The 286217-nt window shown below is 46.7% G+C and overlaps 8 protein-coding genes and 1 pseudogene across 13 annotated transcripts; 4 read left to right on the top strand and 5 right to left on the bottom strand.

The window, feature by feature from the left end:
* Nucleotides 1-11655: 11655 nt before the first annotated feature.
* Nucleotides 11656-17345, top strand: TCF15 (transcription factor 15; the record flags this gene model as incomplete). The annotated part of the gene is made up of 2 exons (XM_080684777.1): nucleotides 11656-12174; nucleotides 16899-17345. The coding sequence occupies 2 exons, from the start codon at nucleotides 11656-11658 to the stop codon at nucleotides 16971-16973; spliced, it is 594 nt and encodes a 197-aa protein (XP_080540903.1). The 3' UTR covers nucleotides 16974-17345.
* Nucleotides 17346-67689: 50344 nt separating this feature from the next.
* On the top strand, nucleotides 67690-129086 carry CSNK2A1 (casein kinase 2 alpha 1). Of its 2 annotated transcripts, XM_080686312.1 has the most exons (14): nucleotides 67706-67842; nucleotides 98825-99040; nucleotides 102108-102219; nucleotides 104385-104486; nucleotides 104997-105047; nucleotides 106302-106361; nucleotides 107837-107920; nucleotides 115251-115361; nucleotides 116880-116981; nucleotides 118234-118334; nucleotides 119390-119538; nucleotides 121274-121360; nucleotides 123158-123306; nucleotides 125401-126051. In XM_080686312.1, the coding sequence occupies exons 2-13, from the start codon at nucleotides 98940-98942 to the stop codon at nucleotides 123271-123273; spliced, it is 1176 nt and encodes a 391-aa protein (XP_080542438.1). In that variant the 5' UTR covers nucleotides 67706-67842; nucleotides 98825-98939; the 3' UTR covers nucleotides 123274-123306; nucleotides 125401-126051. The 2 variants fall into 2 exon arrangements, with proteins under 2 accessions (XP_080542437.1, XP_080542438.1); XM_080686311.1 differs by having other exon boundaries at nucleotides 67690-67842; nucleotides 123158-129086.
* Nucleotides 129087-136053: 6967 nt separating this feature from the next.
* TBC1D20 (TBC1 domain family member 20) lies at nucleotides 136054-175134 on the top strand. The gene is made up of 8 exons (XM_080686310.1): nucleotides 136054-136222; nucleotides 146876-147061; nucleotides 149598-149678; nucleotides 168355-168541; nucleotides 168711-168812; nucleotides 170827-170968; nucleotides 171924-172111; nucleotides 172386-175134. The coding sequence occupies exons 1-8, from the start codon at nucleotides 136153-136155 to the stop codon at nucleotides 172639-172641; spliced, it is 1212 nt and encodes a 403-aa protein (XP_080542436.1). The 5' UTR covers nucleotides 136054-136152; the 3' UTR covers nucleotides 172642-175134.
* LOC308255827 (rho-related GTP-binding protein RhoN-like) lies at nucleotides 150547-151387 on the top strand (annotated as a pseudogene). Its single transcript has 2 exons — nucleotides 150547-150559; nucleotides 150721-151387. The product of its transcript is annotated as a rho-related GTP-binding protein RhoN-like (transcript).
* A 3298-nt stretch (nucleotides 175135-178432) lies between the features above and the next one.
* RBCK1 (RANBP2-type and C3HC4-type zinc finger containing 1) lies at nucleotides 178433-203059 on the bottom strand. 2 transcript variants are annotated; one of them, XM_080686308.1, is made up of 12 exons: nucleotides 202431-203059; nucleotides 200993-201137; nucleotides 191097-191190; nucleotides 190795-190993; nucleotides 189059-189177; nucleotides 188810-188983; nucleotides 187537-187697; nucleotides 186464-186575; nucleotides 182557-182736; nucleotides 181820-181918; nucleotides 181352-181495; nucleotides 178433-180408 (listed from the first exon to the last, which is right to left on the bottom strand). In XM_080686308.1, the coding sequence occupies exons 1-12, from the start codon at nucleotides 202450-202452 to the stop codon at nucleotides 180328-180330; spliced, it is 1530 nt and encodes a 509-aa protein (XP_080542434.1). In that variant the 5' UTR covers nucleotides 202453-203059; the 3' UTR covers nucleotides 178433-180327. The 2 variants fall into 2 exon arrangements, with proteins under 2 accessions (XP_080542434.1, XP_080542435.1); XM_080686309.1 differs by lacking the exon at nucleotides 187537-187697 and having other exon boundaries at nucleotides 202431-202898.
* Nucleotides 203060-210405: 7346 nt separating this feature from the next.
* Nucleotides 210406-223413, bottom strand: TRIB3 (tribbles pseudokinase 3). The gene is made up of 4 exons (XM_080685671.1): nucleotides 223187-223413; nucleotides 219389-219679; nucleotides 215378-215670; nucleotides 210406-211762 (listed from the first exon to the last, which is right to left on the bottom strand). The coding sequence occupies exons 2-4, from the start codon at nucleotides 219677-219679 to the stop codon at nucleotides 211270-211272; spliced, it is 1077 nt and encodes a 358-aa protein (XP_080541797.1). The 5' UTR covers nucleotides 223187-223413; the 3' UTR covers nucleotides 210406-211269.
* A 17854-nt stretch (nucleotides 223414-241267) lies between these two features.
* Nucleotides 241268-265040, bottom strand: NRSN2 (neurensin 2). Of its 3 annotated transcripts, none has more exons than XM_080685669.1 (3): nucleotides 264902-265040; nucleotides 244829-245023; nucleotides 241268-243156 (listed from the first exon to the last, which is right to left on the bottom strand). In XM_080685669.1, exons 2-3 carry the CDS (start codon nucleotides 245012-245014, stop codon nucleotides 242731-242733), a joined length of 612 nt encoding a protein of 203 aa, XP_080541795.1. In that variant the 5' UTR covers nucleotides 245015-245023; nucleotides 264902-265040; the 3' UTR covers nucleotides 241268-242730. The 3 variants fall into 3 exon arrangements, with proteins under 3 accessions (XP_080541795.1, XP_080541796.1, XP_080541794.1); XM_080685670.1 differs by lacking the exon at nucleotides 264902-265040 and adding an exon at nucleotides 262781-262803; XM_080685668.1 differs by lacking the exon at nucleotides 264902-265040 and adding an exon at nucleotides 247470-247924.
* On the bottom strand, nucleotides 244897-264644 carry SOX12 (SRY-box transcription factor 12). The gene is made up of 2 exons (XM_080685667.1): nucleotides 262781-264644; nucleotides 244897-245023 (listed from the first exon to the last, which is right to left on the bottom strand). Exon 1 carries the CDS (start codon nucleotides 263787-263789, stop codon nucleotides 262839-262841), a length of 951 nt encoding a protein of 316 aa, XP_080541793.1. The 5' UTR covers nucleotides 263790-264644; the 3' UTR covers nucleotides 244897-245023; nucleotides 262781-262838.
* An 18283-nt stretch (nucleotides 265041-283323) lies between the features above and the next one.
* Nucleotides 283324-284544, bottom strand: ZCCHC3 (zinc finger CCHC-type containing 3; the record flags this gene model as incomplete). Its single annotated transcript, XM_080684906.1, has 1 exon — nucleotides 283324-284544. The coding sequence occupies one exon, from the start codon at nucleotides 284542-284544 to the stop codon at nucleotides 283324-283326; it is 1221 nt and encodes a 406-aa protein (XP_080541032.1).
* Nucleotides 284545-286217: the final 1673 nt, after the last annotated feature.

Below are 286217 nucleotides of genomic sequence, written 5' to 3'. Positions count from 1 at the left end.
TGGGATGCCCTGGCCAGTGCGGCTCAGTTGATTGGGCATCGACGATTCCTGCACACCTAAAGGTTGCAGATTAGATTCCCGGTCAGGACACATGCTGGGTTTCAGGCTCAATCCCCAGTAGGGGGCGTGCAGGAGGCAGCCAATTGATATTTTGCTCACACATCAGTGTGTTTCTCTTTCCCTCCCTCTCCCTTCCTCTCTCTCTAAAAAATCAATAAAAACATTTTTCAAAAAAGAAGACTGTGATGCACCTGATGGGGAAAACATGAGTGTCGATAAGCTTTGTTCAGGTGTGTGTTACCATATTGTTGGCCATGAGCTCAATGTTAACGAATTAACAGTTTATATCCAAAAGGTGTCTTTAAACAGAAACACACATAAAACAAGGTTATGTATTGATCGCTTCACAAAATGTTGTGACAAGAGGCTCACAGGAAACTAATTCTGTATTTTCCCCTGGAGCAATGGGTCAGTATTTGCTAATTCAATGTTTGCAGTGGCTTTACAGAACATAATTACAGTGAATAATTTAAAAAGCTACATTTTCAGGGTTTTGGTACTTTCAGGTGTGAAGATAATGTTGGGAGGCATTGCAGTTAGCTACAATTACAATTAGTATAGCTGTGGGACAAATTACCCCACAAGTTGGTGCCTTAAATGACTTTTCTTAGGGTCCCAAATTCTATACTTCAGAAATCACAATGCCAGGCCTAGCAGGGAAGGCTGTTCGCTGTTCCCTGGTGTCTGAGCTTTCAACTGAGAACACTCAAAGGTGGGGGTGACTTAACAGCTGGGGTAGGAATCAGATGAAGCACCTTCACTCACTTATCTGTCTCCTGGGCTCGGAGGAGAGGAAGAATAGTACAACCAGTCCCAAGCACCTTCGTGTGGCCTGGGCTTCCTCACAGCATGGTGGTCTCAGGGCATTTGAACTTGTTACAGGGTAACTCTGAGCTCCAAGCAAGAGGATTCCAGTGAACAAGACAGAAGCTCCATCACCTATTATTATTACTAGTGGCCCGATGCACAAAATTCGTGCACGGCGGGGGGCGAGTGGGGGGAGATGTTCCTCAGCCCGGCCTGCACCCTCTCCAATCTGGGACCCCTCGAAGGATGTCCTATTGCTGGTTTACAGGGATCAGGCCTAAACCGGCAGTCGGACATCCCTCTCACAATCTGGGACTGCTGGCTCCAGCCGCTCACCTGCCTGCCTGCCTACCTGATTGCCCCTAACCACTCTACCTGCTCACCCCCAAATGCCCCCCCGCCTGCCAGATCACCCCCAACTGCCCCCCGTGCCAGCCTGCTCACCCCCAACTGCCCCCCCTGCTGGCCTGCTTGCCCCTACCTTCCCTCCCCACTGGCCTGCTCACCCCCAACTGCCCCCCTGCTGGCCTGCTCACTCCAAACTGCCCCCCTGCTGTCCTGATCACCTCCAACTGACCCCCACTGACGGCCTGCTCACCCCCAACTGGCCCCTGCCATCCCATCCTGGCCTGATCACCCCCTGGCAACCCAAGGTCCCAGCCCTGCCTTTTTTTCTTTTTGTTTTTTGTTTTTTGTTTTTTTTCAGCACCTCCTTGAGCAGAGGCCAGGGCCGGCTGGAAGCAAGTATCTAGGATTTATTTATCTTCTATAATTGAAACTTTGTAGCCTTGAGTGGATGCCAGGGCCCACCAGGGCAGGCGGGAAGCTTGGCTTCCTCCATTGCCAGGGCAACCCAAGCCTCCTGCTTGCTCCAGCTCTGTGGCCGGCTGCCATCTTGGTTGGGTTAATTTGCATACTCGCTCCTGATTGGCTGGTGGGCATGGCTTGTGGGTGTAGCAGAGTGATGGTTAATTTGCATGTTCCTCTTTTATTAGTGTAGATTATTTTGGTTAATCTTCATCTGAGGATATTTTCTCCATTGATTTTTAGAGAGAGTGACAGGGAGAGAGTGAGAGGGAAAGAGGGAGGGGGAGAGAGAAAGAGAAAGAAAGAAACATCAATGTGAGAAAGACACATCGACTGGCTGCCTCCCGCACATGCCCTGACCGGGGTCGGAAATTGAACCCATGACCCTTCAGTGCATGGGCTGATGCTCTAACCACTGAGACACACTGTCCAGGGCTGCATCACTTTCTATCTTCCGGTTTCAGAAGTCACAGAGGGTCACTTCTGCCGAATTCAACAAGCCAAACCAGCCACAAACCTGCCTGGCCTCAGCTCTTAAAAGGAAGAATGGGGGCCATGTTTTTAAATCACCATAGCTATTAACACAGACTTAGAAAAATCAGAGATTTCTTTTTATTGATTGAAAGAGAGAAAGAGAGAGAGAAACATTGCTTTGTTGTTCCACTTATTTATGCATTCATTGGTTGTTTCTTGTATGTGCCCTGACTGGGGATCGAACCCACAACCTTGACTCTGCCCCTCTCCCAAACTTTTTGTTTTTATCCTGGGACTCTGGCCAGAACAAGAGTTCCCAGCAATTCAAAGGCACCAGCCCCATATGGTGGGAACCATGTGAGTGAAGTCAAGTCAATAGAGCTTTCTCACTAACCTGAACAGAACAACAGAACACAACAAAACCTTTCTCTATGTGCGAAAGCTGTAAACGTTTACTTAACACACTCATTTAACAGATATTTCTGGATGCTTATTATGTGTCAGGTACTGACCTGGGTCGTGATCTTGTTCTCTAAGAATTTCTATGGGATGAGGCAAGTGGGGAAAGTTGCTGTCAGGCCAAAGTCTGCTTCCATCACTTACTGGTTGTGTGACCTTGAGAAAAGCCCTTGTACGGATTAGATAAAGATAACAGCCAATGCTTAGACAGCACATACCATGTGCCAGAAGTCTTACAAACAGTGTGTGTTTTGACTCAATTTAATCCTCCCAATAGCCCTATGTAGGTAGGCTCTATTATGATCCCTGTTTTACAGACAAGGAAACTGAGGCACAGAGAAATTCAATAAATTTCCCAACATCACTTGGCTGGTAAGTGGCAGAGCTGAACCTAAGCCATCTGGCTCCCAAATCTCTAACTTAACCATGTGACACTGTATTATGTCCAGAGATAGCACTTGTGGTGGTTAACAACATCACCAGTTGTTTCCCGATATCCATTCTTTCTTCTTTGCTAATGGAAACCTAGTATTCAGCTGGTTGCAAGGCCATGTGCAATGGAGACTACATTTGTCAGCCTCCTTTTCAGTAGAGTCAGATGACAAGGTCTGGCCAATGGGCATGGGCAGACGTGAGATTCTAACTCCCAGACAAGTGTCCTCAAAGGGTGAAGTGTGCCGGGCCTTTGTTCTGGTGCCACCTCTACAGGTGCCCTTCCTTTTTCTGCCTCTTTCTCCTTTTTGCCAGTTGGAATGCAGACCAGATGGCTCCAGCAGCCACATTGGTCCATGAGACAACCTAGGGAGTGGAAGCCACGTATGGTGGAGCAAAAGGCTAGACAGAGCCTGGGTCCCTGACACCATCTGCTTTAGATATCTAATGTTGTATGACAAAATACCCTAAACCTAGGGGCTTACAACACCAATGATCATTATCTTTATCTTTCTTAGTTATTTTTCACAGTTCCCGTGGGTCAGAAATTCAGGATCCGTATCCAAGGAGGCTTACTCACATGGTTGGGAAGTTGGTGCTGGCTGTAGGCTGGGGATGTCGGTTCCCCTTTCCATAGACCTCTCCACAGGACAACTTGAGTGTCCTCATGTCATGGTGGCTGCTGTCCCTAGAGTGAATGATTCAAGAGAACAGGCAGAAGCTCAATGCCTTTATCAGCTAGATTCGGAAGTCACACGCTGTGACTTTTGCCATATTCTTCTGGTCACACAGTCAGATCTGATTCAGAGGGGCCTATGCAGGGAGGTGAATACCAGGAGACAAGGATCATTGAGGGCTACCTTGGAGGCTGGCTACCACACCACAAAATGCCATGCTTGCAAACACCGTGCACACGAGAGAGAAATACTTACCTTGCTGAACTGAACTTAAGGTTATGATTCCATATCTATGAGTCCTGGACAAAAAAAGTAGGCCCTCAATAAATTCTAACTATTGTTGGTCTTTTTCTCCAAGTAGATTGATGTGTAGGACTGATGCGTCCCCTCATCTGCACACACACATGTACCACCACCATCTCGGTCAAGGTTTGGTACAAAGTAGGTGTAGGAGGCTGTATATTCACCTTTTAATTCATTCATTCAGTCCATCAGTCACTCAGTCAACAAGTATTCATTATTGCCCACAGTGTGCCAGGCTCTGGTCTAGGATTCTGATACATTCCCTACCTTTAGAGAATGCACAGTCTAGTGGAGGAGGCAACACAATGAGATGGAAAATAACCCATTTCTCTGTCACTAGAAAAATGCAGATTAAAACAGGAGATCAGATTATTCCAAGCGCCAGGGACGATGTGGGGGAAAGTGGTCTCTCATGCCCAGTTGGTGGGCATATGGGCTGCAGCAGTCCTCCCAGCGTGCAGTCAGACAGTGCTTAGCCTAAGTATAAACCTTCTTCCTGCCCAGGAACCCTGCCCTTGGGTGCACATCCCAGGAACACACACAGGAGTCCATGAAAGTCACGCAGCAGAAGTTCACAGCTTTGCTTGGGGACGCAGGAGATGGAAGTAGCCACAGTGTCCATCACGAAAGGAATGGAAAGAGGAGACATGGGGAATTTATGTGCGCCATGCACCCTAAGCCACCGTTAGAAGCAATGGACTCGAGTTAGACTCAGCTCACTGAGCACAGTGTTGAGTAACCAAAATAACCCAAAAAACGATCTATAGAAACAACCATTTGCATAAATGTATAACCCACTCACACAAACCAGCACTATATATTTTATAAGGATACATGCTAATTTAAAGACAGGTATCAAACATATTAGAGTGAACCCAGAATAGTCAACACAATACTGAAGAAGATTAAAGTTAGAGGACTAATGCTACCCAACTTCAAGAGGTACTGTAAAGTTACCAAGTATAATATTGGTGAGAGAATAAGCAAATAGAACAATGGCCTGGAATAGAAAGCCCAGAAATAGACCCCCATAAATATAGTCAACTGTTCTTTGACAAGGGAGTAAATGCAACACAATGGAGCAAAAATAGTCTCTTCAACAAATAGTGCTGGAGCAACTGGGCACCCACAAGCAGGGACATGAATCTAGACCCAGGCTTTACACCCTTCACGAAAATTAACTCAAAATGGTTCATAGACCTAAATGTAAAACACAAAACTATAAAATTCCTGAAAGATAACATAGGAGAGGAACTATGGTTTTGACTTTTAAGGTACACCAAAGACATGTCCCAAGAAAGAAATAATTGATAAGCTCGACTTCACTAAAATTTAAAAACTCTGTTCTGCAAAAGACAATATAAAGAGAACTAGGCCCAGCCAGCATGGCTCAGTGGTTGAGTATCAACCTATGAACCAGGAGGTCATGGTTCAATTCCCAGTCAGGGCACATGCCTGGGTTGCAGGATCGGTCCCCAGTGTGGAGCATGCAGGAGGCAGTCGATCAATGATTCTCTCATCATTGATGTTTCTATCTCTCTCTCCCTCTCCCTTCCTCTCTGAAATCAATTAAAATATATATAGCCGAAACCGGTTTGGCTCAGTGGATAGAGCGTCAGCCTGCGGACTGAAAGGTCCCGGGTTCGATTCCGGTCAAGGGCATGTACCTTGCTTGCGGGCACATCCCCAGTGGGAGGTGTGCAGGAGAAAGCTGATCGATGTTTCTAGCTCTCTATCCCTCTCCCTTCCTCTCTGTGAAATATCAATAAAATATATTTTTAAAAAAATAAAATATATATAAATTGATAAAAATATGTTTAAATAAAAATAAAGAGAATTAGAAGGCAAGCCACAGATTAGGAGAATATATTTGCAAAAGACACATCTGGTAAAGGATTGTTATCCAAAATCATCAAAGAACACTTAAAATTCAACAATAAGAAAATAAACAACCCAATTAAAAAATAAGCCAGAGACCTTAAGAGACCCTCACCAAAGAAGATATACAGATGGCAAATAAGCATATGAAAAGATGCTCCACATCATACATCATCAGGGAAATGCAAATTAAGAAGATATACCACTACACACCTATTAGAATGGCCAAAATCTGGAACACTGACGACACCAAACCCCTGTGAGGATGCGGAGCAACAGGAGTTCTTATCTATTGCTGGTGGGAATGTAAAATGATACAGCCACTTTAGAAGACAATTTGTGATTTCTTAAAAACGAAACATATTCTGCCTTAGCCGGTGTGGCTCAGTGGATAGAGTGTTGGCCCGCGGACTGAAGGGTCCTGGGTTCAATTCTGTTCAAGGGCACATACCTCGGCTGCCGGCTCAAAACCCAGCCCCAGTCAGGGCACATGCAGGAGGCAACCAATCAATGTGTCTCTCTCACATCGATGTTTCTCTCTGTCTCCCCCTGCCTTCCACTCTCTCTAAAGAAATCAATGGAAAAATATCCTCAGGGGAGGATTAACAAACAAAACAAATAAAATAAAATAAATAAAACTAAACATATTCTTATCATATGATCTAGCAATCACACGCCAAAGGAGTTGAAAAGTTATGTCCACACAAAAACCTGCATACAGACGTTTTCTGCAGCCTTATTCATAATTGTCAAAACTTGGAAGCAACTAAGCTACTATTCAGGAGGTGAATGGACTAATAAATTGTGGTATATCCAGTCAATGGAATATTATTTAGCACGAAAACTAAATGAGCTATCAAGCTCTGAAAAGACATAGAGGAAGCTTAGATACATATTACTAAGTGAAAGAAGTCAATCTGAAAAGGCTACACACTATGATTTTAACTCTAGGATATTCTGGAAAAGGCAAGACTATGAAGACCAAAAGATCTGTGGTTGCAGGGATGGGGGATATGTAAACAGGCAGAGCACAGAGGACTTTTAGGGTAGTAAAAATACTCTGTATGATACTGTGTGATGGGTATATGTCAGAATACATTTGTCCAAACCCATAGGATGTACAATATCTAGAGTGAACCATAATGCAAACTATGGACTCTGGGTAATAATGATGTGTCAAGGTAGGTTCATCAATCCTATATAATAAAAGCCTAATTTGCAAATTGACCAAACAGTGGAACAACCAATTGCTATGATGCACACTGACCACCAGGGGGCAGACGCTCAATGCAGGAGCTGCCCCCTGGTGGTCAGTGTGCTCCCACAGTGGGAGCGCTGCTCAGCTAGAAGCCAGGCTCACAGTTGGCGAGCATACTCCCACCTCCACGTCAGTGCTAAGGATGTCCTGGAGCAGGCCTAAGCCAGCAGTCGGACATCCCCCGAGGGCTCCCGGACTGTGAGAGGGCCAGGCTGAGGGACCCCCCTCCACCTCCAGTACACAAATCTCATGCACTGGGCCTCTAGTTGTAATATATATATATATATATATATATATATATCACTCTACTGAGTGAATGATGTTGATACTGGAGAGACTATTCATGTGTGGGGGCAAGAGGCATGTAGGACATCTCTGTACCTTCTCAATTTTGTTGTAAACCAAGCAGCTCTAAAAAAACAAAGTAGTAAAAATATTAGAGTTGGGCCGAAACCGGTTTGGCTCAGTGGATAGAGCGTCGGCCTGCGGACTGAAAGGTCCCGGGTTCGATTCCGGTCAAGGGCATGTACCTTGGTTGCGGGCACATCCTCAGTGGGAGGTGTGCAGGAGGCAGCTGATCGATGTTTCTCTCTCATCGATGTTTCTGGCTCTCTGTCCCTCTCCCTTCCTCTCTGTGAAATATCAATAAAATATATTTAAAAAAAAAATATTAGAGTTGGTACCCTGTAGGGGCTAGAAAATAGAAGTGGGGAATCAGGGATGAAGAGAGAAAAGTCAAAATACAATATGATCAACACTATGAGACTGCACCACAGTTGGAGAAGAGAAGCAAAACTGAGAGGCTACGTTGAACTTGGGCTGAGTAAGGTTGTCTGGTCAGACCTGAAGGGACAGGCACTGCAGGCAGGGAGGACAGCTGAGCAAAGGCTCAGTGATGTGCAAAGGCGATGCCTCAGAGCCGTGGTCGGCAAACTGCGGCTCGCGAGCCACATGCGGCTCTTTGGCCCCTTGAGTGTGGCTCTTCCACAAAATACCATGGCCTGGGCGAGTCTATTTTGAAGAAGTGGCGTTAGAAGAAGTTTAAGTTTAAAAAATTTGGCTCTCAAAAGAAATTTTAGTCGTTGTACTGTTGATATTTGGCTCTGTTGACTAATGAGTTTGCCGACCACTGCCTCAGAGGAACTCCAAATGTTTCAGCAGAACTGAAGCCCAGGGTGCCCTGGTTAGAAAGGCAGGTCCTCCTCTTACCCGACGGACTCCTACTCAGCCCTCACACACGTCTGGGCTGCCTGAGAGGTCATGGGGTTGGGGAAGGAGACCAACTGACCTGAGCTCCTCCACTGGCCCATTGTGTGACCTCAGGCAAGTCACTTTCCCTCTCAGAACCTCAGTTTCTTCATCTGTAAAATGGGTATAAAAAACAATATCTACCTCAGAAGATTGTAATGGGGAGGGAGTGAGATGAGCAAAATACAAAGCCTCTGCCCCATGAATCTTGCATTCTAGTGGACAAATAAATATGTAGTATGTTCACTTCCATAGTCCCAGAACTGAGAACTGTGCTGGGAAAATAGTAGGTGCTCAGTTAATAGTTGTGAATGAATGAGTGAAAGCAGTGAAAAAATGCTATAGAAAGAAGTAAAGCCGGGTAAAGGGGAGAAGGAGAGCTGTAGGCAGGGTGCTGGGAGATGGAAGGGACAGTTGCTGTTTTAGTCCCAGTGGTCAGGGAAGGCCTCCTGAGGAGATGAGATTAGAGGGGAGGCTGGAAAAAAGGGAATAAGATATGGAGTTATCTGGAAAAAGGGCATCCCAGGGTCAGTGAGGAGGCCAGTGTGACGAGCAGAGGACAGAAGGAGCTGAAGCCTCTTGTGTGGGTGAGCTGAGAATGTGACAGGACCCCCTCCCCACTCCCACGAACAAAGCCTAGAACAGAGTCAAAGCTGCCCCTCAGTGGCCCCTCACACACTACCACAAGCTCCTCTCAGACACTGAGCGCTTGTGGGGGTCAGGCCCTGGCTTTTTTGGCATAAACTCAGGGAGCCATCACCAGCCCTACTAATGGGTACCATTTTTCAGTTTTCAGAGCAGGAACCTGAGACTTCAAGAAGCAGCTAGCCTTGGGCCGGAACTGTCTCTCTGATGCCAGACCCTGGCTTGCTCCAACCACATTGTCCTGAAATTCTTTGTTTACAACTTGCCTTCCCCTCTGGGCTGCAGCAGGCCAGGTTCAGTCTCATTCATGATTTTATTTTTCTCCCGGGGTCCCATGTGTCAAAACCTGCCTGTGGAGCAAATGAATGAATGAACCTACCAAGTCTGCCCCCTCCCACCTTCCTTCGGGGCCAAGGTCACGCCCTGTTTGGCTTCTTCCATCAAGCTGGAAAGGAGAGGGGGCTGGACAGAGGAATTTCAAGCCACCTGAAGGTGAAGAAAGAGAGGGGCGAAGGGGGAGAAAGCGAAAGTGAAGGGAGCCGGGAGCCCCTGTAAGGAGGCGCAGACAGGGAAGGAAATCTCCCGGTAATAATTCATGGCTCAGGAAGCAGCAGCCTGGCCTGGGGCTGCATGTGGGACTGGCCCTGAGGAGAGGGGGCTGTGCAACCTCCTTCTCCGCCTCAGTAAAGCCCAGCCTGGCCAAGGTCATGGTCAAATGAAGGGGTAGAGGAAGCCAGGTGTGGGAATAGACTTTTCTTCAGACACTGGAGCCTGAAGACTTCAGGGGCTGCTCTCCCAGCAGCCAGGGGACACCCTCCAGCCCCACCCCCCATTCTGGCCTGGGTCAAGGAAGTCGGTAAAGCACATGGCAGGGCTGGGAAGCATCTTCAAGAAAGGAAGGAAAATGGAGCCAGAAAGTACCTTGAAGCCTTTCAGCGCCACTCCCTGCACTCTCTCTGGCACGTGAGCTGCCATTTGCGCTGAAGAGAAAGTTATTGTCCAGGACAAGTGGATGCAGTCTTGGCCAGTCCCCAGGATAGAGCTGGGAAGGGGGCATGAGTGACACATGGACCCCAGACATCATCAGCTCAGTAACTCTTCCCAGAGCCGCTGAGGAGGAAGACATGTCAGACTGGACAATCTAAGGTTTCCTGAAAGAAGGAAGGCAATAGGGAAGATAGGTTGTGTGTGCATGTGTGTGCTTGTGGCGGGGGGGGGGGGGGGGGAAGAGGGTTGACATTCCAAGCAGAAGAAACCACCTGGGTTAAAGGTGGGAAGTATGTAGAGAAGTCAGGGGGTCTGCAGCTGTCCAAGGTGTCACTGTGAGGAGAAAGGGAGAGAAACTTGCATTTGATTCTAGGGGTGGGGGGAAAGGTGGGGGATATAGTGCTCCCACTCACCACTTGTAAGACTAAAGGCCAGAGCTCTTATCTGGAAATTGGGGGTTCTCCCCCACGACCTCAGCGAGGAGCACTAAAGATCAGTAAAGTGTCTGTCTGGTATCTGGCACACAGTAGGACCTCAACCAAAATGTCAACTCTGTAAAAGGCAAAGGGTTTGTTTTGTGAAAATCTGCATCATCAGACTTTAAACCATGCCTGAAACATAGGAGGGATCTAAGACATATTTATTGAATGAATAAATGAATGAATGGAGCTACTGGTGTTTTTGTTCTTTTTTTTTTTTTAAACAACACTTTTATTGATTTCAGAGAAGAAGGGAAAGGGAGAGAGAGATAGAAACATTAATGATAAGAATCATTGTTTGGTTGCCTCCTGCACGCCCCCTACTGGGGATGGAGCCCGCAACCCGGGCATGTGCCCTTGACCGGATTCGAAACTGGGACCCTTCAGTCCGCCGACACTCTATCTACTGAGCCAAACCAGCTAGGGCTGGTGTTTTTGTTCTTGCTTTGCTTTGGTTTTGTTGTTTTTTGTCCTCGGGGATGTGACACCTTATTTGGAAAGATTATAGTGTTTCTCCAAGTGTTCTCCACGGACATCACCATCGTGGACGTACTGCAAATTCCTGGGCCCCGGTCCAGACCTGCTGGATCAGAATGGGAAGAATCAGGCATCTGTACTGTCAAAGTCTCTTCCCCACTTTCCCAATTCTTACACAAGGAAGTTTCAGAACCACAGAATTAAAATTTGAGAGCACAAAAACCCGAGCTTCTTTCTCCCAATCCTCCTACCGAACGAGGAAACTGAAGCCCAGCGGGAAGGGACCTGTTCGCAATCTCTGCAGGTTTAGAATGCGGATAACAAGTCCGTTTTTGCGCACATGCCACCCGACCCATCCAGACTCCAGGCATTTGCCCGGCTTGCCGGCGGGGACTGGGAGCTTTCAGGGCGGGCCACCAGCTCCCGGGACGCTTTCAACCTGGGGAACGGGGGCGGCGGGCGAGTCGCCATTGGCCAGGGCACAGCGGGCGCGTCCTCATTGGCCAGGAAGGAGCCCACCCGCTCGGGCCGGGGCGGCCGCGTGGTTGGCCCCTCCCTCGGCTATAAGGCGGCGGCCGGCGGGGCCGTGGGAGCGCGCGGGAGCGCACGACGGGGCGCGGCCGAGGCTGGGACGCAGTGCTCAGAGGAACGCGGCCCAGTGCCCATGGCGTTCGCGCTGCTGCGCCCCGTCGGCGCGCACGTGCTGTACCCGGACGTGCGGCTGCTGAGCGAGGACGAGGAGAACCGCAGCGAGAGCGACGCCTCCGACCAGTCATTTGGCTGTTGCGAGGGCCTGGAGGCGGCGCGGCGCGGCCCGGGCCCCGGGGGCGGCCGGCGAGCGGGCGGCGGCGCGGGCCCGGTGGTGGTGGTGCGACAGCGGCAGGCAGCCAACGCGCGGGAGCGAGACCGCACGCAGAGCGTGAACACGGCCTTCACAGCACTCCGCACGCTCATCCCCACAGAGCCGGTGGACCGCAAGTTGTCCAAGATCGAGACCTTGCGCCTGGCGTCCAGCTACATCGCGCACCTGGCCAACGTGCTGCTGCTGGGCGACGCGGCGGACGACGGGCAGCCGTGCTTCCGAGCGGCCGGCAGTGCCAAGAGCGCGGTGCCCGCCGGCTCCGACGGCGGCCGCCAGCCACGCTCCATCTGCACCTTCTGCCTCAGCAACCAGCGCAAGGGGGTGAGTGCGTGGCGCCCCAGTATTGCGGGCAGGAGGTCATGGGGGTCAGGGCTTCTTACGGAGCAAAAGAGGGCCGGAGACCCCAGTGAAGAGAGTGGAACGCGACGTGGAGTTCGTGGGGCGTGTGTTGCACCAAGCCCAGGCTTTGGTTTGGAACAGAACCACTTGCTTAATGTCTCCCAGTCAGAGGGGTGCAGGAAAGTCCAGAGCACACGCAGGATTGAGACCAGCGATCTTCAACGTTTTTCATCTCATGGCACACATAAACTAATTACTAAAATTCTGCGACACACCAAAACATAAATTTTTTTGTTGATCTGACCAAAAAAAAAAAAAATAGGTATAATTTTGATTCATTCACACCAGACAGCTATTGTTGTGTTGGCTGTTGTCATTTTTAAAAATATATTTTTTATTGACTTCAGAGAGGAAGGGAAAGGAAGAGAGAGATAGGAATATCAATAATGAGAGGGAATCATTAATCGGCTGTCTCCTGCACACATTACACCTGGGGATCGAGCAACCTGGGTCTATGCCCTGACCAGGAATCGAACCGTGACCTCCTGGTTCAACTACTGAGCCATGCCAGCCAGGCCTGTTATCATTTTTTATTTGACAATCTAAAAGGAAAGAGATCAGTGCCCCTGATTAATTAGTCAGGTATTGCATTAAAAATTCATCCAGGGAAATCACCCCCCCCCCCAACCATAGGTGTGCTAGGAAGAGGACATGAGGAAATAATAACAAAGGCCATCATTTATTGAGCTCTTCCTATGTGCCAGATGCTTTCCTGATCATCTTTTTTTTTTTTTTTACCTTCCCAATAACTTCATCGGGCTGGTAGTGATCCTGCCTGTGAGGCTGTGAGGCAGGGATGCCAGCACTTACTCGGCTGGGAAGCCAGAAGGCAGGTTCTGAGCTTGCCTGAGCTACCCTGACCTTGAAACAGTTGTCTCCTATCCAGAGACCTGATCCAAGGCAGGTGACTGAGAAGGGGATGCATACCTGCAACCAAGAGCCTGAGGTACCCAGCTGATGAGCAGTAGGAGTGAAGACGGGGTTTCCTGGGGGCACCCAACCCCAAAAGGGATGCAGTGTTGGGCGAGGGCACTGTGGACTCGGCTTGGCCGAGCTGGAATTAAGCTCCTCTGCTCTGTCCTGGGTAATGAGAAGCAGGTTGGTGGTGAATGGGGCTGGGTAGCAACAGAGGTTGCCAGGGGGCTCTCTTGGCTAAAAGCTAGTTCTCCTGCCCAAGCCCCAAGGAGCCTGCTTTATCCCCAGCCTTTCCCCTTTCTGACCTGGGCTATTCTTGCAGGAAGGACTCTGGTCTGTGTGACAACTTTGGAGTCCAGCTGCTACCATGTATACAGGGGAAGTGGAGGCTGAGAATGGCCCATAGTCCTCTCAGAAGTGAAAGGGCATGGACTCAGGCCTCTGAGTTCCCGTCTTTGGTTCTCATGGCTGCCCTACAGTGTCCTGGCCTCAGACCACCTCTTTGGCTCATTAGACTCCCACTCTGGCCTCTCACCCCCATGGCTGCCTCGGTTTCGCTGAGGGTTCCTGCTGCTCTCAGCTGTGGGCCCCAGTCAGTGCTACAGACTGAGTTGGGAAGTTTGAGTGGGCCTTCAAAAGCCAGCCTGGGGTGTGGAGGGCCCTCCGTGATACTCCCTGACTGCCTTTCATGCTGCTGTGTCCCGTCATTCAACAAACCTTAACTACCCAACAGCCGCCTTTTGTCAGCTCTGAGAACATTCCCAAAGAAGCAGGTTGTGGACCCTCACTCACCACAGTCAGGAACTCCCTGTGTGGTGTCAGGGCCAAGGGCAAGGAGATGAGGACAGGGATGCTACGGCCTGATGGTGGGGAGGGGGAGAGACTAAAGGACTGTCAGAGCCCAGAGGTAGCCCATAACCAGTGGGCTGGGTTCCTGGTGGATGCCTGGGAATGAAGTCAAGCAGATGAGGGAGTACAGACAGGTGTTCTGGAAGCAGGGCACAGCAAGAGTTGGAGCCAGACCTGGCGAAAGAACAGGGAAGATATTGAAGGTGATGGAACAGAGAGGAGAGGCAGAGACTGGCCAGTGACAGTGGTCTTGATGAGCATTGATCTACTGTGCTAAGCACTCATCACGGGTTATCACTCCTCGGCAGCCTGAAAAGGAGGTGCTCTGGTTATCCACACCTGCTTAGAGATGCTGTCACTGGTTCAGATACACAGCCCATGATGGAGCCAGGATTCGAACTCAGGCCTGGGTGATTGGGACGTGGAAAAAGTTAGTGTGCGAGGGCCTGTAACTGCAGGCCTGGGGGAGAAGGTGTGTCTATCATGTGCCCATGGTAGGTAAGTTGGTCTCAGGTCTGTCCCACAGGTCATGAACCCTTGCCTGGGTCTGGCTGCTTCCTTGGGATCTGTTACAGGACCAAGAACCCAGCCAAATTTGGCTACAGAAGGCATGCTCTCAACTCCACAGGCTCCTCTGGGAATAGGTGAAAGGGGCCATCCTGGCCAGCTTTGGCCCCTCGAAGACCTGATTGGAAGGAAACCGCCTGTCTTAGGGAACTCCTGGGGGCTCCTTTCTGAGCTTTGGGGGGCCAGAAAGCTCTAAGACTCCGGACCCTATCCCTTCACTGGCAGGTCTGGTGTTGAGGTCACCATGGAAACAGCTCCCTGGAGGCAGGCCTTCTGTGGTAGAAGTAACAATTGTGAGATAGAAAGGGAGTTCTTGACTCTGCCGTTTCCCCTTTTATCACCTGGGGGGTGAGGGTGGGATAGGACTGTCTTATAAGGCCCTCTCCAGTTGATGCTCTCAGCTATGGAGCAGAAGTGGCACCAAGGGCTTTAGGGTGAGGAGGTGCCATTACCAGATGATGCTGATAATACTTGTGAACACTGAACACTTACTGTGTTCCTGACACTGTGCTTAGGGCTTTCTCAGGGTTAATATCAGCACAGTAACTCCACTTTACACATGGGGAACAGAGGCTCAGTGAGGTGAAGTCACTTGTCAGAAGTCTAACAGGTAGTCCAAGGCATAGCAGAGATCGAAGCTCATATCTGTCTCCCTGGAACCCACTTTTAACCACGGTGCTTCCCAGAGCCCTTGGCGCTGAGTTCCTAAGAGACACAGAAGCTGGGCCTCGTCAGGGCCTCTTCAAGTGCCTCTTCAAGTGCTTTTGGCAGTTAACAAGCTTCTTCCACAGCTGCATTTGCAAGTAGAATAATTTTGTCCCCATTTTATAGATGAAGAAACTGAGGTTCAGTCCCAGCATTCTCATGGGACTGAGGACTCTCAATGACCACCAGACTCGGGGTGGAGGTGGCTCTTCCTGAGGACATAGATGAAAGGGTGGGAGGCCGGTTTTCTATCCCCCATCCTCAACACTAAACCCTCCTCCCCCTACCCCATCCCCCCTTCTCAGATACTCCTGCCAGAGTTTGTCTGAGAAGCCCAAGCCCCAGGCTCTGCTGGGACTGTGGCCTCAGCCCTCAAAATAGCCCTGCCTGTGAATGAACACACTGTCCCTGGGCCCAGAGAGCCTCAAGGGAGGCTTGGCTCACATCTGGATGGATCTGCCCCAACCTGGGCCCAAGGGTGGAGGGGAGCAGGGGGCAGAGCTCCCAGATGGTCAGCTCTTTCTCTAGATGGATGAGAAAGATGCCTGTCCCATCACCTCCTAGTGAAGCACAGAGGGTGAGAATGTACAGTGGGATTTCAGACACCATCATGTCCTGGAAACAAGACAGATTGTTGGACAACATGCATTTCCAGCCCAGCTCTTTTACCAACTGGCTGGATGCCTCTGGGCCAGTCACTCAACAGCTGGAGACCTTTAATGTCTGTGATCTCGCTGGCTTACAGTGAGGATGAAGCCCATGTGTCCGACCTCAGAATATTGGGTAGAAAATGCCCCTGTGGGGTGAAGGACTGGTGGCCTCAGGTGCTGCTACTATTAGCTCGACTTCCAGTGGTCATCACTGATTCAAGCAACATCAATTGGCAGCTACTACATGCCAGGTCCTGGGCTAGAACGGGGGTCACAGAGTGAAGAACATTCCCCAAGCTCCCAGCCTGATGGAGACAAAGAGAAACCCAGTCATTCCCCTTCTGAGATATCCTGGTGAAATGTCCCCGGAAAGGCAGGAAGTGCTAGCCAATTGCAGGAATAGAGAAACCTTCCCAGGGAGACAGGAGCAGAGAGCATATTTCCTGGCAGAGGGAACACGCTGAATGAAGGCTGGGAGGAAGAATCCATAGTCTCCTTCTGAGGTCAATGAGTAATCACTGGGCATATAGCCAGGCACCGGGATAACTACTGTGGGTTTTCTTTTGCCCTTTAATGTAAAATATTTATGTATTGGGTTCTTTTTAAAAAGCAACTGACCACATAGGGAAGAAGTGAGGAAGGTAAAAATGCCTCTCTCTCATTCTGTGTCTCCACCATCAAATTCCTCTTCTCTGAGGAAATCTATTAGCAATTTCTTATGTGCCCTTCTCTCTCTTGACATCTCAGCACACAGGTTCCTGTGTGCTTTTGTCCTTAAATAATGTTATCTCAACATCATTCCATAGCAGTTCATAAAAAGTTTCTCCTGCCCTATGCTGCAGAGAACTTTATCGCGTGGCTGTGATGTATTTATTAAGTCCCGTATTACTGGACACAGAGATTCCCGCATTCATTGCGATCTGATCCAGCTTCCTAATACTTCTTTCTCCCCTCCTGTAGAGTGGCCGTCGTGACCTGGGAGGCAGCTGCTTGAAGGTGAGGGGGGTGGCCCCCCTTCGAGTGCCACGGAGATGAGCCTGGACCCCTGTTGCATTTGCTCCAAGAAGAATCCTGGAGAAGGAAGCCAGAGGCCAGCCACTGGTTGAACAGGGGAGAAGACCCCAGGAGCCGATCCTACCCCTCGATTGTATAGGGACCAGAGGACAATGGCTTGGGCCCATGACCCTCCGGCAGGCCCCCTGGGACATCTCTACCCCACCGTGGAGAGCTGTGAAGACCCGTCCAGCTGGCCCTAGCCCTGGCTGGTCAGAGACAAGGCAGAACTTTTGGAAAAACAAAGACTGTTGGTGACAGAGGGTGTGTGCATGTCTGTACATGAGTGAATGAGTGTGTAAATGTGTGTGTGTGAGAGAGAGAATTGGTGGGTTTAAAATAAAAGGTATTTTTAAATAAAAGATGTTCCCAACTGAGGAAGGGAAGGGTCTGGGGACATCGGCGGTCAGAGGTGACCCTTCTACTGGACCTCGGCAGAGGCACAGATGTCACCAGTGCTGCCCTGTGCCCTGGAGGGATGGGCTGGGAGAACGCAGGAAGACCCCAGAAGTCAAGATAACTAAACGTTCCTCATCGTCTTCTTGAATACCTGTTAGGTGTCTGGTATGGTTGGTAAAGAAATCTTAATTTTATTCATTTTTGAATAAGGAATATATTCATTCACATGGTTCAAAATTCAAAAGGTACAAGAAAGTATATAGTGAATACAAAGATTGTTGGTGCCAAAGGGTATCACCAGCAGACACCTATCCACCTACCACTTCTCTTTGCAGGCAGCCTCAGCCACCAGTTATGATACCCATTTCCCGTGAACAACCAAGCAAATACAGGAAAAAAAATACCTTTTTTCTTCCACTCTTTACACAAACGGTGCATGTTACACATACTTTCTGCTCCTTGCTTTTTTGTTTTGTTTTCATCTAACTTGGCTGTCATCTCAAATCAGATCACAGAGGTAAAGGGCCCCCTTATTCCGTTAGTGACTGCTCATTCCACTTTATGAATGTACGATGCAGGCATACCTCGGAGATATTGCACATTCAGTTCCAGACCACCACAGTAAAGCAAGTATCGCGATAAAGTGAGTCATAATCTTTTTGCTGGTGGAAGGTTTTTGCCTTAAAAAAAATCTGTGAAGCGCTATAAAATGAGGTGTGATACAGCGAGGTGTGCCTGTACTTGAACCCATCTCCTATTCCTGTCTTAACAAACGGCTGTGTAGGCACACAGTTTTCCACGTGTACTAAAAGGGGGTATTCTTACCCTGTTTTAATTGAGATTGTTTGGAGGAATGATGGCGCCTAAAGGTGCATGGCTGGCACGTGGCAGGGTGACTGTGTGAGATCTGCCCACCTTTAAAGCCTCAAGTGATCTCCCTCCCCTGCTGGAGACGCCCCAGATGCAGTGCCAGCTCCTGTGACCCCAGTTCTCCCAGCAGCCCCGGGAGGTGGAGGCTGGTGTTTCCCCATTTCACAGGTCCAGCTGAGACCGTGATGGGAACAGCTGGCCAGTGGAGCCGGGAGTTCTTGGCTCTCCAGCTGAGGCTCTGTCCCTGTGCGGCCAGGATCAGAGACGCTCAGGGGGCAGGAGAGGGGAAGAGAGGCAGAGGAGCTGGGAGAGGCTGCAGAGCCAGGCAGCGCCCTCCTAAAGATATGCTCATGTGCCTATTGTTTAAATTTATTTAGCAAACACTTTTATTGTTTACGACTGAAGTCTGGCTCCAAAGTCCATGCTCAGATCCTCTCTGCCACCCCCTACTTGCCCTCTCTGCCTGAGCCTGAAGTGAGCTGCCCTTTTTGCAGATCAACAAACACTACCCAGCACCCTCACTGTGCCAGACACCACAGGATATCTGCCTCACAGACAAACCAAGACCCCAGGAAATCAAAGGGGTCGCTGGAGTTGCCAGTCCAGGTTGGAGTAGGCCATGAAACCACTACATGTAGTCCATTTGGTATAAGAAGTAGAGGAAGGAGGGGCCTAAGTCCTGCCCAGGACAGCTTTCCAAGTGCCCTCTACCTTGCTTCCCCTGTGTTCCAGGGACACTAATGTTCCTATCCAGTTGCGCTTCCCCCTTCTGGAGCTAATTAGGAAAGCACATTGCACTCCCTGCACATACCCGGGTCCAGGTCCAGGCAGCCCCTGGCAAAGCCACAGGAAAAGGACTGTGACCTCGTCAATGGCAGGAAACCTGGGAGTGGGGGGCAGAGCAGGCACTTGGGTGCTCTGGGCTAGAGGCCCACTATTGCCACCAGATTTGCTGGGTGACCTCAGAAAAGTTGCTTGACCCCTCTGGGACTCCTTGGCCTGATCTCTAACCAGCAAAAAAAAAAAAAACCAGATGGGACAAAATGATAAGTATTTGTTCTGCCTTGTCAAATAGTTTTCATAGACCATTTATATCCTGGGCAAATAATTCAATTTGTATCTAATAATATGCAGTGAAAAGTACTTACCTCCCTCAGGCTCCTTCCCAAAGGCAACTGCTGCTGGCAGTTTCCTGTGTGTCCTTCCGGAAAGGCTCTATACTGATGACTGTTTCTGAAAGAAGATTGGTGGGTTTTCATTGTAAAAAAAAAAAAAAATCAAATGCTACAAGACCCTAGAGCTCTCACCCATCCCAAAGGTAAGCAGTTAACATGAATCCTGCAGAGTTCTTGTGAAACATACACTTACACAATCATTCACAGCATACTTGGTTAAAACTTTATCAAAGTGTATCATGCAGGCAGGAAAGTGCACATGCACTAAATGTACAGCACAACGAGTTTTCACAAGCTGAGACACCTGTATACCCAGCATGCACACCAAGGAATGCTGTCCACAGCATCCCAGGAGCTCCTCTTGCACTCCTTTGCTCAGACTGGGTTCTTTCAATTGTATTTCCTTTGAAGTAGATAACACATTTGCGGAGTTCACAGTTCAGAAGACCCTCTCATTTCCAATTCTCAGAGGCCATTACTTAACCAGGGTCTTGGGGATTCCCGGCTAGATAGTCTTTACAGATACAGGCAAGTCACAGAGTTTTTTCACACAAGTCATAACAGTTTACACACTGTTTTACCTTTTTTTTCTTTTTCTTAACAATACATCTTGGAGACTCTTCAGTGTTAAAAGAGCTGCTTCACACTTTTTCCCAGCTGCGTAGTGTTCCATTCTGCGCATTTTTCAGCTTGCTATCTTCCTTGAGTTCCTGGGTAATAGACAGTTAATGTCTATGAGCCTCTGTGAGCAGCAAGGCCAGCCCAACACATGTGACTTGAGAGAGGACAGCTGCGGACCAGGACCTCTGGGGCCATTTGGCTAACACCCCTGCCCCCAACGCACACTTTTTGCCATCAGGATGGGCCAGCCCAGCCAGGCTCCTCCAGGATCCCTAAGTGAGGGTATCTTAGAGCCAGAGGAGTAAAGGCGCTCAGGGAAAAGAAACTCAGGGTGGAGGGAGTGGATGACCAGCTTCAGCCAAGTCACCTGGGACCCTGAAGAGGAGGCTGAAAACTCCAGGTCACATCTTCCACCCCCATGAGGGGCATTAGCATGAGCAAGAATGATCTGGAGTTCATCATTTTACAATGAGGAGACTTAGCCAATACAGAGGCAGCAACCTGCTGGGCCTCCGCGAACTCAGGTCTCCCTCCTCTAAGGGAGTACACAGGGCTCCCTTCCCTAAGCCCACAATTGCAAGTAGGAAGGCCTCACAGTTCGCCCATGGCAATGGGGAAACCAAAGCCCAGAGAAGGACAGCAATGGGCCATGGTCACACAGCATTTGGAGCTGAGCAGAGCTAAGAAGGCCCCTTCCTCCAGACCAGGGCTTCTCCACCTCATTTAATTCCCCTCATTGGCCCAAGCCACATCCATTTTATTAGGCTCCTATTAGATTAAACACACACACACACACACACAAAAACAAAACAAAAAAAAAAACAAAACAGAATTCTGAAAACTGGCATATTTGGCAAGTTAATTCTTAAACACCCATACACAGTCACAAGTAGAATGCATTACCTTGAGAACATTAAGTAGAGGATTTACAAACACATTAGGACATCCATGTAAAGTTGAACGTCTTTATTCAATCCAGTCTGCGGGTTTTCCTTCATGTGGACATGACATCAAAAATCTAGACCTCAACAGAACAATGCAACACATGACCTGGACTAGATCCTGTACGGCAGCGGGAAAATGCTATAAAGAACATTATTGGGTAGTTGACAAAATTGAGATAAGGACAATAGATAAAAGTTTGTGTCAATGTTACATTTTCTGAATTTGCTAATAGTATGACTATGTAAGAGGGTCTCTTTGTGCTTAAAAAATACACCCTGAAGTATTATGAAGGGGTAGAGGAACGTGATGGAGGTGACATACTCCCAAATGGTTCAGAAAAAAATGTGTGAGTAAGAGAAGGATAAAGCAAATATGACCCACTGTTAAAACTTGTTGAATCCAGGTAAAGAGTACATGGGAGTTCTCTGTATTACTTCTGTCACTTCTCTGTATGTTTGTAAATGGTTGCAGAATGAAAAGTTGAGGTCGAGATTTTGGCCCGCTCGCATGTAAGGCCTGCCAGACGGTGTCCTGGCCCCCTCTGACTCTTCCTCACCTCAGCTGCTCCAACAGAGGGTAGAAAATACCCCCAGTGGACCCAGGCACCCCTGCCCATGACTCTGAGGCCCCCGTGCCCTTTGGGAGACTAAGGTGCTCCCAGCCCCCAAGCCTCCTGCCACCATGATTTATGTCCCTGTGAGCCTCAGCAGCTGTGAGCCCCGGTCCCACCAGGCGGCCTGCTGGGGGGTGGGGGGGCAACTTTTGCTTCTCAGCGTGTCTAATTCAGACCAGACTTACAGGCCCCATGGGCCTGGGATCAGGCTCCCAGGAGGCCAGGGTCAGAGGGCAGGCCAGCAGGGCTTGGAAACCCAGGAGGCGCTGAGGGTGAACTGGCTGCAAGGCAGGAGACCTGGCCTGGTCTAGCTTGGCCTCTGGTCCTGTGTGACCCAGGGTGGGTATCTGCCCATCTCTGGGCCTTGGGTTTCCTCATCTCGGTACAGCCTGCACATGGTGGACCAGAAGGACTTTGTAAACTGGGGCAGACTGGCCTTGTAGGAGGGAAGGCTGGTAAAATTTAGTTGATTTTTTTTTTCTGAATGGCCGGATCCTCAAAGGTTGGAAAAATTGCCTAACTTTTTTGGGGACCTACTATGTGTCAGTCCTTGGTCTTCCCACTTTACTAAGTTAATTAATACAGGCTATTCAACAAGTTGGTACTATTATTGTCCTATTTTATAGATGAGGAAACTGAGGCCCAGGGAGGTTAAAGAACATGCCGAGGGTCACTTGGTGTCTAATAAGCAAATGGATGTGAACCAGGTATTCTGGCTGCAGAGCCCCACTGGGGTCTCAACCACAGCCCCACACATCTTCATCTAGTCCTATAAGGGCCCGACCAAACTTGGGCTTCCAGAACAAGACAGAAAAGGGCATCCCCAGCCTGGCTCTTTACCCCAACCCCTTGCCCAGAGGAGCCCAGGACCCAGCTGCACCAAGGGCATCAGAGTCTGGGATGGTCCAGGAAGCTGCACCTCCCACGGGCTCCCCAGTATTGCGGACACTCCCAGGACTGGAGAGGCTCAAACACAGGTTCTTGGAGAGTCTAAATGGAAGGGCCTCTGAACCTTATCTCCTCAGAGCCCTTTAGTCACCAGTGGGGACACTAAGGCCCAGAGCAGGTGAGGCGGTATCCCCAACATCACACAGAGAGTCAGAGATGAGCCAGAACCAGATGCCATGTGTCCCAGTCATTGCCTGGTGTCACGTCACAGAGCAGTGATGAGTATGAGAGTGACACTGATGTGACTCACTAGTCAGATACATCGCTCTAAGTGCATACACAATGGCCTCACTCTTGCAACAGGATGCTCACTTCACAGCCTCAAAAAACAAGCCCAAGCTAGGCAATGGCGTAGCTGTGATTCGAACCCAGGGGGTCCGGTTCCGGATGCCATCACCTTAGCCACAGCAGGAAGGCATAGGATAGAGTATGACTTCACAGAGCCACTTCAGGTGGTGGGTCAGCCTGTCAGTCAGTTGGTCAGTCAACAAACAGACATTGACCTGCTCATGAACCACGCAAGGCTCTAAGGATGATCAGAGAATAAGACAGATGTGGTGCTTGCCCTGCGCAGGCCACACTCTATCAGAAAATCAAGTTTTGAGCAGATAATAAAAATGTGATGGGTGCCTCGATACACCAAGGTTGCAGATTCCCCGTTCAGGGCACATACAAGAAACAGCCAATGAATGCATAGTAAGTGGAAGAACAAATTTTCTCTCTCTCTCTCTCTCTCTCTCTCTCTCTCTCTCAACAATTAAAAAAAATTTAAAGACAAAAATAAATGTGATGGGTGCTTCCAATGCTCATGGACATGTGTGACCAGGAACGAGGAAACGGAGAAATTATGCTTCGGAGGCAAGAGAAGGGAGGCTTTGCCGAGTGTGAAAGGTTCTGCAAAGTTGTCCAGCCCACCTCTGCATCAGATGGCTGATGGGACACCTGCGGGTCCCTGGGTGTCCCCTGAATATAACCTGATAATCCCTGACATCTATCTATCCTCTGAGCAGCTCCGTGAAGCAGTCAAAGCAAGGCAAGCTTTGGAGAGTAGCAACAACCTAGCCTGACTGAGCACCACCCCTGTGCCAGGCACTGTTCGAGCCCTGTCACTCAGCTACCCCGCCCCAACCCAGTGAAACATGGCTCCCCAAGGTCCCACCGCCACTGCATGACAGGCCTGGATGTGGACCAGGTAGGCAGGTTCCAGAGTCCCCAGCCTCACCTACCTCCTCTACTGTCCCCCTGCTACAGGACGAGGTTCCAAGGCAGGCTGCAACTCTCCCAGATCACAGAGCCAGGCCAGAGCCCCTGCCCACCACACCCTCTGGCTGCCATCATGCTGCAGCATCCCCAGTGCCTCCCACAGTGCCAGCACATAGTGGGTGCTTCGCAGATACCTGCCAAAGGACCCAGAGGCATCGTGCTGTCATCTTGCACACCACCCTGCAGAGTCGATTTTACCCATTTCACAGATGGGGATCAGAAAGCAGTGGCCGGCTTGAGGTCACACAGCGAGGAGTGCAGTTAAACCTCGAACCCAGCTCTGCGGTTCCTCTGTCTGCAGAAAAACCCACGCTGCCTGCAGGCTCAGAAGACACTGGCAATGGGCCTTTAACCATAGAGGAGAGAGGGATGGGCCCAGAGCTCTGGGAGGAAAATAGGCGCTGACCAGCTGGGAACTCCGTGGGAATGTCTCTCACCCCCCAACCCCATCCCACCCCAATCTGTCCCCCAGGCAGCAGCCAGGGCAGGGCGAGGAAGGGGTCAGGGAGGCAGGCCATGGATTCCCAAGGAGGACATCCCCTCCTGCCCCTGTGGGATGGCTAAGGAGCCACCCAGGAGCTGGGCCTGTCTTGCTCCCGCTACTCTCACTCTTCTGGAGGCAGCCTCCCCTCCACCCCTCGCCCACCCTCCCCAGCCTCTCCTCCCCTCTCAGCCCAGACCCACCACCTCCTCTGCCCCGGCTCTCAGAAAGCCCTGGAAAGGCTGCTTTCTTTGAGACAGGAAGGTGTCCTCAAGTCTCAGGAAGGAAAAACAGTCAAGCTGAACCCACCAAGACCGTCTCCAAGGGGCCAGGGCTGGCGCCTGGCCAGGACTGACATCACCTGGGAACTGCCGAAGCCGCAGCTGCAACACGCCTCCTGGGGGGACGCGCTTTTGCTATTTAAAATAATAATAATAAAAAAAAAACATTTCCAGTCTGGTGTTTTTAAATGTGCTTTTTATAGTGGGCCCTGGAGTGTGGGTGTGTTGGTGTCCCCCCTCTTCTTTCTCCTCACGTCCTGACTTTCACATCACACAATGTAGCCTTTCACCAATTCCAGCGAATTCTTGGGAGTTCGGGGTGGAACCTCCTGCCAGTCTCTGACCCACCCCCTCAGATGATCTCTTATCTATGTAGATATATTTAATTTTAATTTATAGAAAAATATCAAAAATATTTGCTCACGGTAACAAATTCAAAAGGTACCTAAGAGCATCAGGCGAAAGTAAGTCTCTCACTACCTCTCAGACACCTCGTCTCCATCCCCCGAGGCAACCCATCTTTTACCCAGTGCTTACTATGTGCCAGGCACTCTTCTAACAATTATCTAATATTACCTCGTTTAATCTTCATAAAAACCATATGAGGTAGGGTTTCCATTGGCGATTGTCTTGTGAAGATTGCTGAAGATATTCTATGTATATAGAAGCAAATCTAGATCTATGATCTTACCTTCCCTCTCTTTAAAAACACAAATAGATGCTTTTTATATACCCTGGTCTGCACTTTGCTTCTTTTTATTTTTTTCTTTGTTAATCCTCATCCGAGGATATTTTTTTTCATTGATTTTTGGAGAGCGTGCAAGGGAGGAAAAGAGGGGAGAGAGAAACATTGATGTAAGAGAGATACAATTGGTTGCCTCCCACACACACCCTGACCAGCACCAAGGATCGAATCTGCAACCCAGATATGTGCCCTTAACCAGGAATCAAACCAAAGACCCTTTGGTGCGAGGACTGATGTTCTAACCACTTAGCTTACCGGCCAGGACTGCTTCATTTAAAATAATATAATGGAATGATTCCATGTTGGTGCATACAGAGGTTCCCCATTCACTTTCATAGCTGCATATTATTCCCTTATAAGGGAGGATGTACCATAACATAATTAAGGTGTCCACTATTGGTGGACATGAAGGATGTTTCCAATAATTTTTTAAAATTTTTATTGAATTTATTAGGGTGACATTGGTTAATAAAATAATATTAAATTGTTTCAGGTTTACAATTCTGTAATACATTATATATATATATATTGGATTGTATGTTTACCACCCTAAGTCAAGTCTCCCTTTTCCCCCTTTTACTCTTTTCTTCCTCCTCCAACCCCATTTCCCTCTGGTAATCACCATACTGTTGTTGTCTATGGCCAATATTTTCTCTTAGGAATAATGCAGCAATGAATAGCCAGAGTGATTTTCTAAAAGCATGGACCTCATCCGTCCAATATTTAAAAAACTCTCCATCCTTCTCCTTTGTATGCAGAAGGGCATCTGAAATAGAGGGGTATCAAGAACCCCTCCAAGACTGATGAAAGCTCCCCAAGTGAACCTACTCCCCAAAAGAAGTTCATGGACAATTGGCCTTCATGTGAGGTTCAGGGACTCATGGAGGCAATAATGCCTATACACCTCTCCCAGCTGTAAGGTGTGGCCATGGCTTTGAACTGGGCAGTTTGGACTGACAGCTCTCCTGCTTCAGAGTTACAGGGCCTTGGGAAAATGGCTTAATTGCACCAGAGCTCAGTTTTCTCATCTCTAAAATGGGGTTAATTATGGCAGCTTCCTCCTAGGATTGTGAAAAACAGACTGGATTCAGACTCTGAAGTGATTAGCCTGGCACACAAATTGGCTGGCGGTGATTCTGACTGTGGTGGTGACCATAGTGGTAGTGGCAGTGGTGGTGGGATTGTTCTTAAAAGATAAATTCCAAACTCATTCATTTATTCAACAAATATTTATTGAGAACACACTGTAGACAGGGACTTGCGAAGGACTACTTCACTAAGGGAAGGACTACTCAGAGGTGCAGGTGGAAAGCCCCTGGTGACCAAGGTGAGGGCTGGCTGGGGGAAGGCACAGAGGCTGGTTGGAGGCCACTTGGGTCATCCATGTAAAAATGATGACCTCAACTAGGTAACAGTCACGAAGGCAGGCAAAAGAGGGCAGCAGCCAGCAGAGATACACAGGAAGCAGAGGTGAAATCAATACCTCAGTTAAGAGACTGATGGAGTGTGGGAGAGAGGGAAGAGTTGAGTAAAAAGGGTCAGTTCATGCCCCTCCCCTGCCCAATCCTGCAAGGACTTCCCATCACTCTTACAATGAAATCCAAGGTTCTCTCCTGGGGTGCCAATCTCTGCCGCCCTTGTCGCCTCATCTCCCTCCCACTCCCCTTGCTCTCTGAGCTCCAGGCACACCAGCCTCCTTGCAGTTCCTGGAACACACCAGGCCCATTGACATCTGCCTAGAATGCTCTCCCCTCACCTATCCTCAAGGCTTGTTAATTCCCTTCACTCAAATCTCTGCTCAAATACCACCTTCTCGAGGAGGCCTGCCCTGACCACCCAAGCTAAAACAACACTCCTCCACCAATCTTTTGTTTTGTGTGTGGTAACATATACTAACATAAAATTCTCAATTTTAACCATTTTTAAGTGTACAATTCCATGGCATTAAGTACATCCACAATGTCGTGCAACCATTTTCATCATCCCAAACAGCTTTCCACCAATCTTTATCCCCTTGTCATAGTTTTTCTTCATAAGTCATTACCACCTGACTCTATGATACTTATTTATCTAGTTATCTTGTTTACTGCCTGTCTCCTTCGGCTAGATTGGAAAGTACAAGAGGACTAGGACTTTGCCTGTGTTGTCCACTGCTATCTCACCGGCCCTTCAAGAGTGCCAGGCACATAGTAGGTGCTTCATAAATGACTGTGGATAACTTAATCGATGAAAGAAGAAGGATGCAGGCAAAGGAATAGACTGATTTTCTGGACAATTCAGGCACATCCCTCCCTGCCAGTCCCTTTCCCACCACTTCTCTATCCTTCCCCTTCTCCCCAGCCCCACTGACTGTGCCAGCCCTTGCAGGTCCCACTGCCAAGCCTTTGCCCGAGCTGCTCTCCTCACTGGAATTATTATTTCTTCTTCATGCACCAAAATCCTCTTCATTTTTCAATACCCTACTCAAGTCCTACCCCTATCAGAAAGGATTTCCAGCCAAGTCTTCATCAACCCAACTGCTCTCCTTGTCCAATTTTCCATGTGTTTCTGCCTGGAATTGGCCAGTTCTCTTTTGGTTGTAAGTGACAGAAATCCAGCTCAAAGTGGCTAATGGAAAAAAAAAAAAAAAAAAAAGATAAGTTATTGGTTTCCAGAACTGACTTCAGGACACTCGTTTTATGGCTGAATGCAGATGATCTTAGGATATCAATAGAACTGTATCAATGTCAGCTTCATTCTCACACAGCCTCCCCTCTGTTAGAGACAAAGATGGCTGCCAGCAACTTTGGATCACAACTATCCTTTTAGAAACTCCTTTGGAGTGGGCCATCTTCCTAGCAGTTCCAGCAAAAGTCCAGGGGAAGGTCCCCATTGGCCTGACTTGGGCCATATGTCCAACTTTATGCCAATCCCTATGGCCAGAGGAATGAAGCATTCTGATTGGCCAGGCCTGGTCATGTGCCCACCTTTGCCGTAGATGTGGGGTTTGCCTGGCCTGAGCTACAAAAAGCAAGAGTGGCAGAGGGATGGTTTCCCAAAAGAAAATGGGGAAATGGACGCTCTGCAGGCAAAAGCCCTAGATGTCATTAGCAATGTCTTTGTTGGAGCACTTGCCACACTGCCTCCAGGAACTTGAATTATTTGTGTAGGATGTGTCTTTCCCCTGAATCCCTGAGTCCCCTTGGGGCAAGGTCCAGCACCCAGTGCAGGATCTAGCACATGCTCAGTGCTTGATGAACCCCAACGTGCTTCTCTTCTCTCCGTCAGGGCCCAGGCCCTTTCTGCCCTCTGGCTGTGACTTGGCCAGCTTTGGAGGACCCAGTGCAGTGGCAAGGCCGATGAGAGTGCACACGATCTCTGGCCCTTGCCCAACCCCTCTGGCACACATTGTCCTCACCACAGAGGGACCAGGCAGTCCAGTTCTCAGTCCATGTCGTTAGTGTGCCCTTGAGAAAGTCCCTTCCCCTCAGTAAGCCTCAGCGGTCCCTTCTGTTAAGCAGGGGCGGGGAGAAGCATTTGACCTGAGAGGCATTTCATCCTATCCAGCCCATCACACTCCTCTTTATTATTCTTTTCATGTCTGGGTACCACCTGTGCTGCCGGTTACATAACATGTTCTTCTTTAAACGGACCCTCTTTTAAAAACATAAAAATATTCATTTCAAAAGGGAACTTTAGATCCCTCCATAAATGGAAAACCAGTATCCCGTGCCATAAATAGAAGGTAACCATAAAAATAAGTACAATGAAAACAAAACAATGTCATTAAATTCTTGCCAAATCCGGCTGCCTGCAGAAGGCTCCGAGGTGGAGGCTGGCTCCCTGCTAAAAAGGGAAGTAAGTGTTAAGAGAGGTGCTAAAAACACACCAGCATTCAAGGGAGACTTTCTCCTTCAGAACAAGTTGAAGGAGAAATGGAAAGGGAGGAAGGTTCTCTTTCTGGGCTTTGCTGCTCTTTAGTTAGGTGGGGCTCCATCCAGCAGCAGCTCAGGCAGAGCCTATGGCACCAGCCCTCTCTTAGGAAACAGTGAACCTTGCTATCTCTTCCTCCGGAGGGGCTGTGCCTCCCCTGCCTGCAGGCCAGGTGGGAGGTCAGAGCCCCAGCCAGGATGAAGCCCAAGTCTGGGGCTCTGATTCAAGTTTCAGGATAAATGGGAGACGGATAGACAAAGCCCTACCAGCTCAGCCCTCACTACCCTCTCCAAGCATAGCCTTGGGCAATAACAATACAGTATATTTTTTTCATTTGCATAAATTTGCTTGAAGAAACTCTAGAAAGATCAGAAACTAATAAAAGTGGTGGGAACCAAGAGTGAGAATGAGACTTCCACAATATCTTTATTTATATATTTTAAACCATATGAATATATATGGTTTAAATATACTCCATTTTTAAATAATAAAGATAAATATTTATTAGTCTGTTGTGTAAGCAGACTTGATGTTAGGCACTGTGAGTTCATTCATTCATTCATTCATTCCTTTCATTTATTTACTCTCCTATAAACTAATCGATTCAATGAGCATCAGCACAAACATCTGAGGCTTTATTTGTTCATTGTTGATTTATTCAGTCAACTAATGCTTTTCAAGACTGTGACTTCGTTCACTTTGTGGGGATACATTGGTGGTAACTCCTGTTCTCAAGGAACTCACAGTCTAAAGGGGGAAGCACGTGGCCTGACAGACAAGAGAGCCCCACAACTTGTGCTGTAGAATCTTGTACATTCTTCTGGGTTGCGGGGAGGCGGTGTGGTGAGGGAAAGTCAGGAGTAGCAAGGGTGAGGCTGGAAAGTTCATGGGGCCACATCAGGAAGCCTGGTCACCTGGGAGAGGAGTTCAGGCATTATGCAGCGGGAAATGGGAGGAGGGGGCTCTTTGATGCTGAGGTGAATCCCACCTCATACCTGCCCACCCCCACAAAATGCCTCTCTAGTCCAACATTCTCTTCATTTCCAGGGCCATCTTTCTTTTCATATATTATTATTATTATTATTATTATTATTATTATTATTATTTTAGAGAGAGAGAGAGAGAAAAGGAGTGGGGGAGAGAGAGAGAGAGAAACATCATCAATGGGCGGCCTCTTGCATGCCCCCCACCAGGGATAGAGCCTACAACCCAGGCATGTGCCCCAACCAGGAAGCGAACCATGATCTCTCGGTGCATGGGACAACTCTCAACCAACTCAACTACACCGGCCAGGGCATCTGGGCCATTTTTCATGTCTGCTGTCAGCTTTTGCCCAAATAACTACTATAGCCTACTTGCTAGTCTCACTCCTCTATCTTGTCCCCCTCCCGTTTACAGCTGTCAGAGTTCTCTTTGGAAACTTAAAATCTGACATCGTCACTCCACAGTTTAAACACTGTAATGTCTTGCTCCTAGAATAAAATCCAAACTCCTTACTGTGGCCCACAGTATGTTGTAGGAGCCAGCCCCTGCCAACATCGCTGACCTCATCTCCCATGCTCTCCCTCAGTCACTGTGCTTTGGTCAGCGGCGCCTTTACAGGTCCTCAGATACACCAAACTCTTTCCCACCTCAGGGCCTTTGTGCTTTCTTCCCTCTCTGCTTGGAATGCCAGCTTCTTCTCATTCTCCAGGTTTCATCTTAAATAGCACCTTCTCAGGAAAGTCTTGCGTGATTTCAAACAGGGATCAGCAAACAATGTCCATATCCCAAATCTGGCCTACCACCTGTTTTTATAAAGTTTTTTTGGAACACAGCCATGTCCATTCATTTCCATATTGTCTATGGTTGCTTTCCCACAATGGTAGAGCTGAGAGTTGTGACAGAGACTGGATGTCCCTCAAAGCCTAAAATACTTACTGTCTGGTCCCTTCCAAAGTTTGCTGACCCCTAATCTAAAGCAATTCTCTCTTCCCAAGTTTATCTCTATTGTATCACTACACTTACTGATTTCATGGCACTTACAACAATCTGTAATTATTTTGGTTGCTGCTGTTGCTGTGTGTTGTCTCAAATAAAATTCAGAGACAAAAGCATTTAGAAATCAAATAAAAATTTACCTGAAAAGAAGTTTCACAAGAGGATCCAGGTTTTAGAACAATAAATCACCAAATGAAAACTATTAACAGATACTTTGAGGGGAAAAATTACCAAGGGTTAGCCTGTCCAAGGTAGAAGACACAGCAATTTTCTCACCTGATTTTTATATCTGCAAAGGTAATCACATGTTTTCAGATGGGGTTTTGCAGACATGAAATAAAGTCGTTTTTGTTAGGGAGTCAGTAACTCACAGGAAAGGCCCAAGACTTCATTTATTTGGGGATTTAGAGCTAGACAGAAGAGCCCTGGTTTTTCTCAGGGTACAAAGTACTTTTATAATCTGATTTTAGACAAAAATGGCAAAGACTCAGTTTGGCTTCCAGAAATTGTGTGTTCCCCAGCCCTCCACCCCACTATTACAACATAAGGCAACATTATAACCTTCCCCCTGAGGGAGATACTGTGTCTGTATGGCTTACCTCTGTGTTACGGATACCAAGCACAGGTCTGACTCATATCAGGGAAAATTGTAAAAGACTTGAAATAGAAAAAAAGACCACAAAGATCACTGAATAGCCTATGGCCGTGGTCGGCAAACTGCAGCTTGCGAGTCACATGCGGCTCTTTGGCCCCTTGAGTGTGGCTCTTCCACAAAATACCATGGCCTGGGCGAGTCAATTTTGAAGAAGTGGCGTTAGAAGAAGTTTAAAAAATTTGGCTCTCAAAAGAAATTTCAGTCGTTGTACTGCTGATATTTGGCTCTGTTGACTAATGAGTTTGCCGACCACTGGCCTATGGAATGCTATGCCTTGTCATCTCCGCATCTCGGGTTATCTGATTCTGTGGCAATCATGCCTTTCTAATATATATTACTTATTGATTTCAGAGAGGAAGGGAGAGGGAGAGATAGAAATGGTGAGAGAAAAATCATTAATCGGCTACCTCCTGCACACCCCACACTGGGGATCCAGCCTGAAACCCTGGCCAGGAATCAAACTGTGACCTCCTGGTTCATAGGTTGATGCTCAAACGCTGAGCCACACAAGCCAGGCAATTACGCCTTTCTTTATCTTCCAGCCATCATACATCTCTGTAAATTGTAACAAGGCTGATAGCAATACAAATAATTATTGTCCATAGAGATGCAAATATATTTTATCTGCTTGAGGTGCAACTGATCCCCGCCCACCCCTGGTCCACTTGAAAGAAAATCATTTTGCATCTTTAGCAAATTAATTTGAGCATTCTTCATTTTGTGTGTGTGTGTGTGTGTGTGTGTGATTCCCTCATAAGTTAATGATTTTAATAAAAATGCTGACACTTGTTCATTTTATATTTGAACAAGAGGCATGATTTTACTCTTTTGAAAAATGATCTTCTATCATCTCTCTTGTTAAATACTGGTATAATGAATGCTGGAATGAACACTGAATATGCTCTCAGAGCATCCTTTGCTTCTTTGTAGGGCTGATTTAATAATTTAATAATTATAGTTATTCATCCATTTATTTTTGTATCATCTGTCTCTATTGACCATAAACTTCATGAGGGCAAGGACCTTGTCTGATTTGCTTGCCACTGTACCTCCTGAGACTAGCATGGTAACTCCTGACACATATGATTATATATCCATATGTATGTATGTAGATTGTTCACATGTATACACACACACACACTCACACACACACACACACACACATACACATATATATACTAGAGGCCCTGTGCATGGATTCGTGAACTAGTGGGGGGCATGGCCTGTGGAAATTGGCCAGCTGTGGGAGCACTGCTCATCCTGGTCAGCCCAGCAGCTGTGGACCCATCCTCTGAGCAGCTGCTCGTGCTGTGGGAGCACACTGACCACCACAGGGCAGCTCCAGCATTGAGCGTCTGCCCCCTGGTGATCAGTGCACGTCATAGTGATTAGTCGACCAGTTGATCTGCCATTCGGTCGTTGGGCTTTTATTATATAGGATATATATATATATATGTATGTATATATAATAGAGGCCTGGTGCACAAATTCGTGCACTGGTGGGGTCCAGCTGGCCCGCCCTGATGGGGGCCACCGGGGGCAGGCTGGCTAAGGCGAGGGGCCATGGACAGGGCCAGCCAGGGCAAGGGGCCGCAAGCAGTTTGCTGGCCGGCCCCACCCCCGATCAGGGTCCAGGTGCCTGCTTAGGGGTGGGGCTGGCCAGGGGGAGGGGCTGCAGGAGTTCCAGTCGTTCCACCATTTGGTCGATTTGCATATTAACCTTTTATTATATAGAAGAGAGAGAGAGAGAGAGAGAAAGAGAGAGAGAGAGAGAGAGAGAGAGAGAGAAAGGGCTATTTGTTGCCCAGTTTAGAACAGACCTGGATACCTCTTTGAAGCCCCCCCCCCCCCCCGTACAGGATGAAATCCTTTCTGGAAAAAGGATTCAAATTATTTCTGGGACAAATTGAATAATTAGAGGAGGAAGGAAGGAAAGAGAGAGAGAGGATGAGAGGTGGAAGGAAGAGAGAGAAGGAAGGAAAGAAGAAAAAGAGGGAGGGAGGGAGGAAGAGAGAGAGGGAGGGGAGCAGGGAGGAAGGAAGGAAGGAAGGAAGGAAGGAAGGAAGGAAGGAAGGAAGGAAGGAAGGAAGGAAACCACTGATGGTTTTTTTCTGACAGGAATGGGCCCGTGGTATTTAAGACAAACACCTCCCCATCTACGCGCCCCCCCCCCAACCCCTCCAACTTTAGGCACCATTATCCTCACCAATGAGATAAGAGTGGGCTGTTGAGCATCCACTGAGGGAAGAGCTGTGGTTACTAAGCCATCCTCCCCCACCTCCATGCTGCTTCCGCCTTTCCAGACTCCTCTATGCCCCTTTACCCAGTCCAGCCCTCTTGCCAGTCACCTTCCTGTGTCTCTCCACTGATGCTGGCTGCCTCCCAGAGGCCCGGCCTGACCTTTAACCCTCTCCACTTTGTTCATCACCAGCAAGAGCCCTCTCACCCACTTGTTCTGATTCCATCAAATCATCAATCTCTACCCAGGGTCTGCGAGGTCCTCTCTGTAAGTCTGAGCTAGAAGCTGCCAGGGACATCAGGGTAATTAAATAGCCCCCTGCCCTCAGGGAACTTGCAGGCTAGTGGGAGAGAGGCTATTTTTCTCTATGGAGTCTTCTCACTGTGGACTCTACTGGTGCCCATACATCTTCTTATCTGTGCCAGAGACCACTAGCTGCCTCTCATATCCATTTCCCTTTCTCCTTTAGAAATAAAACTTCTGACTTTTATCCGAACACTTAGCCACATAGAATAAGACTGCATTTCCCAGCCTCCCCCTTGCATCTAGTTATAGCTATGTGACTAAATTCTGACCAGTGGTATGTGGACAGAAGTGATGTGAGCATCTTTTAATTCATGGCTGCCCCTTGCCTTTCCCCCTGCTCACAGGCTGTGGTGTAGACATGGGGGAGTCATCTGACCAGGGCAACACCCTAGAGATGGCAGAACTATAAGAAAGAAGAAGCCTGGGACCCCAACTCTATCATGCCAGTTCTGAATCATTTATACCCAGACTTGAGAAAAATAAAATTCTATCTTCTTTGTGCTATTATTACTTTGGATTTGTGTTAGAATATATGAACCTATATATTTTTTAATTGGTCACCCATTTTCTTTGCAATAGAATTCAAACAAGAGCAAACATTTTTTTGAGTGCCTACTATGTGCCAGGAACTGTTTAAGAGTCTGGGATACAGAAAAAAAGCTCCAATGTGATGGAGAATACAATTTACTAAATGAATAAATGTATCTAAGTCATGTACAATTCTCTTTTTTCTGCTGCCTCTCCTTCTTCCCTACTCATGCCCCATGCTGGGTGACTAGCATAACCATATACCATGCCCAAAGAATAATGAGAGAAAGGCAGGAAAAATACACTGAGTGGCCATATTATTATTATGATCTCTGAACGCATAATAATCTGGCCACTCAGTGTGTGTGTGTGTGTGTGTGTGTATTAGAGGCCCAGTGCATGAATTCGTGCATGGGTGGGGTCCGGCCAGCCTGGCCAGGGGGAGGGGACATGGGCAGTTCGCCGGCCTGCCTGCTGGTTGAACTCCTGGTCAAGGGGACAATTTGCATATTAGCCTTTTATTATATAGGATATACATTGAGTGACCAGATTATTATGCGTTCAGAGATCATAATAATCTGGCCACTCAGTGTATGTAGAATTTGTTGCCACGTGGACTATATTTAAGTCCTAGCTTAACCTCACAGAAGCTCAGTTTCCTTGTCTGGAAAATGGGAATAAAAGTAATAACTACTTGGGTTTCTAGTGGTGGGGGGCAATATGAAGTAATGCATGGAAGGCTTACAGACAGTGTTTAACACGTAATCAATGCTCAATAAAACATGGCTGCTAGAGTAGTAACACTATTAATATTAATTACCTCAGTAAAGGTAACAAGGACATACTAGGGGTCTCTTTTTTGATCCAACTTTACCTAAGAAGCTAAACCTAAGTGTTCCTCACCTCACCCCTTCCCTATCTTTCTTCCTCCCTCCCAAGGCCAGTCTCTCCTTCCCTTTGTCAAATCCATGCCAGTCCTAGGGTTTCTGCTGTTACCTCTTCCTGAATGGAGAGCCAAAGTCTAGAAGAATCCCCTTCTCTACTCCTGCAGCAGCAGCAGCAGCAGCAGCATTCATCCACAGCTTCGAGGTGGGTTCTTTCGCTTACATGTCCTCCCAGATTTGGGCAATGGAAACAGGGCTAATCCAAGAGACTGGAGGCCTGGTTGCAAGTCTCTGCCCCATTGCTAACTCTCAGTATGGTTGTGCACAGTCACTTCTCCATTTTAGGACTCAGTTTCCCCCCACAAAAACACCAGTGAACTTCTCCTCATCCCTCTAGACCAGTGGTTCTCAACCTTTCTAATGCTGCGACCCTTTAATACAGTTCCTCATGTTGTGGTGACCCCAACCATAAAATTATTTTCGTTGCTACTTCATAACTGTAATTTTGCTACTGTTATGAATCGTAATGTAAATATCTGTGTTTTCCGATGATCTTAGGCGACCCTGCTAGAGGTTCTCAACCTGTGGGTCACGACGATTCATTAACAGTAGCAAAATTACAGTTATGAAGTAGCAACGAAAGTAATTTTATGGTTGGGGGTCACCACAACATGAGGAACTGTATTAAAGGGTCGCGGCATTAGAAAGGTTGAGAACCACTGCTCTAGACCCAGTTCAACTGCCACCCTTTTGTGAACCTTCCCCTGATTCCCTCAGGTAGTGTGTGGCTCTCTTCTCTGTGTTCTCCCCCACAGTACATGGTGCAATCATTCCTCTATTATAGCAGCCATCACCTCGTGTATAACTCCTGGCTTTTCTGTCTTTCCCTACTAGACTCTGAACCATTTGAGGACAGATTGTAATTTATTTAGTCTGTATCCCTAGTACAGATTATATAGCAGGTGATATGAAGCACATGAATGGATAACTGGATTGATACATATAGACAGATGATAAAATGGTTAGATGAATTGTATGTGGTTATTTAGATAGATGTAAGATGCATAGACAATGATAGATGTGGCTAATAAATTATAGATATTTATGGAAAAGGTGAATGAGGGATGGATAGTGAATGGAAGAGGAATGAATGAATAAATCGGTGAATTGATGATTGGCTTGTGAATGATAGATATGAAAAAAATGAATGAGGAATATATGTTGGATGGATAGATGATCCATGAGAATGGTGTATAGATAAATGACCAATGGAATAATGGATGGATGGATGGATGAATGAGTGATAAATAGATGGATAGATGCATGAAGAATGAAAGGATAAGGATTAATGAATGCAGACAAGATGGTAAATGGCTATTAATGACTGGTGAATAGTAGACAGATGAATGATGGATAGATGATAGACAGATGGAATAATGATGGCTGGGTGAGTGGCCTGCTGAATGGATGTATGGATTATAAATTGATGAGGGATGGATATAGAATAGACGATAGGTAGATGGATAGTGGTTTGGTGGTGAATGCATGATGATGGATAAGGAGGAAATGATGGGTGAAGAATGAATGGACATTTGGCTAGATGGATGGTGAATAAATGATGAATGAATTGTTGCTATTTAAATTAATGTAAGAAAAATGGATAGGTAATAGCTGGATTGATGGATGATATGTGAACAGTCATGAATAGATGTGTGTTACTATAGACGTTCTTTGAGGATCCTTCTAACCCTGATATTTTGTGAATCCACTCTCTAGGGAAAAAACTGAAACTGATATTTGATGAGGTTCCAGAGCCAGGCATCTTCACATGTGCTTGACTTATGTCGTCTCAAGTACTCACTGCAACATCACTGCAAGGCTGGTTTTGTTATGCACACCTTACAGATGAGGAAAACAAGGCTCCCGGAGGAAGCAATCTTCCCAGCCTGACTCCACCTGCTTCTTTGTCCGTGTTCTCCTTCTTCCTCTAGTGGTACCTCCTCCTCTCTGCTAACAATTTTACACGTCCCTGCACCATTCATGGCTTGCCTCATCCAGGAGCCTCTCCACACTCTGGCCCTCCAGGATCTCTCTATTCCACACTTGAGACCTGCTAGCCCTGCCCTTCTCTGCCTTTCACTTGGTTCCTACCATGATTCACAATCTTCAGCAAAACAAACATAATCATGGTTTGGTGGTGAATGCAATAGCCCTAAAGGTAGTTATTGTTATCCTCATTTTAAAAGTGAGGAAGTCAAGACTCAGAGATGAACAGTGACTTGCCCAAGATCACCAGCTAGCTAGTGATGAAGATGGGGATATAATGCTGGTCTCTTCAATCCCAAAGTCTGCATCTTAAATCTTAATGTTATATTTCCTCTTGGCTACTGTGATGTTTGGTTATCTATATTTGTTTAAGTGTGTATGCCCGTGTATTTGTGTCTCGTCTCTCCAGATTGGAACAGAGATGCTTTATCATGCTTTTCCTGAACTCGCTTCAGTGTCAGAGACCAGGAAGAACCACAGAATATCAGTGCAAAAAGAGGCATCATCGACATCCTGAAGTTCAACCCCTTTAGGGTCCCAGTGAGATCACCAGGGCTCAGAAAAGGGATACAAAATGCTCAAGGCCGTTTGGGGGCTGGGCTGGGATCTGAACCTGAGCCTTGAGCCTTGGTGCTCAGCAAAAATTTATTGATGAAATTCTGGAACTGCTGGGCTGGTGCTAGGAATAATAACAACAACAACAACAACAATACTAATAATAATAAAATGTGAAGCAGATATAACTGTTAGCCCACACCCAAAATAAATAGCCTCCATTCAACTGGGTAATAGAAACTTAACCTTGGTCACTTCCAAGTGCCTTCTTTCTCTTTATTCCCCTCAGGTCACCTTCCCCTGCCCCCCTCTACACACACACACACACTTCCTTATGTGTGCAGAAAGGGTCCTGGTCCAGGGGCCTGCACACCCACTCAGGCATCTAGGTTTATAGGTTCCTTAGGTTTGACCTGGAGTAAGGCCCTGGGTCTTGCTCTCCAATCCCTCAAGATTGCCCAAGGTTTCTGTATTCTTTCTTCAGGGTCACACACCAGTATCTACATGCTCCATAGCTTCCTATATCTGACCCTCTGTATTACTTGGGATGCTAATTCAGTTCTTGTAACACAGGCCAAACTAACTGTGTTCTAAGTAAGATAGAAGTTGATGTCTCTCATTAACTAGTAGAGGGTAAGTAGTCCAGGCTGATATAGAGTCCCATGGTGTCAGAAACGGAGGCTTTTTTCATTTTGTTGCTCTGACATCCTTCACAGGTAGCTTCCATCTTGTGGACTTAGATGGCTTCCCAAGCCTCTACCACCATGTCAAATTCTAGCTGGCAGGAATGGGAGAATTTCTGCCACTTAAAGAATGTTCCGCCCTAGCCAGTTTGGCTCAGTGGATAGAGCATCGGCCTGCGGACCGAAGGGTCCCGGGTTCGATTCTGGTCAAGGGCATGTACCTTGGTTGCAGGCTTCTCCCAGGCCTGGGCCCTGGTAGAGGTTCTTGCAGGAGGCAACCAATCGATGTATTTCTCTCACATCAATATTTCTCTTCGTCGTTCCCTCTCTCTTCTACTCTCCCTAAAAATCAATGGAAAAATAGCCTCGGGTAAGGATTAAGCTCTCCCCCACCTCCCCCCAAAGAATGTCCCTTTTTTCTTTAAATACATGACCCAGAAATTGCACACACCATTGGGTTTACATACACATCCTTTGTCAGAACTTGGTCATGTGGCCATACCTAACTGCAAGGGAGATTGGGAAATGTAGTCATTAGGTGTGTGGCCATCTGCAGCTACAAAAGGGGAAGTCAGATAGTAGCATGACTACTAAATATCTCTGCTACACTTCTCTTCTCCCCAGATAATCTTTATCTCATTTCCTAAACAGGAAAACTAATTTGACTCATCTATTCTTCTTACTCTTCTAGCTATGGCAGAAATTGTATACCCTCAAATTACTCAGGGCTTTGACTAAATTTCCATAACTTTGCAAGCCAAAAGCTTTGGCCTTTGGGACTCAGAAAATAATTTCTCCCATTTCTGTCCATTTCTGTCCTCTATAAGGTAAGGGAGGCCACTAACAAACAGGGGAAAGGTTAGGTGCACTGACAAACACAGGAGATGCCTTCAATGTTACAAATATTTTACAGCTACAACTACAACTCAGACATCTCCCTTTCCTGCTAAGTCTTTTGGTGGCTTCCTTAGACTCTTAGTTTTGGCTTAAATTAAGACTTCTCAAAGAGGCATTCTCTGCTACCCTACTTTTTCCTTCATAACAGATATCACAATATGAAAGTGAATTCACATCCTAGAGCCTGGTGAGATTCAAAAAATCTTTGAAACTTGTCCCAAGTGACTGAAAACAGAGTGGATGTGACCCTACTTACAGTTAACGGCTCGAGACCCTAGAGGTCAAAGAATAGACCTGGGTGGGGCTTTTCCCAGTGGATGCCAATGGGGGAGGCATGCTGGAGGACCGGATGAGTGCTACAGCTTGAGAAATACCAGTCACAGACTCCTCTCCCTTCCCCCAACCAATACTAAGATGCCCCCACCATCCAGGACTAAAAACCCAGGAAAAAAGGGAGGAAGGGGAATGCTTGAATCACTCAATCATGTTCAAATCTGAAATGACTGGGTGTTTTGTGTTGTGTTTTTTTTTCTGGGTGGGGGGGAAGGGTTTCTAGATTTGATTGAAGTTTGCCTTTTCTGGCATTGGGAAAAATAGGAGCTCAGGAGAAGCAAAATGCAGTTATAAAAAATGGAATGTTACATTTCTTGCATACTTGAATCATGGCTATAGGTGTGTTTTGGCCATATTAGAATGATGGCATTCTGGAACCACAGATGGGTTAACTTACGAAAACTTATAATCACAGAGTTAATATATCCAGTCTAAGAATCGCATACGGTTAGAATAATAAACTCTATTCAGAAAGAACATTAGAGATTGTCTTAGTTTGGGTTCCCCTGAAAGTAGAGCCTGAGACCAGGATTTGGGTACCAGTAGCCCAGGAAGCCAGAGGAATCTGAGCGAGTAGGACAAGGAAGGGGAGGAAAGGCAATAAAGGTAAGTTACCGAGCCAGTCTCCAATATGGTCAGCCAGTGCCCTATTTTTTTTAAAAAATTGATTGACTGCCTGACTGGTTTGGCTCAGTGGATAGAGCGTCAGGCCGTGGACTGAAAGGTCCCAGGTTCGATTCCGGTCGAGGGCATATATCTTGGTTGCAGGCTTGATCCCCAGTAGGGGGCGTGCAGGAGGCAGCTGATGGATGTTTCTAACTCTCTATCCCTCTCCCTTCCTCTCTGTAAAAAGTCAATAAAAATGTATTTAAAAAAATAAATTAATTAAATAAAAATAAAAAATTGATTGATTGATTTGAGAGAGAGAGACATCAGTTTGTTGTTCCACTCATTTATGCATTCATTGGTTGATCCTTATCTGTGCCCTGACCAGGGATAGAACCCACAACCTTGGCATATAAGGAGGATGTGCTAACCAACTGAACTATCTGGCCAGGGCTTGGTGCCCTATCTCAGTGGTCAGCAAACTCATTAGTCAATAGAGCCAAATATCAACAGTACAACGATTGAAATTTCTTTTGAGAGCCGAAAACCGTCTTCTGCACATGGACCACGAAGTTTCAATCGCACTGTACGTGCGCGCCCGCACGTGGTATTTTGTGGAAGAGCCACACTCAAGGGGCCAAAGAGCCGCATGTGGCTCAAGAGCCGCAGTTTGCCAACCACTGCCCTATCTCATTCAGACTCCTGAGCTACCAGCCAATGGATAAAAGGCTGAGAAACTTATCCACCAACTCCCATCCTCCAGGGATTAAGGTTTCCCAGGGTGGATCCTGATTGAGAGTGTTCCCAAGGTTTCAGAGAAGCCAAGAGACTGACAGGCACTTGGAATGAGATGCTGTCTGTGTGCTGGAAGTACCCACAGTAGCTCCAGCTAAAGTTAGCAGTGGGTCGAGGGAATGAGGAGTGGGATACCAATAAAAGCAATGATCCAATTTCACCCCAAATAAGAATTCCCGCTGAAGGTCTAGACTAGAAGTCTACAGGCTGCATCAGTCTGCGTGGGTTTGTTTGGTTCCATTAGCACCTTGTTAAAATGAAATTGAAATCTAAAGGCCTTTAGAAGGCTCATGCAGTTTTCATTCTGTCCTAACCCCACTTCTCCCTATCGCTCACATGCCTTCAGATTTCCGTTACCTGCCTGGCCCCAGAGGCATTGACTTTGAGGCCCCTGCACAGCACATCTCATCAGCTACAGGGTCCTTCAGATCTTTGTTTCACATATGTATCTTCAGCTCCCTGACACACAGCCTGGCCCATGATAGGGCCTGATAAATGTTTGCCAGAGAAGGTAGCCTCTGCTTGCATTTTTCCCTGCCTGGGAGCTCACTCCTTTCAAAACTGCCTGTTGTATGTATTGTCTGCTACCTGCCCCCACCCCTACTGCTTGGCCCCCAGGCATTCCCAGTAGGGACTGAGGGTGAAACTCCCTGCTTGGGGTGAGCAGCAGGTTAATTTCCTCCTGGAGCTTCCCTCAGCAAACAATGAGACAATGGCCAGCCGGAGGTGGCCTGCGTAAGACAGCGGAGAAGGGGAAGTTGTAATCTGTGCTTGAAGCCAGCAGGCGGCAAAGGGGCGAGAAAAGCAGCCTGAGCCAGACCGGGCCCTCCACCCAGCCAGCCCCTGGGACCTCGGCAGGGCCCCAACCTGAAGGTCACCTGAGTCGCCCTTAAGGAAAACAGCCACAAACCACCATCTTTGAGGAGAAAACACGGATGGGTGGGGCTCACCCTACTACCCGCTCCCTGTCCAAATGGTCCTATTTCCTCTTCACATAACCCCATCTGCCTACCTTCTGGGCCCTGCTGGCAGGGAGACACCCCAGACAAGACAGACACCATCTGATGCTGGCTGTCTGGCCGTGGGGCATGTTACTAACTTCCCTGCACTTTATCTGTAAACAGGGAATAATACCACCTCCTTCCCCTGCGTGTCAAGAGGATTGTCGAGAGGATTCCTCCCTCCGTTTATGCGCATTTATTGAGCATCTGCTATGTGCAGGCGCTGTGATGGATGTTGTGGATACAATGTCCCTGCCCTCGTGGAACACAGTTGTAACATGGAGAGAGTCAATAACCAGGCAATTGCCCCAGGGCATGAAATCACACCCGTGGCAGGTGTTACAGGAGAGCAGGCAGCACCATTATGGCCAGGCAACACTGGACCCTAGGCTGCAGATTGATGTGGGCTTCCTCCAGGAAGAGGCAGCTAAACGGAGTTAAACTAGGCCAAGGGGAAAGGGCCCAGGGAGCAATGCAAAGGCCTGGATGTTGGAGCAAAGTTGGTGCTAATGGAGAAGAGCCGGGCCTGTGCACCCGGGACAGGAGTTTGTTCTTTATCTGGAGAGCAAAGGGAAGCCACTGAAGGTTCCAATAGAGTGACACCATCCCATTGGCTTTCCGATAATGCGTCGGGGTGCTCAGCACAATGCCCAAGCCGGTGGGCTCCCACCTCAACAGAGGGGTCCTGTCTAAGCACCTCATACACGACAAACCACTGCTTCCCCAAACCTCCTCATACTGCAAGGGCTGAGACTTGCTATGCCCACCTCCCAGATGAGGAAACTGAGGCTCAAGGCAGGGGAGAGAGAGAGGTGAGTGAGCACACCAGATGGGTCCCAGCTTCCTCTGGGAAAGGGTCAGCGACTGGCAGGACATCCTGAGACCACAGAGAAACTCAGGAGGACCCCCCCATCTCCCCCACACACACACACATCCCAGGGTAGTTTCTTGCCCCGCTTCCCATGCCCCAGGGGCTCCCCTAGATCCAGCTCTGTACCCAGAAAGGGAAGAGGACTACAGATAACTGAGAGATATACCCATCCCAGGACATAACCCCACATGTCCAAAAGAGCTGAGCAGCCTCGCCCAAAGCCATACCCACACCCGGGTTCAAAACCAGCCTTTGGCTCTGCCATCAGCGCCTCTCCCCCAAGAGACTGGCTACACCCCCAGAGTTTCCCAGAAAGAGCAGCTCCCACCATGGAGAGCTGTAGCTGTGCCCTTCAGGGTCCTTCCTCTTAGCTACCCGGTGCTATGAGCCCCACTTTACTGAGGAGGAAACTGAGGGATGAAGAGGGAAGGCTCCTGCCCATAGTCCAAGAGCCAGCAAGGAGCTGTGCCAGGTTCCAAGCTGATCAGCCTCAAAGCTGGTGTTCCACATCCCCACCTCCTGCAGGACCCCCTGGTGGCTCACTTTACAGACCATGTCACTGCACGCTCAGAGCCCTCCGTGGCTTCCATGAGTCAAGGGAAGTCCTTGCCTTGGCTCAGCCTCTGTCCACTCATCTCCCACTCCGCATAGCCTTTCCTTCTCTCACTCACTCCCACCTCGGAGCCTTCAGCACACGCTGCTCCCTCTGCTTCATTCATGCCTCTGCTCACATAACCCCAGAGGAAGCCCTCCGAGACCTTGCACCCCGCTTTATATTTCCCCACAGGACTCATCTCTGCCTGACCACATAAGGGGCATTTATTTGTCCTCTGTTTGTCTGAGCCCAAGAAGGCAGCGTGGACTTGGTTTCTTGTTCACAGCTGAGCCCCAGTGCTTGCACAATGGTAAGTGCTCAACCGGTATTTGTCACATGAATGAATGAAGGAAGGACGAAAGGTCTCCAGTCTCACTCCAGCCCCAACTACATCCCAAACCTGCATCCTCAACTCCCCCCAAACACCCCACTTGCTGATGCCAGCCTTTTGGGTTCAGGAAAGGCCCAAGCACAGCTAGCTCCTCACTGACTGACCGGCCACCAGCCTTGGCAGGTCCTGATCACACGCCCCTGTAAGGATGGAGGAAACCAGAGCTCAGCGAGAACATGTGGCTTATCCAAGGTCACAGAGCCCCAAAGGTCAAAGAGCCCTGATTCCCTGGAGGGAACATCTCACTCCCCCATCACTACAGCAGGAGGTGCCTCTGCTCGGAGGCCCAATGGAATGGGAATATGGAGGCTCCAGCTCACCCACTAGCTCCAGAGAACCCAGTTATGTTGGTGGGCAGGGTGTCACTCTGCTGCCAGCAGCTCCCTCCTTGCAGCACTGGGACTCCAGCTCCATGTGTTCCAGGAAATCCAGGCCACATTTCCCTCCAGGAGCCACCGCCCAAAGGGACCCTCTGGGGAGAGACAGAGCATTTTTAAGGAAAAGGGGGGTAAAGGTGGGAGGTGTGGGAGAAAGAGTCACCAAAAAAAAATAAAAATAAAATACTGTGGCTGGGCCAGGAATGTGCCTGGGTGAACCGGAGCCAAGCCTCCTGTCACATCCACAGCTGTGCCGGCCAGGGTGGGGTGCAGGGCGCAGGCGGGGCCGGGTCACTCTCAGGACAGGACACCAGCTGCCAACCTGCTCGTGGCAGGCAGGTTGGCTCCCTGCCTCCAGCCTGGGGGTGGGGTGGTGGGGAGGAGAGCTGGGCAAGCACCTGGGACAGAAGTCAGGGCTCCGGGCTCTGCTACCCCAGCCCATTCACCAGCCTGGACCTCAGTTTCCCCATCTGTGCAATGACAAGATTTGGAGGGTGACTTTTCAACAAGAGACCAGTTGAATAAAAGGAGGGACAGGGACAGCTACACGTTTTAGCAGGGTTTGACCTGGGGTTCCAAACTCAGGGACTCTGTGAACTTGGATAGAACAAATAACAACTTCATATTCACCAGCCTCTAACTGAAATTCAGCACTTCCTTCAAGTATGCATGTGGATCATGAGCCACAGCAGGGTTAGCAGTGGCCTTATCGCAATAGAAGTTGAAGGCACTTTTGTATGATAACACAGTGGTTGCAGACACCTTCACAAATCGTTGATGCTCCTCAAGACCCGGGCCCTGCATCCACACGGTTTATTTAATGTGCTATTAAAGGAACTCTTATTTTACTGCATCACAAACCCTTGTTACTATTGCAGTAATAGCGTTTCAATATAGTGGGTTTCCTAAAATACAATCATGCACTTTACTTTATGTGCTTAAAAAAAAGGAATATGAGAAGGGGGTCCAACCTGTCACCAGATGTCAAAGGGGTATATGATACAAAAAAGCTACAAATCCCCTTTTTATATGCAGTCATTTTTATTTTTAAATGGGGAAGTTCTCTGTATACTGACTTGGAACAATCTCAAAACACAGTGCTAAGAGCAGTCAGAAGAGCAGGATACACCAGTGTCTGTGTAAGAACCAGGCGGGTGCCTAAGTTCGCCTGATGCAGGGAGCCCTAAACCGTCATAGTGGTCATCCCCAGGGCCTGAGCTCCCTCAGACCTGCAGCTCTGCCTTTCTTCCACATACATATATATTCAGGAAGAGTTGAGATTCTGGAAGGTGGCTGTGCCTGAGGGGAAACAGGTTTTGAATCTTCCCAAATCCCCACATCCAAACAGACAAAGCAACTAGGTTGCAAACCAAAACCAATGGACAAGATTTACGACAAAACTAGGTGACAAGGTGTCCCCACAAATCCCAAAATCCATGTGGGTGGAGACAAATCTGCACATTATTAACGTTTGTGTGGGAGAACACTCCCACCATGAGTATTTATTTGTTTGGGGGACACACGAAATAATAATAAAGTCTCGGTCTCTGCCCCGGGATCGAGGAGTAGTGGGGAACACAGACAGTCACAGAAACTGTGAGAGGAGTAATTCTAAGAGTTTGAGACTCTGACCATGTATAAAGGAACCCATGTTTGAAATATTTCATTGCTAAAAAAAAAAGCACAAAGAACAAAGAAAGAAAGGTGAGAAAGAGGCCGGTAGACAAACAGACATGCTGGTAAGTCTTCCTTTGCAGGCCCAGACCAGTGGCCACCAGTGGCATCTGAGGGCAGCTGTCCACACACACAGGCTCCAGGAGAGCTACCCAGCCCCCAGTTCAGAACTCAATGCCCACTACCCAGCATCTTCCTTTTTGATGAATCATGTGTTTGTGGACTAAAAGGCAGGGTTATCCCAGCCAGGAAGTCCTTAGAGTCATCAGCGGGGAGGCAGCCCCTTAAAGCGGAAAAAACAGCCCTCAGAGGCTCGAAACACAGGTTCGAGTCCCAGGCCGGCCACATAATTCACAGCGTGATCTCACACTGGTCTCAGAGGCACAGAGAGAAGGCAGCTGCCAGGGATCACCCATAAACCTGCAGACGCTTCTGGACGCCCAGGTGGAGGATATCGGAAGCCCCTGGCAGCCACTAAAGGTAGGGGTGAGGGTGAAGCCATGTCTGTGCCTTCTCTCCTCGGGTTCTCCAGATACTCAGGCAGCACCACCCTCCGGGCAGGACAAGAATAGTGCACTAGGGACCCAGCCACACTCCTGTTCACTCTAGAGCAACCCCAACAGGGGGTATCCTTATCCCCGTTTTACAGATGAGGAAACTGAAGCTTAGAGAGGGGAGGAAGGCCCCAATGTGCTCTGACCTGGGTCTCTTGTGAGGGCCCTCACCCCTGGGACAGCTCTGTGCTGGCAATCCTGACCTCCACCAAGCCTGGAGGCCCACTCAGGGGTGTGGCTGTCTCCCTGTGAGCAGGGCTATTTTTAGTGGCAGCAGCAGGGGCTAAGGGCCAAAGCCAGGAGTGACAATGGGGGGAAGGGGGTGGGGCTGCTGGCGGCCGCCCCCGCACCCAAACAGCCGCCCCATTTCCTCGAGGAACCAGGCCATGCACAATACAAGGAAAGCCGAATGGGGAGCGGCTGGGGGCTCCTAGGGGGGAGGGGGCTGACCTGGCCCATCAGGGCAGCTGGGGGCCAGGAGGGGGACTCCAGACCAGGGGGAAATGGACCATTAGTCCAGCTGCCTGGTCCCGACAGAAGTGATCATTCATGCTCCACTCACTCCCATACACACACACTCACATTCATTCTCTTTCACACATACACACACTTTCTTAATCTCTCACACAATAATTCTCTCATACAATAATCATACTCATTCTCACACACTCATTCACCGACACTGACATATTCACACTCATTCTCTCTCACACTCACTCATTCTCACACACTCATCTCTCACATATATTCTCTCTTTCTCTCTCTCTCTCTCTCTCACACACACACACACACACACACACACACACACACACACACACGAGTCTTTTATTAATTCCTAGGCCAGGGCATGGTCTAATCCAGCCTAGAGGCTGAGAACTGGGCCCTGGGGACTCAATGAAGTGAGATTCCCAAGCAGGAATTGATTTGGGGACCAGATGGGAAATGTTGTCACGAGCACCCCAGACATTTTACCAGGGTCCTGGCCTCTTTGGGGAGGGACGTCCCTGCTGGGGAAGTTTCAAGCCTGGAGCTGGAGCTCTCAGACAAGCGAGGGCTATATGACAGGAACAGGAAGGTGGTCCTCCATAGCCTGGTAGCAAGGGCTCCTTCCTTGCTCCTCTACAAGGGGAATTCCAGTTTTGCCTGGGCAAGAGCCCTGAACTGAACTTGACATCTGAGGTTCCCCTATGTTCTCCCATGGCTTAGGGTAGGAAATGGCTTCTCCCCTTCCCCATCCCCGCTCTGCTAGCCACTGCAAACTGAACTCTGGCTAATGCCTCCTCTCCATCCCACCTCTGCACTCTTTTGTGTGCCATGCCCCATGCCCTATGCCAGGGATGCCCTCCTCTGTCTCCTGTTCTCCTACCACCATTAAAGCTCTGAGAACAAGAACAGTGATATTCTTGTTTGCCATCACATCCCCAAAACCAAACAAGTGCCTGACACATAGTAGATGCTCAATAAATACCTGTGGCATGAAATCCTTGCCTCTTCCTGGAGGCCTCTTCTCCTCCCCAAACCATGGACAAAATTATCTCATTGGGCCTTCTCAACTGCCCGGTGAGGCAGACATATTCATTCCCATTTTAGGGAGGAGGAAACTGAGACTGGAGAGGGAATGTGGCTGGCTGACGATCACACAATGGGTAGCAGCCTAGGCATGACTTATATCCTCAAAAGCCCATACCCACCCCTGGCCATCGTCAGCTCTGGGAGTGAGTCCACGGAGGAGAGAAGACGACAGAGCTTTACTAAGAGAGTAATCAATGATGGCAAGAGTGAGGTTTGCTTGTTTTGGGGTGGTCCACCCCAAGAGTGAGGGCTTCTTCCGCCCTCCCAAGACCCTCTCAGAGCTGGGCTCTCCTTTGCTTGGATGGAGCTGCGCCCAAGGATCAGGAAGGAAAGGCAGAGGATTTTTGGACACGTACTGAAGGCAGACTCTGCACCACATAAAAAATTACCCACTGGAGGTGTTTAAGCAATATTTGGGGAATACTACTAGGCAATAAAAAGAAGCAAACTACTGATACTTACAACAACATGGATGAATCTTGGAGACATTAAGACTAATGAAAAGCCAGGCACAAAACAGTACATGCTGTCTGATTCCACTTATATGTAATTCTAGGAGAGGCAAATCAAGCGATAATGACAGACATCAAATTAATGGTGGCCTGGGCCCAGGAGATGGGTTGATGGGTGAGGGGCACAGGTGTTTGGGAGTGATGGAAATGATCTGTATCCTGATTGGGTGGTGGTTACACAGGGTGTACATTTGTCAAAACCCATGGTAAGAGACACACTTAAGATGGATAACCTTAAGTACCTTTGATTTTATGTTAATAACATCCTGATACAATTGTTTTTAAAAATTAGCACCATGCTCTCAACTCTGAGAATCTATCATCACTTACCAGTCAGACTGTGTTCTCTCTGGTAATGGAGGGTGCCTCCTTCCAGATGGTTCATAAGCCCCGACACTTGAGGTTGCATTTAGGCACCTGCCAAACTTATTTCCAGGAGCAGAATGCTGCAAAGCAAACGCAGGCTGCTGTTTACTGAGCACATACTGTTCATAGGTAACTCACTTCCCCCAGCACCCAATGAAGTGGGTGCTCATATTATCTCCACTTCACAGAAAAGGAGAAAGGTGGAGGGAGAGGGGTCTTGCTCAAGATCACACAGCTGGCAGGTGGGAGAAAGGGGATTTGAACTCAGCCTGCCTCCAGGGGGTTACCGTTCCACCTTCCAGAAGGTTCCCTCTTTTCTGGCCTCAAATGCTCCCCACCCCTTCCATAAAACAAAATCCAGCAGGGGCGCAGGCGTGCCCTCCTTATCTGGGAATGCTGGAACTGCAGCCAGCTTGTTCTACTTCCTGGCTGTGTGACCTGGGACAAGTGCCTCTACCTGGCCGTGTTCATCTGTAAAATGAGGGGGAAAACACCACTTACCTTTAATGGGTATGAGGTTTTCTTTTGGTGACAAAGTGCTTTAAAACCAGACAGAGTGGTGGTTGTACAACATCGTGATTGCACTAAATGCCACTGAAATGTCAACTTTAAATGGTTAATTTATGTTATTAAATTTTGAGTCAATAAAAAAGAAAAAAGGGGAAAAGAGATCATCTGTGTAGATATCAATGGACAAGTACATTAAGAAAAAAACTGCCTACCTTAAAAGTTATAGTGAGGATTCAAAGAACAGCAAATATCAAGCACTTAGGATAATGCCAGGCTAGCAGTAAGCATGCAAGACATTTGTATTTCCGTTCATATTTAGTGGCCCCAATTGTTGGCCAAGCTGCCATCCTGGAGGACCAGCAGCTGCACAAGCCTCCCTGAGGCTGGGGCTCCCTGCCTCAGCCCATGTTCTCCTGTCTGCCCTTCATCTCCGATCACTCACTTCACTCATCTGTGCCCACCCACACTTGCCTCTTGGCCTTCCGCCCTCCCCCCTGCCAGGCAGGCTCCAGCTACAGGGCCTTTGCACTGGCTATTTCCTCGGCCTGGAACACTCTTCTCCAGACTCACACAGCTGCGTCCTCACTTCCTTCAGATCTTTGCTCAAATGTCACCTCTTCAGAAAGGTCCTCCTTGACTGCCCTCAGAAAACAGCTCTGCTCCAACCACTCACCATCCCCTCACTGGCTTTACAGTCTCATGTGAGATCTTACACTGATTTGTTTGCTGTGTTTTGTTCATCTTATAAGGTTTAATCAGAGATGTAAGACTTAACCCGACCGAAGCCAATAAGTTGACCAAGACAAGCAGGGTAAAAGCGAAAAATCGCGTTTATTAAAAGCTCTCGGGTGAGGTCCCGCGGTCCGAGAGCACAGGCCGAGGGAGTCACACTTATTCACCGGTGGGCTTCACCGGTGGGCTTAGAGAAAATGAATTCAAATTCTAAGCAAGACTACAAGCAGAACTTCCCTTTTTATTAAAGAGTCAGCCCTATGTGCACTTAGTGGTTATCTCGCTTCTGGCCTTGAAAACAACACAGTTCTATCCAATTAAAAAATGCACCTGGCATGGCATTGAAATTATGGGCACATCTAGTCTCTGGCCTACAAGGTCAGACAGCTTAAGTTTATTTTCCTCATTATTCAAGCAGGCTAAAGCAGGCTAGAAAGCAAAGTTTGTAAAGTTCCTGCTTTCCCAGCCCCAGACCTTACACATCTCCCCATGAGATTGGCAGCTCCTTGAAGAGGGGCGTTGTTTCCTGCTGGGAGCTCAGCCTGGCACATGGTGAGCCCTCCATAGATATTTGTTGAATGAATGAATGAATGAATGAATGCCCCGGACAGTGTCCATCTGGTCATTCAGCTGGGCTCAAATGTGTGAGTCACCAAGGACAGGGACCCTGGGCTTGCCTCAGTGGCCTCAGGATCGCTTAGTACAGGAGGTCTCTGTTGAGAAAAAAGACCTCTACTCCATTCAGGGTCCTGCCACCTGTAAGAGACTGGCCTGCCCCCACACCACCCCTAGCCCTGGCCCCTGGGACTCCCAGTTCTGCTTCCTCCCCTTACAGCTGTTCCTTCCACCTCCCAGCCTCTTCCATTCCTCCTCATCTGATCCCTAGAACATCTCCTTGGGCTTTTATCTTTCCCCTCATCTGCTCTAGGGGGAAGTTAGATACCTTCCTCCATCCTCTCCTTCCCCACCCTCCTGCTCTGGGTCCTAAAGCCCCCCCCCCCCTCAGGCTCAGCATTCCCCCCAGTCTCTCCCCTCACCTCCAGCAATTTCCAGGGAACAGATGTGGAGAACAGTGGACAGGAAGGTGTGGTCAGAGGAGCCTCAGGTCCCTCCTCAGGTCAGCTTGCTGTGTGACCCACCTGGGGAACTAGGCTCTTTGTGCTCCAAATCCAGCTCTACCACTTGCTAGCTATGTAGCCTTAGGCAAGTCACTTAACCTCTCTGTGCCTCAGAATTTGTCTCAGCACAAGGGTGCAACACAATAAAGCAGAAGGGCTTTGTAAATTGCAAAGCCCTAAACCACCCTTGGCTGTGTATTTGTGCTATTTCTGACCCAAGGAGCCCAGAACTGAAGGACAACCTCCAGTGGCCCTAAGCTATCGCAGATGTTATTTACCATCATCCTTATTACATGATCAGTAACATCCTCAGGTTTCACAAAGGCCACAGTTCAAGGGTCCATTAACTTTAAGACAACGGTAAAGTCCCAGAGAACACTCTAGAACAGCACACTTCCAGATAAACCCACTGTCCCGTAGGGGCCTCACAATAATCCCAAACAGGGAAGAGTCATTGTTATTCCATTTTACAGATTTGAAAGCTTCAGGCTGCCTCCCCTAAGCCCAAGCTTTATTGTTGTTCCTGGCTGACAGACTGGAGTCCTTGTCCAGCCCTCCATACCTGCACCCACCCTAGCACCTTTGGGACTCCTTTGAGTTCCCCCACTCCTGTTTAGTAACACCTCTCCCCGGTTTTCCTAGGCATTTGCCTATTCTCCCAGAATCCTTCTGATCCCAATCACCCTGGCAGTGGCCAATGCCAGATCAACCCCACTTTTCCTCCAGATTCCAAAACAAGATCAACTGCATTTCCCCTCCTGATTCCAAAACGAGGCAGGCTGGCAGCACTGAGCACTACTGGGGAAGGGGGCCGGGCAGGCCTAGATTTGTTTGTAAACATTACCAACAGCTACTACATGGGATGGGTTCTTATTTCTATCCTAAAATGCAGCTCAGAGGAATTAGGTGAGCAACTTGCCTGAGGTCACATAGCTGGAGAGAGTGAGAGCCAGAGTTGAAACTTAGGTCTATTTGACTCCAAGATGCTTGACATCAGCCTTCAAAGAGTTCACTGACATTGGGTGACTTCATTTCCAGCTCTTCCCCTAAGATTCTTCATCTCTAAAATTGAAAGAGTAATACTTTATTGGATTTGTTGAGTTGTGATAATTAAATTGGATGAGTTTATAAAGTGCCCAGAATAGCACAGGGCACCTGGATGTGGCTGGGGGCTCTGTGGTCAGGCCAACCAAGGGTTAAGTCTCAGCTTTTGCCTGTGGAGACCATTACTCTACCTCTCTGAGCTTCACTAGACCCATGTGGACAACAGACACCATCAGCCCCTCTCACAAAGATGGTGCTGGTCCCAAAAACTAATTTTCTAAAAGTTAGAAACATGGCTCTCATACCAATAAGAAGTGAGCACATGCCAAAATCATATGTGATTCATTGCTATTACCTCGTCAGCAGTGAAGCTGCTTCAAAAAGTGTTAGAGAGTCTGAAAGGTTTATAGCTAACGGAAGACAAAATGCTAAAACAGGATTGCAAAGTGAAACTGGGTAATGTCCTACAGGACCAAACAAATGTAGCCTTTGGGGTGATCTTTTCTACTGGAGAACAATGATTTGCAACTTAAATCTACAAGTGAGCCCATAACTTTCCTGAGTTTGGGCCTTAATAGGTAAGGAAATGACAAGTCAAACAAATATCTGTCCCCCTAGAGAGTTAGTTAACTAACCCTGGAGTGGGCCTGTCGGACAATGCTACTCAAAGAACATACAGTTCTCCTTTTGTTTTATTTCCAAGTTTTGGATTTTTTTAAAACCTGACAATACAATGTAATAATGGAGGTGGAAGAACTTTAAAGTGCTGAATGCCTCTTGGCTTGTTATCTGGGTATCATCTCTGCCCAACAACCCAGAACTCTGAGCAGCAATCCCTATGCTCACCAAATGAGGTGGACAGGGAGCTAGGAACACTCAAAAGAATGTAAAACTATTTGCAAGCATGGTCTTATTCATCTTTATTTCCTTCCAGAGCACGCTGAGCTCAGGCCTGGGACTAGGATGAGGTGATGTCTCACATCACACAATCCATAAGTCTCTTTTCCACGGAGTCCCTGCTCACCTACTGACATCCTATATAATAAGAGAGGAATGTGCTAATTATCCGTTATGCCCTGAGGCATAACGACCAACCGCATAATGACCAAGGGGAACGGATCACAGATCTTCAGGAGGGTGGGGCAGCGAACTACAAGGGGGCCAGTGGAGAGCTACAAGAGGGGGCAGGGCAGCAAGCTTTGAGGGGGGAGTGGGGGGGGGGAGCTACAGGAGGAAGGGGCAGCGGGTGGAGAGCTACAGGAGGGCAGCAGCGACCTACTGGCACATGGATTCGTGCACAGGGCTACTAGTTAGTTAATAAAATTATATAGGTTTCAGGTGTACAATTCCATAATCCATCATCTGTGTATTGTATTGTGTTCACCATCTCAAGTCAAGTCTCCTTCCATCTCTATTTATTCCCCCTTTACCCTCCTTTTAAAAAAATATTTTTATTGATTTCAGAGAGGAAGGGAGAGGGAGAGAGAAAAACATCAATGATGAGAGAGAATCATTGATTGGCTGCTTCCTGCATGCCCCCTACTGGGGATGGAGCCCGAAATCCAGGAATGTGCACTGACCGGGAATTGAACCATGACCTCCTGGTTCATAGGTTGATGCTCAACCGCAGAGTCGGTAGGCCCCCCTATACCCTCTTCTACTTCCCCCACCCCCTTTTCCCTCTGGTAATTACCATATTGTTGTCTGTGTCAATGAGGTTTTTTGTTTGTTTCCTTAACCCCTTCATCTTTTTTTTTTTTTTGTCATTTATTCAACCATTATTTTCTGGGGGCCTACCTGTTGCCAAGCACTGTCCTGGGCATTTGGGGTAAAGCACAAAACAAGACAGACATAGTCACTGCCTTCAAGAGCCTAAAGTCTAAACAGGAGGCAGATGATTGGTTAACTAAGATAGAGGCTAAATAATCAAAAATCACCACAAGCTCTAAGAAGGAAAAGAACAGGATGAACATGAGCAGGGCTGCCAGCCTTAGAGAGGGGCCGAAGAAGACTCCCTAAAAAGGTGACATTCAAGCTGAGACGTGAGGAATGAGGGAATGCCAGCCAATGGAAAACCTGGGGGAAAGGCACCCCAGGTGGGAGGTCCAGCATGTGCAAAGGTCCTGATGCAAGATGAGGCTTCAAGGAACATTGTGGCCATAGTTTGGCAACTGGCAGGAGATGAGCTGAGGGAAGAAAGCAGGACCTGAATCATGGTGGGAATGGGGGGAAGGGGTCTGCAAGAGACCTAGATGTAATTCTAAATATGATGGGAAGCTATGGAGTGTTTTGGTCAGACACCTTTGTAACCCCACCTGTGTTTCTACCATGGGGTCTTTTACACAGTAAAAAAGTTCACACAATGAGTAAGTGGCTGGGGTCTAGATTTGAAGTAGGAATTCTGGAAACTGAATTCCCTGCACCAGCAGCATCAACATCACCTGGAACTTGTTGGTAATGCAGATTCTTGGGCCCCACCCCAGAACTACAGATCAGACATCCTGAAGGTGGCGTCCATCCACTGGTGTTTTAACAAGCCCTCCCGATGATCTGATGATGCTTAGAAACCACCGCTCTGGAATCAATAATCCACGAGTTAGTAACACAACCTAGAGTCGTCACCTGGTGGCACTTTATGGGAACTACAGCCTGACTGCTGCTTCCTCCACCACCCCTTTTTGACACCACAACGAGGAAGGACACTTTCCACTGAAAGGACCCAGACCAGGGTCATGGACAGAAGGATGGCTTTAGAGTGTGCCTGTCTACTTCCTCACATGCAAGAACACACAACATGGGAGGGCTTCAATAACTTCAAGTTTCCTCTTGCTATGCTTTGAATAAAACCCTGATTCCTTACACAGTTGCTGTCCTAACTTCCTCTCTCCTCTCACACACTCCCTGCCAGCCACACTAGCTTTCTTGCTGTTTCTCGGATATACCAAGCATGTTCTTACCTCAAGGTTTTGTTATTTGCTGTTCTTTCTGCCTGGAATGCTCTTACTCCACACTTGCATGGCTTGCTCCTTCACTAATTCAGATTTCCTTTCAAATGGCATTTCCTCTGGGAAGCCTTCCATGACTACACTCACTATGGAGCTCTTGCCCTACTGTCTTTCTGTCTGTGACCCTATCTTCTTTGTTTAAGCAAAATTTTTATTACAGAAAAGCTCTCTGCAGCAGGGAGGGGACCCGAACTGGTTGCCCCTTTTTCTTCATTTTTGACATTATCTTATACTAGAGGCCCGGTGCACGAAATTCATGCATGGGGGAGAAGGGTGTCCCTCAGCCCAGCCTGCACCCTCTCCAATCTGGGACCCCTCGAGGGATGTCCGACTGCCCTCTCACAATCCAGGACTGCTAGCTCCCACTGCTCACCTGCCTGCCTTCCTGATTGCCCCTAACTGCTTCTGCCTGCCAGCCTGATCACCCCCTAACCACTCCCCTGCCAGCCTGTTTGCCCCTAACTGCCCTTCCCTCAGGCCTGGTCACCCCTAACTGCCCTCCCCTGTAGGCCTGGTCCCCCCCAACTGCTCTCCCCTGCAGGCCTGGGTCCCCCCCAACTGCCCTCCCCTGCAGGTCTGGTCACCTCTAACTGCCCTCCCCTGCAGGCCTGGGTCCCTCCCAACTGCCTTTCCCTACAGGCCTGGTCACCCCCAACTTCCCTCCTCTGCTGGCTTGGTCACCCCTAACTGCCCTCCCCTGCAGGCTTGATTGCCCCCAACTGCCCTCCCTTGCAGGCCTGGTCCTTCCCAAATGCCCTCCCCTGCTGGCCATCTTGTGGTGGCCATCTTGTGTCCACATGGGGGCAGGATGTTTGACCACATGGGGGCAGCCATCTTGTGTGTTGGAGTGATGGTCAATCTGCATATTACTCTTTTATTAGACAGGATAGAGGCCTGGTGCATGGGTGGGGGCCAGCTGGTTTGCCCTGAAGGGTGTCCCGGATCAGGGTGGGGGTTCCCTTGGGGTGTGGGGCGGCCTGGGCGAGGGGCCTGTGGTGGTTTGCAGGCCGGCCACGCCTCCTGGCGACCCAAGCGGAGGCCCTGGTATCTGGGGTTTATTTATCTTCTACAATTGAAACTTTGTAGCCTGGAGCAGAGCCGAGCCTTCTGCTTTCTCCGTGGTGGCAGCCATTTTTGGGGGGATTTATATATCTTCTGTCATTGACACTTTGTAGCCTTAAGCGGAGGCCTGGGCCGGCCAGGGTGTGCAGAAAGTTTGCCTTCCTCCATCACTGGGGGCAACCCTAGCCTCCTGCTCTTTCCAGCTCCGTGGCTGCTGCCATTTCTGTTTGGGTTTATGTATCTTCTATCATTGAAACTTTGTAGCCTTGAGTGGAGGCCTAGGCCGGCAAGGGCAGGCGGAAAGCTTGGCTTCCTCCATTGCTGGGGAAACCCAAGCCTGCCTCCTGCTCTCTATGGCCGTAACCATCTTGGTTGGGTTTATTTGCATATTCGCTCCTGATTGGCTGGTGGGTGTGGCTTGTGGATGTAGCAGAGTGATGGTTTATTTGCATATTACTCTTTTATTATATAGGATATTTATTTGACTTTTGTCTCTCCTCCTTATGAGACCATGAGTTTCAGTAAGGCAGGGCTGTTTCTTTTGTTCACTGTTGTAACCCCAGTACAAACAGTAGGTGCTTAATAGATATTTCCTGAATGAATGAATATACTCAGTGAGGCAAGTATTATCACCCTCTTTCCCACCAGTGGGGAAACTGAAGCCCAGTGAAGTGATCTGACTACTCAAGTTCACACAATGAGTAAGTGGCTGGGGTCTAGATTTGAAGTAGGAATTCTGGAAACTGAAGGGTGAGCTGTGTCCACACAGTCACCTTGAGGTTCCTGAGGCTGGGGAGAGTTTTCAATCAAGCAACCACGTCACTGTCACCCAAGATCAGCAATCAGGTGGCTGTGAGTTCTGAAGGATGTTCTTCATGGTAAAGGGACAGAGGGCAAGGTAGATCCTAGGTGGGGCAGTAACACCAGGAGCTGGGCAGTCCCCAGTGATTGCCCCAGCCATACAGCAGGAGGGGAGTAGGGGTGCAGACATCCCACAATGAGTACCAAGTCCTATGTGGTATTCATAGTTCCTTTTAGTAATTGGCATAGATGAAAACCCTGTTTTTAATTATCTGAGCCTGGGACCAAATTCTACTTCACATGCAATCATTATGTGTGTGGGGTTTTGTTTTGTTTTGTTCATTTTTACTAGACTTTATTTTTTATAGCAGTTTTTGGTTTCTAGAAAAATTATGCAGAAATGACAGAGTACCTCATACTCCCTCTTCCCAATACACACGGGTTTTTCCTATTATTAATACCTTATGATGCCTTTGTTAGAAATGAAGGACAAATGGTGATGCATTATTAACTAAAATCCATAGTTTATATTAAGGTTCACTCTTGGTGTTGCACAGCTCTATGGATTTTGAAAAATGCATAATACGCCCAGCCAGTGTGGCTCAGTGGTTGAGTGTTGACCTATGAAGCAGGAGGTCACAGTTTGATTCCTGGCCAGGACACAGTCCCGGGGTTGCGGGCTCAATCCCCAGTGGGGGGCGTGAAGGAGGCAGTTGGTCAATGATTCTCTCTCATCATTGATGTTTCTCACTCTCTCTCCCTCTCCCTTCCTCTCTGAAATCAATTAAAAATATTTTTTAAAAATTGCATATTGTCCTGTATTTATCATTACAGTATCACACAGAAGCCCACTGCCCAAAAAATGCCTTGTGCTCCATCTATTCATCCTTCCTCCCTCTCCAAATCCTTAGCAACCACTGCCTTTTTTATTGTCTCTATAATTTTGCCTTTTCCAGTGTAGAGTGTATTTGCTTGGTTTTAATGTATAGTGACCTTGCCAGGAAAGTGACCTCCACATAAGTTGGAACCAGACTCGGTCACATTTGGTTCAGAACTTTACCTAGAACTGCTCGCATTTTGGAGGATCACGGCCATGACAAGGTCGTGGTATTTGAGTTACCAGAGCTCCTAATTCAGCCCGCAGATTCACGGTGATTCCACCAAAGTCATGACCTCCCAACTACTTAGTTATGTTTCCTATGTATTGTGCTCAAATATTTATATAGTAATTTATTCTAAACTAATTTCACTTTGTTTCCTTTTGTATTACAACTAGAGGCCCGGTGCACAAAAATTTGTGCACTCAGAGGGGTCCCTCAGCCCGGCCTGTGCCCTCTCGCACTCTGGGAGCCCTTGGGGGATGTCCACCTGCCAACTTAGGCCCATTCCCTGGGAGATCAGGCCTAAGCTGGCAGTCAGACATCCTTCTGGTAGCCCAGGAGCCCTCGGGGGATGTCCGACTGAGGCATGTCCGACTGAGGCTTAGCACTGCCGAGAAGGTGGGAGAGGCTCCCGCCACCACCTCTGCACTCACAGCCATCAGCCCGGCTTGTGGCTGAGTGGAGCTCCCCCTGTGGGAGTGCACTGACCACCAGGGGGCAGCTCCTGCATTAAGCATCTGACCCCTGCTGGTCAGTCCACATCATAGCGACTGGTCATTTTGCAGTTAGGGTCAATTTGCATATTACCCTTTTATTATATAGGACTAGAGGCCCAGTGCACGAATTTGTGCACCAGTGGGGTCCCTCAGCCTGGCCTGCAGGATCGGGCCGAAACCAGCTCTCCGACATCCCCCGAGGGGTCCCGGATTGTGAGAGGGTGCAGGCCAGGCCGAGAAATCAGGACCGGGGAGGGATCGCTGGAAGGCTCCAGGGCATGTCCGGCCCATTTCACTCAGTCCCAATCAGCTGGAGCCCAGCAGCAAGCTAACCTACCGGTCAGAGCATCTGCCCCTGGTGGTCAGTGCACATCATAGCAACTGGTCGACCAGTCAACTGTCTGCCCCCTAGTGGTCAGTGCAGGTCATAGTGAGCAGTTGAGCAGCCTTAGCATATCATTAGCATATTACGCTTTGATTGGTTGAACAGTTGACTGGTCCACCAGATACTTAGCATATTAGGTTTTTATTATATAAGATTAGGACATTATTTATGTTGAAAATTATATGTCAGTAGGTTATATTATCCAGGAATTTCATTTTGGAAAAGAAAAGAAGCATTGTGCCCTAACTGGTTTGGCTCAGTGGATAGAGCGTCAGCCTGCGGACTGAAAGGTCCCAGGTTCGATTCTGGTCAAGGGCATGTACCTTGGTTGCAGGCACATCCCCCGTAGGAGGTATGCAGGAGGCAGCTGATTGATGTTTCTCTTTCATCGGTGTTTCTAACTCTCTCTCCCTCTCCCTTCCTCTCTGTAAAAAATCAATAAAATATATATTAAAAAAAAGAAAAAAGAAAAGAAGCATTGCAACTATTGTTAAAAGGAACAACTGGGAACCCTGGGTCCCCTAGGGTTTCAAGCCATAATTATACTGCATGACAATCACAATGGCAGCAAGCATTCAAAAGGCACTGTGCTGGGCCAGTGACTTCTGTATACAAATTATGTCCCTACAGTTCCCCTGCCAGGTGCTACATGGTGTGTAGTATTATCCCATTTTACAGAGGGGGAAACTGAGGTTCAGACAGAATAATGTCCCTTAGTGGGACTGGATATGGAATTCCAGCCCATGCTCCTAACAACCCAGCATCCATCCCTGGATTTCCTGGGCCTCCTGGAAAGACCATATTGAGCGAGCTGAATATCCCCAAGCTTACAAAGGCCCCCAGAAGAGGGTGGATGGGCACATGGGGGAACTGAGAGATCAAGAGCACAGGTTCTGGCCTGGGTTCCAATCTTGGCTGTGACACTTACTCTGAGTGACTCTGGGACAGTAACTCTCCCTCTCTGAGGCTCAGTTTGCTCATCTGTAAAATAGGGGTGATGTCACCAAAGTGTGGTAGGTACTATCTTTTTCCATGTTACCTAGGCAGAAACTATGGCTCATAGAGGGGAAGTGGCCTGCCCAGTGTTAAATGGAGAGTGATTCAATGGTCCTCTAAGGACATGCCCCATTTGCCTGATAAGGTCCCCATGGCTCCTTCAACTCTCAATTCAATATCACAGGTTACCAGGAAAAGGTCAGGGGTCACCTTCCCTGGCCACCTATCCCCCAATCCAACTACCTACTTGTTACCCCACAGGGAAGAAGTATCTGAAAGCCCCAAGACTGGGAGAGCTGGAAGAGGGGTGCTGTCCTTGGAAGCACTGGGGCTCAGTTTCCCTGTGGTGAACTCCAGGTCCTAAATTGATGCATTCCTCTCTATCTCCACCACTTCCTTCTCATGTAGACCACTCCTTCTTTCCTCCTCCCTTCCTACCCAGCAGCCAGAGATCTTATAAATGTAAAATCATATGAAGTCACTCCCTGGCTTAACCCTTCCATGGCTCCCTATTGTTCTTAAGCTACACTTCTCTGCATGGTGCACGGGACCTTGCCCACTCCTCCTCTGTCATTTCCCACAATGCTGCCTCCACTCCCCACTCCCCATGTATGTTCAGGGTACATTGGGCTCTTCCATGGTCCCTTAGTGCACCAGCATGTTCCTGACTTAGAACCTGTGCCTGTGTGCTTCTCCTCCTTGGTCAGCTCATAAACAACTCACTCCTTGCCTTCACCAGGCAAACTCCTCCACCTTCCCTCCACTAGGCCAGCTTTTCCTGTTATGCTCTCTCATACTCCACCCACTGGTCTCTCCTAGCAATAATCCCAGTTTTCAATGATAGACTCATCTAATTATCTTCTCCCCACTTGACTGAGCTGCACCGGGACCCGGATCTGTTTCCTTCTGCATACTGAGAACCGTGAGAAGTGTCTGCCCCTAAGTAGGCACTCCAGAGAACCTACTGACTGGCAGACTAAATGGCCACACAGAGGAAAGAGATGGCCCATCTCCTCCACCATGTGGACTAAAACATACAAGACAACTTGAAAGGAAGGAGAAAATGGGAAAATGGAAGGCAGAGGTAATCCCAGGCGCAATTCAATTCCCTGCTCAGCATGCCTGGACGTGCCAGACGCCATGCCGTGCACTCGGGATAGTGTATGTGTGCCACACTGCCTGGACTCAGAGCCCAACTCACTCCTCACTAAGCTGTGGAAGTTTAGGTAAGTCACTAAACCTCTGGGAACCTTGGTGTCTCTATCAAATGGAAGAAGCGGAGAAGTTACTTCATTACAGAAAACCCATGCCTTAGGGCAGTGGTCGGCAAACTGCGGCTCACGAGCCACATGCAGCTCTTTGGCCCCTTGAGTGTGGCTCTTCCACAAAATACCACGTGTGGGCGCACACGTACAGTGCGATTAAAACTTCGTGGCCCATGCGCAAAAGTCGGTTTTCGGCTCTCAAAAGAAATTTCAATCGTACTGTTGATATTTGGCTCTGTTTACTAATGAGTTTGCCGACCACTGCCTTAGGGCATTAGGACTTAATACACCCTTGAAACCCCAGAGGAACCAGCAATTCTGTTTGGTTACTATTGCTGAATCACACACCACTCCAATATTTAGTGGCTTAAAACAACCACTTTTTCTTTCACTGTTGTGTGAATCAGAAACATTGGAAAGAACCAGCTGGGTAGGTCTTTGTTAGAGTCAGATGTTGGCCAGGCCTGTGATTATTTGAAGGCTCAATGGCTGGCTATTGACTGGTGGCACCAACTTGTCACATTCGTTACCTGCACCCATCCACCCACTCTGACCATTATTTCAATTTCTATCCTATCACCTTCTATCGTTCCAGCTCACTCTCTCCAGTACCCCAATTCCCACAATCCTTCAGCCCCACTGAGACCTCTGATTCATTGAGCCTACCACCTTTCCCCTCATATCCTCACCTCCCTCCTCCCTGCTTAAAGCCCCTGGGGTGTCATTATTCTCATGCACTGCACACTCCCGAGAGGCCCCTGTTCCCCCCTGGTGGAACACCCAATGGTTGACACCAACTCTCTGTCCTTCTGCGCTTATTCCCCTGCAGTGCAATGTGGCTGAAGAACAACACACTACCATGTGGACTGGTCTCACTTTATTTACCTGACTGCTAGCCCAATGGGCCTTCAGTACACTGCAGTTCCCTTGGCCCATTCCTTCTCCCCAGGCAATTCCTTCCTATCTTCTCCTCAAACCTCCATCACCTTCTCTCCCATCACAGTCTTAGCTGAGGATCTTGCTTCCTATTTCACAGGGAAAATTCTAGCAATCAGAAAATACTTCCACAAGCTTCCATTTATAAATACTCTGCCCCAAGCCATGGTCCCATCTTGTGTATAGTTCTCTTGTCTTCTCCCTCTGGCATCATCATTATTTCCAATCTACTGAATCATTCTCATCAACATAAAAATATGCTAATATGTCTGCAGTTAAGTAACTTCTCTTAACCCCACTCTGCTCTCCACCTACCACCCCATCATCAGTCCTAAAGCAAAATTCCTCAAAAAGTTGTCTGTACCCACTGCCTCAGTGACTCTACTTACTCTTCCTCCATTACAAAAATAGTACAAAAAATACCCAAATATCAATCACCCAGATTTTACCATCTTTGCTTTATCATTCTTTCTTCCCCCTCCTCCTGAACTCTTATAGAGTAAGTTGTAGACCTGAGTCCCTTTATCCCTAAAAACCAGTATGTATTTCCTAAAAGCAAGGATATTCTCTTGCAATAACCAAGATCAGGAATTTTTACACTGATACAATATTATTATCTAATATAAAGACCTTACTCAAATTTCACCGATTGTTCTACTACTATCCTTTAAAGGCAGTGAAAACCAATTTTTCCTGGTCCAGGATCTCACACTGTATTCAGTTCTTGTCTCTCTTTGGTCTTCTTTTATTTTTTTTTAAAATATATTTTATTGATTTTTTACAGAGAGGGAGAAGGATAGAGAGTTAGAAACATCGATCAGCTGCCTCCTGCACACCCCTCACTGGGGATGTACCCGCAACCAAGGTACATGCCCTTGACCGGAATCGAACCTGGGACCCTTCAGTCCGAAGGCCGACGCTCTACCCTCTGAGCCAAACCAGTTAGGGCCTCTTTGGGTCTCCTTAATCTAGACTGCTCCTCATTCTTTGTCTTCCATGATCTTGACATTTTTGAATAGTACAAGCCAGTTATTTTATATAAATACCCTTCAATTTGGGTTCATGAATCAGTTAAGCATATCTGGAAGAAATACCACTGAAGGGATGCTGTGTCCTTCTCAGGAGGAACATGATGTCAATTTGCCCCATTAACGGTGACGCTCCCTTTGACCAGTTGGTTGATGTGTCTGCTGGGTTTCTTCATTATAAAGTTACCATTTTACCTTTTGTAATTAATAACTATCTTGTGAGGAGAACTCTTAAAACTATGCAAATATCCTGTTTCTCCTCAAAGTTTAATCTACTATTGATTGAAGCATCTATGAATGAGTCTCTCCTGAAACAATTATTACTATGGTGGCTGCCAAATGGTGATTTTCTAATTCTTACTCTTCTAGATTTATTAGGTGACTTTCTGCTCTTAAAAAGAGATTTCCTTTTCCTTTCTGTCTTTCTGTATTTAAATCTCTCTCTCTCCTTTCCCCCTTCCTCCACTTTCTCTGAAAAAAATATCCTCATTCCTTGAGTGAAGACTAAAAATAGTAATAATAATAAAACAAAACAAAGAATAATAAGTACATTTTTAAAATGCAGTAAAATTGATCCTATGGCACTTCTGAGCCTAGGTCTCAAGAGAGGCCTTGAAGGTTTTCTTGTCTTCCTTTTGGAGGTCATCCTGTAAGGAAGCCTGAGCTAGCTTGCTAAAGAAGCCACATGAAGAACCAAGGCACTCCAAACACAGAGCAGTCAGTGGCCAGATCTCTGAATGAGGCCATATAGGACCAGCCAGCCTGTCAACTTGCTGACCGCAAGGGCAGGAGTAAGCCCAGACAAGACCATGTGCACCAGAAAAGAGCTATCCTAGTTAAGACATGTCCAAACTGCCAATCCATACAAATAAGCAAATAATGATTGTTGGCTTAAGCCACTCTGTTTTGGGATGACTTGTTAAGCAGCAATAGAAAGCTGATACATCTAGGTTCTCAGTGCAGTGACCCAGGTTGAAATGCAAGTTCCATCTCTGTCATATGATCTTGGGCACGTCCTGTAATCTCACTGAATCTGTTTCCTCATCTGTACAATGGGATACTTTTAGTTTCTACCTCCTCCGGATGATGTGAGGATTAAATTAGATGATATACATTCAGTGTATGGCATAGGACAAGCACTGTCAACGTCTTAACTGTGGTTGTTGTTGTTTGAAGGAAGACTAGCTTGAGACTTGCTATGTAGGGGGTCAGAAAGAGTAAATGTGAAAGATAACTGAGCTTGTCTTTGAAGGCTCCATAACTAGTGGATGTTGGAGACTGGGAGCTTCTTGGGACCAGAGACCTATATCAGCTAGCCTGGCAGATGGCAGGGGTTGGGTCTCAACTGTGTCCTACAGAGTACAAAGGGGCTGTATGTGTGTGCCTGGTGAGCCCTATGCATGAGGTCACAGATGGAGGCTGGAAATGGGTGGAAGAATGAACAATAATGCTGTAGGAGAGGTGTGAGGGCTAAGTCTTGGGAAATACCCGTACTCTGTAAAATTACTTTTTAAAAAAATATATATTTTTATTGATTTCAGAGAGGGAGAAAGATAGAAATATCAATTATGAGAGAGAATCATTGATTAGCTGCCTCCTGTATACTTCCCACTGGGGATCGAGCCTACAAAGCCGGCATGTGCCCTGACCTGGAATTGAACCGTGACACTCAACCACTGGCCGGGCTGAAATTACTTTTTTTATTCTTTTGTTTACCTGTGCATAATCTGTTTCTCACTTTAGAAGGTGCGCTCCATAAGGAACTGGTATCGGTCTTGCTCATGCACCTCACACAATGTCTGGTTCATAGCAAGTGATTAATAACTATAAACTGAATAAATGTGAACAAAGGTGGTAAAAAGGGAACCATGAGAGCCAAAAAGACATGGTGAGAGAGCTAAGTGGAAGGCTAGTCATTTCCTGAAAGAGGGCTTCACAGAAACATTGGGATCATCTTCTCTAACTTCCTCAGTCCACAGGTGGGGAAGCAGAGGCCCAGAGAGGAGGAATGACCAGCCTGAGGACACCCAGGACTGCAGATTCCCCGCCTCTGAGATCAAATGCCACAGACTTGCCTGACAATGAGGCACAGAAAAATCACGGCCATCTCCCTGAGGCCATCACTCTAAGTCAGCAGCCGCCACCACCCCCACCCCATCCCATCCCATCCCACGGGGGAGAAAATTGTCTCTTTGGGAGCAGAGGTGCCAGTAAGCTAAACTGCCAAAGGAGGGCTGGAGCGGGCAGGCAGCTCTGGGATAACAGCTGGTAATACCAAAATAACGCAGCATCCTCACCTTGTTCCAGCCCTCACACCTCTGCCCCCTCAGAGGTGAGACCAACACGAATTGCTCAGTAACACTTCCACACACCAGCTTTTAGCAGGGCCTGCAGGAGGCGGAGTGGTCATTAGACGCAGCCCTGTCCACTGGGGGCTCACAGTCTGATGATGGAGGAGGCAGGCTGGGCACCAGTCAGGCTGCTAAATGATGGTGCCTAGGTCTCGGGGAACTCAAGAGAGGGAAGATCCTCCGAGAAAAGGACCCCTGAATTATTTTAATGTATGTTAGCCAGTCCAGGAGGTAACAGTAACCGAAGGAACTGCCAGTGCGAAGGGAGGGGGGTAAAACAGATAAATTTCAGGAAAATTTGCAGTGGGAGCATCAGGAATTGGGGGGGGGGGGGGGGGGAGGAGGGCAGAAATGGAGGTAAAAAGGGGGCTGGATGGGTTATCCAAATGATGTAGGAACATGGATGTCAAGAGGAGAGATTTGCTATTTTTGGTGTACAAAGGAGAGCCTTGGGAGATTTTTAACCCAGAAGACGCCACGATCAGGTTTGCACTGCAGAAAGTGCCCTGTGGCTGCTTTGGGGAGGTTGCCCCGGGCAAGAACAGGGGTGGGGCTGGGGTGGGGGCGGGGGGTGCAGACCGACCAGAGAAAACACTATTCTGGATGTGCAGCTCCAGATAAGACTCCTATAGGAAGCAGGAATTAGGTCTCAGTCTCTAGAAGGCTAGTATCGCCCCCTCCTCGACTCCTGTGCCACACCACTCCCGGGGTCCAACTTTCGTTCGCTAGTTCCGGACTCGAAGTTTGAGCAGACAAAAATGTACTACTGGAACCTTAATCCTAGACGAGGGGTCCGAGCAGGAGACTTCAACTTCCAAAATGCTCCGCTCCTCAGCTCTGCAGGTCGCGCATGCTTCTTTTCAAGAAAGGCGGGTCGGCTTGCAGATTGACGGGACTCGTCAGCGGGTGAAGTGCGGGAAACCTAGGGACCGCCATCTTAGCTTGGGTCAAACCAATTGGATACTTAGGGGGGGCAGGTTCGTGTTGTCTCTCTCGTCAGTTCTTAGAGGTACTGAAATAAAACGCGCTTAATTATTGCAAGTCTCTTCATTATGCTTTACCTTGAGAACTTCTTACATTTTGCACCCTAGTCCGGAAATGAACCCCAGGGTACAATAGCACATCCCAGCATGGCGGCACTCGGCGCGATTCCGCTGGGGGCGGGGTCTGAGGCAGTCCCGCCCCATCTCCTGGTAGAGAGGGTTTCCGCTTCCGGCAGTGGCGGGAGCTGCCTCGCTCTGGTCCCTGCGGCTGGCGGCCGAGCCGTGTGTCTCCTCCTCCGCCGCCGCCATATTGTCTGTGTGAGGAGAGGGGAGCGCGGCCGCTAGCGCTGCCGCTTCCACCACAGGTACAGTGGGAGCCGCCAGGCGAGGCTGTTGAGGGGTGGAGGTTGGCCCAGAATAGGGCAGCCGGGCGCGGCCGCCCCTTGTGCTTCCAGCGGACTCCGGAGTGCCCTTCGCCTTCCCCTGCCCCCCCCCCCCCCCCACACACACACCAGCCGAAGCGCCTGCAACCCACCGGAGAGGCCCGGGGCCACCTCCCAACCCGGGGTCGTGGGGGGGGGGCGAGAAGTGGGGGCAGAGGCTGATGTGAAGGTGGGAGCTAGCTTTCGGGAGTCCAGCTTATTCCGGGAATGGACTTCACTGAGGCGGGGACTAGGGGGTAACTTGGGAGGAGGGGGTTACCAAGGGGGAAGGGAGCATGAGGGGTGGGGCCGCAGGGGGATGCTGGGGCCGGTGCCTAGGGGAGTGGTGCCTACTGGGAAGGGCGGGGTGAACCCTCGGGCGGAGCAGAGCAGCTGGAGTGAGGGGGCCTTCACAGGGTCCCTGTGGGCGAGGCTGGGCTTCGCACCTGCAGACTGGGCTGCAAGGTGGGGGAACCCCGGGCGCGGTCGCCGAGGAGAAAGACGGAGAGGACCACGAAGTGGGGCAGACCGGGGTGGAGCTGGAGTTAAGGGATAGTTGGGAGCCTGGGTGGAAGAGGAGACATAAGTAGAGTTAAAGGCTGGCTAAGACTATACATATTAGTTTGTGACCTTTTGAAAGAGTAGGACTTTTATTTCGTCCGCGTCTCTCCGCCCCCCTCCTCCCCCGGCGTTGGAACATTTTTAGCCGAGGCAGGTGATGGGTGGCGCTTCTGGAGTTTGTTTTTGGGAAGCAAAGTCAGGGTCAGAAGTTGCTTCTTGGCTATTGCTATTGTGGGAAGGAAAGAGTTCTGAAAAGGAGGTGGCAAATTAATTTGAGAAGACTTGATTACCTTTCAGCTGCTGAGTTCTATGAGGAGGGTGTGTGGGAAGAGAGAGGAAAAGAAAGCTAGAAAGGGAAGATTCTTCTTCACAGTTGGGAGACCTCCTCCCATCCAAGGGGTTGCAGTGCAGCCAGTGGTAAGGAACCAGACTGCCTGGGTGCCTGAATCAGTGTGACTACTATTTACAGTGCTGCCACCGTTTAGTCGTGTGACCTAACCTCTGTAAACCTCGGCTTTTCTATCTTTAAATTGGGGTGATAATAGCTCATAAGTTTATGGTGAAGAGTAAATAAGATAATTTGTGTCAAGTGCTTACCACAGTGCCAGTAAGTGCTGGGTAGATCTTACTGTAACTATTATTAAAAGGGACCAGCTGGTATATTTGGTTCCAAGTAAAATTTATAGACAAGAATCTTAACAGTAGGGAAGGCTTCAGAATATTACCTTTGTAGTTGCTGCCGTGTTTTTGTTTCATTGTCAGTCTTCTGGGTTAACTGGCTTGTTGGACCTTGGGGATGAAAGATCAGGACCAATATTAGTTCTCCTGCAGATCATTTTAAAAAGTTCACCTGCAGCCCAGCCTGTGTAGCTCAGTGGCTGAGCGGCAACCAATGAACCAGGAGGTCACGGTTGGATTCCCGGTCAGGGCACACGCCCGTGTTGGGCGCTCAATCCCCAGTTTGGGGCGTGCAGGAGGCAGCCGATCAATGATTCTCTTTCATCATTGATGTTTCTATCTCTCTCTCCCTCTCCCTTCCTCTCTGAAATCAATAATATGTATATACATTTATATATATTTCTAAAGTTTACCTGCAGTTTACCACAGAAGGTTTGTCCTGTGACTTTGAAATAGATGAATTTTCATTTCTGTTGGAGGAGGGTGTATGACTTGAAAAAGGAACAAAAGGATTGTAAGTTTCCTTAGATTGATTTATTAACTGATTACAAAGTTAGGTCACCTTGGGGCAATGTATGCCTAGTTATGTCCTTTTGTACTGAATACAGTAGAGAAGCACACATTGGGGGGGCGGGGGGCACATTGTGTTATTTTCTGCATAATGGGTTCATTAATTGCCTTGTGTTGTGGATGAAACAAGTGGCACTTCCTTTTCCACAGTGTATTTTTAAGCTTTCCTGTCATCTAGCCACCCTCTTCAGGGTGAGGCTTTGAGTTTACTGTTGTCTCTGTCTCTGAACATACACCTTTACATACTCCTTTGGAGAAAGGAGAAATTTTCTTTAGGAACTGAGTTTAAAGCCTTACATAGGGTTCGGGTTTGTAATAAACAGAATGGCCTCTCCCCAAATAAGATGTTCATTCTCTAATCCCCAGAATCTTTACATATGTAACATGGTAAAAGGGACTTTGCAGATGTAATTAGGGTTAAAATAGGAAGATTGTCCTGGATTTTGTGGGTAAGCCCAGTCTAAAAGCAGAAAACTTTCTGTAGCTGGGAGTTAAAAAAGAGATGGGTCAGAAGCAAAATTGGGAGATCTGAATCATGAGAGGGACTCCATTTGCTGTTGTTAGAGGGGGCCACTGGAAACCCATGAGAAGGGATGTGGGTGGCCTCTAGTAGCAAAGACCAGCTCTGGCTGACAGCCAGCAAGGAAAAGGAAACCTCAGTTGTACAGCCACAAGGAACTGAATTTAACAGTTCTACATGAGTTTTGAAATAGATTCTTCCCCAGAGTTTCTGGCAAGGAATACACTGATTTTGGCCTTGTGAGACCCTAACAGGAGACTGCCAAGTTCACTCAACTTCTGACCTACAGAAACTGAGATAATAAATTTCTGTTGTTTTAAGCCACTACGTTTGTGGTAATTTGTTATGGCAGCAATCACACACTAGTATAGATTTTGGTACCAGGAGTTGGGGTACTGTTACTTAAAATATGGAAGGGGCGGTGGAGGCCAGAAATTTTTCTTTTCTTTCTTTCTTTTCTTTTTTTTTTTTTTTTTGAGAGAGGAAGGGATAGGGAGAGAAACATCAACGATGAGAGAGAATCATTGATTGGCCGCCTCTTGCATGCCCGCCATTGGGATCGAGCCCTCAACCCAGGCATGTGCCCTTGACCAGAATCAAACTCAGGACCCTTCAGTCCGCAGGCTGACGCTAGCCACTAAGCCAAACCAGCCAGGGCCAGAACATTTTTGAAGAATATGATAGAAAAGACTTAGAAGAACAGATTGTTGCTAGAAATATGGATGTAATGCCTTTGTTAGTGAGGGCTCGGGTGGGAGTGGGATATGCATTCATTGGAGACTGGAGGAAAAAGGATCCTTGTTACAAAGTAACAAATATACTTAAGAATTGTGTCCTGTGGTTATGTGGAAAAGACACCTTAATGTGATAAACATGGATATTTGGTTGAGATTTCCATGGAAAAGTTGAAAGTGCAGCCTGGTTTGTTTGTGGACCTGAATCTGACTAGTGGAGTGAACCTTAAGCCTTCTAAAGAGGGCTGTGAACCCCCTAAATGCTACTAGCAGAAAGCAGGCTGGTAAAACTAATCAGGTATAAATGTACTGGTTTTCATTAAAAAAAAGAAGGGTGGAACCAAGGGCGCAGAGAGCTGAATGCCACTGAGGATTTTTGCTTTGGACCAATGGATCTGTTTTATATTTTCCCTGTTCAGACTAGAATGTCTATAACTGGTGCCCTGTCCCTGACCCCCATTGCAGGTTGGGAGCAAATAACTTTTTTTAAGGAATTGTACGCCAGGGATTGTAGTTAATGTATTATACCCAGAGCCTCATTATACCTAATTTAGATGATGAGTTTTGAGACTTTATGAGCTTTAGTTGGGAGGCAAGAGAGTGGGTGTAGTAGATAGAATGACAGTCCCCTACCCCCAAAGATGTTCGTAACCTCATCCCTGGAATCTGAATTACAGTCACATGTGGCAAAGGGACTTTGCAGATAGGAAATTATTCTATTGCAGATTATCCTGGTTTTTCTTGTGGGGATTATTTTCTAGAGAACAAAGACAACAAAGATAATTCTGTAAAGTATTTGGTCCTGGAAGACTTCACAAAATGATGGGTTGAGTGGAACCTCTTCCTTCCTTCCTTCCTTCCTTCCTTCCTTCCTTCCTTCCTTCCTTCCTTCCTTCCTTCCTTCCTTCCTTCCTTCCTTCCTTCCTTCTCACCAGAAGATACTTTTCTTTTTCTTTCTTTCTTTTTTTTTTTTTTTTTAGAGAGCGGGAAAGACGGAGAGAAATTTCAATGTGAGAGAAACATCAATTGGTTGCCTCCTGCATGTGCCTTGACCAGGGCCCAGGCCAGGGAGGAGTCTGCAACCAAGGTAGTTGTCCTTGACCGAAATCAAACCCAGGAGCCTTTGGTCCTTAGGCCAACGGTCTATCCACTGAGCCAAACCGGCTAGGGCTTTATGCTTCTTTCTTAATGTTTAAGTGTCCCGTTACTGGCTTTATATGCAATTTGAAGGGACTACATGACCAGCTTAGTTAAATGTAGATTCTAGAGCTACAGGTCATTTTAGTAGGATTTCTATAAATTGATGATTCTTTCATGCCTATAATAAACTTCTTGGGTAAAGGACACAATTTCTTCATTAATATTTATTGGCTGAGTAAAGAAATGCGTTTATGTGACAACCTTTTAAAGACTTAATTTCCTATTTTTTAGAGGAGATAGAAATGGGTGATTGTTTTTATGAATTGATAGCCACCTATACGTACAGTGGTCTGTCTGTTCTTTCACACTTCCCATCGCAGTCCAAAGATGTTGTAAGGTCGTTTCTCCCTGTCATTGTTATTTGAGGTGAAGAGTCAGATTTGAGGATCATACTTGCAGAATGAACTTCTAGCTTTTAAGAAAAAGCACTGTTTTTTGTTCTTCCAACAATATCCTATTGATTAGATTCATAAATTACTTTACTGAGGTAGATTTCAGAGGATGGAGGAATTTTGTTTTCTTTTTTTGAGTTAGTTACCTAATTACAGAGATGATTACAAAATCAGAACATTTCAGGGTATGAGTAACTTTTGAGATTATTTGTTGGACTTTTGACTTTAGAAGAAAAGAAATTGGGCCACATGAAGGTTAAATGGTTCAACCAAGTATTTTAGCCCTCGAGCTGGCCTAGGATCCTGGTCCAGGCAGTGGAGATTCATGGCTTTTGAACTACACCACATCCTTGAATAATGTGTTTTTTGTTGTTGTATTTTTGTTAGAGGCTTGATGAGATGCCATAGGAACTTAACTCTTGTTTATATTGATTAGCCTGCAGTAAAATTGGTTTCCTTATACTTATAGACAACATTAAGTGAAGACTTACTATATATCCCTGTGCACCCCTCCCTGCATTGTCTTTTTTCTAGATTTTACCTTGGAAAGGTTATCTTTGTGCCTCAGTTTCCTCATGGGGTCATTGTGAGTATTGAGATTATGCATGTAACACATCTATATATATAAAAGCCTAAGTGACCGTTCGACCCATAGCTATGACACACACTGACCACCAGGGGGCGGATGCTCAACACACAGGTATGGAAATGTGGAACAGACTGATGAATCTCAGGGGGGAGGGTGGGAAGAGATTAACCAAAGATCTTATATGCATACTAGAGGCCCGGTGCTCGGATTTGTGCACTGGTGGGGTCTCTCGGCCTGGCCTGTGGGGCCTGCAGGGATCAGGCCGAATCCGTGCACCAGGCCTCCGACATCCCCCAAGGGGTCCCAGATTGCGTGAGGGCGCAGGCCAGGCTGAGGGACCCCACCGGTGCCTCTAGTTTAGCATAATACTTAACACAATAAGTGCCCAAAAGATGTTAATTGTTAAAACATTTATGATTATTATTTTGACAACTATATGACATTTGCATAAATTATAGTATAAGCTGTATAAGTTCAAAAATTGAGAACTGATTTGGCATTGGATTAGGTAAGAGCTTAGAATTTTAAGGTAATAATGCTTATGGTACTTGATTTAAAGTGACAAACTGGATTTGATCCTTGGTCTAACATAATTCATTGGGTGACCTGGACCAAGTTCATTTCACAAGAGTATTAGTGTGTTTATACACCTAAATTACTTTGAACTCTTAAGGTGGAGAATTTCAAAAGTAGAGTATCATTTAATTGTTTCTTAATAGAAATCTAGGCCACCTGGCTTTTCAAATGAAGAAATTCCTCTAGGATTATTAAGGAACTGCTGTCATTGTAACAAAGCATATATTTACATTGGGTTATAAGCCATTGGCAGTTTTTCTTAAATATTTGGTGTGCTCCAGGGTAGAGAATCAGCAGACTTAGTTGTTGATGAAACTTTTTTTTTCATAATGTAGAAATCAAGGATTAAGTCTTTAAAAATTTTAGGTAAATGAATTCACAGTGTCATGCTAGGAGTGGCATTTCACTGGTTTCTACAAATTCTGTGTCTTAGACATAAGAAACCTACTTAGCAACAGTTACTATGGTGGGCAAGCTTTTTTTACATTAGCGATAATAGTGTTTTCCTGCATAGAAAATAATTGTTATCCAAAATGAGTGTTTTAGGGTTCAATACCAGGGTACACTTAGAAATATCTTTAAATACCTTTATATTGGCCACTGTTTTTCTTTTCACACTTACTGATTTTGTGGGTTTTTCTGACAGGTTTTTATTAGCTGAAACATTTTAATCTGCTTGAAAAAGTGAACACTAGAAATTTTTCTGAATTTATGACTGATACAGTAACAGGCATTTCTCAGTTTTAGTTATTTCAATAATGTTCTACAAAATTTAGGAAAGCAACCCTGTTAAAAATGAATAGTAAATTATTTTCCTAAAGAAATGAACCATAGCATATTATAAAGTACAAAATAGTCATTTTGGGCTATTGAATTATAACCAGTCAAAAGATGTTACTCATTCAATAGACCCTCAGTGCCTACTACATTTCAGATAGATGCTGTGCTAAGGATCTCTAGATTGTCTCTATCCTCAAGTTTACAACTGAGGACATTTTGTAATGATGCATATATCATTCTACAATTTAGTAGCTTTCTGAGATGTTTTCTTACGAAAATTTCTATTGGCTTTCCTCAGACTTGGGGAAAATTCAATTGTATAGTTTCTGAAACAGCTACAGAAATTTGGGGGTGGGGAGTTCAGACTTTCTCATTCTTTAACATTGCTTGTTGTGGGCGGGGGCGGGGGCAACAGGATTGTTGGAATGAGACAGACCAAATCTGGGAACCGTTACTTAACATCTCTCAAGCCTAGATTTATTCTAAACAATTTAGATAACTACCTTGAATAACTTAATTATTAACCTGTAAAATGGGGGATAGTAGTACTTGTGAGGATTAATAACTAAAGCAGCAGATAAATTTATCTCAGGGTTACTGTGAGGATTAAAGGAGATAATTTATGAAATTTTGGCACCTGACTAATATGAGATCTTTCTCTTTTCTGTCAGTGAAATTAATGTGTTCATTGTCAGTGTTACTACTTTTTATTCTTTATTTTCATTTTCTGCTGCCAGTAGTTCTTATTTTTTAATGAGGCCTTTTGACCTGTACTTCCTGTTTCTGGTCTGGCCTGCTTAATGGGTGAGGTACTAAATCGCTGCTGTTGATAGGTGGGTTGGTATGTAACTCAAGTTCGGTGTAGATGCCTCAGTTACTCATATACAGTGCAAATTGTGAGAGTGGTTCTTGAGTCTTCATGAATATAGGATTCTCTTGCTTCTAGGTAGAGAAGTGAATTCCATCTCAGACTTGGGGAAAATTCAAAGTTTGCTTACCTTATAGATTTGTGAACCTGGATTAGAGGTCTTATTTCTCAGTGGTCCTTTGATTTATTAAATATATTTTTTATTGATTTTTACAGAGAGGAACGGAGAGGGATAGAGAGTTAGAAACATCAATGAGAGAGAAACATAGATCAGCTGCCTCCTGCACAACCCCCACTGGGGATGTGCCCGCAACCAAGGTACATGCCCTTGACAGGAATCGAACCTGGGACCCTTGAGTCTGCAGGCCGACGCTCTAGCCACTGAGCCAAACCAGTTAGGGCGGTCCTTTGATTTATAATTTGGGAATTACTTATGCATTGTATGTTAGGGATATGTTTGAAGAACTTTATCCTGCATTGACATTTTCTGTATGCCCTGTTCTCTTAGGTAAGGCGCTAATTTGCTTTGTATTCTTAAATAATACACTCCTTAGATAGAGAAGGAACCTGTCTTTATCAGTAGTTTAAAGTAGTTAATATGTTCTGTGTATTTATGACTATATAGCATGAATACAAATAGCCATCTGCCTTGCAATTTTTCTTCCTAAACAGAGGGGTTCAGATCTGACCTCAGCCACTTAGTAGTCCTGTGACTTGGCAGGTTTAACCTCTGGACATGTTTATTTCTAAAATGGGAGTGTGCATCTCATACCAGGCCAGGCTATTAGAGGCATTTAAATGATAGCAATAATTATTACATATGTAAATGCTGGGTTATACTTTAAGTTATCTAGGTCTCAAATGAAGTTTTCTTTTAGTACCAGAAAGTTGTGGTCAGTGGAATAAAGTGTCAGTTGTGACTTTATTTTGTTTTTGTTGCCTGGTAAAAATATATACAGTGATATCTTTGCCTATCATCCTATATAATAAACTATATAATAAAAGCCTAATATGCAAATCAACCGAACAGTGGAATGACTTGGGGGCAGGGCCGGCGAGTGGGTGGTGCCAGGCCAGCCAAGGTGGGTGCCAGCAGGCAGAGGGAGGGGACAGCGATTGGGGGGCGGTGCCAGCCTCTCACTAGCCGGCGACATCCCCCGATTGGCCTGCAGGTAGCCTCCCGCAAGAGGGAGGCCAGACTGTGGCTTAGGTCCGCTCCGCGCTATCATTTGCACATCCCTCGAGGGCTCCTGGTCTGTGTGGGCACAGGCCAGGTTGAGGGACACCCCACCCCACCCCCGAGTGCACGAAATACATGCAGGGGTACAGTCCCTAGGCCTGGCCTGCGATCAGGGCCATCTTCCCCAGCAGCTGGCCCCGCCCCTCACCACTACCCAGCCCCCGTTCCCTGATCGCCATCGGGCAATTGGAGCCTGCTGGCCTGGGGTAAGGACTGAGGGGTTGGCCATGCCTGCCCACTTGCCGGCCCCGCCCCCCCGCCACAGGTCGCCCTCTGTGTGTGGGGTGATTGGCGTGGCAGGGGCCTTGGCCTGGCGCCACCAGAGTTCACTGCTACCCACCCCCGGTTCCCCAGTCGCCATCGGGCCATTGGAGCCTGCCCTCCAAGGGAAGGGACCAAGAGGTTGGCCGGTAGACCTCAGTCAGGGGCTGCGGGCTGGGGGCAGCTCCTGTGTTGAGCGTCTGCCTCCTGGTGGTCAGTGCACATCATAGTGACTGATCCTTCCAACATTTGGTCGATTTGCATATTACCCTTTTATTATATAGGATTATATAGGACTAGAGGCCTGGTGCACGGATTCGTGCACCAGTGTGGTGCCTCAGCCTGGCCTGTGGGGATTGGGCCAAAACCAGCTCTCCAACATCCCCTGAGGGGTCCTGGATTGTGAGAGGGCGGTTCTTGGGTGACGCACCCTGGAATCGGACCCCCACCTCTCGGGTTCCAGGTGCATCACCCGAAAACTGCAGCTGTCAAGTCACCGAAGCGCGGCAGCTCCTGTGTTGAGCATCTGCCCCCTGGTGGTCAGTGCGCATCATAGGTAACTGTCAGATGGTCAGACGTTTGGCTGGTCACTTAGGCTTTTATATATATAGATTATTGGAGACAATACTGGACTTTAGACTTTTGCCAAGTGTTTGAGTTAGAACTATATTAATTCATATCAAACTGCTTGGGTTTCCTTACAATACTTCCCTTCATTGGAAGACTTCCCACTGTTGCTATGTTATTTATGTTACATTGGCTCTTTGATCCTTTTCTGGTTTAAAGGTGGAGAAATAAAATTCACAGAGGGCTCGAATGTTATTTGTTACTCCATACATGCTGGTTCATTTTATAGAAATGCTTGAGTGTTTTGCTTCTTAAAATAAGAATGTTGTAAATTTTGTACATGACAATAAAAACAGAATCCTCAGTGATATGTTAGGATTATAATGTCTTAAAAATCCTGCAATTTTACACAAGCAGTAAATTAATGAGTTACCAGGTCTTACTGTGAATGCTTATATTCTGAATTCAGCTCCTTTGCAGGACCAGGAAAAAAAAACCCTATACTCTGGCTTTGAACAGGTTGTTTCTCTGTGCACTTGGAGTCTTGAGATTTGAAGATCAGCGTGGGTTGGAGATTTGAAGATCAGAGTGGGTCAAGGAGCTAATTGTTAACCATTTTTACCTGTTTTCCCCTATTTAAAAAACAAAAACACCACTATTTATATTGCATTAGTTTGATAGATGATAGAGAATGTTGGCCATGATTACCACCTTAAGTTGAGACAAGAAAAGAGAACCATTATAAGGTGGAGGAAAAAGATAATTTGATTTAATGTTAACATTCATTTTTACCACTAACTTATTCTTTGGGCTTATTCTTCCAACCTAGGGACAAAAGGTTTAGTTTGTGTTTGTTGTTTTTGTGGGGGTTATTTGTGCCAGTTACCTCCAAATATATGATCTCCTAGAAGAGATGGTTGCTTATTAGTGTCATATCTGGACTATACTTGAAATAAGGGGAGTTATGAAATAATTTTTTCAACCTGTGAGGGTAATTTTTTCAATCTGTGTGGGTTTTGACTAGCCTGTGATCTCTCTAGGTCAGTGGTCGGCAAACTGCGGCTCGCGAGCCACATGCGGCTCTTTGGCCCCTTTAGTGTGGCTCTTCCACAAAATACCACGGCCTGGGCGAGTCTATTTTAAAGAAGTGGCATTAGAAGAAGTTTCAAGTTTAAAAAATTTGGCTCTCAAAAGAAATTTCAATCGTTGTACTGTTGATATTTGGCTCTGTTGACTAATGAGTTTGCCGACCACTGCTCTAGGTGATTTAAACCAGAAATTTTGAGCTAGTGTGCTATATCAGGAAGAATAACAAATGTGTGGAGATACTGGTCCCCTCAGTCTTCTGGCCGTTTGTGTGAGATACAGGGCATCTAAGTCAATGTCTTAGTTCTGAAAGTCTTGATCATTTATCCCAGTGTGCCACACAAATATTATGTTCTCTTTGTATTTTGACTTTTTAAAAGGCTGTAAGCACTAATTTAGAAAGTTCAGTAATGGTATTTTAACAGTTTTAAGATTCAAGAGGTCACTGACCAATCTTAAAATAATCGAGACTTTTAAGTTCAGAAGAGACCATTTTTTTTTCTTTTTTTCTTCTTTTTTTGTTTTATTAAGGTATTATATGTGTACATATCTTACCATTGCCCCCCCCACCCCACTCCCATACATGCCCTCACCTCTCAATGTTTTGCATCCGTTGGTTATTCTTATATGCATGCATATAAGTCCTTCGGTTGGTCTCAGAAGAGACCATTTTAAAGTATCTCTCTGGCCCTCAAGAAATTCTCTTTCCACTTATAATTCAAGGGATATACTTAAAAATGTAAGCCCTGGCTGGGTAGCTCGTTTAGTTAAAGCATCATCCGGATACCGAAAGGTTTCAGGTTCGATCCCTGGTCAGAGCACATACAAGAAGCAACCAATGAATGCATAAATAAGTGAAACAACAAATCAGTGTTTCTCTTTTTCTCTCATCAATTTAAAAAATGTAAGACACTAAATGATTTAAGTTTGGACACTTAAGAAGAAAATCAAGTTCTTATTTTTTAAGCAGTAATGTAAAACAAAAATAAAGTTTCCTTATGTAAACCGATGTCCTCACCTGATTGATTCTGAATGCCACTGTATCTTTTCTGAGGCTGACATTTTGTTAATCATTCATCAAGCTTGGGGCTCATGCTGGAACATAAATTGAAGCCTAGGATACATTGTCATCTTCTCTGCCTTTAGGAAAGAATGGGGTATACTTAATTTGAGAAATTTAATTAATATTTGTGTAGATTGTCAAGTTAATCTTTTTAAATAAATATTAAACAGTGTTAAAAATGTACATTTCCTTTTGTCTAACTCAGTGATTCTTAAATCTTTTGTAGTTTACAGATTTCCTCTGAGCCTGTAATAAAAGCTCTCAAGTTTTTCTTTAAAAAAAAAAATGTACATGCACCTGTTTTTTGGTATATTCTTTTCTTTTTTTAATCCTCACCCGAGGATATTTTTCCATTGATTTTTAGGGAGATTGGAAGAGAGAGGGAAAGACAGAGAAACATCGATGTGAGAGAAGCACATCGATTGGTAGCCCCCTGCACAAGCCCCAAACAGGACCCAGGCCAGTGAGGAGCCTGCAACCAAGGTACAAGCCCTTGACTGGAATCGAACCTGGGACCCTTTGGTTCACAGGCCAATGCTCTATCCATTGAGCCAAACTGGCTAGGGCTTGGTATATACTTTTAAGGAGTTCATGGACCTCAGATTTCATTAATGAACTCCATTTTCAGTGTTATAATTTGTATTGTCCAAATAATAGTTTCCCCTCTTAATTTTTTAACTATTGCAACATTTGCTTGATTTATCACTTGTCACAGTGTTATTCTTTAAACAAGTATTTCTGGATCATCTACATGACTGTGGTAGAGACTCTTGGGGATACCGTTTTCTGTCCTTGGAGCTTTGTGTAGCTAGATGGATGTGTAAACAGTACAATGGCAATGCTCAATGGAAGAGGTAAGCAGAGTGCTGTTAGAGTACAGAGAAGAGGTCTTGACCATTAGAATTTTTCTGTAAATCCATGGTCAGTTCTGTATTTCTTAATTGACAAAAGGCATATTGTAAACTGATCCAAGATGTTTTTTTGAAGTTCTAATTGGACTAATAATGGAAACTAAGTCAAAGAGCAAATAGTCTTAAATTGAGAACTTAAGTGTGTTTGCCATTGCATGTGATAATGCTATATTCAGTATAGAGCAGGGATTGCTAACTCAGATAACCACAGAAGTTGGGCCAGTAAGCTAAATTAACAGAGTTGTCCAGATTTACCTGTCATCTCCAGTGGATGGGTTTTAGAACCCATTGCTGTGTATACACAGCTCAGTACAGCAGAGTGATTTTGTCAGTGCAGGAATGCAGAATTATTGGTACCACACAAACCTTACCTGCCTTCTCTTTTTCTTTTGAGAAACAGAAGGTTAATTTTTTTTTAGTGTCAGCAACTAAGTCACAATTAAAAATAATTTATTACAAAACATTTTTTAAGTATATTTTTTTATTGGTTTCAGAGAGCAAGGGAGAGAGAGAGATAGAAGCATCAACAATGAGAATCACTGATCGGCTGCCTCCTGCATGCCCCACACTGGGAATTAAGCCCACAGCCCAAGCATATGCTCTGACTGGGAATTGAACCGTCACCTCCTGGTTCATAGGTCAACGCTCAGCCACTGAGACACACAGGCCGGGCTATTACAAAATGTTTTAGCACAAAATTTAACCTAATAACTGATCCAGGATAGGCAAATTCATAGGATTAGTGGTTGTTGGGAGTGTGAGGAATGACTGCTGTGTGGTTTTGGGTTATTTTGGGGGGTGATGGAAATGTTCTGGAATTAGATAGTGGTGGCGATTGCACATTGTGAATATACGAAAAACCACTGAATTGTGCACTTTAAAATGATGAATTTTATGTTATGTGGATTTTACCTCAGTTTTTAAAATTGGGATAAAACATACTGTGAGCCAAATAGGACATAAATGTTTGCTGTAGAGCAAAATGAATAGACTGTGAACCTAGACATAATACTTTTAAATCACCTCTCTGTGACATTGTAGCAATTACTCAGATTTGCCTTTTGTGAAATGGGAAGAATATTACCTAGGTCTTGGACTTGTTAGGTTTAAAAGTGATCAATATAAATCCCAAGAAGCAGGGACTGACTCATCATAAGCATTCACATACCTTTATATTTAGAAGCAAGCCAATGTTTGCTGCCCTTGGTTCCAGACTACTTTTTGTTGGCAAGTCTAGGACAACACGCTCTTTTAGTTATCGCTTACCCGTCATCTGCAGAAGTATGGTTGTCTCTTTTGTAATCTACCTCTGGACAGTAAAGGAGGAAATAGGAGAGAGTAGTATTACATTTTGCAGTTTCTTCACTGTAATCAGATGGGTGAAATGACAGAACAAGGTCATATTTGTTGTTAGTGGTTCCAAGGTTAATGCCTTTCAGTAACAGTACTGAATTGTTTCTGTAGCTCTATCAAGGATTGTTGGACACTGTGCTCATCACGTGGATACATCACACAGCCTCATAAAAGGGCAAATGGAGCCATATGGCTCCAAAGAAGCATCTCATACATATTAACTGTTTTCACATCTGTTTGGGAAGTGGTAGTATGACTTTTACCTCTGGTGTTAATTATGGATGTGAAAACATTTATATGTAAGACTGAAGAGCATCTTTAAAATCAGTTGCAGATCAAGTATTCTTTGTACAGCTAAACTTTTCTCTTTTTTTTAAATATATTTTTATTGATTTCAGAGAAGAAAGGAGAGGGGAGAGAGAGATAGAAACATCAATGATGAGAGAGAATCATCGATCGACTACTTCCTGCACGCCCCCTACTGGGTATTGAGCCTGCAACCCAGGCATGTGGCCTTGACTGGAATCAAACCTGGGACCCTTCAGTCCACAGGCCGACGCTCTATCCACTGAGCCATACCAGCTAGGGCTAAACTGCTTTTCTTAATTTTGAACAGGAGAAGGTCTGTATGCAAGCAAGGTTAATTTTTGCCAAAATATTGTTTACTACTATCTCGATAATTCAGTTCTTCAAACATTTATGAAACACCATGCTAGGCACTGATAAATACAGGGTGTATATCAAGGGAAATAAGTCAGGGTCCAGATCCTTGAGTTATCTGCTGAGAGAGAAGTGTATAAATAAATTATATGTGATAATATAATATGTGGAAGTGCTTGACTCATTTTGGAGAGGTGTGCAAAGGCTTCATTGTTGATGTGAAGCTGATTCTTGAAGGATGAATAGAAGTTCCCCCAGCAAGCAGTATTGGAGTGCAGTGTAAAGGCATGGGGTGGGGTGGAGTATGTTCAATACTCATTTGCTTAACATTTACAAAGTTTGTAACTTTTTGGAAGTGTTAAGCTGTACAGTAAAAAGACATTAGGATAGAACAGGTTATAAAGTGATACCCAGTTACAGTACTGATTGAACTGGGTATGGGACTCTAGGGTTTTCATTTTTGTGTCAGTTTTGGTAAGTCTTTCCTCTAGAAATTTCAGATTTACTGGCATAAAGTTGTTCATGTTATCCTATTTAAATTTAATTTTTACAATTAATATACAGTAAAATTGATTTCTCTTTGTGTTTTCAATTCTATGAAATTCAACACACACATAGATTCAAGTGACCACATCACAACCGGGATACAGAACCCTTGGTAGGTAGTCACACCGAGTCTCCCACCCCTATTTGTCAACATTATTGCCTCCTTCACTCAGCATATTGCTTTTGAGATTCATTGAAGTTGTGTTAATGGTTAGTTCCTTTTTATTGCTAAACTAGAGGCCCGGTGCATGAAAATTCATGCACTGGAGGGGGGGTCCCTCAGCCCAGCCTGCCCCCTCTCACAGTCCGGGAGCCCTCGGGCAGGAGGCGACCAGCAATCGAGAAGGTGACGCCCCATCACACCTCTGCTGCTGCCACTGCTGGCAGCACAAGCCTCGGGCGGCCCTGCACAGCCGCCATCCGAGGCTTGCCTGCGCCTCGGGCTGGCCCTGGGGAGCTGGGGGACTAAGGGGACTGGGGGACTCTGGAGGCAGGCACGCAGAGTGCCTGCCACCCCAGCAGGGCTGAGGGGACTGGGCACTGCTATCTTTGAGGTTGTGGCAGTCACTTAGCATATTCCCTCCTCATTGGCTGTGGGCGTCGCCATCTTTGAGGGCGGGGCAGTCAATTAGCATATTCTCTCTTTATTAGATAGGATAGTTTTCCATTGTGTAGATGGACCACAGTTATCCATTTACTTAACATTCTTTGATTATGAATAGAGCTTCTATAAATTACCTGTATAGTCTTTTATGAACCTAAGTTTTTGTTTTTCTAGGATAAGTAGCTATAAGTGGGATTGCTGGGTCATATGAAAAATATAATTTTAACTTTATAAGAAACTGCCAAACTGTTTTCTAAGGTGACTTACTATATCCTGTTGCATTCCCACCAGGGGTGAATTGCATAATTTATGTTACTCTGAATCCTCAACTTATTGTCAGCTTTTTTAAATTTTTATTATAGCCATTTTTATCTGTAGTGTATCTTATTTTTATTTTAATTAAACTTCCCTAATGACTAAAAATAATGTGCATCTTTTCATACTTATTTATATATTTTTTGTTAAGCGTCTTAATATTTTTTTGCCCATTGTTTAATTTGTTTTATTGGTACAAGTCCTTTTTTATATAAGGTGTGAGGTTTAAGTTGAAGTTCATGATTTTACAAATGGATGTCCAAGTTTTCCAAAACCATTTGTAAAAAAAAACAAAAACAACTATCCTTTTTCCTTTGTACCTGTGTCAAAAATAAATTGGCTATTATTTGTGTGGATCTATTTCTATATTCTTCATTCTGTTCTTTTGATCTGTTATCCCTTTGCCAATATCACACTATTTTATTTTATTTTTTAACATATTTTATTGATTTTTTACAGAGAGGAAGGGAGAGGGATAGAGAGTTAGAAACATCGATGAGAGAGAAACATCGATCAGCTGCCTCCTGCACACCCCCCACTGGGGATGTGCCCGCAACCAAGGTACATGCCCTTGACCGGAATCGAACCTGGGACCCTTCAGTCCGCAGGCCGACGCTCTATCCACTGAGCCAAACCAGTCAGGGCCAATATCACACTATTTTAATAACTAGCTTTGTAATAATAGTCTTAAAATTAGTGTTATTCCTCCAACTTTATTTTTATTTTTTAAAACTGTTTTGGTTACTCTAATTCATTTGGATTTCTTTTTTAATCCAGTCTTTGTCTTTTACCTGGATATTTTATTTCATTTATATTTAATTAGCCATATTTCTGTTTAACTTTTCCCTGTGTGTCTTATGTACTATAGTTTTTTTCCTACCATTCTTTTGGATTCTTTTTATCACTTCATTCCCCCAAACCCCTTTCTAGTTTGGAAATATATGGTATTTTTCTTCTGTAAGTAAATACCATCATAGATATTATAAGTTAGAGCCATAACATATCAAAGTCTAATATTAATAGTCAATGTTTAATTGAACATTTCCATAAATTTTTCTCTTTTGTGCTCCTTTTTCAACTCAAACTTTCTAAGTGGGATTATGTTCTTTCATTACAGATATTTACTGGATATAGAATTTTAATTTGGCAGGTTTCTTTTCTAAGCACCCTGCAGTATTAAACTGTCCTTGGCTTCATTGTTGCTTTTGGAAAAATCAACTACTATTCTCATATTGCTCCTTTGAATGTAATCTGTCTTTTCTGCTTGGTTTTCCAAATTTCTATTGATTTTTTTTTAGAGAGGAAGGGAGAGGGATAGAGAGTTAGAAACATTGATGAGAGAGAAACATCGATCAGCTGCCTCCTGCACACTCCCTACTGGGGATGTGCCCGCAACCAAGGTACATGCCCTTGACTGGAATCGAACCTGGGACCCTTCAGTCTGCAGGCTGACACTCTATCCACTGAGCCAAACCAGTTAGGGCAGGTTTCCAATTTCTCCTTGTCTCTGGTTTTTCTGCTTCCTTATAATTATACTAGACGCCCGATGCACGAAGATTCGTGCAGAATGGGCCTTCCTTACCCTGGCTGCCAGCACAGCCTTTGCTCTGGCCCAGAGCCGCCTTTCTGCCTTCGTTCCACCAGGAGCCGTCTTTCCACCTTCCCATGCTGCCCAGAGGCCTGGAGCAGCTGGGGCAGTGTGAAACTCCTGCGTCGTCGTCATGGAGACGACGCAAGCTTCCCCGCGGCTGGGCACCTGTGTATGCAAATTAACCCACCATCTTTGTTGGGTTAATTTGCATACTCCTGATTGGCTGGTGGGTGTAGCGAAGGAATGGTCAATTTGCATCTTTCTCTTTTATTAGTGTAGATGTTTAGTTGTGGATTTCTTTTTATTCATCTTGTTTGTAATTTGTTGGTTTCTAGAATGTGACTGTATCTGGTTGCTCCTGAGAAATTCTCAACTGTTACTTATTCGAATATTGCCTTTGTCCTGTCCTGTTTTCTCCTTTTCTTCTAGTACCAATTAAAAATATATCAAACCTTTCACTGTATTATTCCTCTCATTTTTTTCATAGTTTTGACTTATCTGCTACATTGTGGATAATTTCTAGCCTATATCTTAAAGTATCCTGTTCCCTACAAATATTCTGAAACATCTCTTATTCCTGTAAGCATAATTGTTTCGTAGTTTGAGTCTGATAAGATCAAAAGTCTCTGGCCTTTTCTGTTGTCTCTTTTTCTGTCAGTTTTCACTTTGGAGTTTTTCCTTCAATGCCTAGTTATCTTTTATTATAACTGGATGTTGTATTTGTTTCTTTTTTTTTTTTTCTCACCCGAGGATATTTTTTCATTGATTTCTTTCTTTTTTAGAGAGAGTAGAAGGGAAGGGAAGAGACAGAGAGAGAAACATCAGTGTGAGAGAGACACATTAATTGCCTCCCGCACAAGCCCCAACCAGGGCCTGAGATGGAGTCTGCAACAGAGGTACAGCCCTTGACCGGAATCAAACCCAGGATGCTTCAGTCTGAGGGCCAACGCTCTATCCACTGAGCAAAACTGGCTAGGGCTTGTGTTGTATTTGAAAAGTTATTTGTAAGAATCGTTTGAGGTCCATACTTTGCAAGGAACTTTTCTCCACAGAGAGCTTATTTATATCAGGTATCTAAGCATTACTAGTCCAGGGACCACCTTAAAACAAACTTCAGATTTGATAGTCCCTCCATGGGGTCATAATTCTTCTCTGGATCTACTCACCCCATCCCCTTCAACGCTCATCCTAAGGTAATAACTGAAATCTCAGCCTATTATGGAGAGGTTCTCCTATTAGACTCTTTACCCTGTGAGGGCCCTGGGCTTTGGTTTCTGTCAGAACAAAATTTTAATTTTTAGGGATCAACAGACCCTTTTGGCTTGCTTGCTTCTCTGAGTTCTCATTTTCCCTTCTTTTGTTTATATGTTTTATTTAAGAATGAGAGACAGAAAAAGGAAGAGGGACAAAGAAAGGGGAGGGATATGTGTGTATGTGTGTGTTTAGGAAGGTTGACCCAAATAACCTATCCCACCATTACTGGAAACAGGAATATTATCTGAAAAATTCTTGCTTTCTTACTTTGAAAACTGACAAGCTCTAATTACATTTTCAGGCATCCATCTACACTCCCCTAGTTATTTGTCCTTTTGAAGCATTTTGCTCTGTGACCTCTGCAGTAAAACTGATTTGTATAAGGAGTGGAGAAAGGAAGAGAATGAGATTTGAATTGTAATAATTTTGAATTAATGATTCTATTTTCTTTTAGGCACACATAGTAACAGTCAAGTAGGGTACACCAGTATTCTCCAAATCATATAAAAGGGTTGCTGATCTGATGTGCTTCTTATAGGAGTTAACAAGGTGTTCCAGCCTTTGGCAATTTTAGGGTCAAAATTACAGGTGTTTAAAATTCTTAACTTGCTTGAAGTATTGTTCTTTACAATTTCTTGTTTTAGTGTTCTTCACCTGAATATTTCCTGTGCATTCTTCAAAACTAAGCTTAGATGTTATTATTGCCTGAGCCAATAATAACAGGTACTCTATAAATATTTATTGGATGAATGATAATGGGTTGCAGGGTGACTTAAATTCCTTTCAGTGCCTTCAGAGTACCCTGACTTAATTATTTCAGGTGCTGATCACTTGGGATTGTAATTGTTTGTTTTCCTTGTTCCGGGAATTAGAGAAAGAATCCCTTTCTGGCAATAGGCACACATTTCTTGGTACATAGTAAATGCTGATGAACATTCTGCTCTTGATTTAAAAGGAGAGCACTGGAAATTAAGGGCAACTGTGGAATTTGAAATAAGTGTTCCAGATAGTATTAACTATTGAATGCTTTTTTGTGTTCATATGGCCTTCAAGCAGTGCCACTTTTTCTTTTTTCTTTTTTTTTTTTAAATAGTAGTTTACATTAGAGTACACTCTTGGTGTTGTAAATTGTATGGGATTGGACAGATGTATGATGGACATGTATCCACCATTGTAGTATCGTACACAATAGTTTCATTGCCCTACAAATCCTCTGTGTTCTACCTATTCATCCTTCCCTCCTCCCAACCCCTGACAACCCCTAGTCTTTTTACTGTCTCCTTAGTTTTGTCTTTTCCAGAAAGTCGTAAAGTTGGAATCATAGTTTGTAGCCTTTTCAGATTGGCTTTGTTCACTTAGTAATATGCACATAAGTTCCACTGTGTCAGCCAGGAAAAGAAAAGCTGTGCCACTTTTGAAAGGGGAAAAGGTAAGTTTATGTGACTCAGTATTTGTCTGCTTCAACAACAAAGCACAAGCATATATGTAGTTATGCTCTCCCTGAATTTGTTTCTCTCTTACTGGTATGTGCTGCCTGATTGCTAGGAAGAATTCATTCTCTGTAGCAATGCTTAAAGGGTGTTGTTTTCCTCATACAACTGCTTTTCCTCTCAACAGTCTGTCCTAAATCATGCTTACAGTGCAATAATAAGCACATTCCTCATTCTTTGCCATAGAAATCTTTGCCCTGTCTGGATGGTTATGAGATCTTGTTCATTCACTATGGTTGATCTAGGTATGGGCGGTTGGCTGGCTGGCCCCGCCCCCAATTGGGATGGGGTCAGGCCGTGGGCAGTTGGCTGGCCCTGCTCCCTGGTCGAACTCCCGGTTGAGGGGACAATTTGCATATTAGCCTTTTATTATATAGGATAGGTTAAGCAGAGCCATGTAATTGGTTATAGGTGTGGTCTGACTTCAGTAGGGAAAATGTTGAAGACAAGATAATTTTTCATAGTTGATTATAATTGGCTTTGTTAGGTTAAACATTGAATAAACAGAAGTTAACCATGTCTTCAGAATTAATCTGGTGGCTTTTTAGATAGAAATAGTAGTATGTTAGATTTTCTTGAGGTATATGGTACATGTGTTATGAACAGTAAGTAGGAGAATAGACCTTCAGAGTATCCGGGACTTAGGCACTTCTCCAAATTCCCAAATAACTATAAAAAAATTGCTAAAATAAAGTTTCTCCAGTATTCTCTTAATTATTGAGGTGGGGACAAATTTTAATTGTGGCCCAGTTCTTTAGCAGAAGAAGCTATAATATTGGGAAGGAGAGAGAGCAAAGGGAGCAATTTCTCAAGAACCCTTGAGTTGGTCTTTTAGTTCCCCCTAGCCGTGCATCAAATGATCAGAAGTGTTTGAGGCACCCTGCCTTTCAGAGGCCACTGCATTTTCTTTTCTTAAAATATATTTTTATTGATTTCAGAGAGGAAGGGAGAGAGAGAGAGACAAACATCAATGATGAGAGAGAATCATTGATTGGCTGCCTCCTACCTGCTCCACACTGGGGATCAAGCCAGTAACCCAGAAATGTGCCCTGACTGGAAATCGAACCATGACTTCCTGGTTCATAGGTTGATGCTCAACCACTGAGCCACACCAGCTGGGCGTCATTTTATTTTATTTTTTTTAATAAATCAAGCCCAGCTGGCTACTGTAAAGTAACAAGGTAAATTAGACATGGATCTTGACTTCAGGGAGCTACAGGTGTAATAGAGAAATTAAGGTTTGAAGACTGCTGTATAAAGGGTTTAGAACGTGATACGTTTTATATAGGCATGAAAAGAATTGAACCTTGGGAGGTACGCCAACTTGGATTTGCATCCCAACTCCATTTTTACGGGATATTCTAGGTCAAGCTCCTGAGCTTACTTAACTGTAGGTTGGGGAAAGAAATGCCTGTCTCATGGAATTGCTGGTGAAGGTTAGATATTTAAAGCTGAGAAGCTTTTTCAGCTCCAGACTTGTAATATCTAAGTTCCACTTCAGTATCCTTTTTAATGTCTCAAAACCATTTTCAACTTCAGTCCAAAACTTGACTTTGTGAGTTTGCTTCCAGAGTGTTTTCTATTTTCATGAAACATCAGCAGTCTGTCCAGCTAGAAACCTAAAACTCACCTCCCACTCCTTACCCCATTATCCAGTCCACCCAGAGGTGTTTTGTTGTTGTTGTTGTTTATTTTAGAGGTAGTCATTGAGGGAGGGAGAGAAAGAGAAGCATCAATGTGAGAAAGAAACGTTGATCTGTTGCCTCCCATACACAACCTGGGTATGTGGCCTGATTGGAAATCAAACCCAGGACCCATTGGTGCACTGGATGATGCTCCAATCAACTGAGCCATACCAGCCAGGGCCAGAGATACTGTTTTACACCGTAAATTTTTGTTCCTCGTTAGTCCACATATCTCCATTGCTACCACCATTGGTCAAGCTTCCATTCTCTCTCTCACATAGGTGACTGTTAGCAGCCTTTTTGTCTGTCCCTAAATCTAATCTCTGCCTGTCCCATACCTGGACAGAACAAACTTTAAAAATGTACATGAATCACTATTCTGCCTAAAACTCTGATGAATTTCCATTATCCTTAGTCTGCAGATAAAGGCATATGTATCTCACCCTGTTCTGCCTTGCTCATTATATTTCCAAGGCCTAGCATAGTACTTTTTCATAGTAAACTAATAGCCCATCGCGAGCAGTAGGCCACCCGCTGCTTCCACGGGAGCTGGCGAGAAACAACGTGCCGACGGGAGCCGCGCTGCTTCCGTGGGAGGTGGGCCGACCATCTCCTCTCCGGGCCTGCGCTCGGCCGCGGAAGCTGCGGGCCGGCTGCCCTGTCCCCCAGAGGCCCTCCGCGACCGGGGCGTTGCCACAGCGACAAAGCAAGCGTCCCGCCCTGGCCGCACCGTGCCCAATGCCCAGAGGCCCTCCGTCACCACGGCGATGAAGCAAGCATTCCACCAGGCCGCTCACGCTGCCCACTCTCAGTGGCTGACTCCGGCGAGGCTGAGAGGGCTGGGTGCCGCCATCTTTGTGATGGAGTGACAGTTAATTTGCGTATTACCCTTTTATTAGATAGGATAGGATGCTCATATATTTAAGGGATGAACAAAGGAAGGGATGTATGAAAGGATCAAAGTAATTGAGTAATTCATGCTATCCTTGTATTTCCTTCATGTTAGGCTGCATGTGAATATACATACACGTCTACCGAGATATGAGCAAAATACTATTTGAATAAAATAATGTTTATCTTTGATAACTTCTCTTTCCTATCTTTTCACATCCCCACTCTGTCCATCTCATTACCTTCCTTCTTTGCACCATTTTATTTATCTAAAGTTGCTGAGTCCAAGAACCCTGTTATCTTCTCCCCATATATTTAATGAAGGCCAACCATTGAAATTCATGTCAGTGAGCCGAAACCGGTTTGGCTCAGTGGATAGAGCGTCGGCCTGCGGACTGAAGGGTCCCGGGTTCGATTCCGGTCAAGGGCATGTACCTTGGTTGCGGGCACATCCCCAGTGGGGGGTGTGCAGGAGGCAGCTGATGGATGTTTCTCTCTCATCGATGTTTCTAGCTCTCTATCCCTCTCCCTTCCTCTCTGTAAAATATCAATAAAATATATTTTTTTTTTAAAAAAAAGAAAGAAATTCATGTCAGTGACTCTTATAAGCAAACTAGAGGCCCAGTGCACAAAACTTGTACACCAGTAGGGTCCCTAGGCCTGGCTGGCAATCAGGGCTGATCGGGGCCTTCCCTCTGCTGGCCAGGGCCTTCCTTCATTCCACGCCGCCCCCTGGTGGTCAGTGCAGGTCACAGCAAGTGGTCGAACTTCCTGATCAAACTCCCGAGGGGATAATTTGCATATTAGCCTTTTATTATATAGGACTAGAGGCCTGGTGCACGAAATTCGTGCACGGGAGGGGCGTGTCCCTCAGCCCAGCCTGCACCCTCTCCAATCTGGGATCCCTCTCACAATCCAGGACTACTGGCTCCCAACTGCTCGCCTGCCTGCCAGCCTGATCATCCCCTAACCACTCCTGTGCCAGCCTGATTGATGTCTAACTGCTCCCCTGCCAGCCTGTTTGCCCCCAGCTTCCCTCCTCTGCCGGCCTGATCCCTCCCAACTGCCTTCCCTTGCAGGCCTGGTCCCTCCCAATTGCCCTCCCCTGCTGGCCATCTTGTGGTGGCCATCTTGTGTCCACATGGGGGCAGCCATCTTTGACCACATGGGGGCAGCCATCTTGTGTGTTGGAGTGATGGTCAATCTGCATATTACTCTTTTATTAGATAGGATAGAGGCCTGGTGCATGGGTGGGGGCCAGCTGGTTTGGCCTGAAGTGTGTCCCAGATCAGGGTGGGGGTTCCCTTAAGGTGTGGGGCAGCCTGCTTGAGGGGCCTGTGGTGGTTTGCAGGCTGGCCACACCCCCCAGCAACCCAAGCAGAGGCCCTGGTATCTGGGATTTATTTATCTTCTACAATTGAAACTTTGTAGCCTTGAGCGGAGCCAAGCCTTCTGCTTGCTCCCTGGCGGCAGCCATTTCTGTTGGGATTTATGTATCTTCTATCATTGAAACTTTGTAGCCTTAAGTGGAGGCCTGGGCGGGCCAGGGTGTGCGGAAAGCTTGACTTCCTCCATCACCGGGGGCAACCCTAGTCTCCTGCTCTCTCCAGCTCCGTGGCTACAGTCATTTTTATTGGAATTTATTTATCTTCTATCATTGAAACTTTGTAGCCTTAAGCGGAGGCCTGGGCTGGCCAGGGTGTGGGGAAAGCTTGGCTTCTTCCACCGCCGGGGAAACCCAAGCCTCCCTCCTGCTCTCTCCGTGGCTGCAGCCATCTTGGTTGGGGTTAATTTGCATCCTCACTCCTGATTGGCTAGTGGGCGTGGCTTGTGGATGTAGCAGAGTGGTGGTTAATTTGCATATTACTCTTTTATTAGATAGGACTGTTTGGTATGCATGACAGTAAAGTGAAGTTTTTTGGGGGTACTGTAAAGCAAATAGTTGCCCTCCCATTGGAGAGTCAAATCCACTAATTCATAAATTAGGTTCCAGCTAATAATGAGGCACAAAGCTGCAAGGGTCACTCAAACAAGTACTTGAGAATCTCAAGAGTTTCATTGGTAATAGTCTTGCTCTGCTCATTAGAGAATTCCAAGGCTTTAAGAGAGCAGCAGAAGATTGGGTGGTTGTGATACATAGGCTAGTAAATGGGAGTTGGGGAATATTTTTCATGTGAGTTGGGTGGTTTCTGAAAGGGAGAAATGAAGTCTCATTTTGTAATGTCAAGGTTCACCCATGAGTTGGCCCTGAGAAGCTGGGAATTAACCACAGCTTCTATAATTTTTGTAAAGAAAAGAAAACTAGAAATGAAAACTAGTCTTTTTTTTTTTTTTTTTTTTTTTTTAGAGAGAGGAACATTGATCCGTTGCCTCAGGTATGTGTCCCAATCAGGGATAGAACCTGCAACCTCTTGGTGTACGGGCTGGCACTCCCAACTGATTAAGCCATCTGGCCAGGGTGAAATCTGTAGCTTTTTAAAGATAGGTTTCTTATTAGTTTTCACTGAGGAGCTATGGCATAGTAATAATTTAATAATAATTTATATGTGTTTGGTGTTCCTGAGCCCTTCTGGGAGCTATCTCATTTGATCTTCTCTTCAGTCAGCAAGTACAGTTAGGCAGGTTTTGTAAATGATGAACCAACGCTGGAAGAAACCCAGTAGCCAATTAGGGATTCGAAACCAGGACTCTACTGTTTCATCACCCTATTGCATCTAATCCCTGTTACTAAATTTGTGTTGATTTTACAAACTTCTTAAGCTGAGAGCAGAAGTTAAGGCTTTGCGATCCACAGATGCCTACAAAGGAATATGGAGACTGAAGAGGAAGATTATTTTTATCAGGCTATTGTCTACTGTTTTAGCTGTTTGGAGGTGCGCACACATTCACACCTTTGGTTCACTTTTTAATAATTATTTGAACAATTTCTTTGTTTTCTGGCCATTTAAATTTATACTCATGGGGCTCCAGAATATCATTGGTTGTTTGTCACATTTTCCAGTACAGCATTAATCCCCATCCCAGTCTCTTGCTCATCCTCTGAAAGCTTTAAGCCATTAAATCATGTGCACAAGAAGACATCTTTTCTGGTTTATCTTCTTTGTGTATGCTCACTAAGCTCCAGCTTAAATAAACATTGGAAAATCATAGTTACCATAAATGGGTCTCTTAGAGCTATCAAATAGGCACAGTTGTAAACAGTTGGCATTCATTAACTTATTGAATCCTCACCACAAACCTATGATGTAATTACAGTGATCCCTATTTTTACAGTCTGTTTAAATGTCAGTTCCTCCAGCTCTGTGTCCTTTGGCAAGTCACTTAACCTTTCTTTACTTCAATTTCCTCATCTGTAAAATGGAGATGATGATAACGTTCTCACCATTTGGGTGGTGAGGATTAAATGAAATTCATATAAAGCACATAGTGAATGCTTGCAGAGTTAGCTATTGTTATCTAATTAGTTTATATGATTGATGGCAGAGAAATCACTGTCAAAAGAATCTACAGTTTGGTTTCTGGTCCTCGCTCTGCTATTAAGTAGCTATGGGATTATAGGTCAATTTTCCTCTTTCTGGGCCACAGTTTTCTTATACAGATTTTATTTTAACCTTTTATTTGGAAGTAACTTCAAATTTACAAAAAAGATAGTACAGATATGACACTAAAAGTATAGACAACAAGAGCATACCCAGTCTATCATCTAAATTACGGTTTTGTCATTTGATCTTCATAGTGTTCTTTTGTTTGTTTAAATATATTTTTATTGATTTCAGAGGGGAAGCAAGAAGTGAGAGAGAGAGATAGAAACATCAATAATGAGAGAAAATCATTGATCGGCTGCTTCCTGCACGCCCCACATTGGGGATCAAGCCCGCAATCCGGGCATGTGCCCTTGACTGGAATCGAACCTGGGACCCTTCAGTCCACAGGCCAACACTCTATCCACTGAGCCAAACCAGCTAGGGCCATAGTATTGTGGGGTTTTTTTAATTTAATAAATCTTTATTGTTCAGATTATTACAATTGTTTCTCCTTTTCCCCCCCATAGCTCCCCTCCACCCGGTTCCCACCCCACCCTCTGCCCTTACCTCCCCCCCACTGTCCTCATTCATAGGTGTACGATTATTGTCCAGTCTCTTTCTGCACCCCCCCATACCCCTTTCCCCCTGAGAATTATCAGTCCACTCCCTTTCTATGCCCCTGATTCTATTATATTCACCAGTTTATTCTGTTCCTCAGATTTTTAATTCACTTGATTTTTAGATTCACTTGCTGATGGATATGTATTTGTTGTTCATAATTTTTCTCTTTACTTTTTTCTTCTTCCTCTTCTTAAAGAATACCTTTCAGCATTTCATATAATACTGGTTTGGTGGTGATGAACTCCTTTAGCTTTTTCTTATCTGTGAAGCTCTTTATCTGACCTTAATTCTGAATGATAACTTTGCTGGGTAGAGTAATCTTGGTTGTAGGTTGTTGCTATTCATCACTTTGAATATTTCTTGCCACTCCCGTCTGGCCTGCATAGTTTCTGTTGAGAAATCGGCTGACAATCGTTTGGGTGCTCCCTTTTAGGTAATTAACTGTTTTTCTCTTGCTGCTTTTAATATTCTCTCTTTGTCTTTTGCCCTTGGCATTTTAATTATAATGTGTCTTGGTGTGGTCCTCTTTGGATTCCTTTTGTTTGGGGTTCTATGCACTTCCTGGACTTGTAAGTCTATTTCTTTCACCAGGTGGGGGAAGTTTTCAGTCATTATTTCTTCAACTACGTTTTCAGTATCTTGCTCTCTCTCTTCTTCTGGCACCCCCATAATTCTGATGTTGGTACGCTTGAAGTTGTCCCAGAGGCTTCTTACACTGTCTTCAACTTTTTGGATTCTTTTTTCTTTTTTTTGCTTTTCCGGTTGAGTGTTTTTTGCTTCTTTGTATTTCAAATCTTTGACTTGATTCTTGCGTTCCTCTAGTCTGCTGTTGGGTCTCTGTATAATACTTTTTATTTCAGTCAGTGTATGCTTAATTTCTAGTTGGTCCTTTTTCATATCCTCGAGGGTCTCGCTAAAGTTATCGGCCTTTTCTAGGATATTATTGAAAAGCCCTTATAACCGTGGTTTTGAATTCTATATCCAGTCATTTGTTTTCCTCCATTTCTTTCATTTGTGATCTGTTTCTTTGTCTCTGCATTTTCGCTGCTTCCCTGAGTTGGTAGAGTAGCTTTGTGTGCTAGGTTTCCTATATGGCCCAGTGGGTCGGCCTCCCCAGTTAACCTGAGGTGGACACTCTTGGTGCACCCCTTTGTGGACTGTGTGTACAGCGTTGTTGTAGTTAAGTCTTGATTGTTGTTGGTATCACTGGGAGGAATCGACCTCCAGGCCAATTGGCTGTGAGGATCAGCTGTGTCTATGCTGGGAGAAGTTAGGTGCTGGAGACAGCCTTATAGGATCAGACTTGCAAAATTGCAAAAGCCTCTGTGCTCAGCTTGGATGGGGCAGAATCTCAGGGCGAAGTCTCAGGGTGGAGCAGACAGTCTTGGCTTCCCGTCAGCCCTGCCCTTGCGCGCGTGCGCCTCCAGACCTCTGCCTTCCACGGCTCCCCTGAGTTTCCGCCTGACAGTCCAGATTCCTCCCGTAAGAGCGTGGGTCCCCAGGGGCTCGCCCGGAACTGGGGTTCAGTGCAGTCAGGAGCTTCCTACTCCCTTCCGTTAGGGAAAGCCTCTGGCAACCTCCGCATTCAGTCTTCTCTGCGAGCACTTGCGCGCACGCACCTCCAGACCCTTGCCCGCCGCGGATCCCCCGAGTCTCCGTGTACCTTTCTCTCTACCTGACAGTCCAGACTCCCCCTGTATGAGCCTGGGTCCACAGGGTTTCGCCCGGAACTGGGGTTCAGTGCAGTTGGGGGCTTCCTTTCCCCTCCCGCCAGAGAAAGTCAGCCAGGCACTCAGCCGCCTTTCCTCTCTGCGCGCGTGTCTCCGTACCTCAGCCCTTTGCAGCTCCTCTGATTCTCCGTGAGCTTTTCTCTTTCCTTCTAGTTGTAGAATTTCCACTCAGCCAGCCTTCCTGTGGTTCTGGATGATGTCCGTTCTATCTTTTAGTTGTAGTTTTGAAATTGTTCTACGCGGCAGCAGTTTGGGTGCTTACCTATGCCGCCATCTTGGTTTCTGCCCATAGAATTGTTTTTTAACAGCATTTCTCTCCCCTTCTTCCCCTCCAGTACAGGATAGGGTAGGACATTATATTTAGTTGTCATGTCTTTTTAGCCTTTCTTTGTCTTATAATATTTACATTTTTGAAGAGCACAGTATATCCACCCCTCTCTTTTGTTAGTTTATTGATTTTGTTTTGTTTTATTTGTTTAATTTTAGAGAGGAAGAAAGAGGTAAAAACATCAGTGATGAGAGAGAATCATTAATCAGCTGCCTCCTGCACACCCCCAACTAGACATCAGGCTCACAACCAGGGCATGTGCCCTGATCAGAATCAAACTGTGGCCCTCACCAGTTTGGCTCAGTGGATAGAGCGTCGGCCTATGGACTGAAGGGTCCCAGGTTCGATTCCAGTCAAGGGCACATGCCTGGGTTGTGGGCTAGATCCCCAGTGGGGAGCGTGTAAGAGGCAGCCAATCAATGATTCTCTCTCATCATTCCTCTCTGAAATTAATAAAAAAATATATATTTTAACAAAAACAAAAAAGAATCGAACTGTGACCTGCTGGTTCATGAGTCGACATTCAACCACTGAGCCACACCAGCTGGGCCCTCCCCCCACCCCCTTCCTTTTAATAGACTCTTCCTCGTTTTCTGTTTGTCCAGTGTTTCCTTGTAATATGAAGTTATGCAGTCTTGGATAGAAAAATGCATAGTTGGTGATGTGTCCACAGGTTATGACCTCTGGAGACTCAATGCATTTTTTTAAATATATTTTATTGATTTTTTACAGAGAGGAAGGGAGAGGGATAGAGAGTTAGAAACATCAATGAGAGAGAAACATCGATCAGCTGCCTCCTGCACACCCCCTACTGGGAATGTGCCCGCAACCAAGGTACATGCCCTTGACCAGAATTGAACCTGGCACCCTTGAGTCCATAGGCCAACGCTCTATCCACTGAACCAAACTGGTTAGGGCTAAATGCATTTTTAATTAAACGCAGAGTAACAGGAATCAACATGCTACAGGAATCTCAGAACAATCAGGGAAGACATCATAAAGGGGACTTAGTTTACCATTTTGTCTGTATTTCTAAAATTTCACAGATTTTTCTCTCAAATTTTGCATTAGTTCATCCAATATATGTTAGTTTTCTATCAGTTTTTATTAAGCTGGCACCTGTATTAAGTAAATAAAAGGAATATTACTGATTTTATTTTTAAATTTAATGAAATAAAGTATATATTTCAAATGGTGATTAAGGATGTACTGATTATTACATAAGATTCACCAAATGATTTGGATTAATATAAAATGACATTGAACTTTGATGTGTGAGAACAACAGTCTATTTCCTTCCTTGTTTCATCAAATATTAGAGTCAGACTGGCGGTTTATATTGGCTTTGTCACCACTCCAGAGCCTTTTAGCATCCCTACTTGAGCTGTAGAAAGCTGCTGAAAGGAAAGTACTATTCTTGCCAACATTTTCTGTAGAATGTATAAATAGTAGTAATGCTGATGGGTCTGTCCTCAATGCCATGTTTCCCTTCCAGGCTATCCAAACTTTAGCTGAGGAGGTAACAAACTACTTTGCAGAATAGGATTAGGGCTGATACAGGGTTTTTTTGTTGTTGTTCTGTGTTAAGGGAAACACTATGACACAGTTGGGATATATTCATTGGTTTAACAGGTAGGAGAGCCAGAACTATATTTAAGGCCATTGTTGTAAGGTGATTTTTATTCCTGTATGCTTTTAAAAAGTAATTCCTTGGCCCTTGTGCATTTTTTTCTGCAGTTTGAAGAAAACAGTTCTGAAACAAAGTCTTACCCCACCCCACAGCTGCCTCTGAACACAGTGACTGCCAGATCTCCATACATCAAGTTCAGCTTTGTTCGCCAACCTGTCTGACATGTCGGGACCCGTGCCAAGCAGGGCCAGAGTTTACACAGATGTTAATACGCACAGACCCCGAGAGTACTGGGATTACGAGTCACATGTGGTGGAATGGGGGTAATTGTTTCCTTTTTATTTCACTATATTCACCCAAAGAGCTGGTTTATGGATTTGTAGAGTCAGACAACCTCTCTGACTGAGATTTGTAAACCTCAAGATTAAAGTCCGATTTGTGTTTTCTTCTGCAATGAAGAACCAAGGTATTGCTTTGACAAATTAACAATTTTGATGAGCTTATCATTGAAGAATCATTTCAGTCTTTTTCTTATTCTTTGATTTATATATTTTGTATACAAAGCTGATAAAGAGTTACCTATCAACTTACCTCCACTAAGGGCTTTGTGGTTAGGTGAGAATTAATACTTAAGAGATTTTGAAAACACTAAACTCTTACATAAAGTGTTTTTGAGGTCAGAGAATGTTGTCCCATGATGATTCTGAAGAATGAAACAGTTCTCCAGAAAGGTGTCCTCTTTCTAATGAGAAGCAAATTTAAACCCTTAAACACTTGCCCTTATCATAAGACCTAGACATGTGTAACATGGAATTCAGCCAAAATTCCATCTTGAACAGTTGCACTCTGCTGAAACAGCAGTATTTGCTCTCCTAATTCTCTGTGCAATCTCATTGGGATGTTTGCATTTCTTGTCCCAACATGGTATGTATTTAATTCATCAGGTCATACTTTTGTGATAAAAAGCTTTTTGACATTCAAATGCAAAAGAAAACTATTTGAAAACTCATAAAGCTACAGTTTCCATATGCTATATTTTATATCTATCCACATGTGATGTCCATAGCCTGTAAGTGGATAAATATAGCCTCCAAAATTTGTGAGTATATTTAATCATGATTGGGTTGTGAATCTTAACAGTTAAGTCATTGCCTCTGCACAAGGAAACATAGTGTGCTTTAAAGATATACTGTCAAGAACCAGTGGTACAATACCAGTAAATGTTATCATCTGTAATAATAAAAGAGTAATATGCTAATTAGACCAGACGTCCTTCCTGACAAAGCCAGGACCGGAGGGAAGCCAACCTGGGTCCCGGGTGCCTGCCTGCGGCTGGAGGAGGGAAGCCTGGGTCCCGGGTGCCAGAGGGAAGCTGGTGCCAGCAGGAAGCTGGTGCCAGCAGCCAGGGGAAGGAAGACCTACTCTTGCATGAATTTTCATGCATCAGGCCTCTAGTTATTTATAATCTAACAATTTTCCTTATATCAGGCTTTGGGTTCTAGGGATACCTCTCCATTTTACAGAACTTCAACTACTCTGTTCAAATTTAGTGCTCTGCATTTAGTTCTGCTAAAATAGCACTATTTTTTTTGGCATGGTCCTATTTGCATGCTTGCTTTTATTTCCTATTATGGGCCCAGTGCACAAATTCATGCACCTTGAAAGGAACTGTGGCCAGCGAGGCTGCAGTGGGCCCAGGAGCGGGTCTTGGCCCATCCTCCGCACCGCCACCCAGCCCCTCCCATAGCAGCCCTGGGTCCCCTGTCTGCCTGCAGCCCTGCTCCTGCCGGCCTCACTTGCACCTGCTGATGGCGCGGAGCGATTGGGGCTGGTGCCAGCAGCGGTTGCGAGCGGGGTTGATGCCATCAGCGGGTGCAAGTAGCTGCCCTGATCGCCCCTCAGGAGCAGGGGGAGGTGGAGAAGCCCTCAGGGGCAATCAGGGCCGGCAGCCGCCGCTCACACCAGCTGACTGTGCCGAGTGATCGGGGCCAGTGCCAGGCCCTGGCAGCGGGTGCAAGCAGCAGCTCCAGTGCCAACAGCAGGTGCGAGCGCTGGGAGCAAAAAATTTTTAGTAACCACCAGAGGCTTGCCCCAATGACAGTGACCGGCGCCCCACCTTGGTCTGGCGCCCCCGCTCACCTGCTCCACCATCCCGCCACGGCTAAGGCCCACCATGTTCCACACTCTGCCACCTGCTGCCCATGCCCACCATGTTCTGCACATGCCCCCCTGGTGGTCAGCACACATCATAGCGACCAGTTGTTTGGTTGTTCTGCCGTTTGGTTGATTTGCATATTAGCCTTTTATTATATAGGCTACCTTCCCACAGGAGGGTATCTCAACCAGAACTAAGAGCTCCCTTTCCCTAGACCTGCCATGATTATTATGTTGTTCATTGTCCTTACTACCTTTTGCCTTTTCTGTTCATTCACTTTCTTTTTAGTTGCTTGAGGAAAATTAATGGCTGATTTATTACATGTTAGATTCTCAGTGTCTCCAGCAGGAATAAATAGAATTTAGATGTTACTAAAAGGACTATGTCATTCTTTAGTGCAGAGTGTTCTAAATTATAAGCAGGGGCAGAGAGAAAATGTTAGCGTTTTTGTTGTTTTACCTCTGATATTGTTTAGTGGTCATGAAATAAATATGGGTAAAATAGAGCAGGGGACCCCCTAACTATGGTTCATGATCTATAATATAGTTTGCAAAACTCCATTATATGGACTGACCTCGGGGCTTGCCTAGGAGAACAAGTGGGAGGTCAAGCCTATATATTTGAAAGCCACTTAACCTACAAAGAAGCCCATTCAAAATAGGCTGCTCCCAAATGTGGCTGAATTGAAATATTCTTATAATGTGTATTTACTTCCTGCTAAGTGCCAACAGTGGGCCAGGCACTAGGAGACAGGAATATATAAAAATTATTCTCCAAGGGAAAGCTTTTTGTTGTTGTAGGTCAAACATGTATAATGAATCCTAATACAAGCTATCTATGTGTTGTATGCCAATATTGATGTAAACCATTTCGGATTTGAAAGAATAATTGAAAGGATTTGGAATGTGCCCATTTTTAATTGGCCCAATTAAAATAAACAAACCTATTTCGGAATTATTTGAAATTAGAGGCCCGATGCACAAAATTCGTGCTAAGGGCTCAGCCCTCACAGCAGCCCTAGCTGCCACCTTGGGAGCCTCCCTCCCCACCCTCCTCCCCCCCTCCAAAACTGGCCGTTCCCAAAGGTCGTTCCACCATCCGGTCTAATTAGCATATTAACTCTTTATTATATAGGATACCTCATTTCTTTTACTGGTAATAAATTTTATAAGTTGAATTAGTGCTTGATAAGTTGAACTTTTTAAATCATTGTGATTTTGACTCTTTGTTTACAGAAATCAAGATGACTACCAGCTGGTTCGAAAATTAGGCCGGGGTAAATATAGTGAAGTATTTGAAGCCATCAACATCACAAATAATGAAAAAGTTGTTGTTAAAATTCTCAAGGTGAGTAAGAAAGGAGAAGAGATTGTAATTTCAGAGGTTTTTGGAAGTTAGATTTGTTTTAAGTAATAGTGATGCCTTTTTTAAAGTAGCATTTGAAAGGGCGTTTAACACCTTTATTTTGTCATCTGAAATCAATAGAGATTATCTTCATTTGACAGATCAGGAAACTAAAGCAAGAGAAGTGATTGGCTCCAGTCATACAGCTATATTGTGGCAGAGGAAGGGAGGTTCAGTCCTCTCTCTAAGCCTAATACTGATTTGATTTCCTCTGTTTTTAATTCTATTTCATGCTTTTGTTTTCAATAAATTGTTACCTTTACGGTGTAAGGATGAGGAGTCACAAATGCAGGCCTTTAGAGGTCAGGCAGATGACATGCAGCTAGTCTGATGTAAAAGCCCATGATTAGAGGAGGTGAGTGATGGGTGCTGTAGTAGTGCAAGACCAGCATTGCTTGATACTCCTTTGCAGAAAGAAACTATAAAGATTTATATATGTATATGAATTCTCCTGATTTTTAAATGTTGGCTCAGTTTTTTAAAAAAAAACAAAACACTGTACAGATTCTGATTGAGCATATGTAGGTGGATCCTGGGAATCTGTGTATTAAAAAAATCCAGGTTATGGATCATTAAAGTTTAATAGCCACCGATCTTGTTAATGAAGAGATTATATATGCTTAAAATAATTTCTGAGAATTGTATGCAGTATGTCAGTAGTCTGAGGTGACTGACACCCTGGGAAAGAGCTGCAGGTCCAGTATAGGAGGTACAGGTCACATGTGGCTATTGAGCATTTTAAGTATGGCTGGTCCAAACTGAAATATGCTATAAGGATAAAATATACTAGATTTCAAAGGCTTAGTAAAATAAATATATCTATACTGCCCATTAGTAATTTTTTATATTGATTTACATGTTAAAATAAGATTTTGAATATATTTTGTTAAATAAAATATTTTATTAAAATTAGTTTTGTCTGTTTATTTTTTTAATGTTTTTATTGCTTTTTAGAGAGAGAGGAAAGGAGAGGGATAGAAACATTGATGAGAGAGAAACATCATCAATCCTGCACGCCTCCCCCCCCCACCCCCCACACACACACACACACACACGGGGGATTGAGTCCACAACCTGGACATGTGCTCTGACCTGGAATTGAACCGGCAGCTTCTTGGTTCCTGGGTCAGTGCTCAACCACTGAGCTACATGCTGTTTATCTTTTTTTAACATGGATACTAGAACATTGAGAATACATAGGTGGCTTGCATTATATTTCTTTTGGACCAGCACTGTTTTAGACTATTTAGGAGGAAGGCTTTGTGGAGGTGGTACAGTTGGACCAAAGCCCTCCTCAGAAAAATGAAAAAAATTCTGTCCCAGAGCAGATGTGGAAATGATGAGTGAGGACAAAAGAATATGGAAGTATGTTAAGGGACTCTGCAGAGTGGTCTTTTTAGAATAGAGAGATGAGTTCATTTATAGGAATACTGGTCATAAGGCTAGCTAGATTCTGTGTCCCAGTAATATTCTGAGATCTCATATATTTCACTTGATTCTTATAACAATCTTATGAGATAAGTACTCTTGTTGATCATTTTTCCCAAATGAAGGCTTAGAGAGGTCATGTCACTTACCTATAGGCCAGCAGGTCATGAAAGTAGGATTCACATTAGGGATTTTTTACTCCAGAGCCCACATTTAACCCACAAGTTTATGCTGCACAAGGATGGTTTGGCTGTCCTTGATGTTGGTCCTGTTCACCTAACCTTTGTTGGGTGTTTGTTTATAGACTTAGAGGAAGGAATAGAAAAAGTCTGTGTTTCATTCTAATTGGTAAAAAGATTTTTCAGGATTACCATTTATAGTGTTAGTATTACCATTTATAATCCTAGTTTGTATAGTTGTAAAGAGTTAACATTTTAAGACTGATGTTTGGAATTAAATGCTAATTCTTCAGAGGTCTAATCTTTAGAATGGAAATCTTTTTCAACATTTGCTAAGTAACCCACAGAGTGCCTGGCATAGGGCTAGGAGAAGGGGATTCAGAGATGAATCTGACACATTTCCTTCTTTCAAGGAGCTCATAAATATGTATGTATTACATTATCTGTTGAAATATCCTGAAATACTTTATTTCACTGATGTACGTACTTTTACTTTTTCAGCCAGTAAAGAAGAAGAAAATTAAGCGTGAAATAAAGATTTTGGAGAATTTGCGAGGCGGTCCCAACATCATCACACTGGCAGACATTGTAAAAGACCCTGTGGTAAGTATAGTATGTGCTGGCAAGGCCCACCAGGGCTGAGGTGGTGTTTGACTCAGAGCACAGCTGGCCTCTCTCTGTTGCCCCCTCTACTGTTAAGTCCTGCTTTAAAAGTGCTTAATCAGTTACAGCATTTAACTAGTTTGGGTCTTTCTTTCAAAGAGACCTCCACCCACAGACTATTTCTTATTCTTCTAGGATAAGAGACTGATAGCACTGGAAACTGAAATGTGTTAATCCATTTTGCAAACTCAGGTCCGATGCCGATGGGCGATGGGCGCATTGTCGGGCTGCCTAGAGCCTGGTGAGACTTCAGCTCCATGTCTTCTGTTTGAAATCCATCCCAAAAATGACCTAAGTGTGGTGATCAGAGCGGGAGGGCTTGTAGCAATAGAGGGATTCCTACTACTGAGGCAAGGACTGCCAAATTCACCACGTAGCATCCGAAAACATTGTGCTCATTAAAGCTGCCAGGGCTTTTGCTAATGTGTGTTTTCTTTTTCTTTTCCCTAGTCACGAACTCCCGCCTTGGTTTTTGAACATGTAAACAACACAGACTTCAAGGTATAATATATAACCAATCATTCCAAGCTGTTGGGTTTTCAGACCACATAGAAAGCCTTTTAAGGATGTTAGTATTAGAAGAACTTCCTTCCAACTTGCTTAAAAGAGCTTTTCATCTTCACAGTGTTAAATTATAAGATAGAAATACTGCTATACAAACTGCCACTTTCCACATCTTGGTAGTTTGCACTTTTATTTGTTGTGTGCTCTCTTTAATAACCAAATACATTTACTTCTCATCGCCTTTACCATTCACTTAACAGTTTCCCCTGATGTCAAATGTAATGAAAGCAATAACACATGTTCAGTCAAGATCTGTCCGTGGACATTTTACTTTAAAATGGCAGTGTTCAAGGAGGAATGTATTGTGTATGAAAAGCAAAGTCTTCTTATACCTTAGGATTCCTCTGGGTTAGGGTGGTGTAAATTCTGCTACAATACATACCTCTACAACTGATCTCTGACTTTCTGCCCATTCAGCAGCCTACTTTAAACAATTCTCAATTCTAATACAAAAGAAAAATATGGACACTCTTGGGTTTCAAGTTGTAAGGGTATTTGAATTGCCTTTGAACCAATTCAGTATGAAGAATTTTAGGTATCAATAAATGTATGAATTCTTTTGCTGAAATAAGAAAAAAAGGAACTGTTTTAGAATCAGAGCAATAACTTCAAAGAAAACGTCGGATGACATCACTAACCATTTAATGACATGCATGTGTTGTTTTTTTTGTTTTTTTAAAGACCATAACTCTTTGGAAGCTGGAAAAGATACATAACAGTTGTTCAAAGTTTATTTCAAATTGGGAGAGGAATAATTCTGTTAAATTGGCTTGACAGATTTGGCAGTAAGCCATCTGTACACTCACTGGTGATCTGCAGATGAGGTAGTTTGCTACTAAGGAGGCTGTGTATTTGCCAAAATGCCTTTTATGAGAAAGTCTGGAGGTAAATGAAAAGCAAACTTGATTGCAAATGTATATCAATGCATATTAGATAAACTGGTATATTCCCAACCATGGATTTTAGCTTCAGAAATACGAGTTAAGTAATTCTTGACATTTGCGTATATAAAGACTCAACGTATCTCTTTAAAGGGAATGTTATGTTGAAGAATTAGAGAATGATGTAGATAAGATCTTGGAATGATGGCAAATGAGCCAAGTCTTGGTTTGAATTTCTATAAATGAGGATGAGAAATTGCCTTCCATCAGCAGTATTTCATGGCTCAAATGTTACATTTGTCTTTAACAGCAATTATACCAGACGTTAACAGACTATGATATTCGGTTTTACATGTATGAGATTCTGAAGGTAAGGGAACTTTGAATACTAAATACCTTTAGATTGATCTTACCTTTGTTAAATAACTCAAATGACTATAGAAAAGCTAGTGAATTAACTTTTTAAAATATGTTGAAAGAAGGGGCCTTTTCATGTAAGTTTTTAATAAGTTAATAGCATCAGAACTCTTCTGCTAATGTAAGGGTATGGAATAGGGTCTAGTAGGAATATAATTTAGAATGGTTTGGAAAGGGTATTTAGAAGAGAGCTGGGGCCCCATAAATGTTTGTAATCTCCATCTTGCTCCTACGAAAGTTAACAGTTAAATTGTTCAAACTTGTAAATATATCTCCAGATGTGTTGGCTTCTGGTATACTTTATTTCATTTAAAATTGAACAAGTAAAACAAGAAACTTCCTCAGCTGTCAAAGGGTCATTGTCCTAAAATTATATAAATCACTGCTTAGAGATTGCTGATTTAGAGTGGACTTTGACTTCTAAATTGGGATCACCAAATTATCTTCTTCCTAGTAGTCACAAGATCAACTTAATATATGAGAAAATTGCTAAGAGTTGGCTAAAGTTTCTTATTAAATGAGGGTTGATGGTAAAGCCTGTATTCGAACTTTAGAAGTACCTTGAAGAGACTATGCCAGTAGAGATATTTGATTTTCCTATTGGCTCATGCAGTCTTCTGGCAAGCAGGACTTCATAAAGTTAAGGATATGCTTGCCTAGTCCTAGAAACCATAGGAACTCAAGTTGCCCTTTAAAAAGGACAAGAATTTGGCCAATGACATCAGCTGATCTAAAAGCCAGGATTAGCAAATCCCAAAGGTTGCACCACTCAGTTCACCTTAGTTTGAGTTTGGACATGGTTTTCAAATTGGATTTGATGTCATAAATCAGGAGTTGGCAAGCATCTTTACAGGAATAAACAGTAAAAATTTTGGCTTTGTGGTCCATAGGGTCTTTCTCAAGCTACTTATCTCTGTTGTAGTATGAATGCGGCTACAGATAACATGCAAATATGTGTGGCTGTGTTCCAATAAAATAAACATTCACAAAAACAGGCACCAGGCAATATATGGGCCATGGACCTCTACTGTAAACACTTAGCTGCTAAAGAATTATTGTCCTTTGAAGAACACTTTGTAGTACGACCAGTTTTCTTCTTTTGAGAGGCCTATGCTTATGAAAATAATCCAGTCTTTATATAAGGGAGAGAATTAGAAGTGATGCAATTGGTGTCACTTTGGGTCCTTTTGAACAGAAAGGATGTCGTAACAACTGTGTAAGAACAGAACTTGAATTCCAGAGGCCGTGCGTTTGACTTTAGGATCTTGAGCAAGTCTGCAAAATAGCTGTCGGAGTGATTGTCCTAACCCTGACTCCCAGGGATGTTGTAAGACTAGAAAGAAAACTATAGAGGAAAAACTAAAAAGCTTTAACTAGAAAATCACTCTTATGTAAGCTAACCTTTTTTTTTTCCTGTTTCTCTTACAGGCCCTGGATTATTGTCATAGCATGGGAATTATGCACAGAGATGTGAAGCCCCATAATGTCATGATTGATCATGAGCACAGAAAGGTAATGTGATAGACTAATAAATTTTTTCCTGCCTGATAGAGTGAACAGCCCATCTTCAACACTTTATCCCTAGCATCTGTTACAGTTCCTGGTACCTATTAGGCACTTGACACATATTTGGTGAATGAGTAAATTAATCAGAATGTTAAAATCATTATTCAAATTCCTAATGATACTATCAAGAAGGACGCCTTGGCCGATGTGGTCCAGTGGATAGAGCGTCAGCCTCTGCACTGAAGGGTCACAGGTTCAATTCCTAGTCAAGATACGTATCTGGGTTGCAGGTTCCATTCCTGACCCCAGTCAGGGAGCATGCGGGAGGCAACCAATTGATGTGTCTCACATTGATGTTTCTCTCTGTCTCTCTCCCTCTCCTGTCTCTCTCCCACTCCCTCCCTTTCCCTTCCACTCTCTAAAAAAAAATCAATGAAAAAAATACCCTCAGGTGAGGAATAACAACAACAAAAAGAATACTGTCAAGAAGGAAACATTAGAATAGTGGGCAAATCAGTTTTGGGCATGGAACCTGGCTTCTGGTTTTATTTATTGAATAACTAGTATCTGGGAAACTCCTTTCTTGTTTGCCTCCTCTCTCTTACCTGTACAACAGGTATAATAATATTTGCTCTGCATGCCACTAGGTTATTGTGAGAATTAAGTGTGCACAGTTGTGAAATGGATGAAATATTTAGCAAGTACAAGTTCTATTAATGAGAGTTCTACTGAACACATACTTTATAATATTTCAGTTTTGTAAGATAACTAAGCGTACCTTTTATAGGTAGTGATGACTGTTGTATACTTTGGAGATGTAGAGGATTTATTCATTCAACTAAAATTTTTTTAGACACACACTATGCATGGTATTGTTCTAGAAGCAGGGGATATATGCTTGAAGCAGATAGTAAAAAATTCTTGTCCATAAGGAGCTTGCCTTTGGGGGGTATGCTGGTAGGCCAGAAAGTTAAAAGTGATGTGGAAGAGAAATAGTCAGGAATAGGGAAGAACGGGGGATGTTGCGGTTTTAAACAAGGAGTAAAGGGAAGATTTCATTGGGAAGATGACATATTTAGAGAACACTTGAGGGCATCAGCCATGCAACCTTAGCAAGAAATATGTCTCAGAGGATGCAAAGTTCTGAGGCAAAAATGTGCCCGGCTTGTTGGAACAGTGGCAAGGATATACAGTGGAGACAGGGATGGGAAGTGGGAGTGGGATGAGAGAAATAAAGAAAGCCAGGTCATGTAAAACCTTAAATATTGTCAGAACTTTTCTCTAAAGATGCAGAGCTTTTGCAGGGTTTGAGGGAAGGGTCGGCAAGCTCTCACTTGGCATTTTTAAAGTTTACTACACACCTGTTAGAACAATTTAAAAAATAGTGCAATACCAAATGCTGGCAAGGATGCAGAAAAATTCAATCTCTTATACATTGTTGGTGGGAATGTAAAGTGGCACAGCCATTTTGGAAAATGCCAGCCTATTGTTTTATAGTTTGTTGGTTTCTTTAAAAGCTAAACAAACAGCGCCAGCTAGAGTGGGTCACTTTGTTGAGCATCATCCTGTTCACTGGAAGGTCACTGGTTCAATTCCAGGTGAGGGCACATGCCCAGTTTGTGTTTCCAGTCCCCAACGTTTCTCTCTCACATTGATATTTCTCTCTTTCCCTCCCATTCTCTCTAAAATCAATTTTTTAAAAAGACATATTACAAGTAAAAAAGCTAAATAAACATGTTTACCAAACAGTCCAGCAGTGGCATTTATTCCAGAGAAACCAAGCCTTAGGTCTGCACAAAAACCTGTATATGAATGCAGCTTTATTCCTAATAGTTAAAAATTGGGCCCTAGCTGGTTTTGCTCAATGGATAGAGCATCGGCCTGTAGCCCAAAGGGTCCCGGGTTCGATTCCGGTCAAGGGCACATACCTTGGGTGCAGGCTCCTCCCGGGCCCTGGTCAGGGCACATGCAGAAGTCAACCATTCGATGTGTTTCCCTCACATCGATGTTTCTCTCTGTCTTACCCTCTTTATTTAATTTAAAAAGACTATTTTTTTAAAAAAGAAAATTGGGGGGGCCAAATGTCCTTCAGTGAGAGAATGGTTAATCAAACAGGTATATCTATACCATGTAGTGTTACTGCTGAATAGTATTACTCAGGAATAAAAAGGAATGAACTATTACTGATAATGCAACAACTTGGTTGGATCTCATGCTGAGTGGAAAAAGGAAAGTTGTGCTGATTTTTCCATTTATAATACATTCTCAAAGTCTTAGAGCTACAGAATAGAGGTTGCCAGGGGTTAGAAGTGGAAAAGTAATAGCAAAAGGGACATCTGTGATGATGAAATAGTTTTGTATCTTATGGTAGGAGTTATCTGAATCTACACATGATAAAGTTACGCAGAACTGTGCACACACACACACACACACACACACACCAGCATGTAAAACTGGTGAATAATAAGGTATGTCTGTGGATTGTGCCAATGTCAGTTTCCTAGTTTTGATGTTATACCATTCAGAAATGTAAAGTTGGGTGAAGGGTACACAGAATTCCCAACTTAGTATCCTATCTAATAAAAGGGTAATATGCAAATTAACCGTCCCTCCGTCACAAAGATGGTGGCACCCATAGCCACAAGAAGGCAGCACCCACCCAGTCCTCTCAGCCCCTCTGGAGTTCCCCAGTCGGGCAGCATGAGCAGCCCGGTGGAATGCTTGTGTCATCGCCCCAGCAACGAGGCAAGCGTTCCGTGCCCGGCCGCGGATGGGCCTCTGGGCCGTGGAGAGCCTCTAGACAGCGGGCGTGGAGCAGCCAGGCCCTGCAGAGAGCTACTGGCGCATGGATTCGTGCGCAGGGCTACTAGTAAATTTATAATCATTTTAAAAATATAAAGCATTTAGCCCTAACCAATTTGGCTCAGTGGATAGAGCGTCAGCCTGCGGACTCAAGGGTCCCAGATTCGATTCCGGTCAAGGGCATGTACTTGGTTGTGGGCACATCCAAAGTAGGGGGTGTGCAGGAGGCAGCTGATTGATGTTTCTCTCTCATTGATGTTCCTAACTCTCTCTCCCCCTCCCTTCCTCTCTGTAAAAAAGTCAATAAATATATTTTTAATGATATATATATCATTCAAAAGGGATCATTCTTGTTGCTGTGTAGAGAATACAGGGGGGCAAGAGTGAAAGCAGCTTGACAAGTTATGAGAAGGGGCTATTGCAGTAAATCAGACAAGGATGGTGGTAGCATGAACCAGGGTAGTAGCAGTGGAGGTGATAATGATGGTCAGAATATGAGCCAACAAGATTTGTTGACAGATTAGATAGATATGGGTTGTAAGGGAGACAAGAGTCCAGGGTGGAGTGTTTTTGGCCTGAATGATAGGGTAAATGGAATTACCTTTAACTGACAAGGCGGGGGCTGTGGGAGAAAGGGAATAATTAGAGGTTTAGTTCTGAGATGTTTGTTAGGTGATCAGACAGGCAGAGATGGCTGGTAGAAGACATGGGCTAGAGCAGCGGTCGCAAACCTTTTGGACCTCACAGACCACCAGTGGTCCGGACCACTGGTTGGTGACCGCTGGGCTAGAGAGTGAGAAACACTGATACGCTGTGTGTGAAGCCAGGGGGCCAGAAATACTCATCTGGGAATACTTGTTGCTAAAAAAAGGAAACTCAGGGATAGCTCTGAAGCACTTTTTTTAAGGGGTTGGAGAAAAAGACTAAAACAATTTTACTTTTATACCTTTTGTTATATATAATTCCCTTTGTTCACCAAAACAATGAAGACACTGTACCTAGTTAACAGTGACAGATTAGTCACACCTTAGTACCCACAATTCAAATCATGCTTATGTTTTATACAATGGACAAATAAGGTTGCCTCTTGACTGTACTAGTACTTTTACCACTTTCAGGATACATTTTGGTAAGGGCCATTTTGTGCAGCTTTTCTCTTCATTCACTCAACAAATACTTTTTTGTTTTTCTTGTGTGTACTAGGCATTATGTTGAATTTAAAAGGTGAATAAAACAGTCCCTACCTTCAAGGAGTTTACAGTCCATTTTGGAAAAAAAAAAGATAGGAAACAAATCCTATATAATAAAGAGGTAATATGCAAATTGACCATCACTCCAATACACAAGATGGCTGCCCCCATATGGTCAAAGGTGGCTGCCCCTGTGTGGACACAAGATGGCCAGCAGGGGAGGGCATTTGGGAGGGACCAGGCCTGCAAGGGAGGGCAGTTGGGGGCTATCAGGCCTGCAGGGGAGGGCAGTTGCGGGGGGACCCAGGCTGGCAGGGGAGGGCAGTTAGGGGCGACCAGACTGGCAAGGGAGGGCAGTTAGGGGTGACCGGGCCAGCAGGGGAGGGCAGTTAGTGGTGACCAGGCCTGTAGGGGAGGGCAGTTGGGAGGGACCAGGCCTGCAGGGGAGGACAATTGGGGGCTATCAGGTCTGCAGGGGAGTGCAGTTGTGGGGGCATCCAGGCTGGCAGGGGAGGGCAGTTAGGGGTGACCAGGCTGGCAAGGGAGGGCAATTAGGAGTGACCAGGCCAGCAGGGGAGGGCAGTTGGGGGCTACCAGGCCTGCAGGGGAGGGCAGTTAGGGAAAACCAGGCCGACAGGCAAGGGTAGTTAGGGGTGACCAGGCTGGCAGGGGCGGGCAGTTAGGGGCAATCGGGCTGGCAGGGGAGCAGTTAGGTGTCAATCAGGCTGGCAGGGGAGTGGTTAGGGGGTGATCAGGCTGGCAGGCAAGCGGTTGGGAGCCAGTAGTCCTGGATTGTGAGAGTGGGATCGGGCCTAAACGGGCAGTCAGACATCCCTTGAAGGGTCCCAGATTGGAGAGGTTGCAGGCTGGGCTGAGGGACACATTCCTCCCTCCCCCCCCCCCCCACGAATTCCGTGCACCGGGCCTCTAGTATACAATAAAGAATTGTGGGTTCACCCTGGCTGAGTAGTTAGAGCATCAACTTCATTGTTTGCGGTTCAGGGAGGGGCTAAAGGCAATGGTTGGTCCTACTTGATAATTAGAAAAGACTTCAGTGAGGGCCTAACTTAACTATCTCAAAAGATGAGATGTTCACCAATAGGAGTCTAGGAAAAGTCTAGACATTCTATTCAGCTGAGCAGTATAAGAAATTTGCAGAAGCACAAAATGAAATTGTCTTTCAGCAGGTTTCCCTAGAGCACAAGATTTAAGTCATGAGAACTCAATATATCAAGCTAAACAGGGTTTTTCCAAAAAGTTTGATTTTCATCTTAAATACAGTGGTTCGCAAAACTAGGTTTACAGTTGTTGGTATGTGAAACACAGTTTATTCCTGTATTATTTATTTTTGTATTATATTTTTCCATAGGAAAACTGTAAATCTACTTTTGTCTCCCCTGTTTAATAGGTAGTTACTGAAGGGGTTTTAATTTAAAGTGACATGGCTGGTATCCTCCTATATAATAAAAGGCTAATATGCAGATCGACCAAACAGCAGAATGACCCGTTGCTATGATGTGCACTGACCACCAGGGGGCAGACACTCAACGCAGAAGCTGCCCCCTGGTGGTCAGTGCACTCCCACAAGGGGAGTGCGACTCAGCCAGAAGCTGGACTCATGACTGGCGAGCGCAGCGGCGGTGGCAGGATCCTCTCCCTCTCCACGGCAGCGCTGAGGATGTCCCACTGATGTCAGTCGGACATCTCCCGAGGGCTCCCGGACCGCAAGAGGGTGCAGGCCGGGCTGAGGGACGACCCCGCCCCCCCCCAAGTGCACGAATTTCGTGCACAGGGCCTCTAGTCCTATATAATAAAGAGGGACTATGCAAATTGACTGTCACTCTGCCAACTCTGCCACAAAGATGGTTGTGCCCACAGTGGACGCTGAGTTCCCATAAGGGGCCTTAACAAGCAATCAGCAGGAACCTAAGGCTGTGGCCTCCCCCCCCTTAGCCCCCGTGGGGCTTGACAGGGGACCTCAGGCTGCTCCCCCCACCCTGGTGGTAGGCCAGGGGACCTCAGGCCATACCCCCAGCCCGGCGGGACTTGACGTGGGACCTCAAGGTGCGCCGTCCTCGTGCTGGGCCGGGGGACCTCAGGCTGCTCCCCTCGCCCTGGGCCGGGAGGCCTCAGGCTGCACCTCCCGCCCAGCAGGGCTAGATGGGGGACCTGAGGCTGTGCCACCCACCTGGTGGGTCTTGACGGGGGACTGCAAGGCATGCCCCCCACCTGGTGGGGCTTGACAGGGGACCTCAGGCCACACCCCCTGCCCGGCTGGGCATGACAAGAGTGGGACCAGCCGGGTGTGGATCTAGCCCAATGCGGGGGGCCGGCTGGGTCTGGGTCTCACATGATTTTGAGGCGCATGTGGGTGGGTGGGGACTTGACTCTGGGTCCCATGGTGCACCCCAGATTCTGACAAAGGAAGATTTTCATATACATTTTACTAATTTTCTTTCATTTCTGACACTTCTATTATAGAGAAAGGGCAAATAGCAATATTAAAATATTTCCTCTAATCCCCTTTTAATGTGCACGAATTTTGTGCCCCGGGCCACCAGTGTGTGTGTGTGTGTGTGTGTGTATGTGTATATATATATATATATATATATATATATATATATATATATATATATATATATATATTTATGCGCCTAACCGGCCATTATGACGGAACAACCGGTCACAATGATGTGCACTGACCACCAGGGAGCAGACGCTCAACAGATGGAGCTGCCCCCGGCCCGCAGGCCCTAGGCTGGGACGGGGAACCGGGGGTGGGTGGTGGGGGATGTGTCCCCTTTCCCAGGGCGGCTGAACGCCACCTCCCTCTTTGGGGCTGGTGGCCAACCTCCTAGGTCCCTCCCCCCAGCCAGCAAGCCCCCATCACCCAATCGGGGCAGGGCCCTGGGGTGGGACGGAGAATTTGGGGTGGGTGGTGGCGACAAACCTCCTATGGCGCCCAGGCGGGGGGCTGTGATCTCTCGCTACCTTGGGGCAGGGTTGACGGAGATGGAGATGCGGTGAGAATGTGGGGTGTCCGCTAAGCTTGCTCGAACTCCCCCTGCTACCCTCCCCAGAGACGCCAGGGCTCAGGCACCGGGGAAGCCCCCACGCTCAGGTGCCTGGCAACCCAGGTGCTGCCCAGGACCCAAAGGTCAGCTGGGACCTGCACTTCTATGCCAGACACTTGTGCTTTGATATCCAGCCAGGCCTAGGGACCGCACCTGTGCATGAATGTCGTGCACCAGGCCTCTAGTTTTTAAAAGAGTACCCTAAAGGCAACGTATGGAGTAGCTTGGAAGATAAAATTGCTTATGATTTATTCTCTTTTTTTCTTTCAGCTACGGCTAATAGACTGGGGTTTAGCTGAGTTTTACCATCCTGGCCAAGAATATAATGTCCGAGTTGCTTCTCGATACTTCAAAGGTCCTGAGCTACTTGTAGACTATCAGGTGAGAAGAGAAAGGCAAATAAAATTTCTGTCCTAGCTCTGGCCAGTGTTGCTCAGTGATTAGAGCGTCAGCCCCAAACCAAAGCGTTGCATGTTTGATTCCTGGTCAAGGGCACTTACCTGGGTTGCAGGTTTGATCCCTAGCCCAGGTCAAGGCATATACAGTAGGCAAATAATCAGTGTGTGTGTGTGTGTGTGTGTGTGTGTGTGTCTTTTTCTCCACCCCTCCCTCCTCCCTCCCTTCCACTCTCTCTAAAATGGAAAAAATATCCTCAGGTGAGGGTTAACAAACAAAAAAGTGTCTGTTCTATGCTTATTTTTGTACGTAATTTGTGAAAAATGTCATTTTGAGTAGGTTACTTAGACATGTCCATGGCTGTCCCTTTTATATAAATTTAAAATATGAATCACCTCAATTCATCTACTGTAACTTATGTTTTTATTATCATGTTGTCAGTAGAATATGAATAGATCTGCATTTGATCCTAACTGAAGAAAAAGTACACCAAAGATAACCTTTTGTATTTAGAAACTCCAGAGCTTAGGTTTAACCAACCTAAGGACTAAACTAAAATAATGCTCTCAAGATTTTCATAAATTGTATCTATATATATAAAAAGCCAGCAACCGGAACGCCAGAATGACTGGAACCACTGATAGCTATGACGCCCACTGCGGCCAGCCAACTGGCCTGATCGGGGTAGGGCCCGCTGGCCAACCACCCACGGCCCCTCCCCTTGGCCAGCCAGACCCCACCTGTGCCCAAATTTGTGCACCAGGCCTCTAGTTATATATATAAAGACCTTCCTTTTACTAAAAAAGCCCTCCTCTCACAAATAAAATCCTTGGGCGTATCTTTCATGCCCAATCCTCCCAGATGTTATCAGGTACCTTAAAAAGTTCAGACTGTCCTAGAAATTAATTTTCTGGGATCTTGATATAACCCTGAGCTCGAACATTTTATGCATAAAAATACTCTTTCTTTAAAATAATTACTGCTTTTTTGAGAGAGAAATATTGATTTTTGTTCCACTTATTTATGCACTCAGTGATTGATTCTTATATGTGCCCTCTCTGGGGATTGAACCCACAACCTTGGCGTATCAATGCTATAACCAACTGAGCAACCTGACCAGGGCCAAAAATATTCTTTATGATATTATTTATAATTATTGTATTATTAAACAAAACACTATCCTATTATAGGGAAATTAAAGATTAAATTCTGAAACATTTGTTCAATAAAATAATGTTATACATTAAAAGGTTTCCAGAGGCTAACAACTTGAGATGTTTTTATGTGAGTGAAAAAGGTAATTCAAAATAGTATGTACAGATTGTTTTAAAATGGGGGAAATGCATAAAGAAAAAACTGAAAAATATATGAAGATATTATTGGTGTTTAGACATTTTAGTGGAGTGATTTTTTTTTTTAAAAATAGTAATGTTTTATTTGGAAAGTACAAGATAATTTATTGTCATTTCATTTATAACTGACTTTTTTTTAACTTCATTGCAGATGTACGATTATAGTTTGGATATGTGGAGCTTGGGCTGTATGCTGGCAAGTATGATTTTTCGGAAGGAGCCATTTTTTCATGGACATGACAATTACGATCAGGTGATACATGTTGTTCTCATTAGGCAACTTACTGGGCTAACCTAGTGATGATGAGATCTGGCTACTTAGTAGAAACTGTGGTGGATTTTGCTAAAATCTAGATGCCCATCCCAATCATTTAGAGTGAGACCCTAGAATAATTTTCAATTCATGGCTTATTCAGTTAGCCCAACATCGATCCTTATATTGGTGTTTTAGGAGCTACCGTCTAGCCTTTTGAAATCACTGAGTTTTTCCCCTAGTCTTTTGATTTGTTTGCTTGTTTTATTGTAAATTATACATATAAAATAGGACATTACCTTAGAATTCTTTAATGTGAATTTTTACTAAAGTTGGGAATATTTTCTTCAACATGTTGGTTTATATATGGTATTTCTATGATCCTTTTGTCTCTTTATATGGATTGAGTTGGTGTATGTCAGTAGAAATATAGATTTTTTTATACTAGCTCCAGTTCCCCTTGAAGATCAATTAAAATCAGCTAGTCTTTATGAGGTGCCATGCAGGGTTGGGGAAGACTTCTTCTTCTTCTTTTTTTTTTTTTTTAAGTTTAGTCTAGCCCTGGCCTCTGTGGCTGAGTGGTTGAGCGTCCATCCAGGCACTAAGAAGTCACTGGTTCAATTTCCGGTCAGGACACATGCTGGATTTGGGGCTCGATCCAAAACTAGGGGACTTGCAAGAGGCAGCTGATCAATGATGTTTCTCTCATTGGTGTTTCTATCTCTCTCTCCCTTCCTCTTTCTATAAAAAGTCATTAAAAACATATTTTTAAAAGTACTAAGAAAATAGAATTAGTCCAGCCTCTCAAATAGTTCATAGTTTAGTAAGGGAATCAAACATACAAGGAAATAAGTTACAGTTATAAATGTCAAAATAGAAACATAGACAAGGTACAAAAGGCAGTTGTGGGAGTGAGTGGTCTGAGTGTACAAGGGGAGTTTCCCAAAAGAAGTGACACCCTTAGCTGGGTTATGAGGGTAAAAACATAAGATTTCATCTGGAAGACATTTCAAGGGGAAGGAACCAGGTTATATCATTGTTCTTTCTTTTTTTACACCATCACATTGAGTTCTGATTTAGAGAATATTGTATGGAAATTATTCCTACGGTACACAGGAATCTAAAGTAAATTGAGTGTATATTCATACCTGTAGCCATGATGATCCCTTGCTGTTAATCCAGTAATGGCTGTTCGTTGATTTAATCTTGTAACATGATTGTTGTGTGGGTTTTTGTCTTTCTTCAAACCTAGTTGGTGAGGATAGCCAAGGTTCTGGGGACAGAAGATTTATATGACTATATTGACAAATACAACATTGAATTAGATCCACGTTTCAATGATATCTTGGGCAGGTGAGTCAAAACAAAATCTATGCATCTGTGCATTAATCACTTTAAGACACACTGTAAATTGACCCTTTGGATCCTCAAAAAGTAGTTATGACCCTGGCCAGTGTGGCTCAGTTGGTTTGGTGTCATCCTGTGCACTGAAAGGTTGCCGGTTTGATTACTGGTCAGGGCACATACCAGATTGCAGGCTTGATTCCCCGGTGGGGGGCGTGCAGGTGGCAGCTGATCGATGTTTTGTTCTCACATTGATGTTTCTCTCCCTCTCACTTCCTCTCTCTAAAAACCATTAAAATATATTTCTTTAAAACTATTTAAAAAAAATAGTTACATCCTCTTTGCCAGCATTGCTGAAGCATCACTGGTCCTGTACTGTAGGATGCTGCTTGGGTGATCCTGTGATAAAATCACTGGATTGAGTGGCCATTTTCCCAAATTCACTTACAGGATGGGTGTGGAGATTATTGTCAGAGGATTCCTGTAAAATTAATGAAATGTGGATTCTAATAGAAGGGTTACAGTTGACTTAGCTTCTCCAAATGACAAAACCCCCTAAGAGAAATAAATAGTAATAGGAAATGTATGTTTCAAGACTGATGTGCAGACAGACAATGAACAGACTCTGAAAATAGTGGCTAGGCACAATACTAATTCATTCACCACTTACCAGGAGGTGGACTTTCCTGATGCAAAGGTTTTGCTGGCCAAGTGACAGAGATGCCAGGAATGTGTGAGGGGATGGGAAAGAGGCCTGGTTAGACTAGCCACCTGACCCTCCTTGCTGTGCAGAAATATTCAGTATTGTAAAGGAACATGAATTATGGTTTGTAAAATTGTGAGCAACCAGATTTCTCTTTTGTGCAACACTGCTGTTTTCAGTCTCTCCAGTTAGCTTGGTTGTCTCCCTAGTGACAGAGTGCTATAAAACTGCTCTCTTGAGTTTTGATTTCTTTTTGCTAGTGGCTGGGCTCCTAGTCACTAAGGAAAAATTTAGGAGGGAAATAAATGTTGGGCTTCTTTACCCCTTGTTTCATTTCTCATTACCCCTTTTGGCTCTGCAGACACTCCCGTAAGCGATGGGAACGCTTTGTCCACAGTGAAAACCAGCACCTTGTCAGCCCTGAGGCCTTGGATTTCCTGGACAAGCTGCTACGATACGACCACCAGTCACGGCTCACCGCAAGAGAAGCCATGGAACACCCCTATTTCTGTGAGTCCAACTGTTCAATCCACAGAGCCTGTGTAGGTCTGCCCAGCAGACAGTACAAGACAAGGGAAAATACATGCTGTGAAGAAATCTGTGGACCCACGGTCCCGCAAGAAGAGAGTTGGAATCCCAGTTCTGCTTATCTGTGGCAAAGTTATTTCACCCACAGTGAGCCTTGGTTTCTTCAAATGAGGACGGTGATGGCAACTGTCTTACAGAATTGTTGGAAGGGTTCTTGTCTAACAGTACTTAATACATGATTGTTCCTAAACAAACTGCTTTTCTTACTGTGTGAGTGACACTTATCAGGGGTTAGCTAGTCTGGAGTGGTTGGATTATAATGAACTAGAGGCCTGGTGCACGGATTCGTACACTGGTGGGTGGGGTCCCTCCGTCTGGCCTGTGGGGATCGGGCCAAAACCAGCTCTCCAACATCCCCCAAGGGGTCCCGGATTGCGAGAGGACAGTTCTCTGGTGACGCACCCCAGAATCAGGCATCCTCCTCTCTGATTCCAGGTGCATCACCCTAGACCTGCAGCTGCCAAATCACCACAGCTCGGCAGCTCCTGCATTGAGCGTCTGCCCCCTGGTGGTCAGTGCACATCACAGCTACTGGTTGGACAGTCAGATGGTCGCTTAGGCTTTTATATATAGACTAGTAGCCTATAGTGCAATATCGCGCAGTTGGCTGCCCGCCACTTCTGCGGGAGCCAGTGGGAACTGTAGCGCACCGCCAGGAGCTGCGCTGCTTCCGTGGGAGGCGGGCCCACCGTCTCCTCTCTCAGCCTGCGCTCGGCTGTGGAGGCTGCGAGCCGGCCCCCTGTCCCCCAGAGGCCCTCTGAGGGGCTGGGGCAGAACGCTTGCCTTGTTGCCATGGTGACAAAGCAAGCATTCTGCCAGGCCGCTCATGCTGCCTGCTCTCAATGGCCGCGCCCCCCTCCCCCCCAGGACTGGGGGACTCCGACAGGGCTGAGAGGACTGGGCACTACCATCTTTGTGATGGAGTGATAGTTAATTTGCATATTACCCTTTTATTGGATAGGATAGCCCTATATCTGTCCTGTCTCTGGTTATAATTTATTGGAGAGCCAAGGAAGCTTGAAAATCATAACTGTATGAACACCTTGACTTAGGTTTGTGATATAGCTAACTGTGCTGTCCTGGGTGAAAATGTCGATTAGACCCACTCCATCTCCACTGTGATGTTAGCTTCAACATTGGATTATTTCTTGGAGTGTTGGAGTGGTTTTGTAGTGAACTGATTATGTGGTTGCCCAGTCTCCTGTATCTGAAGCAGACTGACCTGAAGTCTATGGTAATAGCACTAATTTGCACAACCTATAACTTTGGCCTATTTGGCAGCATGCTTAACCAGTTGAGTTGTGGACTGCAATAAGATCATTTCACTCTGATACTATATCACTCTCTAGGCCAGGTTAGATTATATTATCTCATTAAACCCTAACAGGATCAGTTTTGTGTTAAATTAGATCTACCATGGATCATTACCTCATCTTCCTACCATTTAGTTTTAGAGGTTGCCTTTACTAATTTGACAGGAAAGATAATTCTATTTTCTATTGTCTAATTCATGGTGAAGACAAGGCAGTTGCCACCGTAAGTTCTTCTGGGAATTATATGGAATATAAATAAGATTGAAAGCATGAGCGTGACTGCTTTAAGATCATTAGTTTAATCATTAAGCATAACAGAACTTAACATATTTGTCTTTTTCTAGACACTGTTGTGAAGGACCAGGCTCGAATGGGCTCATCTAGCATGCCAGGAGGCAGTACGCCTGTCAGCAGCGCCAATATGATGACAGGTCAGTTCATTAGTGAATTTCTTTCCTTTTTTTTTAGCGGTAGAAGTCAATTATTCTTCCCTGTTTGTGGCCTGATTTGGTCCCTGTTGTGACCTGATTTCTTGTGAACTTCCTCTTCTCTCTGTTATGATTACCTTATTGATAATTGATATACTAACCTGTGCAGCTCTCTCCACTAGGCTTCAGGATGCTTTTGACATTTGATATACTTCAGTGACACTACTTTGAGTAGGCTATCAACAGGCTCTTCTAGGCCAGAATCCCCAAAATGTCTCAGAGGGACATGAATGTCCCAACAAGCCATGAAAAATAAAAGGTGATCCTTTTATTTCACAGTTTAGAGTCACAGTAGTTGACATGGTCCTCAGAAACAAGATTAAGAAATTGGGGAGAGAAGAGGTGGGGTTTGCACGTGGGGTGTATATGAGTAAAAGAATGGTTCTTTGATTTTTTTCCCCCCAAAGCAATTACAGTGTACCTAATAAATTGTAAATATATGAAATTATTTTTCCTTACTGTTGAATCACTACGATTTAGAGCAAGTTTTTGTGCAGAGTGCACAATTATTCTAAAGAAATTATAGGTCCATATTGTGAGAATTATACATACAGGCAGATCCACATGGGTACACTTGTAGTGAGGGCCTTTACTCAGACCCCTCAAAGAATTACTGTTAATGAGCTAGCTGCCTTCTAGAATCTATCCCCTGGTACTCTTGCCTTTGTGCAAAATGATGGTTGTCCGAGGTTGTAGCCTTATTTGTAATAGCAAGATATTGAAAACAGCTCTCAGTAGGGAACTGTTAAATGAATTATGGGACATCCATTCAGTGGAATGCTATGCAGCCAGAGAAAAGAATGAATGTTTCGTGTTCTTTTCTAGCTCCAACTCCAGGATAATGTGAAAATAAAATAAGCAAGATGCAGAGCCATGTCCAAGACCAGGAGTGGGCAAAAGTATATAATCACATTTCTATATATGGTATCCATATGAATATTCTGATAAAATTGTATTCATGTATATGCATAAAATATTTCTGGAAGGCTATACCCTAGAAATGGTGCTATAGTGACAGGGCAGGGGAGATTTATTAACTGTATATTCTTTTGAACTTTCTCAAATACTGTTTTAGCTTAGAGGTGGGAAGTGCTCCTTTAAGTAATTTTGAAATTTTAGCTGGCAGTGTGATATAAGCACATGAGTTTTTACTCTAGCCCTCTGCTGTTCAGTATGGTGGTGACTAGCCACATGTGGCTATTTAAATTAAGCAAATTTTAATAAATGTTTATAAAAAAGTTTTGTAGTTACACTAGCCACATTTCAAGTGCTCAGTAGCTACATGTGGTTAGTGGCCACTAGGTTAGCACAGATTATAGAACAGGAAATTTGATTGTACAGTGCCGTCCTAGGTAGGCCTGGGTTGGAATCCAAGCATAGTTGCCAACTTTACTAGCTGTTTACCTTTGGTCAAACTGCTTAAACTCTCCAAGCATTGATTTCTTTACCCCCTAAATTAATTAGAACTTGCCATTTTAATTTGTGAGGATTTAATTTGAAAGTTTAATTTGTAAAAATCTGGCAAAAGATAGGCCTTAAATAAAGAGAATTTTTGTGTGCGTGGAATATAATGAACAACATAAACTGATGAACAAAAATAGATCCAGAGACATAGAAGCATCGAACAGACCAAGAGAATTGTGTGTGTGTCACTTCTTTTGAGGTAGGGTCTATGGAAAACTGGTGACTAAGATTTCCATGGTTCGTGTCTCTGGCTTACCCTCATCTGTTTTCTTTCAGGGATTTCTTCAGTGCCAACCCCTTCACCCCTCGGACCTCTGGCAGGCTCACCAGTGATTGCTGCTGCCAACCCCCTTGGGATGCCTGTTCCGGCTGCCGCTGGCGCTCAGCAGTAATGGCCCCTTCTGTCTCCTGATGCCTGAGCAGAGGTGGGGGAGTCGACTCTCTCCTTGATGCAGCTTGCGCCTGGTGGGGAGGGGTGAAATAACTTAAGAAGCACCGTGTCTGAACCGTTGCTTGTGGATTTATAGTAGTTCAGTCATAAAAAAAGAATTATAATAGGCTGATTTTCTTTTTTTTTCTTTCTTTTTTTTTTTAACTCGAACTTTTCATAACTCAGGGGATTCCCTGAAAAATTACCTGCAAGTGGAATATTTCACGGACAAATTTTTTTCTCCCCTTCCAAATTCAGTTTCTCATCACTAAAGAACAAAGATAAACCAGCCTCAATTCCTGCTGCTGCATTTGGGTGGAATTTCTTCCCATGCCGACCATTGCTCACCCACCATCCCACACTTTGGGGCCAGGGGCTTGTATCTCATGCTCTTTTCCAGAGATTACAAAAATGTAGCTTCTTCAAGGGAGGTGGGAAGGAAGGAGGGAGGACCCAACCTATAAAAGCAGTGTCCTGCTCGTCATTTACATCACTTTATTCCAAAAGTGCTTCAGTGGGGTTATCCTGATGAATCTAGTGGAAATATGTCTTAATTATAGTTACATTGAGATGCTGAAAAATCTACCCAAAGTGCTGACAGGTCGTGAAAACTTCTGTTCAGTCTGAATCATGTCTTATTGACCTGACCCTAAATCCAACTCACTTATAAGTTTAGTTTAAAACTTCAATAACCTTCCCTCCCAGGCTCCTTACCTTGGTCCTCGTCCCTCTGTCTCCCAACATACTCTATAGCTGGAAGGAGACTTGGCCATTTTGAATTCAGTTAGCTACTGGGTATAATTTATTGCTTTTTACAAAAGAAAAAAAATTGTATAGGTTTCATGTTAACAACGCTTTAAGAGCTAATGGGAGATGTGACCACAGTTTCATTTTAAGCTTTCCACCTTCTTTCCCTCCTACCTTCCCCTTCACATGCCATTCAGTGAGAAGGCCTGCCCCTCAGTCTTGTAAATGTATCTGAGAGGTAGGAGCAGAACCACTGTCTCCAGTGAAACTGAAATGGTAGACCTGTAATTGTGGGAAAACTATAAACTCTCTTGTTACAGCCCTGCCACCCCTTACTGTGTGTATATATATAATACTTTGTCCTTCATATGTGAAAGATCCAGTGTTGGAATTCTTTGGTGTAAATAAACGTTTGGTTTTATTTATCAAGGTTAGATTTAAGTTCCCTGTGTAAAGGTCTCGCTGGGTGGGTGTCTCACGTTCACATCTGAGGGGCCTGCAGCCCTGTACCGTGGAGGCTTCCTGAGGCCACCATTTTTATACACCCCTCATTTGACCCATGGTACCGGGCAGGGCAGAGAGGCCTTAAAAAAGCACCACAAGCCAAAGCGTCTCTGGGGATTAAGGATCCTTTGCCATAAAATTCATTTTGTGTCTCAGCAGTGCAGGGATTGGGGATGGAAAAGTCGCCAGTTTTGTGTGTTTGTGTGTATGTAAAGTGGATTTTCCACTGTAATCCAACCACCTAAGTTTATCAGGTGCTTCACTGAGGAAGCCTAGTTTTTTAAGCACAATAGCAAAATCATCAGCTCTGTATTTTCTCCTGTTAATTTAATTACAGTAGCTGCTTGTGGGGACTAGGAAAAATTCTTCCAACATATTTAAGGCCTAAAATCTTAGTTCCCCATTCTCCTACCTTTATAGATTCATAAGCCTTTCTCATCTGGGCGTCATAGATAAATGTAATTATTTGAGGAGTTGAATCTAATGAACTTATCTAACTTTGTAACCCAAATTGGCTCTAGTAACTTACTTTATCAAGGTGATGGCTTTAGTGAGTATAATGGTGAACTTTAGAGAAAGCTAAAGCCTCCTTTTATAATGCTTCTCAACCATAGGGAGAACATTCTGTGTGGCAGGTGGTTTTCTTTCTTGTCGCCACTTAGAGTGGATATTTATTGTTCTTGACCCTTTTATGCCCTAGAATGTTGTGTGGATTACCATGTTGAATTTGTGCAGAAGCTAAAAGCACCGGATGTGCCAGAGATGCAATTTGTGATTACGTTTGCACTGGATTGTGATTTGAACAGGACACGATGACTAATGAATTCTTTCTTTTTAGGTGGGGAGGAGGGTTGTTGTAAATCAAGACTTCACATCCTACCCTTGTAGCTCAGAGAATCTAGGTGTAGCAGAGGCTGATGTGAGGAGCTGCAGACAGCTGAACCTCCTAACACGCATCAGACCTTGCAAGAAACTGAAGGTAAACGCAGAGGACTCTGAAATGCCACCCAAGAGCCTTTTAAATGAAACAAACTTTTTTAAATGCTAATTAAGGAGTCACTGCAAAAGCATGGAAAAAAAAGACCCAATTGGGGGGGGGGGCAAGGGTTTACAGAGTAACAACTTCTTTGTTGTAAATTACCTCATCTGTATACCTTGTATTGGGACACTTTATTTCTCAGCACTACCTGTGTCTGCATTAATCAGATTGCAGGAGATGGAATGCCAATATAAGACAGTTGTGTTGGCAATTACTCTGAAAGGTTTTTTAGTATTTTTAAACTTTGTTTGAAGTGGGCTCCCCCTCTCCCCCCTCCCCCCCCCTTTTTTTTAAGTTTGAAGTCAGAAGTTCCCCCTCTCCCCCTTGATTTATTGGTTGTAATTGTATTGTAATTGGTATAACTAAAACATAACTGTGCTGGGAAGAAGTTGTGCCATGAAGGTCTTTAAATTTTTTTTTTAATAAAAACATTTAAACAAATGAAATGTCCCTACAGCCTGAGCAGTATATGCTTCTCCAACCGACACCGTATGTGATAGATGGCTTAGTTCTCACGTACTTTAAATTTAATATTGAGTTTATAGGGATATGAAGAGGGATGACTTAAGATTGGTTGAGGAGCTCTAAAGTCTGGGAGTTTTTGACATTGAGATACAGTGAAAGAGAGCATGATGTTGCTAAACAGGACTGGTTTCATTCCTGCCCTTGTCACGTACTTGGCTACTTGGCAAATGGCAAATTACTTAACTTCTGAATGGGTTTCATCATCTATAAAATGGGGCCACTGCTTCTTTGGAATTGAATCAGTGTAAATGTCAAGTATTATGCACCTATCAAGCCCTTGATAAACCTAGTTTCCTTGTCCCCCTGTTATGGAGGATTAGTCCTTGGTCCTGACTTTGCTAGTAATTTCACTATACAATCTCTGGATCTCTCCAGACCTCTTTGTGTGTTCAATCAGGGGAGACTATGTGAGTTGTCTTCTGAGTTCCTTTTCAACTCTGACATTAATTTTAGAAAGTTTGAATGATTCTTAAGTGAAAAGGTCCATAGAGACAGCTTATTCACAGCAGAAAAGACCAGTGTTCAATGAATGGCAATAAGCCCTGTGGAAGGTGATAACCCCAGTCCCGGAGACAATTTGGCAAAGTCTCAGTGCTTGGAATGAAGGTGTGCTGGTGAGCTTATGAGAACATACTTGGCAGCTCCGATCAAAACTATCAAGAGTTCTGGTAAAAGATGAAACTGGGTTTTACTTGCTTATCAATGCCAAATAAGTAAATTCTACAAAAGTATATACTTGAATTGCCTTTTATTCTTTCTCATTTACAGTTTTTAAAAATTAGTTTCCTTTAAATCTTCACTGCATACTATCTTATGGCATCTACATCTTATCAATATTTGGAGTTAAGTGTGGTTTAGATAAAGAAGTCATTATGTAATATCTTGAAACTGAAATGTCTAACATGAACTTTAATTTCTAACATTCCCATTTTATACATGATAAATATAGGAAGATTAAATTGTTAGAGTGAGCCTGTTAAAGACAGGAATATATTTTGTAAAATTAGATTTTCAGGGTATGGCTAATTATTATAGCCTTAAAGTAGTACAGAAAATTGGAGATTGGTTGACATACTTGGGAATGTTAATTTCCTCTTGGTCTTTAAATTTCATTTTGTTTCACCTATTGTCAAGTGTGGTTATAATTTATACTGATTGTTTGAGCATCTCTTGAAAAAACTAGTTTTGTCATAACTGCCTAAAGATTCCCACCAGGAGATTCTCTCCTAAGATTAGAGTTGGGTTTGAGTAGTTGTTTAATCATTAGTCTTTATCTGCCTCCCTACTGGTGATTCCTCCTCCCTGTGCCTCAGCTGTAGGGACTGTATAGCCTGTAATCGGTGACATGCATGTTAGAAAGGCTGTCTTCCAGGGCCTTTTCCTCCTTAAGGAAAAAGTTAGCCAAAGGCTTTGAAGTAAAGTAGCCCCTAGTTCCCTCCTCAAAATGGGTCTGAAAAACTTGATGTCACCTGATGCTCCACCCTATATAAAGTGTCTCCTTGCTCCTCCCACTGCCTTCACTACCACTATCCCATTGCCCTTTTTTCTTAACACCTGAATTTTTTTTTTTAACCTCACCGAAGGATAACATTGGTTGCCTCCTACACAAGGCCCAACTGGGGCCAGGGATTTAACCTGCAACCCAGATACATGCCCTTGACCAAGACCCTTTGGTATGAGGGTCAATGCCCTAACCACTGTGTCACACCAGCCAGGGCAACACCTGCATTTTTATGGTATTTTGTTGATTTATTTATTGTCTCTCTCCTCACCTGCATATAAACTCCCTGATGATCTTGTATGTCTTACTAATCTGTGCTTAATTATAAAAACCTTTTTTTCTTTAAAGTGGGCCACTATCCCTCAGTATTGAAGATGATTGACTGGAGTAGCACAAGGACAATGCTTAGCACCAGACCAGACTCATAATAGATGCTCAATAAATGGTAATTTCATCCTCTATTTCCACCTCCACCTTACCCCTCCAAACCACACAAAAAGTTAATAGAAGTATTGTTGCATAAAGAGCATCTCAAGGTCAGTAGAAACTTGACCTGAGGCTTGCAACTGTAATTATAAGCCACAAACCCCAGACTGAATTAACATAAGAAAAGGTTGGTTTAAAGAGTGGTTGGTGAAATTATATGTGACTGGAGGCTAAACAGTGATCCTGACCAGATTATGTACAGAAAATGATGCCACATCTAAAGGGATGCTATACTTTTATGGGTAAAGTGGCTGTAAAGTGTCTTATTCTAGAAAGGGAAAATATGCATACATTAAACATGACAGGTTCTCAACAGATGCAGGTCAAGGATCTAATTTGAATTGCCTTTTTCCCACCCTCTATGATTTCCCTCTAAGATTCTATCACTCTGTCTCCTCTGAATTTTTAATTTCTCTACTAAAAGCCAAATATTCTTGCACTGGATTTGCCTCTCTGTAGCTATATTCATTGGCCTTACTGTAAGAAGCTCTCCCCAGCTACCTCCATATGGGAGTTTATAGGATGGCCAGTCTGTTTATTGGAGAAGTTTCTAAGGCGATTGGGTATTTCTGAATCAGCTTCATTCTTACATCACCTGCTTTGGCAATGTTTTCTTGGCTCCTCTAAAAAGGGAAAGCAACAGTAGCTGGTAAGTGGTTCCCTGATCCCACCCTGTGAGTCAGAGTCAAACATTTGTAGGCTTACCTAGAAAGGCAGGACCTTGCTTTTGTGTATTGAGCAGTTCTATGAAGGAATCCAGATAGCCACAGCTCTCCGCATCTCATGTATACCTCATTCTGTTCCTCATTCACCCACTCAGCTTCTTCTCAACCCAGTTCCTTATGTACTCACCTGTAAGATGCCTTTCAACAAACATTTGTTGTCCATGGGACTCAATCCTGTGGGGTAATGTGTTCTTTTCAAATACAAAAGCAGGAAATGAAATTGTGTATAAGGAATCATTTCATCTCTGTAAAAAAAAAAAAAAAGTTGCCCAGGGGAAAAAATCAGATTGCCCAGTCGAAATGGTAGTCAGCTAACTCCTCCTGCTCCAAATACATGAAGATGCTGACTAAAATAACATAATTTACTTTCAAATAAATAGCCAATTTCAAGGAAAGAAATGGAAATTCCTGGGTGGCAGAAACATTCAGAATTCATCCTGAAGGTAAGTGGATGTTGAAGTCACAGTGGCCTCTAAGACACCAGGCTTACAAACAGATGAGCCTTAGGGGATAGGGTTAGAATGCCCCCAGGGAGATAGGAGACAACCTCTGGGCCTTTCAAGGTGGAAACTGAAACAATCCCCTGGCACTTGAAAGGGCTGTTTCTAGAAAAAAGGATTGGAAGAAAACAAAATATTAATTGTAGTTGCCTTGGGGTTGAGGTTAAGATAGATGTCACAGAAAAACTCAGTAGAAAGAAAGGAGTCCTGAGTTCTTAGGGAAGGCAAAATAGTCAGGGAGTCCTTACCAGAGGAGGGGCTGCTGGAGCTGGCTAAGAAGAGGCCCACCCTTAGCAATTCAATCTGCCAAGGCCAGCACCTGAGATTCGAGCCCATTTTTCCTAACTTAGTTCTGCTTCCTGGAATGCTTTTGCATACCTGTGCTGCCAGGAATCCCTTTCCAGGTTTCTAGCCAGCCAATGTAGATAAACTTTTTTCTTTCTCTTGCTTTTGCTCTCTGGTCCTTTCAACAAAAATTTTTATTCTCACACAAATTTCTAGGTCAGCTGATGATCTAGGTTCAACTGATATACACGAGGCTCAGCCAAGCAGCTCTACTCCAGGTTGAGGATTGGCTGGGCTGAGCAACTATGTTGATTGGCTTCGGGTTTGTTCCATGTAGGGGCAGCTCCTTCTGAGTCCCATGCTGAAGTTGCAGCAGCTACCCAAGACATGCTCTTCTTCTTCTTCTTCTTCTTTTTTTTTTTAATCCTCACCCAAGGTTATCCTTAGAGAAAGAGGAAGCGGGGGAGAGAGAAACATTGATTATTTGCCTCCCCTACAGAACCCAACTGGGGATCAAACCTGCAGCCTTTTGGTGTAAAGGATGATGCTCCAACTGAGCCACCAAGCCAGGGCCTAAGGCATGCTCTTGTGGATTGCTGGAGCACAAGAGCCCAAATGAAATCACATGGGCAAAGAAATATTTGGAGGAACAAATGTTGGGAATTTTCCAAAATTGAAAGACACCACACCATAGATCCAAGACACTCAACACCAAGCAGAATAAATTTATACACACAAGGCATATCATGTTCAAAATGCTTACACAGAAAATCTTAACCCAGGGAATAAAGTGGCACATACAGAGGATAGTTAAGAATTACCAGACACCATTCAAGCTAGAAGACAATGGAATGGCTTTAGTGCTGAAAGAAAACTCAACCCAGAATCCTATGCCCAGTACAAATAACTTTCAAAAAAGGAAAAATAATGCCTTTCTCAGATAAAAACTGAGGAAATACATTGCCAGAAGACCTATAAGAAATACTAAAGTTCTCCAGGCATAAGGAATATGATACAAGACAAATTTAGATGTATACAACAAAATTAAGAATACTAAAAGTGGGCCCTAGCCAGTTTGGCTCAGTGGATAGAGCATTGGCCTACAGACCAAAGGGTCCTGGGTTCAATTCCAGTCAAGGGCATGTACCTTGGTTGCAGGCACCACCCCAGTCCAGGCCCTGATCAGGGCTCATGCAGGAGGCAACCAATGATGTGTTTCTCTCACATCGATGTTCCTGTCTTTCCCTCTATTTTCACTCTCCCTAAAAATCAATGGGAAAATGTCCTCAGGTGAGGATTAAAAAAAGAATACTGGGAGTGGGATAAATGAAAAATTTTAATTACCTTTGTTGAAGTCTAAAGTATGATGTCGGCAAACTTTCTGTAAAGGAGCAGATAAGTATTTTAGGTTTTGCAGGTCATGATTTCTACTGCAACCACTCTACTGTTGTAGCATAAATAAAAGCAGTCTTAGGCAATAGGCAAATGAGCATGGCTGTTTCAATAAAACTATTTTTGGACAGATTTAAATTTCATATTTTATGTGCCACTAATCTTTTGATTTTTTTCTCTCCACTTAAAATTGTTAAAGGCCATAGAATGTCAAGTAGTGGGCTGGTTTTGGTTTGTGAATGGTCCATCCTTTGCTAACCCCTGGTCTAAAGCAAAAATATTAGCAATGAATTGTGTGTTTATAGCATATGGATAAACGAATTGTAAAATCATACGATGAAATGTTGAGCAATAAAAAAATAAACTTGATACATGCAGCAACATGGACTAGTCTTAAAATAATTTTGTTGACTGAAAGCCATTCCAAAAAGACTATATTCTGTATGATTCCATCCATTTAAAATTCTAGAAAATGCAAACTATAGCCACAAAACATAGTTAAGTGGTTGTCTGCAAGTGTGGGGCCAGGCAAGCAATGGGAAGAGATGGGGAAAAGAAGGGATTTTAGAAGAAAATAGAAGTATGATAACTTGAAGAATAGGAGGAAGAAAATGGGAATCTACTGTTGTAAGGTCTTTAGACTTACTCTTCATGAAGCAGGATATTATTTGAAGGCAAACTGAAACTGATTAATTAAAGATGTGTGTTATAAATCCTAGGGCAATCATTAAAATCTTTCACCTTGCCAAAACCGGTTTGGCTCAGTGGATAGAGAGTCAGCCTGCGGACTGAAAGATCCCGGGTTCGATTCAGGTCAAGGGCATGTACCTTGGTTGCAGGTACCCCCCAGTGGGGGGGTGTGCGGGAGGCAGCTGATTGATGTTTCTCTCTCATCGATGTTTCTAACTCTCTATCCCTCTCCCTTCCTCTCTGTAAAAAATCAATAAAATATATTTTTTAAAAAAATCTTTCACCTTTTCCCCAGTCAGCTCTAGGGTTTTAGACAAGACTTCATCCCTGGCTTAATGGTAGAGCATAAGATTCAGCCCTAACTAATGGGCACATGGTGACTACAGTGACTGGTTCAGTCTAGGCAGGTGACAGTAAGACAAACACTCTTCTTGGAAATGCCGAGACAAAGAATTTAAGGTATTCACAGTCTGGTGTAGAAAGTATGGTGAGACCAGGCTGTCAGGGTCGTGTTAAGACCCGGAAGGCCTATGTGGGGTTGTAATTCAGTCAACATGAAGAGGTGGGCAGCTGAGAGGTGGAGATATGGGATCAGAAGGGCAAGAACTTAAGTTATGTGAGCCAATAAATCTTTGCCTGAGCTTTTTTGGGGTGAGATTTTTCAGTCGCTTGCTGTGTAACAAAATACCACAAATTTAATTATCTTCGTTTTTGCAGTGCAGGTATCCAAGTGTGGGTTAGACAGGTCCTTTACTCAGGTCTCACCAGGCTAAAATCAAGTCAGGCAAGGCTGTGATCTCAACTGAGGCTCCAGGCCCTCTGCCAAGCTTACTGTTGGCCAAATTTCATTTCTTTTGGTATAGGACTGAGGCCCTCCACTCCTAGAAGCTGCCTGCTATACCCTGTTTGGCCTTCTCCACAACATGGGAGTTCATTTCTTAAAAAGCAACAGGAGAATTGCTGCTTAGAATTTCTCCTTCAGAGAAGGCCCCCAACTTCTTTTAAATGAATCATCTGATTAGGTCTACCCAGGTCAAACTCCCTTTTTAGGGATCCTAGTTTTATCTGCAGAATCTCTTCATCTTTGCCTTATAACATCACATAATCACAAGAGTAAAATCCCATTATATTCAAAAGTGCTGCCCACACTCAAGGGGAAGAGGATATGTTACAGCCTAGCATGGGTTTGGTGTTCCATAAACAGTTATAGGGATAAGTAAAGGTGATTCTTATATTGGAAATGAAGATTGAAGTAGGTGACATCAAAGACCATGTGCACTGCTAAAAATATTTAATTCTACCTTGCTGACTTCATCCAGTCCAAACTCCCAAGAGATCCTGCCTGACCTGCTCCAGCACACATCTCTGCCCTCACTAGTGTCAAAGTCCACTTTCTCTTTTATACTGTGCTATAAGGACACTAAAGCACAGTTTCTAGACTGATTTGCTTTCTCTTAGCTTCATGACAGTGCCTGTGCTATTTTCTCAGCTAAAATGCTCTTCCCTACACCAACTGACTGGCTGCTACCCACCCCTCTATAAAAGCTTAGAAATTTTCCTTCATCACCCCTCTATGTGTTTTGGGCTTCTACAACCTCTAAGCTTCTTCCCCGCTTTCTAGAACTTTTCACCTCATATTTGAAGAGTCCCTCTCCCTAACAACCTGAGCTGTCCAGGAAGGCAGAGAAGAAAGCTTCATTATGTTGGGTCCTAGCACTGGCCTGGACTGGTTAAGGTCCATGAATATTCGTTGAGCAAACAAATGGGTTCAGTAATCTACATGTTTGTGATTTGGGGTCTTCCAAGATACATGTGCTTCCTGGTGTCCTTGTCCCCATGACAGACCAGCCCAGCAGGCTCTGGCTTACCTACAGGCTCCAAGCTCATGTAACAGGGCAATGGACATGACAGTTACAATGCTTGAGTAGGTTCATTTCTGTTGACCCAGGAAGGCTTTTTTAAAAATTCCCATCTCACTTGGCCAGTGTCGCTCAGTGTTTGAGCATTGACTTACGAACCAGGAGGTCACTGTTCTATTCCCGGTCAGGGCACATGCTCCAGTTTGTGGGCTCAATCCCCAGTAGGTGGCATATGGGAATCATTGGTGTTTCTCTTCCTCTTTCTGAAATCATTTTTTTAAAATACATTTTAAGTAAATGGTAATTCATTATTTTAAAGAATTCTCATTTGCCACCTAGATCTCCTTTCAAAGAGAGTGAGCATTAGGAATTATGAGGCCAAATGACTGATCATGCTGACATAGAGTTCCATAGTAATGAACTGCAATTAGACAATGTGCTGCACACAACTTGGGTATCGGCCCAGGACAGGAATTGGTTATCTCCATTCATCTTGCTAAGCACCTGGCAGTTGCTTGACCGTCTCTCTTTTCCCTGAGAGCCAGTCACTTTCTTGTTTTACAGAGAATGAGAGCTAGCCCAAGCCTCACAATAACAACATACTGCTTAGCCCTAAAATTGTGATGATGGGGAGGAGAGCGGGTCCTTGTCCCATCATTACTATAGGCAAGAATCCACTGGCCAGCACAGTAACAAGGAAGTAAATACCCCAAATTGCTTGAGTATATTACTCCCAAATTGGAACGACAACCTCAACTACAATTTAGAATCACGACTAGAAATGTTTTAAACTCACAGTACTAATATTTTTGCATTAAGCAATCTATGCAAAAATGTGATGCTTTAAATTCTTATAATATTTAAGATAATTTTGGAAATTCTAAGATTCTTGTACTGATTACAAAAATGTATTTGAATAATAGATTTGACTTGTGATTTTAAGTCAAAGTCTTATTAAATTTGTATTGACACATTTAAAAGAACTCATGAAAATAAATAAAATAAAAGAACTCATGACTTAACATATACACTGAGTGGCCAGATTATTATGATCTCTGAACGCATAATAATCTGGCCACTCAGTGTATATCCTATATAATAAAAGGCTAATATGCAAATTGTCCCCTCTACCAGGAGTTCGACCAGCAGGCAGGCCAGCCAACCTGCCCATGTCCCCTCCCCATGGCCAGACTGGCTGGACCCACCCATGCACAAATTCATGCACCGGGCCTCTAGTGTGTGAGTGTGTGTGTGTGTGTGTGTGTGTGTGTGTGTGTGTATACACACTGAGTGGCCAGGTTATTATGCGTTCAGAGATCATAATCTGGCCACTCAGTGTAAGCTTATTTCAGTCACAAGAATTACATAAAAACTCAAAAGGCTTTGTTAGAAAATTGTGATACTTAGAAAAGTGAATTTTTAAATTTATAAATGCAATTTCAAATCTTCAAAAGGAATTTAATCAAGTTTGTTAATGGGACCTATGATGTGATTGTTAGAATTGACTAGATTTATGAATGGAATTGTAAAATTTGTTCGTTGAAATTAAGAAAACTTGATTTGGGGATTTCTAATGTTAATAAATTGAATATTCGTTTTAAAAATCAAATTAACCTCAAAGTAATCGTTTCTGCTCATGAAACCTATGCAGAGGACCTTTTTAAAAATGACTTGTAATGGTAGATAGACCATGGAATTTGAATTGAACAGGATGGGCATGAAGGCAGGGGAGGCCAGTAGTAAACCCAGTGGCCTGGATGTCTGGAAAGAATAAAGAGCTGTTTTGGTAGGAGTCATCCAGCAACCAGAATCTAGGGAACTTGAGGTGTGTGGGGCAGTTTCTGGCCTCAACAATAGGGGTGTGACCGAGGGAATGCGTGGCCAATTGGAGAGAAAGCACTGTCATTGGAGATGAGAAAGTGGTCAAAGATCTGATAAGACATGTTCATCTTGAATGAGTGGCCAGTTTTGAACAACTCAAAGGGGGACACTGGTCACATAATCGTCTGTGTGAAAGGCGCCTCGTGGCGTTGTGCAGTGAACAGCCTGCGGAACCACATAAAATGGTTCTGATAAAAGCCTGAAGTCGCCAAGTATGATGACAGGAGTATGTGGGTACGTGAGACAAGAGGTAAAATCCTTGTAAGCAAAAACACGAGCTTTTAATTGTGAAGCAGTTACTATATGCTTGGTAGTATTCTAAGCACTTTCCCAATAACTCTGAGTTCAGTACTCTCATTATTATCAGTATCACTTTACATATAAGAAAAGCAAAATAAATGACGAAATCTGGTCCGGAACGCACTTGCTCAAGAGCGCTACGCTCTATATACTTCTGGTGGAACTCTCTCGGGCGCGCTCCCGGCGCTTTCCCTCCGTTTAGGGCGCCTGTGCGCCTGCCCGGAGACCGGCGCTCGTTCTCGCGTAGAGAACGGTCACGTGCCGATACGGGGGCGGGGCCCTTGCGCAGATGCCTAGGCGCCTGCGCGCAGCGGGCTACCAAGCCGGGCCTGCCGGGAAGTGCGGGCGCGTTTTCTCTCAGCTCCGCCACCAGCCGGGGCTCGGGCCGGGGCCCGGGCCCCCGGGACATGGCCTCCCCAAGTGCGCAGGGCGACGTCCCCACCTCCAGTCACTGGGACGACGGCGCGGAGACGGCAGGTACGGAAGCCGGCCGGGGCGTCGAGGGGTGGCCTGCGAGGACAGCCCGAGGGACAGGGGCGACCCTAGGAGACGGGGACAGCTGTCGGCGGAGCGGGTCCCGGCGCCAGCGGCGCTGGACGGGCCACCTGGGTGCGCCCAGGGCCGTAGGCCGGGGGCCGGGGGCCGGGGGCCGGGGGCCGGGGGCCGGGACGGCGGGAGAGGAAAAGGCCGAAGCGTTAGAGAGCCTAGTATAGGGGGTCCACAGATGCGGAGACCAGAGGAACCATGGTGGCAGAACCGAATCCCCAGTGGGAAGGACGGCGGGGACTCGGCTCCGTCGCGTCTGAAAGGGAGAATTGGGTCTGAGAACTGGGGCTAAGCCTCACCCCGGCCCGAAACTGTCCGGCCACGTCCACAGACTCCTGCCACCTCCCTAGTTGTAAGGCAGGTTTCCAGACTTCAACTATCGCCGTCTTGACTTCCGTGGTGTGAGTGAACACGTATTTCTTTTAATTGCCATAAAATCCAATCCTTTTAAAGTGCACCGTTCAGTGGTTCTTAGTACTCTCACAGGGTTGTGCAATCATCACCACTGTTTAATTCCAGAACATTAATATTCCAAAAAGAAAGCCCATCACTCCCCATTCCCCAATCTCCACGGTTCCTGGCAGACATTAATCTACTTTATGTCTCAATCCTGTCCCACCTGTGTTAATGTTATTTAATTGTGTGAAAAGCTATTTTCTATTTTTATACTGTTTTATCCTAAGCAATTATTTCTATGAAATCATGATTTCATTGTGCATTGTTTTCAAATATGTTTTACATATTAAGATATGACAGCTAAAAGTATTCATGTTTATTCTGTACCAAGTAAAATAATCTCTTTTTCCTCTGGGGAAGATAATTAGCTTTCCCACTTTTTCATCCTCTAATGGGTGGTATCCATAATAGAACCAGTTGACATATTCAACCCACATATTATGATGAAGCACCTGGTATCCACATCTTGTTTCTCTGGGCTCATTTTCTGTTATCCCCCTTTTCTCCTACTCTAGTCCTGGATGGAAGTGGAACTCACTCATCATATTACTTCCCTGGGCCCTTTGGCCTTGTAACCCTTTGATGGTGTATGACATCTGTCCTCATGGCATAATAGTCCATGCCCCAAGTAGTACAGGTCTTGTGACCTGTTGTAGTGCAATTGTTTTGAGACTCTACCTCCCAGTTTCCTTCATTTTATTTCTCTGGATGAATGGGAGGAACTTAGAAATCAGAGTATTTTTGTTTTGTTTTGTGGTTTTTTCCTGTTTGTTTTCATTGTGGTTTTAATCATATTGGAGAATTGACAGTTATTAACACTGGCAGCTCTCCTTTGTAGAGGTCATGGTTTACGCTCTAAAATATGTTTCTGCATTGTTGAGGTAAAGCAGTCTTTCTTAATGCACACTTGTTTTTATGTTTCAGTAACGAATCTCTGCTAACTCTGGTACTATTCATTTAAACTAAATAGGACCTCCAAAAACAAAGGCTACTATGTTTTATTTAGTTTTTAATAGGAACCTTACTCACAAAAAGGTAAGGTTTTCTTCTCCCACTGACTTTCTCCAGTACAGATAAGAAGTTCAAACATAAAAATTTTAAGTTAATTTTCTTTTTTTGTTTTTAATTAATTTCAGAGAGGAAGGGAGAGGGAGAGAGATAGAAACATCAATGATGAGAATCATTGATCAGCTGCCTCCTGCAAGCCCCCTACTGGGGATCAAGCCTGCTACCCAAGCATGTGCCCTTGACTGGAATCGAACCTGGGACCTTTCAGTCCGCAGGCTGACGCTCTATCCACTGAGCCAAAAGGACTAGGGCTTAAATTAATTTTCAATATCAACATCAAGAGTTCAAGGAGCCGAAACGGGTTTGGCTCAATGGATAGAGCGTCGGCCTGCGGACTGAAGGGTCCCGGGTTCGATTCCGGTCAAGGGCATGTACCTTGGTTGCGGGCACATCCCCAGTGGGAGGTGTGCAGGAGGCAGCTGATCGATGTTTCTCTCTCATCGATGTTTCTAGCTCTCTATCCCTCTCCCTTCCTCTCTGTAAAATATCAATAAAATATATTTAAAAAAAAAAAAGTTCAAGGAGTGGGGTAGGGCAATATCTGAGGGGATGGATCTCTCCCTCTCTCTCTGATTGGTTCTTTCATTGTTTGATTAAGGCTAACATTGCTTAGTTTGAGTTTTAACTTCTATTTTAAGACTTCAGAGCTTTCTTGATGTGCAAGCTTAAACCAAGTAAGTATGGAATTTTGTACTTAAACCAATTAAGTATGTAGACCTTTTACCTGATGTAAGCCATTGATGTGTATTTTGCTGATATGGAAAAACTTTTAGAGGAATCATAGCTAGTGTTCATCTTTAGTCCTTTTCCTTTCCCTATATATCCAGTTCCCAAGCCAGGTGTTTTTGGAGATAACCTGTTGCTCTGAGGGGGCAGAAATCTTCACCTGGGTTCTGTAGCCAGAGTTGGGAAATATTTGAAACAATAACGGGCTCTTCCATCTTTTATCTGAAATGTTAAGAACTGCTGCTTCAGTGCCCTTATTAAAAAGATAGTTTTAATGGACAGTAGGCCAAATAGTACCTCTATCATTTTTTCCTGTGTTGAATGAATTGCTTTTCAGGCATCAAGGATTTATTTATAGCAGTGTCTTATATTTTGCAGCCAATTGTAGGACAATCATTTCATTCTGTCATGGTTATCATAGCCAAGATCTCTTACTGTAAAGGAATTTGGAAAGTCTCAACTTTGGAATATGTAACACACCTCTCTTATAAGGGGGGCAAAAAGGAATTGGAGAAGAAAGGATTCGGGGAATTGGGATTACATATATACTACTTCCTAATGAAATGTGGACTTTTATCCCAAGCCCGATATTAGCATTCTGGAGTCAGGAAGTGTGTGTCCCACCCCAAAATCCATATATAAAATTTATCTTAAAGTTAGATAGTAGGCATTAATTTTTATATTTTCCTGAGCATCCCAAGAATAGTTCTATAATTTTTCTCTGAGATGAAGAGGATACGTGTAAATTAGTTTCGAGACTCTGTTAACCTTTTTTTCCCTCTTTGTGTAATCTAGCAGTTGACCTTATCATTCTATAATTTACACATTTTTAGCTTACTTGAGTTTTCTGTTTTCTCTTCCCTTTTTATGTCACAATGGGAGTTTATATATTAAGTGTAATAAATGTGGGGTGGGGACACACTTAGGAGTGCCTTCTTTATCTGCCATTAATACTTAATCACTCAACTGTGGGATTGAGGAAAGTGATATTGGGGCCTGAACAGACCTCACATTTGAGCAGCATCCAACTCTGGGAAGTACCAGTAGCTTTAGAAAAAGGCCAAAGAATCTGCATCTCTACAGTCATATGCTGCATAACAGTGTCAGTCAATGATGGACTGCATATACAAAGGTATACCATATAGTCTAGGTGCATAGTGGGCTATACCAGTGGTCGGCAAACTTATAGTCAACAGAGCCAAATATCAACAGTACCACGATTGAAATTTCTTTTGAGAGCCAAATTTTTTAAACTTATACATTGTTATTAAGTTAATTAGGATACTCCTAAGCTGGCCTTTGCTAAAAACGTCCTCAGTCTGATTGAGGTACGTTCACTGAGGTCGACCCCTTCCAACTCTCCCATCCACACTCGTCTTGTATACTTGTTTCGTCTATCTCCTTTCATTCATCCTCTCTATATGTCCAAACCATCTTAGCATACCTTTCTCAGTCCTCGACACTACATCCTTCACAACGTTCCCTAAAATTAACTTAATAAACTTTACTTAAAGTTTTAAGTCTTAGTTAAACTGTAGGTACGTTGAATAAAGCCTGGTATCATACTTAATAACGATATTATTTATTGATAAAATTAAATTCCTTACAATTTACCTTACAATATCCATAAAATTAAATCATGACAATGACTGACAAACACTAATGTGAACAATGGCCTTGCATCTCCTTGGAAAGTTTGTGTAAGTCAGGTTTGTATGTTGTTTTTAATTTTAGGCACGATTCCAGGTTCTCATCAATAAAACGACTTCTCAATTTACTCTTGATAAGGTTCATGCTTGAAAATGATTGTTCGCATAAATTTGTAGACCCGAATAAGGAAAGAACAGCAAACGCTAGTTTTTTCAGTTGATTATATGAGTCAGGAATACTATTCCAGGTGTTAAAAATCAACATATCTTCCTTCTCCAGGTCTTTCAAAGCAGACCACTTGTGCTGTGAACTAAGTTCACATTTGTTTTTCTCCAATATTTCTATATCAGCACAAAGACGTTCAAATTTCGAGCTCCACAATTCTTTGTTTTTTAAATGCAGCAATTGCATTTCAAAGTTGCCAATGTCAATATTAAAGGGAGAAAATTTTAATTCTGTTACAGTATCATTAAGAGGTTTTTTAACAAAGGCTAATGTCGCTTTGCTGTTTCTGAATTCCTGAAACCTGTTGAGAAAAGCTTCCCTCATATTTAAAAGTGTTGTTTTAAAATAGCAAATGTCAATATCAGAATTATTTTCTTGACGATGTTTCAACAGGCTTGGAAAGTGAATTAGAGTTTCTCTTTCAAAATCTTGAGCAAAAAGAGATAATTTGTTTTCGAATGAAATAACTTCTTCTAACATCGACAAAATTGTGTTTCCTTTCCCCTATAGTTTACGATTAAGCTGATTTAGATGAGACGTAATGTCTACCATGAAATAAAAATTTTGGATCCACTGATAGTTCCTTAGTTCTGGATAGTGAACACCCTTCTCAAGGAGAAATGCTTTAATTTCTGTTAATAAGTAAGCAAAATGTTTCAAAACGTTTCCTCTTGATAACCAACGTACCTTGTTATGCAGCAGCAGATCTGCGTACTCACTCTCCATTTCAACTAAAAATTCTTTAAATTGGCGATGATTAAGAGCTTTAGCTATAATGGAGTTGATGATGTTAATCGCCAATTCCATAACTTTGCAAATTTCTTCTGGAAATGTCTGCGCACAAAGCGATTCTTGATGAATGATGCAATGGTAAGTAAGTATCTCGTGATTTTTTCTTTCAAAATAGCAACAAACCCGTTTCTTACGCCAGTCATACTTTTTGCCCCGTCTGTTGAAATTGAGACAATTTTATTGAGTGGAATATGATGTTTTTCAATGCACTCAATTACAGCATTTGCTATATCCTCTCCACGTGTTTGACCTTTGAGTGGCAATAATCCTAAAAGTTCTTCTTTAGGACCTGTAGATGAAATAAATTGTACAAAAAGTGAAACTTGCCCTGTATCATTTATGTCACACGACTCGTCAACTGCTATTGATAAAGCTGAAACAAATTTAAGATCTTCGACTTGCTGGTCGGTTATATTCGAAGACATTTTGACTGTTCTATCTTTCACTGTTTTAGCAGACAATGGTAACTTTTTAATTTTTTTTTAGAATACCTGCTTTGTTCTTAAAATCCTAAAATAGCTCTTCAGATGCATTTATAAAACAACTTTTTATGTATTCACCGTCTGTATATGGTTTTCCTCTCTTAGCAATCTCTTGACCACAAAACTTGCAATATTAACATTGTTGGAAGATTGCATCCAGTAATTAAATACAGAACTTGATTTTTCTTGACTCTTCTGAAGTTCCTCAACTGCTTTCTTCCTTGCATCACCGACAGGATATTTAGTACTAAATGACACGTGTTTAGTTGTAAAGTATCTCTCCAAATTTGATTTCTTGTTATGCGCCAATTTTTCCTGACAAATAAGACAGGTCGGAAGGCCATTTAAGTTTTGAATGAACGCAAAAGTCTCGGTCCATTCAACTTTAAATTCACGGTTTTCGTCTTCCGTTTTTCTTTGCTTCTTCTTTGTAGCCATGTCAGGGCACCTAAAAAAAAGTTTCATTTTTTAATAATAAAGCCACCAACACAAAATAATTACAATTCTTAAATTGATGGCAAAAATACCTGTAGGATTTGCAGCTGGTTGGAAAAATACAGGTAACTTTATGCTTCAAGTAGGTACTTTTGTCACCGGCGCACGATTTGGGCATGTGACTAGCACTAACCACTGCACAATGAGACTGCTGACTGACTGGCTCACTCAACTTGTGCATGAATTGCGCGCGCCTCCCCTGCGCTGGTATCCCACTGCCCACCTGTGCCGCGTCTCCCGTCGCCCGACCGACCGACAACCCCACTTCTTCTAACGCCACTTCTTCAAAATAGACTTGCCCAGGCTGAAAACCGACTTCTGCGCATGGGCCACGAAGTTTCAATCGCACTGAACGTGCACGCCCACACGTGGTATTTTGTGGAAGAGCCACACTCAAGGGGCCAAAGAGCCGCATGTGGCTCGCGAGCCATGGTTTGCCGACCACTGGGCTATCCCATCTAGGTTTGTGTAAGTGCACTCTGTGATGCTCACACAACAATGAAATTGCCTAACAACGCATTTCTCAGAAGGTATCCTCGTTGTTAATTCGCACATGACTGTGTTTAGAGTTGTGCAGTAAGCATATTCTTAACAGTAGTATGGGCAAAATTATGTCAGTTATTATAGGCCAGTGTTTCCAAAGGAACAATAGCTAAGCTAGCTTTTTATTCTATTCTGTACATACTGTGTTCCCACAGAGCACTGAAAACCAGAAGGTGGTAGTAAATTTTGTAATGCAGGATTAAAAATAGAATTGGAACTGTGTTAAGAGAACTAAGTACAGGAGCTGTGGTTTGGGTTTAGAAATAGTAAAAATTCTGGCAGATTACTTACCCAAACCTAATAGAAATCTAGGTGATTGCAAACAGTGTTATTTCCTTCAAGATACAAGCAAGGATTTTCCTTTCCCCCAGATTGCTGAATGAATAGCTTACTTGGAAAGAGGGGCAGGGTGAATATATGTCTAAACAAATGAAGGAAATTTTCCCACACTCTTAGTAAGTAGGTTAACAAGATTTCAAAAGTCAGCTTATCTCAAACAGTATTCATATTACCATTTAATTGTTCTTAATTTATGATGTGTAGAAAATACAAGGAAACTCTAAGTAAAAAAAAAACAAACTTACAGGCTATCTGGTACTTTATATTCTTTGTTGGAAATTAATTCAATTCCTGCTCATATTTTAAATAAAAAGTCTTCTTGCCTTTGCTGGTTTGGCTCAGTGGGTAGAGTGTTGGCCTGGGGACTCAAGGGTCCCATGTTTGATTCCAGTCGGGGACACATGCCCGGGTTGTGGGCTCGATCCTTATCGAAGGGCATGCAGGAGGCAGCTGATCAGTGATTCTCTCTCATCATTGATGTTTCTGTTTCTCTCTCCCTCTCTCTTCCTCTCTGAAATCAGTAAAAAAATATATTTTTTAAAAAGTCTTTTCTGTGTCTTATCTATGATCCCTCTTTGAAAACATACAGCCTTCTCTTACAAAGGATGGCCCCTCGATCCTGTCTTTCCTGAGTGTAGGATAAATCAGCCCACACTCTTCCATAAGCTACATTTTCTGCAGTCCTTCAAGCCTCTGTCCTCTTCTTTTACCTAACACTTCAGCCTCATAGAATTATCTCTGTGTTTTCTGGACATGCTATGTCTTTCATGTAACAAGGTCTTTGCACACACTCCTCTCCCTGGAATGCTCTCCCTTCAACCACTCTTCCATGTGCAGTTTTCTTTAAGAAGATACCAGATATATTCTTGGCAAAGCCTTTCCTGATTGCATGAGAAGTAGTCATTCTTTCCTCAGGAGTTTCATAATTCTGTTATATCATGTATAATGATTGTTTGTACCCTCCCTACTGTGAGCCTCTCAAGTGCTGGGAAGGAGTCAAATTAATCTTTTTATCCTTAGTACAGTGCTTACTATAAATAGATGATAGGCTGATAAATGTATGGACTAATGGACAAGTGGATAGATGGACAGATGGATGGATACACTCAAGCCAAGAGCATGAAGCACCTTGTAAATAAACATTTAACTAGTTAGGTGTCATGCTGACAGAGGAAATTGGGACTTAATTTTTATTATTTCTAGATAGAGTAACCATTTAATTTAGCATCCAAGCTGGGACATTTTTGAAAGTACAGATAGCAGGAGGGATTTGCTATGAACAATTATGCCAGAATTATAGGCGTGAGCCAGGAATCTCTCAAACTTGAAAGAGATGATCACTCTACTAGGTTACCAGGGAAAAGAACATTCTAGACAGGAGAACAGGTTTACCTAGGTGAAAAGTGACCTGTGTTATTTTCCTGTCGGCACCTCCAATTGCATGTGACTCTAAAGCAGTTAATTTATGTCACATCTCTCATAGGTAGGTAACCATGACCACTAGGTACCAACTTTCATTTGTGTTAATAATGTGCAGCTTTGCCCTAACTGGTTTGGCTCAGTGGATAAAGCGTCCGCCTGCGGACTGAAGGGTCCCAGGTTCGATTCCCGTCAATGGCATGTACCTTGGTTGCGGGCACATCCCCAGTAGGAGGTGTGCAGGAGGCAGCTGATCGATGTTTCTCTCTCATCGATGTTTCTAAATCTCTATCCCTCTCCCTTCCTCTCTGTAAAAAAGCAATAAAATATATATATTTAAAAATAATAATGTGCAGCTTTGTCATGGAAACAATTTGTAGACTGTTGCCTCAGAACAGAAAATTATTGAGGAAGACTGCTTGTTTAAAAAGTGTCCCTTCTGAACCTAATCTACCTTCCGTTAATCTTCTCTAAAGCCTAACCTACTTTCTAGTGTTTATCTTCCCCCTTCTATTACTCCAGTGCCTTACACCTAATATATGCTACATACGTATTTTCAATTATCTGTTTACTGTTAAAGGAAAGGGTCTTGTGTTGCCTGTCTCCAAGCTTTTTTCTGCTCTCTGCCTCTCTTCCCAGCCTCTTGAAATCCTCCTTTTCCTGTTTTTTAAAACATGTTAACTTTATTATATATTTTTTAAATCCTCACCTGAAAACATGCTTTTTTAAAAAATTAATTTCTTTATTGATTAAGGTATCACATATTTATCCTCATCCCCCCATTCCCATCCCAAACCCCTCCCCACGCATGCCCCCACCCCCCTGTTGTCCGTGACCACTGGTTAGGCTTATATGCATGCATACAAGTCCTTTGGTTGATCTCTCCCCCTTACCCCCACCCTCCCCTACCTTCCCTCTGAGGTTTGACAGTCTGATCGATGCTTCCCTGTCTGTCTCCAGGTCTGTTTTTGTTCATCAGTTTATGTTGTTCATTATTTCCCCTGGATGAGTGAGATCATGTGATACTAGAAATACACTTCTAAGAACCGAAAATGAGACAAGCAATAATGGTTATGCTGAGAGGCAAATGAATCAGTCTGTAGTGAGTTTCTTTCTGGGCCAACAGTTCTTTTGAGTCCCAATTTCAGTGTCAAACAGTTCCTTATGTGTACATGTCAGCAATGATATTTCAGATCTGGATGGTGGACAAATGGTGGTAATGCAGGTCCGACCCTCTCTGGTTTGGTCCTGGGCAACCTGCCGCGACGCACAGCTGCTGCCACCATTTGTGCGACTGAAAACATGCTTTTATTGGTTTTAGAAAGAGGAAGGGAGAGAGAGAGAAACATCAATCCTCTGTCTCCCCCAGGCTCCTGACTGGGGATAGAACCCTCAACCTGGATATGTGACCTAACCGGAAGTCGAACCTATGATGTTTTGGTGTATAGGATGATGCTCTAAACAACTGAGCTACCTGGTCAGGGCCCTCCTTTTCCTTTGTAAATTATACTCTGCTAATGCTTTCTCAGTTTAGTCTGACTCACAACATTCTCTGAGCTCTTAAGTGTCTGCACATTCCTTTTTTTTTTTTTGGCAGTTATAGTGCACTTCTTTGTGGCATCTCTTTTATGGTGTCTGTTTAACTTTTGTTGTGTTTGCTGTTCTTAAAATTAGACATTCTGCTTGAAAACTCTAGGAGCCTGTTACTCCATTATTTTAAATAGAATAATTATAATAAGATAAACATCAACCACAAATTCTCAAACTATTTCCTAAAAAGGCAATTAAACACAGTAAAATGCCTAAGTATAAATAACAAACTATCACATAAGGATGTAAGATGCTTAAAACATAACTTCCTGATCACAGTAATTAATACGGTTTTTAAAAAACAGTTGTTTTGTGTGTAGTATCATGCCTCTCTTGCCACCCACACTGGACATTCTGATTTTGTCCAGTATACCCTTTGACATTCTGATTTTGAAAATATTTCTGTGATTTTGATATTTTATCAGTAACTGGGAACTTTTGTGGTTTTGTTTTAAAATGTATTATTGAATTTTGGTGGCATGTATATACATTTTTCCTCTATAAACAACAGGAAAAATATTAAGAGATAGATATTAAGAAAGAACAGGCATTCTATTAGGAAAACATTAACAGTAACAGATATGCCTGAATTTACTGAGCATTTATTATAATTTCTCGCTGATTACTTACATGGCATATCTCCTTAGTGTTTTGTACATAATGTGCTAATTAAATATCTGTAGGTTGGCTTTAACTCAGACCAAATAAGAAGATTGAGCCCTAAATAGAAAATGTACACATGCTGAATATGTGCCTAATGCCCCTCCAACCCCTGTGTGTTGTTTGTTTGTTTTTGCAGGCTTTAATGCCAAAAGGAAAAAGAAAGTAGCAAAGATATACCAGGCTCTGAACAGTGATCCCACTGATGTGGCTGCCCTTAGACGCATGGCTATTAGTGAAGGAGGGCTCCTAACTGATGAGATGAGACGAAAAGTGTGGCCCAAGCTCCTCAATGTCAACACCAATGACCCACCTCCTATATCAGGTAAGATGGGGAGTACTGTAAGGGGAGCTTATTTAGGAGGCAAGGAAAAAAGAATTTCAGAATCTTTGATTTTTATGCTAATGTCAAACCAAGAGTAGATGAGTAAATCTAAAGCATTTGAGGATATGATTGGTCCAACTCTGAAAATAAGGCCAAACTAATAAGTAGAATTTTATTCAAAAATGGAATGAGCTTTTATTGGCTAGATAGAGAAGTTTATTAAAAATGTATATTCCAACCCGACCCGTGTGGTTCAGTGATCCCCCGAGAACCAGGAAATCAGGCTCAATTCCTGGTTAGGGCATATGCCAGGTGTTGGGCTCAATCCCCAGTAGGGGTGGTGCAGGAAGCAGGCAATCAATGATTCTCTCTCATTTATGTTTCTATCCCTCTCTTCCTCTCCCTTTCTCTCTCAGAAATCAATTAAAACATCCCTAGCCGGTTTGGTTCAGTGTATAGAGCATTGGCCTGTGGACCAAAGGGTCCCGGGTTCAATTCCGATCAAGGGCATGTACCTTGGTTACAGGCTCCTCCCCGGCCTGGGCCCTAGTCGGGGCTCGTGCAGGAGGCAACCAATTGATGTGTTTTTCTCACATTGATGTTTCTGTCCCTTTCTCTCCCACTCTCCCTAAAAATCAATGGAAAAATTCCTCGGGTGAGGATTAATAACAACAAAAAATGAAAAATAATGTATTTTTTTTTAAATGCATATTCCAGTCCATTTTCACTTAGAGATGGGTTGTAGGAATCTGTATTTTAATAAGCACTCCACCTAATTCTGATGTAGATGGACTACATTTTGAGAAACGGGCTATGAGGAGAAATAATACCTTTTTTAAAAAAAAAAACGAACACAAAAGCCCTAGCTGGTTTGGCTCAGTGGATAGAGTCGGCCTTCAGAGTGAAGGCTCCCGGGTTCAATTCTGGTCAAGGGCACATGCCCAGGTTGCCGACTCGATCCCCAGTAGGGGGTGTGCAGGAGATGGCCATTCAGTGATTCTCTCTCATCATTGATGTTTCTATCTCTCACTCTCCCTTCCTCTCTGAAATCAATAAAAATACATTGAAAAAAAAAACACAAAAGAATTTTTATTGGGAAATACTATGCTCATTTTGGATTCTAAAATTCTGAAGTTCTGTGAAAAGCTATAACTTTAACTAATCTGCAAGGCCTGTATGGTAAAAGGAGTTCCTTGGAATATAGTGTAGAACAGTGGTCGGCAAACTGCGGCTCGCGAGCTACATGCGGCTCTTTGGCCCCTTGAGTGTGGCTCTTCCACAAAATACCATGGCCTGGGCGAGTCTATTTTGAAGAAGTGGCGTTAGAAGAAGTTTATGTTTAAAAAATTGGCTCTCAAAAAGAAATTTCAGTTGTTGTACTGTTGATATTTGGCTCTGTTGACTAATGAGTTTGCCGACCACTGGTGTAGAATACAGATAGAAGTACTACAGAACAATGAACCCATTTTTGTCATTCACTCAACAAACATTTATTGCTTTATTGCTATGTATGGCAAAAGTCCGGCTCTTGGGGATTCTTTCACTCATTTGGAAGATACTAGTTGTGCTCCTGTTGTGTGCCAGATACTGGAGATAATTAAAACAGCCTCTGCCAGTAAAAGTTCACAGTGTCATAGTGCAGCAAGTAGGTGTTAAGTTGCCACTTGTTTAATCTTTGAAGCTGGCTGCCTTGGAGCAGTAAGCCTTTTGTTGGGAGGAAAAGGCATTACCGTGTTCACACTCTGAATCCTGAGATGGTATTCTTCTATCAGATTTCAGATTTCCCCTATTTTTATAAGATGAAGTTTGTGTGGGAAAGTTTTGCCCAGGCTCCTCTGTTACCTTTTGATTTCGGTTTGTGAAGGAAATGTAGACTTGTTACACAACACTCAGTTTGTGTTGAGGGAAATGTACACTTGTTATATACGTGTATATATAACAGCTAGAGACTGCCTCCTTACATTCACACTGTATTGGGCTTATCACCTGAACAGAAATACAATGTCCTATTTGCAGTGTGTTAGCTTTAGAATTTCTGGGTCAAGACAAGTTAGGTTCTCCTTTATAGGAGTTTATTTTAATACTCCTTTCTGAACAGCTCAGTCCTTCCTAGACTTTACATATGTTAGAGTTTTTTTAGTGGTCTATGGTTTCCACATTTATAATCTTATTTGATCCTTACAGTAACCTGAAAGGTACATTATGGAAGGGAATATTGCCATTTTATAGATGTGGACTTTAAACTTCAGAGCCATTCCCCAGTGACAACACAGGAGGCCCCTGGCCTCCCGACGTCTCTGCAGCTTTTCCATCTAATTCGATTACCTCCTTGACAATGCGATCCTTCCTTACGTCATCAAGACTGCATGTTTGCAACTAAACTTGTGATTTCTCTCCAATTGTATTTTGAGTCATGTTCTTTTCAGGAAAATGCAGGAGTATATCCTCCTGGCCTTTGGTGTAATACCACAATATTTTGTTCCTGATCTGGCTTCCCAGACATTCCTACAATGACATGTTCCTTTTCCTCCAATAGGGAAAAACCTACGACAGATGAGCAAGGACTACCAACAAGTGCTGCTGGATGTCAGGCGGTCCTTACGGCGGTTCCCTCCTGGTGAGAAGCTCTCTCCGTCTGTCTTGTTACATGGAGGTTTCTGTCCCATTTGCACTTACTTTCTTGTGTTGATGCTTGCCAGCCCCAGGGAGTTTCCATCCCAGCACACAGTGTGACCTAATATCTATTCTCATTTTGCTGAGCCATTCTTTAATTTACTCCATCACACTCAGACTCCCACTGAAACCCTGAGCCAAAAGTAATTTCTCTTGGCCTAGAAGTGGTAAATGAGAGAAGTTTTTTCCCCCCTTTCAGAGCCACAGAAGAGACTTCATAGAGATTGCTAGAGCCATGAGTCTGGCTTTAAAGAGCAGGTTGGTTTGAAAGGGGGCATTAACAAGAACTTTTTTCTTTCTTTTCTTTTTCAAATTTTTACTGATTTCAGAGAGGAAGGGAGAGGGAAAGAGAGAGAGAAACATCAATTAATGAGAGAGAATCATTGGTTGGCTGCCTCCTGCACAGCCCCCACTAGGGATCGAGCCTGCAACTAGGGCATGCGCCCTGACCAGGAATCGAACCATGACCTCCTGGTTCATAGGTCGATGTTCAACCACTGAGCCACGTTGGCCAGACTAACAAGAACTTTTAACATCTTCTTTGATTAAATTTACAAATAGTGATATCTTGCATATATATGTATTGAGTTCCTTAGACTAGAAGGGAGGCCATTCTCTGCATGTTTAAAGAGTTTATTCCTAAAATTGCCTCCCCATTCCAGGAAGAATGAGAAGAATAACCATTGTCTCCATTTTCACAATGAAGGCAATTGGGCAACAAACCTCATGTTTATGATCTATTTCTCTTCTTTTGGCAACTCCACATTTAGGTCCATGAAGAGAGGAGAATTGCTAACAGAAAATCAGTTGCCATGGCAAACTACTGTATCCCAAGAAATTTTAAGGGGTTGGGAATGCAGCAGAGGGGGCGCAATAGCCTGGGTGGAGGCTTAGCATGGTCCTAGAGATGTGGAGATGCCGGTGTCTGCAGTGAGGCCTGGGAGGTAGAGCTGTGCCAGGTACGGCTCTGGACCATGTTGGGGCAGACCCACTGCTGTACCATCATGTTGGGGGACTTGGGGAGTGTGGCAAGACGGCGCTCCTTCGGGTGTTTGCCAAGGACACCTACCCTGGGAGTTATGTCCCCACCATGTTTGAGAACTACACTGTGAGCTTTGAGATAGACAAGTGCGCATTGAGCTCAACTTGTGGGATACTTTAGATACCTCTTACTGTGATATTGTCTGGCCTGTGGCCTCTCCTAATTCAGACGCGGTGCTCATCTGCTTCAGCAGCCAACAAGAAACACTGAACAGTGTCCTCAAGAAGTGACAGGGAGACAGGAATTTTGCCCCAGTGCCAAGGTTGTGCTGGTTGGCTGTAAGCTGGACGTGTGGACTGACCTGGCCACACTGAGGAAGCTGTCCAAACAGTGGCTTATTTCTGTTGTACATGAGCAGGTCACTGTGCTTGCCAAGCAGGTGGGGACCGTGTCCTACATTGAGTGCTCTTCCCGTCCTCTGAGCACAATGTCAGGGATGTCTTCCATGTGACCAGAGTGGCCTCATTTGGCAGTGACCATAGGTAGCTGTGCTGTAAGGACTCACACCTGGGACTGCAGCAATCTGCTCAGCTGGCAGAAAGGCCAGACTGTGGGAACAGGACAAAGGCGAGATACACAAGAATCGAGCCAAGCATTGCAACCTCATGTGAAGGGCCAGGGAGGAATAGTGTGTCAAGAGGGGTGGTGAAGGGCACAATTGTTCCTCTGCTCGCACCTTGTATTCCTGACCTCCTGACTTTAGCTGAAACGTCAGGGAGGCTGAATGAGCAATTCTCTTAGGCAAGGGACCCAGAGGCAGAAAGGGGTGCCACCATTCCCCATATCTTCATCCCCCTCCTCTCCATAAGAAGTTGAGGGAGCTAGCAGGGCAGGCATCTGAGCCCGGAGCTGGGATAGGGCAGGGGCGTTAGGGTAGCTGACATTAAGCAGTGACCTTGGTTAAGTCTCGGTATATGAAGGTTGCCTTCTCTCCCCACCTCCAGTCTCCATATCCGGGTTCAGGCTTCCTTCCCTAAGGAAAGTGTCCATTCCATGACCTTCCCTTTTCCTCTTCTCTCACTTCTACAGCTGTTCTCACTCATCCTAACCTCCAGGCAACATGCACTAATTTAAAAAAAGCAAGTTGAAAAGCCCCTTCCCCTATATATCCACCAGTCCTAGCTCCTCCCTCTCTTCCCCCAATAGTCCACAAATAAAGCCCATGTCCATGGAGTGGGGGGAGGGTTTGTTTTTTTTTAACATGCAATAACTGTTTAGTCAGGGCGCATGGCGGGGGGATGTTCATGGGGGGGAGGAGGATTTTTTTTTTTAACATGCAATAACTATTTAGTCAGGGCCACTGATCTCTTTTTCCTTAGCATGTCAAATTTTAAAATAACAACAGATGATACAAAAAAAGCCATCTGTTGTGAATGAGTCAAAATTATACTTTTTTTTTTTTTTGGTCAGGTCAGCAAAAAATATAAAATATTTTAGTAATGTGTTTAGCAGAATTTTAGTAATTAGTTTATGTGTGCCATGAGATAAAAAAGGTGGAAAAGCACTGCTAAACCCATTGCTTCACTCTTCTGAAACCATGCTTTGGCTTGGATTTTGTCTGTTAAAGAAAGCTTTCTTTCCTGCTTCTACCTTTGCTCCCTGGAGGGCTTCTTGTGATTCTCATTTAGCCAGTGGCCTGCCATCTTGGTTTTTAATGTTTATTTTATTTATTTTTACTGAGGTACCAGAGGCCTGGTGCACAAAATTCGTGCATGGCAGGGGGAGGGGAGTCCCTCAGACCGGCCTGCTCCCTCTCGCAATCCTGGACCCCTTGGGTGGGATCCCTAGGTCTGGCCAGTGATCAGGGTCTATCAGGGCTTTCCTTCCCCTGGCTGCCGGCAGCTGGCCCCACCCCCACCACTGCCACTGTTTGCATCTGTGCAGCACTGCTCCTCCCCTCGCCCGCCACTGGTTGCCTCCCTCTGCAGGCAACAGGCATGCGGGTGCGATCCCTTGGCTGGCCTGGGTCTCCCTCTGCGGGGCGATAGCTGGCCAGCCCCGCACACCCGCCACAGCGTCACTGGTCAGTGGCCTGGGCCTCCCTCTGTGGGGCGAGCGATCGCGGGGCCCCCAGATAGATCGCTCCACAGAGGGAAACCCTGCCCACCCGGCCAGGGCTCCCTGATAGATCACCGTGCAGAGGGTAACCTGGGCCTCCCTCTGTGGGGCGATTGCAGAGCTCCCCCCCCCCCGTCCCCCGCGTCCCCTGTCCCCCAATTGATTGCCCTGCCAGCCGGTGGCCTGGGCCTCCCTCTTTGGCACTATCGATCGCAGAGCCCCCCCATCGATCACCCCGCAGAGGGTGGCCTGGGCTTGGCCTGGCGCCAGTGTGTGTGTCATAGCATGGTCATCCAGAAAGTCATCCGGACGGTTGTTCTGCTGTTCAGTCATTTGGTTGATTTGCCTATTATGCTTTTATTATTATAGACAATTGGCATATAACAATATATTAGTTTCAGGTGTACAACATGATAATTCAGTATTTGTATATATACAACTTGGTTTTAATGAAAACATATGCCCATAGTCCAATCCCCATTTCCCTATCCTGTTACTTTTATTCTTTTTTTTATTTGTGTGTGTGTGTTTTTAAAATACATTTTTATTGATTTCAGAAAGGATGGGAGAGGGAGAGAGAGAGAGAAACATCAATGATGTGAGAGAATCATTGATTGGCTGCCTCCGGCATGCCCCACACTGGGGATCGAGCCTGCAACCCAGGCATGTGCCCTGACCGGAAATCATACCGTGACCTCCTGGTTCATAGGTTGATGTTCAGCCACTGAGCCATGCCAGCCGGGCTTATTTGCATGTTTTTTAAAAATAAATTTAATTTTTTTTATTAATACATTTTTATTGATTTCAGAGACCGGGGGTGAGACAGAGAGAGAGACACACACACACACATTGATGAGAGAGAAACATCAATCATCTTCTTCCTGCATGCCCCCTACTGGGGATCAAGCTTGCAACTCTGGGCATGTGCCCTTCCTGGGAATCAATAAAAAAAGATCAGCCTAAATTTTCATAATTTAGGTTTTTATGTTGAAGATCAACTTTTTAAAAGGAACTCTACAGTGACATTTATTTTTAAATTTTTTTTAAATTTTTAATTGTAGTTGACATTTAATATTAGTTCAGGTATACAGCATAGTTAGACATTCATATAACTTAAGAAGTAATTTCCCTGATAAGTCTAGTACTCATCTGGCACCATACATAATTATTACAATATTATTGACTACTAGTGGCCCATTGCACGAAATTTGTGCATGGAGGCGGGGGGGGGTGGTGTTCCCTCAGCCCATCCTGCACCCTCTCCAATCTGGGACCCCTCAAGGGATGTCCGACTGCCCGTTTAGGCCCAATCCCCTAAACGGGCAGTCAGACATCCCTCTCACAATCCAGGACTACTGGCTCCCAACCACTCACCTGCCTGCCTGATTGCCTTTAACCACTTCTGCCTGCCAGCCTGATCACCCCTAACCACTCCCCTGCCAGCCTGATCAACGCCAAACTGCGCCCCTGCCGGCCTGGTTACCCCTAACTGCCCTCCTCTGCCAGCCTGGTCACCCCCAACTGCCCTTCCCTGCCGGCCTGGTCTCCCCCAACTGCTCTCCCCTGCAGGCCTGGTCGTCCCCAGCTGCCCTCCCCTGCTTGCCTGGTCACCCCTAACTGCCCTCCCTTGCCGGCCTGGTCGCCCCTAACTGTACTCCCCTGCAGGCCTGGTTGCCCCCAACTGCCCTCCCTTGCTGGCCTGGTTGCCCCCAACTGCCCTCCCCTGCAGGCCTGGTCACCCCCAACTGTCCTCCCCTGCAGGCCCAGTTACCCCTAACTGTTCTCCCTTGCAGGCCTGGTCCCCCCCCATCTGCCCTCCCCTGCAGGCCTAGTCACCCCTAACTGCCCTCCTCTGCAGGCCTGATCGTCCCCAACTGCCCTCCCTTGCAGGCCTGGTCCCTCCCAACTGCCCTCCCCTGCTGGCCTGATTGCCCACAACTACCCTCCCCTGCTGGCCATCTTGTGGCAGCCATCTTTGACCACATTGGGGTGGCCATGTTGTGTGTTGGAGTGATGGTCAATTTGCATATTAGCTCTTTATTATATAGGATTATATAGGATATTCCTTGTGCTGTACTTTACATCCCTGTAGTATTTTGTAACTACCAGTTTGTACTTCTTAATCCCTTCTCCTTTCCCCCTAGCTCCCTGGTAATCCTCCCATCTGGTAAACATCAGTTTGTTCTCTATGAGTTTATTTTTATTGTTCATTTAATTTTGTTTTGTTTTTTGGATTCCACATATAAGTGGAATCGTATGGTATTTGTATTTCTCTGTCTGACTTATTTCACTAAGCATAATAACCTCTACAGCATGATCCATGTTCTTGTAAATGGTAAGATTTCACATTCTTTTTTTATGGCCAAGTAATATTCCGTTGTATATATGTCCCATATTTCCTTTATCCAATCGTCTGTTTATGGACATTTAGGTTGCTTCCATACTTTGGCTATTATATATGAAATGCCCTTCTTTGTCGCTTGTTTATAGCCTTTGTTTTAAAGTCTATTTTGTCTGATATAAATATTGCTACCCCCAGCTTTTTTTTATTTCCATTTGCATGAAATATCTTTTCCCATCCCTTTACTTTCAGTCTCTATGTGTCTTTTTTCAAAATTTCTTTTGTTAATAATTCTTTATTCTTGAAAGTATTACATATGTCCCCCTTTTTCCCCCCACTGACCCCCTCCAACACCCCCCCCCGTGTGTCTTTTTAAAAAAAATACATTTTTATTGATTTCAGAGATGGGGGGGGGCAGAGAGAGACACATTGATGAGAGAGAAACATCAATCAGCTACCTCCTGCATGCCCCCTACTGGGGATCAGGCTTGCAACTCTGGGCATGTGCCCTTCCTGGGAATCAAACCAGCAACTTCCTGGTGAATGGGATGACACTCAACAACTGAGCCACACCAGCTGGGCTCTGTGTGTTTTGCTCTAATGTGGGTTTTTGTTGGCAGCATATGTATGGATCTTGTTTTCTTCTCCATTCAGCCACATGTTATTTGATTAGAGCATTTAATCCATTTACATTAAAGTAAATGTAAATGGATTAAATGTTCCAAATGACATAAATATACAGTTATTGATAAAGGATGGGTATATAGTTATTGCTACTTTCTTTTCATACTTTTGGTCCCTTTTTTCTCCCTCTTAAAGAAGTTCCTTTAATATCTATAATAATAAAAGCATAATATGCAAATCAACTGAACGGCCGAACAGTGGAACGACCATCCGGATGACCTTCTGGATGACCTTCCAGATGAAGCTGGATGATCTTCCAGATGAAGCCGAGGCAGCCGGGGCTGCGAAGGCCTATTCTTGCACGAATTTCATGAATTGGGCCTCTAGTTTCTTATAATACTGGTTTGGTGGTGATGAACAACTTTAGCTTTTTCTTCTCTGGGAAGCTGTTTATCTCTTCGGTTCTAAATGATAGCCTGTGCAGTAGAGTAATCTTGGTTATAGGTCCTTGCTTTTCATCACTTTGAATATTTCATGCCAATCCTTTCTAGCATTGAAAGTTTCTGTTGAGAAATCAGCTGACAGTCTTATGAGAGCTCACTTATACATAACTAACTGCTTTTCTCTTGCTACTTTTTAAATTTTTTATCGATTGTTTTTTATTCTTTTTTTTAATATATTTTATTGATATTTTACAGAGAGGGAGGGAGAGGGACAGAGAGTTAGAAACATCGATGAAAGAGAAACATCGATCAGCTGCCTCCTGCACAACCCCCACTGGGGATTTGCCTGCAACCAAGGTACATGCCCTTGACCGGAATCGAACCTGGGACCTTTTAGTCCACAGGCTGACGCTCTATCCACTGAGCCAAACCGGTTTCGGCATATTCTTAAATCTTTTTTAAATTAAGAATGAGAGAGAGAGAGGACCAGCAAGAGAGAGAGAGAGAGAGAGAGAGAGAGAGAGAGAGAGAGAGAGAGAGAAATACCAGTTTGTTGTTTATTTATACATATCCACTTATTTATACATTCATTGGTTGCTTCTTGTATGTGCCCTGACCAGGGATCAAACCTGCAACCTTGGTGTATTGGGACAATGCTCTAAGTGAGCTACCTGGCCAGCCGTAGCTCAGTTAGTGTGTTTTTTTTGTTCTTGTTGTTGTTAATCTTCACCTGAGGATATTGATTTTTAGAGGGAGTGGAAGGAAAAGGGAAAGACAGAGAGAAAAACATCAATGTGACAGGGACACATCAATTGGTTGGGATTGAGTATGCAACCAAGGTACATGTCCTTGACTGGAACCGAACCTGAGACCCTTCTGTCTACAGGCCAATGCTCTATCCACTGAGCCATACCTGCTAAGGCTTTCTTGCTACTTTTAAGATTCTCTGTCTCTAATCTTTGGCATTTTAATTACAATCTGTCTTGGTGTAAACCTCTTTGGGTTGATCTTATTTGGGACTCTTCATACTTTTTGGACTTGCATGTCTATTTCCTTCACCAGGTTAGGGAAGTTTTTTGTCATTTTTCCAAATAGGTTCTCAATTCTTTGTTCTCTCCCTTCTCCTTCTGGTACCCCTATGGTATGAATGTTGTTATGGTTGAACTCATTAAAAAAAAATTTTTTTTTCTCTCTTCTGATTGGGTGTTTTCTACTTGTTTTCCAAATCACTGATTTGATTCTCTGCTTCATCTAGTCTGCTGTTGATTCCATCTAATTCTTCACTTTTGACTGGTTCTTTTTTATGGTTTTTATCTCTTTGTGAAGTTCTCACGGAATTCATCTATTGTTTCCCTAAGTTATTGAGCATCCTTATAACCAGTGTTTTGAACTCTGTATCTGGTAGATTGTTTGCCTTCATTTTATTTAGGTGTTTTTTTTTCTGGGGTTTTGTCCTGTTCTTTCATTTAGGATACTAGTGGCCCAGTGCATGAAATTTGTGCACATTAAAAGGGGATTGATTAGAGAAAATATTTTAATATTGCTATTTGCCCTTTCTCTATAATAGAAGTGTCAGAGATGAAAGAAAATTAGTAAAATGCATATGAAAATCTTCCTCCTGTCAGAGTCTGGGGCGCACCACAGGACCCAGAGTCAAGTCCCTGCCCAACTGTGGAGCCCCAAAATTGCATGAGACCCAGACCCAGCCGGCCCCACCCCCATTGGGCGAGATCCAGACCCACCCCTGTCAAGCCCCACCAGGTGGGGGGGTGCAGCCTCAGGGCCGCCGTCAAGCCCCACCGGGCAGGGGACACAGCCTCAGGTCCCCTGGCCCCACACTGGGCGAGGGGTGCAGCCTCAGGTCCCCCCAGCACACCCTCAGGTCCCCCAACCTGGTGCCGGGACAGAGGGCATGGCCTGAAGTCCCCTGGCCCGGCACCGGCGTGGGGGCGTGGCCTGAGGTCCCCCGTCAAGCCCCACCGGGCGGGGAGTGTGCCTTGAGATCCCCCATCAAGCCCCACCACGTGGGGGGGGCGCAGCCTCAGGTCTCCCGTCAAGCCCTGTTGGGTGGAGGGTGCAGCCTCAGGTCCCGTGGCATTGGGGCTGGGGGAGCAGCCTGAGGTCCCCTGTCAAGTCCCACTGGGTAGGGGGCGTGGACTTAGGTCCCCTGCCCCGGCCAGCAGGGATGATGGGAAGAACTAATGCCATACAGCCTCAAGTCCCTGCTGATTGCTCCTTAAGGCTCGTTACGGGAGCTTGGCCTCCGCTGTGGGTGCAGTCATCTTGTGTTACGGAAACCCTGCCTCTGCTGTGTGCACCACCATCTTTGTGATGGTGTGATGGTCAATTTGCATATTCCCTCTTTATGAGATAAGCTGTTTCTGTTTCTTCATTTTGGCTGCTTCTCTCTGTTTGTTTCTCTGTATTAGGAAGATTTTGTTACATCTCCCAGTCTTGGAGAGTGAGTGGCCTTATATAGTAGTGCCCCATGGGGCCCAAGGTTCAGACTCCCTGGTCACCTGAGCCAGGTGCTCCAGTGGTGTCCCTTTTGTCAGTTGAGTGTGTCCCTCTGTTGTAGTTGGCCCTTGACTACTGTTAGCACATCAGTGGGTGGGATTGATCCTCAGGCTGACTGCCTATGAGGACTGACCATGAGTATAGCAGATGAGCTATTGTGCAGGGGCTGACCCCACAGAGCAGGATTCAGTTTAATGTGGCTCTGGTGCCTGCCAAATCCACTCTTTGGGTGTGTCATTTGTGGAGCTAATTGGGTGGTGCTCTTAGGTGGTCTGAAGCTGGCCACTGGTGTATTGATTCTGGGGCCTCTTGGGAGGAGCTCTGGCACAGGCTGAAGTCTGCCACTGCCTGTGCTCAGTCCAGGGTTACCTGGTAGTAGCTATAAAGTGATCTGTGGTTGGTAGCTGCGTATGCTGGACTTGGAGGTACCTAAGAGATGCTGCAAACTGATGCTGGCTGTCACTAGTGCCAGAACCCGCTTAGCAAGAGGGACAGAGCATACCGAGGTCAGTGGCTGCTTAATTAGGGTTTGTGGACCTTTGAGAGGTTTTAGGAAAGTCTGCAGCGTGGGCTGAGATCAGTAGCTTGTGAGCAAGAGCTGCTGAAAGAGGTTGGGGCTGGTACACAGGTTAGGTGGGGCGGTCAGGGTCTCCCTCTCCTGCTGCTTTGGATGAGACCACCTAGTACAGATGCCTCCCATATTTTTCCCCTAGGAACCCTTTATCCTTTTCTTTTTATGTAACATCAGCCTATGGTTTTCTTTTTGTACGCTGAACTTTCCATGTGGTTTCATATTCTTTTTGCATTCATGTTCTTAGCTTAGCTTAGCTTAGTACTCCTATATTGAAAATTCAAACAGGGTTTAATGTTTTCTATTATTACTTTTACTAGTGGCCTGGTGCACAAAATTCGTGCATGGGATAGAGGGAGGGGTGTCCCTCAGCCCGGCCTGCACCCTCTCCAATCTGGGACCCTTCGGGGGATAACCGGCAGTCGGACATCCCGCTCACAATCCAGAACTGCTGGCTCCTCTAACTGCTCACCTGCCTGCCTGATTGCCCCTAACAGCTTCTGCCTGACAGCCTAATCGTCCCTAACTGCTCCCCTGTTGGCTTGATTGCCCCTAACCACCTCTGCCTCAGCCCCGCCCCTAGGATTCAGGATTCCCTCCTCCAGCTGGCCACAGGCACCCAGGACCTGGGCTTCCCTCCCTCTGGTCAACCATAGGCACCCAGGACCCGGGCTGGCTTCGCCCGGGCCGGCTGCAGCCGCAGGGGATGGTGGACAGGTGGCTTCGCCCGGGCCACAGCCACAGGCACTGGCGCCTGGGAACGTGGGGTGGGCATCTCCCAGGCCACAGCCAGCCACAGGTGCTGGTGCCCGGAACTGCCAGCAGGCAGCTTCGCCCAGGACTGGCTTTGTCAGGAAGGACGTGCAGATGTTTGCCCAGAAGATGTCCAGTCTAATTAGCATATTACCCTTTTATTAGTATAGATCAGTGGTCAGGAAACTGCGGCTCGCAAGCAACATGCGGCTCTTTGGCCCTTTGAGTGTGGCTCTTCCACAAAATACCACGTGCAGGCGCACACGTACAGTGCAATTGAAACTTCGTGGCCCATGCGCAGAAGTCAGTTTTCGGCTCTCAAAAGAAATTTCAGGGAAACCAAGATGGCAGCATAGGTAAACACCTAAACTGCTGCCCCGCACAACAATTTCAAAACTACAGCTGAAAGACAGAACGGACACCATCCAGAACCACAGGAAAGCTGGCTGAGTGGAAATTCTACAACTAGAAGGAAAGAGGAAAGCTCACAGAGAAGGAGCGGCAAGGAGCTCCGAGGTACTGAGACGCGCGCGCAGAGAGGAAGGGCGGCGGAGTGCCTGGCTGGCTTTCTCTGGCGGGAGGGGGAAGGAAGCCCCCCGACTGCACTGAACCCCAGTTCCGACTGCACTGAACCTCAGTTCCGGGCGAAACCCTGTGGACCCAGACACATACAGGGGGAGTTTGGACTGTCAGGTAGAGAGAAAGGCACACGGAGACTCAGAGACTCAGGGGAGCTGCGGCGTCAGGGGTCTGGAGGCGCGAGTGCGCACAAAGACTGCGGAGGTTACCACAGGCTATCCCTAGCGGAAGGGAGTCGGAAGCTCCTGACTGCACTGAACCCCAGTTCCGGGCGAGCCCCTGGGTACCCATGCTCTTACAGGGGAAATCTGTACTGTAAGGCAGAAACTCGGGAACCGCAGAAGGCAGAGGTCTGGAGACTCGCGCGCAAGGGCAGGGCTGATGGGAAGCCAAGACTGTCTGCTCCGCCCTGAGACTCCACCCCTTCCAAGCTGAACTCAGAGGCTTTTGCAATCTGGCAAGGCTAATCCTATAAGGCTGTCTCCAGCACCGAAAATCTTCCAGTGTAGACACAGCTGATCCTCACAGCCAACTGGCCTGCAGGTCAATTCCTCCCAGTGATACCAACAACAATCAAAACTTAACTACAACAAGGCTGTACAAAGAGGTGCACCAAGAGTGTCCACCTCAGGTTAACTGGGGAGTCCGACCCACTGGACCATATTGGAAACCTAGCACACAAAGCTACCCTACCAACTCAGGGAAGCAGTGAAAAATGGGGAGTCGAAGAAACAGATCACAAATGAAAGAAATGGAGGAAAACAAATGACTGGATATAGAATTCAAAACCACGGTTATAAGGCTTTTCAAGAATATCCTAGAAAAGGCCAATAAATATAACGAGACCCTCGAAGATATGAAAAAGGACCAACTAGAAATTAAACATACACTGACTGAAATAAAAAATACTATACAGAGACCCAACAGCAGACTAGAGGAACACAAGAATCAAGTCAAAGATTTGAAATACAAAGAAGCAAAAAACACTCCACCGGAAAAGCAAAAAAAAGAAAAAAGAATCCAAAAAGTTGAAGATAGTGTAAGAAGTCTCTGGGACAACTTCAAGTGTACCAACATCAGAATTATGGGGGTGCCAGAAGAAGAGAGAGAGCAAGATACTGAAAACCTATTTGAAGAAAGAATGACAGAAAACTTCCCCCACCTGATGAAAGAAATAGACTTACAAGTCCAGGAAGCGCACAGAACCCCAAACAAAAGGAATCCAAAGAGGACCACACCAGGACACATCATAATTAAAATGCCAAGAGCAAAAGACAACGAGAGAATATTAAAAGCAGCAAGAGAAAAACAGTTAATTACCTACAAGGGAGCACCCATACGATTGTCAGCTGATTTCTCAACAGAAACTATGCAGGCCAGACGGGAGTGGCAAAAGATATTCAAAGTGATGAATAGCAAGAACCTACAACCAAGATTACTCTACCCAGCAAAGCTATCATTCAGAATTGAAGGGCAGATAAAGAGCTTCACAGATAAGAAAAAGCTGAAGGAGTTCATCACCACCAAACCAGTATTATATGAAATGCTGAAAGGTATTCTTTAAGAAGAAGAAGAAGAAGAAAAAGGTAAAGATAAAAATTATGAACAACAAATACATATCTATCAACAAGTGAACCTAAAAATCAAGTGAATTAAAAATCTGAGGAACAGAATAAACTGGTGAATATAATAGAATCAGGGGCATAGAAAGGGAGTGGACTGATAATTCTCAGGGGGCAAGAGGTATGGGGGATGCAGGAAGAGACTGGACAAAAATCGTACACCTATGGATGAGGACCGTGTGGGGGGAGGTAAGGGCAAAGGGTGGGGTGGGAACTGGGTGGAGGGGAGCTATGGGGGGGAAAAGGAGAAACAATTGTAATAATCTGAACATTAAAGATTTATTAAGCCAAAACCGGTTTGGCTCAGTGGATAGAGCGTCGGCCTGCGGACTGAAAGGTCCCAGGTTCGATTCCGGTCAAGGGCATGTACCTTGGTTGCAGGCACGTCCCCAGTAGGGGGTGTGCAGGAGGCAGCTGATCGATGTTTCTCTCTCATCGATGTTTCTAGCTCTCTATCCCTCTCCCTTCCTCTCTGTAAAAAAATCAATAAAAAATATATTTATGGGGAGGGGGTGGGGGGCAATGGTAAGATATGTACACATATAATACCTTAATAAAAATTTGAAAAAAAAATATATTGAAAAAAAAAAGATTTATTAAATTAAAAAAAGAGAAATTTCAATCGTTGTACTGTTGATATTTGGCTCTGTTGACTAATGAGTTTGCCGACCACTGGTATAGATCATGGTGTGTTTTTTCTCGCTATCATTAACCATAGTAACTGTTGCTTATGTATTAAAGTTCTATTCCTTCTAAGTCTAGAAGCAGCCTCAGAATCCTTCTCACCATTCATCTTAAGTCTGATGCTTAGTTGATCAGAATTAATACCTGAGGTGAAGCCTCTTACTGCAGATGTATCCCAGAATGTATGGCATCCTCTCTGCTTTATGATCCAGCTAATAATACATTGCCTCAATCATGTTGATTGAGGTCATTTTTCCCCTTTCAGTTTCTAGTAGTAGATTACCATCTACTGCCTAGGAAGCAAAACTGACTGTCTCCATGTAGATCACAAAATAAGGTTTTTTTCTCATGAATAAAATTTCATTCTTTCAGCATGAGTAATTTTGTCAACAACGTTTTGAGGTAGTAACAGTTTATAACAAATTGAACTATTTCAGGTACTGTGCTGTGTCATACACAGATTTCATTTTATCTTTGCAATAACTCTATACAGTAGGTATTATAATTACACAAATGAGAACACTGAGGTATAGAGAAATCAGGTAACTTGTCCAGTAAAACCTGAAAGTGGCCGAGTCTCGTTTCAAATCCATGAGCCATGCCCTTTAACCATTATACTCCACTCAGTATTGTGCTGGAGCCTGCTCTTACTGGCTCACAAATTTTCAGGAGTTTTGTAAGCTGGTTGTTAAAAATGTTCATTATTAAAAATTAAATTATATAGCCCTAACCGGTTTGGCTCAGTGGATAGAGCGTCAGCCTGCGGACTGAAAGGTCCCAGGTTCGATTCCGGTCAAGGGCGTGTACCTTGGTTGCGGGCACATCCCCAGTGGGAGATGTGCAGGAGGCAGCTGATTGATGTTTCTCTCTCATCGACATTTCTAGCTCTCTATCCCTCTCCCTTCCTCTCTGTAAAAAAATCAATAAAATATATATATTTTTTAAAAAACATTAAATTATATAATCTTAAAAGTGAATACATTAAAACCAAAGGTAATACATACTCTAAATTCATCACTCCTCAGTTATTTACTACACCTTACTGTTCTGGCTCTTGACATTATTTATATCTTTTGGGTCTTTCTGGTGGAATATAGTAGTGTATTACTGCACGTTTCTCCTCAGCTCTGCATTTAGTGGCATCACATTAGCAGCTGAAATCAGCCATGGATGGAGAATTTATGCCACAGAAGTTGGCCGATAGTGTAAATCAGGGTTTTGTTTTCTTTGATTGAGAGCCAGTTGTTAAACATTTACCAGCACAACACTGACCACATTGGTGGCGGTGGTCTCATTAGAATGTGTTATATTATGCAGATGAAAATCTATTTAAACAGACTTGATATTTTCAAAGATGGAAGAATTGTCCCTGTCAACTATTATAGTTGATTCATATCCTCACTGTCATCATTGCAAAGTTTTCAGTCCCCACATGGATTGCTGGATACACTATGTCTTGCCCTGTCCCTGTCCCCTCCCTTTCTAGCCTTTGTTACCTTAAGGACTCTAGTTTTCCATTTATATGTTTAAGTACCAACCTTACCTGCTTAAAAATGTAAGCTTTTAACACTGCTCTCCCTGTTCCCTATCCTTCAGATGAAAAGTGGAGTTGGGTTGGGGCAGCAGAGAGAAATTCGGAAGGGGAATATTGGAGTAATGACTGTAGTGGGAGAAGAGGGAACCTATCTCCTGGACCGCAGGCGCTGGTGCCCTGGACCACAGGGCTGGCAGCTTCTCCGGGTGGCTGCAGCCTGGGACCTCGGGGCGGGTGGCTTCTCTGTCTCCTGGGCCACAGCCAGCCGCAGGCGCTGGCACCAAGACTGCAGGCGGGCGGCTTTTACGTCTCCCCTGGGATGCATTGTGGGCAGCTTCTCCGGCTGGCAGCGGCCTGGGATCATGGGGCACGCAGCTTCTTCATCTCCCGGGCCACAGCCAGCCTCAGGCACTGGTGCCTGACTTCTCCATCTCCCCCAGGCCCGGAGCAGCCAGTGGGGGCCTACTTGCGGCCAGGGGGGGACGCTTGCGTCCCAGCTCCAGCCACTACCAACTTTGTCATGTTAATTTGCATATTCCCTCCTGATTGGCTTGGTCATCTCAGAGTGATGGTCAATTTGCATATTTCCTCTGTATTAGATAGGATGACTTTACCTATTCATAGTACCTGATTTACTTCGTTTTCTTTTTTTTTTTTTTTTTTTAATATATTTTATTGATTTTTTACAGAGAGGAAGAGAGAGGGATAGAGAGTTAGAAACAGCGATAAGAGAGAGACATCGATTGGCTGCCTCCTGCACGCCCCCTACTGGGGATGTGCCCGCAACCCAGGTACATGCCCTTGACCGGAATCGAACCTGGGACCCTTCAGTCCGCAGGCAGACGCTCTATCCACTGAGCCAAACCGGTTAGGGCCGTTTTCTTTTTTATTTATCTTTTACAATGTTCCCTTTTGAAAGGGGTGGGGTAAATATAGGCAAGAGATGAGGTTTGCTTTCACCTTAAACCTTTCATTCAGTTTATTCTGGGCCCTTATATTAGCTGTTTTGTCTCATAGTATCTTTTTAACTGACAAAGCTAATGGTGTAGGAAAACTAGGCTGTGTGCCGTTCTTCTAAAGCAGTTCACAAGGTCAAGATTTGGTCTTTTTATACTAAAAGTCAGATGAGCTAAGGAACCACACTGCCCACTGCCAGAACCAGCTGCATTTTCAGAGCTCCCAAGAAGGCTCCCTTTTTCCAGCCATATCTTTGGAGCAAGGAGATCAACATTTCCTATATTTAGTTTGCTTTAGTAGGAAACATGCAATTAAGTCTTTTTTGTTTTTATATGATTTCATACCTACAGAAAGTTACAAAAATAGGACAATTTCCCATATACCTTTTACCCAATTTTCTTATATGTTAATATTTTATTATATTTGCTTTCTCTCTTTCTCCATATTCATACATATAAGTTCTTTTTCTTTTTTTTTTTAATAATTCTTTATTGTTGAAGGTATTACATATGTCCCCTTTTTTTCCCCCATTGACCCCCTCCAGCCTCCAATCCCCCACCCCCACCCCAGGCCTTCAGCACCCAATTGTCTGTGTTCATGGGTTATGCATATATGAATACAAGATCTTTGGTTGATTACCTCCCACCCACCTACCCTCCCCCAACTTCTGAGATTCCACACTCTGTTCCATGTTTCCATGTCTCTGGATCCACTCCATTCATCAGTTTATTTTGTTAATTAGATTCCACATATGAGTGAGACCATGTGATACTTGTCTTTGACTGACTTATTTCACTTAGCATGATACTCTCCAGGTCCCTTCATGCTGTCTCAAAGGGTAAGAGATTCTTTTTTACTGCTGCATGGTATTCCATGGTATAAATGTACCACAGCTTTTTTATCCACTCATCTGCTGACGGGCACTTGGGCTGTTTCCAGATCTTAGCTATTATAAATTGTGCTGTTATGAACATAGGGGTGCATCCATTCTTTCTGATTGGTATTTCACATTTCTTAGAATATATTCCTAGAAGTGGGATCACTGGGTGAATTGGCAGTTCCATATTTAATTTTTTGAGCAAATTCCATACTGTTTTTCCATAATGGCTGCACCAGTCTGCATTTCCACTCGCCAACACTTGTCATTTATTGATTTGTTGATGGTAGCTATTCTGACAGGAGTGAGGTGATAACTCATTGTTTTTTTAATTTGCATCTCTGATGATCAGTGACTTTGAGCATTTTTTCATAATGACTCTTGCCATCTCTATGTCCGCTTTGGAGAAATACCTATTTAGGTCCTTTGCCCATTTTTTAATTGGATTGTTTGTCTTCCTTTCGTTAAGTTGTATGAATTCCTTATATATTTTGGATATTAACCCTTTATCAGATGCATCATTGCCAAATATGTTCTCCCATACAGTGGGCTCACACACACTTAAGTTTCTTTCTGAATTATTTAAGAATGAATTACAGACATGGTGTCCCTTTGTTCCTAAATATTTCAGGGTGTAGTTCCTAAAAAACAAGGCACATATATAATCGCAGTACGTTTATCAAAATCAGTAACAACATTAAAAAATACTGCTGTCTAATCTACAGATTTTATTCAGATTTCATCATTTATATCAGTTATGTCCTTTATAGGAAAAGGAAACACAAATTCATGCATTTCCCATTCAGGCATCATATCTCTTTAGCCTCATTTAACCTGGAATAGTTTATATTTTATGACAGGCCAGTTATTTATTGATTTCAGAGAGAAAGGGAGAAGGAGAGAGAGATAGAAACATCAGTGATGATAGAGAATCATTGATTGGCTGCCTCTGCACACCCCACACTGAGGGTTGAGCCCGCAACTGGGGCATGTGCCCTGACTGGAAATTGAACCGTGACTTCCTGGTCCATAGGTCAACGCTCAACCACTGAGCCATGCCGGCTGGGCAATAGGACAGTTATTTTATAAAAAATCCCTTAATTTGAGCTTGGTATTTTCTCACTGTTTAGGTTGATGCGTTCTTTCATGTGTTTTGTTTGTTGGTTTGTTTGTGTGTTTTTTAAATTCTCACCAGAGGATATTTTTCCATTGATTTTTAGAGAGAAAGTGTAAGGGAGGCAGGAGAGGGAGGGAGGGAGGCAGGAGAGGAAGGGAGGCAGGGGAGGGAGGGAGGAAGGCAGGGGAGGGAGGGAAGGGGACAGGGGAAGAGGGAGGGAGGGAGGGAGGGAGGGAGGGACATTGACTGGTTGCCTCCAACCAAAGTACATGCCCTTGACCCAGAATCTAACCTGAGACCCTTCAGTCTGAGGGCTGATGCTCTAACTCGAGTGGGCAAACTTTTTGACTCGAGGGCCACAATGGGTTCTTAAACTGGACCGGAGGGCCGGAACAAAAGCATGGATGGAGTGTTTGTGTGAACTAATATAAATTCAAAGTAAAGGAGCGGAGGGGAGAGCAAGAGAACCGGATAGAACAGCCGGATCCGGCCCGCGGGCCATAGTTTACCCAAGGCTGCTCTAACTACTGAGGAACTGGCCAGGACGGTTTATACACTCTTGATAGGAATACCACAGGAGTGATGCTGAGTTCTTTTCAGTACATAAGGGGGGACATGCTGTCAAATAGTCACACTTCTGGCCTTGTGAACAGTGGTGACTTAGTTAAGAAGGTGGCTGGGCTCCCACTGTAAGGTTGCTAGTTGGTGGCTCTTTTCTGTATGTCACATATTTCCTATATGTGTGTGGATCTAGAAATGTGTTACTAGATGCAAATTTTCTTTTATTAAATACTTTCTCTGAAAATCCATTACTGTCCATATTCCTAATCTCTGTTACAAGGCTAATCTCTGTTACAAGGCTGCTTGCCATACTTAAGTGCATCTCTCCACCCCATCCTAGGCATGCCAAAAGAACAGAGAGAAGGGCTCCAGGAAGAACTGATAGACATCATCCTCCTCGTCTTGGAGCGCAACCCTCAGCTGCATTACTACCAGGGCTACCATGATATTGTGGTCACATTTCTGCTGGTGGTAGGAGAGAGGCTGGCAACATCCCTGGTAGAAAAAGTATCTACCCACCACCTCAGGTACCAGCACAGAGGGATATAGGAGACTGGGCATCACTTCCCAAACCCCCTGGGGGTAACTCCACAGGCCATTTTCTAATCAGTGTTTTTAATGGTGTTAGCTCCATTCCATTCTTACCCTTATCTAAGTGTTTGGTCTGATCATATTCATTGATTTGTCTCCCTCTAGGGATTTCATGGATCCAACAATGGACAACACCAAACATATATTAAACTATCTAATGCCCATCATTGACCAGGTGAATCCAGAACTCCATGACTTCATGCAGAGGTATATATGTGTCTATATTTATGTGTACACATACACACACACCCCTTCAACTTTCTCTACCCTTTATTTCTTCCTCACAAGTCTAGCTCATTATCTTACTAGAGGCCCGGTGCACAGATTCATGCACCAATGGGGTCCCTCAGCCTGGCCTGCGCCCTCTCGCAATCCAGGACCCCTCGAGGGATGTCATACTGCCGGTTTTGGCTCTGCAGGGATCAGGCCAAAACCGGCAGTCCGACATGCCCCAAGGGATATAGTAGTGTACGAAGCCGCAGGCGGCCAGGGAGGAGCCCAAGCCCAGGCCAGGTGCCATGCCGCTCCCGCTCATCCCAGCCCGCTGAGCCTACTGCCACAGCTGTGCTTGCCAGCCGTGAGCCTGGCGTCTGGTGCCTGTTGGACAGCTGAGTGGCACTCCCGCTGTGGGAGCGCACTGACCACCAAGGGGCAGCTCCTGCGTTGAGCGTCTGCCCCCCTGGTGGTCAGTGCGCATCATAGCAACCAGTCAGTCGGTCATTCAGTTGCTTAGGCTTTTATATATATAGATAGATAGAGATATGTAGATACTGATCTTCAGAGTTTGCTTTTATTTAAAATATATTTTTATTGATTTTAGAGAGGAAGGGAGAGGGAGAGAGATAGAAACATCAATGATGAGAGAGAATCATTAATCATCAGCTGCTCCACACTGGGGATCGAGCCCGCAACCCGGGCATGTGCCCTGACCAGGAATCGAACCGTAAACTCCCAGTTCATAGGCTGACAGTCAACCACTGAACCATGCTGGCCTGGCCTGAATTATTCTTTCTAATTAACCAGCGATCTGGATAATTCAGTTCTGTACACAGTCTTAGAGCACATTTTGAGTGCTCTGCTCTTTTGGGGCTATATAAGAGATGTGACAGCTCATTCCCTTGAGGAGTTTACATCTAGAGGGAGTAGGTGGACACGTTAAGTATGCCAACGTAGACTTTGAGGTTATTGCCACAAGAGAAGTACAGAGTCCTGTAGGATCCAGGGCTAAGAAAGACAAGGCCATCTCTGGGTGGTAATATTTACCAAGTACCAAGGAGAATAAATATTTCTTTGCAAATTTCATATGATTTACATTTCTCTTCTGTTTATTTTTTTTAATTTTTATTTATTTCAGAGAGAAAGGGAGAGGGAGAGAGAGAGAAACATCAGTGATGAGAGGGACTCATTGATTGGCTGCCTCCTGCATGCCCCCCCACCAGGGATTGAGCCCGCAACCCACGCATGTGCCCTTGACTGGAATCGAACTCGGGACCCCTGAGTCCCCAGGCTGATGCTCTGTCCACTGAGCCAAACCAGCTAGGGCATATTTCTCTTCTGTTTAGTTGGAAATTTGTCCTTGGCCAATGTCTGACTTTTTAAAAAATTTTTATTGATGGATTAATTGGTTTTTAGAAAGGGAGAGAAACATCGCTTTGTTGTTCCACTTAATTTATGCATTTATTGGTTGATTTTTATATGTGTCATTACTGGGGATTGAACCTGCAGCCTCGGTGTATCGAGACAACGCTGTAACCAACTGAGCAACCTGGCCAGGACCTTTTCCTTTCAAATAATAGCTATGTCTTAATATGTTTCAGTCACCTCATGTTAACTAAAATATTAACAGTTGTTTTCAATCCTGAGAATATGTACCTGTGCCCCCCAAAAGAGCATGACTTTCTCAGAAGGAAAATTATGGTATAGTTTTCTCTAAATAGGTACTTTTTTTTTTCCTGTAGTAGACATTTGTTGGTCATTAGGAGAGCACCTAGTGAAATAAGGCAATCAGGGACCTATTGTAGTGTTAATATCATGATGGGGGTACAATTTAAGGACTTTGTGTTTTTTGAGGAGAAAATGCTGAATTCCTAGGTGGCTGAATTTTCCATAAAGTGTATTTCCCAAATGCTTCCTTCTAATTGCACTGGGGACAAAGAGGGCCCAGAAAAAGGGAAGGGATGACTCAGCAGGGAGCCTAACATCTGGATTTCCTTCTTTCTAGTGCTGAGGTCGGGACCATCTTTGCCCTCAGCTGGCTCATCACCTGGTTTGGGCACGTCCTGTCTGACTTCAGACACGTGGTGCGGTTATACGACTTCTTCCTGGCCTGCCACCCTCTGATGCCCATTTACTTTGCAGCTGTGGTAGGTACAGGCCATAAGCCAGCAGCTAGGTTCACATCACCCAATCCAGCTTGATCATTTCCCCTAAAGGGAAACCTGGTGGTTATGGAATGATGCAGAAGACAGCATTTCCCAGGCTGGTGTGCCTGGACACCATTTTGTGCAATGGTAATGGGGAATCTCATGGGGGGAAAAAATGTTCTGTGTAACACTAAGGTTGGGAAATGTTGGTTAAATGAAGATAAACAGATTTGTTTATTACATGACTAGAGGCCTGATACACGAAATTCGTGCAAGGGGCTCAGCCCTTGCAGCCCCAGCTTTGTCCAGAAGGTCATCCGGAAGGTCGTCCGGCTCTTTGGTCTAATTAACATATTAGCTTTTTATTATATAGGATTCTTCTGAACATTTAAAGTGCTTCCCCACACTTGAATTCTGTGTTCTTCTTGTCATCTTCTGGAATGAGTGCAAATTGCCAACTTTGGGTCTAAGAAAAGATGGGGTGTGGTATTATGATAGAAAGTTGCGATGGTTTGGGGGTACTCCAGTTATTAGAGGGCTTGAATCATTGGGGTGGGGTGGAGGTGAAGGTGTGGACTTACAGGCACTCTTCATTATTCTTTAATGAGAGCAAGACCATTCTTTCTATGGTTTTGAACCATTATTTTCTGTGCTGGAGTGCTCCAGGAATCTTCCAGGAATCCCTCTCCTCTTCTTCCTTCTAAAAGAATCTCCTTCATTTAATTGGTCAGTCTTTCACATCTTAGGGTAGAAGTTTGCCTCCCACAGGAAGACCCAGCCCAGTAGGAAAAGCACTCAGATATGTATATTATTGTGTCGTAGATGGATACAAGCGTTTGCTGAACATTTGGAGTGAACCCTGTCACCAGTTTAAATTCATCTCTAAGGAGAATGAAATGCACATGGCCAAGACTTGGTATGTTCTGGTCCCTGATGTAAGGCTTGCTCTTCACAGATCGTGTTGTATCGAGAAGAGGAAGTCCTGGATTGTGACTGTGACATGGCCTCGGTTCACCACCTGTTGTCCCAGATCCCTCAGGACCTGCCCTATGAGATGCTGATTAGTAGAGCTGGAGACCTTTTTGTTCAGTTTCCCCCATCTAGACTTGCTTGGGAAGCAGCTGCCCAACAGCAAGCCAACAAGTGAGTGGACCCAAGCCACTGGTTGGGGGTGGGAGGTGTTTGTTAGTGAGCAGAAGTGATGGAAGATGGTGTCTGGTCAGGACAGGGCTGGGGGATGTTTCCAGAGTTCTAAGCTTGTGCCAGCAGAATCCCTACTTCAGTCTTGATGGGTCTTTATCAAGAAGCGTTTCTGAGCAGTGGATGGCTCTGCCCTCAGCCTATGTAATCTAGTTTTTCTTTCCTGTCTTCTCTGTTTCTTTCATATTCTTCCTTTCTCCTGTCTCCTTTTCTCCAGAACGGCAGCCTCTACCTTCAAAGACTTTGAGCTGGCATCCACCCAGCAGAGGCCTGACATGGTGCTGCGGCAGCGGTTTCGGGGACTTCTTCGGACTGAGAATCGAGCAAAAGACGTCCTGACCAAACCAAGGACCAACCGCTTTGTGAAGCTGGCGGTGATGGGGCTGACAGTGGCACTTGGAGCAGCCGCTCTGGCTATGATGAAAAGTGCCCTGGAGTGGGCCCCTAAGTTTCAGCTGCAGCTGTTCCCCTAAATGCCAGAGGAGATTCTTCCTCTGGCATTACGTTAAGGTCTCGCCCTTCCATGGAAGGATGGGGAGGGGTGGGATGTCCTTTATTAAAAGGGTTTCTGTCAAGGGTTTTGTATTCCTACCACCCTTCCCTGCCACTCCATGGTTTGCCTTTGCTTCAGAGGCCAATAGCAGAACCTGTGTGACACTGGGCACTTGGGGCCTGGGCATAGAACTCTTCTCCCTCACAGTGGGCTTCTGAGTGTGCTCTCCACTGCCTCCTCTTGTGTTGGAGGAAGTGGGGTTTTTAGCTCCCAGCTGCCTTTGGAACCTGCTGGGCCTGGTCCCTGGGGACCTTTTGGCTGCTGCCTAGTAGTAAGTAAGCTGGACCTTTGAATGCCTGCCTCACAGCTCCTCCTGTTCTGTCTGCTTTGGCCAAAGAAGTCCGACAGTAGAATGAAGGCAAGGGGGCAGAGAAGGTAGCCCAGGAACAAGATTGGCCCTTGTTAAGAGCAGCTCTATTAGCTGGTCAGAAATCAAAGAGACAGATGGGAACTGGGTTACTGGATAACTCCTACTGATTTTCAGTCTAGAAATCACAGTATTTCCAGACAAACAGGAAGGAATGTTAAGTTGTAGGGCCCAGACACAGACTGGTTTTGCCTACCGTTTTTGTTTTTTTTTAAATCCTCACCCGAGGATATCTTTCCATTGATTTTTAGCGAGAGTGGTAGAGAGGGAAAGACAGAGAAATATCAATGTGAGAGAAACACATCGCTTGGTTGCCTCCTGCATGCACCCTAACCAGGGCCCAGGCTGGGGAGAAGCCTGCAACCAAGGTACGTGCCCTTGATCAGAATCAAACCCGGACCCTTTGGTCTGCAAGCTGACGCTCTATCCACTGAGCCAAACCGGCTAGGGCAGGGCTTTTTTATTTTTAATCCTCACTCCGAGGTATGTTCCTTGACTCTAGGGAGAGAGAAAGAGTGAAACATCGATGTGAGAGAAACATTGATAGGTTGCTTCCCTCACTCGCCTTTACTGGGGATCAAACCCGCCACCTAGGTATGTGCCCTGACCGGGAATCGAACTTGTAACCCCTTTGGTGCACGGGATGATGCTCTAACCAACTGAGACACCCAGCCTGCCTTGTCTGCCTTTTTTTTTTTTTTTTTTTTTTTTGCTACCTATTCTCTTCCACAAGCCACACAACGTTGCTTTAAAAAAGATACTTTTATGACTATTTTTAGAATTATATAACACCCAATATATAAAGCACCCTCGCTTTAAAAATAATAGTTCCTTCTTGGAAGAAAATAGTTCTCATTGGAAGGATGAGCTTCGAAGACCGTGAGGGTTCCTTTTTACCCAATTGTTTAACATTTCACATTAGCCAGAGCTGCTGTTTGTAAACAGCCCCACATTCCCAAAGTGCCCTCCTTGTGTCTCCCTTTCCTGTTTTCCTCAGATCACCTGTCTATTCCAGGTAGACACCCACTCACTACCTTGGCTCGTTTTGGGGGTTTGATTTATCTCCTTAACAGCGGGTCTCTCCTTCCTGGTTGGAAATGTCAGTGGAGACGTTCAGCTCCCAGAAAGGGACCGACTGCAGCCTGAAGAGTGGCAGGAGCCAGAACGGGCCACTCCTCACTAAAACCTGAGGGGACAGTCCGGGAAAGCTTTTCCTGTGAGCCACGCCAGCTGTTTGAGACGAGCTCTGGCTTGGAAAAAAGTGCCTTTTGCTTTAAAGAATTGGGTGTATAGTCTTAAGCAGCCATGTACTTGTATTTTCATGGTCTCTCTCCAGCACTGTTCTATCTTGACAAGTGTTTTAATGTGAACGTGCCAGAAGCACTCTAGCTCCTCTGCTCAGACCTCCCCTCCTTCCCGTATGCCCCTGTGTGCAGAGTGGAGGGCATGCAGCGTGCCAGGCAGCTGGCAAGCCCAGAGACATTCAGAGAGGCGGCTATACTAAGTTACGCTCAGCACTTTAGAACCAAAAAAGCTCAGTGATGGGTCATTCTCCATAGCAGGAGTCGCACCTGGGGTGAGTGTGGTGTGGATGGGTTAATCCAGAAAGGGGAAGATATGTCAAGACAAAGGAAATTCTTTCAGGATCCAGAGGTGATGACGTGACAGATATTCCCAGTCTTCTCACTCAGCAAGTTTGTCCTCTTGTTACAAATGGACAGCAGCAGCAGCACCTCCTGCCACAAGCACTCGAACCTGTCTATAATACTGAAGGAATTGATGGGGGAGAGGAAAGGAGGTGCACATGAGCAAGGCCCCAAGGCCACAGCTTTTTGGAACCTAGGAAGCAGTGCATTTGCTTCAGTTGTGGCCTAAGAAGGAACAAGTTCATTTGTGTGATAAGCTTTGCTGACATCAGGATTCACCTTGTCAATGAGAAGAAACCATTATCTTTTTACCTTCAGGTGGTTACTATTCTGTAAAGAATGTGTGTAAATATTTTGTACAGAGTCATGTATGAAATACACAGCCATATGTGGTTACTAATCTCTGTCATTCTGTCCTGTCTGCCACTTGGTAGGACTAGACTCTGGTCTTAGACAAATGGCCTTGATGCTCCCTGTTTTCCACCCTGGCCTGGGACTGTGCTCTGGTCTCTGGACTCCTGGTCAGCCTTGAGTGGCCTGGAGAGCTGGGATGATACCTGCAAATCCTGTTTCTGTTTCACCTGCAATAAGTATGATCTATACACGCCAGCCGCTGCCAGGTGCCACTGGTTAAGCAGCAAAAGTGGTGTGGGGTGTTAGTCTGGGCGATCTTGACTGTTTTTCACAATAATCTGGGGATGCCCTTGTTTCCAAAGGCTGACATTCAGGTTTGGAACCTAACCAGAGCCTCGTGAACATAACTTTGCCTCCACGTGTAATTTCTGTCCCAGAGGAGCTGTGAGCTTTTTCTTGCCAAGCTTTTCCAACATGACAATCCCAGCAGTTGGGTATTGGGAGCCAGAACAGTTGCCGAGTGCCTGTTGCCACCATCCTGTGGATGGGCCAATCACAGAGGCAAGAATCCATGTCCTCTGGGATGTTAGTTTCCCTGTCCCAGAGGGGTGAGGGGAGAGTGCCCAAGGCTGAATGGCATCACAGCCCCCTGACCTTGTCCCACCACTATAGCCAGCTGCCCATGCTGCCCTCTGATCTGAGGTGGAGAATGCAGAGCTGGGACACAGGCCAGGACACTCCTGGCCTCTGGAGCTCACACCAGAGTTGCATTGAAGGAACAATTTGTTTGGGTGGCAGATTCACTGGCAGTTTCATGGGAATTGATTAGTGTACAAAGTAGAATTTTGAGAATTGGAACACTGAAGGAAATGTGTACGCTGTATGAGAAATATTTGTGTGTTTTTTGTTCTGTTTCCCTAAAATTCTTGGAATTTCCTGATAGGAGTAGATGGCTTACAGTGGGACTGCTAAATGGCCTCAAAATGGAGCAGGTCCCCAGAAAGGCCAAAGTGATTAGAGAGTGGGGACTTTTGGCCCCATCCCCTGACCTTCTAGGAGGGATGGCTGGAGATTGAACTCCACAACCTTGATTCAGATTCTGAGAGCTTCTGGGTTGGTGAACACATCGAAATGCTGGGAGGGGAGTACACCCTCTCCCCACACTTTGCTCTATTCATTTCTCCCATTGAGCCGTTTCTGAGTGATATCCTTATTAAAAATCGGTAAACATAAGTGTTTTCCTGAGTTGTGTGAGCCCTACTAGCAAATTATTGAATCTAAGGGGGAGTTGTAGGAACCCCTGAATTTGAAGTTGGCCAGGAAGAAGTGTGGGTAGCCTGGGCACCGTTTGCAGTTGGCATCTGAAGTGGGGCAGTCTTGTGGGACAGCCCTTTAATTTGTGGGATCTGATGTTAACTCCAGGTAGTGTCAGGATTGAATTGTTGGACACCCAGTTGGTGCTGGAGGATTGGAGAAGTGCAAGGCTGAGGGGAAAGAAGTACAAAAATAACAGCTGAATAAAGTGTGTGGGTGTTCTGTAGACAGGAGGATCGGAGTTTGGGGTGTGGAGATGGAGAGGGCAATGGCAATGGAAGGTACTTAGGGTTCAGGTCTGGGACAACTTTGAGCTGTGGAGGAGAGTGGGACTCTAGGCGATTTGGGGGTGAGGATGGGCCCAAAACTGGGTCCAGAGAGAGAATTACTGGAAGCATTATGGCAAGTGTGTTACTTCATGGCAGTTTGAGCTGTTGCAAGTTCAACATCTGAGACTCATCCTATATAATAAAAGGCTAATATGCAAATTGACCAAACAGCAGAACGACTGGTCGCTATGACGTGCACTGACCACCAGTGGGCAGATGCTCAATGCAGGAGCTGCCCCCTGGTGGTCAGTGCACTCCCACAGGGGGAGCACCACTCAGCCAGAAGCCCTGAGCTGGGCTCATGGCTGGTGAGTGCAGCAGCGGTGACAGGAGCCTCTCCCGCCTCTGTGGCAGCCCTAAGGATGTCCAACTGCCAGCTTAGGCCCACTCCCCGCATGTTGGACATCCCCTGAGGGCTCCTGGACTGTGAGAGGGCACAGTCCGGGCTGAGGGACCCCTTCCCCCGAGTGCACAAATTCTGTGCACCGGGCTTCTAGTTGTCAATAACAGCAAGATAGGGATAGTCCCATCTCACACGGACAGTAATGAAATGATGTTTGGACCTTACAAACTGTGAGGTCATGCCAGTGTTTTGATACCATTTTGGTGAACAGTTATTGCAAAATGCCTTTAGCCAGCCCTGGGCTTGGGACCCATGTTCATTCAGAGAGTAAGTGGTGATTAAAAGGAATAGACCAAAGGCTTTTGCCAAATCCAACCAAGAGATGATGGGCCTGAGGCTCAGCCTGACTTTGTCCTTTCCCTACCCTGCTGTCCTTCGTGTTTTCTGTGGCTCCTGCTGCCTTTTCCCCTGTCTTCACAAAGGCTCTCTACTTGCTAGCAGTATTCTTCCCAGACTTACATATGGTTGGAATTTGCCCAGGAGCCTTTGTGAGCCAGCAAGGCTGTGGGCTTGCCTCCCACTTCCTGCTTTTGAATGAGTGGCTTTCATACCAGCCCAACACTAGAGGAAGACACATGCAGCTCTGACATGGGCTGTGCGCACGTCCTCCACTCCCTGCCCATAGCAGCAGTGGCGGCGCTTTGAGCAGTGGGCTTCCACTTGCCTTTTCCTGTCTGGGAGACAAAGATTACGTCACAAGTATATTTGGGACCTCTTGCTGCTTCCTTAGGTAGGTGGTTTGAGTCCAAAGCTCATGGGGCTTGGTTTCAAGTCTGCTCTAGCCAGTTGGTGATGGATTCTCAAGAGCTGGGGCCTGGGCCTGGGGTGGCCCCTTGGGAGAGGGTGGCACTTCCCCTTGACCCTGCAAGAGAGAGCACTTGTGAACCTCACCCCCTGGTACATTGAGCGTGGCACTGGAGGCTAGAACCCTGGGGCTGCCCTGACCCCCCCATTTTGGCTGCAGCAGACTCACTCCCTGTGCATGCTGGCATGGATGGAGTGGGCCGAGGGAGAAACGTAGCCAACGAAGCCCCTTCTGCCTGTCTTGTATTTATTTTGATGCAGCCACAGGTAAACCAACACCTCGTAATATTATGGGGAAGAATGGCAGGCATTGAAAAGATCTGTGTTAGCAGTCTGCATCCTCTGAACCAAGAGAATTGTCTCTGCTTTTCTCTTGTGCCCTAGCCCCTAAGGCAGAGGTGGGGAACGTCCAGCCCTCAAAATCATTTGGTCTGGCCCTGCCAAGGCATTAGGGGTGAGTTAAATGTTTGACCAAATATAGCAGGCTAATTTTTCAAAAACATTTTTATTGATTTCAGAACAAGGAAGAGGAAGAGATAGAAATATCATTGATAAGAGAATTATCAATTGGCTGCCTTCTGCACGCCTCCCCACCAGGTATTGAGCCTGCCACCCAGGCATATGCCCTGACCAGGAATCAAACAGTGACCTCCTAGTTCATAGGTCAATACTCAACCACTGGGCAACACCAGTGGTGCTAGCAGGCTAGTTTTTAAGTTGCTAATTTTGTATGGCCCATGAATGATGTTATATGCAAACGGCCCTTGGCAGAAAAAAGGTTCCCCATCCCTGCCTAAGGGACGCCAAGATGGACCCCGGCAGGAGAGGAGGGAGGAAGGATGTGGTAAGAGAGAGCGCTCTGCCCTGATACGGGCCCCATCTTACTCCTGTGGTCCAGGTCTCAACCTCTGTGTCCTCCAGGTCAGTGGCTCTGCCTGTGTCTCGCTCAGAGTGGGAGGCTGCCCGAGCGTGCCCTCGAGCCACCACAGCCGCTCTGAGCCAGCGCTGGCGAAGCAGGAAGGCATTCATGTTCTCTGATAGCTCTGCTCACAGTGCCTGTGGTCAACTCCAGTCTTGGCCTCCAAGGACAGGGTGGCATTGCGTTTCCAGGGGTTAGAATAAGCACATTGCCCCAAAACCACATGCCCCAACTTCTGGAGCCTGGAGTCCAGGCCTTGAACAGCAGAGACACGCTCTGCCTCTTTGATGATGACCCATGGCACAGCTCAGACATGTTGGCCATCAAATACCAGGTCTCACGGGAAGGGAGTGAGTCCAAGAATGCAGTAAAACTTACAGAATGAACACCCAGAACTCTTTTTATTAATCCCTGACCAACACAAAAAGGAGACTGATAAATATTGCTGGACCAATGCTGTGCCCTTTTTACCTGAGATGCTAAAGTTAGGATGGGCAGCATCACCCCTCAATTGCAGCAGTTTTACCTGATCCTGAAATGTTTGTTCCCCGACCTTGGATGCCCACTGAGCGGCAGAGGGAACAGCAAGCCTTTCCTGCCAGCCTACACCTGCTGCCTTGGCCCCTTCTGCCCCTCCAGCCCACACGGATCTGCAGAACCTGCTTTGTGGCCTCTCAACACACTGCAAACTTCCCCTGTGCAGGCGAACGACTCAAGAACATCCTACCCGCTCAAGCTGGGCACAGGGATACACTTCCTGCTGCAGTTTCTGGAGAGGCTGGGATCCTGCTTTCTGCAGAGTCCCAGCCCTTGTTCCTCTCCCTCAGACGTCACACTCATCCCTTCCTGGAAAACCATCTTAATTAGCTACACAAGCAGCAGAGAGGGAGATGTGGAAGCTGGGCCAGATGAGCTGTGCTTTAGAAACTGCTAGGTCTCCCTCATGACTCTGAACAGGATTAGCAGCAGTTCTTAGAGGCCCCATGCCTCCAACAGCAAAGCCAGAGAAAAGTCAGCCCAGAAAGCCGACGGGAAGTGGCAGGCTGTGAGTGCGTGGTATTCAGGAGACCAGGTGGTGGGTGGGGTGGGGATGTATGGACTCACACAGGGCTCTCTTGGAGGCTCTATCCAGCAAGGCCTATGGCCAGGGCTGTGTTTAAGGCTGGGCCAGGCAGAGGTGGGAGCCACAAAGAAGAGATGAAAGGTCTGGCCAGCAAGCCCCAGGGAAAGGGCAGAGACACTGGGACAGAGGCGGCTATGGACAACAGCCAGCTCAGGTGGGGCCCTTGCAACACCCACAACAAACAAGGCCGCCATGCAGCTCAGAGGCCGTGGGCTCTGCTGGGTCCCTGTCTCAGCCAAGCATAAAGGCATCTCCCAGGCCAGAATTCAGAGCCAAAGCACCTGCCCTGTCCCACAGCAACTGTGGACCTGGGGCTGGGTCAGCATGGGGACTAGGCCATCTTCAGCTCAGTGACAGTTCTGACAGCTGGGGTGGCAAGGAATCCCATTCACCCGGCAACGGCAGCCCCCGCTGGTGTCTCCAGGACCCTACAGAATGGGGGAAAGAGGTCAGGGCAGGGAAGACAGTGGCCCCATGATATTCCATCACACCAAAAACACTCCAGGCCCTGCTTCTAAACGGGCCCTCGGCCTCAGCAGCCTGATGGAGGCCATCACGAAGGCCTTTCTGGGCACCCAATTACATGGCCCCAATCTGCCTCCCCCGAGACCCAGAGCAGGGAAGGAGCTGATGGATCTCTGCATATTCTGGAAGGGTCAGGACATGGCAGCATGAAAAGGGCTGCTTCCTCCACCTCCACTGTCTCAAAGCCTGTCTGTAACAATGACCCCCCAATTCCAGGAACACACCCCTAATTTGATAGCTGCCACATATGAAGTGCTCACAATGACAGGCATCCTGCTACGCCCATTTCTTACCGTTTTTCATTTGATTCTGACAATAAGCCTAAGTAAGACAGGCCCAGCTATCACCTCCATTTTCCAGATGAAGAAACTGAGGCTCAGAGAAGGCAGTCACAGCCTAACCCACACAGCCCACGTGTGCCAGAGCCAAGGACCCGCGCCACCTCTGACTCCACACTGAGCCCTTCGTCACTGTCCTTGGGCAAGGGCTGTGACTTTTTTTCTGTGAAGAGCCAGACGGTGATTTCCGGCTTTGCAGGCCACGCCGTCTGCCTTTGGATCACAAAAGCTGCCACAGACTCCATGTAAAAGAATAAGCAGGACTGTGCTCCCCTAAAACTTCACTTATGGACCAAAAAAATTGGATTTCATGTGATTTTCACGTCACAAAATACTCTCTTCATATTTTTTAACCATTTAAAAAGTAAAAAATGTTCTTACTTCCCAGGCTGTACAAATACAGGCGGGGAATTGGATTGGGCTGTAGTTTTCCGATCCACACTTCTGGGCAAGGCCCACAAAGGCCCCCTCCCCACCTCTCCTGAGCCTCTGCTCCCTAAGGACTCACCCCTGGGCCCCAGCGCGGGCCCTTGGTGACCCAGCAGATCTCGGTGTGGCAGACAGTGCAGCGGATCCAGTCACAGCCATCCTTCTTCTGCACCACGATCTGGCACTGCGGGCAGTGCATGGCCTCGCCCTGCTGCAGCATGGACTGGGGCAGAGCAGGGGCTGACGTTGGGGCCAGGCGGGAGCAGCGGCCCGGCCTCGCTCCCTCCCTGCGGCCCTCCCGACTATGGAGGAAAACCGCGACTCTGCTGGAGTGTGGAATCCCTCTCCTAGGCTCCCTGTTTCTGAGGTCTCCTCCCTCCACCCAGACACTTGTCCTGCTGCTGGCCACCTGAGCACCCATCCCGAGCCCCAGCTCTGGATGGGAGTGATGCCAGCAGGGGGGCCAGAGCCTCCAGGGCCCATAAACCACAGCCCTTCTAGCTCCCAAAACTCAAATCCCCAGGTCCTCAGCCCTTCCCAGCCTCACCCTCAGCATCTCCGTCGTCTGCCGGGCGGCCAGGTCGTTCTGAGCCCGCAGAGCAAGGTCATCCTGGTACTCCCTGCAGTTCATGTGCTCGTGGATGGCCTGCAGGGAGTGGGGAGCTCGAGATGAGAAGGCTCCCGTTAGGAATCTGGGAGAGGTGGGGGACAGAGCAGGCACCCACACAAATACATAATGCCTCTAGGTGTTGTCACTGACTGGGCCTCACGTTATAAACCATACACGCACTTTACAGAAGACACTGAAGCCAGGGAGGTAAAGCCAAGGTCGGCATGTATAATAATATTTACCTATTTATTTTAAGTCCTGATGGGCACAGAAACCCTCAACCACCTCTCCCCCAGGCTGTGGCCCCTTGTGCCTAGCTAGGTTGAGACTAAGCCTGCGTAGGGTGACTAGGCTCAGACCTGTCTACTTTCACCAGTCTCTTTAACCATCAACTGTTGAGATGACAGGGGCAGGGACAAGTTGGGGTCAAGGCTCAGTGTGTGGTTAAGGTTCAGTCCAGGGCCACGGCTCAGTCTAGGATGAGGTTCCATCTGGGATGGAACTTAGGGTCAGGGCTCAGTTGAGGGTCAGGGCTTGGTCCAAGGGCCCAGGCCAGGCCCATCAAGGACATGCAGCTCTAAGTCATGACAACCAGGCCCTTCACAGAACAAGCACTGAAGGGCAAGAGCTCCTAGCAGGACTAGGTGACTAAGCAGCGTGGGTCCCCATCCCACCTTGCAGAGCAGGCAGTTGACGCGGAAACACACGGGGCAGGTGAACTCATTGACGTCATCCTCAAAGAAGCACCACCCCTTGCAGTCCGGGGTCTTGCAGTGGTAGCTGAAGGCACTGCGGTTCTCGGCGATGGAGACACCCAGGTCCAGAAACCGCTGGTAATCCTCAGGGGTCAGCAGCTGCCAAGACCATAGCCTCAGTCTCTGGGACTCAGATCACCTGCTATGCGGCTCTCCCTGCCACAGAATATGCTCCTGGAAGCCCCCAATCCATAAAGTCCCACCCAGCCCCAGGCTCGTTTCTTCTCGTCAGTATTTAAAAACTCCATTCAAAATGTAGATTAATGTTCTGGAGAGGCATGGTGGTGATGGCTGCACAACAGTGTGAATATACTTAATGCCACAGAACTGTGCGTTTAAAAGTGGTTAAGATGGTAAATTTATATACATTTTACCACAATAAAAAAAGAAAGAAAAATATGGACAAAAATAATAACAAGTAACGCTGGGGAATATGTGGTTAAACTAGTGCCCTGGTACATTTCACTCTGAGAAAGCAATGTGGCAGTAACATGTCAACCACCCAAACTTTTCTGATCTTTTGGGACTCACTCCTCTTCTACAAGTTTATCCTAAGAAAATAATATTAAGAAGAAAGAGACACCATGCAAAATGTTCCCTGAAGCATTACTTACGAACTGAGACATTGGAATTAAGAGGTATAAACAGGATCTATGCCATAGAGACAATAACCTTTAGAAAGACTTTGTAGCAAAATAGCAAAGGCTGCCCTAGCCAGTTTTACTGAGTGGTCAGAGCGCTGGCCCACAGACTGAAGGGTCTTGGGTTCATTCCGGCCAAGGGCACGTACCTCAGTTATAGGCTCCATCCCCGGTGCTGGTCAGGGCAGGGGCAGGAGGCAACCAGTTGATATGTCTCTTTCACATCAGTGTTTCTCTCTGCTTCTCCCCCTCCCTTCTACTCTCTCTAAAAATCAGTGGAAAAAATATCAAGTGAGGATTAACCAAAAAATAAATAAAATAAAAAAATAGCAAAGGCTGTTCTAGCTATGCTAATTATTACCAGTAAAAATCATGCCCGGCCGGCATGGCTCAGTGGTTCAGCATTGACCTATGAACCAGGAGGTCATGGTTTGATTCCTGGTCAGGGCACATGCCCAGGTTGCAGGCTCAATCCCCAGTAGGGGGCATGCAGGAGGCAGCCAATCAATGATTCTCTCTCATCATTGATGTTTCTCTCTCTCCCTCTCCCTTCCTCTCTGAAATCAATAAAAAAAACATATATATATTTTTTTAAATCATGCCTACATTCTATATCTTGATTGGGGTGGTGGTTACAAGAGACATTTGTCAAAATTCACCCAATAGTACACTTACAATGAGTGCATTTTATTGTATGCAAAGTGTACCTTAATGAAGTTGATTTAAAAAAGGAAAAATATCATGTCTGCCCAGAGACACCAAAGTTAACAGAAGAAAAATGCAATCAGGGATCTGCTGGGATGGTAGGGTCGGGTGGCTTTTCTTTCATTCCTGTTCTAGTTCTATGTGGTTTAGACATTTTTTTTTAAAAAACAACCTGCACTGCGTTACTCTGCTGATCCCCGTCCCTTTTACTCACTGCCACACTTGATCACTGTGAGACTCTCAGGGGCTCCAGGCAAGCATGGGCCCTGTGCCCCTTGGCATGGGAGGACTGCACAGGGAACACCTCTGGGCAACGACTATGGGTACCAGGTCATAGGGACTGACCCTCCAGGCCCCAGAGAGGAGGCCTCAGCAACCTTCTAGAGCTACCCTTCTCAGAGACCCCACAGAGGAGATAAAAATGGGGCTGCTCTTGGGGTTAACTGTGGAAGTTCTCAAGTTCTACCCCTCTGTCGGCCCTTTTTCCCTTGAGGCAGAACTCCTTGGGCTCCACGAAATGCTTGGTGAAGTCAGAGGGTCACAGGAGAGGCAGGAGTGATGGGGAGAAACAGGGGTCTGGTGTATGTACCTGTGGGGTCCCCCATTTGGACCTCAGCCACCTTGGCCATGCCTCATGTTTTTGCCTGGGTATCCGAAGATGACCAGTTCTGGGAAGGCCACTGTCCAGCAGTTTAAAAACCATAAATTAAGCCCAACAGTCCACTTTACAGATGGGGAAATGAAGGCCCAGAGGAGGGAGAGATCAGTCAGGGAAAGAATCTGATAATAGCATTAACAGCAATAGCACACACACACACACACACAGGTACATACACAGACAGCACTGTGATAGACTGCACACACAAACACAGGTGAACACACAGACAGCACTGTGATAGACGGCACACACACACAGGTGCACACAGCACTGTGATAGACTGCACACACACACACACACAGGTGCACACAGCACTGTGATAGACTGCACACACACACACACACAGGTGCACACAGCACTGTGATAGACTGCACACACACACACACACAGGTGCACACAGCACTGTGATAGACTGCACACACACACACAGGTGCACACAGCACTGATAGACTGCACACACACACAGGTGCACACAGATAGCACTGTGATAGACAGCACACACATACACACACAGACAGCACTGTGATAGACAGCACACACAGGCACATAGGTGCACACAGCACTGTGATAGACCGCACACACAGGTGCACACAGCACTGTGATAGACTGCACGCACACACACACAGGTGCACACACAGATAGCACTGTGATAGACTGCACGCACGCACACACAGGTGCACACAGATAGCACTGTGATAGACTGCACGCACACACACACAGGTGCACACAGATAGCACTGTGATAGACTGCACGCACACACACACAGGTGCACACAGACAGCACTGTGATAGACGGCACACACACACAGGTGCACACAGATAGCACTGTGATAGACGGCACACACACACAGGTGCACACACAGACAGCACTGAGATAGACGGCACACACACACAGGTGCACACAGACAGCACTGTGATAGACTGCACACACACACAGGTGCACACACGCACACACACACAGGTGCACACACAGACAGCACTGATAGATGCTGGAGGAATGGCCCCAGTTTGTTGATGTCTCCCTGACTCCATGCTCATGGGTGTCTGCTTCTGCACAGAATCTGGGCTTGAGCCTGTGACTTGCTTTAGCCAGTGAAACAGCAGCAAGTGTGAAAGGAGCAGATTGGAAAAGCACTCCTGCACTGGGGCTCCCCTCTGGCTGCTCTGGGAACTCGGAGACCCTACCACATGAGCAGCCGGGCCAGCCTGCTGGCAGATGGGAGACCAATGTGGAAAGAGGCCCAGCCATCCCAGCCATCGCAGATAAGCCCATCATAAGCCAGTCCAGGACAGCTGTCCACCAGCTAAGCCCAGATGAGGTCAGCCAGGCCCAACCTGGACCAGAGGAATCGTCCAGATAAGCCCCACCGAAATTACTAAGTGGCAGATTCATGAGCTAAACAAATGGTGGCTGTTGTAAGGCACTACGTCTGAATGACCTGTTACACAGCACAAGGTAACTGGTAAGCACTTACCATATGCCAAGCACTACTCCCGATTCCTTACACAAATCCTTTACAACTTTGAAATAGAAATAACGCTAACTTTGCCCTTCATTGAGATGAGAACACTGAGGCACACAGAGGCTAAAAATCTGACTGGAGGTCACCCAGGCCCACTAACTGCTTGGCTGTCTTTCCTTCATAAGGGGGTTTCTTGACTAGCTACCTCCCCCAATTCCTGTGGGCCCCCAGCACCCCACACAGAGAAGGCTCTTGATAAATGTCTGCTGCCCGAGACCGGCACCTGAGCCAGTTCCCACCTGCCGGCTCAGGGCCCAGCTCCCTGGGACGAGATGTGCCCCTCCCCGCCCCCAAGCTTACCGCCCGGATCTCCCTCTCCAGCAGCTTGCCCGAGCACGAGTAGGTGTTGTCAATGAAGGGGCAGGCGACCTCTGCCTCCTGGCTGTTGCGGATGGTGCCTTGCAGACACTCCCTGGGAGAGGGATGGAGTGGAGGTGAGGGTCATCTGAACCCCACCCACCGGGACTCCACCCTCGCAGGGTGAGCCTGTCCCCAGGTGGGTTTCTCCTCAATGTCTCCCTTCCGTCCCACCAACCCGTCACCATGGCCTCAACTCCTGCCCACCCCACTGCTCTGGTCCAGGTCTCCGTCCCACTCACCTGGAAGACAGCAGTAGCCCCCTCCTGGGCTCCCAGTGTCCCCCACATTCCCCCCCAGTGGCTCCCATCCTGTCCTGCTCAGGCTCAGAACAAATCCAAACTCCTAACTGTGCTCATAAGCAACCCCATGACTTGCCCTCCCTAACACCTCTCTGTCCATCCGTCTGCTCCAGCCACACTGACCCCTGGTTCCTGTAGAGGCCAGGCCCATCCTCACGCCAGTGCCACCTCCCAGGGCTCCCTGGCCCCCTGCTGGAGCAGGGCCCTGTTATAATCCACTGGTGCCTGGCATGTCACAATTATAGTTAATCGTGATTATGTGATGACTAATCGGCCTCCCCACTGGAATGACCCCAGAGGGCAGTAACTGAACTTTTTGATCCCTCCTGGATGCCCAGGCCTAGCAGGCCCTGGCACCCAGGGGCTGCTCACCAAATGTCAGGACGTGTTCTCCACAGCCCAGGATGGAGGGGCCGGGAGAGGAGAAGCCTGGGAGGGGGGCAGACTGCCCACCAGCCAGGTGCAGGGCGAGGTTGGCTCAGGTGGCCAGGGCTAGGGCCTCAAGCTCTGGAGCCAGAATGCCTGAGCTGTATGGCACTGAGCAAGTTGCTGGCCTCTCTGTACCTCACATTTCTCCCCTGCGAAATGGGGAGACAATGCCTGACAGGATTTTGTGGGTGTCCAATGAGATGTGAGAGCACACGATCCACCCCCTTTCTGCCTGGTTAATTGGTGGCCGGGACCCATGCTGCGTTGCAGGGGTGGGGCCCGCACCTGCAGAAGGCGTGCAGACACTCCCGCAGCACCACGGCCTCGCCGGGCGCCAGCACCGAGTAGCACACGGGGCACTCGGCGGGCTCGGTGTTCAGCACCAGGCTCCTCTGATCCAGCTGGACGTGCTGCAGGTAGTTCCCCTCCTGCTGCTGCTGCTTCCGCTGGGCACACGGGGCGGGGCCATGGGCAGGTCAGGGTCTCGGGGATGGGTCAGACCAGGAAGGGGGCAGGACAAGGGGTCCTGGTCAGATCCCAGAGAGGGGACAAGGCTGGGAGAGTCAGGATTCCCAGGTAGGGGTGGCGGTGGCTGGGCAGTGGGCATGAGCGAGAGCTGCTGGGAAGGGTGAAGCCCGGAGCAGGGCCAGGCAGAGTAGCCAGGGCAGGAGGGAGGCCAGGCAGGGGCAAGTTGGAGCTGCAATCAGGAGTCAAGCCAAGCCAGGGAGCGATGGCGGTAAGGAAAGGCCAGGGTCTGAGGAGGCAATCAGAGGTACCAGGGCTCACATTTCTGCCAAGCTGAGCAGGCGGGGCCAAGGGCTGGAGGTGGGGCAAAGTCAAGGTCACAGAGTAGTCAGGGGTATGGGAAGGGGAAGTGATGCTATGGAGCAGAGCAAGGCGGGAGAGGGGAGGAATCTGGCCAAGGTTGTAGATGGACCAGGAGTGAGATCATGGCTCGGTGGGTAAGGACAGCAATGGGGCCAAAGGAACGAGGTGGAGGATGGGGCATCCGATCAGAACAGGGAACATCAGGGTCAGGTACCTGTGTGAGCAGTACTGACAGGACGGGACTATAAGAGGGACGGGCCAGATAGTGGGGCCAACCTCCAGAGAGCAGTGAGGGGCTGGGTCCTGAGGTCACAGGAAGTCAGGGGTGGGATACAGCCAGAGAGGCAGGGTAGACAGGAATAGTAGGACCCAAGGTGAGGTCACAGGTGGACGAGGGGGTGGCAGGTGGGACACGGTCAGGGTCTCAGCCAGGATGTTGGAATCCCAACCAGGCACACCTGTATGCACAACTGGTGTGTATGTCAAAGCGAGGGGTGGAACCACAACCCACAGGGGGCAGGACAGGAGAGCCTGGCTGGGGCCACAGCCAGGGAGCAGGGCCTCAGCCCCAGGAGAGGGAGGGTCAGTCAAGTGCAGGGTCAGTGCCTGCGGTCTGTCCAGGAGGGGCCAGGCAGCAACTGTGGAGGAGCAGGGTATGGAGGGCCTCCCTTCCTGGCTTCCTCCTCCCGGTCCCGTCTGCAAGTGTCTGCCTGGGGACATCCCTGCCCACCTGCTGGTACTGGCGCAGCGCCTCCTCCTCGCTGGCCAGGCGCGCTCGCTCCTCCGCGTCCGGCTGGTACGAGGCGGGGACCTGGTAGGTCTCAGGCCTCGCCCGGCAGCACATCTCACAGCCGGGTCGGGTGGGCTTATTGATGAAGGTACAGCCAGGGCACTGCCAGCCCACCTGGGGACAGAGGGGCGGTGAGCTCAGCGCATTGAGGGGCCAGGCAGGGTGAGTCAGGGACCAGGGGCGGCTTACCGGTGGGGGCTCAGGAATGGTGTCAGGCCCCTGACCTGGCTCCTGGGGGGCCCCAGGCTTCGGAAGTGCCGGCTCCTGTGGGCCCCTGGGCTGCAGCGTGAGGTCCTTAAAGCCCAGATCTGGGAAAGAGGGTTAGAAGTTGGTGGATCCCTGCAACCCACTTCATCCACAACCCCTAGCCAGCCAGGACCCACACCCTGCACCCCACTCCCTCCTATCCTCTCCCTCCTCCCTGGAGGAGTCTCCAGCTTGGTCCTACCAGGTGGACCCAGACCTGGCTGAGTGTCCTGGTGCCCACAGGGTCAGAGTCCCTCCTCCACCCACGAGTGCCCCTGTGTCCTGGGGGCTTAAAAATCCTGCCTAACAACCACCCTCTTGTGCTCCTGCAGTGAGGTACCTCGATGGACAAACAGCACTCCTGAGCTGGACCTGTCAAAATACTGACTCTGATCCATTCATGAGACACTGGACGAAAAAACAAAAACTGGACTCAACACATCAGTATCAGGAGGGTCAAGGGAAGACTGAGTAGACCAAGGACTGAAGGGACGGAGAGGACAGCTGAATGCCAGGGCTTTTGTTATAAAGGACATCCATACTAATAAAAGGGTAATATGCTAATTAGACCACGTCTTCCGGATGTCATTCCAGACATCCTGCCTGACAAAGCCAGGGCCAGAGGGAAGCCAGCCCGCGTCCCAGGCGCCTACGAGCAGCCGGAAAAGGGAAGCCTGGGTCCCGGGTGCCGCAGGGAAGCCGGTGCCGGCAGCCAGGAAAAGAAATGCCTACTCTTGCACAAATTTTCATGCATCGGGCCTCTACTTAGTACATAACAGTGCTATATCAATGCTAACTTTCTAAATTTGATAGCTGTATACGGTAATACAAGAAAATGAGTCTTTTTTTTTTTAAAGGAAACACACACAGAAGTATTTATGGGAGAGGGCTATCATGTCTGCAACTTACTCTCAAAACAGTTCAGGAAAAAATTATTTATACCCATACCAATAACTTTAATAAATAATGTTATGGAAAGGTGATAAAGCAGAACAAATATGGGAATTTGTTATACAGTTATTTATATTATTTTGTAACTTTTCTGTAGGTCCGAAATATTCAAAAGTATAAAGCAGCCCTATCCGGTTTGGCTCAGTGGATAGAGCATCAGCCTGCAGACCAAAGGGTCCCGGGTTCGATTCCAGTCAAGGGCATGTATCTCAGTTGCAGGCTCCTCCCCAGCCTGGGCCCTGGTCAGGGCTCCTGCAGGAGGCAACCAATCGATGTGTTTCTCTCACATTGATGTTTCTGTCTTTCCCTCTCTCTTCCATTCTCTCTAAAAATCAATGGAAAAATATCCTCAGTTGAGGATTAACAAAAACAAACAACAAAAACAAAATAAAATAAATAATAAAAATGTGAAGTAAAAAATTTAAACACTAGTAATTATTATCTTATCTAATTTACAGTTAGAAAACTAATGAGCAAAGACAAGAAGGGCCTTGCCAAGACCACCCAGCTGATAAGTGCCAGAGCCAGGACTGAACCCAGCCCCTCTGCCCTAGGCCGCTGTCCCCAAAATGGATCCCGAAATGACTCCCTCCCGGGGTGTCCTTTGTCCTCTCTTCCCCACCACAGGGAGGGTCCTCCAGGTGACCTGACCAAAAGCCCAGGGGCTCTGCTGCCTCGAGTCCCATGGCCTCCGGCGAGGCCCCTGTCACTCAGGAGCAGAGCCTCACCTTCCAGCATCCGCAACTGGCGCTCCCGCTGCAGCTCATGAGGGTTGAGGGAGGTGTTGCAGGCTGACAGCAGGTAGAGGTAGGCACTGTCACCATTCCGCCGCACGCCATGTGAGTGCAGCGTCTCCTGGTCCCGGGCCAACCGCTGCCCAATCACCCATTGCTGCAGGGCTGGCGGGAAGCCATAGTCCAGGAACACCTGGAGGGGGAGGGGAGAGGGGGGGTGGGAAGGGGACCAGAGAAGAGTCAGAGCAAAATGGAAAGCCTCCGTCCTGATGTCTCCCTTCAGGCTCCTCACTCACCATGTCCTTGAGGGAAGCCACTGTCATGTCAGGACGCACTGTGAGCCAGATGGTGACAGTGTGCATCTGAGGGTCCTCCACACTCACCCACAGCCTGCAGAGAAGAACTGGGGAGTAACACGGGCTCGGGCTGCAGGTCCCACCTCAGCCGCCAGCTATTCACATGGACATGTTTGTACACTTATGCATGACATGAACACACACACACAAGCCCCCCCACACACACACCATCCCCCCGTCTGTGTCAGGGGCCTCTCCTGGATTCTTGCACCCCTGTGCTTCCTTTATCAGAACCCACTGCTTAAGCCCCTCCAATGGCTCCACAGTGCTCCTAGAATAAATCCACACTCACTATGCACCCAAGGGCCTCTGTGATTGACCCCTCACTACCTCTCTGACCTCTCCTATCATTCTCTCCCTTGCTCCCTAATGAAGTCACCCACAGTTATTATTTACCATATGTCAAGACTCTGCAAAGCACTTGACATGCATTAACTCACTTAATCCTCTCAACATACCCATAAGGCAGGTACTGTTGTTATCCCTAATTTACAGATACAAACACAAGCCCAGCCCTAGCCGGTTTGGCTCAGTGGATAGAGCGTCGGCCTGCGAACTGAAAGGTCCCAGGTTCAATTCCGGTCAAGGGCACATGCCCAGGTTGTGGGCTCGATCCCCGGTGGAGAGCTTGCAGGAGGCAACCGATCAATGATTCTCTCTCATCATTGATGTTCCTCTCTCTCTCTCCCTCTTCCTTCCTCTCTGAAATCAATAAAAATATTTTTTTAAAAAAAAACACACACAAATGTATAAAAAAAAAAACAAAACATGAGCCCAGACAGGTTCCCGTGACTTTGCCAAGTAAGCAATTAATAACTGTTAGAGGCAGGATTTCCATCCAAAGAGTCTAATTCCAGAAGCATAAAAAGGGGAAGCTAAGCCTTACCCCGTTTGGCTCAGTGGATAGAGCGTTGACCTGAGGACTGAAGGGTCCCCGTGCTGATTCCAGTCAAGGGCACGTACCTCCGTCCCCTGCCCTGGTGGGGGCTGGGGGTGGAGTGCAGGAAGCAACCAACTGATGTGTCTCTCTCACATCAATGTTTCTCTCCACCCCTCCCACTTCCTTCTACTCTCTCTAAAAATCAATGGAAAAATATTAACAACAAAACCAAAAAAAGGGGCGGGGGGGGGCGGGGACTAAGATGAAAAACCAGAAATGAGGCCAGAAGAACCGGTTAAATTAGGGTACAAAACAATAACAGTAAAGTCTACTTCCTATCTTCAGAGAGATTTGGGAGAACACTGCATCCATAAAGCAAGAACAGCAAGAAGCAATCATAAAATGAGGAAGAATTCCTGAAAACTTACAAAGTGACTCCAGATTAACCTAGCCTTTAGATCCAACTACAAGTTCACAAGAAAAATGGGAGATATTAAATGACACACTGAGGAGGCAATTAATAAATCCAGAATGTAGGAAATTTCTAAAAGTCAAAGACCAGTTTTCTTAAAAAACTAATGGCATAAAAACAGAGGAGAATAAAACAGGCTTAGACAATATTAAGAAACGCTGCGTGTAGATCTCATTTGGTTCCTGAATGGAACAAACCAAGTATAAAAAACAGTAATGAGATAATTAGGGAAATTTGAATATAAACAGAGTATTAGGGGATGTAAAGGAATTAGTAATTTGTGAAAATGGTTTTGAGGTTATTTTTAAGTCCTTACTTTTTAAAAGATACCAAATTATTCAGGAATGAAATAATATCTGAGATTTGCTTTAAAATACTCCAGAAAATACTCTCAAAATTCCTCAGGATAATGATTTTCAACACCCAGCCAACTATCAATGAAGTGAGGGCAAAACATAGACATTTTTAGACATGTAATTTTAGACACATAAAGACTTGAAAAGTTTAGCATCCCCTTTGCCATACAAAAGGTTTTGAAATATAAGAAATAAGAATAGCCTGGCCAGCATGGCTTAGTGGTTGAGCGTTGACTTATGAACCAGGAGGTCAGGGTTCAATTCCTGGTCAAGGCACATTCCCGTGGTTTCGGGCTCAATCCCCAGTAGGGGAAGTGCATGAGGCAGCCAATCAATGATTCTCTCTCACTGATGTTTCTACCTCTCTCTCTCCCTTCCTCTCTAAAAGCAAAATATATATTTTTTAAAAGAAGTAAGAATAGCTGAGTCTGATGCTAGAGAATGGAAGAGAACTAGTAGGGAATTGAGAACTTCACCTTCAAAACATCAGTCTTTAAACAATAGGGGTTTTGAAACATAGAAGTGTATACGTTTTCAATTGCACTACTTAGTCTACAGTGAATAATATTTCCATAATCAAAGTACTATACATGCTATTTTAGTGGGTTTAGTATTTTAGAATCAACCTAAAGGCAAAGCATAGGAGTCTGAATTATAGTTAGAAAGCAAAATCTAAAAGCTATAACTTTAGCACCAAAACAAAAAAATACAGGTGGAGAGGAAAACCAAGATGGCGGCATAGGTAAACACCTAAACTGCTGCCTCACACAACAATTTCAAAACTACAACTAAAAGACAAAACGGACATCATCCAGAACCACAGGAAGGCTGGCTGAGTGGAAATTCTACAACTAGAAGGAAAGAGAAAAGCACACTGAGACTCAGAGGAGCTGCAGGAGGCAGAGGTACTGAGATGTGCATGTGGAGAGGACTAGCAACTGAGTGCGCGGCTGGCTTTCTCAAGCAGGAGGGAGACAAAAGCTCCCGACTGCACTGAACTCCAGTTCCAGGCGAGACTCTGGGGACCCAGACTCATACGGGGTGAAACTGGACTGTCTGGCAAAGGGCGGAACTCGAGGGTGGCTTTCTCTCAGAGGTGCTTGCAGCGACTACCACAGGACACTGAGACACAGGGGCCTATTAGGGCAGGGCTGACGGGAAACCAATGCTGTCTGCTCCGCCTGAGACTCCGCCCCGTCCAAGCTGAGCACAGAGGCTTTTGCAAGTCTTGTCTCATAAGGGTGTCTCCAGCACAGAAGTTCTCCCAGTGCAGAAACAGCTGATCCTCACAGCCAATTGGCCTGGAGGCCAATTCCTCCCAGTGATACCAACAACAATCAAGACTTAACTACAACAAGACTGTGCACACAGCCCACAAAGGGCTGCACCAAGAGTGTCCACCTCAGGTAACTGGGGAGGCTGAGCCACTGGGCCCTATAGAACACCTAGCACACAAAGCCACTCTATCAACTCAGGGAAGCAGCCAAAATGCAAAGACAAAGAAACAGATCACAAATGAAAGAAATGGAGGAAAGCAAACAACTGGATATAGAGTTCAAAACCACGGTTATAAGGTTTTTCAAGAATTTCCTAGAAAAGGCCGATAAATTTAGCGAGACCCTCGAGGATATGAAAAAGGACCAACTAGAAATTAAGCATACACTGACGGAAATAAAAAATATTATACAGAGATCTAACAGTAGACTAGAGGATCACAAGAATCAAGTCAAAGATTTGAAATACAAAGAAGCAAAAAACACTCAACCAGAAAAGCAAAAAGAAAAAAGAATCCAAAAATATGAAGATAGTGTAAGGAGACTCTGGGACAACTTCAAGCGTACCAACATCAGAATTATGGGGGTGCCAGAAGAAGAGAGAGAGCAAGATACTGAAAACCTATTGGAAGAAAGAATGACCGAAAACTTCCCCCACCTGGTGAAAGAAAGACTTACAAGTCCAGGAAGTGCACAGAACCCCAAACAAAAGGAATCCAAAGAGGACCACACCAAGACACATCATAATTAGCTCTAATCAGTTTGGCTCAGTGGATGGAGCGTCAGCCTGCGGACTCAAGGGTCCCAGGTTCAATTCCGGTCAAGGGCATGTACCTTGGTTGCAGGCACATCCCCAGTAGGGGGTGTACAGGAGGCAGCTCATCGATGTTTCTCTCTCATCAGTGTTTCTAATTCTCTATGCCACTCCCTTCCTCTCTGTAAAAAATCAATAAAATATATATTTAAAAAACAAAGACACATCATAATTAAAATGCCAAGAGCAGAGAGAAACCAAGATGGCGGCATAGGTAAACACCTAAACTGCTGCCTTGCACAACAATTTCAAAACTACAACTAAAAGACAGAACGGACACCATCCAGAACCACAGGAAAGCAGGCTGAGTGAAAATTCTACAACTAGAAGGAAGGAGAAAAGCTCACAGAGAATTGGAGGTACGGCAAAGGGGCTTTGTGCGCGCAGAGAGGAAGGGCAGCTGAGAGCTTGGCTGACTTCCTCTGGCGGAAGGGGGAAGGAAGCCTCGGACCGCGAGCTGGGAAAGGCAGAAGTCTGAAGGCGCACACGGGCCAGTGCGCACAAAGGCTGCGGAGGTAGCCATAGGCTTTCCCTAGTGAAAGGGAGTCAGAGGATCCTGACTGAGCCCCAGTTCTGACTGCAGTGAACCCCGGTTCCAGGCGAGCCCCTGGGGACCCACGCTCTTGTAGGGGGAGTCTGGACTCTCGGGCGGAGACTCAGGAGCCGGGGAAGGCGGAAGACTGAAAGTGCGCACACGCGCCGCGCCGGTGCGCACAAAGGCTGCGGAGGTCGCCACAGGCTTTCCCTAGTGGAGGGGAGTCAGAGGATTCTGACTGCACCGAGCCCCAGTTCTGACTGCAGTGAACCCCAGTTCCAGGCGAGCCCCTGGGGACCCACGCTCTTGTGGGGGGAGTCTGGACTCTCAGGCGGAGACTCGAGCTGGGGAAGGCGGAGGACTGAAAGCGCACATGCGCGCAGGGGCGGGGCTGACAGGAAGCCAAGACTGAGACTCCACCCCATCCAAGCTGAGCACAGAGGCTATTGCAATTTGGCAAGTCTAATCCTATAAGGCTGTCTCCAGCACCGGGCTTCTCCCAGCATAGACACAGCTGATCCTTACAGCCAACTGGCCCGGAGGTCAATTCTTCCCAGTGATACCAACAACAATAAAGACTTAATTACAACAAGGCTGTACACACAGTCCACAAAGGGGTGCACCAAGAGTGTCCACCTCAGGTTAACTGGGGAAGCAGACCCACTGGGCCATATTGGAAACCTAGCACAAATATCTACCTTACCAACTCAGGGATTCAGTGAAAATGCGGGGTCAAAGAATCAGATCACAAACGAAAGAAATGGAGGAAAACAAACGACTGGATATAGAATTCAAAACCACCGTTATAAGACTTTTTAAGAATATCCTAGAAAAGGCCGATAAATATAACGAGACCCTCGAAGATATGAAAAAGGACCAACTAGAAATTAAACATACACTGACTGAAATAAAAAATATTATACAGAGACCCAGAAACAGAATAGAGGAACACAAGAATCAAGTCAAAGAATTGAAATACAAAGAAGCAAAAAACACTCAACCGAAAAAGCAAAAAGCAAAAAAAAAAATCCAAAAAGTTGAAGATAATGTAAGAAGACTCTGGGACAACTTCAAGCGTACCAACATCAGAATTATGGGGGTGCCAGAAGAAGAGAGAGAGCAAGATACTGAAAACCTATTTGAAGAAATAATGACCGAAAACTTCCCCCACCTGGTGAAAGAAATAGACTTACAAGTCCAGGAAGCCCACAGAACCCCAAACAAAAGGAATCCAAAGAGGACCACACCAAGACACATCATAATTAAAATGCCAAGAGCAAAAGACAAAGAGAGAATATTAAAAGCAGCAAGAGAAAAACAGTTAATTACCTACAAGGGAGCACCCATACGACTGTCAGCTGACTTCTCAACAGAAACTATGCAGGCCAGACGGGAGTGGCAAGAAATTTTCAATGTGATGAATAGCAAGAACCTACAACCAAGATTACTCTACCCAGCAAAGCTATCATTCAGAATTGAAGGGCAGATAAAGAGCTTCACAGATAAGAAAAAGCTGAAGGAGTTCATCACCACCAAACCAGTACTATATGAAATGCTGAAAGGTATTCTTAAAGAAGAGGAAGAAGAAAAAAGTAAAGAGAAAAAATTATGAACAACAAATACATATCTATCAACAAGCCAACCTAAAAATCAAGTGAATTAAAAACCTGAGGAGCAGAATAATCTGGTGAATATAATAGAATCAGGGGCATAGAAAGGGAGTGGGCTGATAATTCTCAGGGGGAAAGGGGTATGGGGGGGTTCATGAAGAGAATGGACAAAAATCATACACCTATGGATGAGGACAGTGGGGGGGAGGTAAGGGCAGAAGGTGGGGTGGGAAAGGGGTGGAGGGGAGCTATGGGGGGAAAAAGGAGAAATAATTGTAATAATCTGAATAAAGATTTATTTAAAAAATAAAAATAAATAAAAAAAAAAATAAAATGCCAAGAGCAAAAGACAAAGAGAGAATATTAAAAGCAGCAAGAGAGCCGAAACCGGTTTGGCTCAGTGGATAGAGCGTCGGCCTGCGGACTGAAGGGTCCTGGGTTCGATTCCGGTCAAGGGCATGTACCTTGGTTGCGGGCACATCCCCAGTGGGAGGTGTGCGGGAGGCAGCTGATCGATGTTTCTCTCTCATCGATGTTTCTAGCTCTCTATCCCTCTCCCTTCCTCTCTGTAAAATATCAATAAAATATATTTAAAAAAAAAAAAAAAAAAAAAGCAGCAAGAGAAAAACAGTTAGTTACCTACAAGGGAGCACCCATATGACTGTCAGCTGATTTCTCAACAGAAACTATGCAGGCCAGATGGGAGTGGCAAGAAATATTCAAAGTGATGAATAGCAAGAACCTACAACCAAGACTACTCTACCCAGCAAAGCTATCAGTCAGAATTGAAGGGCAGAGAAAGAGCTTCACAGATAAGAAAAAGCTAAAGGAGTTTATCACCACCAAACCAGTATTATATGAAATGCTGAAAGGTATTCTTTAAGAAGAGGAAGAAGAAGAAAAAGGTAAAGAGAAAAATTATGAACAACAAATACATATCTATCAACAAGTGAATCTAAAAATCAAGTGAATAAAAAAATCTGATGAACAGAATAAACTGGTGAATATAATAGAATCAGGGGCATAGAAAGGAAGTGGACTGACAATTCTCTGGGGGAAAGGGGCGTGGGGTGTGTGGAAAGAGACTGAACTAAAATCGTACACCTATGGATGAGGACAGTGGGGGGGTAAAGGCAGAGGGTGGGGTGGGAACTGGGTGGCGGGGAGCTATGGGAGGAAAAAGAGGAACAATTGTAATAATCTGAACAATAAAGATTTATTAAATTAAAAAAAAAATACAGGTGGATCCGGGGAGAGGGGCTTCCCTCACACCAAGCAATTCTCAGACACCTCCAATTCACTTCAGTACTTGCACTATCTACCTGGAGATAGCGTCAGCTCCACAGGGTAAGGGCTCAGTTCTATAAGACGGTCCCTCCCCATTCAGACCAGCCCCGCCTTGGACTTCAGACACCAGTTGCAAGTCCAGGTTGTCACATGTACTTCTGACCAACTGGCTGTAAATCAGAAATTTATATGTCTATATAAAAACCTAAACACAATTGTTCATATCAGCATTATCCATATTAGTCAAAGAGTGGAAACAACCTAAATATCCAATAACTGATTAACAAATAAAGAAAATATGGTGTATCCACATGATTATTATTCAGCAATAAAAAGGAATGAAGTTCTGATACATGTTACAAACTTAATGAATTTAGAAAAGATGATGCTAAGTGAAAGAAACCAAACATAAAAAGCCATATATTATATGATTCCATTTATATGAAATTTCCAGAATAGGCAAATCGAGAGACAGAGACAGAGAGAGAGAGAGAGTGAGAGAGAGAGAGAGAGAGCAGATTAATGGGAGCCTAAGGATGGGCAATTGGGGAAAGGTAGGGAGATGAGGAATGACTGCTAGTGAGTACAGGGTTTCCTTACAGGATGACAAAAATATCCTATAATTGATTGTGGTGATGCTTTGTATAACTCTAAATGCAAAGCCTTGAGCTATACACTTTAAATTGTTGAACTGTAGGTCAATTACATCTCAATAATACTGTAAAAAAATAAAATGGGATCATCTAGCAAAAAGCAGGAAAAAATAAATAAACACCAGTGTTTCTTGAGTGATTAACATGTACCAGGCACCGTGCTGTGTTTCATATCAAGTTTTGGTCTCCTGGAGCAAAGCCTCTCTTACTTCTCTTGCTAAAAGAACCTCTGAGTTCTTGTTGGTTACCTGGCTCCATTTCACAACCTCCCTTCAGGCTGAGTATGGTATGAGAATACGTTCTGGTCCACAGGAATTAGTGGGAGAAGTGTGTGTCACTTTCTGAGCTGTGCTCTTAAAAGGACTGTGGGAGGGGTTACTTCCCTTCCTCCTCCTTGCTGATAAGAGTGCTGACGTGATTAACCAATGTCACCACAATAAATTCAATTTAAAAAAAGAATGCTAATGTAATGACTGAGCTGGAATCACCATGCAGGACCATGATGGGAACCTCAGAATGGAGGCCATGACTGACAAAACAAGAAGCATGAGGCTCTGAGGACCACAGGAGCAGACCACATCTGGAATACCTGCCATCAAACTTGGTTATGCCACTGTTCTTACGTTTTTTTCTGTTATATGAGCCCTAACATACTAGCATACTAATATACCTCCTAACAACCCCATGAGACAGCTACTATTATTGCCCAATTTTTTAAATGGAAAAAAAACAAACAAACAAACAATGAAAACTCTGAGAGGTGAAATGATCTGCCCCAGATTTCACCGTTGATTAGCGACAGAGTTGGGGTCTGAAGCTAGGTCTCCTGACACCCCGGAACCTTCGATGAAGAATAACTAACTATTCTAGTGGGGCTGAGAGTCCTGAATTCTTACTGGGTTGGTGAAGACTCCACGTAGTTTGAGGTTATCCTCTTTGATCCATTCCATCAGGCTATGAGAAGGAATCCTGACGCCCAATGGATCACCAAACCCGTCCACAAGCACAGGGAGACATGAGGGTCGGTTCTCACGGTGCAGCATGGAGAAGGTGCAGGACTCTCCCGCGCCACCGTTACTGCTAATGTAAGTAACGTGTGAAAATTCTTACCTGATAAACAACTTAGGACAGTCACGTCTGCGTAAAAGTGTCCTTTAATTTGCTGAAACTAGTTGTCTGAGGTTGTTTCATGAATGCACTGTCAAATAATGGACGTTAAAGTGTAATAATGTTTGAAGACTATTTAAGTGATGGATGGTGTATCTCCTTTCTCATAAGGTAAAAGCTTTTGTCTTTGCTTTATCTTATTAGGGGGTTTTCTATGTCAGTGTTTAAAATGCTGTTTGGCCGAAACCGGTTTGGCTCAGTGGATAGAGCGTCGGCCTGCGGACTGAAGGGTCCCGGGTTCGATTCCGGTCAAGGGCATGTACCTTGGTTGCGGGCACATCCCCAGTGGGGGGTGTGCAGGAGGCAGCTGATCGATGTTTCTCTCTCATCGATGTTTCTAGCTCTCTATCCCTCTCCCTTCCTCTCTGTAAAATATCAATAAAATATATTTTAAAATAAATAAAAATAAATAAAATGCTGTTTGGTAGCCCAGCTGGCATGGCTCAGTGGTTGAGCACTGATCCATGACACAGGAGCTCACAGTTCAATTCCTGGTCAGGGCACATGCCCGGGTTGTGGGCTCGATCCCCAGTAGGAGGTGTGCAGGAGGCAGCCAATCAATGATTCTCTCATCATTGATATTTTTCTCTCTCTCTCCTTCTCTCTTCCTCTCTGAAATCAATAAAAATATATTTTAAAAATAAAAATAAAATGCTGTTTGGTATAATAGGTATAAAATAAATTCTGTAGAAGAGGGAAAAAAAATAACTGTTCTATTGGCAAGAATATATTATGGCCCACTAGGGTACAGCAAGCCCTATGTCCCTGGCCAGCCATGCACTCCTCACCTGATGTCCTGTGTTGGGGAGATCTCAGGCTTCAGGTGCACACTCAGGGGTACCCGTTGCTCTGCCAGCCAGGTGGCACACTCCATCGCCACCTGCTCGTCCCCACCTGCCACTGCTCGGCTGAGTCTCAGGGCCATCTCCTCGGCTAAAATTCAACACCGTGGAAGCAAGTTAGCACAGGGTTTATTTTTCAGGATCTGGGGATGAGGGAGTGAGAAGTAGGTGATCCTTTTACATGCTGCTTCCTCTGTCATCCTGGTGAACTCCTACATATCCTTCAACACCCAGCTTAAAAATCCCCTTCTTGCCTGGCTAGAATGGCTCAGTGGTTGAGTGTCGACCTATAAACCAGGAGGTCAGAGTTCGATTCCCAGTCAGGGCACTGGGGACGTGCAGGAGGCAGCCAATGAATGATTCGCTTTCATCATTGATGTTTCTATCTCTCCCTCTCCCTTCCTCTCTCTGAAATCAATTAAAAATATATTTTAAAAAAAAAACAAAAAAAAAAACACCTTTCTCTGGGAAGTCTTCTCTGATACTCCCCAGTCCCCCTCCCTGCTCATTTGGTTCTATTTTTCCTTCATACTCCCAGGTCCCCCATACTTCCATTCATTTATCTGACAAGCATTTATTGAACTCCTACTGTGTACCAGCCACTGTCCCAGAAACTGGGATTCAGCCAGTGAATTAGCTAAACACAGTCCCTCTCTTCATATGTTTCACCCTGGTAATTACACAGACAACAAGTTTAATAACGGGAAAAAATCAGATTGTAATCCATGCTGTCAAGGAAATAAACAGGGTAAGGGGATTAGAGAAGGCCTCTAGGAGGAGGTGACACTGAAGCTGAGACCTGAAAGAGGAGCTGGATATTTCAAGACCCAGTTGGGGAAGAGTGTCCCAGGTAGAGAGAAAGGTAAGGGCAAAGGTCTTGAGCAAGAAAAGGTTGGATTAGATCAGAAAGAAGCGGGTGGGGGGTAGGGGGCTCCAGCAGAATGAGCAAGAGAGTGAATAGAGGAAGACTGTGAGGTCAGCCAAGGCAGCAGCAGGGCCTTGTGGGCTATCCAGGGCCCCAGGCTTTCTTCCAAGAACACGGAGGCGCACAGGAGGGTTTGAGCAGGGTGGTGACAGGGGGCAAGAGGCGAGTCAAGGGCCCTTGGTATTCAGGTCAGCGAGGTCTGCCCATCCCCAGCCTAGGAGGTTTGCTGTGTCCTCTAGGCGCTCCCATCGCGGCTCAGAGCTGGCCCACGGAGGCCTCGCGTAAATGAATGACCAGGCACCTCCGGAAGTAGCCGGGCCCCAAGGGAGGAAATGAAGGGCAAGTGGGCAGTGCCCTCTCCCAGGCCTTTCTTGGCAGGGGAGGCTGCGTCCGGGCAGCACCTCCCTCCTCCCCGCCCCCCCCCCGGGAGTTTCCCAGGCGCCTCCAGGCTGTGCCCACCTTTCTTGGTCTTCTCGTCCATCTGGCGTGGTTGCTCCCATCACCCCAGGCGGGGCCGCAGCTCCGGGAAAGGCTAGTCCAGGTCACCGGGGAGAGGGCGCGCGACCAGGAGCAACGCAGCCCGGCCCGTGGCCGCCGGCGTGGCCCGAGCCCTCTCTGTGCCTCGCTGTCCCCGGCAGCCGTCGGGTGGCATCACACTCCCGCGCACCGGGGACGGGGCCTGGGGTAGGGGGCCAGCCGGGACCCCGCGTGGGAGGTGAACGGTCAGGAAGCTCCGAGCCCGGTCCGCAAAGGGCGACAGAAAAAATGAGACACGCCTGGTGTGCGGGGGCGACTCCCCGCAGCCGGGACGCGGGAAGCCCGGGCAGGGCCCCCACTTCTCCCTGCGGCGAGCGCCCCCCGGCGCCCGGGAGTTCAGCCAAACTCCCTGCCCTCTGGTCCGGAGGAGGAGGAGAGCAGTTTCGGCGGAAGAGAAAGTGAAAGTGGCGGCCCCGGAAGTGGGGCGGGAGAGTGTCGCCAGATCCGGGACACCTTACCCCCGCGCCGGCCCACCCTAGGCAGTCCCGGGGGACGCCGCCCGCACCCCCCGAGCGGACTCCGACTCCTCACCCTTCACGCCGCAGCGCCGCGGGGGGAGGGGCGGGGCCGCGGGCGGGGTCGGCCTCAGCTCAGCCGAGCCGCCGGCACGTGGTGGGCAGACGTGGTCCTTCGCTTTGTTTGCAGAGAGGAAAGGGAGACTCCGTTTAAGAGCTGCCCAAGGCCAGAGTCGGAACCCACCCTTAGCCAGCCAGGCTCTGCCACCTCTCCGCGATCACTCTCCGCCTTTTATTGGGCCGCTGATGAAGTTTGCATTTGCTCGCCACAGGCTGGACGCGCTTTGCATCCGCTAGACAGCCTGTCCCTTAATTTTCCTTCCACCCCTCACCCCATAGGATCATCAGGTTACCTGTGGGCTCCACCTGCAGAAGAGATCCAGAATCTGTCACCTCTCATCTCTGTCCCACCCCGCCCCGCTGTTCCTCCATTTCTCCTCTGGTGTTTTGCAACAACCTCTTAATGGGCTCCTTGCTTCTCCTTTTGGCCCCTAGTCCATTTCCCACCCAGCTGTCAGAGGGCCCTATTAGAATGTAAATCAAGCCCTCACCGACTTGGCTTAGTGGATAAAGCATCGGCCTGCTGACTGAAGGGTCCTGGGTTCGAATCTGCTGGGTTGCAGGCTTGATCCCTAATAAGGAGCATGCAGGAGGCAGCCAATCAGTGATTCTCTCTCATCATTGATGTTTCTATCTCTCTCTCCTTCTCCCTTTCTCTCTAAAATCCTATCTAATAAAAGAGTAATATGCAAATTGACGGTCATCCAACACACAAGATGGCTGCCCCCATGTGGTCAAAGATGGCTGCCCCCATGTGTACACAAGATGGCCGCCACAAGATGGTCAGCAGGGGAGGGCAGTTGGGAGGGACCAGGCATGCAAGGGAGGGCAGTTGGGGGCGATCAAGCCTGAAGGGAAGGGCAGTTGGGGGGGACCCAGGCCTGCAGGGGAGAGCAGTTGGGGGAGACCAGGCCTGCAGGGGAGGGCAGTTGGGGGGGACCCAGGCCTGCAGGGGAGGGCAGTTGTTGGGGGGACCAGGCCTGCAGGACAGGGCAGTTAATGGTGATCAGGCCTGCAGGGGAGGGCAGTTGGGGGGGGACCAGGCCTGCAGGGGAGGGCAGTGTGGGGGGACCCAGGCCTGCAGGGGAGGACAGTTGGGGGCAGCCAGGCTGGCAGGGGAGGGCAGTTAGGGGCAACCAGGCTGGCAGGGGAGGGCAGTTAGGGGTGACCAGGTGGCAGGGGAGGGCAGTTAGGGGCAATCAGGCTGGCAGGGGAGCAGTTAGGCATCAATCAGGCTGGCAGGGGAGTGGTTAAGGGGTGATCAGGCTGGCAGGCAGAAGCGGTTAGGGGCAATCAGGCAGGCAGGCAAGCAAGCAGTTGGGAGCCAGCAGTCCTGGATTGTGAGAGGGATCCCAGATTGGAGAGGGTGCAGGCTGGGCTGAGGGACACACACCCCCGTGCACAAATTTTGAGCACCGGGCCTCTAGTCGATAATAATAATAATAAAAAAAAAATTGTTCCAGCCCTAATCGGTTTGGCTCAGTGGATAGAGCGTCAGCCTGCAAACTCAAGGGTCCCAGGTTTGATTCCTGTCAAGGGCATGTACCTTGGTTGCAGGCACATCCCCAGTAGGGGGTGTGCAGGAGGCAGCTGATCAATGTTTCTCTCTCATCCACATTTTTAACTCTCTATCCCGCTCCTTTCCTCTCTGTAAAAAATCAATAAAATATATTTTTTTTTAAAAAAAAGAATGTAAATCAAACTATGTCACTCCTCAAAACAGTCCCAATAGTTCCCATCTCATTAAAAATAAAAGCTTAGTAAAAGCCTGTAAAGTGCTTCCTCTCCTTTGACTTCTCCCACCTGGAGAAGCATTCAAGCCGCCCTGGCCTTCTAGGTTCAGGGACAAGGTAGACTGTACACCCACCTCAGGGCCTTTGCATTTGCCATAACCTAAATATCTTCATGGCTTGCTCTTTCCCTTCATTTTGGTCTTTACCTGAAAGTTTTCCCTGTCCACTCTACCTAAAGTTTCATATACACACCTACACGTAGCATTTCATAGCCTCTTTCCTGGCTTCATTTCCCCTACCCCCAAAGCATGTAGCACTATGTACAGCATATTTTATTTAGTTATCTTGTTTTTTGTCTGTTTCCCTCTTCTAGAGGGCAGGGACTTTTGTCTCTTTTGCTCACTGCTGAGTTCCTGGTGCTTAAGGATCATATATTAACTAGAGGCCCAGTACACGAATTCATGGACAGGTGGGGTCCCTTGGCCTGACCAGCAATTAGGGCCGATTGGGGCATCTCACCCAGTTCCAATCACAATTGGGGCCAGCCAGAGGGTGGGGGGGTGGTGGTGCCCTGGGAGGTTAGCTGGCCAGGGGGAGGGGCTGCAGAAGGTTGGCTGTGGGAGTGCCCTGACCACCAGGGGGCAGCTCCTGTGCTGAGCATCTGCCCCCTGGTGGTCAGTGTGTGTTATAGTGACACTGTTGGGGGGACCAGGTCAGCAGGGGAAAGCAGTTAGGGGCAATGAGGCTGGCAGGGGAGGGCAGTTAGGGGTAACCAGGTCGGCACTGTATAGTCATTCTGTGGCTTAGGCTTTTATATATATAGATAGATTGAATCATCACTTTCATCTGTGATCACTTTCCTTTTGCCTTAAAACAGAGGTTCTCAAGCAGACTGTACTTTTGAATCACTTAGGGCAGTGATCAGCAAACTGCGGCTTGCGAGCCACATGCGGCTCTTTGGCCCCTTGAGTGTGGCTCTTCCACAAAATACCATGGCCTGAGCGAGTCTATTTTGAAGAAGTGGCATTAGAAGAAGTTTAAGTTTAAAAAATTTGGCTCTCAAAAGAATTTTCAATTGTTATACTGTTGATATTTGGCTCTGTTGACTAATGAGTTTGCCGACCACTGACTTAGGGGAGCTTTAAAAAAATCCTAAACCCCACCACATCTCAGGTCAATTGATTCAGAGACCCTGGGGGTAGGCCCAGGTGTCAGGAGTTTTTACCAATGTCGCTGTCTGGTGTTTATAATGAGAAGTCAAGTTTAAGAACCACTGTTAAGGAGAGTCTTCTGGTGACAAACTTTCTTGTTTTTTGTTTGAAAATATTTATTTAGAACTCATTTTGTTGTTGTTAATTCTCACCTGAGGATATGTTTTCCATTGATTTTTAGAGAGAGTGGAAAGGGCGGCAGAGACAAAGAGAAAGAAACATCAATGTGAGAGACACATCGACTGGTTGCATTTTGCACATGCCCCGACTAGGGCAGGGGATCGAACCTGCAACCGAGTTACATGACCTTGACCCTTCAGTCTGTGGGCCAACGCTCTAACCACTGAACAAGCCAGCTAGGGCTAGACCTCATTCTTGAGAGACATTTTCACTGGGCATAGAATTCCAGCGAGCATTCCAGCACCTTGAAGACAGCATTCCATTGTCTTCTAGCTTCCATGTTTGCTATTGAGACATCATCACCTGTCAGTCTGACTGCTGTGAGTTTTCTTAAACAGTTTTATTGCGATGTAATTTGTTTTTCTTTTCTGTGATTTAATTTATATACCATAAGATCCACCTATCTAAAGTGTACAATTTAATGGTTTTAAGTACATTTAAAAGTTGTGCAACCGTCACCACAATCCAATTTTATTTTATTTTTTTTTTAAATATATTTTATTGATTTTTTACAGAGAGGAAGGGAGAGGGATAGAGAGTTAGAAACATCGATGAGAGAGAGACATCGATCAGCTGCCTCCTGCACACCCCCTACTGGGGACATGCCCGCAACCAAGGTACATGCCCTTGACCGGAATCGAACCCGGGACCTTTCAGTCCGCAGGCCGACGCTCTATCCACTGAGCCAAACCGGTTTCGGCCACAATCCAATTTTAGAACATTTTTATCACCCCTTTAAAAAAAAAACCCGGTACCCAATTGCAGACACTCCCCATCTGCCACCCTCCAGCCCTCAGCACGAATCTACTTTTGGTCTCTATAGATTTTCCTATTCTGGACATTTTATACTAATTAAATCTTACCATACATGGTCCTTTGTTACTGCCCTTCTTTCACGTAGCATAATGTTTTTTTGACATTCATCCATGTTGTATGGCTGTTCTTTTGAAAATAATCTGGTTTTCCTTTCTGATTCTTTTAAGATTTTATCTTTGCTCTTTTTGCATTTTCACTATGATGTATCTATGTGTGAAAACTTATGGAGTCGCTTAAATCTGTGATTAATATCTGATTTCTATCTCAGTAATGTCCTTTTTAGCCACATCTAATCTGCTGTTTAACCCATCTTTTGGATTTTTAATTTTGGTTATTGTGTCTTTTATTTTAGAAAATCTGTTAGGTTTTCAAATCTGTTATGTCACTTAATATAATCCCTGGTCATAGTATCAATTTGTTATTTATTTAAGCCCTGTTAGGAAACATTTTTGTTTTATAATTTGTGTACGATAATATGCTACCTGAGCTCTGAATGTCTGTTTCTGCTCTTTTTCACTCCTGGCCTTGTTTCTCCTGCTGACCCTGCTGGCGTATGATGGTCATGTTCCCTTCAGCCCTGAGGTCACCTGCACAAATCTGTCTTAGGGTAGAAATATTCTTTCAGTTGTTCTGGTCTTAGCCTTGGCCCTTCAAGGGCAGAGACTCTTCATCCCAGTGGGTAAACTCCAGTCATTCAAACCTGGGTTCGGTCCCATGGTTCACTATTTGTGTGACTCTGGACAAGACATCACCCCTCTCTTGGCCTCAGTTTTTCCCTCTGTACAATGGTGACCATGATGGTCCCTCCCTCATAGGGTTGATGTGAGGATCTGCATCAGTTATTGGTTATTGATATGTAACAAATTATCCCCAAACTTAGCAGCTTAAAACAACAGTTTCTATGGGTTAAGAATTTGGGAGCAGTTTCTGATGTCATTTGACTAAAGTTCTCTCATGAGGTTGTAGTTAAGATTTTAGCTGGGGCCTCAGTCATCCAAAAGCTTGATGGGGCTGAAGGGTGAACTTTCAAGAAAGCCCACTCATATGCCTGGCTGGTACTGGTTAGTGCAGGATGCTACGTCCCTCACCACATGTACCAATCCTTGGGGTGACTTGAGCGTCCTTGTCACATGGCAGCTGGCTTTCTCCATAGCAGATGATATAGGCATCAAGGCAGAAGCCACCGTATATTTTATGGCCTAACATGAAAAGTCATACTTCATCATTTTCACAGTCTCCTATTAGCTACACTGGTCAGCCCAGCTCAGGGTGGGAGGGAACTACACAAGGGCATGCATACCAGGCCTCAAGGACCAAGGACAAGGCTGGCTATCACATGTCCAATGAGATAACGTATGTAAAGCACGTAAAACCATGCCTGGCATGTGGTACTAGTATGTGCTCACAGTAAACATTAACCATTCCTAATAAGTGTCCTGGCTTTGCTCTAGGCATGTAAGATCTACACAGTAACCAATTTCATTCAGTCATTCAGCCAACATTTACTGAGCAGCTGTGTGTGTCAGGCACTGTTCTAGGAGCTGGGGACACAACAGCAAACAAAACATAGTATGAAACTAACACAAACAAACATCTAGAATGTTCTGTCAGGTGGTGCTAAGTGTTATGAAGAACCACAAAGGCAGGGAAGCAGGCGGGGGGAGAATGATGAGAGGATGAGGGCTATAGGTCTCTCCTCATAAAGCTGGTACAACAATAGTGGTGGCTTGTGGAGAGCGGCTACAGTGTTTGGACAGGTTCAAGCCTTGGACTAATGAGAGGGCACAGTCCTCTCATGGCCACGTGCAAGTCCCAGCTTGGAAGGCAGAGCCCTCCCAGCACAATGATAGCCAACAGCTATAGTTGTAAGCTTGAACCTATGGTCCGAACACGTGGCCCCATGTGCCTGAGTGATGTGGGCTTGATAGAGTTCAGGTACATGTAACTGAGTAGGATCAAAACCCACAAGAATGTTGTAAACATCTTGACCACGCCCTTACTTTGCCTCGTGAAATCTGGCTATAAAATAAAGACACTGCTTTTAGTCCATGGCGCTGTTGCTGTCTCCGTTAAGAGGACAGCATCCCACTGAGAACCCAGCTTTCATTCTCTTGTCTGTCTTTTCTCAATCCTTCACCGCCCCCTCTCAGGGTCACCGAACCTGGCTGAGGTGGCGCGGCACATAAGGCGCCCTGGGGCTGAGTATGCCATGGCAGTGCCGGCTCGCCAGTGGCTCAGAATTTGACCTCTGATAAAGCCCCCCACGCCTGTGACCCCATCCTAGCCTCACAGGCAGGTAGAATTTATACCCATTTTCCCCTGAGCTGGAGTCAAACACACAGAAGAAGCTGAAATGAACTGAGTCCCTAAGGAATCAGGATTTCTCCCAATACAGAGGTTCTCCAACTAGAATGCACAGCCATTGCGAAGAGGCTTGTTAGGAGGCAGACAACCCTCCCCCGCAACCCCACATCTGACTCACTAGGTCTGGGGAGAGTCCAAGGCTCTGCATTTTTTTTATTTTTAAAAATGTGTATTTCAGAGAGGAAGGGAGAGAGAGGTAGAAACATCAATGATGAGAATCATTGATCAACTGTCTCCTGCTCACCCCGCACTGGGGATTATTGAGCCCCAAACCTGGGCATGTGCCCTGACCGGGAATTGAACCTTGACCTCCTAGTTCAGTGGTCGGCAAACTGCGGCTCGCGAGTCACATGCGGCTCATGAGCCGCGGTTTGCCGCTCTGTTGACTAATGAGTTTGCCGACCACTGTCCTAGTTCATAATAGGTCGACTCTCAACCATTGAGCCACACCATCCCAGCAAGTATCTGCATTTTTAAGCAAGCACCGCAGGGGGCTGCCCAACCACATCTGAGAAACCCCGTTGTGAGGGCTGCGGTGGTGCAGGGGCGGGCAGGCCTGCTCTGACAAGTGCCAGAAGAGGCTCCAGGTCCAGCTGGAGGATGGGCAGGGCGTAGCCACACAGGAAGGGAACAGACTGAGGCCCAGAGACACCACACAGCTTGACTCCAGGCGCCAAGTACGACAGCGGACAGCGCCACCCTCCCTCTTCCTCAGGGAATAGATGTCTCTAATGTGACAGCAGGGACACAGAGCAAAGAGGCAGAAAGAGACTGGGAGCCGTTCCTGAATCAGCCAGCCCTGAAACCACACACCTGTTGACTTCTTGCTTTGTGTGAAATACATTTCCTTCTGCTTTAAGCTACTTTGACTCAGGGTTTCAGGTACTTGCAGCCAAAATTGACCCCAGGTGAGACCCATAGCCTCCAGAAGAAAGGAAGGGAGTGCAGACGGCTCGCAGTGGGGCTGGTTTGGGAAAACTGATGAGAGGCCAGAAGAAATGCCTGGGAGAAATAGAAGTATTCCATAACTCTTTTATTAGGCACAAGGTAAAAATATATACTCAGAGCATCCAAAACCTACAGTGCTGATGTGGGGTTCTGGACCCCAAGTGTCCCCAGAACTGGACTGAGGCCTTTCCAGGAGGCCAGGGGCAGACCCCACCTAATCCTGTCCCTCAACTCCAGTCAGCAGCTCAGGTCACGGGCTGCTGAGACGGACAGGCCTGGACCCTCATTCCAAACCACTCCTTGAGCTAGATGAGGACCCGCCTCACAACTTGAACTCTTGGATCTTCCAGCCCAGATCCTTGGCTCAGACCTGGACAGAGGATCCTCTGACCCAGAAGACACAGCTGCTGGAGCGGCATTCGCAGCAGGGCCTGGGCTCCGGGCCTAAGGTGCAGGGAAGGGGCTTGAAGGCTGTGGCACAGGACGCTTCCCTTTCTCTCAAAGGCGCAACATACAAAGGCCGCTGGGTGGGTTGTGAAAGGGACTGTCCGTGACAGCAGTGCCGGGGTGCCAGCACGAGTGGACGCCGTCACCTGCACCGATTGTGCCCAGCCCAGGGCAGACGCTGGCCTGTGAGGTGGAAAAGGACTGACAGCCCCGTGAACAGGAGTTCTGTCTCGTGTTCACAGCTGTGTTCTCAGCACCTGGAACAAGGCACACAGTGAGCTCCCCACAAAGACGCGTCGAATGCACCAGCCCGTGTGCACAGGCGTGTGAGCCACACAGGTGTGCCTACAGCACACTTCAACACGCCTCCTCTTTTCTCCCTCCTAGAAGGCACTTAGGGTTTATCTCAGTTCAAAGAGGCAGGAGAGAGTTTGGGGACGACCCAAACTCAATCCACAGTTCACAGCTGAAAACCGGGTAGGTAGTCCTAGCCATACAGGCCCACTTCCCTTTCTTCCTCCTCTGCCTCAACTTCCACCAGCCCTGGCCCTTCGGGGACCACCTGGTCAGCCTCCCAGAGGTGGGCTCGGGATGGGACTGGGGGGGTCAGGGTCTCTCGCAGCCAGGGGTGCAGCAGGATCCCCGAGGCTGTGAGACGCTCAGCTGGCTCCCGGCGGAGCAGGCAGCGGACCAGGCAGCGGGCCGGGGCAGAGAGACCCCGAGGCAGGGCGTAGGTCCCCCTGCGGATCTTGCCAAAAAGCAGGGCAGGCTCTGAGTCCTGGAAGGGGTAGCGGCCGGCCAGCATGGTGAAGAGCGCCACGCCCAAGCTCCAGACATCCGCCGCCTTGCCTGAGTAGGATGCCCGCGAGCTGAGGATCTCAGGTCCCACATAGGCTGGGCACGCGTGCTTGTCCCACAGGGAGTCGTCCGGCCCAGTCAGCAGGTAGGCGTCCTCCAGGTTCTCCAGCACCAGCTTTGTCCTGTGGCAGGGAGAGGGCAGCCGGTCAGCTCCTGCTGGAACTCCCACGCCGCCACCCCACCCTGTCTCCCTGCTTGTTACCTGCTTCCCCAGTGCCTGCTGCGACTGGCAGACATGAGACAGTCCTGTTGGCTGGGTCACTGAGCTCCTTGTACTGATGAGGAAGCCCAGGCCCAGAGAGGTTAAGCCATTGCTCGAGGTCACAGAGCAATTAAATTTGAAACGGGACTCTGAGAGGAACACATTTCCCAACAGTCTCTGCGGGAGAGGGCTGAGGGCATTAAGCTTCTCATAAAACAGATGCAAACTTAGGGTCCAGGCAGGTAATAAAATGAGAGAAATGGGAAGTGGGGCTGGGCCAAACACCTCAGCACAAACCCTGCCTGGAAAAGGTAATATTACAGTCAATATTTACAAACTGTCCACCGGGTACCTGGCCCTGAGCTAAGCTCCGTACCTGACGCATCTTATTCCAACCTCATACCACCTGTGAGAAAGACACCATTTCACATGCACAGGGCGCGGGGCTGGGATGTGAACCCCGCTCTCACGCAGCAGTCAGTGCTAGGAACTGCGCACATACTTCCCAAGGGGGCCCCACATTCTCATTTTTCTCCAAGAGAGGCCAGAAATCATATTTCAACAGAAAAGTCCCGTTTTTTGAAATGTTGGCAACCTATTTCAATTGAAAACAAATGAACAAAAAAATATGTGTGTGGCCCACCATTTGCAACTACTGCTTTAAACAACTCCCACGGAGCATTCTAGTTTACTTCAATAATAACCGTTCTGTTCCCACTGCTATTCATCGTATTCCCATGGCGCCACTTCCTGGGTGCCTGCTGGCATTTCATAAACATTGATCAATCCTGCGAATTACAGTGTGGGGGTGTGGGGGTCAGTGTCGACATTATTGGCTCATTTTGCAGCTGCAGAAATCAAGGCTTAGGCAGGTGAACCCATTGCTCAAGGCCAAAGAACAGGTTAAAAATTAGAATCGGGCCCTAGATGGTTTGGCTTAGTGGATAGAGCCTTGGCCTGTGGACTCAAAGGTCCCAGGTTCGATTCCGGTCAAGGGCACATGCCCAGGTTGTGGGCTCGATCCCCAGTAGGAGGCGTGCAGGAGGCAGCCAATCAATGATTCTCTCTCATCATTGATGTTTCTATCTCACTCCCTCTCCCTTCCTCTCTGAAATCAATAATATATATATATATATATTTTTTTTTTCTTTAAAAGTAGAATCAGGATTTGAACCCAGGTCTGTCTGAGTCCCCTGCCCCTCTTCTACCAACAATGCTTCTCAAACTAATTCCTTGAAAAAAGAAAGAAGCACTTTCTCACCTCTGGGAGATCTGGGGGTGTTGTACCCACCCTGAAGCTCAAAATGATTTGAAGTTGTGCATTAGCTTAAAAATTTTACATTCCACTTCTTATTAAAGGCATTTTAAAATATATTAAAATGGGTTTGGGGCTTGATCCCCAGTGGGGGGTGTGCAGGAGGCAGCCGAACAATGATTCTACATTTTATACATTTTTAGTATAAAATGTAGAAGGAACTAGAAAATCACCCTTAGACAAACATCACAGGGAAGATAGATGGCTGCTAAAATTAGTGGTGAAAGTCTGAGGAGAAACATATAACCTCAAAGCTCCTTGAGGTACTTATTAATGACAAGGTATTACTCAAGGCATTTATTAATTACAAAGGGTAAAATGGGAACTTTTCAGTAGAGGCACTTGGCAGACGCCACCCTAACCAATGATCGATGTTAATATCACAGTAATACATATCACCATCATGTATTTCCTGATATGCACTGAGAAGGACCTATCACTTTTTTTATCCTCACCTGAGGATATATTTATTGATTTTACAGAGAAAGGAAGGAAGGGGGATGGGGTGGGGAAGAGGAAGGGTCACTCACTGTTTAGTTGAGACATTGGGAGCTGAAGCAGCCTCCACCTGTTAGTCTTATGTAAATTCTTGCTGATTGGCTATTATTGGAATTGCCTGCCTAAAGGCTATGGGTATATCCCATAATCTTAATAAAAGGGATAGGTAGGCCAGAGCGGGTGGTAGTTCTCCCTCCTGGCCCCCAATATTCCCAAATTAATACTTTTCTAGTCTCTTTCATTTGTGTGCGGCCTCCTTCAGAACCCGAACCCTGAACCTGAACCCTGAACCACGTGGGACGTGAAAGGGGTTCCCACAGAAGGGAGAGAGAGAAAGAGGAGGGGAGAGGGGGAGAGAGGGAGGGAGAGAGAGGGAGAGAGAGGGAGAGGGAGAGAGGGAGAGAGAGAGAGAGAGAGAGAGAGAGAGAGAGAGAGAGAGGGAGAGAGAGAGAGAGAGAGAGAGAGAAACATCGATCGGGAATCAAACCCGAAACCTAGGTTTGTGCCCTGACCAGAAATCGAACTCGTAACCTTTTGGTGTATGGGATGATGCTCCAAGCAACTGAACCAGCGCGTCTGTGGTATTCTTGCCAAAGATGTATCACCTCAACTTAACCGTGAGAAAAACATCAGCTGAACTCTAATTGAGGGGCCTTCTACACAATGACTGCCTGGTTCTCTTCACAAGTATCAAGGTCAAGAAAGACCAGAAAAGCCTGAGGACCGGTCAGCCTAGAGGGCACTAAGGAGGCGTGACTGGCGAATCCAGGAATCCCGGATACAAGGGCAGAGGGGGAAACTGGTGAAATCTGTGGTTTAGTCAGTAGTACGAAACTGGTTAATTTTCTGGTTTTGGTAGTTATACTATGGTCATGTAAGATATTAACTTCAGGGGAAATGGTGAAGAAAATATGGGACCTCTTTGAACTATTTTTTGCAACTTTTCTGAAAGTCTAAAAGTATTTGAAAATAAAGTTTTTAAAAAATTCAATGGGGTCACCCTCCTCCCAAAAATATCTTGAAATGAAATCGATGTAATGGATGTGCATGTGCACCTGGTGGCTTGGCGAGCTCTCTGACACATCCTGCAACTCCCAGGATTTGGGGTGGGAACAGGATGCCAGGCCCCTTTCTGTCCCCCCTCCAAAAATCACTGATCTTCAGTTTTAGAGGAAAAGGTCCCTGTGTGGGAAACTCAGGGCGCATTTTGGCTGTGGCCCTGAGTTGTGTGTGACCTTGAAAACCTGGAGACATCTTGACAATCCAGCCTTTCCCCTACCAATCGGGAAACTGAGGTCCAGAGACACTGGGCCACCCAGAGTCGGCAAGTCACCCAGCCAGGCCTCCCACCTCAAGCTCAGAGGGAGCTAGGGCCACAGACTGAAGAGTCCAGGGTTCAGTTCTGTTCAAAGGCCCTGGTTGGGGTGCGTGTGGGAGGCAGCCAGTTGCTGTGTTTCTCTCCCATCGATGTTCCTCTCTCTGTCTCTCCCCCTCCACTCTCTCTAAAAATTGATGGAAAAATATGCTCCGGAGGATTATCCACAAAGGCAGTGCTCCACCCCAAGGGGCTTCCAACAGGACGGGGTCCACTTCCTCCCTGGAACCGGGCAGTGGTGCTGGTCCAGGCTTCTCTGCGGTCTGTGTCGGCTACTTTGCCTTCCTGAACCTTGGTTTCCCCATTAGGGCCCACCTCGTGGGTGGCTTCTCCGTTGCCACACTCACCTCTCACAGTCAGTGAAGACAAAGCGTCGCAGCTTGAGGTCTCGCAGGACCAGACCATGCTGGTGACAGTGCGCCACAGCGGCGGCCATCTGGCAGAAGAGCCCGGCGGCCTCGGGCTCGGGCAGGCGACGGCGGCGGCGCACCAGGCTGTGCGTGTCCCCATGGGGCCGCGGGAAAAAGGCGTAAAGATGGTGTGTGCCTGCCAGGACCTCCACTGGCCGTGCCACATGCTTGTGGGGAGGCAGCCTCGAGTAGGGCTCTAGCACCTTCAGGCTCTCGCAGACTGGGTACACCTGTGGGCGGAGCATGGCGTGAGCACAGGTGGGGACCACATGGAGCCCAGGCTGACCTTGAAAACAGTCAGCTGTCCCTTAGATACCACTGGGTGCTAGGCAGTGTGCCAAGCGCTCCGGCAGCAAGCCACTCAACCCTGAGAAGCCGAGAGGCCACACAGCCAAGTGTCCTTAACTGCTACCTTATATGTTCTTACACTTCAGAGAACTGAAACAATAGCAGAGCCCAGCCAGTGTTGCTCTGCGAGTGCTCCGCGTTGGGCTGCCAGCTGCGAGTGTCCCCGCCACATCCCGCGTGGTTCAGGGTTGGGGCTCTGGAGGAGGCCGCATGCAAATGAAAGAGACTAGAAAATATTAATTTGGAAATATTGGGGGCCAGGCAGGAGCCCAGCTCAAGAGGAAGGACTCCACCCCGCTCTGGCCTCGCTATCCCTTTTATTAAGAGTATGGGATACACCCATAGCCTTTAGGCAGGCAATTCCAATAATAGCCAGTCAGCAAGGATTTACATAAAACTAAAAGGTGGAAGTTGCTTAGCTCCCTTTGTTTCAACTAGACAGTGAGTGGTTGGCTCTGACCTTTCAGAGCTTCAAGGTTGACCAGCCTTCAGGTTCCTTGTCCACACCTCTCTGCTAGTGAAGGCAATGGGCGGCTTCCAACATTGCTCAGTGCTTGAGCGTCAGCCTATGAACCAGGAAGTCGTGGTTCCCAGCAATGGCACATGCTCAGGTTGCTGGTTTAATCCCCAGTGGGGGACATGCAGGAGGCAGTCGATCAATGATTATCTCTCATCATTGATGTTTTGCTCTCCCTCTCCCTTCCTCTCCAAAATCAATAAAAAATATATTTTTTTAACAAGAAAAGAAAAAGAATAGGTAACCCAAACAAAAATAACCCAGAAAGCAGGGAAATCCAAAAGAGCAGACGATGCAGAAGTACCAGTAGCTTTCTGCCCATTATCATCATCATAGCTTCCATTCTCTAGGATTCACACCGCCCACCCTTTCTTGCATTCCAACCTGTGCCAGCCACTGGGCATCTAACTTGATTCACAGCCATGGTCCCTGCCCTCCTGGTGCCCATCCAGTACAGAATGCAATAAATAGGTCCCAAAGTGACATATTTATGCACACTAAGCAATCAGCACAATTCTGATACGTGTTGCAAAGGAACCAAGAAAGGTGCTGGGATACAGAATAACTTGGAAGGGGGTACCTATATTAGAAAGTGTGGTCCTAAAGGGACTCTGAGGAAGTGACCTGAATGATTCAGAAATGCCCATGGGATATGGTTTCCAGATTGCAGGGGCGAAGGGGGGGGGGCACAGACAGTGCAAAGGCCCTGAGGCAAAAATGAGCTAGGAACACAACCAAAGGTCAAGGTGGCTGCAATAGGGTGGGGAGGGGAGAGGAGGGGAGGGGAGCATGTGGTGAGAGGGGCTGAGCTTGTTGGCTTTCCGGACATTAGATGGAAGCCTCCAATGTTCAGAAAAGGTGACTTGTTGGAAGTCAAACAGCTGGTCAGCGGCCAAGCTGGTGTACTCCCTTTGGTTCACTTGCTTTAAACCCTTTGCATGTTATTTTAACTATGCCACACAGAAAGTAAAAATCAATAAAGTATATACATATTTAATCCATCAGGAAAAAATGTAAGCATATGTCTTAAAAAATAAAGTTGAGTGGCATGGAGGGAATAATCCATAGAGACTTTTTTTAAAGTTAGGGTAAGCACATCCCTGCCTCTGTGCATTTGCACTTGCCTTTCTGCCTTCGGATGCTCTTCCCTGAAGCTACTCATGAGGCCGGCATCCCTGAGGCCAGCTCCCCCAACCCACACAAGTCACTACTCAAATGTCACCTCCTCAAAGAGGTCTTCCCAGACGTCCCTAACTAAAATCACCTGCACCTGCCACCCTCCCTGTTCCCCTCTCTGCCAGCTCCATAGCACTTACGATCACCTGACATAAATTATACTTATTTCCTTGTTTACTGTCCAAGTCCCTCACTAGAACCTCAGCTGGATGAAACACCAGCAGAACTTGTCTATTTCTGAGCCACAGCATGGTGCTCGCCGGTGCTCACTGGTTTGTTCAATTAAGGAATTAGGTGACAATCTACAAAGGCAGGTTGTTGATCTTTCTACATCCTGACCAAAAGACCCTAGGCATGTGGAAATGACAGGATACAGTCAATGACAGGTCAGCCCTCACAGTTCATGCTTCTAAATGTTTCTAAATAATTGGGGCCATATGAAAGCATGCGGCTCTGGTTCCAGCTCGCTTTAGTCACTCCCCTCAGCAAGGACTTCCTCTCCAGTGGGAACAGGAAAGAACCCTGATGCTGCAGGAAGGGGACCCAGAGTTCAGGGGCCCCTTAGAGTATCTGGGGCAGAGCACTGGGGAGCTGCATCAGGCAGCTCAGAGCCCTGATAAAGCTGATGGCTGGACCACTTGTCCAGATCTGTTCCCCTGTCCACTGCACCCCCATCAGCAGGAGCTGGAGCCAGCTGCTGCTGCTCCCAGTTGGAGGCTTGGGTCCTTTTGCTTCTTGTTCATTCCCAAGGGGACCCAGGCCCCCTTCTCCCTCTCCCTTATTAGTATGTGCCTGGGTCTCCCCTATCCCCATACCTCTGCCCACCAGGAGCAAATCTGCTCTGCTTGTGTCCGAACCACTTGTCCCAGCATGGGCCACGAGGCTCTGGGCTCAGCCTGCTGGGGCCCAATCTCAGCTCTGACACCTCCTGGCTCTGTGATGTGGCAAGTAACTGCATCTTTTTGAGCCCCGGTGTCCTTTATCTATAAATGGGCCCAATAACAGTAACTACCCTCATAGATCCTGTGACGATTAGAAGAGATTATGCACACTAAGCAAGAAACACAGTACCTGGTGCACAGCAAATGCCCGTTTTATACGTTCTCCTCTCTTTTTGGGCTGTGACCTGACAATGTCTTGTGTGGGCCTGACCCTCATGGGGCCTTGGTCCTGCCTGGTTCCCTGATTTTGGCCTAGAACCCTGGACCTTGCCCTGGGAAGCCAGGCCCAATGTTATGTGGATTCGTGCATGACCCTTCTCCTCTCTTGACCTCAGTCTGTATTTGTAAAATGGCTGTAGGTTAGGTCCTATGACCTCGAGGATCCCAGTAGTTCTGAAGCCTACTCTATCTCATCTTTCTCTTGTGCAAATGTCTTCCATGGCTTCCCACAGGAGGTCCTCTCTAGTGCTGTCATGCCCAGTGGCTATCAGCACCTATCTCCTGCCCCTGGCTGCACACCCTCTCCACTCAGCCGTTGTGAAGTCCTGTTAACTCCCTGAAGCGCCATGCTCTCACTCCTCTAGGCCTCTCTGCACAGCTGTTTCCCTGCCTGGGCCTCCCTTTTCCCTCTTCTCCCTAGCTAACTCCTCAGTCTTTTCTGATACCCCCTTGAGTACATTAGAGGCTTTCCCCCTCTGCTCTCAAGGTCCCTAAGCTCCACCCCTGCAACCTGTATCCATTATGGGGACCTAAGCTATGAATTCCCAGAGCTGGGACCATCTGGTTTACCTCTCTGGTCACAGTCCAGCCTGGGGCTTGACAGAGAGTTGGGGGGCTCACTGGCTGCCTTCCCAATAAACACAGGACTAAATGAATATAAGGATCCCTCAGGCCTGACAACCCTCTGTAGCCAAGGCTCCTTCCAGGCCCCTGTGATGCTGGAGGAGGGCCCCTTGGGGCACTTACCTGGCAGGTGTATTCGGTGCCTGTGGGGCAGTGCAGAGCCCGGTAGGCCCGGCCACCCTCCTCGGGTTCCAGGAGGACATAGGGCCCAAGCCGGGAGGCAGTGGTCACAGCAGGGGCACGGGCTGGAGCAGGGGGTGGGCTCAGGGGCAGAGGGCAGGGGGGCAGCCTGGGCTGGGGTCCACTTTGAGCTTGCTTCCGGGTGGGACACTGAGTGTCTAGGTCATCATCCAACTTCAACTGCTTCTTCCTGGAGGGAGTGCCCACAGGAGCTGCCAGAGGAGTGGCTCGCATCTAGAAAGGAGGAGAGAAAGGCACCAAAGTGAGGCGTCTGGGGGCTCCTGTCTTCCCTGCTGATGGGCGGGCACATTGGCACAACTTATACAGAGGGTGACTTGGCAGTGTGCACTACACTGACAGCAGCATGCACCCTTGACTGGGTGCCTCACTTCTGGGATTTACCCTCCAATTAAAATACCCCAAAATTAGCCTTAGCTGGTTTGGCTCAGTGGATAGAGCGTCGGCCTGCAGACTGAAGGGTCTTGGGTTCAATTCCAGTCAAGGCACATGCCTGGGTTGTGGGCTCGATCCCCAGTGTGGGGTGTGCAGGAGGCAGCTGATCAATGATTCTCTCTCATCCTTGATGTTTCTATCTCTCTCACCCTCTCTCTTCCTCTCTGAAATCAATAAAAATATATTTTCAAAAAATACCCCAAAATTAAATATGTAAATTAATCAGAGCCTTGTGACTAAGAGCAAAAGGCAGAAAACACCCCCACATGTCCAGTAGTAGGGGGCTGGTTAAAACATCATGATATAGCCATAGTGAAATACTGTACAGTTCTGAAAAGGGGCCAGGAAGCTCTCTCCACACTACTGTAATGATACAAGTACAAGGCTATTCCTGTAGCCCATGTGATAGAAACAATTGAATGTCCATCATTAGGGGACTGGTTACATAAATTATATTTCATCCATACACGGAACAATTGTACCCATTTGAAAGATTGAGGCAACTCTTTATTGCTAATTGAAAAGGTCTTCTGAGTGAATTATTAAGTGAAAAACAAAAGCAAAGTGGAAAGATGGATTTGGTAGTTAATGAGAGGAAGAAAGAGAGACTTTGCATGGTATCTATTGAGTTATAGGATAGGTAGCTGGTACCTATGAAAGGGAGAAAGGGGTGGGAGGCATGGAGAAGGAGGGAGGAAGGGTGATGAATGAATGAGGTAGGTACATATGACTATATACTCTGGAATGGATATATTGTCAAGTGAACAAAGCGAGCTGCCAAACAACACACCTAAGATGATCTCGTGTATGTAAAAAACCCCAGCAGCATATACTGCAATGTCTCTCCATATTTCCACAGCTATAGCTGTGGAAATGCACAGGAAAAAGTCTGGAAGGACCCAGGTTTAACTGGCTGCACAGCAGCTCCTGGCCTCCTGGGAAACTTCTAGAAGAGGAAGGGATTTGGTCAGGAGGCAAGTGAATTTTTTATTTCAATATTTTAAAATAAAGATTCTACACTCATTTATTGCTTGAGTATTTCAAAACAGATGAGTGGATTTCTTTTTTTCTATTTTTAAATATATTTTATTGATATTTTACAGAGAGGAAGGGAGAGGGATAGAGAGCTAGAAACATCGATGAGAGAGAAACATCGATCAGCTGCCTCCTGCACACCTCCCACTGGGGATGTGCCCGCAACCAAGGTACATGCCCTTGACCGGAATCGAACCCGGGACCCTTCAGTCCGCAGGCCGTCGCTCTATCCACGGAGCCAAACCGGTTTCGGCATGAATTTCTTTTTTTCAATTGTGAACTTTATGATTGCCTGGTGGCTGGTGGCCTGAGAGCTACCAGAATCAGAGTCCACACACAGAATTCACCTGCTGCCAGCTCAGTTTCATCATTAGGTAAGAAGTGAGGCAGGGCAGGGTGGTCTCTCAAAGGCCCCAAGAGTTCATTCATTCAAAGGTAGAGGAAGTCACCAGCCTTGCAGCTCTGTCGCTGTGTGCGGTGGGTGGAGGAACAGGCAATGGCATGTCAGGCAGAAAGGTTCTCTCTAGAACCCATCTGCCCACCCATTCAGAGTCCAGCTGTGGGACAAGGAGGCCCAGGTATAAGGTGTTAGAGGGAGAGAGACTTCGGCCTGATTAAAGACCTTCCCAAGAGTTTGAGGCGTGATTCATGGGGGAACATCACTCAGAGTCAATTCTCAGACTGACACCCACCCTCCAATCATGCTACTACCTAGTGCATGGGCCGCCTTGGGAGGGAGCCCCCCCTCTTGAGTAAAAGGCCATAATCCTGTCTTGGTAAGAATGCAGTTGGGGGTGGCATTCATCAAATATTCCCGGACCCTTCACGGCTGGGTAGCCCTGGGCAAGGTCTTCAACCTTCCTGCACCTCAGTTGACTCACAGGCTACAAATCTCAGGATTTTTGTGGAAAGAAATTAAAATACAAATAGGGTAGTATGGCCCTGTTACATGATAGGTGTCAGGAAATAGTCACTACTGTATTATTATTATTATTTATTATTTATTATTATTACTATTATTCATAGATGAAGATGGTTTAAGTGCTACCCTTGGGAGCCTCAGAAATCTCCCTAGGGATAGGCTAGGATGACACTCCTTACCTCACAGGTTTTTCTGAGTCAAGCAAGGTGATCCCTGGCTGTGTAGATGCTTGTGCCTGGGACACAGAGACACCTGGAGTGGTTCTCCCGTGGTTGTATCAGCACCCCAGGTTTATTGGACCCTATCCATGCCTCAGAGCCCGGTGGGGCAGTATCTGAGTCTATAGATGAACAAGGGAATTGGCAGGCAACACTGAGGGATCTCCACTGTAGGGTGGGGGCAGCGCCTAATCCCTGACACCTCGGGGTGGGGGATAAGGGCAGGTCATACCAAACACACACTTAAACAACAGGCCAGACAGTTGTGCACACGCCCCTCAAAAACACACTTTCTCCAAGCCAGCCAGCCCAGACACACATCATTAGGTGACACACGCGTCTCCCTCCAAGGGCAAGCGTGCACGTACACACACACACACAGAGGTCTCCCACCTATCGCATTCACGACCGCTCGACTGATACCAACAAGCCACACACAGTCTGACATCCCCCGCCCCTACCGTCCCACCCCCAGGTCTGGCTGGAGGCAGTCGCGGGCCTCGCCCAGCCTACCGCAGCCAGGCTCCTCCCTTGGGAGCGGAAGCGGAGGCTCCGTGTCCCAGGACAAAAAGTTCAGCGGAAACCGAGGGGCGGCGGGGAGTCATGGAGGGGATGAGGCAAAAGGAAGGAGGCTGGGCCCCAGGGTTGGGAGAAGGGGTGCACCTCGCCTCCCCCTCCCAGCCTGTAGATACAATGCACACCTTCTGCAGGAGCAAAACACGCGCGAGCACAGCGCAACGTGCGAACCCGTAGCCGCAGCTCTGGGTGCACACCTGTGGCGGACGCCCCGCACTCACCCGGGTCCCCATCCGCGCGTGGCATCCGCGCTCCCACGGGCCCTCCACAGGTCCCCCGCCCCCGAGGCGCCCAGCCCTGCCCAGCTGCGTCACCCGCACAGCCAGCACCTGCCACCAGGTGCTCGGCCATCCTCGCAGCTCGCACCGTCCACGGAGACACAGAACCCCGCGACACATCCCCACCCAGACCCCACGCAGATCCCACAGACACCCCCACTGTGACACAGACCCTGCACACAGTCCTCCAGCCCCCCAATGTCCCCCACAGTCCTTTACACACGACCGCCTGCACCAAACCACACGACTCTCCGGGTACCTTTCCTCGTGCAGCACAGGAGCCCGAGCTCAGAGTCTCGGAGCTCCGCTGCGGCCCAGCTCGGGGTCCGTGGGAGCTCTGGCCTCGACCCCCCACGGCCTCACGGGTACGGAGCCGCCGCCGCTTCCGACGCAGGTGTCTCGGGTCACGGGGCGCCCAGGCTCCGGCTCTGGCCCTGGCCCGGGTGATGTAAATCTGAGCTAATCAGCCGCCGCCTGATGCGCTCCGGGCCGGTATTGCACCATCCTCGGCGCTCCGCCCCTCGGGGTCGTGCCCGAGCGCGCCCCGCCCCGCCCCGGCCACACCCTCACACGCCAGGGCACCTCGCCTCTCCGGCCCTCTAGGGGTGTCTCGTCGCCAGTCCTTTCCCTTCCTGCCCGCGCCCCAAGTTTGAGTGTAGACACCAGCCACGGATTCTCCCTATCATCTCGGAAAACGCATTTTGCTTTTCTGAGCCTCAGTTTCTGTGAAATGGGAAAAAATGTCTTTCCTTCTCAGGCTGGTGCTGAGGAGAAAAAGGGCAAACCATGATAGTGTCCCGGGTGCTTCCCGTTTATTAGGCTCTTTCCCACCATTGCCTTTTTTTTTTTTATAATATATTTTATTCATTTTTTACAGAGAAGAAGGGAGAGGGATAGAGAGCTAGAAACATCAATGAGAGAGAAACATTGATTGGCTGCCTCCTGCATACCCCCTACTGGGGAAGTGCCCGCAACCAAGGTACATGCCCTTGACCGGAATCGAACCCGGGACCCTTCAGTCCGCAGGCCAACGCTCTACCCACTGAGCCAAACCGGTCAGGGCCCACCATTGCCTTTTTAAACCTTTAAAACTGGAGGAAGCTCCAGTTTTCCCATTCTACTAAGATGGAGCTCTAGGCTCAGCTATGGGAAAGCAGCCCAGGAACTTGCAAAAACCAGACTTACAGGAGCTGATTCCGGGCTCAAAGGGGCCAGTGTAGTGCCCTGGGGAGGCCTGATGTTGGGTGGGCTTCACAGCATTCATTTGCTAAGAACAGTGCAGCCTGGTGGTTAAGAGCAAGCACCCTAAAACCAGTCTGCCTAAGAGTGCAACCTCCCCTCTGCCCAGACCCACTGTGCTATGTCAGGAAAGCTCTTTAAAACCCTGCTTCAGTCTTGGGAGGTGTGGCTCAATTGGTTGGGCGTGGCCCCATGCATTTTAAGATTACCGGTTAGATTCCCAATCTGGGCACGTGCCTTGGTTGCACGCTCCATCGCCCGTAGGGGGCGTGCAGGAGGCAGCCAATCCATGTTTCTCTCCTCTCTCTCTCTGTTTCAGTTTCCTATTCTTATAAATAGCACAGCACTCACGTCGTGGGATTGTTGCTTGAATTAAATTAATACATGTAAAATGCTTAGAACAGTGGTTGGTACATTGTAGGTGCTCAATAGAAAGATAGATGCTTAATAGAAAGAGTGGACACAGTGGAGGCTCAGAGAGGAGAAGGCACCTTTAAGAGGACTTGCACCTCAGGCCTGGCAGGCCCACTGGCACTTGCTGTTTGGGGAAGCATTCCTGTGTAACCCCCCCCTCCACCACCACCTACCCACTCCCGGGCATCCAGCACCTTTCAGTGGAAATCCTGGTTGGGTCTTGATGTGGAATATACCAGTGTCAAAATATAACTCCTCAGGCAGAGGTTGAATGTGAGGCGAAGGGAGTCACCTTTGTTTCCCTGGTTCCAGAACCCCGGGGACCAGCTCACCTGGGTCTCAGAGCTTTCAGGGCACAGCAGGGGAGTCTGGGATCTCATTTAACCCTGGAGACTCCGCTGCCTGGGAGGGATAAATGAATTCATTTTCTACACCAGGACACTTAGACTCAGGTTGGAAGGACCCAGAGCCACAAGGGACAAAGAAAGAAAGGGGCTGTCTTCTGAGCACATCTATGAAGCCAGCACTCTGCTGGATTTATTCACACATTCCTAACTTTGTTTCCTGCTGTGTCATGTTCTGAATGCAGGGGACTTATCAGTGACAAGACTGACCTATCCCTGTCCTCACAGATTCTATAAATTAGTGGAGAGACAGACCATTATCAAGAAAATATAATTAAAGCCTAATATGCTAAATGTCTGGTCAACCGGTCGGCCGTTCAACCAATCAAAGTGTAATATGCTAATGATATGCTAAGGCTGCTGAACTGCTCGCTATGATGTGCACTGACCACCAGGGGGAAGATGCTCCAACTGGTAGGTTAGCTTGCTGCAGGAGTCCAGCCCATCAGGACTGAGCAAGACAGGCCAGACATGCCCTGCAGCCCTCCCGCAGTCCCTTCCCGGCTGGCCAACCTCCCGTGTCTGTCCCCGGCCCGGATCATGCACCAGTGGGGTCCCTTGGCCTGGCCTGCACCCTCTCACAATCTGGGACCCCTCGGGGGATGTCAGAGATCCGGTTTCGGCCTGATCCTGCAGGCCAGGCTGAGGGGCCCCACTGGTGCACAGATTTGTGTACCAGGCCTCTAGCCTATATAATAAAAGCCTAAGCAACCGTTACGTCAGAACAACTGGAACGACCGGTCGCTATGATGCGCACTGACCACCAGGGGGCAGATGCTTAACACAGGAGCTGCTCCCTGGTGGTGAGTGCACTCCCACAGGAGGATCTCCGTTCAGCCAGAAGCCGGGCTCACAGCTGGTGAGTGCAGCTGCCACAGCATCGGAAGCCTCTTCCAACTCTGCGGCAGCAGGTGCAGTGGGCTGGGCTGTGCTCCAAGAGAAGGTGTGTGGGGGTCTGAGGAGTGCTAAGATAGGAGCCACACCTGCTCCCTTCCATTCCACTCAAGTGTCGCTAGAGACTGCTGTATACCCAAAATTCCACGCCTGGTGTCCTTAAACTTTCATCTTTATAAATTCTCCCCACTAAAGCGTGGAAAGAGTTCTGGTTAGATTTTAGGTCTGGCTGAAGCCATTGACTCTGTGAGATCCAGGGCAAATCATCTCTACTTTTGGGGCCTTAGTTTTCTTATCTGTAAAATAGGAAGAGAGAGTTGGATTGGTCAGTATTTTCCAAAATATGATATGCACAGCAATGGTTTTAAGGGCTCCAGACTCTATTACATAACATCAAATCATATCATGATATGTATATTTCCTTTTGATTTTCTCCCTGTTCCTCCAATTACTGGGGGAGAAAATCTCATTTAATAGCTTCTGTGTCTTTAATACTTCACTTGCTAAGGAAGAGAAAGCAGGACTCAGCTCAGAGCTGTCAGCAAGAAATGGGATTTAACTGGAATTTTAAAATCTTGGTTTGTGGCCCTAGCTGGTTTGGCTCAGTGGATAGAGTATCAGCTTGCAGACTGAAGGGTCCCAGGTTCGATCCCAGTCAAGGCCATGTACCTTGATTGCGGGTGCATCCCCAGTGGGGGGTGTGCAGGATGTTGCTAACTCTCTATCCCTCCCCCTTCCTCTCTGTAAAAAATCAATAAAATGTATTTTAAAAAAAATCTTGGTTTGCTTTCCTGGTATTTAACTTTATGATTATTTCACCTTTATGGTAAATGATAGTGACTTTCCATTTGAGGTCAGTAATTTTCTACTTTATTTTATTTTATTTATTTTTTTTTTTATTGATTTTTTTACAGAGAGGAAGGGAGAGGGATAGAGAGTTAGAAACATCAATGAGAGAGAAACATCGATCAGCTGCCTCTTGCACACTCCCTACTGGGGATGTGCCCGCAACCAAGGTACATGCCCTTGACCGGAATCGAACCCGGGACCCTTCAGTCCGCAGGCCAACGCTCTATCCACTGAGCCAAACCGGTTAGGGCAGTAATTTTCTACTTTAAATAAATTTTTAAAAAATGAGTTGATCGAAAGAAAAACAGTATAGAATTAATATATGGATTTGGGCCAATGGACTTGGGAAAGATGGTGGGTGATTCAAGAGTTGCAGCTTTAGCCTCCTCTTGGGGAGCCCTTAATAAGAGACTGGGCACCACCCCTTCTCTGGGGTCTCCCAGGGGCTTTGTAGAAATCCTTCATCATCTGAATCAGGCTCTGGCTGGGCCCCGGGGAAGACAGGCAGGCCAGTGCCCAGGCAGCATCAACCCAGTGGTAGCCACAGCCCTGCTGAGTGATCTTGCTCTGTCTGCCCTGGAAGCCTGGGTTTTCTTTGCAAAGAATGTAATTCTTTTTTTTTTTTTTTAAATATATTTTACTGATTTTTTTACAGAAAGGAAGGGAGGGGGATAGAGAGCTAGAAACATCGATGAGAGAGAAACATTGATCAGCTGCCTCCTGCACACCCCCCACTGGGGATGTGCCCGCAACCAAGGTACATGCCCTTGACGGGAACCGAACCTGGGACCCTTCAGTCCACAGGCTGATGCTCTATCCACTGAGCCAAACCGGTCAGGGCCAAAGAATGTAATTCTTCTGCCAGTGCATCGAGCATGGACCCATGTGGGTGCTTCCTTACATCGTCTCACTGCATCCTTCAACCTCCCCACCAAATTCCTGTTTTCATCCCTGAGGAAGATGAGGAAACTGGGGTTCCGAGAGGTGACATTACTGCTCTAAGGAGGGAGAGGGCAGTGGGATTAGAAGCCAGCTGGTCTGGCTCAAAGCCTGGCGGGTCTTTGGCCACTGCTTTGTGCCACCTCCTTGACCTGAACTAGGTGTATGACACTGAGCAAGTCACTCAGCTACTCTGAGACCCAGAGCCTACATCTTTAAAGAGGAGTTAATAATGACATCCTCCTGCTAGGGTTATTAAACTGCTCGTTGTTATTGGTAACTGCTATTGGATTAAATGGAAATTAAATTAATTAATACAGGCAACGTGTTTAAGAAAGTTCCAGGCACTTCGTAAGCACTTGATGATAAGTGACTAATCTCATTTCCACAGAGCCCAGGCTGCCACCTCTCCCCCAGCTGCCCAAACTCCCCGCCCCCGCCCCACCTTGAAAGCTAAGGATGACAGGAGAAGTAGGGAAACATTTCCTGAGCATCGCCCCTGAGGCAGGCCTGGACTCTGGCCTTCATCTGCTCTCTCATGTAATCCTAACCACAACCCTATGAACCAAGGATGAATTGATTCCTTTTTACAAGTGAAAAAACCAGGTGTCAAGGGAGAAGTAACCTGCTGGGATCACACAGAAAGCCATGAGGATCTGAACCAGGTCCAGGTAGTCCCAGAGCCCACGTCAGTCTGTTATTTCAGGAGCCTCCATGAGACACATTGAAAGTTCCTGGGGGTCGCATGCCCTCCTCAAGGGTGAGAGGTCCTCTCCCTAACCTGTGGTGGGAGGAGCTAGAAACTGCACAAGGGAGAAAAGTTGGTTTCTGGTTCTGACCTTGCCCTGACAGGAGGGTGACCTTGGGCAGCCACTAGTCCCTGCCTGGCCTCAGCCACACAATTACTGCTCTGTGTGTCAGGGGTGGGGCTCTCCAAACTTCTAGGGGTCCTGCTTCTCTTGTTACCTTCCAGCAGGGAGGAGGAGGGAGCCGCTGATCCACCCCCTCCCATTACTGGCTTTGCTGATGAATTACTGTCATCGGATCCCTTCCTGCTTGCCCGCCTGCCTCCTAGGGGTCCTGAAGCCTAGGAGGCTAGCAAAGGAGAAGGATTATGTATATTCAATCCAGGCCAAAGCCCAGCCCTTCCCTTTCTGAGAAAAGACTGCCGGTCAGTAGGGAGTAGGAGGGAGTGTCGAGGTGTTCAGCCAGCAGCCAGTTGCATCAGAAACCTTACGCAAGGCGCCCCATAGCTCTTACCCCACCCTAGTCCCCTGAGGTGCCAGAGTGAGGACTGTTAGGCCTTGTAGGGGACACCAACCCAGGCCTGGTCCTCAGGGAGTGGCGGGGGAGGGCAGGGGATGAAGCGGAGGGTTTGGGGCAGGTGCTGCTCATCTGCTCGAGGCAACGGAACTTTAGGCTGAAAGGTGCTCCTGGAAGAATCCCGAGCCAAGCCACTGGCTCAGTCCTGCCCTGGAGACAGAGGACACTAGGCCGGTGCCCTGGACACTGACTGACCCTTATTCCCTGACCTTGGACTCCAACTGGTCTCTGACTTGAAACCTTGGACATAGCCTGGTCACTGAGCCCTGACCACTGCCCCTAGCCATGGCTAAATCCTGGCCCTATGCCCAACTGAGCGCTGACTTGGTCACTGACTGGGCACACTCCTTGTCCCAGGCTGACCCCTGACGTCAAGTCCAGTTCCAGCTCCTGAGTTATAATCCTGCAGACACTTAGCTCTAACTCAGTGATTTCCAACTGGTGTGCTGCATTTCAAGAGTGTTTAAAACATTCAAAGCCTGACTGTTTATTTAGTCACGGGCACTGCCCTCTTTTCCCTTAGATTGTCAAATAAAAAATTACAATAGCCAACACAACAATAGCTGTCCGGTGTGAATGAAACAAAATTATACCTTTTTTTTTTTTTTGGTCAGCTTGGCAAAAAAATATATATTTTGTTGTGCAGCAGAATTTCTGTAATTAGTTTATATGTGTCATGAGATAAAAAGATTGAAAATTGCTGCTCTAACTCATGAACCTGGACCCCAGTCCCCAGATAAATCCCAACTCTAGCCTCAGGCCTGGTCAGGGACACTCTGGAGAATCAGGAGAGCTGTGCTCAGGCACAGGCATCGAGAGCTTGGCACCTGCTGGTCTCCCTTCTGGTTCTTCACCCACTCCCAGGCTGAGGGTAGCTCAGGGGCTGGGTGGAACTGGGGGCCCCATGGAGCTGTCCTCTGGTCAGCCCCAAGCTGACTCAGCAGGGAGCTGGGTGTGGAGTCAGGGCAGTGCTGAGTCAGGGCACGCAGGGAGGCCAGACTCTCTGAGGTTCAAGCTGCAGGCGGGGTTTGGGGAGGGCCCGGATCTGCAAATGGATGCTGCATGTGGCCGGTAAGACCATTAAGGTAAAGCAGTCCAGCCCAAATTCTATCCACCCCATCTACCCATTTATTACACATTTTCCATCACTCATCCATATGATTGTCTCTCAGAGTATCTTTTCCTTTTCCTTCATAGCATATATGATAATTAAGAATTATATATGTATTTAATGACATGTAATTTTTAGATATCAATAATATGTAATTACATTATACTGTATATATCCCACTAAATTGTAAACTCCCTTAGGGTAGGTACCTGCTGGTTTGGCTCATCAGTATATTTCCAGTGCCTAGTATAGTCTTGGGCATGGTAAGCGTTCAGTAAATATTAGCTGAATGGATTTAATCCCTCCACTTATTTATTCATCCCTCATCCAACCATTTATCATTCACCCATAACCCATTCCCCACCATCTATCCATTCAACTGTCTCCTACTATCTCTCCATTCTGGAGCTACCTACATATCTTTTTAGCACCAATCAAACCATTTATATTTTATTCATCCATTCAACAAATATTTATTCCTATTACTTGCCAGGCACTGTCCTAAAGGCTGGAGATACTGCAGTGAAAATAACAAACAAAAATGGGGCTGTACCCCCCGCCCAGCAAATAGAAAATATGCAAGAAATAACATAATAAATACTTAAATGATAGGGTATGTTGAAGGGTGATAAGTAAAGGGTGATAGAAGAGTGGGAAGGGTGGAAGCAGGCAGTGGCTCTAGTGAGTTCCAGTGGATACCACGGGACTCTCTGGAGGGCCGAATGTCCAGACAGGGGCAATGGCTTATGCAGTGGCCAAGGGGGAGCTTGACTGGTGTGCTGGCCAAGGAGGTCAGTGTGGCTGGAGTGGAGCAAGTCAGGAGAGGTGGTAGTAGATGAGGTCGGGGCGGGGGGCGGGGGTCAGAGTGGGTTCAGACCATCTGGAGCTTTGGAGGCTTTTGAAAGGACTCTGGGAAGAAGGGAGCAGGGGATGCAATACTTTTGAGAAAAATCCAGTGGCTTAGAGCAGGGCAGTGGCTGTACAGGTGTGACTGGATTCTGGGTGTAGTTAAAAGGTGGAAGTAACAGGATTGCTGATGCTTCAGATATGGAGTGTGAGGAAATGGGAGGTGTCAAGGACACCTCCAAGGTGTCTTGGCCTGAACAACGGCAAGTATGTAGCTACCATCAAATGAAATGAGCAAGGTGTTTTGGGGAAGACCAGAGGTTCAAATTTGGGAATTTTGAGTTTGAAGTGTCTCCTAGGCATGCTAGAGGAGACGTTGGCTAGGCAGTTGGATGTATGTGCTGGAGTTCAGGGGAGAGGTCTGGGCTGAAGATATAGAACCGGAGAGCACCCGGGACTGAGTCCTGGACCACTCTAGCAGGAAGGGTTGGGAGAAACAAAGTTGAGGTAGGAGAACAGCCAGGAGAGTATGAAGGCCTGGATGCCAAGTGAACAGAGAAGGTTATTAGGGTGCAGGGAATGGTCAAAGCTGTTAATCAATTTGGAAGATGAAGACTGAAAGTTGAGCATTGGATTTAGAAACAGGGTGACCTTAACAAGAACAGTTTCAATGAGGGTGGGGTGGGCAGGTAGAAGTGTGATTGGAATAAATTTAAGAGAAAAGAAGAATTAAAGGCAGTGAGTACAGACCATTTTGCAAAGACCTTTGCTGCAAAGGGGAGCAAAATAAATGGGTATTAGCTGTGGGTAGGGCTGTAGGATCAAATGAAGGCTGTAGTCTTAAGATCCATCCATCAGCCATTCATTCATGAATCCATTCATCCACCATCTGTCTGTCCATCCACCATTCACCATGCAGCTACCTGACTGTCCATTCCTCATCTGTAAGCTAAGAAGTCTGCCCTGAACTCCTACAGAGTACCACCTCGTGCTAACCAGAGAAGGGCAGACAGGTTTTTTCTCTTCCAGGACATTCTGTCCAAGGGGACAGAATTTAGCTGGGGACAGGGAATGTGTAAAAATATGGTACTTTCCAGAGGACAAATTTTAAAATATTTTTACTTATTTGTATTTTGGCTCAAATTCCAAAGGTACAAGGTATAGAACTAGAAAGGTCTCCTCCCATTCCTGTCTCTAGCCCCCTAGTTCCTCTTTCTGGGGGTAACCAATTATCTTGTGTTATCTTCAAGACATTAAGTTGTGACTATTTACTTTCCCCTCGTACACAGATGAGAGCATACACAGTCCTTCAGATAGCTTTTTTCTCTCTATTTCATAGTTTGTCTTAGGGATTACTCCACATCAGTTCAGAAAGACCTTCCTGATTTTTTATAGCTTTGTAGTATTCCATTGCAGGGATGTACTGGTTTATTGAAACCATTCCTTGTCAATGAACATTTCGTTATTTCCGGTCTTTTGCTATAACAAACAATGGAACAATGTTGCAGTGTTCAGACATGGGGAGTAGAGAGAAACTCTGAACTAATTCCCTAGAAGCAGAATTACTAAGTCAAAAGTTTGTGCATTTCGCCCTAACCGGTTTGGCTCAGTGGATAGAGCGTCAGCCTGTGGACTGAAGGGTCCCAGGTTCGATTCCGGTCAAGGGCATGTATCTTGGTTGCGGGCGCATTCCCAGTAGGGGGTGTGCAGGAGGCAGCTGATCGATGATTCTCTCTCATCGATGTTTCTAACTCTCTATTCTTCTCCCTTCCTCTCTGTAAAAAATCAATAAAATATATTTAAAAAAAAAGTTTGTGCATTTTCACTTTCGATGGAAATTGCTGAATGATTCCCCCATCGAGATGGAGCCAAACCACCTCCTGCTAGCAGAGCGTGAGCGCCACACTCGGCAGAAGCCTGTGTTATGGAGGTGTTTGAGCTCTACCGATCCGATTTGGAAAAACAAAAGTGTCTTCATGCAGCTTTTATTCACCTGTGTTATGGAGGTGTTTGAGCTCTACCGATCCGATTTGGAAAAACAAAAGTGTCTTCATGCAGCTTTTATTCATCTCTCTTGTTCTGACATGAACCTTCTCACGTTTTACAGCTGCAAAGGCAGAGCAGAAAGAGGAACTTTCGAGGTCAGCGCCCCCAGGCCACCATGGTGGGCAGTGAGCTGCCCGGCTTGGGAGGTGACTCCGCAGAGGTAAAGGAGGCCAGGTGGTTGCCTGGCAGGGGCTGTGCTTCTGAGAGCAGCCTTGACTCCCTCTGCCGCCTCTGTCCTTGGCCTGCCCTCTCCTCCCAGATGTGCCTCTGAGCTGTCATCTCCTCCCATGTCCACAGCTCCACGGGCCACTCCAGATCCCACCCCCGTCCTCAGGAAGCCATCTCCCCCTTCCTGCCATTTAAAGTTCCCTTGGCTTCAAACAATTAAAAAAAATGTAAAAAAATAATAATAATAAATAAATAATAAATAAATAAAAAATAAAAAAAGAAATTAAGGGGACCATGGAAGAAACACAGGGCTGCTGAAGTATATTTCCATAGAATAGGGAATCTGAAAAGCTGCAATAGGTATATTTCCATAGAATGAGGGAGCTGGGAACAGCAAAAGGTCTATATTTACAAAGTAAAGTGAAGGAAGCCCTTCATCCAGAAGGAGAAGAAGAAAGCCCAAAGGGAATAGGAAAACAATAGGGAAGGTTGTGTGAGAACTATACCAGTCCCATGTGAGGTTTAACCTTGGAGCCCAGGAGTTTCTATAGTGACCAGTCTAAGGGATAGTGACCAATCAGAGGGGATATCAAGGCACCAGGATCTGCAGCCTTTATAAGCCATAGGGAAAAGGAACTCAGTGGGACCCTTCTCCCCCTCCCTACTTGGGAGTCCATTCTGTGGGACTCTCCACCCTCCCCACATGGGAGTCTGTACTTATTCTTCAATAAATCACCACCTTTGCTATACCAAAAAAATAAATAAATAAAAATAAAGTTCCCTTGGCCCAGAGCTTCTGGAAGGCTGAGCTAAGGTGACATCCAGCCCTCGTACGTGGCCTCTTAAGACACCAGGGAAAATGTTAGAATCTTAGGTTGTCTCTGCTAGTCTGGCACTCAGTGATGGTCAAGCCCACACCCCCTCATCATGGGGCAGTGTGCAGAGTGTATGTGTGCTGATGTGCATATATTGGTGTGTATTGCTCAGGTGTGTGTCTCTGTGGCAGCCTCGAGTAAAGGGGGAAAAAAGCCTGGTTCTGGCATTTCAAGCTGAACTTGAACCCCTGCTTACCCTCTAATCAGCGGTGTGACATTGGGCCAGTCACTCACCCTCAATGAGCATCAGTTCTCTTGTCTATAAAGTTGGAATGATAGCCCTGGCCATCATTGCCAAGTGATAAGAGCGTCAGCCCACACACCAAAGGGTCTCGGGTTCGATTCCCTGTCAAGGGCACGTATGAAGTACCCAGATTGCAGGCTCATCCCCGGCCCCAGTAGGGTCTCTGGGGCCTTGTGTTCAGGAGGCAACCAATCAATGTGTCTTTCTCACACTGATGTTTCTCTCTCTCCCCGCTCCCTACCTCTCTCCCACTCTCTCTAAGAAGCAATGGAAAAAATATCCTATCCTCAGGTGAGGATTAAAAAAGAAGTTGGAATGATAATCAAGGAGCTGACTCCTGCCAGCCTTGCTGAGTCATCACCTTCCACAGTCCCTCATCCCTCCTTCCAGCCACGCTCCCTTTTTTCTAGAGCTTGAACAAAACAAATTCTTCCTGCCCCTGCACTGTGGCCCTTGCTGTTCCATTTGCCTGGAATTTTCCCTACATCTTCCCAGGCTACCCCTCCTCTTCTTTCAGGTCTCAGGTCAAATGCATCTCCTCTGAGAGACATTCCCTGAAGGGTCATGCTCCCACCCAGGCCCCCGCAGCCTGCCTCCAATCCATAACTGTCTTGTTTTATTCACAGCACTTTTCAAAGTTTGAAATGATCTCATTTATGTACTAAATGGCTGTTGTCTGTCCCTCTTGCCCTTATTAGGAAGTCAGAACCCTGAGGGCAGGCTTGCTGTATCCCTATGTCTAGCACAGAGCCTGGCACCTACTAAGTGTTCAATTAATTGTTGAATGAATGAATGAATAAATGAATGAATGAAAAGTGCTCAGCACAGCCGAAACCGGTTTGGCTCAGTGGATAGAGCGTCGGCCTGTGGACTGAAGGGTCCCGGGTTCGATTCTGGTCAAGGGCATGTACCTTGGTTGCGGGCACATCCCCAGTGGGAGGTGTGCAGGAGGCAGCTGATCGATGTTTCTCTCTCATCGGTGTTTCTAACTCTCTATCCCTCTCCCTTCCTCTCTGTAAAAAAATCAATAAAATATATATTTAAAAAAAAAAAAAAAAAAAAAGAAAAGTGCTCAGCACAATGCTTGACATGTAATAAAGCTCAAAATTGCTGCTGATTATTATTACATAAGGGCTAGTGGCTATCATTGTTTAAGAGGAACAACTTTGCTCAGCAATTCTTACAGCAAGTACTTATGTGAGTGCTGTGTGGTAAAGTGTCGTGGGAGAAACAGGGTCATGAAGCCCAGTGGGTTGTTGAGGAATAGACCATGTAGCTGGGAAGACGAGGCCCCTGGGAAAACAATCATGATGCCTTGAGATCGTGATGCATTGAGTTATTCTCACAACAAGACTAAAGTGGCTATTATCACTCATTTTGTAGATTAGAGATTGGGGCTCAGAGAGGCTGAGATGCCTAATGTCAACCAGCTGCTCAGTGTGTCTCCAAAGCACTTAGGGTACCTGTGCCCAGAGCGAGGACGCAGTGGCCCAGGTGTCATTCGCACATCTGTCTGGACTTTCCTAGGGCAATTTGGCTGCTTGGCATGCGCAGCACATGCCTGGGCCTCACACACCTGGGCACAAGGGAGGTGGCCATGGGCTGCACGAGGGAGGTGGCCATGGGCTGCACGCTTTCTTCACAGGTCTGGGGCTCCGGTGGAGAAGTCCATGCAGAGGGGCACCAGGGCTGTGTCTGCTGGGAGGTTGTTACCACTGGGGGTAAAGCCTCTGGGTCTCTCTGTACCTCTGCTGAGGTCCAAGTTCTGGGCCAAGGAGGTCTTTGTTCTGTGGTGGAAAAAGCAGCTTTGACATAGGGCAGGACTAGGGCGGGTAGTGTGCTCACGGGGGGGACATACACTGGCAGACACCAGGCTGTTCAGGCACGTATGTGCGTGCGCGCGCGCGCACACACACACACACACACACACACACACACACACACTTCTTGCACACTCTCGTTCCCCCAGACATGCTGATGATTGCTCACACTGGCTGAGTCACGTTGCACCTGGCCTGACTGGCATCACTTGAACTCACAGTTTTGCAAAGACAGGGCTGTGTCCACTCTGCTCACCGAGCTTCCACAGAGCCCAGCCCAGGGCGAGCTGAGAGCAGGCACTCAAGATTTATAGAGAAGATAAATCCAGGCCCCCTCTATCCATCATTATCACCTCCACTCATTCTCTCGCTCACTGAGGGCCTCCAGGATCAGCACCAGGCGATGCTACAATCCGTCCTGCTCCCTCCCTGTCCACCTCTCCCCAGCATGCCTGTGCTGAGTGCCCCATTAGATGCCAAGTCTTGGCAGCTCTTGCCCTGCCAAACCTGGTTCCTGGATCCTGCCAAGTGCACACCCCAGTGGACATCCTGTTTCCCTCCCTCCTTCTTCCTGCTCTGACCACATGTCCTGGGCCAGACACTTATGCAATCCTATGAGTTCTTCCATCACCAGGCTCCTGATGGCCTGGTGCCCAGGGCTTGGCTTTGAGTCATGTGCTCTGGGGTTTGGCAGGGCTGGGACAGGAAGTTCACAGCCCTCGGAGACACTAACCCAGGCTGACTTGGAGGGAGGCCAGAGTCACTGGTTTCATCACCACACACCCACGGAGCACACCTGTGCACAGATATGTGAGGATGTGGCCTGGAAGAGGATGTGATATGTCCAAGGTTACAGGGAATATCAATGTCAATGTGGGAATCCAACCGTGGCACATCTGTTCATTCATGAACACAACTGCACAGCAATGGAGACAGGTTGCACTTCCAAATATCGCAGGGCCAGGGTTTGAAGCCCACCTGTTTACCAGCTGTGTGACCTTTGGCAAGCCACTCACTTCTCTGAGCCTTATCTTTGCTTATTTGCACATAGTAGATGCTAATAGTTGTAGCTGCTAAAAAAATCAATAGCAGAGTAAGTGCAAGTACACAGTTATCAGTATGTCTACAGACATACATCAACATAATGTACACGACGGTTGGTGTGCACGTGAATGTATATTGGTGCACACCTATGCATGTAACATGCTTATCCAAGGGCTTGTATAAGGCCCACCATTTTGTATATGGATGCATGTGTCTGTGAGGTCATTTGGGCTAATTATTTTTTTCCAACAATGCATACTCGTAGGGTGGTTTTCCAGAGGATTTTCTGAGCTCTTGTCGTGGGCAGGATTTGGTGTTTACCTGGGTAGACATGCATATGCTTGCCTGTGTCTGTGTGAACCTGTGTGAGGGGTAATGAGTACAACCCCATCCCTTATCAGGTTGGTTAGTTGGTAGAATCTGTGGGGATGGTGTCACCTCTGTATGGATGGATGCCAGGGGTTTGGGGCATTCTGAACCTGGATTGTTTGGGTTCACATCTCACCTGTGTAACCTTTGACAAGAGGCTTAAACGTTCTGTGCCCACTTTCCCATCTGTGCCTTGGAGATAATGATAACCACCTTATGGCGGTCTGATGACCAACAGAAGCAGTTGTGTGAATACTGACTACCCAGCCCAGCATAGACAAGTGCTGTACCTCTGCGTCTGTCCTCTGGGATACGTGATTTGCTTTCTATCACCGCTCTCACCCTCTTAGGTTTCCATTGCCTCTCTCCTGGGCTGTCCTTTCCAGCAGACTGGGAGGCCCGGAGGCCAGGGCCATGTCTGAGTCATCCCCAGTTATAACCTGCGCACTGCCTGCTAGTTCTGACCCTCAGGCTCCTTCAGGACACAGCTGGCCTTTATAGCGCTCTTCCATGTGCCGGGCACTGTGTTAAGCTCGTTAGATCTTCAACAATCTCAAGAGATTGGCATCATTTTTGGCCCCATTTTAGAGAAAAAGAAACTGAGGCTCAGAGAGGTTAAAAAATTGCCCAGGCTCACACAGTGGCTTGAACCTGGCAGACTGCCTCACTCTCGGCCTGATCTCGGCATAAGATTTGAGATGAAGAGTTTAGGGCATGAAGGTTGCATCTCCCTCTTAGACGCCCCTGTGTTGTTCTCTCTCTCTCCCTCTCTCTCCCTCTCCCTCTCTCTCTCTCTCTTGCTCTCTCTCCACATCTCACTAACACCTGCCCCATATGAATATCCCCGTGTTTCTCTTTCTCACCTTGGGGCATCTCAGCTCCCTGCCCAGGCACAGCGTCCCCAGAGGCCAGGCCCTGCTCCAGATCATCCCTTCTTTGGTCCAGTTGGGGTGAGGTGGAGGAGCTCCTCTGAGGCTGGTCAGCAGGGAGGACGGAGGGAATGCAAGACTTAGCAGGAGCGAGGGGCAGCCTCTGGGGAGTGTAGGGTTGGGTGCTCAGGCTCTGGCATAAAAATGGAGCAGAAGCCCTGGCTGGTTTGGCTCAGTGGATAGAGCATCGGCCTGTGGACTGAAAGGTCCCAGGTTCGATTCCGGTCAAGGGCATGTACCTTGGTTGTGGGCACATCCCCAGTAGGGAGTGTGATCGATGTTTCCCTCCCATCAGTGTTTCTGACTCTCTATCCCTCTCCCTTCCTCTCTGTAAAAAAATCAATAAGAATATATATTTTTTAAAAAATGGAGCAGAAGGTGCCTCCCTCCCCACCTCAGAGAAGGGAGGGAATGCAGGATAGAGGGAAAAGATCTTCCCTCTGAGGTCCAGGAAGCTGTCAAACTGCTGAGCTGCAACCGTTTTGAAGGACACCAGAGGGTTCCCTGATGCAGCTATGAGCTCTGTGTCTATTTAGTCCCCCCATGTGCCCCTGGGCCTCCAGGGGCTACCAAGGCCCAAGGTCTTGTGTATTCTGCCCTTGTTGGGTGGAGCGCTTATAGATGTCAATTAGGTCAAGTTGGGTGATGGTGTTGTTCAAATCTTCCCTAACCTTACTGATTTTCTGTCTACTTGTTTCATCATTTATTAAGGAAGTATTGAAATCTGTTCCATGGCCTGGAAACTCAGGGAAGTTGACTGGGACAACTATAGAAATGAGGAAAATGTATTCTCATTCATTTATTTCCTGGCCCATTCTTTGGTTCTTTCAAGTGGGAGAATAAACCTGATTCCTATTACTCCATCTTGGCCAGAACAACACTATTATTTTTAACTTTTTGGGGGGGAATAATTTTAGATTTATAGAAGAGTTACTAAGACAGTACTGACAGTTCCTAGATGCCCATAAACCATGTCTCCTTGCCTTTCCTTATCTTTCGTGCAACAATTATTACTGTGGCATGCAATTTTTTTTTATTTCTCTCAATCCTTCTGTGTCTATTAATTGAAATTCTATAAGAAAGATAAATCCCTTCTCCTCATTTATTAAATGCATTCAATCAAATATATTCTTTTTTAAAATTTAAAGAAATATAATTTAGAATGAAATATCCTCCCATGGTTCAAAATTTTAAATGGGTGCAAGTCTCCCTCCCACTCTTGTCCCCTCCCCAAAGACAGCCAAAGGCATTAGAGATTTCACACATGTACAAGCAAGGTCCATAAATCTTCTTTTTACACAAATGGTTTAGAAGAATTCTAAAAGATGCTTTGCACCCTTTCACCTAGCAATATCACGTAGAGAGCAGTGTAGCTCAGTACATATGGAGCTTTTTCATCCTTTTACATAGTGTTCCAGTGTGTAACTGTGCCAGGATTTATTACTTAGTCCCCTATCAATGAACATCTAGGTTGTTTCCAAATGTTTTCTGTTACAAACAATGCTGCCATGTCCAACATGTGGAATTGAACCTATAGATAGGCCCGCACAAGAGGGAGGGATCAAAGGGCATATGTGTTTCCCATTTTGATATTGCCACACTGCCTCAGGCTGCACCAGCTTACAGCCTGTTTCCTAAGTATGGGATGCTGTACAAAGAACCCCATACTATGTGGCTTAAAACAACAAAAATTATTCTCTCACAGTTCTGGAACCTAGAAGTCTGGAAAATGTTGGCTTTTACTCTGAGTGCGGTGGGAGCCATGGGTGGGTACTGGGCAGAGGAGGGACAGGACCCAAGTTATGTGGTAACAGGAGTTACCTGGTTGCTCTGAAAAGATTAGACTTGGGGGATGGAGAAGCGGGAAGTGGGGAGACCAGGGAGAAGCTGGTACAATAACCCAGATGAGAAGTGATGGTGGCTCAGGCCAGGGAGCTAGCTGTGGGGTTGGGTACAGGATGTATTTCCAAGGTTGAGTTGACAGGACTTGCTGATGGATTGGATTCAGGCCGTGAGGAAAGGGAGGAGTCAAAGATGACTCCAAGGTTTTGGCTGGAGCTATTGGGAGGCTGGAGCTGCCATTCTCTAAGGTGTGGACAGCACATGGGGTTTATTAAGCACCGAGAGCAGGGCCTGGGCCATGGTTCAAAATTTTAAGTGGGTGCAAGTCTCCCTCCCACTCTCGTCCCCTCCCCAAAGACAGCCAAAGGCATTAGAGATTTCACACATGTACAAGCAAGGTCCATAAATCTTCTTTTTACACAAATGGTTTAGAAGAATTCTAAAAGATGCTTTGCACCCTTTCACCTAGCAATATCACGTAGAGAGCAGTGTAGCTCAGTACATATGGAGCTTTTTCATCCTTTTACATAGTGTTCCAGTGTGTAACTGTGCCAGGATTTATTACTTAGTCCCCTATCAATGAACATCTAGGTTGTTTCCAAATGTTTTCTGTTACAAACAATGCTGCCAGAGGAGGGACAGGACCCAAGTTATGTGGAGCTTTAACCCCATAATGGGTTAGCTGTTCATATGGCTGGAAGAGATTCCATCCCTAAACTGTCCTTGCCCTCCTTCCCTCTCAGGGAAGGGGCAGTAGGTTGTCAAGATGGCTGAGAAATTTCCTTCCCATCCAGCAAGCATTTAAAATCTCCCCAGGAAGCCTAGGCAAATGGCTTCACTTCTCTGACCATGAGTTACCTAATCTGTAAAATGGAGATAATAATCTCCTTTCTTGTGAGAAGCAAATGAGAAATAATGGACTTAAGTGCCCAGCACACAAGACAGTCTCTTTCCTCCCTCCCCACACCCCAGTGGTCAGGAAGAAAAGAAGCAAAATCAGTATTACCCCAGCTGTTTATTGAATAGGAAGGTGGGATGGAAGAGGTGCAGAATGGGGAGACCATCTGGGGCACAAGAGCAGTAGGGCCTGCCTGGTGGGGGAAGACTGAGGATACCCATCCCCCCAAGGTGGCCTCAAGGCTGGTGGTGACAGGGAGCCCAGAGGGGAGGGGCGGGGTCCACGGAGGTCTCTTTCCAGCTGTCTTGGAGCTCCCCCTGGTGGCAGAGAACGGAGTTGATGCATCACAAGTGGGTGATGGTTTCTGTGGAGGGGGACTTTTTTTTTAATGTCTATCTCTTTTTCTTTCTTTTTTTAAAATATACTTTTATTGATTTCAGAGAGGAAGAGATAGATAGACAGACAGACAGAGAGAAACATCAATGATGAGAGAGAATCATTGATCAGCTGACTCCTGCACGCCCCCTACTGGGGATCGGGCCTACAACCTGGGCATGTGCCCTTGACTAGAATCAAACCCGGGACCCTTCAGTCCACAAGTGGACGCTTTATCCACTGAGCCAAACCAGCAAAGCTGTGGCTGTGTGGGGGACTTGAGGAACAAAGCCATCCTAGTTCTCCTGACCCCTGGCCCTTAGAGGCCATTTAAATGCGTTTTCAAAGTATTTTCTTAGCCACCTGGGACATCAGACTTCCAGCTGGTCTCTCTGGGCCGAGCCTGTCCCCAACCCCTGAGGTCCCAGGAAAGCCAGGAAGACGCAGGGCCCTGCTACAGCTATAGAACAAGAGCTGGTCCAGGAGGAGGCAGGAAACATGGAGCCTGCAGCCTGCCAGCCTCCCTCAGCCGCCTCATCTGTACACTGGAGCTAGTGATAGCCCAGGATGGGGTGGACGGGGAGGAAGGCGCTGATGCCAAAACGCATGAAGAAAACAGGGAGTAACTGTTTTTGCGCCATCCTAGACAGGAAGTCCAATGAGCATCTTTGACTCATCCTGAGGCATCCTGTGCAGCTGAGAGAGGGTGGGGTCAGTGGATGAGAATGACACCCACTTTTGCCTATAGAGGGTAATACTTACATCAGGAGAGATAGGAAAATCATGGAACTCGAGAATCTGGCCCAAACTCCTTTTACTTCAGAGGCAGGAACTGGTGGTCTGAACAGGTAAGGGGCGTGGCCACAGAGAGAAATGAGTGGGGACAGGTTGAGGGAGATGCTTTCTGCCCCTGAAGAGCCTAGGGAAGGAGGGGTGGTGGGGAGTTTTGAGTGGACTTGGGGAAGGTTGGCATCTTGGATGAGTTGGGCCCTGCCCCCTGGGAATGGGCATGAGAATGTGAGCTCCAGACTTCCTGACCTGGAGTTGAGCCTTTTGTAGGCTTAGACAGAGGGTCCCTGCTGAAAGGGAGACGTTAAGGAGACGATGGGGAATGGTGAAGAGGAGGAGGGGTCCAGTCTCTGGGTCTGGTGCCTCCTCCAGCTCTGTGGGCAGCTCAAGAGCTCCACTTCGGCTGGATGGTCTGTACGGAGGACTGCCCAAAGGCGCTGGTGGGCGGCGAGAAACAAGAATGGCCACTGGCATCACAGAAGATGGGGGAGAACTGCTGCTCTGACTCGTCCCCAAAGACCTCCACATGGCTGTCAACTTCAGTATCCAAAGGTTCTGCCTTGGTGTCCTGGCTCAGCCAGCCGGTCATGGCCCAGAACAGGCAGATGGCCAGCAGGACCCCGGCTGCCGCGCAGAGTGCCGTGCCTGCCAGGCGGCAGGTGCCCAGAGCCTGGTTGTAGTCAGCTGCCCGCTGATCCAACACCAGGAACTCGCCCTCTCCAATGCCCTCCAGCTTGGGGGGCACGGCATAGCCAGTGGTCAGGGCTGCCACACCCAGCAGCAGAAGCAGGGTCCCCGAGGACAGGCTGATCTGGAGAGAGGCAGACAGATTGGGAGGCAGTCAGCGTCAGTCGTGGGCCCTTAGGCCAAAGGATCCCTAGTGCACCTTGGATCCCAACTGGATTTAAAGGTAACCCCTTAATCCAACCTTAAGAGATGGGAATCACAGAGCACACTTGCTAGGATCTAACACTGTCATGTTCTATTTGGAATCTTGAGATTTCTTGATTAATTTCCTTCCCAGCTCCCACCTAGCAGTGGGTTTCCCTTGCCAACCTGAGTCCCCCTCCATCATTATTTGGGTCTTATCCCCAGTACCATCTACCCTCTATCCCTATGTCTCTGTCTGGTTAACTCCTACACATCCCTCAGATATCATCTCAAACCTCACCTCCTCAGGGAAGCCTTCCAGGACACCTCCGAACTGGGTCAAGTCACCTACCCTACACTCTGCAAATGCTCTGCCCATTCATTCTCCAGTGATTTCACCTTGGTGCACACTAGGATATGTACTTTGGTTACTATGTAAGTGATGTCGGCCTGCCCCATCACACTGAGAGCTATGAGAGCAGACTGTGTCCATTTTGGCTCACGAGGTGTCTTCCATGCCTAGCACAGTACTGGTACAGAGTCGTAGCCGACTGAACATTTGCAGAATAACTAAATGAACCACAGTTAGGAGCTCCTTGAGGATAGGAACCACGTCTTCTTCAGTTCTGTGTCCCCAAGAGCCTAGCACACTGCCTGGCACTTAGAAGATGCTTTAAAAAATGTAAAAAGGTACTGACTTTCCTGTAAATCTTCCCTGATCACCACAGGTGCTGAGAGCATGTCTTCTCCCAGCCTCCTCTGCACACCTGGCCTGAGGCTGTGATTCACTCTGCACAGGTTAGCACCTCAACTCTCTACTAGAGTAAAGCCTTTTGAAAGCAGAGGGGAGGGACTCTCTGCCTCAATCTTCTTATAGTGTTTATCAAAGAGCTATGCCCACTGTCAGGACTCTGCTCACTGCCACCTCCATACCTTTACCCACACAGTGGCCCCTGACTGACCACTCTACCTGGCTGATATGAATCAACTGTTTCTCTCACATCTTCCACTGCCCTGGAAACAGTACCCCACTAAATTGGGAAGCACAGTAATATTTCAGTGGGATGACCCCAACCCTGCCAGTCAGCATAAACGATCCCCCTGGCTACAATAATTAGTTCAGGCCTGGGCAAGTGACCCAGTCTGGGCCAATGCAATACTTGCCAGGACTTCTAGAAATAAAAAGCATTGTTTCTCTTCTGAAAGAAATACTAGAGGAAATTCTGATTTCCTTTGGATGGTGTGGAGTAGAAGATTGAGGGGCAGCATAGTAGCAGCCATTGGGGAACATGTGGGCAGAACCTGAAGCTAATAGGTTGCAAGGGTAGGGGTGGCATGGGAAGCCTGAAGACTAAGAGAAATCTTGAGTCCCTCAGTGTGATGGTTTGAACTGCTGGATCAAACTTTGCCTGAAGGCACACAGTCTCTGATTTCTTCTAGAAAATAAGCAGCATTTTCCCTTTATAGTTTAAACCCATCCGGGCTGGGTTTTCTATTGCTTGAACATGCAAGACTTTTAACTGCTACGCCATCCCTTTTCTTTCTATCCACTGAGTTCATCTTTTCCTGGAAGCCACAGGAAATCACCAGAGTTGCTCCTCCTCCAGCCTTACCTTCCAGCACAGTGAGGGCCAAGGTCGACGGGGACACAGAATAGGAGGCCCCTCAGGGTCATCACTGAGAGCGGTACCTGCACAGTCCTCATAGAAGAGGTGCAAGTAGGAGCGGACCCCATACCACTTGCCATCTTCCACATTGGGGCCTGGGCCACAGCCACAGGGACGGTCACAGTTCGGCATCCTGGAGTCCTGTGGGATAGGCAAGGTTCAGCGGACAGAGGGAAGGATCAGTGAGAGCTGCCTGTGGTGACCCTCCCAGGCTCCTGAATCTTTGTGTCCCATCCACTTCTCCCCTTTAAGACACCTCACACTCACAGCACAGCCTGGCCTTCTGGGATCCTGGCCTGGGTTTCCCTAGTATACAGTGAATGAGCCAGTGCACTGAAGGAATTAGCCCGGTGCCTGGCAATTGGAGGTGTCAATAAAGGTGTGTATTTGCTCTGGAGGCCACTCGTGGCTGGGGCTGTGGGTTCTGGAGCTTCACTGTCTGGACTGGAATCCCTGGTCCACCACTTCCTGGCTGTGTGACCGTAGACAAGTGCTTGCACTTTTCTAAGCCTTAGTGTCCTCACCTGTAAAACAGGGCTAATGATTACACCTGCTGTGTACAGTTATTGTGTCTTCTGGTAGCTGTTGTGCTTATTATTATTACTGTAATTTCTTTATTATTTTTTTTGTCCTGAACTTTTTGAGCTCCATATCTGGAGTGAGATGTCCTCATTCCCATCTTCTCTCAAAATCTCCCCCCTTGTAGAGTACTCGGGGGTATTGTCCTGGCTGCAGTCAGAGCTCCACAAACTGTAAGGCCTTAAAAGACCCCTCCCCAGGGCTGCCCCTCAGAAGGCAACAACTTCCAAGTCCCAAGGAATCTTGACTCTACAGGTGGTGAAAGTCGGGGGCCCTTGAGATTAGGGGCTCTTAAGTTCAACAGCTGTTAGAGTTCTAGAGAACCCTATCTAAGAACCCCTCTTCTCACAAATGGAGACACTGAGGTTTCAGAATGAAAGGTACTTATCCACACACAGGTAGAACTAGAATCAAAGTCGGAGGTGGGGGCAGAGCTGGGGAGGCCTGCGCTCCTGCCCTCCCACATCCAAGGTTGGCCCTCAGCCCCTCTGAGCAGCTTCAGGCAAAATAAAGCAATAAGCTTACACTGAAGGGTAAGACAAATTTCCAGTCCTCTCTCGTTTCCAGTCGGATGTGGCCCTCAAATCCCAGCACATAGACATCAATACAGACACACAAACACCACAGAGACATACCCAGACAGGCACACATATCATACCACACAGAGACACATGCAGATAAACACACACAGCACAAAGAAACACACAAAAACATACAAACACACATAAACGGACAGAGACACAAGTACAGACAGCCACAGTGTGTGTTGCGGGTGTTTCTTGGAGTCCCCACGGATCCATACAAGTCACAGGGGTGCTGTGGTTAAAGCCTGTCTATAAATTGCAGCTCTTCACAGCCCTTACCAACAATTCAGGCGAAAAAGAGGGGAAAGAGAAAAAGAAAAAAATAGACAGAGAATGGGGAAAAGCTGAGAAAGAGGGCGAGAGATCTGGAGGGCGGGCGGGGCGGAGCTTGGAGGGGGCGTGGCCACTGCGGGACCCGCCGCGGGTGGGAAAATGAATGGGGTCCGCGGGACAGTACGAGTTAGTGCAGCGACCATTAATTGAAGACCCTAAGGGAGAGGGCAGGGAGAGGATTCAGGGATGCTTGGCCTGGGTTAGCTCCTCCCCTGCAGCTAACTGTCCTCCTCCCCCAAATATACTTAATCACTGAATCCTGCTGTCCTAGGAGTAGGAAGGTGACCTTGACGCTGTCTTCCCGTCGGCCTCCCCCGCCCCTCCTATTCTTGGGTTGCTGGGAGGCGGTCTGGCGGTCTGGGGGTCTGGAGGTGGGAGGGAAAGGATGCTGAGGACACCGCGTGTATCCGGGACGAGGGTTGCCATAGAAACTTCTGGGGAGGGGGCAGGAGCTCTTAGCAAGGGATCAGGAAGAAGAGGGGGCTCCAGGGTGCGAGGGGGGAGACTGCGGCGGAGTAGGCGCTCGGGGGGAAGGCGCGCGGGAAGGTGACATGCGCGAGGGCCGGAAGATGGATGGAGTCTCTCTTCTTTGCGCGGCCTCACTCAGTTCTTCCCAGAGCCCCAGGCCCGCCCACTCCAGCGTCCGCACGGCTGAGGGCTCGAGAGGGGGCGCCCTCCTCCGGGCGAGGCCAGGGAAATCAGGCCAACTCCCCCGCCCCCACAGCACCACTGTTTCTGGCCCGCCCGCCCGCCCATCCCCGGGCCGAGATTCACTGCCTCCTTTCCCTGGGAGGTAAACTGAGTCGGGGCGGGAGGGCGATGGGATTTCAGTTGAGGGGTGTGCGGGTCATGTCCTTGGAAGCCTCCGCCCAGAGGGGTCTCGGGCGCGGGAGCTGGAGCGGTCACTGCCTGGCTGCTTCCCCGACACATCCCCTCCCAAAGTCCGAGGCACATCAGGGCTTAGGCGCTGCCGCCCTGCCTGACGCGGGGCACAGCCTGAGCTGGGGATGCGGGCAGGGGTGGGGGCTCTCCGGAACCCCGGAGAGGCCGGGGTGGGGGTCGGGCCGCGCGCGGAGCAGGGCTGAGCTCACCTCTGCCTGCTGTCAGCCAAGCGGAGTCGGAGCGCGAGCTGAGCTAAAGCGGGTTCGGTCGGTCGCGCCTGCGCCGCAGTCGGAGGTGGGGTGATGCTGGGGTGAGGAACCCCCACTCTCCCCCCCACTCCAGCAAGGGCCGGCTCTGCAGATTGCGGACCCCTGCCCGATCACCAGCCCCTGTCCCCTTCCAGGGTTCCCTTCTCTGAGATTCCAGGCCCTTCACAGAGACCGCACCACATCCTGGACCACACCCCTCACACAGTCCCCTCAAACTCCTCACCCGACTTTCCAATCACTCCCTCTCAGTGAACCCTTGCCCTCACTGAGCCTTCATCTCTTCACTGTCTTCTCAGTCCCTCTCCCAGGCTCATCCCCTCTGGGAGCCCTCACTCACCCCCGTATACAAACGCTCATCTTCTACCTGAGCCCCCCACGCCTCTCTCCCCGCCCCCACCCATCATTGAGCCTCACCTCTCTCACTGGGTCCCTAACAGGAATTACCTTCCTCTTATACCAGGGCCCCTTATCTTTTTCCCTCTTTGAGTCCCTACCCCTGGCTAGGGATCAGGCCCCCCCCCCCAAATCTTGAAAAGGGAGTTGGGGTTGGGGAGGAGGTGTTAGAAGGGAAGGAGCCAATGAGACAGCCTCCTTCCTTCTCTCCGAACCGCCCCCCCACCCTGGTTCTGCCCTGGGCGGTGTGTGCCTATAGCCCATGTCCCTGGAGAGCCAGCTTTTGCCAAGCAAAGGCTTGTTTGCATCATTCCTTGTTATGTGGCTGCAGCCTTGGTTTTGTCCCACATTTGCTGTGTGGCCTTGGGAGCATCACCACACCGCTGGGAGCTCCATCAGCTCCATCAGGCACCACTGCACAAACATGTCTCCACATCTTGAGCACCCATTCTGTCTCTCCCTACACTATGGGCGCAGGGATGAGTGAGCTCTGCACATCTCCTTCGTTCACTATTGTATCCTGAGCCTCACATAGTGCTTGGCATTGAGTAGGCAGCTCAATAAATATTTTCTGAACACAGGCTAATAAGAATATCAAATATATAGGATGGGGCAAAAGCAGATTTACAGTTGTTCATATTAAAAATAATACAATAGGAGAGAAACCAAGATGGCGGCATAGGTAAACACCTAAACTGCTGCCTTGCACAACAATTTCAAAACTACAACTAAAAGACAAAACGGACATCTTCCAGAACCACAGGAAGGCTGGCTGAGTGGAAATTCTACAACTAGAAGGAAAGAGAAAATCACACTGAGACTCAGAGGAGCTGCAGGAGGCAGAGGTACTGAGACGTGCATGTGGAGAGGACTGGCAACTGAGTGCACGGTTGGCTTTCTCAAGTGGGAGGGAGACAAAAGCTCCCGGCTGCACTGAACTCCAGTTCCAGGCGAGACTCTGGGGACCCAGACTCATACAAGGTGAAACTGGACTGTCTGGCAGCGGGCAGAACTCGAGGGCGGCTTTCTCTCAGAGGTACTTGCAGTGATTACCACGGGAAACTGAGACACAGGGGCCTATTAGGGCAGGGCTGATGGGAAACCAATGCTGTCTGCTCCGCCCTGAGACTCCGCCCCATCCAAGCTGAGCACAGAGGCTTTTGCAAGCCTTGTCTCATAAGGGTGTCTCCAGCACAGAAGTTCTCCAGCATAGACACAGCTGATCCTCACAGCCAATTGGCCTGGAGGTCAATTCCTCCCAGTGATACCAACAACAATCAAGGCTTAACTACAATAAGACTGTGCACACAGCCCACAAAGGGCTGCACCAAGAGTGTCCACCTCAGGTAACTGGGGAGGCTGAGCCACTGGGCCCTATAGGACACCTAGCACACAAAGCCACTCTATCAACTCAGGGAAGCAGCCAAAATGCAAAGACAAAGAAACAGGTCACAAATGACAGAAATGGAGGAAAACAAATGACTGGATATAGAGTTCAAAACCATGGTTATAAGGTTTTTCAAGAATTTCCTAGAAAAGGCCGATAAATTTAGCGAGACCCTCGAGGATATGAAAAAGGACCAACTAGAAATTAAACATACACTGATGGAAATAAAAAATATTATACAGAGATCTAACAGTAGACTAGAGGATCACAAGAATCAAGTCAAAGATTTGAAATACAAAGAAGCAAAAAACACTCAACTGGAAAAGAAAAAAGAATCCAAAAATATGAAGATAGTGTAAGGAGCCTCTTCAAGCGTACCAACATCAGAATTATGGGGGTGCCAGAAGAAGAGAGAGAGCAAGATACTGACAACCTATTGGAAGAAATAATGACTGAAAACTTCCCCCACCTGGTGACAGAAATAGACTTACAAGTCCAGGAAGCACACAGAACCCCAAACAAAAGGAATCCAAAGAGGACCACACCAAGACACATCATAATTAAAATGCCAAGAGCAAAAGACAAAGAGAGAATATTAAAAGCAGCAAGAGAAAAACAGTTAGTTACCTACAAGGGAGCACCTATACAACTGTCAGCTGATTTCTCAACAAAAACTATGCAGGCCAAACGGCAGTGGCAAGAAATATTCAAAGTGATGAATAGCAAGAACCTACAACCAAGATTACTCTACCCAGCAAAGCTATCATTCAGAATTGAAGGGCAGATAAAGAGCTTCACAGATAAGAAAAAGCTAAAGGAAGTTCATCACCACCAAACCAGTATTATATGAAATGCTGAAAGGTATTCTTTAAGAAGAGGAAGAAGAAAAAGGTAAAGATAAAAATTATGAACAACAAATACATATCTATCAACAAGTGAATCTAAAAATCAAGTGAATAAAAAAAATCTGATGAACAGAATAAACTGGTGAATATAATAGAATCAGGGGCATAGAAAGGGAGTGGACTGACAATTCTCGGGGGGAAAGGGGTGTGGCAGATGTGGGAAGAGACTGGACTAAAATCGTACACCTATGGATGAGGACAGTGGGGGGCGGTAAGGACAGAGGGTGGGGTGGGAACCAGGAGGAGGGGAGCTATGGGGGGGAAAAGAGGAACAACTGTAATAATCTGAACAATAAAGATTTATTAAATTAAAAAATAAAAATAATACAATAATTAATTAATAATAATATAAGAATAAACCCTGTGTTTTGTGTACTCATAACTGTAAACCTGCTTTTGCCCCATCCTGTACGATGCTCATTATGTGCAAAGGCTTGCCTGAGTGCTTCATAGGTATTACTTACTCATTTAGCTGTGTGAGAGAGAGAGAGAGAGAGATCCTGGAGCTCAAAATGATAGGCCTTGAGTGGAGAGGCAGGCCACATGAGATCTTTCAGGGTGTCATAAGGAGTTTAGGTCCTTGCAGAAGTGGAAAAGTCTAATGCCTCTTGAGCCAAAATAGAAAGAAATGATCTTTTAAAAGGTGCTGGACACAGTAAAATCTATTAATTCATTAAAATATTCCAAGACAAAGATAAGGTTAAGGCAGCGATTTTCAACTGGTGTACTGCAAGAATTTTTTAAAACATGCCATACCTGCCTGGCTGGTGTGACTCAGTGGTTGAACATTTACCCATGAACCAGGAGGTCACAGTTAGATTCCCAGTTAGGGCACATGCCTGGGTTGTGGGCTCAATCCCCAGTGAGGGGCATGTAGAGGGCAGCTGATCAATGATTCTCTCTCATCATTGATATTTCTCTCTCCCTCTCCCTTCCTCTCTGAAATCAATGAATATATATTTTTATTAATAAAAATATATTTTAAAAAATAATAAAGCAAACCTAAGCACTATGTATTGAAACATTGTGGGTGTGGTTTTAGTACATGGAACTGGCTAGAGTCAAATGGGTAAGATGACTAAATTATTATTATTACTAGAGGCCCGGTGCACAAAATTTGTGCACTCAGGTGGGGGGTCCCTCAGCCCAGCCTATGCCCTCTCGCAGTCTAGGATTCTTTAGAGAGAGTAGAAGGAGGGGGGGGGGAGAGAGAGAGAGAAACATCAATATGAGAGATCCACATTGATTGGTTGCCTCCCGCCGGTGCCTCAACTGGGGATTAAAACTGCAAACCAGGTATGTATGTGCCCTTGACCAGAAATGGAACCTGTGACACTTCGGTCCTCAGACCAACACTCTAAACACTGAGCCACACTGACCCAGGCTAAATTTTTGAGAGAATGCTTCTGTCAAAGAAATCACAAGCCTGGGATAAAAAGCTCATGGTTGTTTGAATCTCAAAACAATCCTAGCACTTAGGTCCATTAGCATGGCTACTATCTACACTAATAAAAGGGAAACATGCAAATTGACCATACCTTTGCTACACCCACCAGCCACGCACACCAGCCAATCAGGAGTGAGTATGCAAATTAACCCAACCAAGAAGGAGGCGGCCACGGAGCTGGAGCAAGCAGGAGGCTTGGGTTGCCCCCAGTGATGGAGGAAGCCAAGCTTCTGCCCACCCTGGCCAGCCCTGGCCTCTGCTCAAGGCTAAAAAGTTTCAATTATAGAAGATAAATAAATCCCAGATATGTGCTTCCAGCTGGCCCTGGCCTCCGTTCAAGGAGGTGCTAAAAAAAATAAATAAATAAAAGGAGGGGCTGGCAGCTTGGGTCGGCTGGGGGTGATCAGGCCAGGATGGGACGGCAGTTGTGGGTGATCAGGCTGGTGGGGGGTGGGGCCGTTGGGGGCAAGCAAACCAGCAGGGGGGCCAGTTGGGGGTGAGCAGGCCATCAGTGGGGGTCAGTTGGAGGTGATCAGGACAGCGGGGGGGGGGGGGCAGTTTGGAGTGAGCAGGCCAGCAGGGGGGGCAGTTGGGGGTGAGCAGGCCAGTGGGGAGGTAAGGTGGGGGCAAGCAGGCCAGCAGGGGGCGCAGTTGGGGGTGAGCAGGCTGGCACGGGGGGCATTTGGGGGTGATCAGGCTGGTGGGGGGGGGATTTGGGGGCAAGCAGGCCGGCGGCAGGGGGCAGTTGAGGGCGAGCAGGCCAGCAGGCAGAGTGGTTAGGGGCAATCAGGCAGGCAGGCAGGCAGGTGAGCGGTTAGCAGCCAGCAGTCCCAGATTTCAAGAGGGATGTCCAACTGCCGGTTTAGGCCCGATCCCTGTAAACCAGCAGTAGGACATCTTTTGAGGGGTCCAAGATTGGAGAGGTTGCAGGCTGGGCTGAGGGACACCCCCCTCCCCATGCACAAATTTTGTGTACTGGGCCACTAGTACAAAAAATAAAAAAGCAAAACCAGCCCTGGCCAATTTGATTCAGTGGATAGAGAGCGTCAGCCTGTAGACCAAAGGGTCCTGGCTTTGATTCCAGTCAGGGGTAGGTCCCTTGGTTGCAGGTTCCTCCCTGGCCTGGGCCCTGGTCAGGGCTCATGCAAAAGGCAACCAATTGATGTGTTTCTCTCACATCGATGTTTCTCTCTGTCTTTCCCTCTCTCTTCCACTCTCCCTGAAAATCCATGGAAAAATATCGTTGAGTGAGTATTAACAAAAAACAAAAACAACAAATAAAAAGCAAAACCAGAAAATGACAAGCGTTGGTGAGGACGTGGAGAAATTGGAACCCTTGTGTAATGTTAGTGAGAATGTAAAATGGTGTAGCTGCTATGGAAAACACTATGGCAATTCCTTGAAAAATAAAATTACCATATGACCCAGCAATTCCACTTCTGAGTATACATTTAAAAGAAATAAAATCAGGGTATCTTGAAGAGATATTTGTACACCATACTTATAGCAGCATTACTCACCAGTCTTAATGTGGAAGCAACCCAAATTTCCATTCTATGGATAAACAAAATGTGATCCTATATAATAAAACCCTAATATGCAAATCAACTGAACAGCAAAACGACCAGTTACTATGACGCACACTGACCACCAGGGGGCAGACGCTCAACACAGGAGCTGCCCCCTGGTGGTCAGTGTGCTCCCACAGGGGGAGCACCGCTCAGCCAGAAGCCAGGCTTGTGGCTGGTGAGCGCAGCGGCAGTGGCAGGAGCCTCTCCAGCCTTTCACGGCAGCGCTAAGGACCCTTTGGGGGATGTCCAACTGCGCTTTTGCTGGCAGCAGGCCTAAGCCGAAGTTGGACATCACCCGAGGGGTCCTGGACTGGGAGCACGAATGTTGTGCACTGGGCCTCTAGTATATACATACAACAGAATATTATTTAGCCTTGAAAAGAAAGGAAATTTTGACACATGCTACAACATGGATGCACCTTGAGGACATTATGTTAAGTGAAGTGAGATAGTCACAAAAAGACAAATAATGTAAATTCTACTTATATGAGGTACCTAAAATAGTTAAATTATAAAGTCAGAAAATAGAATGGTTTTTGCCAGGAGCTGGGGGGAAGGGGAAAGGAAGAGTTTTTTAATGGGTACAGAGTTTCAGTTTTGCAAGATAAAAAGAGTTCTGAAGATGGATGGTAGTGATGGTTGCACAATCATGGACTACTTGCCACTGATCTCTGTACCTAAAAATGGTTAAGGTGCTAAATGTCATGTTATTTACCACAAATTTTAAGCATCAAAATATTAAAAGAAGGAGGAGGAGAAAAGGAGATCATCCTAAGGTTCTCCAAAGTGTATAGGCAGGAAGTGGAAGGAAAATGCTGTGGGCCCCCAGGATCACAGGCAGCTCTGGGTCCAGTTGCCTTCCAGTCCATTCCTCGCTCTTTCCCTGCTCAGGCTGCATTTCCCATCCACCCTTGTCAGCGGGCATCCAGCTGAGCTCAGACATGAGGAAGAGGCAGGATAGGAGGTTGACAAGAAAAAGGGAGAAGCCACGATTTTTCTGCCCTTCTTCCTCAGCTTCTCTAGTTCCCCTGATACAACCACCTCATCTAAAATAGCGGCCCCTCCTCACACTTTATCCCCTTCATCACATGACATTATTATATACTAGTGACCCGGTGCACAAAATTCATGCACGGGGGGCAGTGTCCCTCAGCCTGGCCTGCACCCTCTCCAATCTGGGACCCCTTGGGGGATGTCCAACTGCTGGTCCCTGTGGGATCGGGCCTAAACTGGCAGTTGAACATCCCTCTTGCAATCCAGGACTGCTGGCTCCTAACCACTCACCTGCCTGCCTGATTGATTGCCCCTAACCACTCTGCCTGCCAGCCTGCTCGCCCCCAACTGACCCCCCCCCACCAGCCTGATCACCCCCAACTGCCCTCCCCTCCTGGCCTGATCGCCCCTAACCGCCTCTGCCTTGGCCCCGCCACCATGACTTTGTCCAGAAGGAGATCCAGAAGGTCTCCCGGAAGGTCTCCTGGTCTAATTAGCATATTACCCTTTTATTAGTATAGATATTTAAGTGTTGATATATTGTGTGTTTTCATTCACTAGCATGTAAAGCTTCATAAAGGCAAGGACTATGTCTGTTTTGCTCACTGAAGAATTCCCAATCCTTAAGACAGTGCCTAGAACAGAGCAGGCACTCAGTAAAGATTTGTTGAAAGAGTGAATAAATTTAGCAGTTGAATAAAATACACACAAAAGAAGGGAGAAAGTCCTGACTGGTTTGGCTCAGTGGATAGAGTGTCGGCCTGCGGACTGAAGGGTCCCAGGTTCGATTCCAGTCAAGGGCATGTACCTTGGTTGCAAGCACATCCCCAGTGTAAAAAATCAAATATATAAAAAAAAAATGTTTACCTTTGTATGCATATACCATAATTTATTTAAGCAGAAGCTGACCTTTTAAAAAGTCGTAAATACTAAATACTGGGGTGATCACACAGAGAAAATATACATATGAACAGCCATTAACAGAGTAAATTAAAAAAAAAAAAGAAGAAGAAGAAGAAGAAGGGGGAAAGCCCTAAGGAATACCTGACAGGTATTCATAAACTGCATTAAAAGCAGCGAGGTTAGGTAACTTAAGTCACACAGTAAATCCTTTAATGACCTCAAACCCAGACTTCTTTCCATTCTGGGTTGGTATCCAGGTTTCTAAAAAGATCCTTAGTGTAAGTTATTTTTTGGATAGAAGAAGCAGAACTTGACATTCATTTAGTTAACAGGAAATCCTGAAAACAACTGAGAGTGAAAAATTAAGTTGCTAAGAAACCTCCGAGGATTGGGGAGAGGGTTGGCATTCATTGCTAGGCAACCTGGAAAAAGCTAGACAGGCAGGTTTGTCTATAAACACCTTCCTCCCACCCTTTCATAGGCTCCTACAGTGCCGGGCTGGGAATGCGCTTAAAGACCTCTAGTCCAACCACCTAGCTACAGATGGGGACACTAAGGCTCCAAAAGGCAATGTGATTGGCCCAAAGTTGCTCCAATTTCTCAACAAGAGCAAAGGCAAATGGTATGAGAGGCCATTGTCATGGAGAGTGGCCTGGCATGGCTGAGGCAGTTTTAGAGCAGAGATGGTAGCTGAAGAAGAGTCTATAAAACACACTGCAAAAGGCCTTGAATACCAGGTCAAGAACTTTAGCCATTACCCTGAAGGTGGTGAATGTAGTGGGGAGCCACCGAAAGGTTTTCCATGATGGTCAGATTGGTGTTTTCAAAAGACCCCTTGGGTTTCAGTGTGGAGACTCTGGAGAAAGTCCAAATGTCTTCAAGGGCCTTCATGCTCTTGCCAGTCTATCTACTCTCTCCCAACCACTCCTCCAGCCACAGCCAACTTCTTCCCATGTCAGCCTCTCTGGATGAGTCTTCCCACTTGCCTTTACTGGTGTCTGGAAAGCTTTTTTCCTTCATCTGAATCACCTCATCCTACTGTTCTAATTGCTGCCCCAAACTCAGTAGTGTGAATAACCACCATTCATTATGCTCATGAGCACTATGGGTCAGGGACTGAAACAGGGCAAGAGGGGGTGGCTTTTCTCTGCTCCATGATGGCTGAGTCTCAGCTGGGAAGACTACAACAGCTGGGAATGACTTGAATGACAGGGGGCTGGAAACACCTGGAGGCTTCTTCACCTACATGTCTGGCCCCTGAGCAGGTGCCTGCATACCTAGAGCACCTGGTCTCCCCATGTGTCTAGGACTTCTTCCCCACATGATGGTCTTAGGGTCATTGGGCTTCTCACATGGTAGTTGGGTGTGACCGAATCTTGGAAACGTACAGCATCATGCCACTGTATCCTATTGGTTACAAGTGGATCACAAAGGCCAGCCCAGATTCAAAGGGAAGGACATTCATGGAAGGAATGTCAACAAACTTGTGGCCATATTCTAAAACCACAACTTACTGAGGTCTCACAGTTTCAATATCCTGGAGGGGAAAAATACGTATTTTTTAAAAAATTAAAAAAATATATCCCAGAGGAGGTGACCTGACCACACTCTGTTCCATGTCTGGACTAAGTGCCTCCTCTGTGTTCCCCAGCCCTGCTGTCCATCTCCACCAGTGCATTCCTATCCCTGTGTTTATGTATCTTTCTCCTCCTCAGATCTGTCTTTTTCATCTTTGTATGTCCAGAGTCTGGCATAAGTAACTTCTTAACAAATGTCTGTTGAATGGGTGAGTGAATGAGAGATTGAATGACCTACGGCACAGAGTCCAACGCAGAAGTCATTCCTTCCTCGTGAAATTTACATATTAATTGAAAAGACAGACACCCGAAACCTCTATGTTCATGTTGACCAATGTCACCCCAATAAATTTAATCTAAAAAATAATTGGAAAGGTACAAAATAAAAACTATATGTGATAAATGCTATTAAGAAAAATAAAGCAAAGGAGATATTATAAGGGGTGGTGGTGATACTTTGTATAAATGGTTGAGGAAGACCTTTTTGAGGTAATGACATTGGAGCTGAGACATGAAGAAAGTGAGGGAGTGTGTCATGTAAATATTTTGGAGAAGAGCATTTCAAGCGGAGTGAACAGCATGTACAAAGGGCCTGAAGTGGGTGGATGTGTGCTTGGCCGTTTTGGGGAACAGCAAGGAAGTCAGTACGGCTAGAGCATGGTGAGAAAAGGAAAAGGCAGTTGGAAATAAGTACCAGGATGAGCCACAGCCAGATCACACAGGGCTTTAGAGGACATGCTGAGGACTTTGGCTTTGAGCCTGAATGAGATGGAGACCATCAGAGAGTGTTGAGCAGAGGGAGGACATGGTCTGATTTACAGTTTAACCAGATCCCTTTAGCTGATGTGTGGACAGTAAGACTGTGAACAGGGCAAAGGAGAAAGCAGAGTCCAGGGAGGAGGTCCGTACAGGATCCAGAGAGGATAGGAGGCAGGACCGGCAGGGTGGCCATGACAGAGGCGAGAAGTGCTAGGACACAGGACACATGTTGAAGGTAGAGCCAAGGGATCTGACACCATGAGAAGAAAAGGAGCCAAGCGACAGAGAGGTTTTTGGCCTGTAAGTGATATTTGAAAATGTGGGTGGGACTAGCGAGCAGGCTTGGGAGCTTTGTGGAAACAAAAATTTACTTTCAGACATGCCAAGTTTGGGGGACCAATTAGATATCCCAGTGGAGATAACAAGAAGGCAGCTAGACAGACAAGTCTGGAAATGTTGGGATGGAGATACAAACCTGAGAACCCACAGCTGAGATAAGCAGAATTCTAAGATGGCCCCCAAGATTCCTACCCGGTGCTGTGCATGCCTGGCATAAGCTCTTCCCCAGTGTGGGCGAGACCAGAGCGCATCATAACCGTCAGTCTCGTGATTAGGTTAAAACAGCAAAGGTGAAGGGATTTTGCAGTTGTGACTCGGGTCCCAAATTATTTGTTTTTTAATTCATCAAAGGGTCCATTTTTCTCCGTAGCGTGATTGAATCAAGCACGTCCTTTAAAAGAGAGCCTTGCTTGAGTCAAGGGACTGGAAGCTGAGATTCTCCTGCTGACCTTGACAAAAGCAGCTGCCATGCTGTGAGAAGGCCTGTGAAGAAAGAAACTGTGAGCACCGGCTCTTAGGAATCAAGCATGGCCCCAGGTGACAGCCAGGAAGAAGACAGGGACCCCATTCTTAAACACAAGGGACTGAGTTCTGCCCACCAGCACAGAATTTGGAAGAGATGCTGAGCTCCAGAAAGGAATGCAGCCCAGCCAACACCTTCACTGCAGCCTTGTGAGATCCTGAGCAGAGAACCGTGCTAAGACATACCTGGCCTCCTGTGAAACAACAAACACGTTGTCTTAGCTGCTAAATTTCGGCAATTTGTTATGTAGCAATAGATAACCAACAAATCGGCGTGTAAGTGTCTTTAAGCCTTGGAACCAAAATGGCTCAAAGAACCCAGGCAAGGGACCTGAGTCAGTAACGGCATGAATGCAGTGAGCTGGGAGTTGGACACACCCCCAACTGCTTCCTACTCCTTTCAGCCACTAGGTGTCCCCAGAGTCCACACAAGTGGATCTCCCCACCTTTCCCAGGTCAGAATCCATTTCCTTCTGAAATGGAAGGAACCAAATAATGGTCTCGCCTCTATTCCTATCCCATCTCCTCCACTTTACGTATGAGGAAACTAAGGCCTGCAAAGGGAAAGAGCCTGGCCCAAGGCTGACACACTGTAAACTGCCAGGCATTTTACCCTCCCGCCCCCCTCCTCTCCGCCACCTCCCTGAGGATTCTGAAGGGCAAAGACTGATGACCGCCCTTTCTCAGCTTTGACCAGGAGAGGGGGTTCATATGAGAATGACATCAGCAGAGGGCTCTGGAGTGCCTTGTGGGCTGAAGCCGGAGTGTCTATGGGATGCCTACTGGAAAGAGTACAACCCTAAGGTTGGGGCTGTGTTGGTGGTGAGGTGAATAGACTCTTCCTGCCACCAACTCCCCAGGGGGTGGCAGGATCAGAGGTGCCAGACCAGGGTTGCTGAGCCAGCTACCCAATGCCCTTTGTCCAGCCCCTCGAATCCTCCATTGCAGACTGGGTTCTCCAGAAACAGACACAGAGACTGAATTTGGGGTGCAAAATATTTATTAGGGATAAACACCTGTGAAAAGAAAAGGGAGGAAGCAGGATTGGGTATAGTAAGTCAAATGGCACTGCAGGCCTGGCAAAGCCTCCCCCACCCTGGAGGGGCCTTGGGTGAGTGTGGGGGAGGGGCAGTACAAGTACTGTCTACCAGTCTGTCCCACCCTGAACCCAGATGGCCAGGCAGTCATACCTGATTTCACTCAGACACCAGACACAGGCAGCCCTGAATGAATGGCGCTCTGCAACTGGAGCGGACCCTCAAAGAGCTGACAGGGAGAGGCTCTCCGCTGACCAGACTTCCCACAGCTGGGGCAGTCCTTCTTTGAAGGGGGTTTTGGGGGACACCTGTCTCTTTCCACAGTTCCTTAGCTCTTTCTTATAGGACTTGGGGGGTGGGGTATCTTGTTTCCAATCAGAGAAGCCGAGAAACTGTCACTGTAATTTCTGCACTGCCCCAGACCACCTTTCTGTACACACCCAGCCCTCCCAAACTGTGCTCTAGGTCCCCCTTTAAATCACCTATGGGTATCCCAGTCCCCAAATACCCTCTCTAAATGAGGTCTGCACACTCGGCCTTGGTGCTTACTGGGGAAACAGGCTTTGTCCAACCTTAAGAATTCACAGGATCTGGTAGAGGAATAATTAAGGTGCAGGGGTGTCTGGGGGACAAAAGAATTTTGAAAGCCTTGGTCTGTTTCCAAAACACATGGCGAGATTCTCAAGGGTAGGGATCATTGTTGCTTACTGCTTTTCTTTACTCATTTAATAAATTTATACTTTGGGCCAATTATGTGCCAGACACTGGGAACACCACCACCACTCCAGGCTCCGAGCCATATGCAGTTTCAAATAGGGAGAGGTAGCACCCTGAAGTAACAGAGACCGACCCAAGATTTGGAGCCCTGTCTCTGATCTTGGTTGCTCTTCACCACTCTGACCCTGTTTCCTCCTCTGGACAAGGGAGTAATACAATTTCTGGAGCACCATGTTAAATGCTTCTCACTTTGAACTCCATTTCACCCTAGGAAGCAGGTACCACTATCATCCCCATATTAAACATATGGAAAGAAGAGTCAGGGTCAAGTGAATTTGCTCAAGGTCACACAGGTAATGGAGGTAGGCTTTGAGCCCAACACTGCTTCTTAATCCTCATTAAGATCAGGGTCAAATGGGCCCCCCTGGACCAGGTGTGTCTCACACATTTAATTTGCTCCACAAGGATTTAAAAATATGAGTCAGCTTTCATTTGGAAATTGAGATGATCATAAAAACAGCCACTTACCACTTTTTCTTGAAAAATCTAGCCATCTGGCCACTGTGGGCTGCAATCCTACAGGGTCAACTGACAGGATGTGAGCACCCTCTTCTCCCCGCAGTGGGTCATGAAGCCCATGTCCACCCAGACTCTCATTCATTTATGTTACCTGCCTTGCCCCTGCAGGAATGAGTTCGCCATCCTTATTAAAACCAGGGAGTCCTGAGATAGAGGGAGACAGGCTGGAGGGGCCAGATGCCTTGGCCTGGAACCCCCCAGCTCTTCCTGTATGGTGCTAAATCAAAAGACTTAAACCTGGCCAACTCTTTGGGAAGGGTTGAGGAAAGGCACAGACATGTAGAACCACAGGGCGAGGTAGGGGCAAATACACTTTATTCAGTCCTGGCATCAGACTGGCATTAAGTCCTGCTGTGGGTGCCAGTGCCCCAGATGGGAGGGATCCCTCCCCTCAGCTACTAGACTAGTTCTCCAAGACCACAGACAATGACATCTCTTCACTCACATGACGTTTTCTGGGTTTTTTTCATTGTCTTTTTGTTGTTTTACTTAAAAAAAGAAAGAGAAAGAGAGAGAGCGCGAGAAAAGGCCCAGAGCCGGAGCACCAAGCGTAAAGGAGGCAGCTGGTGGCTTTGTCAGCGACGGGAACGCGTGGGGCAGAGACCAGCAGAGACCCTGGGCAGGGGTCCCGGAGGACTCTGGGACCGTTTGTTCCTGAGATTTGTGTGTGTGAATGAGAGTGTGTGCACACCTGGGAGGGTGAACACACGCCGGTGAGATACAGGTAGTGAGGGCAAGGGGAGTCGGGGGAGGCCGGAGGGGCGGGGCTTGAGCCAAGAATTGGAGTAACAGGGGTAACATCAGGGGCAGGGTCCCGAAGGCACCCGAAACTGGACACAACTTCCTCCTACAGCAGCTCTATTCCTATTTTTCACGGAAAAACGGAGGCGCACAGGGCACACCTTCACTGCTCTGACCGCCCTTCAGTCTCACTGGCCCAGTCAATGGTCTCTCTCAAGTCAGCTGCTTAAAAACGAGGCTCTTCTTTAAAACGAGGCTCTTCTTGCCACTCCATCTGCTATCATGCCTCAGTCTCAACCCCTAGTAGCTTCGCGCCTCAATTTCTCCCACTGAATACGATCACCGTGGGCACAGAGGAGCTGGGGTGACAGAATGGGGCTGTGGGCTTGAGGAGGAGCCCAGGCTGGGAGTGTGCCCTGGAGTGACAGGGCACTTCCGGGGGAGGAGGGGAGCAGCAAGGACCCTGTCCCCAAACAGCTTGGTATGTGTCTTGGTTCTGAGTTTTCTTGGGTAGGTAGCCCCTTTTGTCTCCTGGTGAATTTCCAGAAAAAGACCCTACCCCCAATTCCCAGGTAGGAGAATGAAAGAAGTTTCTGGAAACCAAAATAGGCTGCAGAGGCATTCAAGCAGTCGGTGTGTGGGGGTGGGGGGAGGGGAGGAAGTTGCATGTGGGTCTGGGCGACCCCCCCGTAAGCGAAAGGGGGTTATGCCACTTGGGGCAGTTCCAAGTTCCAAACCAACACTTTCGGACCAGCTGGTCCCTTTCTCCCCCTTCTGAGTGCTCCTCCCATTAAGGCAGTAACGCCCCGTCGGGTTGAAAGGAAGCCGCAGCTCCCGAATCAAAATATTTCTCAGGATAGCTCCATACCCACCCCGCTTCTCCCCAGCGCTGGACAGAGGGACCAGCCCCCTCCTCCCAAGAAGCATTAAGCATACGCGAGAAGGGGGCGGGTCCCAGCGCTCCCGGAGAAAAAGGAGCGCGCCCCTCCCCCCGCCATGGAAGGGGAGGGGCCTGGGAGAAGAGCGCGCCCCCTCCAACAAGAGAGGAGGCGGGCTAGGAGAAGGCGGAGGGATCCCAGAGCAAGGGCAGGGGCGTGTCCTCCGGCCTCGAGGAAGGGCAAGTGCATAGTGGGGGAGGGGCACAGGTTTGTAGGAAAGGACGGGAGGTGTATCGGAGGGGGGCTGGCTGCTGGTGGCTGTGCAGGAGGGGGCAGGACGGGGAGGGGCTTGAATGTCAGGGAAAGGGTGGGGGTTGGGCTCTCTTGGGGTGTGTCTGCGGGGGAGGGGCATGTCTGGATTCGAGGGGGATGGGCACGTCTAGGAGGGGGGAGGCTGCGTGGGAGTTGGGGTGCCAGCCTCGGCCTCCGAGGGGCCCCAATACCTGATTCCTGTATGTAAACAGCTGGTTTGGGGGCTTGCGCGCCCCGCTGACGGTGGGCTCAGTAGGTGAAAACCAGGTCGGCGATGCTAGACGGGCGCCAGTCCCCCGCGATCATCTCGGTAACCTCGGGGGTGCAGTAGTCCGGGAACTCGAAGTGCGACGTGCCTGAGGGAGGCTGCAGGTCCGGGTCGCGGTCTAGGGCGCTGCAGTCCAGGCCGGCTGGGCACGGGGGCAGTTTGGACAGAAAGCCCAGCGTCTCCTCTCCGGTGGCCACCGTCTCTTCTTCGCCATCCTCCGCCGCCGCCGTTGTGTCCTCCTCCTCTTCCTCAGGCTCCTCGTCCTCCGACGGATTCGGGGAGGCGGTGGTGACAGCCGCCCCCTCGCCCGACGGCCCCTGGGCGCGCTCCGCTGGTCCCCGGGCAGCCCGCCCCGCCGGGACCATCTTCCACAGCTCCCGCCCGGGGGTCTCCACCAGGCGCACTTCTAGCAGCTCCTCGTCGTCGTCCTCTTCGTCGTCCTCGGGCGCCGCCGCGCCGCCCCCCAAAGGCCCTCCCGCCGCTCGGCGGCTCCCGCGGGCAGGCAGCTGCGGCCCGGACTTGAGCCGGCTGCCACCACCACCACCGCCGCCGGGGGGGCGGGGCCGCGCCTTGGCTGGCGCCCCCTTGCTCTTTTTGCGCGGCCGGTACTTGTAGTCCGGGTAATCCGCCATGTGCTTGAGGCGCAGCCGCTCCGCCTCCCGCACGAACGGGATCTTCTCCGAATCCTGCAGCAGCTGCCAGCGGCGGCCCAGGCGCTTGGAGATCTCGGCGTTGTGCATGTCGGGCCACTGGTGCATGATCTTCCGCCGTTCGTGTTGTGACCACACCATGAACGCGTTCATCGGTCTCTTAATGTGCCCGCTCGGGGTCTTGCACCAGCCGGGCTCACGCGCCCCATCTTCGGCCGGCCCGGGCCCCGGGGGCGGCGGCCCGCCGTCCCGTTTGGCCCGCGTACCCCGCTGCTGCACCATCGCGCCTGGGCCCGGGGCCGCTAGACGCCGCCGGGGGCCGTCCGCATCCTCCGCGGCTGAGGTGGGGGAGGAGGCAGCAGCGACGGAGGGGCGGCCCCGCCCCACAACTCGGCCCGGCCCCCGCGAGCTGAGGAGCGAGGAGCTGGGAGCTCGGGCCCAACGGACGGCGGGGGGAGGTCAGCGACTCAGTCTCAGGCGGGTTCGGCGCGCCCCCGCCGCCTCCCGCAAGTTGCGTCCCGCTGCACGCTGCACATTGTTTTGCGGGGGCGGAGGAATTGTACCCCCCGGACCCCCGCAGGCTCTCCTAGCAGCCTCCTGCTCAGCCGCGGCCCGCGCGCGCCGCTCCCCGCCCCGCCGCCTTCCAGTGTCTTTCTCCCCGCGCGGCCCCGCCGGCGCGCGCACCACCCCTCCCCCTCGCCGTCTGCGGGCCGCTGCGGCGCGCGCGGGGCCGCCCCGTGTAAACACCGAGGTGCCCGCTTGGGCTGCGGCCGGGCCACGCCTCGCGGTCGGGCGGCGCGTCACCCGTTGCTGGGCAGAGAACCCGGTATTTGCATCTCCCAATCGCTGGCTGCCAGTGCGGGGCGGGACTGGGCGGTCTCGCGTCTAGGATTGGGGGTGTCGGATGAGATCGGTTTCCTTTCTTAGATTGGGGACTGGAGGTGGGGGGGTGGGCGCCGATCGTGCTTCCCCTCTGGCTCCGAAAGCTTGTCCCCGCCCCGCCATGCCTTTGAAATTTTAGCTTATTCGATGACACCTGCTGCCAGGTAGGACCTCCGCCCTCTCCTCTCTCGGGGCGTCTTTTTGGACCGTCCCAGAACAGATTGTTGGGGAGCCTAGCTTAGAAAAGCTCCTTAAGGGAACAGACTCATCGTGCCATAGATGTAAGTCCCTGCCAGCACAGACAGGGTCCAGCTACTCGGCTCAACAAAATGCTTTTGGACCCAATGAACCCTCCCATATTTCTTGTTAGAGGCGCCAGTATATCCTGAGAAAGAAGGAAATATTACGCTCACTCGATGTACGGAACACTGAGGATGTGTGGACTAGGGCTCGAAACCCAGGCTCGAGGTCTTTCCTGCTCAGCGCACAAGGGCCCGGGGCACCTCGCCTACCAGCCAAATCCTGAGCAGGCGGACTTTCCGCTTTTCACAGTCCTCGGGTGAGGTTCGAGGATGTGTGGGTGCCGGATCACCAGGTCGCAGCACACATCGCAGCCCTTCTGCTGCGGGATAAGGGCGCGACGTACCTCTGAGGTCCGGACTGGCGAGCGCGTGCACAGGGGCGGAGCCAGACCAAGGGGCGTGGCGGGGACGCACGCTCGAGGCGCGTGGCGGGGAGGGGCTGCGCGCTCCCCGCTCACCACGTGTGAGCCCGCGCGGGCACTGCGGGGTGTGTGCTAACCCCGGGGGAGGTCACCTTCATGGCGACCCGCACTTGGGCGATGAGAGAAGGCGTTGAGGCCCAGCCTCTCGGAATCAGTCGCTGTTAGGGGTGGGAATTAGGGGCTCTAAAATGGCATTCTGCTGGGGCGTAGTGGGTGGGCACCATCCGGGCGAAGGGAACTTGTCTCCGGCAGTAGACCTCACCCTCCACTCCGCGGGTTGGGGCTGAGAGCCCAGCCCGAGGGTGTGGGGCGTGGAGGAGGGGTTGCTGTGCCGAAGCGGGCGGGGGCGGGACGATGCTCTGGGTGCCCTGGAGGGAAATTAGAGCATCGCGGGTGGGAGGGGTGACTCTTAAAGGCACAGGACACTCCAAAGGAGAAGGGCCTGCTCTCTACCAAATGCTTCCTCCGCTGACTTACTGGATGACGATGAAGTCATGCTATTCCCGAGTTTGAATATTCACAACGGCAGCCTGGCCGGTTCCATGCTCGATGGAGTCAGAATTACTGTATTCATATTTTGGTACCTCCTTTGCTTATCCTAAAATGGGGGGAAAGCAGTTTCTCTCTCATAAGGTTGTTTTACAAATTAAGTGGGATAATGGATGTAAATACAAACACATCCCTGCCTGACCCCCAGTAAAAGTATCAAAGAGTGTTCATGCGGAAAATAAAAGCTTTAAATATTTTTCTAACACTTTTCCACTTTTCCCATTTAATATTAATTTTATTTTTAAATGACATGATGGATACAGCCATCTTTTAAATGCTCAGGGCTTCTGAAATGTCTTACTCTGGTCCTGTAGCTGTTGTTGTTGTTGTTATTATTATTATTATTATTTACAAGCATACTGGCCTCCTGGATGTTCCTCAAAGACAGAAGGCTTGGACCCTTGTACAAGGGTATGGCCTTTGTACACACTGTGTCCTCTGCCCAGAAAATTTTTCACTCCCCACATGGCTGGACCATCTCGTTGTAGCCTCAGTTTAAATAGGACTGTCCAGAGAGGCCTGTCCCGACCACTCTCTATGTGGTCTCCTTTCTCTTCTTACTTTTTAAAATGTTTTTCTTATATATTCTCTAGCTTTATCAAAGTATCATGCTCTATGCAATATTCTGGTATTTACTTTCACGCTCATTATTATAGTGCTAAATTCATCTGCATTATCACACCTGTGTGGGGTACATTCATTTTCCTACTGTGGGATATACACGATTGGTGGAACTGATGCATAATCAGATTGGGGGAAGGAAAGGGACGGTGACTAGATGGGAGAGAGAATTTTATCTGGATGGTGGGTCCCATCTGGTGATTCTGAAATCACACCCCATTGGTTCATGTCTACATCTCCTGGAGTATAATCCTTAGCCCCCACCATCTGACTCTGAAATTCATTAGACTTTTCTCTTTGGTGGTGACCATATAATTTACCATAGAAGAGGACACTGTTAGTAATTATGCTGGAACAACAGAAATAAACTGTGACTGCCGGGGTAAAGGGGGAAGTCATCCTCACCTTATTGACTAAACTGTAGTGGATTCTCATCATTCTCAGAAGTCAAGAATGGAAATCCTAGGCAGGGCTTTAAACAATCAAAGCAACCAGGATGTTAAGTTAAACTCTGTTTAGTGTTGTAAGTCTTTTTTTTTAAAAATATATTTTATTGATTTTTACAGAGAGGAAGGGAGAGGGACAGAGCTAGAAACATCAATGAGAAACATCGATCAGCTGCCTCCTGCACACCCCCCACCGGGGATGCGCCGGCAACCAAGGCACATGCCCGGACTGGAATCGAACCTGGGACCCTTCAGTCCGCAGGCCAACGCTCTATCCACTGAGCCAAACCGGTTAGGACTAGTGTTGTAAATCTTTAGGGAGTTTCTTTATCTCATTTGCCTCAGTTTCCTCATCTGCAAAGTTGAAAGAGCATAATAAGTCAGGACATGGGACGTGGTAAAGGTGTAATGAGTGGTAGCTATAACAAGAGCAGCAACAAAAATACTCTGTTGTGTGTCTTCTATTTTTTTTTTTTTTTTTTTTTTTTTTTTTGTAAAAAGAGAGCCCTGGCCAGTTTGGCTTAATGGATAGAGCGTTGGCCTGTGGACTGAAGGGTCCCAGGTTCGATTCCGGGCAAGGGCGCATGCCTGGGTTGTGGGCTCGGAGGCAGTTGATCAATGATTCTCTCTCATCCTTGATGTTTCTATCTCTATCCCTCTCCCTTCCTCTCTAAAATCAATAAAGATAATTTAAAAAATAAATAAAAATAAAAAAGAGTAAAAAGGCAAAATTACAGAGGCAGTAAAAAGATCTGTGGTGGTTGGGGTTTGGTGGGGAGAGGGTTGAATGGGTGAAGCACAGAGCATGAAACTTCTGTATGATACTGTAATGGTAGGTAGAGGACATTATGCATTTGTTAAAACCCGTAGAATGTAATGCATGAAAAAATTTAAAAATCATTTAGGACATCTGGAGAATCCCAAGACAGAGTGTAGCATGTGACAAAACAATCAACTGTATTACAAATGTATGAAGCAAACTCACTAAAGGGGATCGGGGAAAGGCTGCTGACTTGAGTAACTTAGAAATGAGTGGAGTGTATAAAACTAAAAGCATAAGAAAGTGTCCAGAAGTACTATACTCTAGTTGACAAAATGTCCTATGGGGGTATGAGTTAACAATGCTGACACTGCTATATATGTATACTGTAATTGAACAATTAAATTAATGGATGGTGAGTTGCGGGAGCCAGGTTTCTTACTGTTGGAGTAAGAATTTACAGATAAGCAAGAGAAGGAGGCTAGAATGATTCATGTAGTAATGGATGCGAGTTGGAAATATAAATATGAACTGGTGTTTACCTTAATATAGATACAGGTGGTTACATACAGAAATATTTATAGATATGTGATAAATATGGATTAGTACATACAAATATTTCTTTGTTCTGTTAGGTTAGAAGGTTTCAAAGAAACAACACCCCAACAATGAGCACACTTAGTGCTCAGATCTTGGTTTCTAATGTCATTCTCCAATAGGAGGAATCAGGGCTGAATTCCATTGAGAAACGGCTGATTCTAGGACTGGGGCAGGAAATATGTAAGATGAGCCTGGGGCATCATATAGTGCCAGAAAGTAAGAGAATGCTCAGGAACAACAACAAAAAGAAAAAACATACAAAGATGGGGGCATGTCAAAAGGACACAGGAGCCAAGTAAAAGAGCTCGCAAGGCCAAAGCTGGAACAATTTTTTTTTAATATATTTTATTATTTTTTTACAGAGAGGAAGGGAGAGGGAGAGCGAGTTAGAAACATCAATGAGAGAGAAACATCAATCAGCTGCCTCCTGCACACCCACTACTGGGGATGTGCCCGCAAGCAAGGTACATGCCCTTGACTGGAATCGAACCTGGGACCCTTGAGTTCGCAGGCCGACACTCTATCCACTGAGCCAAACCGGTTAGGGCTGGAACAATTTTTTTTTATTATTATTATTATCGACTAGAGGCCCGGTGCACGAAATTTGTGCACGGGGGTGTGTGTCCCTCAGCCCAGCCTGCACCCTCTCCAATCTGGGATCCCTCTCACAATCCAGGACTGTTGGCTCCCAACTGCTTGCCTGCCTGCCTGCCTGATTGCCCCTAACCACTTCTGCCTGCCAGCCTGATCACCCCTTAACCACTCCCCTGCCAGCCTGATTGATGCCTAACTGCTCCCCTGCCAGCCCGATTGCCCCTAACTGCCCTCCCCTGCTGCCTGGTCACTCCTAACTGCCCTCCCCTGCCAGCCTGGTCGCCCCTAACTGCCCTCCCCTGCCTCCTGGTCACCCCTAACTGCCCTCCCCTGCCAGCCTGGTCGCCCCCAACTGCCCTCCCCTGCAGGCCTGGTCCCCCCCAACTGCCCTCCCCTGCCGACCTGGTTACCCCAACTGCCCTCCCCTGCCAGCCTCATTGCCCCTAACTGCTTTCCCCTGCTGATCTGGTCCCCCCCCAGCTGCCCTCCCCTGCCAGCCTGGTCACCCCTAACTGCCCTCCCCTGCAGGCCTGGTCACCCCCAACTGCCCTCCCCTTCAGGCCTGATCACCCTTAACTGCCCTGTCCTGCAGGCCTGGTCACCCCCAACTGCCCTCCCCTTCAGGCCTGATCACCCTTAACTGCCCTGTCCTGCAGGCCTGGTCCCCAACTGCCCTCCCCTGCAGGCCTGGTCCCCCCCAACTGCCCTCCCCTGCAGGCCTGGTCTCCCCCAAGTGCTCTCCCCTGCAGGCCTGGGTCCCCCCCAACTTCCCTTCCCTGCAGGCTTGATTGCCCCCAACTGCCCTCCCTTGCATGCCTGGTCCCCCCCAACTGCCCTCTCCTGCAGGCCTGGTCTCCCCCAACTGCTCTCCCCTGCAGGCCTGAGTCCCCCCCAACTGCCCTTCCCTGCAGGCTTGATTGCCCCCAACTGCCCTCCCTTGCATGCCTGGTCCCTCCCAACTGCCATCCCCTGTTGACCATCTTGTGGCGGCCATCTTGTGTACACATGGGGGCACCATCTTGTGTTGGAGTGACTGTCAATTTGCATATTACTCTTTTATTAGATAGGATTTTAGAGAGAAAGGGAGAAGGAGAGAGAGATAGAAACATCAATGATGAGAGAGAATCACTGATTGGCTGCCTCCTGCATGCTCCTTACTAGGGATCAAGCCTGCAACCCAGCGGAATCGAACCCAGGACCCTTCAGTCCGCAGGCCGATGCTTTATCCACCAAGCCAAACTTGCTAGGGCCAAAGCTGGAACAATTTGAGCAACAAAATTTAGTACTGAGTTATAACCTAAAGTGTGAAATAAATACCTATGAGTCCATAGTGACATAAAGAACTGAATAAATAAACAGCGGAAAAGACAAATCTTAAGTGTGGGCTAAGCATCATAACTTCCTTCCAAAGAGGACAGCATGAAAAGGGGTAAAAGAAAAGAACAGTGGAAAAACCTGACAAATATTGCCTTAGCCAAGTGATCAAGGTCAACACCATTAGGGATACAGCCAGGAGGAACCTAAGGAGACATGAGATCAACACAATGTGGCATATGGATGGGATCCTGTGGTAGAAAAAGAACATTAAGTAAAGAAATCTGAATAGCCCTAACTGGTTTGGCTCAGTGGATAGAGCTTCGGCCTGAGGGTTCAAGGGTCCCAGGTTCGATTCTGGTCAAGGGCATTGACCTTGGTTGCGGGCACATACATACCCAGTAGGGAGTGTGCAGGAGGCAGCTGATTGATGTTTCTAACTCTCTATGCCTCTCCCTTCCTCTCTGTAAAAAAATAATCAGTACAATATATTTAAAAAAAAGAAATCTGAATAAACTATGAACTTCTGTTAATGCCAATGTATCAATATTGATTTACTGATTGTAATTAATGTAAAATGTTAATAATGGAGAAAAAGGAATGGATGGAAGATCTAGGAACTTTGTATTATCTTTTTAGTGTTTCTGTAAATCTAAAAATGTTCTAAATGGCACAAGGTTTTTAAAAAAAGACATTTAATATATCTATACTTTAGAACATCAAAGCCATTACACGGCCTACCTTAAAAATGGTGTTTCTTCAATGGATTAAGAGAAATATTCATTTATCCTACAGTTTTAATATGCTTTGAATCCAGGAGTTAAATTGTCCAATAAAAGTCAGCTACCAATTACTTAGGTCAATGTCTCATGAACTCAGCATCAACAACTCAGCATCTTTAATTTGTATGTATTTGAAATACAAACAAGGAAAGATGACTAGTTCTTTGATTATTTTAAATTAAATGAAAATACCTATAATGAAAGAAATCCATAGGACAGATATGGATTGCCTAAAATTGTTTTAATAGAGAATGACATATATTGTGTAATTGGAAGTTTTGTTCTCCTTAAATAAAATACCAGCCAAAGATTATTCAAGGTACAACTGACAGAGGTGTTACTGCTAGTTTCTCCTAATTTGGAGAATTCCTTTTTTTGAAAAATCGAGTCTGTTGCTACTTTGAAGCTAGAGGGAAAGCAGGATCGAAGCTCATTGGTAATGTCCGTGGGCCGAGGGCGGGCTGTAAGCTAAGGGACATGCCCATTGGTGGGCTGCCCCGCAGCCTTAGGGCGGGGGTGCCCGGGATGGAGTTTGGAGCCCGGGATGGAGCTCGGAGGCCATTGGCTGCGTCGCTGGAGGATGGTGTAATAGACCGCCAAGGCCTGTGCAGCCCGTTTCTACGGCAACGGAGTCTTGAAAGAGCCACTCAGATTTCGGCGTTCGCCCCTAACTCCCCCTTCCGGAGGGGGCAGGGCAGCCTGGATTTGAGGGCCGGTGCAGGATATGTGGGGGCTGGGAGTTAAGGGGACAGGGCCTTCTTCAAACCAATCTAGCCAAGCAACATTTGAACTGGGTTCGGGGAACCCAGCCTGCATGGTAATTGGAAAAAAGAGCCAAACAGGCATAAAGAAGAAAAAGAAAAATGACATATAATTCCATCCTTTACTGCCCTCTGCACTGGTAACATTTCTCATGTGAATGAACACAAAGCCTGGCACAGAGTAGTAATTTAATACTCCATGGGAGGGAGACAAAAAGGAAGAAAAGGGGAGAGGGAGGGAGGGCCCAGGATGCGGGCAACGTGGCGTGAGACAAAGCGCCCGCCCCCTTGGGTGGAAAGTCCATAGACAGACTGCTAGAGCTGACGGAGTATGACGGCCTTGGCTATGAGGGATTGAAGGAGAGAGGGGTCGCCTGTGCACTGCAAGGGGGGCGGCGGCGGCAAGGTATTGGGGAGACCTGACTCAATTGTAAGACTCCCTGGGTTCACATTCCCGCTAGCTCTACCATGTACCAGCTGCCAGTGCTTCAGCGCTCCAGATCCCAGTGTCTTTGTGTTTGGGGAGAAATAAACAGTACCTACTTCATGGAGTTGGTGTCAGAACTGAATTGAGATAATACATGTCAAGTTCTTAATACAATGCCTGAAACAGTAAACGTGCCCTCACTAGTAGCTATTATCATAATGGAAGAAAGGGTAGGATTTGACTATGTGGAGAGAATAGGGAGGTTATCATTGGTGTAGGTTAGGAGGGAGGAGCAGTGTGGAAACCCTACAAAAGATACCAGTTTGGATGTCATGTCGTACAGAAAAGCATGGGAGATGATAGCCAGGGAGCAAGAAGGAAAAAATAACAATGATAGTTACTGTTTACTGAGGGCCTGGCCCTCTACCAAACCCTTTACATGAATTAATTGTTTCATTTTTTCACCAGCCCTGATGAGGCAGTTGCCATGAAACCCATTTTTCTGGTAAGAAGACAGGCCTGGAGAGGTTATGTGGCTCAGAAATGATACAACCAAACAGGGGCCCAGGACAGGAGTACAACTGGCGTCCCATATACTGTATGTCTGCAAATGGTAGTTGTATCAATCTACAGCAACGTGTTAAGTGAAATATGTTCTATTCTCCTCCTTGATGAATATACCTTCATAAGAACCTGGAAGGCCAGGTTCAAATTAGAATTCCAGGACCCTTGGAGTTATGGGCCAGAATGTGTTGACCTGAAACCGGACAACAAATGGGTCCGGGTTGCTTGTCACTACCTGAGCCAATTAAGCAGAGGCAGCGTTGAATCAGGGGTGAGCGTTTTTCAATAATGCCAGCAGTATGGGAGAGCTGCAGATTATTCATGAAAACCTGCTCTGCACTCCCCCATAAATCAGCTGTTTGTATGAGGTAGAAGGACAAAGCTTACATGGGGAAGTAGGCAAACAGAATAGAATGGGTATAATGATTACAGATTATAGGCAATGTGGGTTGGGGGGTTGCAAAGGGCTGAAACAAGGTTGTTAATCTTTCCATGATAATAGGCAGTTCTTGGATGAGAATGAACCACATTTCAAGGTAAACTCCCAGATCCCAGCCAGATCATAATATGCTTTTTTAAATCAGAACAAAACCATCGTGGTTAACAGAGCATGATTAATATTTCTCATAATTACGTATAGCTAGTCTTCAGTATTCTATTTCTTTTTTTTAAAATATATTTTATTGATTTTTTACAGAGAGGAAGGGAGAGGGATAGAGATTTAGAAACATCGATGAGAGAGAAAATCCATCAGCTGCCTCCTGCACACCCCCTACCGGGGATGTGCCCGCAACCAAGGTACATGCCCTTGACCAGAACCAAACCTGGGGCTCTTCAGTCCGCAGGCCGATGCTCTATCCACTGAGTCAAACCGGCTAGGGCCTCAGTATTCTATTTCTGCCCCCAACAAGCCCAGGAGAGCTACCCTCTGGATCCTGCATCCAACCTTTGTCCGGCTACTTCCCATCCCATCAGAGAGGGACATCATGTCCAAGCTGTCTTGCAAACAGCTACTTTGAGACCTAAGCCTCAGGTCTATAAGGTGTGCATCAGGTGGTGCAGTTTGCCCTCAACTGAGATAGACCCAGGAATGAGGCTCACGGTAGGCAGTTGTCTTGTGCCTCTGGGTAGGCAGTTGTGTTGTGCCTACAAAATCCTCTCCCTGTTCCCTGAGGAGAGTTACTGGGGACTCAGGGCAGGGGCTACCTTGCTAGGGGTAAGGCAGTGTTGAACCCAGGCATTCAGAATCCAGGAGCCTGGTGCTCACCTCTGTGCCTCTTAGTGCCAGTGGACGTGCAGGCTAAATTTCAGTGATATTCCCTCAGAGAAATAGGGGGTTAGGGGATGGTCCTGACCTCCCAGGCTGAAGGGAGCCTTACCAAAGGTGAGAAGACTGAAGGAGTGGATTAACTTTTTTAAATGAATGGATAAGTCCTTCTTCAGTATAGAGTCAGTGATGACTGTGCTTAAGGGTATTATTAAAGGACAAGTAGCCTACCCAGGTAGCTCAGTTGCTCAGAGCATCTTCCTGATACACCAAGGACGTGGGTTCAATCCCTGGTCAGGGCACATACAAGAATCAATCAATGAATGCATAAATAAGTGGAACAATAAAAATAAATGTCTCTCTCCCCTTCCTCTCTCTCTCAGATCAACAACTAAAAATGTTTTTGTGTGTTTTTTTTTTAAGGAAAAGTAGACACGTCATGATCTGTAACCTCAGCTAAGTAATTCTAGATCATTCATGCCATAAATATTTATCAGGCTTTCACTATGTGCCAGGCACAGTCCTAAATGCTGGAGCTACAACCAAGAGCAAAACAGTCATGATTCTTGCCCACTCTCTCAAAGCTCAAAATTGAGAGACAGAGGCAGATATTAATCAAACCATGGTATAAATAAACTCTAACCCTAACAGTAACCTAAACTGTTGGAAGGAGAGGAGGATGTAAGAGAGCAGGTCTGGTCTAGAAGATTAGGGAAGACTGCATTTCGGAAGTGGCATTAGAACTGAGCATCAGGGAAGGTAAGGGTTAACCACATGTCAGGGAGGGTGAATTCCTGGAATGACTAGCAGGAGCCCAGCCAGGGTTAGGGGGTGAGACTGAGGAGGCAGGCCTGATGGGCCCCAGGGAGGACACAGAGTCTTTGAAGGTCTTCAAACTGGGGAGTAAGTGATCAAATTTCATTTTGAGGACTATTTTTTTGGATTGAAGGAGACCAAGCTTGGAAGCAGGGGGACCAGAGTTTGTTGCTGTAGTTAGAGTATTAAACTTGCCTATTAACGTTTCTTATTTTTAAACATAGAGGAAATGGATTCCTGTCTTTGCAGAGTCTACAGGAATTTCTTTGAAGTCTTGTGTTGTGCTTTGCATTGATTTTTTGTTACTAATTTTTTTTTGGCCAGAGATAACATATGAAATAGTTAAAACAAAAACAAAATTAAAAAGCAAAATAAAAACCACAGGGCTATGCCATGGAAAATAAGTTTTCCTTCCATCCCAAACCCCAAATATGTAGATCTTCTCAGAAGCTACAACAGTTACCAATTTCATTAATAGCCTTCCAGAGTTATTTGTACATAAATAAGCATATATATATTTATTCCATCATTTAAAAATTGTAATACATGTATAAATAACATTGAACACTTTACATCTTATGATTTTTTGTCAAGTATATCTCAATAAAACTGAAAGGTAAAATTAAAATGTAAATAATAATATACCATATCTTGCTTTGTTCACTTTAAAATGTATCTTAGAGCTCACCTGGCTGGCATGGGTCAGTGGTTGAGTGTCTAGGTTGCAGGCCCAATCCCCAGTAGGGGGCATGCAGGAGGCAATCAATTATTCTCTCTCATCATTGATGTCTCTATTTCTCTCTCTCTCTTTCTCTCTCTCTCTCTCTTTCCCCCCTTTCTCTCTGAAATCAATAAATATTTTTAAAAATGTGTCTTAGAGATTATTTCATATTAATACATAATATAATTGTTCCTTTTAACAGCTGCATAGTGTTCCACTATTTGGAAGTGCCATAGATTATCTAACTAGCTCCCTATTGCTAGACAACCAGATTGCTTCCAGTCTTTGGTACCCAAAGTAATGCTTCGGTGAACATCCTGGTACACTGATCTTTGTTCACATGTCCAAGTTTAGCTATTAATGACTGCTGTGTTAAAAGGTTACGTGAATTTTAAATTTTGATATAGTGCCAAATTGCTTTCCAAAGATGTTACTCCATGTTTTATTTTAAAATGCTGCAAATTTTCCATTTTCTGTAATATATGTGTGTATTTTCTTTTTTTAAAATTTTCTGTGTGTATTTTCATGAAACCTGTCCTCCCCAAATATTCTTAGTTACACTGACAAGCTGTAACTAAGAATAAAAAATATCAGGGTACCCAGCCAGAGTGGCTCAGTTGGTTAAGCATCAGTCCAAATAGTGCTGGATGGATGGATCCACTGGCTTTGCACATGCCTGGTACACTCTCATGGAACGCCACTTTCACCTTGGTGTGACCTGACCACCACTCCTCTTATGCCACTCCTTACTCCACCATACCGAATTCCTCTGGCTGCCATACCTGCATTGACATGAAGAGACCTAATCGGCACTCTGGCTGAGCATGAGGTCCCGAAGGGCCCAGGAGCCTCCTGTGAAAGGAGTTGAATTGACTAAAATTAGGAAGATTCGTTGTTCCTTAGTCTGTCTCCTGCTCCAATCATTCTGCTCTAAAAGGCCCTCGCCAATAACTTCCACATTACTCCATCCAATGGGTACTCTTCAATTCTTTGACATTTGTCAGTCAGTTTTACTTGACCTCTTGTAGCACTCAATACAGTTGTTCATTCCTCCACTTGTAACTCTTCTCCCTGTTTACAAGTCTTTATACTTGTGTTTCCCTTCTCCCTTTCTGGCTGTCCCTTATTAGTTTGTCACGATATCCTTTTCCATCAGGGAAAACTCTCACATAGAGTTGCTTAAGGCACAATCCAAGTTGCTATAATTTTTCTCCCCTCTGCTTTCTCTCATGACCCATTAGGAGATTGTAAAATCAATTTAATGGGTCATAGAAGTATTTATAAAACATTGAAGCAATAGAATAAAAAATATCAGGGTACCCAGCCAGAGTGGCTCAGTTGGTTAAGCATCAGTCCTATCTCTTGCACTGAAAGGTTGCTAGTTTGATTCTCAGTCCGGGTACATGCCTGGGTTGAGGGATTGATCCCTAGTTGAGAAGTGTACGTACGTAAGGCAACCAAGATCAATGTTTCTCTCTCACATCAATATTTCACTCCCCTGCTCTTCCACTCCTCCTCCTCTAAGCATGTTCTGGGGTTAGGATTAAAAAAAAAATTGGGGTGCACTACCCACAGGGTTAGTATTATATATATATATCAAGGGTGGGGGACCTTTTTTTCTGCCAAGGGCCATTTGGATTTATAACATAATTCATGGGCCATACAAAATTATTAACTTAAAAATAGCTGGCTATATTTGGTCAAACATTTAATTAACTCACCTTGGCAGGGCCAGACCAAATTATTTCTTGAGCCTTATATGGCTCATGGGCCAGACGTTCCCCACCCCTTATATATATAGTTTACATATTGTTTTATATATAAATATATATATATTTATATATATATTTATATATACATATGAACACACGTGCATACATGTCTTTGATGGCTGCAATGTAAAAAGTACATATTAATGTAGGGTGTAGATAAAAAGTGTAAAAGCTATTGTTACAAGACTCATATATGTTTATTTCTCAAGCCCAGTACTTTTCTTAGAATTTAAGACGGTGCATATTGAACCACCTATTCCACACCTTCTCTTAGACATCCTCTATGGAGACCTCAAACTCAACACAAACTCAAGGCTTTCATCCCAATCTTGGTATTTTCTCCTTTGTTCTACATCTCAGGAAATGGTCCCACCATCGTTCCAATTGCAGAAGCGGGAAACCTGGGTGTCAATTATGGTACTTACCCTTTCCCAGCCCATGTCTGTCTTGTTGACTTAAATGTCTAAATATATCTTTACCCTGACTGCTCTTCTCTATCTGCATCATCCAGGTCCAATTTACCAGTCTCTCTCTCTCATCTGGGTAAACTGGACATCTTTCTACTTGGGCTCCCCTCTGACCCATTCTCTACAATGTCTCCTGAATGGTATTTAAAAAATATAGCCCTGATCATGTCACTTCCTTGCTTAAAAATCCTTCAATGGCTTCTCATCATTCCTAGACTCAAATTCTCTCCTTCTCCCTCTCCCTCTCCCTCTCCCTCTCCCTCTCCCTCTCCCTCTCCCTCTCCCTCTCCCTCTCCCTCTCCCTCTCCCTCTCCCTCTCCCTCTCCCTCTCCCTCTCCCTCTCCCTCTCCCTCTCCCTCTCCCTCTCCCTCTCCCTCTCCCTCTCCCTCTCCCTCTCCCTCTCCCTCTCCCTCTCCCTCTCCCTCTCCCTCTCCCTCTTCTTCTCTCTCTCTCTCTCTCTCTCTCTCTCTCTCTCTCTCTCTCTCTCTCTCTCTCTCTCTCTCTCTCTCCTTTCCCCAACCCCTTCCCCCAGGCAGGCACTTCTTTGCTTCTCTCTTTCTCCTAAGCTCCAAGGGCCCTTCTTTTCTTTTCTTTTTTTTTTTTTTTTAAATGGCACAGGAGAATCAGAGGGGGGATAACCATTTTTTTAAAATATATTTTATTGATATTTTACAGAGAGGAAGGGAGAGGGATAGAGAGCTAGAAACATCGATGAGAGAGAAACATGAGAGAGAAACATCGATCAGCTGCCTCCTGCACACCTCCTCCTGCACACCTCCCACTGGGGATGTGCCCACAACCAAGGTACATGCCCTTGACCGGAATCGAACCCGGGACCCTTCCGTCCGCAGGCCGACGCTCTATCCACTGAGCCAAACCGGTTTCGGCAGCCCTTCTTTTCTTTTGCCTCTGTAACTTGTTCCCTGAGTTCACTCATGCAGCTCAGCTGGCTCATTTTTTTTTTTAAATATCTTTTATTGATTTTTTACAGAGCGGAAGGGAGAGGGATAGAGAGTCAGAAACATCGATGAGAGAGAAACATGGATCAGCTGCCTCCTGCACACCTCCCACTGGGGATGTGCCCGCAACCAAGGTACATGCCCTTGACTGGAATCTAACCCGGGACCCTTCAGTCTGCAGGTCGACGCTCTATCTACTGAGCCAAACGTTAGGGCTCATTTCTTAAAAAAATAAAAAAAATCTGAACATGGCTGACCAGATCCCGTGTAAGATCTCCAGCCTTATTTCCTACCATCATCTCCCTCTCCGCCTCTGTATTATAGCCACACTGGCTGGGCTGGATAAGGTTGGTTGGCAGACAACATCCATTCCCACTCTGTTTATATGCCTTCCTGTGCTACACATATGTGCTACATATTTCCAGACTTCTTTTCAGGAGGGGCTCCAGCAATGAGATACACTTGCATGATATTTGGAAGGTAGAAAGAAGGCGGAAGTCACAGTTTTGGCTATTTTTGCTTGTAAGCTTGTGGAAATACCAGCTTATGGTCTCTGGCTTCAAGAACATGACATTTCGCCAAAACCGGTTTGGCTCAGTGGATAGAGCGTCGGCCTGCGGACTGAAAGGTCCCGGGTTCGATTCCGGTCAAGGGCATGTACCTTGGTTGCGGGCACATCCCCAGTGGGAGGTGTGCAGGAGGCAGCTGATCGATGTTTCTCTCTCATCGATGTTTCTGGCTCTCTCTCCCTCTCCTCTCTCTTCCTCTCTGTAAAAAATTAATAAAATGTATTTAAAAAAAAAAGAAAAAAAAAAAAAGAACATGACATTTCACTGTCTTGGCAGTAGGTTTCTGATCCTAGCATCCTGTCCTTGGGTGGCAGGTTCAGCAGTGTGTTCTCAAACTCAGCCTTTCCAGTGGTGAGCTCCTGGTTCCTTTCTGACTGAGAGAGGTAGTAGCTCCCCTGGCAGGTCAGTTTCTGAGGTGTTCTAGGAGTCATTCCTAATATCCAGCCAGAGGCCCAACACTTTCTTCACTAACTAGAGTGTTTCTATTTCTAAACCTGGACTTCACTGGATTTCTAGATTTGGCCAGGGCTCCTCCCATTATAGGGTTATACTTGTTATCCCCTTTGTCTAGGCCAGCCGTGGGCAAACTACGGCCCGCGGGCTGGATCCGGCTGTTCTATCCAGTTCTCTTGCTCTCCCCTCCGCTCCTTTACTTTGAATTTATATTAGTTCACACAAACACTCCATCCATGCTTTTGTTCCGGCCCTCCGGTCCAGTTTAAGAACCCATTGTGGCCCTCGAGTCAAAAAGTTTGCCCACCCCTGGTCTAGGCTAATACCCCCGTCATCCCTTTACCCTCACCCCATCTCTCAATTAACTCCTTATGTATCCTTTCAATCTCAGTTCAAACATGTTCTCTGTGATGTTATCCCTGACCCTTAAGACCAGATCAGTTTTCCTTGCTAAACATGATATCACAGCATATTTCTTTGAATGCATTATCACAGTTTGTAATTAATGGACCTATTTGTGTGATTCTGGAATTTGAGCCCCAGGGGACTTGACTACTTTGTTTTATTCCATTGCCTAGAAATAGTGCCTAACCTAACATGTTGAATGAATGAATGGAATGGAGGTGGCCAGACTGAAGGGTGTTAAGACAAAATCAAATCTTTTAAATAGCACTGACAAGCCCCGCGCCACCTCCTCTTGGCATTTCCCCAACCACATCTTCTGTGACTTTCCAGACTGAACATGCTGTGTGTTCCAGGTCTCTGCACAGGCTGTTTCTGCGCTTGGATATCTCTTCCTTCTTTACTGGGCTCTCATTCATCCTGCAGGTTTCAGAGGAGACATCATCTCTGCTAGGAAACTTGTACTTCACACAATTCTGTACGTTTTGTATTTCTTTTCAGAGTATTTAAAAGCACTTATTATTTTTAAGATTGCTTGTTACTTATCTGTATCTCCTTCTGCAAGTGCACTGTCTTGTTCATGGGTACTGTATATGCAGAGTAGCGCCTTGCACAGGCCTGGCAGCTAGTCCGCCAGCCTCAGTCTTGGGATCTCAGCACACTCCCCTGGAGCCCATGAACAGTGAGGAATTGTGATTTGGGGGCTGCTAGATGGGGAGAGGAAGCTGGGGGAGGTTTGTTCCGCTCCAACCCTTGGCTCAATCCCCAGAACGCTAGGCAGGAGGCCCTGGAGCGGATTCTGTGGGGGATGGGCAGGGAAAGTTTCTTGCTCTGCTCACTCCAGGAGAGTTGTAGGGAGGGGCGGGGAGAGGGAAGATCCTTCCTAAGAGGCTCCTTGGCACAGTGCCTGCTAGGAAGAAGGGGGAGGGGAGTATGATGAATGCAGGCTTTCTCCTGCCCACTAGCCTCCAAGCGCTGGGAGGGAGGAAAATGCAGGGCAGAGAAGAGAAAGATGAGGGGGAGGGAGAGAACAAGAGGGAGGACTCCAGGAGGGAAGGGTCTGTTTGCTTTGGGAGACAGGAAGGAGAGGGGCTGAGCTGGCTCTGAAAAAGAACAAGGGTTCCCCAGAGCCAACCAGGCCCCAACTACTCCAGATCAGCTCTGTAAATATCCTGAAATCATTGACTCAGAATCAATACACTGGGAACTTTCTTAGGATCATAATGGCTCAGAGCTGAAGTCCTTCAGAGATTTGGGTCTGGGACAGAGGGGAGGGAATCTTCAGGATTAGATCAGTTTGGAGTGAGTCAGCTCTTCCAGAAGAGTCCTTGGACCCTCTCTTCCTCCCTTATAGCTAGAAGAGATGGCATTTTAAAAAAGCCCATGAATACTTTGCATCCAATTCCTGGCACTTACAACTGTAAGATGATGAAACGGACATCTTCTCTCTGTCCTTCCCACTAGTTTGTAATTTCTCAAGGACAGAGTCCCTCTCACTCATTTTAGTACCATTCAGAACTGTGGCCTCAAAACTGGCCACCCATCAGAATTGCTTGGGGATGCTTGCTAAAAATGTTTTTCCTCGCTCCAGTGATTCTGATTCTTTGGAGCCGATTTAGGGACTTAAAACTTGAGTTTAAGGCAGCCCAAAGGGTGAAAATTCGGGGAGAAGACAAGGTATAGGGAGTAACAAGTACAAACCTCCCCTCCCCCAACTACAACTTGAGTTTTAAGTGTGTTAAGTGATTAGCACACTGGGTTTAGGGAGCAACTCCAAAGGGCCTGGTTCAACAGAGTAGGTGATTAAGTGTTGGCCTGCAGGGGCTGGAACTGTATTTGCAAGGTAAACAAGTGGTGTGTAGGAGGAAGTATGGATTGAAATAGGGTCTGTGTACCCACGCACCTAATACTTTGAAAGGAAATAGTGCAGCAGTATTAGCAATACAAAAGATAAATATTTATTCAGAACAAAACTTTTAACAATGGATTTTACATTCCAAGCCACAAGGAAATAGCAAAACTTAATGCAAAGGGAAGACAAAAACCCAAAGTAGTGTATTGTCTATTCTCCTTTAACTTGATAACTGTTGACCCAATGCTCTCTCGCATGTCCTATTTCACAAGTACATTTTAGAGTTAACAACTCACTTATAATTCTGGGTTAAAACAGCCTTTCTCCTGAGAGTCAGGAGTTTGCAGATGAACTCCATTAGCTGCTTCTCTGGGGTGTCTAACTATTGAGACTAAGGTGCAAATGTAAACCTTTACTAGGTTTCCTTACACAGGAGCACCCCAATTTCTCACTGGTGGCAACAAATGGGGAAGGGTAAGGCCCCCAAAGGACCAGGCACACTTTAACCCAGGTGTGATATCCCAGGGAACAAGTGCACCCTGGATTATGTCTCCCAAGTATTCAGAAGCCCCTGCTAAATCTTCTTTTTCTGCTTTCTGGCCCAGATGGCACATTATTCTGGAGAGATCAGACTTTCTGGGCCCTCAAGTGTTGAGGAAAATGTTGTGAAGTGTGAGAGGTAGTGGAATGAGCACTGGCCTTGGGGTCAGGGAACTCTAGGCTAGCTCCGGCACCAGACAGCTATGTGATTTTGACCCAGTCATTTAACCTCTCTGGGCCTGTTTCACTGTTGGAAAATCTGGGGATTGGTGTAAACCAATTTTTAGGTTCTTTCCAACAGGAAAATTCTAGATTCCATAATTTTGTGGCTCTTCTAAGCCACCAAAAGAGCTGTCACAAAGTCCATGTATTTTAATGCCATAAAGAGAGGCCCTTGGCCACCATTCAGAGCTTATTGACTCAGATTACATACACTTCTAACAACACTGGTTTCACAAATTCTCAGACCACAAAGATTAGAAGCAGCAAATTATAAGGGGGAGGGAAAGAGCTGCACAAGCTAGACATCCTGACAGAAGTCACAGTCAAAAATGTTTTCAAGTCAACAAACACTGATGGAGCGCAGTGTCTACCACGTGCTGGGCCCTGCACTTAGTGCTGGGACATCAAGATGAGCAAGGCAGCCCAAAGGGTGAAAATTCGGGGAGAAGACAAGGCATAGGGAGTTAACAAGTACAAACCTCCCCTCCCCCAATTACAAAAAAACATAAACAAAATTCAATAGAGGGACTGGCGACATATCTGCACACTAACAGTTGTCGGTAGTCATTACTAATGACAGTCACCAATTCGGAAAAGGCTGAAATGGAGTAAACTCGGTTTAAGAAGGCAGAGAGAGATATCTCTTGTTTAAAAAGATCTCTTTCAAACACGATAGAAAATGGTTTCAAAAAGTTTTGGCACTTAAGAGGGGTAAACTGGCTCTGTATTCACTCTGGCAGGCAGGCGGGTGTTCAGTGCCCAGCAGCACCGGGCAGCGGAGGTGCCACGGAATTGTGAACTGCTTTGGGACACTGAGCAAAGGCGTGCCCTCGCTTGCCACAGAGGTTGCACACGATGCCCTTTCGGCAATAAGGGCTCAGGTGCCCCTCCTCCCCGCACCTGAAGCACCTGTCCTGCGTGCAGCTGCCGCTCAAGTGGGTCCGGGAACCACATTTAAAGCACGTCTTGGGCTGCCCCTTGTACCAGCTGTAGCCCCGCTCGGCCCCTAGAAAGAAGGCCCCCGGAAGGTGCCGGACACCGCCCTCCCCCTGGCGCAGCTCGATCTCGCACTTGTACTCCCCGGTCCAGATCCCAAACCTGTCGGTCACTTTCACCGGCACGGCCAGCACATCGCAGTGGCGCTTGAGCCAGGTCACGATGTCCTCCACGTCCACGGTCTCGTTCCGAAAGAGGATGAAGAGCGTCTTCAAGCTGGACTTGCTCCGCCCCAGCACCACAAAGTTCTCCCAGCAGTCCTCCTCCTCGCGCTTCTCCTCGTAGACGCGCAGGAACAGGGCCAGCTTCTCCGCCGAGCGGAAGCTCACGTCGAACTCGCGGCTGCCGGGGATCTGGATGACGGCGTAGATGTCGCCCGGCTCCATGCCGATGGAGCGCAGGATGAGCGCGCCCACCACGAAGTCCCGGGTGGGGCAGGCGCTCTCGTCTCCCTGGAAACAGATGCGCACGAGAAAGCGGCCCTTGCTCGGGCCGGCCGCGGATCCCGCCGCCGCCGCCCCCGCTCCCAGCTCGTCCTGGGGGGATTCCTCGGCGGGGTCCTCGGCCGCGCCAAGCCGGGAGGGGGTCGCCATGGCCGCCCCCTCGGCCTTCTTCCTCCTACCCGCCTCCGCTGCGCCTTTCTTCTTGCGGGGGTCCGCCGCCTCGCCGGCCGGCTCTCTCCGTCGGCCCTTCGGGTCCCCGCGGCTGGCCGGAGGGAAGTCGCCGAGGCACGGCGCTGCTAGGCCCGCAGGGGCGCCGAGCGCGCCAGCCACGCCGCCGCTGCTCTCCTCGCGCCGCGGCGGCCGCGACTCGCGGAACTCACCCTTCTTCTCGGCCAGGTTCTTCACCACCTGGGCCCAGCCCAGCTTCTCGCGGCCGCCCTCCTTTTCCTCGGGGCGGGCCGCTGGGCGCGCGGGGGGCAGGAGCTGCGGGCGCCCCCGCTTCCTCTCCTCCTCGGGGCCGCCGCCGGTGGCCATTTTACCTACTTCCCAGCATCCTCCACTCGCTCCCGCAGCCAAAGGGCGCCCATCGCGCGCAGTGCGGTGGGTTTTGGATGCTTTTTTTTTTTTTTGAAATTTGATGCTGCTTTTCCCCGCCCCGCCAAAAATATTTACATGCGGCGCCTGGCGGCCGGCGCCGGCCCCAGGCCCTGGTAACGGCCGAGCGCGCTTCCCCGGGCGCGCCAGCCCCGCCCCCAGGCACCGCTTGGCCCGGAGCTTGGAGCGCGGCCCTGGCTTGCGAGGGTTTGGCAGCCTCGGCCTCGCTCTCGAGGATTTGGTGTTTCGCAAGCGGCCCTCGATGATTTCATTCAAGCCGCGTTACCGAAGGCCCGCAGCCCCAAGGCGGGACGAGCCGAGGATCTCGCCCATTTTGTCGTCTTTTTGTATACCTTTTCCATTCAGACGAAACAAAACTTAGCTCTTCCTCCTCCCGAAGCGTACTACAATGCGATGTTTTTCAACGTTGGATTATTTCAAACATACAGAAAGTTGAATTTAACTGCGAACGTTTCGCCTTTTGACTATTTTAACTTTCTAGCATGAAAATTTTACTGCACTACACCTCTATCACACTACCCCTCTATCCATCAGTCCTTATTTTTTGATAGTAATTTTTTTCAAGTAAGTTATATAATATCATTTTTTTTAAAAAAAGATCTCCCGCATACTCATGATAACAATTTATAATACATTGAGCGCCGAAGCGCCCAGTCCTGTTCTAAGCACAGTGCAAGCCTTGTCAAATGGAATCTTCCAAAGCAATGCTGCAATTACCATTTTTCAGGACAGAGGGGCTCGGAGATGGGGTTAAATTATGTGGCCTAGTGGCAGAGCTAATAGGGAGCTCCTAATTACAAATAGGTGGCTTATATTTATTTATTAAACCGCTTTGTTTCTGACATTGTGGATCAAGGACTATTTGCATCTGACTCTCTAGGAAACAATCTTAACACAGATTCCTGGCTAAAGTTAGCACGGGACAGAATCTATTCCTCTCTCATCTATCTCAACTGGTGTTTTGGAAATATAACATTTGGGTGATTGAGGGGATGGGTTTCACATTACCTTTCTGTCAGTTTTGTCTTTTTTCTGCATATCTGTACATTTCAGGGTGCTTCAGTGACCTTCCCCACTTCAGTGAAAGGAAAGGTGGACTGTGGAGTCAGGGAGACAGACCCTCCTTTAAATCCGAGTGCTTCACATCTCAGCCTTGTCCCGTGGGGCCAATGACTTCAGTTTTCATAGCTTCAATTTGCACCTCTACAATAAAGGGATATTAATGTCTACCGTCAAAGGAGGGATATGGGAGTTCAAGGAGACAACATGTGGGTTTGTTTTTTTTAAGTTTTTTAAAATATATTTTTATTGATTTCAGAGAGGGAGGGCGAGGGAAAGAGAGAGAGAGAAGCATCAATGATAAGAATCATTGATCATTACACAGTGGGTTTTCCAGGATTGGTTAATTTAATGCCTCAATGATGCTATCAAGGAACAGGTCCCCTCCACTTTCCCCTCTTCCATTCCGCTGTTTAGTTACCTCCCCTCACAGTTCCACAATTCTGGGAATGCCACACAGATATGACAGTATCTAGTAGCAGATGAGGAAATGTTTTTCTGCAATGTCTCTTAAAAAAATATATATATAATTT

The sequence above is a fragment of the Plecotus auritus genome, assembly GCF_963455305.1.
Source record: "Plecotus auritus genome assembly, chromosome: 8".
NCBI lineage: Eukaryota > Metazoa > Chordata > Mammalia > Chiroptera > Vespertilionidae > Plecotus > Plecotus auritus.
Note: the sequence above shows the minus strand (reverse complement) of the source record. Positions and strands in the feature narration are given on the sequence as shown.

What these genes read in the sequence shown, in the direction of transcription:
- CSNK2A1 (XM_080686311.1), top strand. Translation starts at nt 98,940, where the DNA reads ATGTCGGGACCCGTGCCAAGCAGGGCCAGAGTTTACACAGATGTTAAT. An exon ending in ACATTGTAAAAGACCCTGTG is followed by an intron (nt 104,487 to 104,996) that starts GTAAGTATAGTA and finishes TCTTTTCCCTAG; the next exon opens with TCACGAACTCCCGCCTTGGT. An exon ending in TTCAATGATATCTTGGGCAG is followed by an intron (nt 118,335 to 119,389) that starts GTGAGTCAAAAC and finishes TTGGCTCTGCAG; the next exon opens with ACACTCCCGTAAGCGATGGG.
- TBC1D20 (XM_080686310.1), top strand. Translation starts at nt 136,153, where the DNA reads ATGGCCTCCCCAAGTGCGCAGGGCGACGTCCCCACCTCCAGTCACTGG. An exon ending in CGACGGCGCGGAGACGGCAG is followed by an intron (nt 136,223 to 146,875) that starts GTACGGAAGCCG and finishes TTGTTTTTGCAG; the next exon opens with GCTTTAATGCCAAAAGGAAA. An exon ending in CTTACGGCGGTTCCCTCCTG is followed by an intron (nt 149,679 to 168,354) that starts GTGAGAAGCTCT and finishes ACCCCATCCTAG; the next exon opens with GCATGCCAAAAGAACAGAGA.
- RBCK1 (XM_080686308.1), bottom strand. Translation starts at nt 202,452, where the DNA reads ATGGACGAGAAGACCAAGAAAG. An exon ending in TCCCCAACACAGGACATCAG is followed by an intron (nt 191,191 to 200,992) that starts GTGAGGAGTGCA and finishes TCTTCTCTGCAG; the next exon opens with GCTGTGGGTGAGTGTGGAGG. An exon ending in TGTCTGCACGCCTTCTGCAG is followed by an intron (nt 186,576 to 187,536) that starts GTGCGGGCCCCA and finishes TCCCTCTCCCAG; the next exon opens with GGAGTGTCTGCAAGGCACCA.
- TRIB3 (XM_080685671.1), bottom strand. Translation starts at nt 219,679, where the DNA reads ATGCGAGCCACTCCTCTGGCAGCTCCTGTGGGCACTCCCTCCAGGAAG. An exon ending in GCACCGAATACACCTGCCAG is followed by an intron (nt 215,671 to 219,388) that starts GTAAGTGCCCCA and finishes CTCCGCCCACAG; the next exon opens with GTGTACCCAGTCTGCGAGAG. An exon ending in GTCTTCACTGACTGTGAGAG is followed by an intron (nt 211,763 to 215,377) that starts GTGAGTGTGGCA and finishes TCCCTGCCACAG; the next exon opens with GACAAAGCTGGTGCTGGAGA.
- NRSN2 (XM_080685669.1), bottom strand. Translation starts at nt 245,014, where the DNA reads ATGCCGAACTGTGACCGTCCCTGTGGCTGTGGCCCAGGCCCCAATGTG. An exon ending in GGCCCTCACTGTGCTGGAAG is followed by an intron (nt 243,157 to 244,828) that starts GTAAGGCTGGAG and finishes GCCTCTCTCCAG; the next exon opens with ATCAGCCTGTCCTCGGGGAC.
- SOX12 (XM_080685667.1), bottom strand. Translation starts at nt 263,789, where the DNA reads ATGGTGCAGCAGCGGGGTACGCGGGCCAAACGGGACGGCGGGCCGCCG.